The following is a 288,358-nucleotide window of genomic DNA, read 5'->3' as shown; positions in this document are numbered from 1 at the left end:
TCTAATGATTGGTCTCTTTGGCTCAAAGCCAGGCTCTTGACCTCTAAGTCATCTATTTTGTGCTGCAGTTCCTTGGATGGGGCTTGACCAGTCAAAAATCCAGGATCCTGAGCAATGGAACTTATCAAAGTATTCTGGTCAGTGTGATATCGTAGAAATCTTAAGCAGCCCATGGGAACGAACAATATTGTTTCCAGAATAAGTGGATGATGTAAAGGTGTGACCTAAAGGAAGGCAGATCCTTTGAGCATATACCATTTTCTGACATGACCCCTAAATGTGTGTTGCTGAACAGAGATAACCAATAGGCCTTGTGATGATGCTGCTTTTTAAAAAAATTCTTTCTACTGTCTTTAAAAAATATTCCTCATGAATATACATTCATTTGAAAACCTCTCCTGTGTTTTTGGTGAGTAAGAGAGTTACAAAATGATAATGCCACTCAGCCCTTCCAGCCCTCCTGGATGTATAGCCATAGTTTCTTGCCAGAAGACAGAAGCAGGCAGGACTTTGAGGCTTGTTTTCCTTTTTCTCCTTTAGGCTTTTAGTCACACAACTAGAGCTTAGAATTGAATTGGAGCCACGGCACACTGTAACATAGTCTACAAGACTCCACTGGGAGCCCCCTGGCAAGGGATGCATGTATCTGGCTTCTGCTTCCTTAGTTTGCAGTGTCACTGCTACACAAGCTGGTTCCTGCTATGGGTTGTCAAGGGAGCACATCCATCACTTTTCAGTGGCTCTTGTTCCTAAGTGGCTGTTTTAGGAGGGAGCCCTGTGAAGACGGAAGAAATATTATTTCATGTAGCCATTTATTTGGCTGTTGGTAAAAGGGAAATTTCCCACCATCATGAAGAAGCCATTCCGAAGATTTTACTAAATGGGAATGGCTGCATTAGAATGATCAGAACTGTAAAGTAACAAGATATAACCACTAAAATGTATGGAAAATTTTACAGGAGCTTTGCACATCATCTAAGTAAATTATTTCACCAATCTTGCGTGATAGGTACTATTATTATCTCCATCATGCAGATGATATGTAGAGTTTATGAGACTTTACCCAAAGTGACAATTCCAAAACTGGGAGAGCTGAACAAGAACTTGGATATTTCAGAATCCAAAGCCAGTGTTCTGGGTCACTCTGTGAACTACCTGCAAATAAGTAAGGATCTTCTTTTATTTGAATCCCAGAAACTTGCAACTGCTCCTCATCAGGCATAGGCACTTAAAATTTACACCTCCTAAATTTGTAACACAGACAAAATTTAAGGTTGAATAGTTACTTTAAAACAATAAACATTTGCAAAGCACTTCAAAATTATCCATTTTAAGTTGATATAAAATATGAAATTATAAAACATCAGAATGAGAAAGGATCTCGGAAGTAATGCATCCTTTATGTACCCTTCCATTCTTTTCCCATTCCACTTGTCATTCTCACCAGTTCATTTAAATAATCCTTCTCTTGGCAGCACACTTAGTTTATAAAGCTCTATGCCTTAAAGACATTCCACAATTTGGGCATCTTCCTCATTCAGTTTCTACTTCCCTCAATATCAGACTCAAGTGGGGTGAATTGTTTATAGAAGAAGAAGCAACTGAGACTTAGAAAAGTAATTTGTCAAGATCACAAGCTAATAATGAGCAGGGCCAATTTTTTTTTTTCTTTGAGACGAAGTCTCACTCTTGTCACCCAGGTTGGAGTACAACGGCGTGATCTCGACTCACTGCAACCTCCGCCTCCCGGATTCAAGCTATTCTCCTGCCTTAGCCTCCCAAGTAGCTGGGATTGCAGGTGGCCGCCACCTTGCCCAGCTAATTGTATTGAATCCTTTTAAAATACAGTTCAGTATTTTTAGTAGAGACGGGGTTTCACCATGCTGGCCAGGCTGATCTCGAACTCCTGACCTTGTGATTCATCAGCCTCAGCCTCCCAAAGTGCTGGGATTACAGGCATGAGCCACTGTGCCTGGCCTGAGCAGGGCCAAAATTTTAGTGGTTGGTCTGTCTGGCTCAAAGCCAGGCTCTTCACCTCTAAGTTATCTATTTCATGCACCAGCAGCTACTATTGAATCTCTACATGTCTTATTAGGAAGCAAAATGTATGCAACAGAAACAATATCTTAAATCGCTCTGTTTACTTTCCTCTGGAGAAGTTATTCATTTAATAATACTACTTGCCTATTTATTTTTAATTTCAACATATTTGAATAGAGCTGTACTGTCTAATAAGGTAACCACTGATTAAATGAGACTATTGATCACTTGAAACAGCTAGTTCCAATTAAGAGGTGCTGTAAGTGTACCTCTTATAGCCAGATTTTGAAGACTTAGTATGAAAGAATGTAACATCTCATTAATAATTTTTTATATTGATTACATGTTTAATATTTTGGATAGATTGGGTTAATGTGTATTATTAAAATTAATTTACATAATGTTTTTAAGGTAGCTACTAGAAACTTTAAAATGACATGTGCCTCATACTACATTTCTATTAGACAAGACCATAGGTTAAATAATAAAGGAGATGTAACTATAAAAAGTTAATTAAATCTCAATCTTGGAAGGTCTTGAAAGAGGATTTGTGAATCCCTGAGTGTGCCAAATATTGCTTACAGAATACAGAAAAACATAATGTCTTCACTCGAGTTTCACAACTTTGATATTGCATGGTAAGTATAACTTTCACGTGCCAATACCCACAATTGCTTGAGTCGGACACCTTTTGCAGTTCTGTACTGGCTGTGTTTTATGTTTTATTTTTATTTATTTATTTATTTTGAGATGGAGTCTCGCTCTGTAGTCCAGGCTGCAGTGTAGTGGTGCGATCTCGGCTCACTGCAAGCTCTGCCTCCCTGGTTCACGCCATTCTCCTGCCTCAGCCTCCCGAGCAGCTGGGACTACAGGTGCCCACCACCACGCCTGACTAATTTTTTGTATTTTTAGTACAGACAAGGTTTCACCGTGTTAGCCAGGATGGTCTCGATCTCCTGACCTCGTGATTCGCCCACCTCAGCCTCCTAAAGTGCTAGGATTACAGGCGTGAGCCACCGTGCCTGGCTGGCTGTGTTTTATGAAGTAGTTCCGTAGTTAAAAAAAAAAAAAAAGCTACCATGAATGGAGGTCAGAAAAGAAGAGGGCACGGTCCTACAAGGGAATTAGGAGACAATTGTTTAATTTCCACATGAGAGTGATGAAAACGAAGGCACCAAGCCATTAACTCAGGGTACACTGTCTGGCAGGCCTTTGGCAGGAGATGTAACATCTACTTAAGTGGGTCACAGACTGATTGTTAATTTCTATTTATGGAGTTTGTTTCATTTTCTGGTGTCTCAGCCCCAGGGTGATGCTTTAAACAGTTGTGAAGGCATCCACAGAGGTAGTCAAAGTTTCTGGAGTGGTCATCATTAACTTCCTTTGGCAGTAATTCTCCACCTTCCAGTGAGTCTTCAGCAGAACCAGAGCTACTCCCCTGGAATCCAACCAGTAAGCTGTTATCAGAATTCTCCAGCCACTCCTGGATACCATTGCCAACAAGCTGGAAAGAACTGTGTAGGAGGAAATGCCAGACTTGCTGAGTCAGGCAACTTCTTCAACCCAAGGTTGACTGGAAATGAGCGTGACTGCATCCATGGGAACACAGGAGGTACAGTCGGCCCAGGCCCAGCTCCATCTAATTTGCCAGCTAAGGAAGGGAACTGTCCAGGGAAAGGAATGTTCCAACTCCATGCAGAGAAGGGCTGGCACAGCTAAGCTCTGTGCAGGCAGCAGGAGTGGTCACTAGCCCTCCAAATTATGGGGTTCCTTTGGTGTGGTTAGGATGTGGATGAAAGAGTGAATAAAAGCTGAGGGCTATAGCCAGGCATGGTGGCTTATGCCTGTAATCCCAGCACTTTGGGAGACCGAGGCAGGAGGATACCCTGAGCTCAGGAGTTTGAGACCAGCCTGGGCAACATGGTGAAACCCTGGCTCTACTAAATACAAAAAAAAAAAAAAAAAAAAAAAAAAAATTAGCCAGGCATGGTGGTGGGCGCCTGTAGTCCCAGCTACTTGGGAGGCTGAGGCAGGAGAATTGCTTGAACCCGGGAGGCGGAAGTTGCAGTGAACCTATATTGAGCTACTGCACTCCAGTCCAGCCTAGGCAACAGAGCAAGACTCCATCTCCAAAAACCAACCAACCAACCAAACAAGAAAACCTGAGGGCTGTGAAAGCCTATGCCACCCACAAGCTTTGGATTTAGATCTAGACTAGATGAGAGTGGGTGGTCCAATTTCAATAGCCTCCAAAGTGACTGTAAGTTTGAAGTTTAGTATGAAATTTGGAGTCAAAAGAAGTGAAGCTGATTCACTTCTACCAGTTAACAGCTATGTGATCTTGGCCAAATCACTTAGTCCTTCTGAGATTCAATTTCCATCTATAAAATGGGCATATACTACCTCCTTTCTGGGATTTAACTAAAGAAAGGTTTGTCAGGTTTAACTAAAAGATGTGTGTAAAAATACCTGTTATCCAGTACAGGGAATGCAATGAATCTTCCCTCCTTTTCCCCTTCGTGGGTTTTATTGTTAAACTCTTAATATAAATAAATATATTTCCTGTAAAACCAAATCCTAACCTTTGGTAATGATAGTGCTTACCCTAGCTTAACTTTTTTAACTACTTTATTTTGGAGATCATTGAACAATGATGATGATAACGATGGTGATGATGAATACTTTTCTTTTATTCAGCACCTACTCAATGCTTGGCCCTATAAAATCGTAATGATCCCATGAAGCAAGTATTATTTTGCTTCATGGAAAATCAACCGAAAATGGATTAAAGACTTAAATGTAAAACCCAAAACTGTAAAAACCCTAGAAGACAACCTAGGCAATACCATCCTGGACACAGGAACTGGCAAAGATTTCATGACAAAGACACCAAAAGCAAACACAACTGAAGTAAAAATTGACAAATGGGATCTAATTAAGAGCTTCTGCACAGTAAGAGAAACTATCCACAGAGTAAACACACAATCTACAGAATGGGAGAAAGCATCTGCAAACTATGCATGTGACAAAAGTCTACTATTCATCATCTATAAGAAACTTAAACAAATTTACAAGAGAAAAACAAACAACCCCATTAAAAAGTGGGCAAAAGACATGAACAGACACTTTTCAAAAGAAGACATACATGCAGCCAGCAAGCATATGAAAAAAGATCAATATCACCATTCATTAGAGAAATGCTCATTAAAACCACAATGAAATAGCATCTCACACCAGTCAGAATGGCTATAATAAAAAGTCAAAAAATAACATGCCGGCAAGGTTGCAGAGAAAAGGGAACACTTATACACTGTTGGTGGGAGTTTAAATTGTGGAAAGCAGTGTGGTGATTCCTCAAAGAGCTAACAGCAGAACTACCATTCGACCCAGCTATCCCATTACTGGGTATGTACCCAAAGAAATATAAATCGTTCTACTATAAAGACACACGCACATGAATGTTCATTGCAGGAATATGCACAATAACAAAGACATGGAATCAACCTAAATGCCCATCAATGACAGATTGGATAAAGAAAATGTGGTACATATACACCATGAAATACTATGCTGCCATAGAAAAGAACAAGATCATGTTTTTTGCAGGAACATGGATGGAGCCGGAGGCAATTATCCTTAGGAAACTAATGCAGCAACAGAAAACCAAATACTGCATGTTCTCACTTACAAGTGGTAGCTAAACGATGAGAATTTATGAACACAAAGAAGGGAACAACAGATGCTGTACACTGTAGTCTACCTGAGAGTGAAGGGTGGGAGGAGGGAGAAGAGCAGAAAAAATAACTATTGGGTAATAGCTTAATGCATGGGTGATGAAATAATTTGTACAACAAACCCCTGTGACACATTTACCTATATAACAAACCTTCACATGTACCCCAAAACCTAAAATAAAAGTTATAAAAAAGAAAAACCAACAATGTTCTCCTTTCCCATGACTCTCATTCCCACTATCATTCCTTCCTCAAAACAAGAAATGGCAGTTTAATGTTTATATTTTTTCTATGTTCATATGAATGCACTCAAAAATATTCACACCATAAAATGCTTTTTCTTATTTAAAAAAATAAAAAATGAAAATGAAACAATTTCTAATTTTAACTATCCTAAGTAGTTTAAACATATTTAATGTCATATTAAAATTTTTAAATTGAACGACATCAGGAAATCATTTTGATGAAAGAAAATTGAATTTCCCATTCTGTATGATAACTAAAAAATAAATGTTTTCTGTGGAGAAAATAAATTATGTTTAAAACAAAGACTGAAAGAACTAATTGGATATATATATATAAAATTTAGAAATAATTAAAGTACTTAAGGTTTTATTAATGTGTTATTATTTGGGAAAATGTTTCAGAATTTGTAGACATGCAAGCTTGTTTGTATTCTTTGAAGATTCCAAATGTTTCTTTTGTTTTGTATAAGAGCTCAAAAGTTACCTAATACCCACCTGCCACCATATCATCATATATGAAAGTATTTGATGAAATATGAAAAAATGAAAAATAAAAAATAATCTAGAAGTCAAAGGGTACAAAGCTATTTCTGAGACTAAAGAAATAATACTGCAAATAAAGTGACAAACTGTTGAGCATTTTTCACGGCAGGGGTGGGGAGATACTTCTGTCTATCAAGTTGATACCAAAGAAGGCTGTTATTTGCTGTTGCCCAGAGGGTCCCATTATAATTCTTTTTCTTAAATTTTACTCAAAAGAACAAATGTCATTTTAATGCCAATGTTTTCAAATGCTGTTTATTCCTTAGATTTACTTTTCTAAAATTTGGCCTCACTATTGCTCAATCCATGGCTTTACTTGCACTTTCAGCAACTGTTGGTTGACAACACCCCCTCCCCTCCCCTCCCCTCCCCTCCCGTTCCCTCCCCTCCTATCCTGTCCCCTCCCTTCCCCTCCTGTCCCCTCCCCTTCCCTTCCCTTTTCTTTGAGACGGAGTCTCTCGCACTGTCGCCCAGGCTGGAGTGCAGTGGCACGATCTCAGCTCACTGAAAGCTCCGCCTCCTGGGTTCACACCATTCTCCTGCCTCAGCCTCCCAAGTAGCTGGGACTACAGGTGCCTGCCACCACGCCCGGCTAATTTTTTTTTTGTATTTTTAGTAGAGACAGGGTTTCACTGTAGCCAGGATGGTCTTGATCTCTTGACCTCGTGATCTGCCCGCCTTGGCCTCCCAAAGTGCTGGGATTACAGGCGTGAGCCACTGCCCCCGGCCAGACCACGCTTCATTTTTTAATCACTTTCTTCACTTGGCTTGAAGCATCACTTTCTCTTCGTTCTCCTTCTATGCCACTGGCTGTTCAGGTCCTTCTTATCTACTGATTGCTGAGTATTAGAACACTGCAGAGTTTAGCCCTAAAATCTTTTTATTTCTTTGTCTTTACTTACTCCTTAGGTAACACCATTCACAGTCCCTAAGCTTTGAAAGCATTTATATACCAATGAGCCTCAAATTTATAATTCTAGCCCTGACCTATTTTCCTAACTTGTAGACTTGTACTCGGCCTCTACTGAAATCTCCAGTTGAAATCTATCTAATAGGGAATCTTAAAATTAACCTGTCCAAAATCAAACTCCTGACTCTCCACTAACATCCCCCATGTCTCTGCTGTTGTCTTCTCTTTATACAGTCTTCTACATCTCAGGAAATGGTTTCTCTGTCCGTCTAGTTGCCCAGGCTAAAACCTTATCTCCTGTCTTTCTCTGACACCACATATCCAGTTCATCAGTAAATCCTGTTGACTTTACCTTCAAAATACTATGTATTAAAAATCTGAACACTTTCACCACCTCTGTTGCTACTATCTTGGTCCATGCTTCCGTCGTATCTCACTCTCTCACCAGAATTATTTTAATAACTTCCCAGCTGGACCCACTTCTTCTTTTACCTCATTACAATCAGTTTTCAACATAGAGGCCAGAGTTATCTATTTCAAATGCAGGTAAGATCAAGTCATTCTTTTGCTCAAAACTTTTAATGGCTCCTTCTTTCACTCACAGTAAAATTCTGAAACAGTAATGACCTGCAAGGCCCTATATAATTTTGCCCTCAGCTACCCCCTCACCTCATCATTTTATCTCTTGCCACCTACCCTCTTGCACACACACTGCCCCCAAAGTTACATAGAACAATTACCTCTCTCACTTTTCATAGCTATTCACTCAAATGTCATAATTTCAGAAGGATCTTCCCTGACAACTTTTTCCCTCACCCATGGCATTCCTATCTCCCTTATTCTGCCTTAGTTTTCGCAATAGCACTTATCACCACCTGACATAATATGTATTTACTTGTTTATTTATTTTTGGTCTCCCCCATTAAGATATTAGCCCATATTCCAGATTCCAGGGCTAGCAGAGCAGATGATTTCAATCAAATCTCCCACTTGAAGACAATTTTAAAAGTGGAACAAAACACACACACAGACACACACTTTCTTACAAACATTAGAATCTAACAAGATAGTAAGGAATTAAGACAACAATTAGAGCTCAAAGAGGTGAAACAACATCTCTTTGGAAAGGAGGATTTGCTGATAGTTAAAAGGAAGCTGAGGCAGAGCTTCACTGAGATCTTGGGAAATCACCCACTGTGTATCCTGGAACCACAAGGCCTGCCATTTTGGCTTTGAGGCTTTTTGGCAATGGACTGGAAGCAGCAGACACAGAGCTAAGCTTTTGATTACTCAGATGCATGCAAGTTTAGGAACTGGTGTTCATCTCCCTCAAAGACAGAGGCCCTAATATAGTATCTTTTGCTCTGGCTTGAGACAAAGACTGCAACCTGGAAGCATGGTTTATGGATTTTACTCTAGCCTGCCAAACCCTCAAATATTGGTTCCAGACTGCTAATATACTCAGGTGTCTTAAAGGTGAAAAAAAGTAAAATCCTTTGTGAAGGAAAATAACACCATCCTGGGTCTCAAACTATCAATAAATATAATTTTAATTTTTTTACCAAGCTATGAAAGACTATAATGCAAAATGAGACTCAAGACAAATCAAGCCAGAACTAAGGAAAACAGTGGACAACAAAAACAAGAGCTACAAGAGTCCAAATACCAGAATTATCAGACGGATGTTGTAAAACAACAGTACTAATATGCTCATGGATATAAATGCTTTGTTTAAAAATATCAGTGCAGTCATAGAAACCATAAGAGGTGACCTTGTAAAACTAAAAAAGAACCAACTAGAAATTATAAAATTGAAAAATACAATAGGTAAAATGAAGAGCTGAATGGATGGGTTTAACAGAGGATTACATAAAATTGAAGAAAAAAATTGTAAACTGGAAGCTGGGTCAGAGAAAAATATACAGAATGAAACCTAAAGAAAATTTTTAAAAGGGAAAGTACAGAATATTGACTAAGAAACATAGAGGATAAAGTAAGGTCTAACATTCACATAACTGGAGTATAAAAAAGAAAAAGATAAAATGGAGCAGGGGCAATATTTTAAGAGATAATGTCAAAGAATTTCAGAGAACTAATGAAAGACATTCAATTTTACTATTTAATAAGCCTAAAGGGTCAAATGAAGCTAAAAGAATAAAAAGAGAAATTTGCCTCCAGGCCAGGCACAGTGGCTCATGCCTGTAATCCCTGCACTTTGGGAGGCCGAGGTGGACAGAGTACTTGAGGTCAGGAATTCGAGACCAGCCTGGCATGGTGGCACATGCCTGTGGTCCCAGCTACTAGGGAGGCTGAGGCAGGAGAACTGCTTGAACCCCGTGGGTGAAGGTTGCAGTGAGCCAAGATTGTACCACTGCACTCCAGCCTGGGTGACAGAGTGAGACTCTGTCTAAAAACAAAAAAAGAAAAGAAAGAAAGAAAAAAAAGAAAATAAATCTGCCTCCAGAAACATGTAGTGAAACTGTAGAAAATGAAATGCAAGGAGAAAATCTTAAATATAACAAAAGGAAAAGGACAGATTACCAACAAAAAAGCACCAATCTGATCAACAGCTGATGCGAAAAGCCAGTACAAGTGAAAACCAGAGGTCAATGGAAAGATAACTTCATGATATTGAAAGAAATAAAAAACTACCAACATAGACTTCTTTGTCCAGAGAACAAATATTTTAATAAGAAAGGTAAAATATACAGTGATATGAAAAAATAAGTGATGAACTGGCAAAATACTTTCAATTTATATTACAGAAAGGGTAAATATCCCTAACATATTAAAATCTTATTTAAAAAGAGGAGAAAGGACTAACAACCTTAGAAAAATGAATAAGAGATATGAACAAATACACAGGAAAAATAAATGCAAATTCCCCTTGGTTGAAAAGATACTCCATGTCATCCATGATAAGATAAATGAAATTAAAACTACAGCGAGATACTGTCTTATACCTATGAGATCAGCAAAAATTCAAAAATTTGACAGCATGCTATGTTGTTGAGGCTTGGGGAAACTGTCCCTCTCATTCATTGCTGTTAGGAATGAAAAATGGTTCAACAACTAAGGAATAGAACTTGGCAAATACCGATGAAATAATATCTGCATTTACTCTTTGACCCACTAGTCCCTCTTGCAGGAATCTATCCCAAAGATGTGCTGACCAAAAAAAAAAAAAAAAAAAAAAAAAGGATGCATACATAAGACTTTTCACTGCAGCACTGTGTGAAATAGCAAAGCCTGGAAACAACTCAAATACCTGTCAATGGGTGGCTGGTATACTCACCCAAGTGATAACTCTACAGTTATCAAAAATAAGAAGGAATCTCTTTATAAACTACTACAGAGTAATCTCCAAGATATATTTTTAAGCAAGAAAAGCAAGGTGGAAAAGTAAATACTATTGGTTATCTAAAAGGAAGAGATAAAAACATGCATACACAATTGATAGTATTTAAAAATAGAATGATAAATAATAACACTTTAAATATGATTACTTATAGAGGATTACATAAACAACCACCCAAGATAATCTGCAATCAAATTGTGAAAATCATTAAGACAGTTGACTAGACTAGTCCCAGCTACTTGGGGAGGCTGAGGCAGAAGAATCACTTGAACCTGGAGACAGAGGTTGCAGTGAGCCAAGATCGCGCCACTGCACTCCAGCCTGGGCAACAGAGCAAGACTGTCTCAAAAAAAAAAAAAAAGCATAAAGGAAAAATTTGATAAGATTGAAATTTTAAAATATATATTAAAGACACCATTAAAATAGATTAAAAGACATGTCACAGACTGGGGAAGTTATTTGCAAGCAAATCCATAATATATGAAGAACTGTTATACATTAAAGAAAAGACAGATAACCTAAAGATACTATAAAAATTAGATAAAAATATATGAAAAGGCAATTGACAGAAGAGGAAAAACAGTTGGTCAATAAGTGTATGAAAAGTTAGCCTTCAGTAGCAATCAGAAAAATACAAATTAAAACCACATTATCATTATACATTTATTAGAAATGAACAAAAATTAACAAATGACAATGCTAAGTGTTAGAATGGATGTGGAGAGGTGAGAACTTTTATACACTGCTGTTAGGTATGTAAAATGGTACAACTACTTTGGAGAACAATTTAGTAATAGCAAGTGTAGTTGAAAAAGCATATATTGTAAAATCTAGTAATTCCACTCCTAGATGTATACCCTGGAGAATGTGTCCTACATATGCTCAAGGAATCATATACATTATTTATAAGAGGAACAATTTGGGAACAATTTAAATGAACAAACATAGGAACATAGATAAATTGTAGCATAACCATACTGTAGAACACTATAGAGCTATAAAAATAGAATTGAATGCATCAACATAGTTGAATATCATAAACATAAATTTTATCCAGAAAACATTCTGGCTAAGAGTACATACAGTAAGGTCGGGTTTGGTGGCTCTTGCCTGTAATCTCAGCACTTTGGGAGGCCAAAGTGGGAGGATTGCTTGAGGCCAGGAGGAGTTTAAGACCAGCTTGGCTAACATAGTGAGATCCCATCTCTTAAAAAAAAGGAAGGGGGAAAAAAAAAACGAGTACACACAGTAAGATGCCTTTTATACAAAATTGTAAAGCATGACAATGCTATAGATTATTTGGAGAAGCATACATATGCAGTTCATGTATAAAGAGATTTACAGAGGCTGGGTGCAGTGGCTCACGCCTGTAATCCCAGCACTTTCGGAGACAGAGACGGGCTGACCATCTGAGGTCAGGAGTTTAAGACTAGCCTGGCCAATATGGTGAAATCTTGTCTCCACTAAAAATACAAAAAATTAGCCAGGCATGGTGGCTCATGCCTGTAATCCCAGCTACTGTGGAGGCTGAGGCAGGAATCTCTTGAACTCCTGAGGTGGAGGTTTCAGTGAGCCGAGATTGTGCCACTGCACGCCAGCCTGGGGCGACAGAGCAAGACTTTGTCTCAAAAACCAGCAAACAGGCTGGGCGCGGTGGCTTACGCCTGTAATCCCAGCACTTTGGGAGGCCGAGGCAGGCGGTTCACGAGGTCAGGAGATCGAGAGGCTAACATGGTGAAACCCCGTCTCTACTGAAAATACAAAAAAAAAAAAATTAGCCAGGCGTGGTGGCGAGCGCCTGTAGTCCCAGCTACTCAGGAGGCTGAGGCAGGAGAATGGCGTGAACCCAGAAGGCAGAGCTTGCAGTGAGCCAAGATCGCGCCACTGCACTCCAGCCTGGGCGACGTTGCGAGACTCCGTCTCAAAAAAAAAAAAAAAAAAAAGTTTTGCGGGTTTTTCCCCCCGCCCCTTTGCCCCCTCCCCCCGCCTTTATTCAGCTTCCGGTAGACGCTGGTAGGGTAAGGGAGCTAAGTAGATCACTTCCGGGCGACTGTTGTTTTATTTCCGGTTTATGCGACCCGGCTGCGATTTGCTGCTGAGGGCAGCAGCTACCGTCACTGCCGCCATCATGTCAGACTCGGACAGCGAGGAAGATTCATCTGGAGGTGGCCCATTTACTTTAGCGGGTATCCTTTTCGGCAACATCAGTGGAGCGGGGCAGCTGGAGGGGGAAAGCGTCTTGGATGATGAGTGTAAGAAGCACTTGGCAGGCTTGGGGGCTTTGGGGCTGGGCAGCCTAATCACTGAACTCACGGCAAATGAAGAATTGACTGGGACTGGCGGTGCCTTGGTAAATGATGAAGGGTGGATTAGGAGTACAGAAGATGCTGTAGACTATTCAGACATCAATGAGGTGGCAGAAGATGAAAGCCAAAGACACCAGCAGACGATGGGGAGCTTGCAGCCCCTTTACCACTCGGATTATGATGAAGATGACTATGATGCTGATTGTGAAGACATTGATTGCAAGTTGATGCCTCCTCCACCTCCACCCCCGGGACCAATGAAGAAGGATAAGGACCAAGATGCTATTACCTGTGTGTCTGAAAGTGGAGAAGACATCATCTTGCCCTCCATCATTGCCCCTTCCTTTTTGGCCTCAGAGAAAGTGGATTTCAGTAGTTACTCTGATTCAGAATCTGAGATGGGACCTCAGGAAGCAACACAGGCAGAATCTGAGGATGGAAAGCTGACCCTTCCATTGGCTGGGATTATGCAGCATGATGCCACCAAGCTGTTGCCAAGTGTCACCGAACTTTTTCCAGAATTTCGACCTGGAAAAGTGTTACGCTTCCTACATCTTTTTGGACCAGGGAAGAATGTCCCATCTGTTTGGCGGAGTGCTCGGAGAAAGAGGAAGAAGCATCGTGAGCTGATACAGGAAGAGCAGATCCAGGAGGTGGAATGCTCAGTAGAATCAGAAGTCAGCCAGAAGTCTTTGTGGAACTATGACTATGCTCCACCACCACCCCCAGAGCAGTGTCTCGCTGATGATGAAATCACGATGATGGTTCCTGTGGAGTCCAAATTTTCCCAATCAACTGGAGATGTAGATAAAGTGACAGATACCAAACCAAGAGTGGCTGAGTGGCGTTATGGGCCTGCCCGACTGTGGTATGATATGCTGGGTGTCTCCGAAGATGGCAGTGGGTTTGACTATGGCTTCAAACTGAGAAAGACACAACATGAACCTGTGATAAAATCTAGAATGATGGAGGAATTTAGGAAACTTGAGGAAAGCAATGGCACTGATCTTCTGGCTGACGAAAACTTCCTGATGGTGACACAGCTGCATTGGGAGGATTCTATCATCTGGGATGGGGAGGATATCAAACACAAAGGGACAAAACCTCAGGGTGCAAGCCTGGCAGGCTGGCTTCCTTCTATTAAGACTAGGAATGTAATGGCTTACAATGTTCAGCAAGGTTTTGCACCCACTCTGGATGATGACAAACCTTGGTACTCCATTTTTCCCATTGACAATGAGGATCTGGTGTATGGACGCTGGGAGGACAATATCATTTGGGATGCTCAGGCCATGCCCCGGCTGTTGGAACCTCCTGTTTTGGCACTTGATCCCAATGATGAGAACCTCATTTTGGAAATTCCTGATGAGAAGGAAGAGGCCACCTCTAACTCCCCCTCCAAGGAGAGTAAGAAGGAATCATCTCTGAAGAAGAGTCGAATTCTCTTGGGCAAAACAGGTGTCATCAGGGAGGAACCACAGCAGAACATGTCTCAGCCAGAAGTGAAAGATCCATGGAATCTCTCCAATGATGAGTATTATTTCCCCAAGCAACAGGGTCTTCGGGGCACCTTTGGAGGGAATATTATCCAGCATTCAATTCCTGCTATGGAATTATGGCAGCCCTTCTTTCCCACCCACATGGGGCCCATCAAAATCCGGCAGTTCCATCGCCCACCTCTGAAAAAGTACTCATTTGGTGCACTCTCTCAGCCAGGTCCCCATTCAGTCCAACCTTTGCTAAAGCACATCAAAAAAAAGGCCAAGATGAGAGAACAAGAGAGGCAAGCCTCAGGTGGTGGAGAGTTGTTTTTTATGCGCACACCTCAGGATCTCACAGGCAAAGATGGAGATCTTATTCTTGCAGAATATAGTGAGGAAAATGGACCCTTAATGATGCAGGTTGGCATGGCAACCAAGATAAAGAACTATTATAAACGGAAACCTGGCAAAGATCCTGGAGCACCAGATTGTAAATATGGGGAAACTGTTTACTGCCATACATCTCCTTTCTTGGGCTCTCTCCATCCTGGCCAATTACTGCAGGCACTTGAGAACAACCTTTTTCGTGCTCCAGTGTATCTTCATAAGATGCCAGAAACTGATTTTCTGATCATTCGGACAAGACAGGGTTACTATATTCGGGAATTAGTGGATATTTTTGTGGTTGGCCAGCAGTGTCCCTTGTTTGAAGTTCCTGGGCCTAACTCCAGAAGGGCCAATATGCATATTCGAGACTTTCTACAGGTTTTTATTTACCGCCTTTTCTGGAAGAGTAAAGATCGGCCACGGAGGATACGAATGGAAGATATAAAAAAAGCCTTTCCTTCCCATTCAGAAAGCAGCATCCGGAAGAGGCTAAAGCTCTGCGCTGACTTCAAACGCACAGGGATGGATTCAAACTGGTGGGTGCTTAAGTCTGATTTTCGTTTACCAACGGAAGAAGAGATCAGAGCTAAGGTGTCACCAGAGCAGTGCTGTGCTTATTATAGCATGATAGCTGCAAAGCAACGACTGAAGGATGCTGGCTATGGTGAGAAATCCTTTTTTGCCCCAGAAGAAGAAAATGAGGAAGATTTCCAGATGAAGATTGATGATGAAGTTCACGCTGCTCCTTGGAACACCACAAGGGCCTTCATTGCTGCCATGAAGGGCAAGTGTCTCCTAGAGGTGACTGGGGTGGCAGATCCCACAGGGTGTGGTGAAGGATTCTCCTATGTGAAGATTCCAAATAAACCAACACAGCAGAAGGATGATAAAGAGCCACAGGCAGTGAAGAAGACAGTGACAGGAACAGATGCAGACCTTCGTCGCCTTTCCCTGAAAAATGCCAAGCAACTTCTACGTAAATTTGGTGTGCCTGAGGAAGAGATTAAAAAGTTGTCCCGCTGGGAAGTGATTGATGTGGTGCGCACAATGTCAACAGAACAGGCTCATTCTGGAGAGGGGCCCATGAGTAAATTTGCCCGTGGATCAAGGTTTTCTGTGGCTGAGCATCAAGAGCGTTACAAAGAGGAATGTCAGCGTATCTTTGACCTACAGAACAAGGTTCTGTCATCAACTGAGGTCTTATCAACTGACACAGACAGCATCTCAGCTGAAGATAGTGACTTTGAAGAAATGGGAAAGAACATTGAGAACATGTTGCAGAACAAGAAAACCAGCTCTCAGCTGTCACGTGAATGGGAGGAGCAGGAGCGGAAGGAACTACGGCGAATGCTACTGGTAGCAGGCTCAGCAGCATCAGGAAACAATCACAGAGATGATGTCACAGCTTCCATGACTAGCCTTAAGTCTTCTGCCACTGGACACTGTCTCAAGATTTATCGCACATTTCGAGATGAAGAGGGGAAAGAGTATGTTCGCTGTGAGACAGTCCGAAAACCAGCTGTCATTGATGCCTATGTGCGCATACGGACTACAAAAGATGAGAAATTCATTCAAAAATTTGCCCTTTTTGATGAAAAACATCGGGAAGAGATGCGGAAAGAACGGCGGAGGATTCAAGAGCAACTGAGGCGGCTTAAGCGGAACCAGGAAAAGGAGAAGCTTAAGGGTCCTCCTGAGAAGAAGCCCAAGAAAATGAAAGAGCGTCCTGACCTAAAACTGAAATGTGGGGCATGTGGTGCCATTGGACATATGAGGACTAACAAATTCTGCCCCCTCTATTATCAAACAAATGTGCCACCTTCGAAACCTGTTGCCATGACAGAAGAGCAGGAGGAGGAGTTGGAAAAGACAGTCATTCATAATGATAATGAAGAACTTATCAAGGTTGAAGGGACCAAAATTGTCTTCGGGAAACAGCTAATTGAGAATGTGCATGAGGTTCGCAGAAAATCTCTGGTTCTCAAGTTTCCTAAACAGCAGCTTCCTCCAAAGAAGAAACGGCGAGTTGGAACCACTGTTCATTGTGACTATTTGAATATACCTCATAAGTCCATCCACCGACGCCGCACAGACCCTATGGTGACGCTGTCATCCATCCTGGAGTCTATCATCAATGACATGAGAGATCTTCCAAATACACACCCTTTCCACACTCCAGTCAATGCAAAGGTTGTAAAGGACTACTACAAAATCATCACTCGGCCAATGGACCTACAAACACTCCGTGAAAATGTGCGTAAATGCCTCTACCCATCTCGGGAAGAGTTCAGAGAGCATCTGGAGCTAATTGTGAAAAACAGTGCGACCTACAATGGGCCAAAACATTCATTGACTCAGATCTCTCAATCCATGCTGGATCTCTGTGATGAAAAACTTAAAGAGAAAGAAGACAAATTAGCTCGCTTAGAGAAAGCTATCAACCCCTTGCTGGATGATGATGACCAAGTGGCATTTTCTTTCATTCTGGACAACATTGTCACCCAGAAAATGATGGCAGTTCCAGATTCTTGGCCATTTCATCACCCAGTTAATAAGAAGTTTGTTCCAGATTATTACAAAATGATTGTCAATCCAGTGGATTTAGAGACCATACGTAAGAACATCTCCAAGCACAAGTATCAGAGTCGGGAGAGTTTTCTAGATGATGTAAACCTTATTCTTGCCAACAGTGTTAAGTATAATGGACCTGAGAGTCAGTACACTAAGACTGCTCAGGAGATTGTGAACATCTGTTACCAGACAATTACTGAGTATGATGAGCATTTGACTCAACTTGAGAAGGATATTTGTACAGCTAAAGAAGCAGCTTTGGAGGAAGCAGAATTAGAAAGCCTGGACCCAATGACCCCAGGGCCCTACACATCTCAGCCTCCTGATATGTATGATACCAACACATCCCTCAGTACGTCTCGAGATGCCTCTGTATTTCAAGATGAGAGCAATTTGTCTGTCTTGGATATTTCCACTGCCACTCCAGAAAAACAGATGTGCCAGGGCCAAGGTAGGCTGGGTGAGGAAGACTCTGATGTGGATGTTGAAGGGTATGATGATGAGGAGGAGGATGGGAAACCTAAGCCTCCAGCCCCAGAAGGGGGAGATGGTGATCTTGCAGATGAAGAGGAAGGAACTGTACAACAACCTGAAGCCAGTGTCCTGTATGAGGATTTGCTTATATCTGAAGGAGAAGATGATGAGGAAGATGCTGGGAGTGACGAAGAAGGAGACAATCCTTTCTCTGCTATCCAGCTGAGTGAAAGTGGAAGTGACTCTGATGTGGGATATGGTGGAATAAGACCCAAACAACCCTTCATGCTTCAGCATGCTTCAGGAGAACACAAGGATGGGCACGGAAAATGAAGAAAGCATGATGTCCCATGAGGGAGACGGTGGGGAGGCTTCCCATGATTTGGAGGATAGCAACATCAGTTATGGGAGCTGTGAGGAGCCTGATCCCAAGTTGAACACCCAAGACACAAGCTTCAGCAGCATCGGAAATTTCCAGCTGGGCATGGTGGCTCACACCTGTAATCTCAGCACTCTGGGAGGCCGAGGCGGGTGGATCACCTGAGGTCAGTTCGAGACCAGCTTGGCCAACATGTCGAAACTTCATCTCTACTAAAAATACAAAAATTAGCCAGGTGTGGTGGTGCACGCCTGTAATCCCCAGATACTCGGGAGGCTGAAGCAGGAGAATTGCTTGAACCCGGGAGGCAGAGGTTGCAGTGAGTGGAGATCACGCCACTGCGCTCCAGCCTGGGCGAAAGAGTGAGACTCCATCTCAAAAAAAAAGAAAATTTCCAAGCATGGTATCATCTCACTTTTCTAATTTACAGGCTGGAACAGATGAGAGCCCTCCTGCTGGGACAGAGAATTGGGTTCTAGTGGACTCTGCTACACTTAAACCTATGTGACAAACCGCCCATTATTTTATTGTTTATTTAATTATACAATGCCTCGTTCCTATATGGATTTGAGGCAAATTACCATAAATTTTGAAACAGCCTATATGTCAGAAATGAAAATGTTGCCATCTAAATGTTTTCTGTCCCTCCCCACCAGGGGAAATGGTAGGAAAATGGTAAGTTTCTTAGGGCAAAGACTGTGTCTTGTGTTTCTTTTCATGCTTAGGATACGGTTCTGTGCATAGTAGGTACTCAGCAAATGTTCCTAGAATCATAAAACCCTCAACAGATATGTTACTGAGCATCTCCTTTTCACGATAAGCACTCTGTCAGATCCTTGGGATGCAAAGGTAAATAAGACAAATCCCTTTTACCCAAAGAGCTCACCATCGAGTTGGGGGAGGGGAAGTGGAATTCAAAACATGTTAATAAATCATTATAGTACTGTGAGATAAGTGCAATTAAGAAGCTAGCTGTAAAGTATAGGGGAAATAGAGGAGTAATTATGTCTGAAAAGTCAAGGAAGTCTTCCTGGAGATAATTTTTAAGCTGATTGTTTTAGAATTAGTAGAAGTTTGCCAGACGGAAAAGTCCAGGCAAAGTGTAACATGAATGGGAAAGGCCACAGTCTAGAAATGGCAGTGTGTTTCTAGTTTGTTTGTTTGTAACTGCCTTGTTCCAGGAAGGATTTAAGATGGTTTATATTCCAGTCCTTTAATGCTGGAATGGCTAGAGATGAGACTGAAAGATGGGCAGGAAGTATATCATCACAAGCTTTGCATTTGATGTTAATGTGTATGATTTTTATATTATGGGAAATAAGCTCTTAGAGGAGTGATGTAATCAGGTTTGTGTTTTAGAAATCTGTGTAACGTATGAATGAAGAAAGAAATTGAAGAATCATATATAACAGATGTATGTGATTCCATTTTTGTAAAACACAGAACCATGTGTGTTTATTTGTATGTGTTTTTATATATACTCTTGTATGCAAAGGTAAAAGTCTGAAAGGATATATGCTAACTGTTCACAATGATAACCCCCCAGGAATGGGATTGGAGGGGAGAGGGCTTCTGTGTTTGTTATGTATGCTGGGTGGGATATTGTGCTTTTATTTCGGTATTGTTTGAATTGTTTTACAAGTATGTATTATTTTTGTAACACATTTTTTAATTCCAAAAAAAAAGAGAGAGATGGAAATTCAGAAATGTGTGTAAACAGGGAATCTTCACTGTATTGATAATGTTTTATTTCTTAAGCTGGGTAGTGGGTACCTGGATTTTCATTATATTTTTCTCTATTTCTTTTAGCATATCTCAATATTTCGTAATAAATACTTTGTAATAAGTTTCACATGTACATAATATTAAATAAATTCTAGGAGTAGATATACCAAAATATTCATTGTGTTTATCTCTGAATAGTAGAAATGTATCTTTATTTTCTTTGTTTTGCATGCTTTCATTTTCTAATTTGTATTACTTTTATTTTAAAAACATCTTAAAACATAGAAGAATGCCACAACTACACAGAGCTTCTATAAGATCTTTCACATGTTACCCTTGCTGGTACATAAGACACCGCCAAACTAATGTTCTAACAGCCAGTCAATATTTTATCCCTTCTCTCTTATGCTGCCATTTTGGTCTGTTTAGGTTTAATGATATCTGTTTTAGGTGGTACCTAACCATCTCTTGGCATAAAAAATCTGCTCAATGATTGCTTGTTAAATCTTGAATGACTGAATTGTAATAAGCATGCAGATGACTCAGCATTGACTCACCTAAAGGTAATGTCTACAGTCTTTACACAATCTTCTACACCTCCAGTGATGTAGAACTCAGCCTTGACTTGTCTGCTCATTTCAAATCCTTTCTCAAACTCTCAGTACAAGAAGACACTATTGCTTCCTTCTCCAAACAAAACCTGCTTTCTCTTACTTCTAGCCCTTTGTCCATGTACTTCCCTATTCCTAGAATGAATGCAACCTTTGTTTGTCTGCCTGGTAAATACCTATTAATCTCTCATATTACAGTTTAAACATTTCTCCCCCTGTGAAGCATTCCTGGCTCTCTCCCTTCACTCATTAATTCACTCAACAATTACTGTGGTAGGCTAAATAATGGTCCCCAAGAATCATCAGTTCCTAATATCCAGAAGTTGTGAATATGTTGCTTTACATGGTCAAAAGGACTTTGCAAATGTGACTGAGTTAAGGATCTTGAGATGAGGGGAAAGAGAGACAGAGTAAGAGTAAGACAGAAGGTGATGTGAAGACAGAAGCAGAGAGATTTGAAGATGCTACACTACTGGGTTTGAAGGCAGAGAAAGAGAAAGGAATGCAGCTCTGGTAGCTGGAAAATGCAAGAAAGTAGATTCTCCTCTGGAGCCTCCAGAAGGAACCAACTCTGCTGACATCTTGGTTTTTGCCCTGTAAGACTCATGTAGGACTTCTGATACCCAGAACTATCAGATAATACATTTGTGTTGTTTAAAGTACTAACTTTGGGAGGCCAAGGAGGGCAGATCACCTGAGTTCAGGAGTTCGAGACTGGCCTGGCCAACATGGTGAAACCCTGTCTCTACTAAAAATACAAAAATTAACTGGGTGTGGTGGCGCATGCCTGTAATCCCAACTACTCGGGAGGTTGAGGTAGGAGAATCACTTGAACCAGGAGGTGGAGGTTGCAGTGAACTGAGATTGCACCACTCACTCCAGCCTGGGCAACAGAGGAAGACTCCATCTCAAAAAAAAAAAAAAAAATGAAAAAGCCACTAAGTTTATGGTCATTTGTTACAGCAGCAATAGGGAGCTAATACACCCATGTAACCACTATTTACTAGACACAAAGCTAGGCACCAGAGGCATAGGCAAACCAGAAACACATGATCTCCACCTTAAAAGAGCTTATAATCTGATGGGGAATATGAATATTAAACAACTAAACAGAAATTAATATTTTCATGATATTAATGTACTTAGATTGATGGTAATTTAGATTGATGGGGATAAGAAAAGTCTGCTTGGTGACATTACATTTAAGCAGGGACTTGACAGATGAACAGGGCTTAGTGATGTGAAGAATGGGGGAGGAGGGGTTCTCAGGAGCACGTGCTAATGCCCTTTAGCAGGATAGTGCTTGAGGTGAGGCAATGTGAGAAGAGGCTGGAGAAGTGGGCAAGATCCAAATCATGACCGACCTTATTGTCTACATTACAGAGGACAGATTTTATCTAAAGTATGATGGGGAAGACATTGAAATGGCAAATGATGTGTCATAGCTAACATTTTAAAAGATGATTTTGACTTCTCTGTAGGGACTAGATTGAAATGGGTGACTATAGCAAAGGGAAGACCAATAGGAGACTATACAAGAAATGATGTGGTATGGAGAGGGAGAGGTTTGGGTAGAGTCAACATTTAATTTCAAGGCAGTGCTCATAGGACTGGAGAACATGAATGTCTGGATAAAATGTTAAGGACATTTACCAAGTTTCTAATATGACCATGTGGACAGATGTTTTGTATATTTTCCTGAAATGAGGACCCCTGAAGGAATGCATAGGCTGGGGGCAGTGGAGATCAAATGTTTGGTTTTCAAATTGTTAAATCTGAGGTGCCTGTGGAACAACCAAGTAAAGATGTCAGGTAATAGTTAAGCATGTAGGTTTGGAGATCCAAAAAGATGTCTCAGATGGCACTTAAAGTCATAGGGGTCATAGGGGTCATAGGGGTGGACTATAATTTCTAAAGTCGTAGAAATTGCCTAGGAAGAAAAGATACTCAAGGCTGAACCTGGAAAACTCTGACATTTAGGACTCAAGGAAGGGGAGAGGTGATAGCAAAGGGGATTGAGAGGGAATGCTCAGAGAAGTGGAGAAAACCTGGAATCAGTGAAGTCCAGGGAAGAGTATAGAAGAGGGTGAGAGTGTTGAATGGCAATAAGAGGTAAAGAGGTGAGAACTGCAGAGTGTTCCAAACTTGAGCAATGATGGCACTTATAGGCAACCTTAGCAAGAGCAAATGTGGTTGGGTCATAGGAGCCAGAATGAGGAACGAAAGTATTACAAGAAAGTGGAACATTGTGCAGGTGACTTTCTTTTTTACGAAGTTTAGAATAAAAGAGGACAGACAATCAGGTGGTAGCAGATAAGGAATGTACAATCAGATAAGGGTTCTTCTTTAATAGGTGATGGAATTGCAGAGTTAAGCACAGAGGAGAAAGGAAGAGGCTGGAGTTCCAGGAGAGAAGGGGGATAGCCTGTGGGACAAGGCTCCTAGGATGGCTGGAAGGAGTGGGATCTCTCCCCTGAGAAGGGATTCGTCTTTGCTAGAAAGAGAACACTTCCCTCTGAAGGAGAGGGTACAGATGCTGGCAGGTTTGTTCTCTAGGCGGCAGGACAATGAGGATGAGAGTTCCATTCCGATGACCTCTATCTTCATCATGAAGGTCATCTCCTGAAAGTGAGTTGAAACTGAAGAAGGACAATCTTAGATCTGGGGAAAGAGGGGAAGTCACTGACTAGTCATAGTGGAGCAGGAAGTGAGCAGAACAGGCCATTATCTCTGTGATGCCCCACTTTACCTTAAACAGGGACCCACCCTAGCACTGTGATACCGGTGGAGCCATTGTTTGTGTGAACCTCTTTTCTTTACTAGACTATGAGCACCTTGAAGACAGAGATTTTGCCTTTCTCATCTTGCAATTTCAATATTGTTACTGGTATATAGTAAAGATAGTTATTCATTCAGTCACTCATTCATTCATCCAACATTTAATTATTTAATGTTGGATTTAATTATTTATTAAATTAAATGTCGAACAAATGAGTGAGTGACTAAATGAAGAACTATTATAAAACAGGACTGGTATGAAAATGTCTGATTGGTCATATCCCACATATTTCTACATTGCCGGCATTCTGAGAAATAACAAAACCCCTGGAGAGTTTGCCATCAATGGGCAATGACTTTTCCAAGGACTGCAAGAAGAACATACATTCAGTGAAGCTAGGTGAATGTGGGTCAGTGAAGTGGTTATAAGTAAGGCTTCTTTCTTCAAACAGATATATTCTAAAAAAAAAAAACTTTGGAGAAAGCAGAATATTCTAGTTATTTCCTGCCATTTTTCCCTGGCAGAGCCAGAGCCTAGTCCTAGGGATAAAAGAAACTTCTATTAAAAATAGAGAACATTATCACCTACAATCTCATATCTTATTTTTGCAAGTTTCAGTCTTTTCTATATATATACATTTTTTATAGTAAGCATGTTATTTAAAAAACTATGTATGGTGCTTTTTTCCACTTAAAATTATATCACATGAAAGTCATAGTAATCAACACAATGTGGTATTAATTAAAGGATAGACACATAGATTAATGGAACAGAAAGAGAGTACAGAAATAGACCCAGACAATGGCCAATTGATTTCAACGAAGGCACCAAGGCAATGTGATGGAAAAAAAATGATAGTCTTTTCAAAAAATAGTGCTGAAATAGTTGAACAACCATATGCAATTAAAGAGAACTTCAACCATACCTCACACCATATGCAAAAATTCACTTGAAATGGATGATAAGCCTAAATTTAAAATCTAAAATTATAAAACTAGATAAAGCAGAAAATCTTTTTGACTTTGGATAGGCAAAGGTTTCTCAGGACACAAAAAGCATGAAATGTAAAAGAAAAAATGATAAATTGGGCTTCATCAAAATTAAAAGCATCCACTCTTTAAAAGACACCATTAGGAAAATGAAAAGAAAATTCACAGACTGGGAGAAAATATTTGCAAAACTGAGAATTCTTTAAGAATTATGAATGCAAGTCCTTTATCATAAAGTCTTGATAAAGGATTTGCATCCAGAAAACTTGAATTCTCATAATCATTCAGAAACCTTGAATAATCTCATAATTCAATAATAAGAAAACAGACAGCCCAATTCAAGACATGGGCAAAAGGATAGATGTGATAGATGTGGTGGCTCACGCCTGTAATCCCAGTGTTTTGGGAGGCTGAAGTGGGAGAATTGCTTGAGGCCAGTAGTTTGAGACCAGCCCTGGGCAACATAGTAAGACCCCATCTTTACAAAAAATAAAAAAATTAGCTGGACATGGTGGTGTGCACCTGTGGTTCTAGTTACTCAGAAGGCTGAAGTCAGGGGATCATTTGAGCCCAGGAGCTCGAGGTTGCAATGAGCTATGACTGTACCACTGCAACCCATCCTGGGTGACAGGACAAGATACTCTCTCTAAATAAATAAATAAGCAAAACAAAACAACAAAAAAAAACTGACTAAAATATCTGAACAGGCACTTCATCAAAGGTGAATTATGAATAGCAAATAAGCATATGAAAAGATGCTCAATGTTATTAGTCATCAAGAAAATGCAAATTAAAACCACAATGACATACAGCTACCTAGCAAATTTTTAAAAAGAGAAAAGCAACTGACGATACCAAATGCTGGTGAGGGTGCAGAGCAATTGGAGCTCACATGCATTGCTGGTGGGAATCCAAAATGGTATAACTACTTTGGAAAATAGTTTGACAGGGATCATGAAAAGTTAAACATAAACTTATCACAGGACCTAGCAATCCCAATTCTAAATAGATAGTTACCCAAGAGAAATGAAGGTATATGTCTACATAAAAAGCTGTTCACAAATGTTTATAGTAGCTTTATTCATAATAGTAAAAATATAGGAACTGTTTATTGGTAAATGGATAAACAAATACACATTGGAATACTCCTCAAGTTTCTTGGAAGATTCTTGGAAGAATCTTTTTTTTTTTTTTTTTTTTTTTGAGACAGAGTCTCACTCTGTCACCCAGGCTGGAGTGCAATGGCACAGTCTTGGCTTTCTGCAACCTCCAACTCCTGGGTTCAAGCGATTCTCCTGCCTCAGCCTCCCGAGTAGCTGGGATTACAGGTGCACAGCACCATGCCTGGCTAAATTTTGTATTCTTAGTAGAGATGGGGTTCCACCATGTTGGCCAGGCTGGTTTCGAACTCCTAACCTCAGGTGATCCACCCCCCTCAGTCTCCCAAAGTGCTGCGATTACAAGCGTGAGCCACGGTGCCTGGCCAGAAGAATCATTTTTTGAAGGACCTGCACTGACCCGTTCAGAACTGGCCTGACATTTCATCAACTGTGAGTTGCCATTGGAACATGTGGGAGCCCTGAAAGCAGGGTGATGATAAACCTCATACTCAGTGCAGGCTTCAGCCCTGTCATTTCCCATTCCTCCCTTCCATTTGACTTGCTTCATTCCTCATCTGACTTGGTGCTCCCTCAGTTGTTCCTGCTGTCCCCCATGGTTTGGCTTTAGGTCTCCTGTGTCACGGCCAGACAGCCAAGGACATTTCCACAGAAAGGGCATTTGCTGTGAGGCCTAGCTCCCCCACTAGTTAGCCCAGTGTTTTATATCATCCAGAGCCAGAAGGAGAAACAAACTTGAGACTTGAGGGCAGGACCTTGTCTTAATGCCCCTTGCAGTGACCAATCATCTGCAAGCGCAGAGGCTAATATATAGTAGGTTCCCAATACACGTTTGCTTTGTGTGCCGATTCAGTTTCTTTTTAAGATGTTAAATTCAGCTCTTAGTGAGTGGAATTAAAGTGTAAGCAATGCAAACTGAAAATGCTGTAGCAGGAGACATGCTTAAATCGTTGGAAGAGAAATAACCTTGAGGTACTTAATTTAAGGATATTGGCTATGTAATATATTTTTGTTCATTCGTATATTTAGCAAATATTGATTGAATACCAACTATGTTGTAGATTCTATGCCAAATTATTTAGGTCAAAGGGATCTATACCCAAGAAAAAAATATATATTATTAATTAAAAGTTTCAAAGATATATATTGGTCTTCACATATTTTGCTTCCCAGTGAATTTTTTTCTCTTCCTTTTTTTTTTCATAGTAAGAAAATAGATGTTATATACAGGTGTCCTGGAATGGTGACTGGCAACTGTCTTTGTTGTCCCAGCATACATCATTTCAGTGAGTAGTGAAGAATGAAGTAACAGAATTCAAAGAGTTAGGGGAACATGTGTAGTTCTACACCATCTATCTACTCCCTTCTCTTCCACTGTGACTATCAGCTGTTTTAAAATCTGTTTCGTCCAAAGGGAAGAGTTTTCCCATGTTTATTTCCTCTTTCTTAATTGGAAAGACACAATTGTTTTTGCTACTTCAAGTTTTCATTAAACAATAACTATTTTCAGAATATTAAACATACACAATTAAATTTTCTCTATTAGTCTGTTATTATCTGTAGTTTCTTTCTTTCTTCCCTCCCTCTCTCCCTCCTCCTCCCACCTCTTTCTTTCCATACTTCTTTATTCTTGTGTTTTGATGATTTTGATTTTTGTTAAATTAGTTTTGGGTATTGCCATTGGTTTCATAAATTATTGGTAGGAAGAAACAGAAATAAAACATCTAATAATATTTGGAGACTGACTTATATATAGACAATTGAGTCATGTTCATTTTTATTGATGCTAAGTGGTGACTTCAAATCATTTGGGAGAAAACTTTTAATAAATAATTTAAATAAACATTTTCACTTGAAAAAATAGTAGACAATGTAACATAGAAACAAACTTTGTACATCCCCATTATAAGTATCCCTCTAACTTTCTGGTGTCCACAAGCAAACACACTCTAATATATTACAACTATACTAATGGTGGTTGTGAAGGGCACATGGGGAGAAGGGGGATGAAGGGAATGTTCCACATTGAGCCTAAGTGGTATTTTTCTTGTTGTCGTTTTTATTCTTCTTTTCTTTTTGACAAGGTCTTGCTCTGTCACCAAGGCTGGAGTACAGTGGCACAATCATGGCTCATTGCAGCCTCAAACTCCAGGGCCCAAGTGATCCTCCCATCTCAGTTTCCTGAGTAGCTACAGGTGTGGCCCCTACATCTGGCTAATTTTTGTATTTTTCTTTCATAGAGACAGGGTCTCCTGATGTTGGTCAGGCTGGTTTCAAACTCCTGGTCTCAAGTGATCCTCCTGCATCAGCCTCCCAAAGTGTCGGGATTACAGGCATGAGCAACCATGCCTGGTCTAAGTGCTATTCATTGCTGGGATTCTGGGTGGCACTCCTGTCTGCTGCAGGGATTAGAGGACAGTGGGTATTCTGAGGATCCCTAAATCAGGAATATACAATCAGTGAAGCCGTACACTTTCAATTAGCAGAATCTAGCCTTTTAGTGGCCATCTGCTGCCATCAGGCATTGCCTTGAGGAGCCACATCCCCCAAGCCCTACTCATGGTGATTATTATTCGTCAAACAGAATAGATTTATTCCTATGGATAGGGAGAAGGCTTTCTCCTTCTAGGAAAAGAAGATGATCTCCATATGGTAATGTATATGACATGCGGAATAGCTCTTCACTTCTGAGAAGAAAGTATGGCCAGAAGCACTCCTCCGTAATGTACAGAGCGTGGGCTCCTGCTGACCTCTGAGCATACTACTGACACTCTGTGAGTAGCTTTGGATAGATGTGTGCTTGCTTTCTAGGAAATGAGTTTATAACTTCCATTAAATTTTCAAAGATGCTTATGACCCCACAAATAGTAACCAGTGTTTTATATTTGGTCTTTGATTGACCTCATCACTGCTTATAACTTCATTTGATATCTACATGATGATTATCTCAAATATATTTTTCCAACCCTTTACTCTCTAGAAATAAAATTTATGGATAATATAACCATTCTATACACACTTTTGAAAAATTATGCTTAATGCCTTAATGGCAATATAAAGGAAAAATCTGAAAATAATTTATAATTAAACTGTATATATTTCTTTTTTTAATCTTTTAAAAAAAATTTTATAGAGATGGGGTCTTGCTATGTTGCCCAGGCTGTGCTGGGATTACAAGTGTGAGCCACTGTGCCCAGTCAAATCTGAGTGTATTTTTTTTCTTTCTTTTTTTTTTTTGAGACGGACTTTTGCTCTTGTTGCCCAGGCTGGAGTGCAATGGCACGATCTCGGCTCACCGCAGCCTCTGCCTGCTGGGTTCAAACAATTCTACTGCCTCAGCCTCCTCAGTAGCTAGGATTACAGGCATGCACCACCATGCCTGGCTAATTTTGTGTTTTCAGTAGAGATGGGGTTTCTCCATGTTGGTCAGGCTGGTCTCGAACTCCTGACCTGAGGTGATCTGCCCACCTCGGCTTCCCAAAGTGCTGGGATTACAGGCATGAGCCACCGCTCCCGGCCAACTGAGTGTATTTTTATTGCAAATGCTTGCATGTGACTACACAAGAAGACATAATAAAGTAGTCAGAGGCTCCTGTCGAATTGCACTGTGAGTGACAGCTACGTATACAGCTGAGCATCTGTGTATCATTGGCAGCTCAAATACCACGAGAAGCATTGTTATTGACATCAAGATTTTCCAGAATGGAGACCACTCTTGGTAAAGTTCTAGACAAAATGAGGTTCTCTGATTTACAAGGAAGTTTCATTCCTGAAAATTCTAATATACAAAAACCATATCAAAACAAATGAAACCACCACTACCACCACCACCACCACAACAAATTTTGTGTTCCATGTACAAAAACAAAACAAAACAAAACAAAAAACAGGAGTTAGGTTGTCAGCTCAGCTCATTATAAACAGCAATGTCACCCACATGAATCCTGCTGGGATAAGAAATGATTCTTCATTGTGTGGGATTGTTCCTTGCATTCAGGATGTCCAGCATCCTTGGTCCCTGTCTGCTGAATACCAGGTCACCTTCCCACCCATCTCACAACAACCAAAAACATTCCCACAAATGTCCAAAATGCTCTCAAAGAGGTGGTGTCACCTCCATTGAGACCACTGACCTGCTGGGTAAAGTTCAGACTCCAGAGCTTTGCACAGAAATCCTTCAGGATCTGGCTTCTGCTTCCCTCTCCATTCTCATCTTGAAGCATACACGCGCCCTCTGGCCATTCAGACCATGAGAGTTTCCCTGACTGGGTGCACCTCTCCTGTCCCTGTGCCTGGGAACAGCTCTCTCCCAGTTTAACTTATTCATGATCACCTCCTCCCCAGTCACTCCTCAGCTCAGCTCATCCAGGATGGATTAGCACTCCCTCCCCACGCCCACTCTTCTTGCTTAACTCTTTACAACCCTCGCAAACTGTATAGTAAGAGACGGTGTTCTTGTCAATTTCTTCCCAGCTCTACTCCCACACTGTGATCTTCTTAAGGGTAGGAGAAAGAGCTCCTGTGTCTTTGTACTCTGATGTGGTCCCCCTGAGTGTTCAGTTAATGGCTGCTGATGTTGATGTGCTTACGGAGAAGACCTGGCCTTCTCTCCGTGCCGGGCTCTGTCCTGCCCCCAGGTCTTCTACATGCTCTTCCTTTTTCACTGGTCCTGTTCCCTTAGCTCCGTCACATCCTACTCTTTCTTCAGGTCTCAGCTTAACTGTCACTTATCCAGGAGTGTTTTCCTTGTCCCCCTCCCCCAGCTGTCTCCACAATCCTATTATTCGTCATTAATGTACCCTGTACTTCCCTTAATACTGGAGATGATCTCCAGGTCCTTGGAAAGAACAGGGACAGCAGAGGAAACCTAGACTGAGAACCAGGCTCCTCCTTCTGTTTAGTGGATCTTGTAAGCCAGAGGTTCCTCCATCATCCCTAAATGACTAATAATGACTTCTCTCTAACCTTAGACATTGAGGCTCTTGAGCTTAATTTATCTTGATTTGGAAATATAAAGAAATGTGACCCTCTTGCTGGTTACATTTCTTAGTCTGACACTAGTGTGTAAGAGATGCTCAACACAGAAGTTGAATCAAAACTTCTGACACACACAAGGGCAGTTAGACTTTTTTGTATGACCCAGAAAATAATACAGGCACTCAAATAACATAATAACCAATACTTGCTTATTATCCTGTGGAATTCTCTGTGCTCTATAAAAACATTAGCAAGGGGAATGGACTCCACAGTGTTAAGGTAATTAAATAGAAAGGTAAGCATTTTATTGTTGAAAAAAGTGATTAGTTAAAATTATATACAAAGACATGTAGGTTATTATTTTACTAAATGAAAAAAGAAATTCTGCCACTCTACTCTCAAGATTTGTCTACCTGGCGGCTGATTTACCTGCCTAGAGGGTGAGCCATCTCCATTCCTCAAACTTGGAGGTAACTTCTTTGAGGACCTCATCATGCTGATCCTTTGAACTATTCGAGGATTTTTGGGCTTTCTCTGAGTTTCTGTCTCTTCTATCCTGTTGTTTGTTTGTTTGTTTTTGTTTTTGTTTTTTTAAAGACAGTCTTACTCTATCGCCCTGGCTGGAGTGCAGTGGTGCGATCTCGGCTCACTGCAATCTCCGCCTCCTGGGTTCAAGTGATTCTCCTGCTTCAGCCTCCCGAGTAGCTGGGATTACAGATTCCCGCCACCATGTCCAGCTAATTTTTGTATTTTCAGTAGAGATGGGGTATCACCATGTTGGCCAGGCTTGTCTCGAATTCCTGACCTCAAGTGATCTGCCCACCTTGGCCTCCCAAAGTGTTGGGATTACAGGAGTGAGCCATCATGCCTGGCCTCTTCTATCCTTTTTAAAATAACACGTTCAATGGTTTGTCATTCAATAGTCAGTCCCATATGTACCCAAAGCTCTGCAATTCCAGAAGAAAATTTCACAAATGATAAAATGCATTAATTCTGGCCAGGCATGGTGGCTCACATTTGTAATCCTAGCACTTTGGGAGCCCTAGGCAGGCGGTGAAACCCCATATCTACTAAGAATACAAAAAATTAGCTGGGCGTGGTGCAGGTGCCTATAATCGCAGCTACTCGGGAGGCTGAGGCAGGAGAATCGCTTGAACCCAGAGGATGGAGGTTGCAGTGAGCCGAGATTGGGCCACTTCACTCCAGCCTGGCAAACGAGCAAAACTCCATCTCAAAAAAATAGCATTAATTCTAAAATCTCTTTAGCAGCCTAAAGTCAGTTGTTACTAATACTTTTTTCTAATTATATTTTTTAAAATCCTCTTTAAGACGAAGCAGCATGCCTTACTAATAATATACTTGAATTTTATCTTCCTGCATACATCATGTCCCATAGCCCAGGTGAGTTTTTCTGAGTTTTTAATCTCAGTACAATTCATGTTGTTTTTCTTATTACCATTGCTATTATCAATTATAAATATTTCTTATATATAAACAAAGTATCACTGACAAAGCATAAAATTAGGTACTAGTTCTTGCTGGTCAATTTGAAACAGAAACTGCTTGCACTATACATATGTCATTAGCCATCCCAAAATGTTCACTCATGAGATACAGGAAAATAATAATCACTAATGCATATGCTTTAGAAGATGACTAAATCCTTAATAATCTGGAAGTGCTCTAATTTACTGATTAGGAAGCTAATGTGGTTTTTCACACAGTTTTGAGTTGACTTGAATAAGATAATTTTAAATATCAATTATTTCCCCTGCACAGAAATAAAACATGTCTTACAAATGTGTATTCAATCTACATGTGAATATTGGTAAACCATAAGTGATTTAGATAATACATTCTATTTATGGATTAATGAATACCACCCTAATTGACAATACTTACATTTAAAAATATAATTTAGTAATAAAGAAAAATTGTGAGAAATAAGATTGCTTAGAATAACAGTAGAATCCCAGAAAGAATTTTCTGAGTTCCTACTCTAAACTCCTATTTGCATGGCATATAAATACATTTTTATACATGTATGTATGTATATATATAACAACAAAAACCTAGATATGTAACTGCTTTGCCTAAACAACATTTTCATGATTGACTATTGCTAACACATAATTTTAAAACAGTGCTCTATATGTCTTTTGATTTCAACACATATTATTCATTTCCTAAGGATACATGAAAAAGGAGAAACAACCCTTAATACAATCATTAAGCACAATAGAGTGAGAAACAAAGAAATCAGGAAAAAGTGAGAACAATATTTCTACAAGTACAAGAAATGGGGGGAAAGTGTTAGGACTCAAAGCCACCAAACGGTGTATTCCAATTTTCAATATACATATGTGATTTGCAAAGCCACATCTCCTGCCTGTGTTCTTCTTTGTATTGACTCATTCCAACACACACTGCTACTAATACATTTTGTCACTCACGTAGTTTCTATGGCCTGCTGACCACGAACACAGAGTGGCCAGTCTGTTGGCATCACTCTGGAGTGGCTGTGTAAAGGAGCTCATGCTCCACTGGGATGCCTTCTAGAAGGTCCATTTCCAGCTCTCAGTGTCTTTTATACATGCCCAGAAGTCACATGAAGACTTCTAGCTCCTCTATATCTCCCTGGCTCTCGATGTACAGTGGGAAGTGAAGATGATAACTGATGAATTTGGGACATGGCTGATCTTTGGATGAGGGTCTTTGAATCAATCAATTCTCCCTTTAGCTTGTGTGATAAGGTCTATTGATGTACATTCTGTATCAATTGCCATACAAGAAACTTGAGATCCTCCAGTTAAGACTGTTGGTCTTGGCTTGGTGCAGTGGCTCTTGCCTGTAATCCCAGCAGGTTGGGAGGCCAAGGCAGGAGGATTGCTTGAGCCCAGGAATTCAAGACTAGCCTGGGCAACATAGTGTGATCTGATCTCTACAAAAATTAAAAAAATAAAAATAAAAAAAATAGCCTGATGTGGTGGCATGTGGCATGTGCCATGTGCCTGGGAGGCTGATGTGAGAAGATTGCTTAAGCCCAGGAGTTTAAGGCTGCAGTGAGCCGTGATTGAGCCATTGCACTTGAGCTGGAGCGATGGGCAACACAGTGAGATCTTGTCTCAAAAAATAAATGAATGAATAAATAAAGATTGTTGGTCTTCTTGCCAATCTTTTCATTGCCCTGTTGGGGCAACCCTGTCTCTCTCAGTAGTAGCCCTTTGATAGGCATCCTATATTTTTGTTTCTTTTTTATTACTGTAAATCAAGTGGTTTCAGCTGTAACTTATTTGTTCATGTCCAATACTCCTTCCAGCTTAATTTTATAATTTTGGACTAATTTACAAAAAACCTAGCATGCTAAGGTTTAAGAAAACAGCATAGCATGGAGTAAATGTAAGCGTATGCAATGAAATCCATGGCAAAGTTATCCCGGAGTGTCCTTAGTGATGGGCTGCTCTCCTGTCTAAGCCTAGCCCAGGCAGAGATGTGGGCTGCAGTGGTGTTGGTGGTGGTGGTGCTGGTGGTGCTTGTGAGAGGGTGTGTGTGTGAATGTGACTTGCCATCCAGTCTTGGAAATGGGGATGTGAAATGTGGGTTCCCACATCTTCATTATTCTGTGGGCACTATCTCCTTAGATTGGGGCCAGATAAAATGGGAACCAACTAATTGGAGGATTTCTGAAAACACTGCTACTGTTCTAGAAGCTGTATCCCAGCAATACTTAAACCAGAGTGGATTATTGCCATCAGGTGTCGCCAATCTCATTTAGGACCAGATCGGATTTGGGTCTCAAAACTAGACCCCTCCCAGCTCCTGGTCTGGATCACTTCGTTAAACTGACAATAAAGGAAACACATTTTGGGCCGATGAATTTTTATACTCAGCTAATCATGTTAAGGAGGAGTTTTACTGAATGTGTTCACATGTATTACATTTCTTATTTTAAACACAAATATGATAATGTTATGGTAGAGAGGTGGTAATACATTCTGCAATGCAATACATTGCATCTTATTATTTTCCCCCTCACTAATTTGTCTTGGAGAGCTTTCCATAGCAATATACGTGGATCAATGTAATGATCCACATGTATTTTAATGGCTGCCTTGTATCGCATTACATAAATGTAGCATAATTTACTTGACTCACCCAATGAAAGATGTTCCACACCTGCTCCCACCAGCTTTGTGGTTGTTTTTGCTGTTATTACAAATAGTGTTGTAATAAGCATTCTTGAATATATATCTTTGCGACATTTGAAAGTATATCTGTAGAAAAAATGCTAGAAGTAGGTTAAAGATTAGTAGTCAATGGAGAGAACAGGATTCACTACAGAGGGATGAGATTTGCAGCCACAGGAGTTGACAGGAAGGGACTCTAGCCTTAAGAAGCATTCTAGATAAAGCACAGGAAAGGAAAATGGCTTTAATTAGTGTGCATTTAGCTGAACTGAATAAATTAGAAATGTTGAGAGAAGTGAGAGGAAGACCAGAAGTTATGGTATTGTCGAAATTATCTTTGTGTTTTTCACATATGAAGAGTAGAAAATATCTTTCTGGCGGGGGGATAAAGAAAATTACTGAGATACCCATCAACAGGGGTTTGGTTAAACCAGCTGTGGCATAGTCATGCAGGAGAGTACTATTCAGCTGTTAAAAATGAATCTACTCACAGTGTATTGAGTGGAAAGGGGAGGTTATAGAACATTATGAATAGTGTAACACTGGGAGAGAGAGTTAGTTCCCTACCAAGTAGCCATTCTAGTCTTCTCCCTCAAGTTAGGGGGACCTTATTTTTAGGTGGGCACAATGTAACCCACCAGTAAGATGACATTTCCCTCCTCCTTTGCAAAGATGGGACCATATAACTAAATTCTGGCAATAAAGTATAATCAGAAGTTTCCTTGAAAAGGAGAGAATTATGCCCCTTTCCCTCTCCTCCAATCTGCTCCTTGGAATGTGGATGTAATGGCAGAAGCCCTGTCATTTTTCCCTGGTGAGAGATAAGATTTATCTTGTTCAAGTCATAATTTGAGAGTTTCTGTTATGTACAGCCCAATGTAATCCTAACTCATATAAACTCCACTTGTGTTTAAAAGTTAAATATGTACACGTGTATGCACAGACACACACACCTCCCCCCCACAAGGTGTATATGCTTAAAGCATACATGCATAAAATATTTGTAAGTGTATATAACAAACTATTAAGAGTTGGGGGGGTATGAGATTATAAGCAGGAAGTGGGGGGACTTTTTTATATTTTTTAAGTTTTAGCAATAAACATGTTTTCAGGAAAAATTAAGATATTTCTATTTTTATGAAGAAAACAGCTTGACTGATAATTCCTTGAAATCAAAACACTGGGCAAGTCCCTTATTTGTCTCCGTCCTCCTCAGATGAAATGCCCTCATGATCGTGTCGGCTTCCCGCGTATTTTTCAATGTTCCCAAATTATTCTAGGAGGATTGGTTTACCCACACATTCTGAATATTCCAGTTCTCTTTTAAATAGACAGCATCCTGCTTCTAATACAAAAACAGTTTAAGAGAAAGCTGCATTTACTAATGGGATGAATAATTGATTCCAATAGATAAGAACACACATACACAGCTGCTTTGACAATAAAAAGAGGTTTTCTCTAAATAAGACTTCTCGTTATCATCAGCACTCAGTTGTTACCATGGCTACATGTTCATTTAAAAGCCAATCACAATAAGAAAATATGATCCAGTTCTCCAGATAACTGGAGTGGGTTAAAGCAAGACTTGGAGAGGAAGCTGCTTGGAGGCCCTGGAAGTCCAGGGACTTCTGGTCTGAGAATTACAATGCCTGGTCCGTGCTAGTCTCTCCTAATTGTGTTCAATTTCATGGGTAACACAAATAAATAGACATATGGAATATGGAAGTAAGGGACAGGAGGATTGGCACCCCAAGAGAAACCAAATCAGGGAGCTGGGGGGGAGGATGGGGAAGACATTGATTAGTGATATGATACATATTCAAAATTCAGGTAAAAAGAAAGGTCTAAGCCTGATGCAGTGGCTCATGCCTGTAATCCCAGCATTTGGGAGGCTGAGGCAGGAGGATTGCCTGAGGCCAGGAGTTCGAGACCAGCCTGGGCAACATAACAAGACCCTGTCTCAAAAAAATCAAAAAATTAGCCAGCATGGTGGCACGTGGCTGTAGTCTCAGCTGCTTGGGAGGCTGAGGCAGGAGGATCAGTTGAGCCTAGGAGTTGGAGACTGCAGTGAATTATGATCATGTGACTATATTCCAGCCTGGGTGACAGAGCAAGACCCTATCTCAGAAAAAAAAGAGAAGAAAAAAAAAAAAGAGAGAAAGGTCTCTGTATTATGTGGTTGATTCCAGGGCTGCCTAAGAAGTGTAAAATTATTCTGTTTACAAATTCCAACTTTAAATTGTATGTATACATACATAGTTATATCTCCAAGTGCCAATAGATATTTATAACTTGAGAGGCAGATGGCTAGGACATCGAATCCTGAGCATGTGAATTCTAGCTGCTACCAAATACCTGTTCCCACAGGGTCCCAGGAGAAAATGGCTTATATACACAGAGGACCAGCCAGGTTAATGGGGAGTTTTTATCACTCTGAGGGTGGGTCCCAAGCCCCAGAGCAGAACTCCAGTTAGGCCGAACCATGTAAAGAGCTCCTTTTAAATAATGTCTTTTTTTTTTTTTAATAAAAGTAACACATGATAAGGGGGAAAAAAGAAATGTAAGGCAGAAAGTGAAAATCTCCCACAGTTCTGACCTCAGTTACCAATTTTTCTCTATCTTATATACTCTACAGAAAATATCTTTCCTAGATCATATGTGCCCTTCCTGAATTATTTCCTTAGGAGAAATGCCTAGAAATGAAATTTGTGGATTAAATTAACTTTCAGAAAGGTTGCACAAACTCTGCACCCATCACTAGTATAGGAATGTCAGTTTCCCTCTGCGTGCTAGCAAGGTTGAAGATTTGTATATATAAATTAGACATTTTCTTTTTTGAGTAAATTGTCAGTTCACATGCTGTTGGGGTGTTGTTCCAGTTACCTATTGCTGTGTAACAAATAAACAACAGCCATTTTATTAATTATATCTCATGATTTTGTGAGTTAGGAATTTGGGCAGGATTCAGCTAGGTATTCTTCTCTTCCTATATCAAATGGGGTCTCTTGATGATGTGGAGTTGCCATCTGGGGTGCCAAGATGCCATCTGGGGGTCCAAGATGACTTTACTCACCTGCTTGGCACCTTGGTGTAGACAGCTAGAAGGATGGGCCAGTCCTTGTCGTCTCAGAGCCTCTCTATGTGTACAGAATAGTTCAGCTTCTCAGAGGTGGCTCATGGCTCCCAGAATTGAACGTGAAAGCTGCCAGTCATATATACACATAGAGAGAGAGAATGAGTGAGTGACAGAGAGTAAGGAGGTATATATATATATATATGTGTATGTGTGTGTGTGTGTGTGTGTGTGTGTGTGTGTGTGGAGAGAGAGAGAGAGAGGGAGGGAGAGAGAGAGAGAGAGAAAGAAATAGATAGATGGGGTCTTGCTTTGTTGCCCAGGCTAGTCTCAAACTCCTGGCCTCAATCAATCTTCCACCCTTAGCCTCCCAGATACTGGGATTACCGGAATGAGCCACTGCATCCAGCCATTGCTGCCAATCCTCTTAAAGGCCTAGTGTCACTTCCACTGTTCTAAATTGGTCAAAGCAGTCACAGGTCATCTCAGATTTCAGGAGAGGGCCAATAGACCCTACTTCTCAATGGAGGAGTGGCAAAGAATTTGTCCTCATTTTTATTTATTTATTTATTTATTTATTTATTTATTTATTTATTTATTTATTTTTGAGACAGAGTCTCGCTATATCACCAGGCTGGAGTGCAGTGGTGTGATCTTAGCTCACTGCAGCCTCCATCTCCTGGGTTCAAGCAATTCTCCTGCCTCAGCCTCCCGAGTAGCTGGGATTACAGGCACCTCCCACCATGCCCAGCTAATTTTTGTATTTTTAGTAGAAGCGGGGTTTCACCATGTTGGCCAGGCTGCTCTCCAACTCCTGACCTCAAATGATCCGCCCACCTAAGCCTCCCAAAGTGGTGGGAATACAGGCGTGAGCCACGGTGCTCGGCCTGTCCTCATCTTTAGTCTGTCACAAATGTCGATATTAGGATATTCTTTTCCTTTCTCTCTCTCTCTTTTTTTTTTTCTTGAGGCAGATTCTCACTCTTGTCGCCCAGGCTGTTGTGCAGTGGCGTGATCTCAGCTCACTGCAACCTCTGTCTTCCGGGTTCAAGTGATTCTCCTGCCTCAGCCTCCCTAGTAGCTGGTATTACAGGTGCCTGCCACCATGCCTGACTAATTTATTTTGTATTTATAGTAGAGACAGGGTTTCACCATATTGGCCAGGCTGGTCTCAAACTCCTGACCTCAGGTGATCCGCCTGCCTCACCCTCCCAAAGTGCTGGGATTACAGGTGTGAGCCACCATGCCCAGCCTAGTATATTTCTGAATACTAAAAAAAAAAAAAAAAAAAAAAAATCTTCATATTTTTTGAGGAAATTCTACTTGAACATGGTGGAAAGTCCCTAAATATGTTATTTAATTTAATTTGTAATTTTTTTTCTCTCTTGTTTTTTATTTATTAGAGATGTCGTCTCGCTCTGTCACCCAGGCTGGAGTGCAGTGGTGCTATCATAGCTCACTGAAGCCTTGAACTCCTGGGCTTAAGCAGTCCTCCTACCTTGGCCTTCTGAGTAGCTGAGTCTACAGGTGTACACCACTGTGCCCAGCTCTCCCTCACTCACGGCTAATTTTTAAATTTTTTTTAAAGATGGGGTCTTGCGATGTTGGCCAGACTGTTCTTGAACTCCTGGCTTCGAGCAATCCTCTTGCATCAGGTTCCGAAAGTGTTGGAATTACAGAGCCACTGCACCCAGCCTAATTTGTAAGTAGTTTACCCAAGGTTTTTGCATCTGTATTGACACATAAGATTGGTTTATAGTTGTTGCTGTTGTTTTAAGTTTTGGTACCAAGGTATTTTTAGGTTTTGGTTTTGTTTTGTTTGTTTGGTTTCTTGTCTATAATTAGGTAGGTTTTCCATTTTAACTTTGAAGGAGTTTATAGAGGGAGAATCATATGTGTTTTTAATATTTAAAAAGGCTCGCCCACAAAGCTACCTGGGTTAGATTTCTTTGGAGTGAATTCTATGATTTTTAAAAAATTTATTATTGGAGGGGCAATTCCTCAAGGATCTAGAACCAGAAATACCATTTGACCCAGCAATCCCATTATTGAGTATATACCCAAAGGATTATAAGTCATGCTGCTATAAAAACACATGCACATATATGTTTATTGCAGCACTATTCACAATAGCAAAGACATGGAACCAACCCAAATGTCCATCAATGATAGACTGGATAGAGAAAATGTGGTACATATACACCATGGAATACTATGCAGCCATAAAAAGGAATGAGATCATGTCCTTTGCAGGGACATAGATGAAGCTGGAAACCATCATCCTCAGCAAACTAACACAGGCACAGAAAACCAAACACTGCTTGTTCTCACTCATAAGTAGGAGCTGAACACTGAGAACACATGGACACAGAGAGGAGAACAACACACACCAGGGCTGCTTGCAGGGTGGGGAGTGAGGGAAGGGAACTTAGAGAATGGATCAATAGGTGCAGCCAACCACCATGGCACACATATACCTATGTACAAACCTGTATGTTCTGCACATGTATCCTGTTTTTCTTTTTTTAGAAGGAATAAAGAAAAAATTTTTTAAAATTTATTATTGGTATTCAGATTAGATCACTTCATCCTGAGTCAATTATGGTCATTTAATGTTTTTTCACATTTAAGTCTAAAGTTGTATATTGTTGCTAGGTTTATGACCTCAGAAAGGACTTTGTAATATTAAGGAAGGAAAACAAAAGGATAAAAAAACCTGGGAAGGTAGTTCTTCCTGGAAAGATTTATTGCAGGCACAAGAAGCAAATTTTAGACCTCATGTTTATTTAATTTTTTTTCATGAAATTCATGAAGATATAGGCTCTTTGAAATTCAAAAAAAAAGAAAGAAGAAACTTATACTGAGATGAGACCTGTACTCGAACAAGCAGCTGAGGTAGAACGAGAAACCAGGTTTGGGCTCTTAGGAACATCCTTACTCCTGGCAATAGGAGGTTCAAGAAATCTTTGTGGATGCATATGTGAAGAATTAATGAATGATTAGGAATATCAATTCTCACAGCGTGGTATAGTCTCATGAAAACTGTAGAAGATTGAGCTGGACCACAGGGAACTGGGGAATATCTCTGAGTGCTGTTTTTGTTATCTACTTGAGTCCTCTCCTCCACACCCCTTAAGGTTAGTTCTCCCAGCAAGGGTCCAGCGTGATTACTCTGCTCTGGGTTTTCTCTTACCATTGCTTGTTGCCACTCTCCTGGTTCACCTGTTCCCATCCCTGAGCACTGCGCAGGCCACAGCTTTTTTAACCACTTAATATCCCCAGCAACTAATCATGGTGTGTCCTTGAATTCTAGATTTCCTAAGGCTGCAAAGAAAATTAAAAACAGGCCGGGTATGGTGGCTTATGCCTGTAATCCCAGAGCTTTGGGAGGCCAAGGCAGGAGAATCACTTCAGGCCAGGAGTTCGAGAGCAGCCTGAACAATGTAGCAAGACCTCATCTCTAAAAATAAAAGTGTATAATTTAATAATTCTTAGTAAGTTTAAAGAGTTTTGCAATCATTACTGCAATGGAATTTTAGAACATTTCCTTCACCCCCAAAATAACCTCATTCCCATTTGCAGTCACTTCCTATTTCCACCTTCAGCACCACCCCCAACCCCCGCCACACAAAACCACTGATCTGCTTTCTGTTTCTATTGATGTGTCTGTGATGGATATTTCATATATTTATATTCATATGAATGGAACCATGGTCTTTTGTTTATGTCTTCTTTCACTTAATGTATTTGACATGCATTCATGTTGAAGCATGTGTCAATACTTTGTTCCTTTTTATGACTGGAATAGTGTTCTGTTGTATGGATATACCACATTTTTCTTATCCATTCACCAGTTAAAACATTTGGGTTATTTCCATTTTTTGGATATTATGGCTAATGTTCTCAGGAATATTCATATACAAATCTTCATGTGAATGTAGATTTTCATTTATCTTGGGTAGATAATAATGGCTGAATTGTTGGGTCATATGGTGACTCTATTTAGTATTTTAAGAAACTGAAAAATGTTTTACAAAGTGGCTGCACCATTTTCCCGCCAGCAGAATACAAGAGCTACAGTTTCTTTACATCCTTGTCAATATTTGTTATTGCCTGTCTTTTTATACATTGGCTTGGTAAATATTTGTAATAATGTGCAGAACCCCATGCCACCTTTGTAGACCCTCAGATGGAAGCTGCTGTCTGGAATCACATTCTGAGAAATGGATTAATGATCCTTCATTGATGCTTAGGACCTATGTACACCTTCTAGCTGTTGTATTAAACTCTAAAAACTCTAGTATTTTTGTAAAAATATCATACTACTTAAAGCTTAGGGTGTCCATGTGTCAACAACTATTAATTATACTCCAGTATCCAGTCTCCCCTTCTTACACAGGGGGCAGTCAAAGAGTCCCATTTTCCAGCCTCCCTTGCAGCTAGATGTAGCTATGTGATTAAGTTCAGAAGAATGGGATGTGAGCAAAAATGTCATGTTCTCTTAAATGGAGCCAGGCTTTTACCTCTTTCCACATCCTCACTGATGGGAAGGTGGAAGTGAGGGTAGCCATCCTTAGACCAAAAACAGATACTAGGTGCTGAGATTGGCAGGGCATTAAGACACAGGAGGCTTGGGCAACTGGTGATTGCAGGGCCTCCATTCCAGCCCTGGATTGCTTACCTGGATTTTAACATGAGAGATAAGTATCTTGTTTAATCCAGTGTTATTTTTTATTTATTTTGTATTTATTTGAGATAGAGTTTTGCTCTGTTGCCCAGGCTGGAGTGCAGTGGCTGCAATCTCAGCTCACCGCAACCTCCGCCTCCCGGGTTTGAGCAATTCTCCTGCCCACCATCTCGCCTAGCTAGTTTTTTGTATTTTTAGTAGAGACGGGGTTTTGCTATCTTGGCCAGGCTGGTCTGGAACTCCTGACCTCAAGTGATCCACCCACCTAGGCCTCTCAAAGGGCTGGGATTACAGGCATGAGCCACTGAGGCTAGCCCCAGTGTTATTTTGAGGCTCTCTGTTATAACAGCCAAAAAGTGAAATTACTAACATCTAGAATGGCTCTGTAGGAACATGGCTAGAATATGAGAGTCTCCGCTGATGAATATGATCATACAAGGAAAAGCAGGGCAATGGAGACAAAAAAGCCTGGGAAGAAAATCAGGACACTAGAATTTTAGTAGCATTTTTACCTCTAGTCAGCTTTGTGATCTCAGGCAAGCCTTATATTTCTCTGTCTTCATCCATGAAACAAGATGGTTTTGTACAATTGAAAATAAATGCTTAAAGCTTGAAAATAAAAAGCATCTGGTTTCAGAAGTACTTCATTATATTCCTAATCACTGGTAAAGCAACTCAGTACTACAGGCTGGGAAGGAGAGGGAAGGGAGACATAGGGATAGATTTGTAGAAGAATACAAAATTACAGCTAGATAGAAGGAATGAGTTCTAGTGTTATATAGCGCTACAGGATGATGATAGTTAACAATAATATACTCTATAGTTTCAAATAGCTAGCAGGAGGATATAGAATGTTCCCAACACAAAGAAATGATAAATGTTTGACATGATGGCTATGCTAATTACCTTGACCTTATCACTATACATCATATGTGTTGAAACATCACTATGCACCCCATAAATATGTACAAATCATTATGTGTCATATAAAATATTTTTTTAAATTAGGAAAATATATAAATGTAAACCTTTGGTATCAACTTTCTTAAATAAAATAGATGTTAATCATCTTCAGCAGCTGCATCAGTGAGAATGTTAACATGGGGCTAAGAATTTTCCTATACACAGTATTAGCTTTTTAAGTCCTCCCAATGGGTGCCATTATTGTCTTCATTTTACGAATAAGGAACCGGAGGTTTAATGAAGTTAAGGACCTTGCCCTGCCATGCAGATAGTTAGTGGTGGAGCCAGGGTTTCAGTTCCTGAACCCGGAACACAGGTGTTTGGCCACTGCTACTCTGCCTCCATAACTATACCCAACACATACCAGAAGATCAATAGTGATGGCCAGTGGCCATATGACCACTTTAGCTATTGTGACTAGAAGGGATTATCATAGTTTAAAATGAATAAACAACTCTTCCTAATTTGCTCACTAGGTTAAGGTGACATGGGAAGCGATCATTGTGAGTCATCCAGGGAACACAGGGAGAGTTAAGCTGATGGTGACGCACACCTGCCAACTGCTGAGAAGAAGATAATCAGCCCTCAGGAATTTTCGACCCAGCCGCACTGCACAGCCTGGTTGCTGGACTCCTAGGACCAAGCCTCCTGGGCCTGGCAGGCAGCTGTAATTCAGAGTGGGTCGGGGCTCCAGGATGTGTTGTTTCCTGTGCATTGCACTTCGCAGAGGCACAGAGCAGAAGCTAAGCCTGATGGCCTCTGAACACTGGTTGGGTTTTTTGTTTTTTTTTTTTCCTGGCAACAAAATTAAAGCCGCACCTAGGGATTTATCCACCCTTTTGCTGATCTCGATGTGAACTGTGCAGCTGAATCCCTGCACACAGTACTGACTCTCTCAGGGTGTTGCTTAAAATGTGGCTGAGCACAAATGCAAAACATCGTCTTGTTGAAGTCAGCACACAGAATTAATCTCTAAAAGTAATGAAAGAATTAGTTTCACTTTGTAAGATAAATAAATGCAAAGTATGGTGAAGTCAGAGATGTTCAGCTCAGTTGCTTTTAGACGGCGACATCTTTTGAAAATGATATTATATATTTGGGACACATTTTAATGCCACTCTAATATTTTGTGTCATTATAAGGATGCTTTGGGTTTTTTTGTTGTTGTTTTTGAAGTCTATTATCATATGAGTTTTTTTTTTTTTTTTTTTTTTTTTTTTGAGACAGAGTCTCGCTGTCGCCCAGGCTGGAGTGCGTGGCGCGATCTCGGCTCACTGCAGGCTCCGCCCCCCGGGGTTCACGCCATTCTCCTGCCTCAGGCTCCCGAGTAGCTGGGACTACAGGCGCCCGCCACCTTGCCTGGCTAATTTTTTGTATTTTTAGTAGAGATGGCGTTTCACTGTGTTACCCAGGATGGTCTCAATCTCCTGGCCTCGTGATCCGCCCGCCTCGGCCTTCCAAAGTGCTGGGATTACAGGCGTGAGCCACCGCGCCCGGCCTAGCATATGAGATTTTTAACCTGCAACGATTCACCTTTAGTGAATTTTTAGTATTGGAAATGATACAAACTTCAAAGTGTCTTGTCCTTTTTTTTTTAAGCTCTTGGAAACATAAGTATGTGATTTAAGTAAATATAAAATTAGAAGCCATCTCAACACTAGAACTTATTCCTCCTATCTAGCTGTAATTCAGCCTCTAAAGTCAATGTGAAATAAGGCTCACTGTTTTTCACCCCATCCTTAATGTTATTTTTACCCTGACACTGAATTTCAGGCTTTGGTTTTTCTGAGTGTGGCCCACCTGCTTGAAAGTTGTTCTGAAAGTTTGAGGTAAAGGAAGTCAGATCAGAGAGCATTTTCCCCCAGTACCTAACAAAATGAATAAAATGACTGCATTTTAAAGGGCCAAAAATTTCTCATCAGTGATCAAGATTGAAAAAAGGGCAAAACTTCATGTAATACAGTTTTACTTTCAACTGTACGGCTTTCAACCTTGTAATGACACTTGCTTTTCAGAAAGAGAAATGAGGAAAGGTGAGTCAACAAAATTCTGATACTTTTTCTGAATTCGCCTTGATGTGAGGAAGAAGTGGATTGAGGCACGAGGAGGTGGGGAAACTGACGCGTAGGAGCCACTCTTCGTGCCACTGCAGACCCTTGCTAAGGCAGAGGAGTAGGCAGGGCCGGGCATTCTCCAGGGTGCTTGCTGAATGGGGGGATCAACCAAAGCCCTTGGGTTAGAAAATGTCCCATGCTGGGAAGACTGGCCCTGGTAAGGGACATTTGCTGGGGCTTGCAAGAGAGAATCCAGCCAGGCTAGCAACAACTGTAGGCAGCTCCTGATGACCTTTCCTCCTTCTCACAAATTTTCTGGCTAGAGAAAAGTAAGTAGAAAATAACAGCCAGCCCTCAAGTTTTTCTCCATAGGGGTGATAAATAGTTTCCAGGAAGAGGGTCAAGAAGAACTACAGTAGATCAGAGAAACTGAAGTTTATATCATAGCACTGCATAAGTTTAGCTTGAGCAAAATTAAAATAGATGTCATGTCAACCTTGCAAATGAGCCACAGAGGAGAGACGGAGAGAGAGACGGTTAACATGAACATAACAATCTCTGCTTCACAGGGTTGTTGGAAGGAGTAAAAGAGAAAAAGTATGTAAATACTGGACCACAGAACCTGATACATTCGAAGTACACAAAAATCATAGTCTCTCCTCCACTCCCATCCCTTGTTCATAGCCCTACATATTGTTTTTTGTTTTGTTTTGTTCAATTCAGGCTCACTTTGCATTCTTACAACACTGTAGATCTTTAGGTTGAGTAATTTATGGCTTAAAGCTAAATAATTATTTGCCAGCAAACTGTTCTTGAAAATATATAGCAGCATAGGAAAGGTCATGGGCTTTAGTGTTAAAACTAGGCTTTGATCCTGGGCCACCTCCTTGAGTTTGTGTTTTTAGGCAGGTTATACATTTAATCTCTCTGAGCTGACTTTTCTTCTTTATGAATGATATCAATAATCCTAAATTTGCTGTACCTGTATATGTATAAAGCACCTGGCACAAACTAGGTGCTCCTTGAGGTGGCACGGCTAATATCATTTTACTTTTTCAGATTGTTATACAAAACATCAACAAATTATTGTTTGTTACCCCAACTGCTTCTTTAGGAGGGTGAATTTTGTTACTGTAGAGTATCTTGTTTTGCAGAGCATCATGATGTCCTGGGGTCTGTAAGTTTATGAATTGAGGGAAGTGGCTAAATTGCTTGCGTAAGAAAGGGAAGGAAAAAAAATGAAAATGAAGGCAGGAGTTGGGGGTAGGATGATCAAGAATCTAGGGGAGAGAATTAAGCAGTGAAATCTGGGAGGATTCAGGGATAAAAATCCCTAGAGAGGATAAACCAGGAAGGGATTTGTGGAGGTACAAATATAGAATGTCAGTTTTTACCTTGTTTTCTTCAGGTTGTATGATATAGCTACCCTTCCTGTCCCCTCCTTCTCCTCCAGGACCCACAGAGTCTTCAGGGAAATTAACATTGCTCACTGAAGCTTTTCTGTGGCTGGATTTGGTGGAGAGCAGCAGGACTAGGAGAGGTGCTGAGTTCTGCATCCAGGTTGATGCAGTGAGGCTGAGCAGTGTGAGCAGATGCGGGAATCAGAGGACACAGGGGAGGTGACATCTGGCTTTTGGGTAGATTTCCACAGGTCTGATCATGCTCTGTATTTGCCATCTGCCAAACTTTATTGAGGAAGTCTTAAGGTCTGGGTAGATATGAAATCTCTCAGCTTGTAGAATTTCAACTACTCTTTCCATAGTGGCAGAAAAGTAGAAGTGAAGACAGTACCAGGACCATGTATCTTCTAGAGACTTAATATACCCCTGCTCTGCCTGCTTCCACCCCACCCCCATCAATGTCAGACATAAGCCATGTCTGTTCTGCACATTGGTTCAAGGTCTCCAACCAAAAGTGTTGGAGTTCGCTCTTTGAGTTCCCTTCCTACCAGTAGCCTGGCTCAGTCCTCGCAAGAAAGATGCTGTTCTGTTTCCTTAGACATCCAACTGTATAACTCTTAATTCCCTGGGGGAGCTTCCTCTTCTGTTTGCTTCTGAGTCTTAATTACTTCCCATCTCCCTTAGCAGCAGTGTTCTTATACCCTAGCCACCACCTCTCCCAGAATATTCTGTGTTGCCTTAGACCTCTTCTGCTGGTCACCATCAAAATACTCCTTCCTTCCTTCTCCACCTAGACAATCACTCATAGTTTCAAATTTCATCACAAAATTTGCTACTCTGATGTGCTCAGGAAGCTCAATTAAGGAATCAGTGTTCAGTTGCAGGCCTTGCCCTTTCATCTCTGTATACTTCTTTCCTAGGTAGTGCCATTCACAACTTGGCTTCCGTTATTGACAGGCATATGACCACAAATTTATATCACCCACACAGATTTTTCTTCCAAATTCTAGTCTCATATATCCAACTACCTATTTGATGTTCCCTATTTTAAATGTTCAAGAGCTCCCTTAATCTTCTTAAAAATTATGATGTAAGTACTTTTATTATTCTTATTTTGAAAACTAGAAAGCTGATGCTCAGAAAATTAAAATATGTTTTGTGTGTAAGTTCACACAACTGATTAATATTTGATGGAATCTGAACACAGGACTCGCTGCCCTCAAACCTTATTCTTTTATCTGGCATGTCATTACTGCCTTTGAAATATTTATATCAGGGAAACTGAGATCACTTGCTTGACATAATAATAATAATAAAAGTATTATCATCGAGAAATGAAAACAATTGATTTGAATAGGAATAAGACAACATGCTGATAATTTCAAAACTTTCAGCATGATAACAAAATTTTAGGACTGAGTTTCCTTCTTCACTACATGATATCAATAATTCTAAATTTGCTGTATTTGTATACATAAAGTGCCTGGCACAAACTTGGGATCTTTAAAAAATTTTTTTTTAATTTTTAATTTTTGTGGGTACATAGTAGATGTACATATTTATGGGATACATGAGATGTTTTGATACAGGCATACACTGTGAAATAACCACATTACGGAGAATGGAGTATCCATCCCCTCAGGTATTTATCCTTTGTGTTACAAACAATCCAATTACACTGTATTAGTTGTTTTAACGTGTACAAGTAAGTTGCTATTGACTATAGTCGCCCTGTTGGGCTATCAAATACTGGGTCTTATGCATTCTTTCCAACTTTTTTGTACCCATTAATCTCCTCCTTAGCACTCACCCCCCCACTACCCTTCCCCGCCTCTGGTAACCATCCTTCTACTCTCTCTGTCCTTGAGTTCAATTGTTTTGATTTTTAGGTCCCACAAATAAGTGAGATATTCATGAGATATTCATCTTTCTGTTCCTAGCTTATTTCACTTAACATAATGACCTCCAGTTCCATCCATGTTGTTGCAAATGACAGGCTCTCATTCTTTTTTATGGCTCAAGGACTTCATTGTGGATATGTACCACATTTTCCTTATCCATTCATCTGTTGATGGACATTTAGATTGCTTCCAAATCTTAGCTATTGTAAAAGCTGCAACAAACATACGAGTGCAGATATCTCTTCAATATGCTGATTTCCTTTCTTGTGGGTATATACCCAGCAGTGAGTTTGCTGGAGCGTATGGTAGTTCTATTTTTGGTTTTTGAGGAACTTCCACACTGTTCTCCATAGTAGTTGTACTAATTTACATTCCCATCAATAGCTTATAAGGGTTCCCTTTTTTCCACATTTTCACTAGCATTTGTTATTGCGTGTCTTTTGGATACAAGCCATTTTAACTGGGGTGAGATGATATCTCATTGTTGTTTTGATTTGCATTTCTCTGATGATCAATGATGTTGAACACTTTTTCATATGCCTGTTTGCCATTGTATGTCTTTTGAGAAATGTCTATTCAAATCTTTTACCTGATTCTTTTTATCAGATTATTTAGATTTTTTCCTATAGAGTTGTTGTCAGATGGATGGTTTGCAAATATTCTCTCACATTCTGTGGATTGTCTCTTCACTTTGTGGATTGTTTCCTTTTCTGTGCAGAAGCTTTTCAACTTTATGTGATCCCATTTGTCCATTTTTGCTTTGGTTGCCTGTGCTTGTGGGGTATTGCTCAAGAAATTTTTGCCCAGACCAAAAGTTCTGGAGATTTTCCCCAATGTTTCCGTGTAATAGTTTCATAGTATGAGGTCTTAGATTTAAGGCTTTAATCCATTTTGATTTTTTTTTTAGATGGTGAGAGATAGGGGTCTAGTTTCCTTCTTCTGCTATGGATATCCAGTTTTCCCAGCACCCCTTATTGAAGAGATTGTCTTTTTTTCCAGCATATGTTCTTGGCAACTTTGTTGAAAATGAGTTTGCTGTAGATGTGTGGATTTGTTTCTGGGTTCTCTATTCTGTTCCACTGGTGTATGTGTCTGTTTTTATGTCAGCACCACGCTGTTTTGGTTACTATAGCTCTGTAGTATAATTTGAAGTCAGGTAATGTGATTCCTCCAGTTTTGCTCTCTTTGCTTAGGATAGCTTTGGTTATTCTGGGTCTTTTGTGGTTCCATATAAATTTTAGAATTTTGTTTTCTATTTCTGTGAAGAATGTCATTGGTATTTTGATAGGAATTACATTAATCTATAGATTGCTTTTGGGTAGTATGGACATTTTAACAATCCATGAACATGAAATATTTTCAATGTTTTTGGTGTCCTCTTCAATTTCTTTCATCAGTGTCTTGTAGTTTTTATTTTAGAAGTCTTTCACTTCTTTGGTTAATTCCTAGGTATTTAATTTTATATGTGACTATTGTAAATGGGATTACTTTTTGTTTCTGTTTTAGATTCTTTACCGTTGGCATATAGAATTGCTACTGATATTTGTATGTTGATTTTGTATCCTGCAACTTTACTGAATTTGTTGATCACTTCTAGTGGTTTTCTTGTGAAATCTTTAGGTTTTTCGAAATATATGATTATGTCATCTACAAACAAGGATAATTTGACTTCTAGGATAAGTTCTTGAAGGTCGTTCTGCCCATCCATTCTGGCAGATGTTTGAGATCATAGGTTTTTGTTGTTTAAAAGAAAATGTTTTTTTTTTTTTTTTTTTTTTTTTTTTTGAGACGGAGTCTCGCTCTGTCGCCCAGGCTGGAGTGCAGTGGCGCGATCTCGGCTCACTGCAAGCTCCGCCTCCCAGGTTCACGCCATTCTCCTGCCTCAGCCTCCCGAGTAGCTGGGACTACAGGCGCCCGCTACCACGCCCGGCTAATTTTTTGTATTTTTAGTAGAGACGGGGTTTCACCGTGTTAGCCAGGATGGTCTCGATCTCCTGACCTCGTGATCCGCCCGCCTCGGCCTCCCAAAGTGCTGGGATTACAGGCGTGAGCCACCGCGCCCGGCCAAGAAAATGTTTTTATTTTTCATTTTAATGGACTAATACTGCTTTTTCAGAGCAACGAGGAGAGGAAATGAGTCACATTAATATTCTTTCAACTCTTGGCTCCGGCTGTATCTGATTACCTACCTCCATGATTTTTTATTTTACTTGCACTTTGTGAGCCATCCCCACTTATTTTTGGTAAACTCATTTAAGCTGAGGTTCTCACTTAGTTGACATTGTTTTTTGGATGTCTCAAGCCATCTCAAATTAGATGGAGCTAATACTAAAACTTGGGTTCTTCTCTCCAAGCTAGCCCTCTTCCAGTTTCCCCATCCTAGTGATTGGAATCACCCTTCATCCAGTTATGCAAGTCAGAACCTTAGGTGTCACCCTAGATCCACTGCTGTCTCACTTCCCATATCTGATTATCATCACATCCTGGCCTATGTACCTTCTAAATAGCTCTTGACTCTGTCCTCATCTCTCCACTTCCACTGCCACCAATTTAGTCAAAGCTACCATTTAACCTCTGCCCTGGACCATTGGAGCAGCCAAGTACCTGATCTTTCTGATTTCATTTCTTGTAACTTCCAATTTGTTCTCCAGAGTGCAGAGTAATCTTTTTGACACACAGATCAATATGTCACTCCCTACTTAACATCCCACAATGGCTTCTCATTGCCCTTGGAATAAAGTCAAAGCCCCCTAACATGGCTTTTATGGTGTGGCATAGTCCATCCTATTTCAGTGCCTGGTATACATATCATGTTCTCTTCCACCACAGGAACTTGGAACGTGTGGTTTCCTCTGCTTGGAACATTCTCCTCTCCTCTTCACCTAATTAACTAAGACCCTGCTTCCTACTACAAAACCTCAAGGAGGAAGAAGGCCATTTCGTCTTCCCACATTCAGGCAGGCACATGATCTTAGCCTGAACAAGCAAATAAGTCTTAGGAAATGCTGCAAAAGCACAGGGCTGATTAGAGATTTTTCTTGGTTGGGCAGAGTTGAGAGTCCAGTGTCACAGTGGCAAGTGTCCGGGGATGGCAGTGGTGAATGTCCAACAGTCATGTCCCCATCAGGGCAGGTATTAGTTCCTGCAGCAGAGTCTTGGCTGTGCATAGCCTTCTTTGGTTCCTGCCTTAGTCTGATTCTTTGACATTTCTGTGAATGCCGTAAGCCATCTGATACTCTTCCATCAAGTTATTTTTCTTCTTAACTTGACCAGACTTAGTTTCATTTTTACAACCAAGGATCCTGATGAGTACAGTGTGACTCTTTGATTAATGGCTGCCTTGTCTTCCAGAGAGGAAGTTCTGTGGCTATTTTGTCAACTAATTTCATTCAAAGAAACTAACACAGTGCCTGGAATAGAATTAGTACTCAATAAATGTTTTTAAAAACATGAATAGGTAGATTCTTCTCTACATTTCAGTAGCAGTTTGCCCTGATCATTTTGTATTGCAATCCTGGTTTTGCCCTTAAGGACACATGCCTCATCTTATTTTTGTCTAGGGGCTGACACTCTTTGCCTGACTCACAGAAAGTGCTCCAGAGCTCTGTGTTGATCAAATGGAAACCACAAATTAACTTGCTTTGTGGAACTGTTTGGGAGATGCTTATCTTAGCACCAAGGCCTAATTCACATCTTTCCTCACCCTCCCAATCCCACTGGTCTGAAGTAGGTCACATACCTGGGTACCCTTTGTACCTTGGTTATTCAGTTCACTCTATGCTTTCCCTAACTAAATGGTAGCTACTTAGTGCCTGTCTGATTAAAGACTTCAGTTGTTTCGGGAACTCAGCATTAGAAATCCAAAGAATATATGTATGTTTTGTCACCATTCTTATGCAATTTACCTTGTGGGTTTTTGACATTCTATATGTTTAAAAAAATCTTTATTATTGAGGTATAATTTATACATAAGAAAATCCAGCAATTTAAAGTGTATAGTTTATTGAATACTAATGAACATATACAGTCATGCAATCACCACTACAATCACGATACAGAACATTTCCTCATTCCAAAAAAATGCCCTTGTATCCCTTTGTAGTCAATCCTTTCCTCACACTTCTAGCCCCTGGCAATCACTGATTTACTTTCTATACCTATAGTTTTGCCCTTTCTATAATTCAATATAAGTGGAATTAAACGGTAAGTACTCTTTGTGTCTCATTTCTTTCACTTAGCATGTTTTGAGATTCATCCATATTGTTGCTTGTATCGGTAGGTTGTTCCTTTTTATTTTCGAGAAGTATGCCATTATATGGACTTATCCGCATTAGTTAATACATTTACCATCTAATTTATTAGGGTTGTATCTAGGGTTTGGTTATTACAAATAAAGCTGCTATAAATATTTGAGTGTAAATTTTTGTGTGAACATATGTTTTAATTTCTCATGGTAAATCTAGGAATAGAATTGCTAGTTCATATGGTAAATATACATTCAACTTTTTAAGAAACTGCCAAACTGTTTTCCAAAGTGACTGTACCATTTTGCATTTCCACCAGCAATGTATAGGAGTCTTAATTGGGTCAGGCGTGGTGGCTCACGCCTGCAATCCCAGCACTTTGGGAGGCCAAGGCAGACGGATCACCTGAGGTCAGGAGTTCAAGAGCAGCCTGGCCAACATGATGAAACCCCGTCTCTACTAAAAATACAAAAATTAGCTGGGCGTGGTGGCGCACGCCTGTAATCCCAGCTACTCAGGAGGCTGAGACAGGAGAATCGCTTGAACCCGAGAGGCAGAGGTTGCAGTGAGCCGAGATTGCATCATTGCACTCCAGCATCGGTGACAGAGCGAGACGCCATCTCAAAAAAAAAAAAAAAAAAAGAAGAAGAAGAAGAAAAAGTTTTAATTGCTCTACTTACTTGTCAATACTTGGTATAATCATTCTTTATAAATTGCACTGGGGGGCCGGGTATGGTGGCTCATACCTGTAATCCCAGCACTTTGGGAGGACGAGGTGGGTGGATCATTTGAGGTCAGGAGTTTGAGACCAGCCTGGCCAACATGGTGAAACCCCGTCTCTAGTAAAAATACAAAAAAATTAACTGGGCGTGGTGGTGCATACCTGTAATCCCAGCTACTCGGGAGGCTGAGGCAGGAGAATCACTTGAACCCAGGAGACGGAGGTTTCAATGAGCCAAGATCGCACCACTGCACTCCAGTCTGGGTGACAGAGTGAGATTGCACCTCAAAAATAATAATAATAATGATGATAAGTTGCATTGTGTTTTTTTTGGCATTTCTGTAATGTCCAATAATGTTGAGCATCTCTTCTGTGCTTATTTGTCATTCAAAACTGTACTTTATCAAAGGGTCTATTCAAATTTTTTGCCTATTATAAAAATGAGATTAAAAAATTTTTTAATCATGTATTTTTTTTCTTATTACTGAGTTGCAAAAGTGCCATGTCTATTTGAAACCTGTTGGCATTTTGAATGAAAATGTGTTGACGCTATGGATCAATTTACAGAGAATTGTCATCTTAATAATATTTGGTTTTCTTATCCATAAATATGCTTTTTGTATTTATATAGGTCTTTAATTTCTCTCAGCAAAGTTTTATAGTTTCTCAGTGTGTGGCTCTTAAATATGTTTTATTAAATATATCCCTAAGTATTTAATATTTTTGATGTTATTGTGAATTGTATTTTTTATTTCAACTTCCAATTGTTCATTATAGTATATATGAATATAAATGATTTTTATATATGGATCTTGTATCCTACAATCTTGTTAAATTCATTATTTCTAGTAGCATTATTGGCCTGCAAATAAAGATGGTTTTAGTTCTTTCTTTCAAATCTGTATATCTTTTATTTCTTTTCTTAGCCTTATGGTGCTGGCTAGGGCCTTCAGTACAATATTAAATAGAAGTAGTATAAGCAGGCATCTTTGTCTTATTCCCAATTTTAAGGGAAAGAATTAAGATTTTCTCCATTAAATACGTTAATAGCTGGTGCAGTGGCGTGTACCTGTAGTCCTAGCTATTCAGGAAGCTGAGGCTTGAGGGTCACCTGAACCCAGGAGTTCAAAGTTTGAGGCCGGCCTTGGCAACATAGCAAGATCACATCTCTTAAAGAAAACAATAAAAAAGATGTTAGTTGTAGAATTTTTGTAGATACTCTTTACCAGGTTTAGGAAGTTCCCTTCTTTTCCTAGTTTGCTGAGAGAATCTTTGTTTTGTTTGTTTTGGGTTTTTCTTAAATCATGAATGGGTGTTAAATCTTGTCAAATACTTCTTCTCCATCTATTGATTATACAGTTTTTCTCTTTTCCTATGTTAATATGGTAAGTTCCATTAGTTGATCTTTGAACTTTCAACCAAACTTGCATTCTTGGGATAAACCCTGTGTAGTCCTGATGTTATCATATTGTGTACTGCAGGATGTGATTTGCTAAAATTTTCTAAAGACTTTTTGTATCTATATTATGAAGGATGATGGCCTGTGATTGTGTTTTCTTGTAATGTCTTTGTTTGGTTTTGATGTTGGGGTACTGCTTCCCTTGTAGAATGATTTGGGAAGTGTTCCCTCATCTTTGGTTTTCTCAAGAGTTTGTGTAGAACCGGTATTATTTCTTCCTAAAATGTTTGTTAGAATTCACCAGTAGAGCCACCAGGAGCTGAAGGTTACTTTGTGGGAGGTTTTTAAACTACAAATTAAATCTCCCTAATAGATATAGGGTTATTCACGTTATCTATTTGTTAATGTATGAGCTTTGCGAGTGTTTGTCATGCAAGGGATTTGTCCATTTCATCCAAATTGTTGAATTTATTGGCATGGCATTGTTTATAACACTCTTTTATTTTCCTTTTAATGTCTGCAGGATCTGTTGTGATGTTCTCTCTTTCATTTGATATTGGCGACTTGTGATCTCTCTACTTTTTCTCATCATTCTGACTAGAAATTTATGATTTACTTTTTTGTCTTTTCAAAGAAACAACTCTTGGTTTCATTGGGTTTTTTTTTTCTCTATTACCTTTCTTTTCCCTTTTTCTTTGATTTCTGATCTTCATTTATTTCCTTTTGCTTACTTCAGGTTTCATTTGTTCTTCTAATAATTTTTTAAGTGGAAGCTTAAATCATGGATTTGAGTCATTTCTTCTTAAATATTATTCTTCAATATGATAACTTTCCTTTTGAGCACTGCTTTAACTACACCCCACATATTTTTATGTGTTTTTGTTGTTGTTTTTATTATTATTATTTTTAAGTTCTGGGGTACATGTACAGGATGTGCAGGTTTGTTACATAGGTAAACGTGTGCTATGGTGGTTTGCTGCACCTATCAACCCATCACCTACATGTTAAGCCCAGCATGCATTAGCTGTTTTCCCTAATGCTCTCCCCTCACTGCCCTCCCCCAACAGGCCCCAGTGAGTGTTGTTCCCCTCCCTGTATCCATGTGTTCTCATTGTTCAGCTCCCACTTATAAGTTAGAACATGCAGTGTTTGGTTTTCTGTTCCTGCGTTAGTTTGCTAAGGATAATGACTTCCAGTTTCATCTATGTCACTGCAAAGGTAATGATCTCATTCCTTTTTATGGCTGCATAGTATTCCATGGTGTATATGTGCCACATTTTCTTTATCCAGTCTATCACTGATGGGTATTTGGGTTGATTCCATGTCTTTGCTATTGTGAATAGTGCTGCATGTGAACCTACACATGCATGTATCTTTATAACAGAATGATTTCTATTCCTTTGGGTATATACCCAGTAATGAGATTGCTGGATCAAAAATGGTATTTCCAGTTCTAAATCTTTGAGGAATTGCCACAGTGTCTTTCACAATGGTTGAACTAATTTACATTCCCACCAACAGTGTAAAAGTGTTCCTATTTTTCTGCAACCTCGCCAGCATCTATTGTTTCTTGACTTTTTAATAATCACCATTCTGACTGGTGTGAGATAATATCTCATTGTGGTTTTGATTTAGATTGCTCTAATGATCAGTGATGTTGAGCTTTTTTTCACGTTTGTTGGCCGCAGGTATGTCTTTTCTGAGAAGGGTCTGTTCATATCCTTTGCCCACTTTTTAATGGGGTTGTTTGTTTTTTCTCGTAAATTTACTTAAGTTCCTTGTATATACTGGCTATTAGACTTTTGTCAGGTAGATAGATTGCAAAAAATTTTTCCCATTCTGTAGGTTGTCTCATTCCTCTCCTGATCATTCTTGCTTTCCTCCAACTTATTGAATATATGGAGCATATTTGTAATAGCTTTTTAAAACATCCTTCTTTGCTAATTCCATTATCTTTGTCATTTTTGTTTTTTTCTATCAATTATTTTTTCCTCGTTATGGATCTGTTTTCCTGCTTTTTTGCATGCTTGGCATTGTTTGTTGTAGTGATTTCTCAGGCTTCTTTCTCTGGCCTCAGGTAGTTTTCTCTGACTCATGCACAGATCACTACTGAGTGGAAGACTTCAGAGCTCTGCTCTCTCCCTCTGTAGCTCCCTCCACTCTGAAGGAAATTCTAGCTGCTTTGGCTTCCTAAAACTTCAGTCTCTAACTCATTGAGACTGCTGTGCTCTGTTTGGGTTTTCTCTTTCTGCACTGCAACCTAAAAACTTCTTCAAGCAGAAAAATGGGGAAATTGTAGGGCTCACTTCATTTATTTCCCTCTGGTGGGGATCATAATCCCACATTGTCCAACGTCTTAAAACCATTGCTTCATATGTTTTGTCAGATTTTCTAGTTGTTTGGGGGTAAAAAGGTAAATCCAGTCCCTGGTAGTTCATCATAGCCAGAGGTAGAATTACATACATATTAGCTCAGCCAAGTTTAATCCCACAACTCTCTGGACTCCTTATTCTACCTCCCACACACAGATAAAAGCACACACAAATGTGCAACATTTTTGGTTTAGGTTTTAGTGGATAAGGAAATATATGACTGCTGTAAATCTGGAAGAACTGGGATGGAAGGTATTTTCAACAGAATATCCGAGATAACTAGATAGCCATAGTACTGGTAGGAGACTATCTTAGCCAAAAGTAGTACTCTGATTTCTCATCTACAATTGTGGATGTGTCTTAGAACTGTTTAATAATGAGCTGGGTGTGGTGGCACATGCCTGTAAACCCAGCACTTTGGGAGGCCGAGGCGGGCCACCTGAGGTTAGGAGTTTGAGACCAGCCTGGCCAACGTGGAGAAACCCCATCTCTACTAAAAATACAAAATTAGCTGGGCGTGGTGGCGCATGCCTATAATCCCAGCTACTGGGGAGGCTGAAGCAGGAGAAGCGCTTGAACCAGGGAGGCGGAGGTTGCCGTGAGCTGACATCATGCCATTGCACTCCAGCCAGGGCAACAAGAGTGAAACTCCATCTCAAAAAAAAAAAAAAAAAAAAAAAAGAACCGTTTAATAATGTTGAGTGTAGTGTGGGGCCTCCATTTACATACAGGAACAATCCTGATGGATGGTAGGAGTGGAGGCTCTGCTGTTGGCTTCCTTTGTTTCTGGGAATAAACCAATGTTGCCACTATCAAATTTGCAGGAGGCAATGATGAGAGCAGAAGTGGTGGAAGATCCCACCATTGGTCTTTAATTTTTAATTGGATAAACTTCCTTTTAGGTTTGAGAGCAAATACCTGACACAAAGGATGCCAGTATTAATGAATGCACAGTTAGGAAAAAGAGACACTAGCATTCTCTGTTCTATCTCGTCAGCAATTCTGGAGATGTCTAATAAGGACAACTACCAGGCCCTAGTTAATAAATATGGGTTTTGTAGCTTTTTATTATAATCATCCTATTTTAGTTTCAGAAAATATTTTGATTGGGTGGTTTAGACTTATTTGGAGTTGTCAAAATCCATATAACATAGCGGAATAACCTAGGACTTTGAAATGTGTGTCTCAAAATAGAGCTAGAAAAGGGAGGGGGGACAGAATCTGTGTTGGCTTTAAAATCCACTTGGAGCAAGGGAAATTTACAGCTCCAGCTTCTTCCTGAACTCTTGCAACATCACTGCTGATTCTGCACTTTGGGGGACAGGCTGTCATTTCAGTGCAGGTTGTTCATTTTAAATGATTTGTTCAGAACGAAATACTCTGTTAAGAAAACTTTGGGCTAAATTCTTTTACCAAAACATTTCCATGTCATACTAAACGATGAAATTTGCCACATCAATAGTATTTTAGAAAAATCAACTACAGTTGATAACAAAGTGCCCTAAATACTTGAAAAGGTCTGAGAGTTGCAGTTACCAGGAAGCTGTACATCTCCAGCTTTGTAGCACTTTGAAACAGGGCCATCTAGTGGAATCTCCTAATTGTGAAACTATGAGTGCATCCTTTAAGACCTTACATTTGAGTCTTTAAAATATGCGTTTTCATGCCTCTAGACCCAAATTAACTGTCCCCAATACAATCTTTTGCTCAGAAATAAGTATCTTTCCACTCAACTTTCCGCACTGATTAATTTTGTAATATCGTGTTCTGTGGATATACATTCAATTAAGTTTCTAAAACTAAGTTGTTTTCTTTTTTCCCTTCCTATGGAAAACAGCCCTTTCTAGCTTGTCTCCTCTCACTGCCACCCCCTCAACTGTGAAGTCTCATTGAAGAATTAACAAATGTATATGTGAGACGATCCAAGATTTATACAAGACGGTATATTATATAGGATCTAGATGTTTGTTACAGATGTAACTGGACTGTGTATGACCCATCAAACACATTGTTGGCATGTATGAGATGTCAAAGGATGTTTCTGTGGACTGGTTGCATATACCCTTCCTTAGCCCTCCAAGGAAGCGTATATATAAACCTCTCCCTAGCCAAATGGAATGAAGGGTTTGTTCATCAAACTCATTTTGTTCTTTTCCCAAAAACATAGCTAAATTACATTTTCCAGCATTCCCTGCAGTTAGGTGGGGCCCTGTGACTGAGTTCTGGCAAATAGAATGTGGATGGGAGACTTGCAGTTCTAGCTCCTAAAATATCCAACATCGTCCCCCATTTTTTTTGTCTCCCCTCCCCACCCACATCTGGTGGATGTCATTGCTCAGGCAGACCATGGGACCCTTTATCATCCTGCGTCCTTGAATGTCTGAGTAGAGCCTAATCCTACACCATAATCCCCATAACCTGCAATAGACTGTGATGGGGACATGAAATACACTTTTATCATTTTAGGCCAATGAAAATTTGGAGTTATCTGTTAATTACCCTGATTAAGACAGGAGAGAAGAAACTGGGAGAAAGAAAGAAGATAATAGGAGAGAAAGGCAATGATTTTCTTCAGAGACACATGTGAGCATTTGAACTCTTTTCTGCAAGTTTTAAGAGCAAGCACATGGTTTATAAATACTGAAAACATCCAGCAGAACAGCTGTAAGTAAAACCACAACACTCTGTTTGACAGAGTTTGCTCTTGTGGAGTCAGAGGCAGGCTGTGGCTGGAAATGATGAGGCTTGAAAAGAGGTGCTTCCCACAGCTTTAGCCATGGTGAGTGCAGTGTGAGGTGTTCACCACATGGGAAGTTTGGAAACAGGGCCTTGTCAGTTTAGCCACCAGACATTTACTAATGTTATCATACATCATTTCCTGCTAATTAAACTTCTTAATGAACTCTATTCCAAGATGTCCTGCAAAGATATGGATGTGCCTGTTTCCAAATAATAGCTATTTCAGGTATATTCAAGCTATGCAGAGTGGGATGTTGAATAAATTTTTCAACTGAGCCATTTGTGAAAGCAAAACTTGGCATAGGTTTAACAGACAAAGAAGCCTTTAGATGGGCAAAAGAAGCAAAAATCACTGAGCCACGGAGGTCAAAGTTTACAGAGGCAGTAGGACTTGGGTAAGACTCTCTGCTGGCAGATAGGAAGAACTCAAGGAGACGGTAGTGAATACGGTGATATTTTTGAAGGACAGAAATGCAATTGCTCCATAATGTAGGGTTGAGGTAGGGGAAGAGGGTGAAATTAAGTGGTGTAGGCAAAATAAAGGCAGGTTACTAAGAGCCTTGAAAACTATCGGTGGGATTTTTTGTTTGTTTGTTTGCTTGTTTTGAGACAGTCTTGCTCTGTCACCCAGGCTGAAGTGCAGTGGCACAATCTAGGCTCACTGCAACCTCCTCCTCCTGGGTTCAAGCGATTCTCTTGCCTCGGCCTCCCGAGTAGCTGGGATTACAGGTGTGCACCACCATGCCCAGCTAAGTTTTGTGTTTTTAGCAGAGACGGGGTTTCGCCATGTTGGCCAGGCTGGTCTCAAACTCCTGGCCTCAAGTGATCCACCCATCTCAGCCTCCCAAAGTTTGGGATTACAGGTGTGAGCCACCACCTAGCCTGGGATTTTGATTTGAAGCTACAGGCCAGAGTTCCTGGGTCAAATGCAGGCATACCTTGTTGTATCGTGCTTCACTTTATGACACTTCACATAAGTTGCATGTTTTACAAATTAATGGTTTGTGGCAATTGTATGGCAAGCAAGTCTATCCGCACCATTTTTCCAACAGCATATGCTCACTTCATGTCTGTGTGTCACCCGTTGGTGATTCTTGCAATGTTTCAGTCTATTTCATTATTATATCTGGTATGGTGATCTTTCATAGTAATCTTTGTTGTTACTATTCTAATTGTTTTGTGGTGCAATGAACCGCACCCATAGAAGATGGCAAACTTAATTGATAAAGGTTCTGTGGGTTCTGACTGCTCCACCAACTGGCTGTTTCTCCATTGGTTCATTAGGTTTAAGGAAAGAAGCCCTCTCCATAACAAAAGTGCAAGGTGAAGCAGCAAGTGCTGATGTAGAAGCTGCAGCGAGTTAACCAGAAGATGTAGCTAAGATCTGTGATGAAGTTGGCTACACTGAACAACAGATTTTCATTGTAGACCAAACAGTTTTATATTGGAAGAAGATGCCATCTAGGACTTTTATAGCTAGAGAGAAGTCAATGCCTGGCTTCAATGCTTCAAAGGATAGGCTGACTCTCTTGTTAGGGGCGAATGTAGCTGGAGACTTTAAGTGGAAGCCATTGCTAATTACCATTCTGAAAATCCCTAAAAAGCCCTTAAGAATTTTGCTCAGTCTACTCTGGTTGTGATCTATAAATGGAACAACAAAGCCTGGATGACAGCACATCTGTTTACAGCATGGTTTACTGAATATTTTAAGCCCACTGTTGAGAACTACTGCTTAGAAAAAGAGACTTCTTTCAAAACATTACTGCTCATTGACAATGCACCTTGTCACCCAAGAGCTCTGATGGAGATGTACAAAGAAATGAATGTTGTATTTATGCCTTCAAACACAGCATCCATTCTGCAGCTCATGGATCAAGGAGTAATTTCAACTTTCAAGTCTTATTCTTTAAGAAATACATTTCGTAAGGCTACAGCTGTCATAGATAGTGATTTCTCTGATGGATCTGGGCAAAGTAAATTGAAAACCTTCTGGGAAGGAATTTACTGTCCTATATGCCATTAAGAAGATTTGTGATTCATGGGAGGAAGTCAAAGTATCAACATGAACAGGAGTTTGGAAGAAGTTGATTTCAACTCTCATGAATGACTTTGAGGGGTTCAAGACTTCAGTGGAGGAAGTAACTGCAGATGTGGTGGCTATAGCAAGAGAACTAGAATTAGAACTGGAGCCTGAAGATGTGACTGAAGTGCCTCAATCTCATGATAAAGCTTGGTAGATGAGAAGTTGCTTCTTCTGGATAAGCAAAGAAAGTGGTTTCTTGAGATGGAAACTGTTCCTGGTAAAGATGCTATGAACATTGTTGAAATGACAGCAAAGGATGTCAAGTGTTACATAAACTTAGTTGATAAAGCAGCAGCATGGTTTGAGAGGATTGACTCCAATTTTGAAAGAAATTATTTTGGAAGCATAAACAGAAGACAGCCGCATTTATATACAATGCTCAACAGTACATTTTACTAATAGTGAAGACTTTTAAGACTCTTAAGTCACGTCTATGAAGTAAAAAATGAAGGCAAATTGTATCAATTACCATGTAAATTTGTATTATAATCAGTTGAAATGATTCAGATCCCACTTTTTTTCCCTCCAAAAGCCATCTTTCAACCAAGAAAATCAACTAAAACTAAGGAGAAAAAAAGACAAAATTAGTTACTCACGGTGGGAAAAGAGAAAAGAAGGAAAGGAAGAACAAAAAGAAAACATACCTTTCTGGAAGACTTTAGAAAATTTTAGGCTTAAACACTTGACCTCTGAGATTCCATGAGATGCATCATTATGAAATGTAATTTACTAGGTTGAAATTAAAGAATAATCTCTTACATCTAAGAATACTAGATCTTTCCTCAAAAAACTACAAATAGAACTACCATATGATCTAGCAATTCTACTTCTAGATATATATCCAAAGGAATTGAAATCAATATGTTGAAAAGATTTTTATCTGTGCCCCCATGTTCATTGCAGCACTATTCACAATAGCCTATGATGTGGAATCAACCTAAGTGTTCATCAGTGAATGAATAGCTAAAGAAAATGTGGTATGTATACACAATGGAATGCTATTCAGCCTTAAAAAAATACGGAAATCCTGTCATTTGCAACAGCATGAATGAATTAGAGGACGTTATAGTACATGAAATAAACCAGGCAATAAAGACAAATACCACATGATCTCACATATACATGGAATCTAAAAAAAGTCAAACTCATGAAAGTAAACAGTAGAATGGTAGTTACCAGAGGCTGGGAGTAAGGGGGAGTGGGTAGACAGAGAGATGTTGGTCAAAGGGTACAACATTTAAGTTAGGCGAGAGGAATAAATTTGTGGGATGTGTTACACAGCAGGGTGCCTACAGTTAAAATAGTGTATACATCAAAATTGCTAAAAGAATAAATCTTTTTTTCTTTTCTTTTCTTTTCTTTTCTTTTTTTTTTTTTTAGACAGAGTCTCGCTCTGTCACCCAGGCTGGAGTGCAGTGGCATGATCATGGCTCACTTTAGCCTCAGCCTCCCAGTCTCAAGTGATCCTCTCATCCCAGCCTCCCAAGTAGCTGGGACCATGGGCATACACCACCACGCTGGGCTAATTTTTTAATTTTTGTAGACACGGGGGTCTGACTATGTTGCCCAGACTGATCTTGAACACCTGGGCTCAAGTGATCCTCCCGCCTCAACCTCCCAAAACGCTGGGATTACAGGTGTGAGCCACTGTGCCCAGCCAAAGAGAGTAAATTTCTAATGTCTCACCACAGAAAATTAGTAAGTGATGGATATATTAATTAGCTTGATTTAATCATTCTACAGTGTATTCAAAACATTATATTGTACCCCATAAATATATATACTTATTACTATTATTATTTTCTAGAGACAGGGTGTCACTATATTGCCCAGGCTCGTCTCAAATTCCTGACCTCAAGCAATCCTCCTGCCTTGGCCTCCCAAAGTGCTGGGATTACAAGCGTAAGCCACCATGCCCTGCCACATATATAATGATTATCTGTCAACTAAAAATAATACTAACAATGTGTTTTGAAAAAAATATTAGATCCTACAAAGTTAGTTGTCATTCTAGTCCCTAAAAGGCAGTGCAGCTGAGCTTTTGATTATATGCCTACTCTGGTTTTCTTTAGTTTATTCCCTGTTGATTATTAATAACTTTATAGAAAAAATAAACTTATATGATGTTATAACAGTGTTTTTCAAAGTTAAATAATATAATAATCCCTTTTAGAGGAGCAAAAAATTATTGCATATCTCCAGTGTTAAATTATTTTTATTCCTTTAAGTGTTCATAATCATCAAATTACATATACACTCAGTGTATAGTTTGTTTCAACTATAAAACTGAAATTAATTTTCAAGTTAAGTGCAAACAAAAGCATAAAACTAATAAAATTCAAGGAATAATGTTTTCATAAAACAAAAACAATGGTATGGGTTGAATAGTGGAAAGATGCATTTGGAGATTTTATGCTTCATTGTGTATTGCATTGACTTTGAACACACTGGAACATTATTTGAGTCACGGGCATTTTTCTATTTTTCCTTTTAAATAATGACAATCATTTGAACCAATTCATTGTTTTGAAGAGCTGATCTGCTTCATAGCACCCTCCAAGTTGCGATAGTAATAAAATATTAGAACAATTAAAAGTCATAATAAATGCTTTTCCATTTGGCCTATTTATTACCTCACCTACTAAAGGAAGTGTCATGTGAAGTGTGCTACGAGGTGACTGTCTTCACTACCTCCCTACATCTGAACGACTATGAAACCTTTATTCATATAAAGTGCCAGAACATTACAGGGCCTCCTCTTGGCTCCCACATAATTGTAAACACTCATACGGTTTGGGTATTTGGTTATAAGGTGGTTATCCAAGTGATCTAGAATATACTCACGCCAGAGTTTTAAAATCATCATTGAAATGAAAACACAAAGTTCAGAAACTTTTGCAGAGAACTCGAGGGCTCCTGTGTTACAAAGTTAGTGATTTTAATCAGTTGCTCTTTCCTTTGTTTTGTTTTGCTTTTGTTTCTGAGACGGAGTCTAGCTGTCGCCCAGGCTGGAGTGCAGTGGCGCGATCTCGGCTCACTGCCAGCTCCGCCTCCCGGGTTCACGCCATTCTCCTGCCTCAGCCTCCCGAGTAGCTGGGACTACAGGCGCCCACCACCACGCCCGGCTAATTTTTTTGTATTTTTAGTAGAGATGGGGTTTCACCGTGTTAGCCAGGATGGTCTCGATTTCTTAACCTCGTGATCCGCCCCCCTCGGCCTCCCAAAGTGCTGGGATTACAGGCGTGAGCCACTGCGCCGGGCCAATCAGTTGCTCTTTCTGAAGAGAGTTTCACTGGCACCGCACCACTTGCCACTGAGAGCGCTGGGGTCCAACTAGAAGTCAAATTTGAGCAAATGAATATTGTTTTAGACTACTAAATGTTTAAGACGTCAGACAAGTGATTCTGCTCTACTAATATCAGAAGGATAAGAAGACAGTGGTAGTCAAGCCCATTGTGCTCCCCAGATGGAAACTAATATTCAACTAAAGGTGCAGCTCAAAACTCCGTCTCTGGTACACTGTGTGTGACCGTCTGCCCTATAAGTAGCAAACTCCACCATGAATTGCTGATGCCATTAGTTTCTGTGTATCTCCAAAACACTGACCAGAAAATTCCACAGTAGGGATTTGTAAGAGAATGCCCTCGCTTGTGCATCTTCACAGATTTTTCTGATCAACATGAGCAAGTTTGCCTCCTTGTCCCCTTGAAAATAATAATGTCTTGTGTGGTTGGGTGAAGCTATATATATATATATTTTTTGTTTTGTTTTGTTTTGTTTTGTTTTTGCTAAAAAAAGAATCTTACAGGGAGATAAAGGGATTTCTGGAGGAATTAATTTTTTTTTCAATTATGTGGGACAAATGGTGCTTAAAATGAAGATAGGACAAAGGCTCTTAAATTTTTGACTGAACAATGGAAAGGGAACTTGGATGTGGAACTCCCATCTCCATTCCTGGTTGCAGACTCAGTCTGACGGGGAGGTCTTGCACTCAAAGCTGTCTTCTCTCCACAGCCTCTGAAATCCACGGCCTGTGTGCCCCAATTAGTACACTCTGCCAGGGGACAAATGAAGCACCCTACTGGCTTTTAAAAACATAGCTGGAGGTGTAGACCCTTATTAGACAGATCCAAAGTTTAAGACATAACCTTACTGACAGAAGACACCTCCTCATCTTATTTCCTGGCCCCATCTCTTCCCTGCCCACTGTGCTTTAGCTCCTTTGAGTTTTGTGGGCTGGTTACTGAGGCCTTAGATAAAATGCAATTTACCTGTATTTCTAATTTTTCAGCAAGTTAGAGTGCCCTCTGGTGGGAATGTCTCCAGTAGTTACCCAGGTCTTGCAGACTATCTGAATTTGTGAGTCCACATTTTCTGCTTGTGCTAAGCTGAACACGGTCTCTCACTGCTCCCTTTTTATTCAACTCAGCCTCATGAGTTTCACAGCCAGAGATAAGTGAGAAAGGATGGAAATGTGGTCATCAGTAGCCAGTGGTATATTTTTCTAAGCAATATTGATTTTATTTATGTTTATTTTCAAATGTGGTAGTGGTGGGGAGTGGGGAGGATGTAGTAATTTCCCAGAGTAAGCCAGAATGATGGTTCCAAATTCAAGAAATACTAAATGTATTTAACTCCACTCGCAAAGGAAACATTTGGGTTATCAAATGACTCATTGTGTAACTAAGTGTCCTGTTTTTAAAAGTTTTTCTCTCTCTCTTTCCTGCCCGTTCCTTGTCTTGCCTTTAACAATGAGATAATAGTCTTTGCTCTCACTCTTTCTCCCAGGCACCCCTTTGCACAGTGTTTCCCTTATCTAATTACGTGTTTGTTTAGAAGTTCCAGAGACTAAATCTTAAAGCAATTCAGTCTACTGTGGGATTCTCCCCCACCTGGAGATTACTTCAAGGCTGCAGTTAATTTGCAACCTGGCTGTCCCAGAGATGGCACTAGCCCACACACCAGATGGGGCAACAGCTCAAGATAGTCATCAGAACAAGTCACATAGGCTGACCCCTATCACCACTCCTGCATGCCCATCATACCAAACTCCCCTTTAGCCTTTACCCTTGACCTAGAAAGCTGAAACGGTTTCTTTAAGGCACTAGCTTTGGCCATTTTTCCACTGCTAGCTCTGGAATAAAGTAACTTTCCTTTAGCTGTAGTTCATCTTTGTTATTGGCTTTGCAAGTGGTGAGCAGCTGAGCCTGCACTCGGTAACAATTGGGAACCTAAATATAGTATTTCCTGTGATGTTTAAGCACTCAGGGGCTTACTCTCCCTTTAGTATCAATTGTTCAGATCTCACCATAACAAAGTTGAGAGTTCCAATGTAAGTAGTTTGCAAAATTTTAGTCCAAAATGTAATAAGACAGACTGAGGATTAGTAATAGTTTAAATACACAGTTTAGTTACTACTTCAAGGCATTTTTTTTTGGTGGGGGGTGGGGGGGCGGGTCTTAGTATGTTGCCTAGGCTGGTCTCGAACTCCTGGGCTTACAGAATCCTCCTGTCTCAGCCTCCCAAAGCAATGAGATTAGCCACTGTGCCCAGCCTCAAGGCATAATTAAAAAATTTTTTTATTTAGAATATTTTTAAATATTTACAAAATAGTATATGAGAGACTATAATAAGCCCCCATTTAGCTATCAGATAGCTTCAACAGTTGCCAACTTATTACTAGTCTTATTTCTCTATGCCTTCTTCCTCCTTTCTCAATTATTCAGAAGTAAACTTCAGACCTCTTACCCTTTCATCTATAAATATTTCAGAAGAGATCTCTAAGAGATTAGAACTTCCTTTCAAAAATATAACCACAAATCATCATACACAAAAAAATTAATGACAATTCCCTAATATATCGAGGTAATGTTTAAATTTCCCTCTGTCTCTTTTAATCTATGGATTCTCCTCTCTCTCCTTTCTTTTTACTCAATATATTTTATAAGAAACCGAATCACTTATATGCAGTTCCTACAATCTAGATTTATCTCAATGTATCATTTTGGTGTTGTATAAGGAGCTCCTCTGTTATTAAATAACTAGTTAGATCTAGAAACTTGATCAGATTCAGGTTCAATGTTTGGCAAGGCAACTTCACAGGCAATGAGGCAGCTTTCCACCAGGAGGCGCAGTTGGTCCCTTTTTGAGATGTTTGCAGCTATTGACGGATAAACCACTGCATTGATTTATTAATAAACTTTAACAGTTGCAAAATGGTGATATTCTAACTGTGCCATCCCCTTTTCTTTCATTAGCTTTTTAATGATTCTTTGAAGAAATTTCCCCTCATGAATCATTTTATTACTTTAAGATGCAATTTGTATAGAGAGCCTAGAAAAATGCTTGATTTTTTTTCCTTGCCAGTTTTCAAAACGAGTTAGTTCTTCTGAAGAATAGAGAGGAAAAACAAATTCAGTTTCTCACACTATAGTCTCACAACCCACTTCTGACACCAGAAGCAGGGGTGTTCTCCTCCCCTCCCCGTCCCCTGACCAGCCGACCTCAAGCAAGCAATCAATTCTGCAGGAGACACTAGCTGGGTGTCCTCTAATTCAATTCAGTTCTGACACTAACTACCTGGAGACAGTGTTGCAGGACAGAGAAATATGTTACAGGAAAGAGGTCCCAATCCAGACCCGAGAGAGGGTTCTTGGATCTCGTGCAAGAAAGAATTCAGGGCAAGTTCGCAGTGCAAAGTGAAAGGAAGTTTATTAAGAAAGTAAAGGAATAAAAGAATGGCTATTCCATAGTCAGAGCAACCCTGAGGGCTGCTGGTTGCCCATTTTTAATGGCTATTTCTTGATGATATGCTAAACAAGGGGTGGATTATTCATGCCTCCCCTTTGTAGACCATATAGGGTAACTTCCTGACGTTGCTATGGCATTTGTCAACCGTCATGGTGCTGGTGGGAGTGTCCAGTAAGGATGACCAGAGGTCAGTCTTGTCGCTATTTTGGTTTTGGTGGATTTTGGCCCACTCCTTTACTGCAACCTGTTTTATCACCAAGGTCTTTATGACCTGTATTTTGTGCTGATCTTCCATTTCATCCTGTGACTTAGAATGCCTTAACCATCTGGGAATGCAGCCCAGTGGGTTTCAGCCTCATTTTACCCAGCTATTTGAGATGGAGTTGCTCTGATTCACACACCTTTGACAATAGCATCAGAACCCACAGGTTGAGGGCTCAGCCCCACAAGAGTTCTTCCCACTTCAGATCTGAAGTAACAAGTTCTCACCCATATTTCTGTCCAATCGGCTATAAATTGGGTTTCTATGACCGCCCTGCTCTGGCTTTATTAATTTGTTCGGACAATTCACAGAACTCAGGAAAACACGTTTTCTGGCTTATTATTGTAAAAGATATTACAAAGGCTACAGAAGAACAGTCAGATGGAACAGGTGCACACAGCAAGGTATGTGGGAAGGGGTGTGGAGTTTCCATGCCGTCTCTGCCACCCTCCAGGAACCTCCATATGTTCAGCTATCCAGTCTTTTTGGATTTTTATGGAAGCTTCATTACACAGGCATGACTGATTAAATTATTGGCCATTGGTAATGAACTCAACCTTCAGGCCCTCTCTCCTCACCAAAAGTTGAGGTGTTGGGGCTGGAAGCCCCAACCCTGTAATTATGCCTTATTGTTTCCAGTGACCAATTCTTATCCTGAGGCTATCCAGGGAAAGCCAGTCATGAATCATTAGCATACAAAAAGACACATCACTTTGGAGATTCCAAGGATTTTAGAAGCTATGTGCCAGGAAATGGGAAGAAGACCAAATATCTGTTTTACAACATCACAGTTCCCTAACATCATCCAAAGGTGACAAGTGAGGTTTTAAAAAATCATTATGAATTCATGTATGTGAATATATTTGATATTTTTCAATCCACTGAAGTTATTATACTTGTCGATGCTCAAATTTTCCCATCTTTAACCAGTGGGAACCTATTTAAGTTGGCTCCCAAATCCTTTTGACATAACCCTACTGGCCTTTAAAACTTCCCTGCTTTCCGACATGATAAGATGTTCCAGGCTTTCTTTACGTTTCCTAATCCGACCCAGGCCTGGGGTTAGCCATTTTTCCAAGGCAGAGGTTCTCAAAGTTTGGCCCAGGTCCTCTTAAGAGTCCCTGTGATCCTTTTATGGGGTCCGTGATGTCAAGATTATTTTCATAGTAAGAGTTATCACTCAGTATCCATGTCCCCAAGGATACTGAGGGTCCCAGGACCCCTCTCAGATACCCAAATCCACAGATGCTCATCTCCCTTGATAAAAGAAAAACTGTAGACAAATTAAATTTAACAAAGTTTAATTGATCAAGGAAAAAGCAATTCGCAAATTGGGCCCTCAGAATCACAGCAAATTCAGAGAGTTATTTCTGCACAGTTGGAGAGATTTTAAGAATAGAAAAAGGAAACTGAAATACAAAAAAAAAAAAAAACACAACAGAAGTGAGGTACAGAAACAGCCAGATTGGTTACAGCTTGGCGTTTGCCTTATTTAGACCTGGTTTGGACAGTTGGCCACCTGTGAGTGGCTGAAGTATGGCTGCAGTGATTGACTGAGATGCAGCTATTGTTACAGAAGTATGTCTCCATTAGATTTTTCAGTTTGCTTATCTATTAAGTTAGGTTGCAATTCCTAAGTAAGAACTCCAGTATGCAAGTATGGAGACTTTCTCGGGCCAGATTTTAGTTTGGTTTAGCACCCTCATATAAAATGGGGTAGTATTTGCATATAACCTATGCACATCCTCACATATACTTTAAATCATCTCTAGGTTATGTAACTGAGTATCCCCATTTTTCTAAGAAAAAGAGAATGAGTTATTTTTTTTATTAGTTTTCTTCTTTTCTCTTCTGTTTCTTGCTATTCTCCACTTCCTACTAGCCCGTTTGAAATGCAATTATAACCTTTACCTCCCCTTCACCAGACACTCCCTACAGGGCAAGTTCATCTAACTTTGTACTCAGAAGCTCCAGAACAAACTCTCACCCACCAGGAGATTGCCTCAAGAGGTAACAGTCGATTTACAACCCAAAGTATACATGATGAGAAACTCTTTCCCACCGGGAAAGTTTTTGGCCATTTTAATAACTTATTTCTGCCCATGAAGATGCCAACTTGACTGCCTAGTAGATAAGGTGCCAAGCTAGCATGTGGACTTCCTACCCACTTGCTGTCTCCCCTGCCTTTCGAAAGTACCCACTTTCTGCTCCAAAAGTGGAGCAGTACCTTTGAGGCTGGAAGCCCATACTTCTTCCCCTAAGCTAGCTTTGGAATACAAAGTCACTTTCTTTATACCAGACCTCGCTCTTGTTAACTGGACTCTGCAAGTGTTGAGTGACTAAACCTGTGTTTCAGTTACAATTACTTATAATACCTAATACAATGTCAATACTCTGTCAATAGTTGTTAGGCTGTATTGTTTAAAATTCATATTACTTTTTATTGTTTTTTTTCCTGAATAGTTTCTATCTGTGGTTGGCTGAATATGTAATTGTGGAACCCACAGATACAGATGACTGACTGTTTGCCCTTTTTATTTTACCCTTATAAAGTCTCATTCTCTCACAAATATACATGGGGATTTTCAGAGGCTATACGATGTGTTACATTATGATTGAATGCAGAAGCAGTTATAACAATTCTGCTGTCATTTATGAAGCAAGACATTAAAGACATTTACAAAAATGTAAAACAATGGCACTCTTCTCACTAATTTTTTAATGAGTACATTGTTACTTTAAAATGTTTAATTTCTAATGCAGTAAACATCAATAGATTAACCCACATAAACAAAAGCTCTTTGGGATCTCCAACAATTTTTAAGAATTTGAAGAAGTCTTGGAAGCAAAACTTTTGAGAACTGCTGCTTCAAGCAGTCCTAGTTCCTTTCAGTGGAAAATGTACATGAGAGATCACAACCTAAGAACAAAAGATGCTCATGATTATTGGTTTGCCAATTTCTTTTAGGCCATTATCAACAGGTAGAGCTAAGACAAAATTATATACATTTTTAAAGATAAAATACAATATGAGTTCATACTGATTCTTCCTGTTCACAATTTGACTATAGGATTTTTACTTAAACACATACAATTTATATACATGTCTCCCCATACCAAAAAAGATCAGTTTTTACAACACTCACGTAAACAGTTATTTTCAGTGTCAGATTAACAATACCATGATCAACACCACTATCCTCAATATGATTATTTAAAACAGTTTAAGATTTTTTTTTTTTTTTTTTGAGACGGAGCCTCTCTCTGTCACCCAGGCTGGAGTGCAGTGGCGCGATCTCGGCTCACTGCAAGCTCCGCCTCCCAGGTTCATGCCATTCTCCTGCCTCAGCCTCCCGAGTAGCTAGGACTACAGGCGCCTGCCACCACACCTGGCTAATTTTTGTATTTTTAGTAGAGACGGGGTTTCACTGTGTTAGCTAGGAAGGTCTCGATCTCCTGACCTTGTGATCCACCCGCCTTGGCCTCCCAAAGTGCTGGGATTACAGGCGTGAGCCACCACGCCTGGCCAAGATTTTTTTTAAGTTGTTTTTTTTTTGTTTGTTTTTGCGGGTTGTCTCTCAGTGGATTTACAATAATTCAATGGTTTAAAGTTATAGTTGATCCTTGAAAAAAACAGGTTGAACTTCGAGGGTCCATCATACGTGGATTTTCTTCTGCCTCTGGCACCCCAAGACAGCAAGACCAACCCCTCTCTTTGCCTCCTTATGATTTTCTTAATAACAGTTTATTTTCTCTGGCTTACTTTATTGTAATAATATAGCATATAATACATATACAAAATGTGTGTTAATTGACTGTATGTTATCAGTAAAACTTCTGGTCAAGAGTAGGCTATTAAGTTTTTGGAGAGTCCAAAGTTATATGTGGATGTTTGATTGTGCCAAGTGGAGGGGATTGGCACTACTAACCCTAGCGTTGTTACAAGGGCTATTGTATTTAGAATGATGTGTACCTTTGAGATTATGCCACCAAGTGGACCAATTAAGAGCTACTGGTTTTTACTTGATTTTTATGGACTGCTTTTTGTAAATTTAATTTTGTTTTGTAATGATATTGTTAAAATTAAAACTTTAGAAAAATTAAATTTAGCAGAAATTAATTGAGCAATGACCAATTTGAGAATCAGGCAGCCCTCAGAACCAGAGGAGGTTCAGAAAGTATCGTTCCACAAAGAGGCCAGGCAGCACGCATAGAAAAAAAACAGAAATGAGATACAGAAACAGCTTGATTGGCTACAGGTTGGCCTTTGCCTTATTTGAACATGGGCTGATCAGTTGACCACCTGTGATGATTGGCTGAGACTCAGTTATTTGTTACAGAAGTATATTCCTAAGTTAGGCTGTGAGTTAAATTGCATACTAAGTTGGGTTGCAGTTCATTATATAAGGACTCAAAATACGGAGACATCTTTAAGCTAAATTTAATTTCACAATATGAAATATTTACTTGGTTCTAAAGTCAAATTTATGAAGTAAGATGTTTCCAGAGATGTCTAGATTCTATCCCTGTCTCCTCTATCCTATTTATTTCCTCCACCATAGGTAGCATCTTTAAAAACCTCAATTGTTTTCATTCCCATTATTTTGAAAATTTAAGAAAATATGTATATATATTGAAATTACCACCATCTTTCTCTTTTTGGGTAAAAGCATACTGTACAAATTCCTATCCATTTTTTTTCCACTTTGTAATGTATTCTGGAGATCACACCACAGATGTATATAGAGTTCTTCCTTATTACTTTTGACGATTGTATTAGCATTTCATTGCTTTGTTGTGTGAAAGTTTTTGGGAAGCCACTGTTTTGGACTAGCTTCACGCACTAGGCCCCAGCAGACCAGACCAAACCAGAATGGAGTCGTTTGTGCTAAGTACCACACAATCAAACTGAACTTTGAAATGGGCCAGTTTCCCAAAAAATAGGAAATTCCCTTAAGTCTGAGTCAGTGAAACAAGGAAGTTTCTTCTGCTTTAACCCTAAAAGTAACTTTGAAACGATGAGTCCACTTTTTGTTCGGTTTCTGCTTTCTTCAGCCCCTATTTGCCAATAAAACCAACCGCCTCTGCTCAGCTGATCAGAACACTCATTCTACTTTATAGAATGAGGTGTTTTTTGATTCTAGAATCACGAATAAGAGTCAATTAAGATTTTTAAACTAATTCGTTGTAATGCTGTCTTTTGACTGTTGTACTACAATTTATTCAAGCAGTCCTTTATTTAGGAATTTGGGGGTAATTTCCAATATTTTGGTATTATGAATCGTGCTGAATAGTCGTGCATGCTCTTTCATATTTTCACCACACGTATTTTTGGGTGAAAGCATGAATTCATCTATGCAATTTTGCTAGATATTAAGCTACTCTTTTCACTATTCCTGTACAGATGGAGGGACAGATGAGACAGCTGCCCAGGGCACTTCAGCAGTTACTGGCATAGCTGGGATTTGAACTGGGATGTAACTATTTTCATACACTCTCTAGGTCATTCCAAGGTGGGAGAGGCAAGCAAATAATTTTGAATCTGGCCAGCATATTCACTGAAACATTTATGCTTATCCTTCCTCCTCCCAGCATACAAGTTCTTCCTTAGCAAAACCTCCAGTCCTCTAATTTAGCATACTTTCGTCTAATCTGTCACTTTCCTCAGGCCCCACAACTACGAGTACTCCTTGTCCCCACCCGGTCCTAATTTGGTCGGGTATAGCGGAGGTGGGCGTAGAGAGAACTGGAGGTGGAGACCTTTGTGCATGCCCACACACTGCTTTCCTCGCGAGGAATCTGGGGCCCTTGCAGAGGCGGAACCAGGATGTGACGTAATAACCGCGCGCGGCGCTCGGCGTTCCCGCAAGGTCGCTTTGCAGAGCGGGAGCGCGCTTAAGTAACTAGTCCGTAGTTCGAGGGTGCGCCGTGTCCTTTTGCGTTGGTACCAGCGGCGACATGACGGGGTACACTCCGGATGAGAAACTGCGGCTGCAGCAGCTGCGAGAGCTGAGAAGGCGATGGCTGAAGGACCAGGAGCTGAGCCCTCGGGAGCCGGTGCTGCCCCCACAGAAGATGGGGCCTATGGAGAAATTCTGGAATAAATTTTTGGAGAATAAATCCCCTTGGAGGAAAATGGTGAGTGACAGACCTCTCCGGTCCCCCCCAACACATCCCACTGCTGCCGGCAGCCTGAACACTGAACGTCCGCTCCCTGCAGCCACACCAAGGACTGATAACGCTCAGTGCTCTGGGACACTGGCCAGTCCCGAGAGTCCTCCTGGAGTCTCGGGAGGCAGGAGTCCAGGAATATGTATGGCTTTGAGAGAATCATGCCTTTTACTGTCAAGTACAGTGGACGGGGGCGAATTTTAATACTTAGGTTTTCCAGGACGCTGCACGTTTGGTTCTCTTTTGACTGTAGAAATCTTCCCTCAGAATAATAACCAAGGACTCGCTAGAATTAAAATTCTGTGATTTAAGTATTTGAGGACACTTGTCTGACTTTTAAGTGTGAGGTTCTAGAGACCAAGTAACACAGTATCCAACCACCAGAGGGCACAGCCAGCCCCTAGCTGATAGTACAGCCCCATGTGATCCCCGTAAAAGACAGGGTCCTGTTGGTATGCCTTGTGAGTCACATTCAAGAGCTACCTTTCTAAACTACCGTTCTGTACTTTTAACACAGTGTTTCATTAAAAAAATCGCATTTTGGGCTTTGAAGAAAATCACTCATTCAAGAACTTTATTTTCAAGGCCTCTGGGTATTTTCTTGAGGACTGTTATGGATGATAAACATCTCAGAATTGCTTTCAGTTACCTGCAACACTTACTGATGACAGGATAATAGTAGTAACAATACTACGTAACACACGGGTGCTTGCTGTGTGCTTGGCACTCTACTGGGGGTTTTACATGTGTTACTTCATTTCTTTATTCCTGTAAGGTAGATATTCCTAATCCTCATTTTAAATGTGAAGAAACTGAGGCCTACAAAGCTTCAGTGATTTGCTGGTGGTCAGGGAGCTAGGAATTGAATATGAGTTCATATTGTAATCAACATGTATCTGATTCTTACTGTGCTACAAAGTCTAGTGCAATAGAATTGTTGAAAATTTTTCTGAGAAAGTGATATTGGATACTTATTTATGGTGGTAAAATTCAACTCTTCTCCCACCCTTTGTATCCCTGACATTATCGGAATATTGGCAGTCACTGATTTAAAGTTGACATCCCATCCATCAGCAAGTGATATAAGGAAGTAAATAAATAATAATGTGTCGAAGTTCACCTTACCTTACTTTAATTTATTCTTTTATAATCATATCTGTTATAATTCTTAGATTCTGGATTGTCCCTTCCTTGAATGGATAGGTGTTTTTTAATCAAGTTGGAAGACATGGGAAAGTTCCATTTTTAGTTCTTTTTTAAAATAGTGTTGCAGAGGGCATTTTGGAGTGAGTTTGGGACACCCCATCTTAGTATGTAAAACGTCCTTTTTCCAGCATTGGCGTTGTCAAGGTTGTCTGCCTTATACCTAAAATGATGTGAGTGTCATTGATCAATAAATAAGGGAGATGACTATACCTGAAAAATTCTGTAGGTTTGATTACTCTGGTTAAATACATTAAAATTATTCTTTCATTATTTTGCTATATTTTATCTTTAACAAACTTATAATAAGGATATTTTTGGAAGTCTTTAAAAAATCTATAAATGCCTTGTTATAGTCTTGCAAAATACTGCTTAAGCATTTTGGTCTGGACTTTGTAGGTATCTTCTAGCAGACTCTGCATTTACTAAGAATATTTGAGTAGATGAGGTTACCTACAGACTATAAGAAAATATGTGCCATTTAGAGTTTTGTAAAATAGTCATGGCATTGTTACATCATTGATGCCTTTTGTTCTGCCATAAATATAAAAAATGGGATATGTTTATTTTGTGTATGTGTTTTTCCCCCCAGGTCCATGGGGTATACAAAAAGAGTATCTTTGTTTTCACTCATGTACTTGTACCTGTCTGGATTATTCATTATTACATGAAGTATCATGTTTCTGTAAGTATGTCCTTTTCAGAATTCATTTTTAATATTGTCCAAAATTACTTTCTTTGTGGCTATCTTACCCTACTTAGTGGAAATAATCTGCCACTTATAAACAGATTTTGAAGTACTTTGAATTCTCTTAGGTAAAAGGTTTAATGAAAGTTACATAATTGGGTATAGTTTTTAAAAAATATTGTCACTAGTTTACAACTTGAAATGGATTTCCTCATAGAAATTAGTATTTAAGTGATAAGAATGTAGTGACCTAATAATACTAGGGTAAATTTGGAGTCATGAATAGGAAGGGAGAAAACAATTCTGCTCCTTTTTAAAAACCTGTATCTCGTATAAGGTAAAAATTCAAAATAGACAAAGCATATCTTTGTCATCACCCAATTTCTGTTCCCTTCATTTTATCTGATTCTTCACAATTTTTATTTATTTAGAACTCAGGATGTCCAGATGCCTGCACTTTTTCACTGATACAGATCTTGCATGGGCTGATGGAACTGAGCCAGTTGTGGTATTTTAAAGGCTTGGTCTGGTGCAGGGTGTTGGATCCCAGGCAGAATGAGAAGGGCATGCATTTTGGGAAGTGGCGTGGCAGAGGGAGCAGTGGTGACTGCGTAGCCTGAAGTGTTGGAGCACAAAAGAGTGAGGAGGGCATTCGTATACCAAGAGAGGGGTGTTAGATCCTCAGTGGGTTGCAGGGGAGGAGGGTGAGCACATCTGTTTGGGGAGCAACAGTGGCAACAGCCTAGTATAGGATATTGGTACCTGAGCAGAGGGAGGAGGACATCTGGAAGAAGGATGGTATGAGGCAGTGAGGCAAGTGGTAACTCAGAGCAAGATGTCAGAACCTGAATGAGGTGAGGCAGGTATTAATGCTGGGATGTGGTTGTGGTGACAGGAGATGGGTTATATATAGGGAGATTGGCCAAATACAGGCATACCTCAGAGATATTTCAGAATTGGTTGTAGAACAATGCAGTTCCAAAAGTATTCTTTGGTTCTAGACCACCAAAACGAGTTACACAAATTTTTTGGCTTCCTAGTGCATATAAAAGTTATGTTTACACTGTGCTGTGGTATAAGTGTGTAATAGCAGTGTAAAAGAACGATGTATATGCTTTAATTTAAAAATACTTTATTGCTGGGCCATGTGTGGTGGCTCCCACCTGTAGCCCTAGCACTTTGAGAGGCCAAGGTAGGAAGATTGCTTGAGGCCAGAAGTTCGACCGGCTTGGGCAACATAGTGAGACTCCATGTTTCCAAAAAAAAAGAAAAAAAAATAGCTGGATGTAGTGGTCCACACCTATAATCCCAGCTACTCAAGAGGCTGAGATGGGAGGATTGCTTGAGCCCAGGATTTCGAGGCTGCAATAAACTGTGATTGTGCCACTGCACTCTGGCCTAGGTGCCAGGTTGATATGCTGCCTTAAAAAGAAAAAACAGGCCGGGCACGGTGGCTCATGCCTGTAATCCCAGCACTTTGGGAGGTTGAGGCGGGTGGATCACGAGGTCAAGAGATCGAGACCATCCTGGCCAACATGGTGAAACCCCACCTCTACTAAAAATAAAAAAAATGAGCTGGGCATGGTGGCGGGCGCCTGTAGTCCCAGCTATTCGGGAGGTTGAGGCAGAAGAATCACTTGAACCTGGGAGGTGGAGGTTGCAGTGAGCTGAGATCGTGCCACTGCACTCCAGCCTGGCGACAGAGTGAGACTCCGTCTCAAAAAAGAAAAAGAAAAAAACAAAAACTTCATTGCTAAAAAATGCTAATGATCATTTGAGCCTTAGTGACTATGTATGATCTTTTTGCTAATGGAAGGTCTTGCTTCCATGTTGATAACTGCTGACTGATCAGGGTGATGGTTGTTGCAGGCTGGAGTGGCTGTGGCAATTTCTTAATATAAGATAGCAGGCGGGGCGCGGTGTCCCACGCCTGTAATCCTACCACTTTGGGAGGCCAAGGCAGGTGGATCACGAGGTCAGGAGTTCAAGACCACCCTGGCCAAGATGGTGAGACCCTGTCTCTACTAAAAATACAAAAATTAGCTGGGAGTAGTAGTGGGTGCCTGTAATCCCAGCTACTCGGGAGGCTGAGGCAGGAGAATCGCTTGAACCCGGGAGGCGGAGGTTGCAGTGAGCTGAGATTGCACCACTGCACTCCATCCTGGGCAACAGAGCAAGACTCCATCTCAAAAAAAAAAAAAAAAAAAATATATATATATATATATGCACACACACACACATATACATACACATATATATACATACGTATATACATATATAAGTATATGTACATATATACATATATATATATGTATATGAGACAACACTGAGGTTTGCCACATCGATTGACTTTTATTTTCACGAAAGATATCTCTGTAGCATGAGATGCTGTTTGATAGCATAGCATTTTACCCACAGTATAACTTTCAAAATTGGAGTCAGGCCTTTCAAACCATGCCGCTGCTTTATCAACTAAGATTATGTAATATTCGAAATTCTTTGTTGTCATTTCAACAATGTTCATAGCATCTTCACCAGGAGCAGATTCCATCTCAAGAAACCACTTTGTTTGCTCATCCAAAAGGAGCACCTTCTCATCTATCAAGCTTTATCATGTGATGGAGGCACTTCAGTCACATGGTCAGGCTCCACTTCTAATTCTAGTTCTTTTGCTATATCCACTACATCGAGTTCCTTCCTGCACCGAATTCCTGAACCCCTCAAAGTCATCCACGAGAGTTGAAATCAACTTCTTCCAAACTCTTGTTCATGTTGATACTTTGACCTCCTCCTGTTAATCACAAATCTTCTTAATGGCATATAGGATAGTAAATTCTTTCCCAGAAGATTTTCCATTTTCTTTGCCTAGATCCATCAGAGGAATCACTATCTTTTTTTTTTCTTTTTGAGACAAGGTCTTGCTGTGTCACTCAGGCTGGAGTGCGGTGGTGCCATCTCGACTCACTGCAACCTCCGCCTCCCAGGTTCAAGCAATTCTCCTGCCTCAGCCTACCAAGTAGCTTTTGATATGAAGTGAGAAACATGCAGCTCTTTCTTTTATTTGAACAGTTAGAGGTCATTGTAGTGTTATTAAATTGGCCTAATTTCAGTATTGTTGTGTCTCAGGGAATAGGACAGTCCAAGGAGAGGGAGAGAGGTGGGGAATGGCCAGTTGGTGGAACAGTCACAACACACAACATTTACTTATTAAATTCACTATCTTATATGGGTGTGATTTGTGTTGCCCCTAAAATTTGTAGTAGTAACATCAAAAATCACTGAGTGCAGATTACCATAACAAATATTAATATAACAATAGTGACAAAGTTTGAGGCCAGGCATGGTGGCTCACACCTGTAATCCCAGCACTTTGGGAGGCTGAGGTGGGCAAATCAGCTGAGGTGAGGAGTTCAAGATCAGCCTGGCCAACATGGTGAAACCCCATCTCTACTAAAATACAAAAATTAGCCGGGCTTGGTGCACGTCTGTAGTCCCAGCTACTGGGGAGGCTGAGGCAGGAGAATCCCTTGAACCTGGGAGAAGGAGGTTGCAGTGAGCCAAGATCGCACCACTGCCTGGGTGACAGAGCGAGACTCCATCTGAAAAAGTTTGAAATATTGGGAGAATTACCAAAATATGGCACAGAGACGTGAAGTGAACACATGCTGTTAGCAAAATGGCACTGAGTTTCTGGGATCGGTTCCCGGCCCATGCCAGTTTTGCAGAGCACACCTGGTGTAGAGCCCTGTGACTGGGGCCTGGACCAGCTTGAGCAGCTGGCCAGCGGGTGCCACTGCCTGCGGGGCCCAGAGGCGTTGAGTACATCTGCAGTGCTCCAGAAGCACAAGACTGTGAAGCTGCGGGCCCTGTGCAGCCCGAGGAAGTTTGGCATGGCGGGCAGGAGCTGCCGGGAGATGCTGCGCAAGGGCTACCTCTGCTTCTAGCTCCCTCGTACGAGGATGGCATGGAGCTGACCGAAGCGTCCTCGACGATGCCGAGCTGGTGCTGCTCACCTCACGCCAGGCCTGGCAGGGCTATGTGAGTGACATCGGGTGCTTCCTCAGTGCTTTTCGCCAGCCGCACGCGTGGCTCATCCAGGCCGCCCGGCAGCTACTGTGTGATGAGCAGGCCCCCACAGAGGCAGAGACTGCTGGCCGACCTCCTGTACAACGTCAGCCAGAACGTCGCAGCCGACACCCGGGCTGAGGACCCGCTGTGGTTTGAAGGCTTGGAGTCCCGATTTTGGAATAAGTCTGGCTATCTGAGATACAGCTGTGAAAGCCGGATCCGGAGTTACCTGAGAGAGGTGAGCTCCTGCTCCTCCATGGTGGGTGCAGAGGCTCAGGAGGAATTCCTGCGGGTCCTCCGCTCCATGTGCCAGAAGCTCCAGTCTGTGCAGTACGACGGCAGCTATACAACAGAGGAGCCAAGGGTGGCAGCCGTCTCTGCACACCGGAAGGCTAGTTCTCCTGCCAGGGTCCCTTCGACATGGACGGCTGCTTGTCAAGATACTCCATCAACCCCTACAGTAACAGGGAGAGCAGGCTCCTCTTCTGGACCTGGAACCTGGATCACATAGTGGAAACAAAAACGCACCATCATTCCTACACTGGTGGAAGCAGTTAAAGAACAAGATGGAAGAGAAGTGGACTGGGAATATTTTTATGGCCTGCTTTCTACCTCAGAGAACCTAAAATTAGTGTTGTCTGCCATAAGAAAACCACCCACAAAACCAGCTATGACCTGAACAGAATCTACAAACCCCAGACAAGGTTGAAGAGGAAGTGGCCTGTGTGAAAGCGCCAGTGACATATACACACCATATTCTCGTCTTTGTTCGAGGCCTGTCGTGGGCATAATTTTAACAGGTGCCTTTTTTTTTTTTTGGTCACTCCAGTAGCTCCTGGAAAAAACCTTAAAAAATATTTCCGGCAAATCTGATTTCAGTACATTTCTGAATCATTGTTTGTTTGTTTGTTTTTTGTAGGTGGAGTTTCACTTTCGTTGCCCAGGCTGGAGTGTAGTAGTGTGATCCTGGCTCACTGCAACCTCCGCCTCCCGGGTTCAAGTGATTCTCCTGCCTCAACCTCCCAAGTAGCTAGGATTACAGGTATGTGCCACCATGCCTGGCTAATTTTTGTATTTTTAGTAGAGACAGGGTTTCGCCATGTTGGTCGGCCTGGTCTCGAACTCCTGACCTCAGGTGATCCACCTGCCTCGGCCTACCAAAGTGCTGGGATTACAGGCGTGGGCCTCCGTGCCTGGCCTGAATCATTTTTTGTACCTTCTGACAGCCCAACTTCCAGAGGACAACTTTGGGGTACTCACTGGATGTCTTGTGAGTCGTCAGTAGGGATAAGAATTGTCCTGAGCTGAGGAATTCTTCTGTTCTCTGGTTTTACCAGTATTTGGTTTGCTCATGTGGTGTGGTCACCATACTAAAACGGTGTCATGGCTGAAGTTAGCCACTCTTGTTTGAGGGACAAGTTGTTTATGCATCAGCTGTCTGCTGGCTCTCCATTTCCATGGCAAATGGGCAGCTCCATCCTTCTTGACTGTTCTAAATGCCCAAAAGAGAGGTGTCATGCTTTGGGGGTAAGATGTTTGTACTCCATAAAGAACATAAAAGGACATTCACTGCTGAATTTTTTTCTTTTTTTTTTTTGAGACAGGGTCTCACTGTGTCTCCTGGCTGGAGTGCAGTGGCGCGATCTCGGCTCACTGCGACCTCTGCCTCCTGGGTTCAAGTGATTCTCCTGCCTCAGCCTACCAAGTAGCTGGGATTACAGGTGTCCGCCACCATGGCTGACTAATTTTTGTATTTTTAGCAGAGATGAGGTTTTGCCATGTTGGCCAGGCTGGTCTTGAACTCCTGACCTCAAGTGATCTGCCTGCTTTGGCCACCCAAAGTGCTGGGATTACAAGCGTGAGCCACCGCACCTGGCCTGCTGAATTGTTTATAATGGCAAAAAGTAGGAAACCTCCCAATGTCTATGAATAGGGCCATAGCTATTATGTCGAACCACATGAAACTGCCGTTTTTCTAGGCCAAAAATGGTGAGCGATCGTTAATTTCATGATTCAACTTGATACATTTACATAGTGCAAAAGGATGTTGTAGTTTCAAGCTTTTATGAAGAAAGTGTTTCTGTGTAGAAACTGGAAGCTGTTCAGTGCACTGGCAGCTGAACCCTGCTCCTGCTCCATTTATCAGAGTTACTATCATCTCAGATAATATGGAGCTCATGTCAGCAGTGCAGGTGGTGAGTGCGCAGAGACAATCTGGAAGGAAACGCTGATCTGAACAGCAGTAATCCTGGGGGACATGGGGGTGGGACTGGATTACAGAGGACTCATTTTCTAAATCATGTATTTTATGATACTTGAATTTTTTTGAAATGGGCATTTATTTAATGACATGTTATAATGTACTTTTTTTTAAAAAAGTGTAATATTTGAATTTTTACATTTGTTGTGTAATCAGCAGAAGCAATAAAGATTTTTCAGAAAAAAGAAAAATGGCACTGATAGAGTTGCTTGTCTCGGGGTTGCTAAAACCTTCTATTTATAAGAAAACACAATATATGTGAAGTGCAGTAAAGCAAAGTGCAATAAAGTAAGGTATGCCTGTGAGTACATATGTTGATGATAAAGGGACACAGGATTCTCACTGCCGGAAAAGGGAGTTACCTATGTGAAAAGGAAGAAAAGTTTGTGGTGGTAGAATGGAATTGGAGGTACTGGTGTGAACTCATGGTTTTTAAAATGTATTGATAGACCTAGAAATAGATATAGATGTAAATGTGGATGTGTGCATGCGTGTTTGTGTGTACATATTCTCTAGCTATGTCCACTGAGAGGACCTGGAAACATTGCCACTCCTTAGTAATTAGCACACTTAGAAGCTAGGTCTTATTTTCTAAATACAGTTATGCACTGAAAGGACCCAGAGCTCAGAGCAGTGGCCAATTCTAGGGCGGGAGGAGAGAAAGTATAAGATGAGCTTGGAACATATTATTGTGCCAGAAAGTAAAGAAGTGCTGAAAGAATGATGGGAACATATTTCAAAGGACACAGAGTCAGCTTGCAAGGACTCCTGCCTGGGCAGTTTGAACTTCAAAGTAAATAATGATAGTAATAGATGATAGTCACCTGAATAAAATGAAAATCCATGAGTGCAAACTGATATAAATAAGTGAATTAATAAATGGGTAGAAAAGAAAGCTTTTTGATGCAATAATTTGCTGAATGATAGAATTAGAAAAATTACCATTTGAGAATCATCATAGTAATATTTAATTCAGCTAAGGAACATCAAAGGATGCTAACATTAGTCTGGGCACAGTGGCTCACACCTGTAATCCCAACACTTTGGGAGGCTGAGGTGGGAGGACTGCTTGAGGCCAAGAGTTTGAGATCAACCTGGGCAACATAATGAGACCCCATCCCTCCAAAAAAAAAAAAAGCCCAATAGTCCCACCTGTTCAGGAGGCTGAAGCAGGAGGATCGCTTGAGCCCAGGATGTGGAGCCTGCAATGAGCTATGATTGTGCTGCCCACTGTACTCCAGCCATCCTGGGTGACATAGTGAGACTCCCATCTGAATCAAAAAAAGAAAATTAAAAAAAAAAGAGGATGCTAATACTAATTTTAAAATACTTATCCTCAAAATATTTAATTTGTTACAAAGAGAGAAAGAGTATCTTTGTAGTAGAGAAATCTGGCAGACGCCACCTTAGTCAAGGGGTCTAAATTAACATTATTGATAATGGGGCAAACTGAAATTATGTTACTTGATAGGCTGCAATAAGAACACAGCATTACTTTTGTGATATTCCTGCCAAAGGTGCATAACTTGAATGTAATTTATTGATTAAATTCATATGAGGAAACAGAAGATAAACCCAAACTGAGGGGCTGTTCTCCCTCATTATTGGCATTATACCTTCAGAAATGTCAAGATCATGAATGTTAAAGAACAGCTTTAAGATTGTTCCAGATTGAGGAAGAATAAAGAGATATGCCAACTAAATGCAATTCTTCATTAATAGGCATAATTGCATTATCTGTAAGAACAGTGACGGTGTTGGCAGTCAGAATTTTAAAGAGCCTGCACAGTCAATGGAGAACATGTCATGTAAGGGGATTTTCTGATAAGTCCAAACAATTATTGAGACAATTGAGAAGATTTGAATGGATTTTTTAGATCAGGTAGAGATAGTAATGTATGAGTGTTAATTTCCTGATCTTGATAGTTGTATTGTAATTATTTTAAGAATATTGTCTTTGCTTGTAGGAAGTATACTAGAGTAATAAACTAGTCAGCAATTTACTATAAAGTGATTCAAGGAAAAAATTATTTTCATTCTTGCAGCTTTATGTAAGTTTAAAATTATTTCAGAATAAAGACAGAAGTTAAGGACTGTCTAACAAATTATAGATAATCCAGTGAATGTTGGCTTTCTGTTAGCCTATTGACAGAAGAGTGAAACAACCAAAATTTTGGGGGGTTTTCAGAACACCCCTGCCCCCAACATAACTTACTCTCTTTGATTGTGTTCTCTATTGATTGTGTAGACTCTTTAAAATTCTGATTGCTGACATCTTTGTTCCGTGTACTAAGCAGATTAAGCCCCTTGATTAACAAGTACGGAGTGCCTAGCATGTCCTCTTCCTTTATTGCTATAGAAAGAATATACAAGACCAAATTCCTGACCTCAAAGACTTTATAGTAAAGTTGGAAGATAGGTATAATTTGGGAAAGAGTACGGAGGAAAAAAGTTAATTCCTGTTAGAAGCAAACATATGGAGTCAGTAATGAACGTGGCCGTATGTACCTAAGACTGAGGAGCTGACTAGAATGGAAGGTCTGTTGACTAGGTAGCCTGGGACCAATTTATGGAAGGTGTTGAAAGTTAGATAGAAGAAGTTGAACTGCATGTGATAGGCAATGGGAAGCTTTCCATTTTTTAATGGGAGAGTGACTTGATGAATGTGATACATTGAGGAAAACAAAGAAAAACATTGAAATGGATGGTGAATTGAAGGGAAGAAAGTTCTGACAGCAGGGCAGATCAGCTGGAGGCCATTGCGTTTTAGTAGATGTCAGTTGAGAATCTGGTTAGGGTGAAGATAGCAGGGATGAAGAAGAAAAATAAAGCCAGAGACACTTCTAAAGGAAGAAACACCTGAAGTTGGTGGTTGATTAAGTTGGGGATAAAACCAAAGTTCACAGTCATTTATGACTGCAAAATCTCTAGCCTTGGAAATTACAAGTAGGGTATTGGAAGGGAGGGCTTTCTGATGATGGGATAGAAGTGAATATTTTAGACTGGGTGTGGTGGCTCATGCTTGTAATCCTGGCACTTTGGGAGGCTGAGGCGGGTGGATTGCTTGAGCTCAGAGGTTCGAGACCAGCCTGGGCAACATGGTGAAACCCCATCTCTACTAAAATACAAAAAAATTAGCTGGGCTTGGTGGCATGTGCCTGTAATCCCAGCTACTCAGAAGGCTGAGGCAGAAGAATTGCTGGAAACCAGGAGGCAGAAGTTGCAGTGAGTCGAGATTGGGCCACCGCACTCTCCAGCCTGAGCGATATAACGAGACTCTGTCTCAAAAAAAAAAAAAGAAAATAGTGAATTTTTTAGGAGCGTGTGCTGCCATGGCAGTTTTGGAGATGTCCAAGTGGACATGGCCTGTCTTATGTGTTAGAAACATGAGATTGTTAGTTCTAAGAGGAATTAGAGTTGGGTTAGGGGATTTTCACATTACAAACCAACACAAACTCTCTCTACAACTATTAAAAAGGGCTAACAATTTGTATATCTAAGGGTGAGAGAATAGTTTGTATTTCTGTTGTTGATGGGCTTTAAAAAAGTTTATGTTCATAAAAAGGCTACTTCATTTCATTATACATCTGTTATGTTTTCACTATTTTGGCATGTAAGACCCTAGAGAAGAAAATATATTACTTTCTGTCAGTGAAAGTTTAACATCCAAGAGTGATTTTTATGTGCAGAAAGAACTGGTTACAGTGACTTAAAATCCAGATTAATGTATGGTTCTTGAGTTTCAAATATAAAAACATATTTTTTTCCTAATTCTTTAAATTCAGTTTTAAAATTCTATTAAACTATGCATCTAGTAAAATAAGAATAATCTCCTTTGTTTTTACTATCTTTGGATTAATTGAAGTTGAACTCTTCTGAAACAATTCCATTTACAAACATAGCTAAATTCTGTTAAATATTTTAAATTGTATTTATACATTTTGTGTGTTCAATTTTATTTCGAAGTATTTATATGGTAAATTTATGATTCTAAGAAGTAATTTTTTTCAACCTAGAATCACAAATCAATTATGCATTTTAACTAGAATCCTAAACCTAATTTTTTAAAACCTCTGTTAGCCAGATTATCTTACACATTACAAACTCTGATCAACAGAATGTATGGAATGTAGCAATGTTTTCAGAACTTTTAAAAGTTGACACATTCACTTATTTATACTCTGGGTTTAACTTACTTTATCATATCTAAATTTAACTACATTTTTCTGGGATCGAAAAGACATTTCTAAGAGAAGCAAATTTAACAAACTGCAGTCACTAGGTTGACAATTTAATACAGTAATGTGGTTGCTTATCTGAGGGTTCACACTTCCAGGTGATTTTTCCTGAGCCATAGATGGACATATTTAGTTAAACATTTTGTGTCAGTAGAGGTCCCAGAGCCACTCACTTACCTTACTTTTTCTCTTGATTTTGGTAGGTAAAGGATTGCATCTTCAATAAGATTGCAACCAGTTTGCTTCAGCTCACTCCTTTGCTGCCTAATTGAATTCTGCATCTCTCAGATGACTTTTCAGTGTCTTTTTGCCTTTTAGCACGTAAAGACATTTTAAAGTGCTCACATTGTATTCTGAGTTTCTCTCATGTTCCAGTTCTCTATGCCTCATATCATGCCAATAATCTTTTAAATTTTGGGCAGTGGTATCTTGTGCAGATGTATATGCATAAAAAGTACATGTATTCAACAATTACTTATGTAGTACCTCTTATGTGCAAGGCATTGTTTTAAAGACCAGGATACAGCAGTGAACAGAGCAGATTGAGTCCCTCCCCTCATGAAATGTTTAGTTTTAGAGACTGGTAATAAATATATAAACAAAGAGGTATATTAATGTTATAGGAGAACAAGTCTATAGAAGAAAAATTAAGCAGGGTAAAAACTAGAGAATGATAAGGCTTGCTATTTTAATTAGGCCTCTCTGAGGAAGTGATCTTTGAAGACAAACATAAATGAAATGAAGATACAGGTCAAGCAGTATTTAGGAGAAGAGCATTTCAGGTAGAGGAATCATGAAGTACAGAGGCCTTGAGGCACAAGCAGGCTTGACTGAATTGGACTCCTAGGAATGGAGCCACTGTGGCTGTAGTAGAGTAAGTGAGGGAGAAAAGACTGGCTTTTTCTCTAAGAATTATGAAACTTTGAGCAGAGTGACATATCTTAAAAGAATCAGTGTACTCTGCCTTGAAGTGTGGAGAATAGACTTTTCATTTGCATAGGAGGGCACAAGTGGAAGCAGGGAGGCTAGTAGGTGCTGTTGTGGTAGTTGAGGTGAAAATATGATAGAGGCTTGGACAAGGCTGGTGATGAGAACCAGTTGGATTCAGGGTATATTCTTAAGATAGAATTAACAGGCTCTGCTGAGGAGTCAAGGTTTCTGTCTTTCATAACTGGGGGAATAAGAGTGTCATTTACTGAGATGGGGGACATGGGGAGGAACAGTTTGGGGATGGGAGAAGTTAAGTGTGGGACCTGGTTAAGTTTGAGATGCCTGTTTGATAGCTAAGTAGAGATGTTGAGTAAACAGTTGGATATGTGAATCTGGAGTTCTGTGAAAGTTTGGAGCTTAAGTTAAAATTTGGGGTATGACCTATTTCTTATTTTCAGAAGAAACTCTTAACACCATAATTAACACAGAGTTAACTTTTATTACAGGAAAAACCATATGGCATAGTTGAAAAGAAGTCCAGAATATTCCCTGTAAGTCTTAACACTTCTGATTTTTCTTTTGTTTATTGTTTTTCTCTTTCCTTTTCCTCCCTTTCCAAGCAATTATTAGATTAAAATGTTCTTTCCTTCTCACTTTCGGTTTAAGTCCCTGTTTTGTGTATTCTTGTAAAAAACAAAACAAAACAAAAAAAAACAGGAAGAAATACCGTGAGGTAACAATTACAGTTCAAATGGGAAGTGAGCACATTTATTTTCAACCTGGCTGTAAAACGTGTTTTGTGACCTTGATTTTCCTAAAGGGAGTTGAAAGTACCAAAAGTTTTTCACTGTGTCCTGTTTCATGTTGGGTAAAGAGCTTAGGGCATGAGCCTAAGCAAACATCCATGCATGGTGACAGCAACTGAATTTCTGTTATTAATTCCAAACTCTCATGTCCTATGGCTTTGTACCTCATTTTCAAGATTTGACCTTAAGTTCTCCATCTGTGAATTTAATATCCACTAATGGGTGTTTTAAATTTTATACTATGGGCCAGGCACAGTGGCTCATGCCTGTAATCCCAGCACTTTGGGAGGCCAAGATGGGTGGATCGTGAGGTCAGGAGATCGAGACCATTCTGGCTAACACGGTGAAACCCCGTCTCTACTGAAAATACAAAAAATTAGCTGGGCGTGGTGGCGGGCGCCTGTAGTCCCAGCTACTCGAGAGGCTGAGGCAGGAGAATGGCGTGAACCTGGGAGGTGGAGCTTGCAGTGAGCCGAGGTTGCGCCACTGCACTCCAGCCTGGGTGACAGAGCGAGACTCCGTCTCAAAAAAAAAAAATGTATACTATGAATGTGTGAGCTATAGTACTAATTTGAAATGAGTTATTTTAGCATTAAAAGGTGACTCAGTAGTCAGTTGGTATTTACTAGCTGTTTGTGAGGTTATTGTTTAGCATAGTAGAATACATACTATGTTCTTGTCTATTTCTAGTCACAGATAATGAACTATCATAACTCAAAAGTACACAATTTAAATAACAAAAGTGTGATTCTTGCTTTAATCAAATGACTTAGTCACAGTAATGATTATCTGTTGCAACAGGGGAATTTTAGGAAGGGCCACCAAAACTGGCCAGCGGTCCCAGTTGGAACGCTGGTTTAAGAAATAGTTGGGGGAGGGGCCAGGCGCGGTGGCTCACGCGTGTAATCCCAGCACTTTGGGAGGCCAAGGTGGGTGGATCACAAGGTCAGAACTTCGAGACCAGCCTGGCCAACATGGTGAAACCCCGTCTCTACTAAAAATACAAAAATTACCGTGCGTGGTGGCGGGCACCTGTAATCCCAGCTACTGAGGATGCTGAGGCAGGAAAATTGCTTGAAACTGGAAGGCGGAGGTTGCAGTGAGCTGAGATCGTGGCACTGCACTCCAGCCTCAGAAATGAGTGAAACTCCATCTCAAAAAAAAAGGAAAAAGGAAAAAAAAAAGTAGGGGGTATCGGGGGCTCATGCCTGTAATTACAGCACTATGGGAAGCCGAGGTGGGTGGATCCCTTGAGGCTAGGGGTTCGAGACCAGCCTGGCCAACATGGTGAAACACCATCTGTACTAAAAAAAAAATACAAAAATTAGCCAGGTGTGGTGGTGCACGCCTGTAATCCCAGCTACCTGGAGGCTGAGGCACAAGAATTGCTTGAACCTGGAAGGCAGAAGTTGCAGTGTGCGGAGTTTGCGCCACTGCACTCCAGCCTGGGTCACAGAGTGAGACTCTGTCTCGGGAAAAAAAAAAAAAAAAAGTGGGGGCCAGGCGCGGTGGCTAACACCTGTAATGCCAGCACTTTGGGAGGCAGAGGCAGGTGGATCACCTGAGGTCAGGATTTTGAGACCAGCCTGGCCAACATGGTGAAACTCCATCTCTACTATTAATAAAAATACAAAAATTAGCTGGGCATGGTGGTGCACGCCTGTAATCCTAGCTACCGGGGAGGCTGAGGCACAAGAATTGCCTGAACCTGGGAGGCAGAGGTTGCAGTGAGCCAAGATTGCGCCACTGCACTCCAGCCTTAGCGACAGAGCACCCTGCCTCAAAAAAAAAAAAAAAAAAAAAAAAAAGTAGGGGATTTCTCCTTTTGTTTTATTGTGTAACATTGATGTGTGTTACAGCCTAGGTAGTCTCAAAATAGGAAATTATCTTGCTGGTTTTTCCAGCTGGGCAATTTATATTTATTTAGTCTTCCATTTATTCCATTTAAATGTTAATTTATTTTGCCATTTACTGTTCAAAGGAAAAGGAGAGCTCTATTCAGAAGACCATATCAGGGATCCTGTAGCATTTCTCATATTTCTGTATTTTTTGCCACTGTGGTTCTTTCTTGTTTCTGTGCCATGACCCCTTTGAGGAACTGAAGAATGCTCATTGTATATATGTTTAGAATAGGACAAGTAATAACAAACTTCCAAATCTCAATGGCTTAACAAAACAGAGGTTTATTTCTTGTTGACATCACAGACTACTGTGAATCAGGTGATCTTCCTCAATCTTACAGCCGTGCCTATCGAATATGAGGTTCCAAGATTGTGATACAAAGATACGGCAGGATGTCTCAGGGGATGATTTTTAGGATCTAAGCTTAGAAGTAGCTTACATCACTTCTGCTCAAATTCTGTTAGCTAAAACTCACTGTCATCTTCCCAAATATTATCTGTGTGCTCTTTGCTATTTCCCAGACCCCTGTTCATGGAGTTTCTGCTACATTCCATCTTTCTAGTCACCAAACAGCTCTTGGCTTCTTTCTTTACCCATGCATAACACACTTAGTCTCTCTCCTTAGGGAGAAATCCCAAAGTCCCATTCCATCATTGCACCCCGGCCCCAAATCCATGATCTCCAGATGATGTAAAATAGTATGTCAGGTTTATATATGACTTCTGTTGATCTGAGGATCAGTGAACTAAGAAGACAAGTTAACTGTATCCTTGTCCCCCAACCACACCCATTGTTCAGTGGTAGAATTTGGATAGCATAGTAGTCACTGGTTCTTGGCAATCCTGAAATCTCACTCCTAACCCGTGTGTGAGAAATTACTTGAATGGGCACTGATTTTGTTTTCTTGAAAGAACACCTTTATCCATCGTTCTTCCTGGTTCCTGGCTCTGTCCAGGGGGTTTGTTCTTTTCATTATCTACCTAGACCACATCTAAATGGTATTGGGAAGCATGCCCTCCTTAGGGGGCTGTATGGGCTTCAGAATCTGCCACCTGCTTGCAGGAGGTTGAATGCCAGAGGTTGTTTTAATTTCAAACATTCTGGCAGGATTCTGTAAACTATATGTTTGGTTTGTCCATCCATTTCCCTTAACATTTAGAAGCATGAAAAGAAAAATATTTGGTAGACATCTAATGTGTTTACTTCTAGTCAGTGTCTCATGCCAGTATCTGTTTTTCCTATACACAGTTACCAGCTTGTCTCATTTCTTTGTCCTTATGCATCTGCCTCTCTCACCTCTGTGGCAGCTATGTGGAGGCCATCTGAGGCAGACTGGTTCAAAGGCTACCTTCATTTTAAACTGATCTTTGCCATAGGGCTGTGTCCCTCTGTTTGAGTTTTATTGGGCTTCTGTTGCTCAGATTTCTTGTGTTAACTTATTGTTTAGGAATTCTGAAGTAGTGTGATTTTTCAATACCACAAGGTCCTGATTTTTTATTTATTTTTTAGATACAGGGTCCTACTCTTGCTCAGGCTGGTTTTGAACTCTGGGCCTCAAGCAATCCTCCTGCCTTGGACTCCCAAAGTGCTGGGATTACAGGCATGAGCCACCATGACTGGCCCAAATTTTTAGATTCTATTAACTTTTTTTTTTTTTGGTCAGGAACAGAAAGTCTCTAGCGTGCACCAAAGTGTTCTCTCGTCCTCTCCATTTTTATGTCGCCTCTCAAATCAGCCACTTTTTGCCTGAGCTCATGCTTCTTAAAGTACATTCCCAAGGCATCCAAGGATCCCAAGGATCCAAACACATACTATAACTTTTTTTCCCAGCTACTTCTTCTAGAACCTCAAGTTCATTAGGCAGTCAGCTTCCAAGTTATAGGAGATATTTTGCTAAATAGTTTGCCACTGCCTTTTGTTTCCATCTTTATCTTTGCTACCAGACTGCTAAGCCAGTGCCCTATAGCTTGATTTTTATTACAGCAGCATTAGTGCCACTTCAAGGCAATGATTTCTATTGGGATAATGCTAGCTGTACTAACAAATTGTTGCCCAAATGTATAATGGCATAAACATATTTATTTTTTCATTGGACTATAATCCTGAGCAGTACCAGGTCAGGGAATGGCAGGGATTGGGGTGGGTATGGGGACAATTCTACTCTTCCCAGTCATTCAGGGACTGGCAGGCTAACAGAATCTATCTTAAACACATGGCTGAAACTGAAATTGAATAATCTGTCTTAAAACTATACAGCTTGTCAGTGGAGGTTCCAAGATTCTTACCACTTGGTTCTGGCTTCAATGCCCATGCCTTTTTGCCCACATCTATATCAAGAATTGAAAAGACATCTGGACCAGCTGCCTAGCCAAAGTTTGTATTCTGTATTCAGTATGTAAGCCAATCAGAAAACTGGTGATTGCGTAACACATTCAGTTGCTGGGGGTACATTACCTCCTTATCTGGAACTGCAGATGTTTCCTTGCAACTTCTTTCTGGGGCCTCCATTTATTGGGGTCATACAAAATAAAAGATTATCCCTTTATCACTTAGAGAACACAATTTTCGTGCCCTTTTTGATTATTTTGTTTCTGAGTGAAAATTTCCCTATTATTTCACTATACCTTAAAATTTTGAATACTGATTGTTCAGATTTAGTCAGCTTCTACTTTGTCTAGGGTCCTTTTAAAGGGAATGCCAGAACTCAAGTACATTTTCCATGTGAGATCTGATGAACATAGAACAGAATAGAACTATCACCTCTGTAGACTTAAGATTTTTGTACTAACTGTATCTTTGTTTTCCTAGGGTGATACAATTCTGGAGACTGGAGAAGTAATTCCACCAATGAAAGAATTTCCTGATCAACATCATTAAAGATTATGTAAAAAGTTAAAAGGCTTATGAGCCTAAGTTTGTTCCTATATTACCATATTTACTGAATTTTCTGGAAAAGTAACTTTAATAAAGTTTAATCTCAGAAATTGTCATATCTGTTTTCAAGCATTGTACAATTTGAGACTGAGTAATTTAACAATAAGTAAAAAGTGGACATGCTAAACAAATATGAGAGACTACCTACTTTTTCTGGTCATTCTTGACTTGGAAAACGGTATGGAAAAGTATTTAGTTACATGTTTGTTTGTTTTTTTCTTACACAGTACTTACACTAATTTGGTATCAGGGTATGCAACAGTGAAATATCACAATAAACAAATGTAAGAACAGCAATTCCATGCACTTTTGTTTTAAGGAAATCTTTCCGGCCAGGCGCAGTGGCTCATGCCTGTAATCCCAGCACTTTGGGAGGCCGAGGCGGGCAGATCACGAAGTCAGGAGATCGAGACCATCATGGCTAACACAGTGAAACCCCGTCCCTACTAAAAATACAAAAAAATTAGCCGGGCGTGGTGGCGGGCTCCTGTAGTCCCAGCTACTGCGGAGGCTGAGGCACGAGATTGGTGTGAACCCAGAAGGCGGAGCTTGCAGTAAGCCGAGATAGTGCCACTGAGCCTGGGCGACAGAGCAAGACTCCGTCTCAAAAAAAAAAAAAGCTTTCCGAATCATTTTTGAAGAATTTAGAAACTTGATTGAAAAGCTTATTCCAACTATGATCTGACACTCAAGACTGTCAGATTTAGGTTGCTGTTAATTTTGTCATGAGAATGTAAAATACTAAAATCTCTAAGTGAAAAATTTGCATACTAGTGCTTGTTATAAAGGATAATGCAAAAATAAACTTGGGAACTTTGCATTATGAATTTTATTTTTATATCTACATAAGCATGAGGGAAAGAACTGTATTTTCAGATAATTAAATCCAGAAGAGTTACAAATTTTCATTCGTCCCAAAGATTTTGTCTGGGTATTTCTTCCTTAGCTGTCGTCTTGCAGACACCATCGAAGCATAGATGATGCAGCCCCAGGAGATTAAAACGATGGCAAGCAGCAACTAAACCAAAAATCGCAAAGGAGGTGTGAAATCTACCTGATATTTCCCCTCGCCCCCGTCAGGTTACCGTTGCCATTGCTAAGGTGGGAATTAAAGTAACAAAGTCGAATAAATGGGGTTCCAGTGGCGGGTACACCCAGCAGCCCTTACGTAAGAAGCGGAAGATCGTATCCTCCAGGAAGAGGCGGAGTCGAGGTGAGGGAGTGAAATGCTTAATTCAGGAATGGATTTTGGAGTTTCTGGGTGCTGAAGAAATAGGGCCTTTCCGCCTGCGGGCCCAGTGAGTCGACACGGTGGGGGCCCGCGATCCCCGGGACTTACCACTGAATAAATCCAGTCCAGCGTGCGACGACTTACTGGCTTCATGGTAAGGAGGCGGCAGCAGTCCGCGGGAGCTGGCGGGAGCTGCGGGCCTTACAGTAACCTCCCAGGCGGTGGCTGCCAGGCGCCAGCAGCCATCTTTTAGCCGGGCACGAGCGCCCGCCCACTCGCTTCGTGCAGCGCTGTCGCTGGCCTCTTCCGCCCGGAGTTGGGGGGCGGTATCACGTGATCGGGGGCCTTGCCCGCCTTTTAGAGAGGGGAATAAACGAGAAAATGTTAAAAATTGCTTTTTTTTTTTTTTTTTTGCCAACTAAGGAGATAGGCGTACCTCCACTGGTTTTCTTTCTAGTTGCAATGCAATATTAATGCAGGATAAGGTGCTGTCGTGTCCATTTAAAAGTTAATTTGAAAAACAATCCACGTTTTAAATATTACGTCTGGCTCTAAAGCTGGAAGAATTAACGCTTTCTCCCCCGCTCCCTCCCCCACGCCTCCCCGCATCTGATACCACACGATTTAGATGGACGTTCGCCTGTTCATCTTTGACGTAAAAATACCACCCACTCTTTTATATGTGACAAATCGTTGTGGGAACCCCTGTAAATCGAGCCATTCTTCAGAAACGTATAGCGTAATGTATATCTCTAAGAAGAAATACGTGGGACGCGTTACCCGCCATAATGTATCAGTCAAGCAACAAGTGTTTGTTGAGCGTGTCTGATGTTCTTGAACTGCCGCGCGTGAGATACTAAGCCCCGAGCACGGCAGTTTGGTGGGCGAGCGTACCAGGTTCAGCTCTAGAATGTTTGGGGCGCTCACATTTGAGGCCTGAGGAGTAGAATCTGGCAACGGGCCGCTTAGGCTCTAGACGTTCTTTATACCTCGCAGTTATCTTAAAAGAGTTTTAGTCTAGATTTCAGGGAGTGGGAAGGGGAAGAGCGGAGAAAAACGTGGTCTGTTTAGGGAGGAGTCCAGGCCCTGTTTTGTTAGGTTGTCCTGTTTCTCCCCAGCCTGGAGGGGATCCCTCTCTGAAGACTTTATAGGATACTGGTTGGGCTCTGGTTTGGGATCCCGTTGGACTCCTGGTGTTGCTTCCGGGAGGCGTACAACAGGAGGTGAGAGACTTCAAGTCCATCTAACAATTCCCCTATCTAGACACTAAAGATAATTTCCTAAGTTTCCGCAGAGTTTGGTAAGGTTGAAACGACATCGAACTAGTTCTCGTGTTTTCCGGGTAAGTTAGGGGCGAACATTCAGTCAGTGTCCCCAGTGGCTGAGTACCAGTAACAAGATGGGGAGGGTCGCGCTGCCCTCCTCCGGGGTCTGGAGCGGCGGGGGAGGGGCCGCATTTGGGCCGGTGCGCTGAGCCCCGCCCCCGAGGCCGGCGTCCATCTGCTGCGCATGCGTGAGGAAGGCGGGTGTTGTGTTTTGATGCGCGGGAGCTGGGGGGTGGGTCTCGCTCTCTGCCCTGCTTCCGAGCTGCCATTGGTGATGAGCCCTTTGCGTCACAGGGGTCGCAGCCGCCGCTGGGGTCTCCGCTGTCTCGCGAGGAGGGTGAAGCGCCCCCGCCTGCTCCCGCTTCGGAGGGTAGGCGGAGAAGTCGCCGGGTACGCCTTCGCGGATCCTGCCGACACCGACCTAGCTTTCTGGGCTGCCGGGAGCTCGCGGCGAGCGCCCCAGCCAGGCCTGCGCCGGCATCCTCCGAGGTGAGTGAGATTCGGAACAATGGGACGCGGGGGTCGGAAGGGCCGTGGGAGTTGGCGCTCCCGCCTGGAGCGGCGCCTCGGGACCCGAGGGTTGCGGTCATGGCCTGCGGGGCTGTCCGGGCCTCGGCGGGCCAGGGCCAGGGCCCCCGAGCGGCTCCTGCGCGCACCTGTGGATTGGTGCGGGCAGGCGAGGGTTGCGCTTCCCACAAGCGCTCCCGAGGGGCGCGAGCCTGGCCGTGTACTGGAAAGAGCTTGGTCTCAGGGAAAAGCAAAAAAGCAATGAGACTGAATCGTGGCGTCACCACTTACAGGATATGTGACCTTGCCTAGGTCCCTTAAATCCCTGAGCCTGTCTGTAAAATGGGAATAACAATATTTAAGTTCGTTGTGGTTATGTAATGCTCATGGTGCTTATCTTAGTCTAGTGGCAGTTCTGAACCAAAGTAAACGACTATCACCGTGGCTTTGGGAGTTGGGACTTGTCTGTGTTGTGTTAAACATTCTGAGCAGAAATTGCCCGTGACTTGTTCATCCATCCATTTACTGCAGCTTTCCTCATGGGTTGCTGATTGTAGGCTGGAAGGGGGCAGTGCTGAGATGAGCCACATAGTGATTTAAGAGGAAAACGGAGTAGACCTTTTGATAGGTAATTTTCAAGATTATTTAAGATAAATTAAGAAACAGCTGCCCAAGATTTAAGTTAATAGTGGTGAGAGCTTTCTGGGTTTTGTCCATGAAATGCAAAGAAAGCTATACAATCAGCTAAAATCAATCATACTTGTCTGGAATGAGTGGTTTTAGAGGCGAACGGTTCCCAGCCAATTCTTTTTGCTGGAATTGGATTAAATTTGATAGGATCTGGATAAATTTGATAGGATCTACTGAGATCCTGTGACTTTTGTATCTTCTTTTGGAGTTGATTAAATGCAGTTCAGAGAGGTACAGTGATTTCTTTAAGGTGGCAAGAGGTAGGAACCAGTTTATTTTTAATACTTGGGTGATCTTTCTATTTCATCTATTCGTGAACCCTTTTTAGTCACTTTGCCTAGAAATATTAAGTATAATAATTATATTAAGTATGATGATTATTTTGTTGTTATAAACTATCCTCTGTCTGGACCCATATAATCAGTTATGGGTGATGAGCTACCGAAATTCACTTCGTGTTCACGTAACATAGAGAACATTGTTGAGTTCTTACTGTGCATCAAGCACTGTGCTAAGGGTTTTTATGAAATATGTCCCGTCACACAACCACCTTTTCAATTCCATTTTAGAATTGAGAAAACGTGAGATTTTGAGAAAAAACTTCCTCCAGGTTACACACCTACTAAGTGGTGGCGATTCTCAGCCTTGGCTCTGCAGCAAAATTAACATCACTCCCGCAAATGTAATCAGCAGATGATTAAATTTTATATACAGTGTATGCCATAGATGACTTTTGATTTTTATTGATTTATTTTTTTTGAGACGGAGTCTTGCTCTTTCGCCCAGGCTGGAGTGCAGTGGCGCAGTCTCGGCTCACTGCAAGCTCCGCCTGCCAGGTTCACGCCATTCCCCTGCCTCAGTCTCCCGACTAGCTGGGACTACAGGCGCCCGTCGCTACGCCCAGCTAATTTTTTGTATTTTTAGTAGAGACGGTTTCACCGTGTTAGCCAGGATGGTCTCGATCTCCTGACCTTGTGATCCGCTCACCTCGGCCTCCCAAAGTGCTGGGATTACAGGCATGAGCCACCACGCCCGGCCATAGATGACTTTTGTAGTAAGTCTAACTTTAATTCTACAGAGCAGTTATACTTCGTTTATATCATTGTGCAGTTTTTCAAATATCCAGTCTCCTGAAATGTAGATTCGAGCTTCCTGATTCTTTATCTCCCCCATCCATTTTCCCTAGACGTGTGTCCATATTAATTAGCTGAAATTTCCCCGAATTGTTATTATCCTTGTTAAAGCCAGATTTGAGGATTTTTCGGGAAAGGGAAGTTTTGGCTTAATCAGTTTATACTAAAGATGGTGAACTTCATTTAGGATTTGGGAGACAGTTTAGGAAGTGTGACTGGAAGAACTGATTGTCTCCTGTGAGGAAATGTCCTAATTCCTAGAGTGCTAGGATGGAAAACCCGTAACACAGGCTTCTTACAGAACCTGAAGCACTGTGTTTTTCATCGGGTCTACCTTTGCTACTTAAATTCAGAACGTCTCTTGCAGATCAGCCACTCTTTTGTGTGTGTGTGTGTGTTTGTGTGTGAGGCAGAGTTTCGCTCTTGTTGCCCAGGTTGGAGTGCAGTGGCGTAATCTCGGCTCACTGCAACCTCCGCCTCCCGGGGGTTCAAGTGATTCTCCTGCTTCAGCCTCCCGAGTAGCTGGGATTCCAGGCATGCGCCACCACGCCCGGCGAATTTTTGTGTTTTTAGTAGAGACCGGGTTTCTCCATGTTGGTCAGGCTGGTCTCGAACTCCCGACCTCAGGTGATCTGCCCGCCTCAGCCTCCCAAAGTGTTGAGATTACAGGCGTGAGCCACCGCGCCCGGCCAGCAAATCAACCACTCTTAATCTGTATCTAGTCATCCCAGTTTTTATGCCTTAATTTGTATTTTTAAACAGCTTTGTTAAGATTACATTCCGGGCTGGGCGCGGTGGCTTACGCCTGTAATCCCAGCACTTTGGGAGGCCGAGACGGGCGGATCTCAAGGTCAGGAGATCGAGACCATCCTGGCTAACACGGTGAAACCCCGTCTCTACTAAAAATACAAAAAAAAAAAAAAAAAAAAAAAATGCCGAGCGTGGTGGCGGGCGCCTGTAATCCCAGCTACTACTGGGAAGGCTGAGGCAGGAGAATGGTGTGAACCCGGGAGGCGGAGCTTGCAGTGAGCCACGATCGCGCCACTGCATTCCAGCCTGGGCGACACAGCAAGACTCTGTCTCAAAAAAATAAAATAAAAGATTACATTCCATCCATAAAGTTCACCCGTTTAAAGTTTGTAGGTCAATGATTTTTTAGTATATTTACAGAGTTGTACAACCATCACAATAATTAATTGTAGAACGTTTTCATCACCCCAGAAATAAACCTCTTTACTGCCCCAGCAGCAGCCACCAGCCTCATTTCATCTCTCTAGATTTGCCTATTCTGGACATTTCATATAAAAGGTATCATACAATATGTGGGTTCTTGTGAATTTTTTTTTTCATTCATTTAGCATAATAAAAAGTTTCATCCATGTTACAACATGGTACCAGTACTTTGTTCCTTTTTATTGCCAAATAAAATTCCATAGTGTGGATAGACCACATTTTATTAGTCTGTTAATCAATTGATGGGTATTTGAGTTTCTCCTTTTGAGGTATTATGACTAAAGTTGCTGTGAATATTCATATACAGTTTTTTTGTGTGGACAAGTTTTCGTTTCCCTTGGGTATATCTAGGTGTGTAATTGCCGGGTCATATGTTCGACTTCATTTGCGTTTTAAAAAACATTTTAATTTAGTATTTAGTGATGATTTTGAAGAGCTAATAACTTATTTGATCTACATGCATTCCAATTGTTTGATGTTTCTTTTTCTTTTTTAAAATAGAGACTGGATCTCGCTTTGTTGCCTAGGCTGTTTCAAATTCCTGGCCTCAAGGGTCTCCTGCCTTGGCTTCCCAAAGTGATGGGATTACAGGCGTGAGCCACCGTGCCCCGCCTCTTTGATGTTTCTGATGAAGACTGTTTGTTTGTTTGTTTGTTTGTTTTGAAACAGGGTCTCATTCTGTCACCCAGGCTGGAGTGAGGTGGTGCAATTATGGCTCACTGCAGCCTGGACCTCCCAGGCTCAGTTAATCCTCCTGCCTCAGCCTCCTGAGTAGCTGGGACTACAGGTGTGCCCATCATGCCCGGCTAAGATTATTCTTTTCAGCTAATGATTCCTGTGTAGAAATACAAGAATGAATTCTAATTTATTATTATTTTTTAACCTGTTATGGAGGACATTACCAGTCATTCATTCACCTTTTACTGTCAAAGTGGTTAACAGGCTTATAAAACTAGAGAAGGGAAGGGTAAGGTTTCATTTTTTTAAAAAAATCATACTTTGTTGAGATTTTATTTTATTTGAACTTCAAGTTTACTACCTAATAATTCCCTTTAATAAATTCATTTTCAGCTGTAATTTTTATGTGAACTGGAAGTGTTCAGAAAACACTAAAATTCTATTTCAGAGAACTAAGTGAAGATAAAATGTATTAACTTGGAATTCACGGGTCTTTTTTCCAAGTCCAGTAATCCCTTCATTATATAGAGGAGAAAACTAAAGTCTAGAGTAATGTGGTTTTCTTCACATTAACTAGAGCTAGTTCTAGGTGAAGCCTGGTCTTCAGTCCAGATCTTTTGATAACCTCTTTGATTCCCTCCCAACTTTTCTCTGTTCCTTCCCTCTACCACACACACAGTCTCTGAACTGAAAGGTTTTTATTTTTATGTGTGTGTTTCTTTAAATTTCTTGAGTAGGCAGATTAAAAAATGTTAAAAGTAGAGGGAAATGCTGAGAAGGTTGTGCAGTATTAGGGTTTTAGACTGTTTATGAACAAAAAAGCAGTATTATGTATTTATAATCCTGCTTTTCCAGACCTTCCAGGACAGTGATGATGTTTTTGCATTTTCAGTCCAGTAAATAGAAGACTAGACATACCTGGACCCCTGAAGAAACGCTTATTTAGCATTAATTGATTCTCTATTAAGTTATGGTTCTGAGAAAGCCAAGATGCCCTAAAGTGAGCAGGTTTAATATGAAAGCTATGGTGGAATACTTGTATTTCAGTCATGAGTTTTTGTTGTGGGTTTTGTTTATTGGTTTTTCTTATAGTTTGTTAAGGCCAATGAGTCTATTTAGAAAATTACAATTCTGTTATTTGATTAACTTGACCCCAGTTGACTAGTGATGGAACCTCCTGTGATAAAGGAGGTGGAGGAAGATGAATATTAGGCCCTGGGAAACCAAGGGCCTAGTAGTTTTTTGTTGTTGTTTGTTTATTTGTTTTGAGACAGAGTTTCACTCTTGTCACCCACTGCAATGGTGCAGTCTCAGCTCACTGCAACCTCTGCCTCCTGGGTTCAAGCGATTCTCCTGTCTCAGCCTCCCAAGTAGCTGGGATTACAGGTGCCTGCCACCATGCCCGGCTAATTTTTGTATTCTTAGTAGAGACAAGGTTTCACAACGTTGGCCAGGCTGGTCTTGAACTCCTGACCTCAGGTGATCTGCCTGCCTTGGCCTCCCAAAGTGCTGGATTACAGGCATGAGCCACCGCGCCTGACTCCCCAATAGTCAATATACTCAAAATGATTAGTATAAAATGCAGCTTTGGAGTTTATGAGATAAAGTCAAAACGCATACTAGATTTCAAGCTCTAGCAAAGTTTTGAGCCAATGTAAACTGATAAAACAAACTAATCTTTAATATTCTAGTCATCCTTATGGGAAAGGATAATAGGGAAGGGGACCAAAAACATGATTTCAAGATATTCTGTGGCCTGACTTTTGGATTAAAGAAAAAAGCTAAAGGAAGGCTTATTAGGAATGCTGAATGGAATGAGTGATTAACTGAATATAATAGTGTAGTAATAATAACAGCTGACATTTACTCAGCACCTACTGTGAGCCAGGCACTGCCTCTTGGCTGCTTTTTCATTTATTATTTAATCTTCACTAAAAGTTTCCTCTCCCTTTTTAAAATTAGCTTTCTAAGGTTGAAAAAAGAATCTTTCACTAAAAATCATAGGATTGGTTTAAACAGGTGAACTTTCTGGTATGTAAGTTATGTCACCAAAGTTGTTTTAGAAAAGTACATACAAAATATCACAGATAAATCAGTAGTCTGTATTGTTAGTGGCATATGTATATGAAAGGTATAAAGCCATGCATAGAAATAACATCAACTGAGGAGTGTGGTGTTTTTGTTTTTTGTTTTCTAGAGAGTGATAGGAGGGGAAGATAAGGGGCATAACATAAGTGGTGGATACATGGGTATTTGGTACTTTTTTTTTTTATATGTCAGATATTTCTCAAATTATTTTTAAAAAGAATAATAGAATGTTACATAATATTTGAGAGCTTTACTATGTAGCAGGTGCCTTTTCTAAGGGCTTTTTACATCTTCACAAACCCTGTAAGGCAGATTCTGTTATCACTGACCTGCAGATGAAATTAAAGCACAGAGATACTAACTGGCACATAGTCACGCTGGTAGTGTGGAACCAGGATTCAGTCTTAGGAAATCTGACTTCAGAGCTTATGCTTTAAGCACTATATTACTATGCTACAGTGCCCCTTTATAAAATAAAACAAAAGTAATGGGTCACTTAAGTATTTTCACCAAAATAAGTTTCAAGGTCTTTATTTGCATTTTTGTTGAGACTATTTAGTCATTCCTCTATTATCAGGTTACTGATATATTTCTTTCCCTTTTACAGATAATGGCATCAGCTGCTAAGGAATTTAAAATGGACAACTTTTCACCTAAAGCTGGCACTAGCAAATTGCAACAGACAGTACCAGCTGATGCATCTCCTGATTCTAAGTGTCCTATATGCTTGGATAGATTTGATAATGTGTCTTACTTAGATCGCTGCTTACATAAGTTCTGTTTTCGCTGTGTACAGGAGTGGTCAAAAAACAAAGCTGAATGCCCACTATGTAAACAGCCCTTTGATTCTATTTTCCATTCTGTGAGGGCAGAAGATGACTTCAAGGAGTATGTCCTAAGGCCTTCGTATAATGGTTCTTTTGTCACCCCTGATCGACGATTTCGCTACCGTACAACTCTGACAAGGGAACGAAATGCTTCTGTGTATTCACCTAGTGGTCCTGTGAACAGAAGAACAACAACTCCACCGGATAGTGGAGTACTGTTTGAAGGGTTAGGCATTTCAACAAGACCTAGAGATGTTGAAATTCCTCAGTTTATGAGACAGATTGCAGTAAGGAGGCCAACTACGGCAGATGAAAGATCTTTGCGGAAAATTCAAGAACAAGATATTATTAATTTTAGACGAACTCTTTATCGTGCTGGTGCTCGAGTTAGAAATATTGAAGATGGTGGCCGCTACAGGGATATTTCAGCTGAATTTTTCCGTAGAAATCCAGCTTGCCTTCACAGATTAGTCCCCTGGTTAAAACGTGAACTTACAGTTCTTTTTGGAGCTCATGGATCTTTAGTGAATATTGTCCAGCATATTATCATGAGTAATGTTACTCGCTATGACTTGGAGAGTCAGGCATTTGTGTCTGATTTAAGACCATTTTTACTTAATCGAACTGAGCATTTTATACATGAATTTATCAGTTTTGCCCGATCTCCTTTTAACATGGCAGCCTTTGACCAGCATGCCAATTATGATTGCCCTGCTCCTTCATACGAAGAAGGCAGCCATTCTGATTCTTCAGTCATAACAATATCTCCAGATGAGGCTGAGACCCAAGAGCTGGATATTAATGTAGCCACTGTTAGTCAGGCACCATGGGATGATGAAACTCCAGGACCATCTTACTCAAGCTCAGAGCAGGTACACGTTACTATGTCTTCTCTTTTAAATACTTCTGACAGTTCAGATGAAGAACTTGTCACAGGAGGAGCCACGTCTCAGATACAAGGAGTACAAACCAATGACGACCTAAATAATGACAGTGATGATTCTTCAGATAATTGTGTCATTGTTGGGTTTGTTAAACCACTAGCTGAGAGGACCCCAGAACTTGTTGAACTGTCCTCTGATTCTGAGGACTTAGGTTCTTATGAGAAAATGGAGACAGTGAAGACACAAGAACAGGAGCAATCTTACAGTTCTGGTGATAGCGATGTTAGTAGATGCTCATCTCCACACTCTGTCCTTGGAAAGGATGAACAAATAAATAAAGGTCATTGTGATTCTAGTACAAGAATCAAATCAAAGAAGGAAGAGAAACGATCTACATCATTGTCATCTCCCAGAAACCTGAACTCATCTGTAAGAGGAGACAGAGTATATTCTCCATATAACCATAGACACAGAAAGAGGGGAAGATCAAGAAGTTCAGATTCACGTTCTCAGAGTAGAAGTGGGCATGATCAGAAGAATCATAGAAAGCATCATGGGAAGAAAAGAATGAAAAGTAAACGATCCAGAAGCAGGGAAAGTAGCAGACCTAGAGGGAGAAGAGACAAAAAGAGATCAAGAACTAGAGATAGCAGTTGGTCCAGAAGAAGCCAAACTCTGTCTCTAAGTAGTGAAAGCACAAGCAGATCAAGGTCTCGTAGCAGTGATCATGGTAAAAGAAGATCACGGAGCAGAAATAGAGATCGTTATTATTTAAGAAATAATTATGGAAGCAGATACAAATGGGAGTATACTTATTACAGTAGAAACAAGGACAGGGATGGGTACGAATCATCTTACAGGAGGAGGACTCTGTCCAGAGCTCATTATTCTAGACAGTCTTCAAGTCCAGAATTTAGAGTTCAGTCCTTTTCTGAAAGAACAAATGCTAGGAAAAAAAATAATCACAGTGAGAGGAAGTATTACTACTATGAAAGGCACAGATCAAGGAGCCTGTCTAGTAACAGATCAAGGACTGCATCTACCGGGACTGACCGGGTGAGAAATGAAAAGCCTGGAGGGAAACGAAAATACAAAACACGGCATTTGGAGGGTACTAACGAAGTGGCTCAGCCATCTCGTGAATTTGCTTCTAAAGCAAAGGACAGTCATTACCAAAAATCTTCATCAAAATTGGATGGAAACTACAAAAATGAGAGTGATACCTTTTCAGACAGCCGATCATCAGACAGAGAGACAAAACACAAAAGGAGAAAAAGGAAGACCCGGAGCCTAAGTGTAGAGATAGTTTATGAAGGAAAAGCTACTGATACAACTAAACACCATAAAAAGAAAAAGAAGAAACATAAGAAGAAGCATAAGAAACACCATGGAGATAATGCTTCACGTTCCCCAGTTGTAATTACCATTGACAGTGACAGTGATAAGGATTCTGAAGTAAAGGAGGATACAGAATGTGACAATAGTGGTCCTCAAGACCCTCTACAAAATGAGTTTTTGGCTCCTTCCTTGGAACCATTTGAAACTAAAGATGTAGTTACAATAGAAGCTGAATTTGGTGTGCTGGACAAGGAATGTGATATTGCCACACTTAGTAACAACTTGAATAATGCCAACAAAACTGTAGATAATATTCCACCTCTGGCAGCTTCAGTTGAACAAACTCTCGATGTAAGAGAAGAGAGCACCTTTGTTTCTGATTTGGAGAACCAGCCCAGTAACATTGTGTCTCTTCAAACTGAGCCATCAAGGCAATTGCCATCGCCACGGACATCATTAATGTCAGTATGTCTTGGTAGAGACTGTGATATGTCTTAAAACTGCCAAAGCATTTCATTGAGAATTATGATGTTATAAAAAGGAAAAAGGAAGAATGTCGTCTACTGCAGTCTATTTAAAGATGACATTTGGTGAAAACTCTCTTCCTCCTTACAATATTTTAAATGATTTTTTTTTTGGTGTTAATTTGTAAAAATCATTATTTGTTCAAAATGTATGTCCCACCCTCAAAGATATGCACTTTTAAGTGAAGAAAATGATACTGCTAGCAGCTTATTTAAAACTTGGGGTCCTTTTTAAATAAGAAAAATTATATAAATTTTAGAAGTTATTTCATAAAGCCATACGGTATTGACATATTTTTAAGGTAGTCAATGAGTATTTTTGAATTTTTTTTTTTTGAGAGTTATTCTGGAAATGTGTTATAAGCTAGGAGAATCCCTTTGGACAGTCTTTATTTTTCTTCTTAAAAATTTATATGATTCAAAACCATTTCTTCAGGTTAAATTGAGGCATTTTAATCTGCACAGTTTATCTTCTGCCAAAATAAAAATTTACTATTTCCTTTATATACTTGTTTATCTGGACTGCCAGTAAAACAAATGTGTATTCAACAAAAGAAAAAAAATAAAACAGTAACACTTTAAAACAAGAATCAGACATTTTCCTATGCAGTATTTTTTTTTAAAGTTTATTTTAGTAAAGTTAAAATCTTGAAAGTAGCTAAGGGCATAATTATGTCATAAATACTGAACTTCAGGTGAACAAATACTTTATAGTTTTAATTATTTTCTTTGATTTTGAGGAGTATCTTATTTGCTTTCTATCATCAGTAAAAACAGCATTTAACTTGCTAAATAAACATGAAAAACCCTTGTCATACTTCTTTTACATTGGTAGTTCTTTCATATAAAGTGGTTATGTTTTATCTTGTTTTAGGGATGATAAAATTACATCTATGCTGATGTAGGATTGCCACTGAACAGTGGAGCTTGAGTTAAATCTTAATTCAGCCTTCAGTTTGCCTTTGCCTTGCTACTGTATTCATTCTTTATTCAGTAGAAATTGCAGTGCCTACTATGTGGCAGGTTCTGCACTAAGTTTTGGGGTTTTTTTTTTTGTTGTTGTTGTTGTTTTTTTTTTTGAGTTGGAGTCTGGCTCTGTTGCCTAGGCTGGAGTTCAGTGGTGCAATCTCACTTCACCACAACCTCTGCCTCCCGGGTTCAAGCGATTCTCCTGCCTCAGCCTCCGGAGTAGCTGGGACTACAGGCACGCGCCACCATGTCCGGTTAATTTTTGTGTTTTTAGTAGAGGCGGGGTTTCACTATGTTGGCCAGACTGGTCTCAAACCCCTGACCGTGATCCGCCCGCCTCAGCCTCCCAAAGTGCTGGGATTACAGGCATGAGCCACTGCACCTGGCGGTTCTGTTTTATCAATAGAGCAAAGCAGTTATGCTCCCTGCCTTGATGGTGCTTATGGACTGTTAAGACAAATATTTATGTAAGTATAACATTATAAACTATCATACATTCTCTGAGGAGAAAGTATAATTCCCTTACAAGTGAATGGGGATCTAATCATGATTGGACGTAATAGTTGAATCCAGAAAGCAAGCCAGCATTAACGGGGGAGGAATTGCTGTTGGCAAAGGATCCAAAGGCAGATGAAGAGCCTAGCATATTCCAAGAACTAAAAGCAGGATTAGACAAAGGACAGGGTGGGAACAGTCTTGGTAGGCCATGTTTAGAATCCGTTATTCTAAGGACAGTAGAAAATTGTCTAAGAAGAATCTAAAATTGATGTTGGCAATTTTTAAGTAAGCTCAGACATTGAGAAATTGTGGGAAGACTATAGTTGATCAAGAAATACACATTAAGTTTGAAATTACTTTGTAGTTAACAATGTAATTTTTCTTAAGTATTAAAAACAACACTATTCCACATAGTAATTTCACATCATGTTTTCCCTTAAACATTTAATGAAAACAATACATGGCACATCATCCTTTTGGGTGTTCAAGCCAAAAATTGCCAAGTCTTGATTCGTCCCTGTCCTTCAGCCCCCCTCATTCAGCTGCCAAATCCTTGGCACTAATGATTTTTATGATATTTCTATTGTGTCTGTAGCATTCACATCCAATCTGGGTAGCCAAGATCTTTCATCTGTGCTACCATAATGGGTCAGCTTGCATTCATTGTTGGTCTGCACCCGCTCCTTTCCCCCATCCATTTGTGATGCAGCACTGAAAAGATTTTTTTTTCTCTTGAGACAGTCTCACTCTGTCGCCCAGGCTGGAGTACAGTGGCACAGTCTTGGCTCACTGCAACGCAAGCTCCACCTCCTGGGTTCAAGTGATTATCCTATCCCAGCTTCCCGAGTAGCTGGGATTACAGGTGCCCACCACCACGCCCGGCTAGTTTTTGTATTTTTAGTAGAGACGGGGTCTCACCGTGTTGGCCAGGCTGGTCTCGGACTCCTGACCTCAGGTGATCTGCACGCTTTTGCCTCCCAAAGTGCTGGGATTACAGGCATGAGCCACCGTGCCCTGCCGATCTTTTTAAATTTTCATTTCATCTGCTTCTTAAAATCCTTCAGTAGCTTCCTATTTTCTTAGGATATTAAAAGCAGACAAAAAAATCCAACAGCATGATATGGTTTATAGATTTCTGCCTAATTAGGCTCTGGCCCATCTTCAGCATTTCTGTCACTTCATTTGGGCTCATGCCACGCTAGGCTGCTCCAGGGCTATGGAGGTGCTGCTCCGTACTACGTGAGAGCTTTCATTCGTGGCAGTTTCTGCTGGAAACTGAACTCCACCCTGGCTAAACTAGATTTCTGTTAAAAGTGTGCCCTCTTCCCACCTCCCCAAAACTGCTTCAAACAACTCCAGGCTCCTTCAGACCACTCATCACAATTAGCAGTTGATTACTAAATGCCTTATCTCCCACTAGTCTGAAAGTTCTGTGAAACTATGTATCAGTGTACTGCTAGACTCTTTCACTACTTGACAACCAACATGCTTAAAACACTGGGTGAATGAATGGGACCTGGAGAATTTGAAAATGGGCTAAGGCCTGCTTTCAAGAAGCTCCACTATCTATAAACTTTTAGAATAATAGTATATTCTTTTAACATGTTCATCTGAATTCAGTGTCCATGCCATTTTATTTTACCTCAGGTTCTCAGTGTAGTGACTTGTCATTTAATCTATGTAAGAAATGTAACTAAACCATTCATGCTTCCTTACTCATGATCATGATCCTGAGGTTCACAACACGAAAATTTGTTACTACTTTTTACCTCCTAGTCCAAGTAGTGGAGTTCAGTCTTCCCCAATTTCTAGGCTAGCCAATCTAAAAGGCCTCACTAACTCATCCAGTCTGTAGTAAAGATGGGCAGTGTGTACAAAGGGGTTTACAGGAGGCAAGCTGACAACCCACACTGGCTGGGAATTCTTCCCTTGTGAAGAATAATTGCAGTCCCCTGCCAGTGCAGGATGTAGACATGCTGAGCAAGCCAGTAGCACATCTCTGGATGCAGAAAAAATTTTGGAAGGTGCTTTGGGGTGCTGGAACCCAAGTGTGATCTGGTTTAGGCTGTTGGGACTCCCAGTATTCCCACCAACAGGGGCAAGGAATGGGAAGTGGAGAGGGAGGAGTTTCCCTGTGTCAAAACCCTTGATTTCCTCAGCATTCAGTGTGGATGCACCTTTAGAAGAGTATAGAGTTTAGAGGGGTATAAAATAAAAAGGATATGCTTTGTTTTTGTTTTGAAACTTAAAATGGGAGGGAGAGAGGAACCTTTTTTGGAAGAGAGCCCCTTGAGAAGGAAAGGTTGACTAATGAAACAAAGTTCCTGAATGAGAAAGATGGTCCAGAGCACAGAGAAATGAAATTAGCAATGGACAAGCAAAGGCAAGTCTTACTATAAAATGGCAGGAGGTAAAAATAGACAAAAAAGCATTTGTGGGTAGATGCATTAAGATGAGGTAATACATGCCCTAAAGCCTCTCCTTGCTCTATGAAGTAGGAAGAATGCCATCTTCTGAGAAGGTTGGATCATGAGGAGGAGTGGAAAAAATGCCCCTTGAAAGGCACAGAGAGAGGGTTAAGAATTGCTGATTAGTGTTGAGGCCTCACCTGAGATGGGATATTTGAATTTGTGGGACACTATGATTTGTGACTTCTTTTTGTCCCACCAGCATTCAACATTGGAAGTAGAAGCAGAAACTAATGTTGGACCTATAGTATTCATTTAGTATTTGTACTGAGCAAATGAATAAATGGGTGGATTTATGATTGGATGTTCTGGATGTGAGCAGTAAAAGGACAAAGGGGCAAGGGAATTGAGGGATAGAGTGGCGAGAGTAGCGGAATTGATGCATTCTGTTACCTAGGCTGAGTAGGGAGGGAAGTGAAGCTATGACATGGCCAATATACTTGGAGAACAGGGAGAGTATCAAGGGATTCATTTTCCAATGGGGTTCCAGTAGGTACAAGGGCAGGAGTAAGAAGACAAAATATATATATTAGAGAGTGCCTAATTGTAGGCATTGTTGGAAGTAGGTGACTGAAATTGAAACAGGTGAAGCTGAAGGTGACTGGAATTGAGAATAATGATCTGCGAGGCTGTAGGTATATCCTCAACAAGAAAGGCATTCTGTGATGGCAGGAGATACAGGATGGAGAAGAAAATAGTTGTATTGTGATTATATCTTCCTTTAAACTATATTTGTCTTCCTCCACAGCAGCAGGCATGCAGAGAAGATTTAAAATGTGCTGAATAAATGATTATTTCCTCATTCTTGGTTTTTAGTCAAAACCTGAATCAGTTATTAGAAAACTGTGGGATATGGCCATTTTAAAAAATACAGTAGGATTAGTTGTTACAATGTCATGAAAATCGGTAAGTTGTTTCCTATTTTACCTGCAAAGATATTGGGCGATGGTAAATAACATTGGATCTGTCCTTGAAGAAAGCAAGAGGCAAGGAAATGGAGTTCAAATTAGGCTAAGCTCTGAGGCCAAATTCCTACCTGTAGAATCTGTAACTGTGGTTGCTCTAGAACATTGGGTAATAAGGGGGCAAAGTTAGGCATCTTCTACAATTTGCTTGGAGTAGGCTGGTTCCAGCTTATCTGCATGACTGCACTGTAAATAGGTAAATAGTTCTCTCCTGGACAAGGGGATATCCCTTTGCTTTTCTATTTGTAAAACTCATTTATTCATCAGGCATTGAGTACATAGAGTCCAAGAGTATTCTAAATGCTAGGGATATAAGGATGAATAGGATGGAACTAACAGGAATCTTAAAAAAGGTAGGAATGGAACAATTAGATTTGTTCTTAAGAAACAACTAGTAGTAATGTAGAAGAAGGTTTTGAGTAGGGAAAGCCTCAGAAAAAGACTGTTTAAGAAGGTCTTGTCTTGATGCAGTGGTTCATGCCTGCAATCCCAGCACTTTGGGAGGCCTAGGCAGGAGGATCGCTTGAATCCAGGAGTTTGAAGCTGCAGTAGCCATGATCACGCCACTGCACTCCAGCCTGGGTGAAAACCTGTCTCACACACAAAAAAAAGAAAAAAAAAAAAAGCTCTGACAAGTAGCTCAAACCAGATATCAGAAGGGCCTGTACAAGAACAGGGACAATAAGGATCCAGAGAAGGGGCTAGATTGGAGATTTCTGAGGTACACAACACAATATTTGGGTACAATTTAAATGGAGATGGGCTGTGAAGGAGAGGGAAAAGTCTGGGATGACCAGACCTTTTTTTTTTTTCAATATGAGAGTTGGATGCATGGTGATACCAATATCCATGGCGAGAAATAGGAATAGGAATAGGAATAGTCTGGGGAGGAAAATTAGTTGTTTGAAACGAAGCAGCCTGGAGTTGTGCTATAGTAGCTGCTAGCCATATGTTGATATTAAGCACTTAAAATGCGGCTGGTAAAACCTAGGAGTTGAACTTTAAATTTTATTTGGTTTTAATTAATTTAAATAGCCACATGAGGCTAGTGGCTACCACATTCTTTATTTTTAATTTATTTATTCTTTTTAGTTGGGTTATGTTTCTAATCCACTCTTTTTTTTTTTTTTAATGTTGTAAAGGTATACAACATTCCCACCATCACAGATGAAATAGAAGATACTCATCAGGAGGAAAATTTCCAGTGGGCATCTGAAAATTGGAGTGTGAATCTTGGAGGCAAGATTGGGGCTAGAGAAATGATTTAGGAGTTGCTGTGAAACAGAGTAGTACTGAGGCTGTGGGAGGATGAGATACTCCAGAGAGGAGGTAGAGCAAGAGAAGCAGACGTAAGTGAGAATTCTAGGGAACATAATATGAAAAGTTGGCTGGCAACAGAAAAGAAACTTTCAAAAGAGGCCAAGAAGTGTTTCCCATAGTCCCACATACTTTCTTTGCCTCTTCAATTTTATGTTGTGTCTCCTGTATCTAATACAGTGCCCTCGTCACTATGGAACATAGACTTTTTGAGAGGTTAATCTTATTTTTAGGTTCTTGGGAGCACCTCACTCTTACTTTCATGTGATGATTATGTTAGAAACCGTTGCCTTGGTGGAGCAGGTTAGGCTGCCTCCAAGGAAATCTAATAGGATTTTTAGAATATAGGACTGGGAAGTACCATCTTTAGATTCTACTCTATCAGTCACTCTCCTTTGCTTTCCTTCATGTCCAGTTATGATTTTCCAGATAATGTTTTAATCACTCTCCTTGCAATACCCTCCAACTCACTTGCCCTTCTTTCTTTCATCATTTACCTACTTTAGGAGTTGGGAAACTTTTCCTCTAGGGCCATACACAGGCTGTGTCACATAATCTTTGTTTTTTTCTACACTTTTTTTCAAATTGAGGTGGAGCTTTGCTTTGTTGCCCAGCATGGTCTCAAACTCCTGGGTTCAAGCAGTCCTCCCATCTTGGCCTCCCAAAGTGCTGTGATTACAGGTGTGAGCCACCATGCCTGGCCTACAACACTTTCTAAATGTTAAAACAATTTTTAGCTTTTGGTCTGTACAAAAACAAGACACGTGCCAGATTTGGAATGCAAGCTGTAGTTGGCCTACAGTTTACCTAGCAAGATCTCAGTCTGGATGAACCCAGCTCTTCGGTTCTGCGTACGTGCATGCTGCTAAGTATTGTGAAGGAAATCAGTAACTGGTAACCGTGCAGATTGGTGTACATCAGCTTCATAAGCTGTACGACATTAGAGGGCAAGTTTTTGTAGTATTCTTGCTCATTGTATTTGACAAAATGGCTTCTTTACACCTTTTTCTCCTCAAACCTATTTCTCTCTACCACCCATATATTTTAGAGATAGGATTGAGTGACTGGCTGGGCAGTTATGATCAGCACAGGCTCAAACAGAAACCCTGCCTGTTTACCAAAACCAGTATCTGCGTCATATTAGTTCTTAGAGATACTGCCTGCCAAGACTGTCTTGACTGGCATTCTTGTGTGTCTTCAGTCAGCTTGTAGGTCGGCTGATCTAAGCCTTCACCTGGGGTTACTGGGCTCTATGTGGTTTCTCATCCTCCAGCACATTGGCCTGAGCTTGTTTACGTGATCTGACCAACTCATCTAATATAAGCAGCCCCATTACTCCTTATTCCTTTTTCTACTTTATTTCTCCTCACAGCACTTATTACTATATAACATCTACTTTTCTGTCTGTCTCCCTCACTAGAATGTGGTAAGCTCTAAAGCCATATTCTCCACTTTAGTCATGGTAATACCATTCTCCCAGTTGCTCAAACCAGATACCTGAAATTTATCCTCGATTTTTCTCATTCCTTTCCTCTGCCAGCCACTCAATCCTGTCTCTAAAATATATCTCAATTAACTTCTTACACTCTCTGCCACAGTGTCCTTATCTATGCTGCTCAGCATCTCTTACTTGAGTCACCTCCCAACTGATCTCATTCTGGCTAGGAGCCAGAGAGGTTTTTAAAAAATGTAATCAGATTATGCTATTCCTTGATTAAAACCCTGCAGTATGGCCGGGCGCGGTGGCTCACACCTGTAATCTCAGCACTTTGGGAGGCGGAGACCATCCTGGCTAACACGGTGAAACTCTGTTTCTACTAAAAATACAAAAACAAAATTAGCCTGGCATGGTGGTGGGCGCGGGAGAATGGCGTGAACCCGGGAGGCAGAGCTTGCAGTGAGCCTAGATGGCACCACTGCACTCCAGCCTGGGCAACAGAGCAAGACTCCATCTCAAAAAAAATAAACAACAACAACAACAACAACAAACCCTGCAGTATGTTCTCACTGCACTTCATTCCTTGCATTAAAGGTGCTGCTGTTTCAGCTCCACTTGCAATACCATTTACTTGTTGCTCACAGAGTTCCAGCTACAAGCATCTTGCATCTTTCACTTTTTTTAAAAAACTCTTCTGTGCATTCTGTCTCCTACCTGCTTTTTTTTTTTTTTGAGACGGGGTCTGGCTCTGTTGCCCAGACTGGAGGGCAGTGGCGTGATCTCGTGATCTCGATTCACTGCAACCCCTGTCTCCCAGGTTTAAGCAGTTCTCCTGCCTCAGCCTCCCGAGTAGCTGGGACTACAGGTGTGTGCCACCACACCCAATTTTTTGTATTTTTAGTAGGGATGGGGTTTCACCATGTTGGCCAGGCTGGTCTCAAACTCCTGACTGCAAATGATCCACCCGCCTTGGCCTCCCAAAGTGCTGGGATTACATGTATGAGCCACTGTGCCCGGCCTACCTGCTTTTTTTTGAATAGCTAATTCCTTCTCATTCTTCAGGATTCAGCTGAAATGTGACCTCCTCAGAAAGGTATTCCCTTACCACTGTACTGAAATAGTTTTCTCCATGTCACTTCACATTTGGCAGTTACTATTTGTGTTTTTACATCTTTATTGTGTCTTCTTCCTCCTTCAATCAGACTCTAAGCTCTTGACAGAGACTCTTTTCCACTTATCTCCATGTATCTAGTGTTTTTCACAGTACCTGACATACAGTAGATATTCTGTAAATGTGTTGAGTAAATTAATGCCCAGGTGAGGAGATGGTCTAAGACTGAGATTTTTTTTTTAATTTTTAATTTTTAATTTTAAGTTCTGGGGTACATCTGCAGGATGTGCAGGTTTGTTACATAGGTAAATGTGTGCCATGGTGGTTTGCTGCACCTATCAACCTATCACCTAGGTATTAGGTGATAAGATATCACCTAATCCTTCTGTGATCTTATCCTTCTGTGACACTCCCCTTCTTTCCTGGCCTTGGTCAAATTTTACCTATGAATCTGTCAAATGATTCCATTTCTGGACCTTCAGTTCTTTCAGGTATAATCTATACTGTAATTGTTGATGTTTTCTAAATCTGTTGTTATTCAGGAATACATTATTTCCCACTAGTAGCATAGAAGGAGGCATGTCTTTACCTTTTTAAAGGAATTTTGGATCTGATTTCTTTTTCTCAGCTAAAACCCAAATCCAGGTATTGGAAGAGTAGCTTGCATGAGATAATAATTATAAACATAGGCAAAACATAAGGGTATAAAGAACTTGAAGCCACTGGAGGGCAATCAAAAAGCAGAAACTGGAGGGAATTAGACCCTTGAAAGACGGAGATGACACTGTATAAGAACAGTTTCTTTGGCATTTCATCTGAGGGTCATCCCCGGTCCATAGGGAGACTAGAATGCAAGCAGAGAGCCACAGACATTGTGTCAGAAGATGGACCCTGGGGCTGCCCGAGTGACTGCATTTTGAGGGAGAAATTTCAGAAAGTAGACACAGAAAACAAGCCCTAAAATTTTTGTATAACTTTCACTCAAATCTTTACCTGACCCTGAAATGTACATGTGCAGGGAAGATTCCAAAAAGCCCATGTAAGCAATAGCTGGAAAGCTAAAAGGGCTCAATAGATACATTTCAGCCACCACCACAGGGAATATAGAACTTGGAGGTTGAATCCCACCAACTTAGATGGGCTGAGAAACATGTAGGACTTTTCACTGGAACATGCAGGGCCACAGCTTACTGTGGAAGACTATGACTCAGGACTAAGGACTTACCTTGCAAGAAGGGCAAAATTTGAAACAGACCTACCACAGTGTGTAAACAATGCCTTTGTAAGTTTAAAGTAATTCATCGGTAATTCAGTGGAATGCTAGAACAAAAAGTAATACTCTTGAGAGTAAAATAATAGAATCCAGAGATTCTATAATACATCTGTAGCATCCAGTATAAAAAAAATACTAGACATGTGAATGAACCCATAGTCAAGAGAAAAAGCCGTCACCAAAACAGGTTCCAAGATGGAATTCACAGACAAGGGCTTTAAAGACACTATTAGAAATATGTGTATGAACTTAAAGGAAAAGATGGTTTAATGAATGAACAGATAGTGGTTCTCAGCTGAGACATGAGAAGTAGAAAAAAGAAACAATGGAAATCCTGGAACTACAAAAAAAAACAAAAACAAACCTAAAATGAAAAAGTTACTGGAAGCCTTAACAAATTGGAGAAGACAGAAGTGAAATAACATTAGTTGGAAACCAGTGTTTACCAGAGGCAATGAATAGCACCAGAAATAGCAAACAGCATGGAAAAACAAAAACTAATTTTTTTCTTATTTTACTTAAAAGACAACAAGCTATAACAAGGTTTATAACATTGTATTATTGTAGTATGTATTTTATAACATATAGAAGTACAGTTTCAGACAATGATAGCAAAAAGGATGGGGTGGAATTACATGGTTGTGATGATCTTATATTTTACCTAATGTGGTACAATATTAGTTCTAAATAGATTAAGTTGAGGATACATATTATAATCCTTAGTGCAACCACTAAATACACACACACACACGTATAAAATAATATGTAGAGTGTATACAAATATATATGTGTATGTGTGTATGGAGAGAGACCTATAGCTAAAAGAATACAAAGAGTTATAGCTAAAAGAGGTTAAAGTTATATTTGATTAACGTATATCCAAGGAGTCCATTTTACTGGATGACACAGCAAAACCCTGTCTCTTAAAAAAATAAAATTATTGAATTAAAAGTTTGTTCTTTGAAAAGATGCAATTGGTAAATCCCTGGCAAGACTGATTTTTTAAAAAGGCAAAAAAGATAATAAGGTCTATCACGAACACCATATGCCAATACATTTAACAATTTAGAGGAAATGATCAAATTCCTTGTGTTAAAATATAAACTTTTCCACATTAAAATTTCAAGCTGGCCAGGCGTGGTGGCTCACACCTGTAATCCCATCACTTTGGGAGGCCAAGGTGGGTGGATTGCCTGAGCTCAGGAGTTCGAGACCACCCAGGCAACATGGTGAAACCCAGTCTCTACTAAAAAAATACAAAAAAATTAACTGGGTGTGATGGCACATGCCTCTAGTCCCAGCTACTTGGGGGCCGAGGCAGGAGAATCTCTTGAGCCCTAGAGGTGAAGGCTGCAGTGAGCCAAGATTGTGCCACTGCACTCCAGCTTGGGCTACAGAGTGAGACTCTGTCTCAAAAAAAAAAAAAAAAAAAAAAAAAAAAAAAAAAAAAATTAAGGTGTTCCAGCAGTGATTCATAAATTAAGCAGCTACAAACCAGAAATGGTCTGGGGCTCTGTTAGAGGGGGTTGAAGGGACACAGAGCAAAGAAATTGTTTCATTGGTTAAAGTTTGAGTGTTTGCCTTATTTGGACTATCCAAGTGAGAAATTTATGACAATATAACCAATGTCCCAGTTAGCCAACTGTGATTGGCTAAACTAAGTTTCATTTTCCTCATGAGGGTGTTACAGCTACATCAGTCTAATGGCCTACCAATTATTTTAACACTTGAGAAGCACAATTTATCAAAACTGATTAAAGATTAAAAGTCAGAATAGCTTTATATCTAATTGAGAAATTGAATTCATTATAAAGAATCTTCAAACAAGGAAAATGTCAAGCCCAAATGGTTTTATTAGTGAATTCTGTTAAACATTTAAGGGGAAAATGATACCAATCTGAAACAAACTCTTGCTTTATGAGACTAGCATAACTCTGATATCAAAACCTGATAAACACATTACAAGAAAATAAAATTATTGACTAATATTCCTCATGAACACAGACACAAAAGTATTTATGAAAATACTCATTTGGTCATGATATAGCATCCTTTGTATCTAAAACCAAATGAGATTTATCCCAGGAATGGTAGGTTGGGTGAACGTTCAAAAATTGATCAGTGAAATTTGGTATGTTAACAGAATATATGATCACCTCAATAAATGCAGGAAAAAACATTTGAAAAATTCAACACCCATGCATTATAAAAACTCAGCAAACTAGGAATAAAAGAGAACTTCATCAATCTGATAAAAGGTATCTAAGAAAAATTTACAGCTACCATATTATTTAAAGTGATTATTATTACATTGATGATTTCCCCACTGAAATTAGCAATAAAGTAATGGTGTCAACTGTCACCACTTTTATTCTATTTTCTATAGGAGGCTCTAGGAGGTACCATAATAAAGAAAGGAGGCAAAAAGCATGAAGACCGGAAAGAAAGAAGTAAAACTGGCTGGGCATGGTGGCTCATGTCTGTAATCCCAGCACTTTGAGAGGCCGAGATGGGCGATCGCTTGAGTTCAGGAGTTTGAGACCAGCCTGGGCATCAGGGCGAAACCCCATCTCTACAAAAAAATACAAAAATTAGCTGGGTGTAGTGGTGTGCACCTGTGGTCCTAGCTACTCAGGAGGCTGCAGTGGAAGGATCCTTGAGCCTGGGAGGTGGAGGCTGCAGCAGCCTGGTTGACAAAAGTGAGACCCTGTCTCAAAAAGAAAAACTATAATGAAAGGAAATAAAAGGCATAAAGATTGGAAAGGAAGAAGTTAAAGTATGTATTCACAAATGACATCATTATTTATCTAGAAAACTTAGAGGAATTTACAGAACAATTACTAGAACAAATAAGTGAAGTTAGCAATGTTGCATGTTTTAAGGTCAAAAAACAAAAATCACTTGTATTTCTTTTTTTGTGTGTGTGTGTGAGATGGAGTCTCACTCTGTCGCCCAGGCTGGAGTGCAGTGGTGCAATCTCGGCTCACCACACCCTCCGCTTCCTGGGTTCAAGCGATTCTCCTGCCTCAGCCTCCCGAGTAGATGGGATTACAGGCGCCCACCACCACGCCCGGCTATTTTTTGTATTTTTAGTAGAGATGAGGTTTCACCATGTTGGCCAGGCTGGTCTCGAACTCCTGACCTCAGGTGATCCACCCACCTCAGCCTCCCAAAGTGCTGGGATTACAGGTGTGAGCCACCACACCCAGCCAATCATTTGTATTTCTATACCGTAGCAACAGACAATTTGAAAATGAAATCTTAAAAACAATTCCATTGACAGTAGCATCAAATAACATAAAATAGTTCAGAATAGCCAGGTGTGATGGCCCGTGCCTGTAGTCCCAGCTACTCTGGATGGCTGAGGTAGGAGGATTGCTTGAGTCCAGGTGGATCCCTTGAGCCCAAGAGTTCAAGGCTGTAGCACACTATAATTGTGCCTGTGAATAGCCACTGCACTCCAGCTTGGGCAACATAGTGAGACTCCGTCTGTAAAATAAAATGAAACAAAACTAAAATACTGCTGAGAGAAATTATAGACCTAAGTAAATGAAAAGGCATACCATGCTTATGGATTAGAAGACTCAATATTGTTAAGATGTCACTTCTCCCCAAGTTTATCTGTAGGTTCAATGCAATCTTGATCAAAATCCCCATAAACTTTTTTTGGGGGAAGGAAGGGGTAATTGACAAGTTGATTCTTATTTCATATGGAAATGCACAGGGATTCAAGGTTGCAGTGACCCCTGTTTGCACCACTGCACTCCAGCCTGGGAGACAGAGTGAGACCTTGTCTCAAAAAAGAAATTAAAAAAAAAAAAAAAAAAGGAATGCAAAGAATCTCAAATAGCTAATATCTTCACAGTGAAAAACAAATTTGGAGAACTTAGTAGTACTTGATTTTGAGACTTAGTTGAAATCTAAAGTAACCTAGAGACAATGGTATTGTCAAAGTAGTAGGAAGTAGAATATAACAAGAGTCAGAAATAGACACATATACATTCAATGGACTTGGTTTTTTTACAAAGGTCCCAAGGCTATCCAATGCCAAAAGGAAAAGTTTTCAACAAACGGTGCTGAAACAATTAGAAATATGGAAAAAGTGAACCTGGACCCCCCATCTCACGCCACAACAAAATTATTTTGAGATAGTAATAGACCCAGAAGTAAAGGCTAAAAATATAAATCTAAAAGGAAACAATATTTTCATGACCTTGGGGTAGGCAAAGATTTATTAAAGAGGACACAAAAAACAACAAACAGAAGAAAAACCTGAAAATTGCATCAATATAAGTGTCTGCTCCTCAAAAGACACCTTTAAGAAAATGAAATGGTAAGCCACAGACTGGAAGAAGATATTTCGAATACATATATTTAACAATTTTGTATCCTGAATAAATAACTCCTGTAAATCCATAAACCAAAAAACTCCAAAGTCAGGCAAAAGATTGGAGCAGATGCTTCACAAAAGATATATGAATGACCCAGTAAGCACATGCAAATGTGCCCACCATTAATTATATGGGAAATTAAAATTAAAACCACAATAATATACCATTTCACACCGACCAAGATGGAAGTTAAAATTAAAAAAAAAAAAGAAAGGCTGACCAATGTGTCTATCTACTGGAGCTCTCCTACTGCGGGTGGGAATGTAAACTGGATGTAATCAGTCATTTTGGACAACAGGTGGCGGTTTCCTATAAAGCTAAACATAGACTTACCCTGGCACCCAGCCGACGTGGGAGAACTGGGTACACAGGTGTACACTTTACAAAACTCATCGAATTGCACACTCAGATTGTGTGCATTTTACTGTGTCTAAACGTTAGCGCTATAAAAGCAAAACAAAATATAAGATCATAAAAATAAAAGCAATTCCTAGGGGTCCTCTCCGTTCCCGGGCTTCCTCGGTGCGGAGGGAAACGAAACTAGCCCGAGGCAAAACAGCCTCCGCGAACCCCGCCCGCCGCTAGTTGCACTTTCGATTTTCCCTTTAGTTATTAAAGTTCCTATGCAGCTCCGCCTCGCGTCCGGCCTCATTTCCTCGGAAAATCCCTGCTTTCCCCGCTCGCCACGCCCTCCTCCTACCCGGCTTTAAAGCTAGTGAGGCACAGCCTGCGGGGAACGTAGCTAGCTGCAAGCAGAGGCCGGCATGACCACCGAGCAGCGACGCAGCCTGCAAGCCTTCCAGGATTATATCCGGAAGACCCTGGACCCTACCTACATCCTGAGCTACATGGCCCCCTGGTTTAGGGAGGGTGAGTGTCTCCAGCGGCGCCTTCTCGGCGGAAAACAATTGAGGACTTGTTTTTCTCTTGCTTCGTTCCCTTCTTTTAATCAATGCAGAGAGCCTGCCAGACTCCCCAGGTTTGTGGTAAGATCTCCGCAGCATTTTAGGCTAGAGGTTGCCAGAGTTTGAGGAGCCCTCGGAGGCCTAGGTGGGGAAACTGAGTTCCAGCGAGGTGAAGTGACTTGCTTAAGGGTGCTCATCTATTTAGGTTCAAAGCTGGGGAAGAAATTTTGTTTCATTTATTTTCACTAATATTAAAGTCTACTGTGTGCTTGGCTGGGTACTGACAGAGATTGAGAAATAAGATAAGGGCTCTTCCTTAGTATACATTACAGTCCAAGGGATGGGACACAAAGGGCAGATAATTACAGTACTGAGCACAAAGTGCGGTCTGAGCTTAAAGGAAGTTGATGCTTACTCTGCCGAATCTTATTTGCACGCCTAAAGAAGTGGAAGCTGGAGAGGAGCCGGACTTTTCCAGACCGAATAGCTTTAGGCTTTAATACAGGTGTTTCCATCTAACTTCGGAGACAGGTGATCCTGGGTAATGACCATTTTGTAAATTTGTATCGAATTACTTTGTGCTGGAGATGAGCAGAGGCTTCTGGGAAAGAGGTGAAAGGAGGTGGTACTTAAAAGATATCGATGAGGCCGGGCGTGGTCCCTCACGCTGTAATCCCAGCTGTAGAGCACCCGATGCTGTTGCTGTTCGGGGTGCCACTATGTAACCCGCACGGACCTAGGGGACTGAACAAAGAGGGGCGAACGCGGGAATAAAAGACAAGAGACAAAAGAGTATATCTGGAAGAAGGGGTCAGGGGGCACCTTGCCTCTAGTGGACAAGGGCCCTGAGCTTTACACAGCCCTTCTTATTAGGCAAAAGAGATAGCGAGAAGGGGAGGTGCTTGTTGGCTGGCTGCTTGATTCACAGCAGGCTTGCAAGACTGCATTCTTTGAACAATAGGTGCTAGATTTCTCAATAAATAATTTCAAGGAGCCTGGCGCCAGGGAGTGAGGCGCTCAGCAAACCATTTGGTGGCAAGGCAGTGTGAGTTTGCCCAGGTGCTGCATTCATGATAAACAGTTTGCTGTTTGATCATATAGCCTCCAGCGGAATGCTGAGTTGGTCACATCCCAAGGGCCTTCGGCTCCCTGCAGCCAGCACTTTGGGAGGCCTAGGCGGGTGGATCACAAGGTCAGGAGTTCGAGACCAGCTTGGCCAATATGGTGAAACCCCGTCTCTACCGAAAAATACAAAATTAGCCAGGCGTAGTGGTGCACTCCTGTAGTCCCAGCTACTCAGGAGGCTGAGGAATGAAAATCGCTTGAACCAGGGAGGCAGAGGTTATGGTGAGATCGCACCACTGCACTCAGCCTGGGTGACATCGTGAGACTCTTGTCTCCAAAAAAAAAAAAAAAAAAAAAAAAAAAACCGAAAAACAAAAAAAAGTCGATGAGAGGGGGCCTGGGAATCCTAAAAGTCTCCAAGTGCCAGTCTTTCCTGATGTTATTGCAGTTTTTGGAAATGGCGTTAAGACCGGCAACTAACTTGAATGCTAATTGCTCTACAAAACTAAAAGAAAGGTTGTGGAATGGCATTCTAGTGACCAGTGTAGCTTGGCACCTGAAGAAGTACTTGGAAGAAACACTAACAACTGGTGTGAATTCCATTTTTTCATGCACTCATATATTGATTTGATACACTTTGATGGAATAAAATAAGCAACTCGTGTCAGTATTATGTTAGCATTGGAGGTAATTTACTCAGCACCTATTACCTAATAGTGTCATTGAAAGTTGAGGAAGCAATGATGAGCACAGTAGAAACTGTCCCTGCCCTAATAGTGATTAGTGTGTCTATGTGAATGCAGGTAACAAAATAGTAAATAATAAAGTGCAGCAGTGCTTTGATGGAAAAAAGCTGGGATGTCTACTAGAGTCCAAAGGGCACAGCCAAAGCTTCCCAGATATTTGGCATTTGAACTGAGGTCTAAAGAAAGAGGAAAAATTAGCTGGAAGGAGACAATAAATTGCAGTTAGAGGGCTCCTTATGTGCAAAGGTCCAAGGTGAAAGAGAAACTAGAGTGTTCCAGGTATCCAGAAAATATTAGTATGGTGGCATTGTGGAGAGAGAGGCAGGAGTTCAGAGAGATGAAACTTGACAGGCAAGCAGAAGTGGGATATGAACAGTTTTGGACTTTATCCACTGAAATGTGATAAGGAGAGGGGACCAAAATAGAATTTGCATTGTAGAAAAACGACTTTGACTTCAGTTTGAGGAATGGCTTGAATAGGTACAAGACAGGGAGAGAGAGAATGGCAGATGCAATGATGCCAGGACAGCAGAGTGGAAAAACTGGAAGCAAGGATACCAGTTAGGAAAATAGGAATCCGGAGGAATGGGGAGAAATGGATGGATTCAAGACACATTTGGAAAGTATAATCAATAGGTCTCTTGGGGAGTTGTGGTGAGGAGGTAAGGGTGAGGACAGGGTGGAAATGACTTCCAGGTCTCTGGCTTTGGTCCTTGGGTGAATAAATGGTAGTTTCTGAGATAGGAAATGTGGGAAGAGGGACAGGTTTGCAGGAGGAGGAGAAAAATTCGGATTTAGGTATGCTGGGTTTGTATGCCTTGGATACATCCATGAAGAGATGTTCATCAGATTGTTGGCTGCACAGGTGTGGAGTTCAGGAAAAGGGTCCACAGTTGGGGAGACATTAATGTGGAGATCCTTGCTGAAACAATGAGAGTGGGTGCAATTGTTACTGAAACACCAGGGATTCAGCCTAGGTTCTTTTGCTGGCTGCACATAAAGCCAATCACTGAGACAACAAGTTTTGCCAAGGCTTTAATTGGGAGCTGCAGCAAAGGAGGTAGGAGATCAGTCTCAAATCCATCTCCCTGACCCGTTGAAATTAGGGGTATGGATAGAAGGAAAGAAATATAACTAGGTGTTGGAAAATGGACTCTGGAGGGGTAAGGAAGCAATCATGATAAATGAGGGGCCTGGTGTCTCATTGTCTGGATGTGATGGTCTGATGAGTTTCAGTTCTTTTATACCTTTTGAGAGGCCTGGGGGTCCTTTTCCTGGGGAAGGAACTCAGATAAAACAAATATAAGTTTCAGCTTTAAGATCAGGAGGGTCAATTTCCATGTTTATTCGAAAGAATTGTATATGGGACTATTGTGTTGGTTTCAGTCCCCCTCTTTCTATTTATCAATTCCTGGATCATGGGGAATCTGATCCTCAATCTTTCTGGCAGCTTCATGCTGAGGAATGGCGTGGTGGGCAGTTCCATACTATGGGTGACCACGTGGCCATCCAGGAATCAAAAGTTAATCTAATACTATAGTTTTCTTCTGAGACACAATCTGTATCATTACTGTTCCCCGCTTCCACCAAAGACATATCACAGCTGGATGGGCCTACCTGCAAAATAAGCCTCAGTTACATATACTTGGCTTATTTACCCACACAAAGTGCAGCAAAAATTATTGTCCATATGGGCTCTCCTAATTGGCTTTGCTGGAACCTCTCACAAGGCCATTTCAGTCAAAGCCCTGGGAAAATAACTTGTTCCTCCAACTGTGTCCCCTTATAAAAGAAAACAGATTTTTATTAAATGTATGCAAGAAAACACATTGCCATGAACTAAGAATATTCACAAATAGTTTATAAATTCTGGAGAAATTAGGGAGAGAGAAAATGCCTCAAATTCTGTTTAAAAGGGTATACTCTACTTAATATACTGTATTCTTAAAGGTTATGAAGAGCTTAAAAGAAAAAATTCTCCAGATTCCAAAAAACAAAAATTCTCCAGACTTTTTCAAACAAAACCATAAAAAATTATTTCAGTCCCACATTAGTTCAGTCCATGCAATCAACTCCTGCTGTGTTTCATATTGGGTTAGTAATCTTTATAAACATGTCAGCCTTTTAATTAAGAGGGACTCTAATTAAGAGTCCTAGAAGTTTTCTGTATTCCAGTGGCACAGTCTCCAAAGTTATCAGAAATCTGCATTCAAGACTCCTTTTCATGAAGTCCCCTAAATAAACAAGCTCTGGACTATATCTGATTATAAGTCACTTTTTGAAAAGAATCAATGCAAAACAACAATTGCAATGACAAAAGTCTTAGGAGAGCCATAAAGACACAGTTGACAAGGAAATTTTTTTTTCTGTTGGCATACAACAATTTAACATAATAATCATCATTACTGACACCATATATTAAGACATATCAGAATTTTAGGAATCTCATATAGTCCTGCAACACATATTAATAGCACATCTATACAAATATAACCCAAAGGAAGTTAAATACCACCTCACATTTGATAATGCTGCCTGTATAATTCTAATATACCAAAGAAGCCTAACATGTCTGTCTGTATTGGAATTCAAGGAAGCTAATACACAAAAAAGTTAGTTTGAGGTTAAAAAAAACCCCCTGAATTTAGAACTTGAAATATTTGCTGTTGGGAAGTCTGTCAGTATCAAAGATTTAAGACACTTGATATCACAAAATAGGATCACAGGTCGCTACAAAATAGTTATTCATTTAGCCAAAAAGATAAAACAAACACATTTACCCTTTGATAGGCGACTCAGTTTCCCAACAATAAGGCCTAATAAAGACAGCATGAGGCCAACTAAATGTCTCTCCCTCTTCCTTTTCTTCCCCCCACAGTTCACTCAAAAGGTAAACAAATATTTTATGTCAATATTATACAAACATTTTATTCAAAAGAGAACATCAAATTTTACCTTTGTATGGTATATTTTTAATGTTAAAGCTAATTTTAATAAAACCTTATAAGCCGAATTTTAATCAGTTTGACTATAAGATAGGATTTCTGTGAAGTTTTTTTTTTTTTTTTTTTTTTTGAGATGGTGTCTGGCTCTGTTGCCCAGGCTACAGTGGTGCGATCTTGGCTCACTGCAACCTCTGCCTCCTGGGTTCAAGCAATTCTCCTGCCTCAACCTCCCTAGTAGCTGGGATTACAGGCCATGCCACCACACTTGGCTAATTTTTGTATTTTTAGTAGAGACGGGGTTTCACCATGTTGGCCAGGCTGGTCTCCAACTCGTGGCCTCAGCTGATCCGCCTGCCTCGGCCTCCCAAAGTGCTGGGATTACAGGCGTGAGCCACCACACCCGGCCTGAGTCACCAGCCCCGGCCTGAGCCACCACGCCCAGCCTGAGCCACCACACCCAGCCATCTTTTTATAACGTTTTACGATTTCCTATTAAAGAGTAGAGTAATGCTCCAAGAAAACCCTGTTATGACACAGGGGCCCAGACATTGGCCTTGCATCAGTGTGCTTTTGATGTTAATGTTTAATTTATAGAAAAACCCTGAACTAATTTTATAACTCAAAATCAGCCCTTACAAGCTCACGTGCTCACCTTTTGTGCAATAGTTCCTGGGCGTAGAGGGATTGAATGGTTTTAATTTCTAGCCCTATGTCTCATGAAAGCAGTTCATTTTGATTGTCACCTTCTCCTGAGTCTGAAGACGAGGCTTCATTTGGTGTCAGTGCTCAAGATTTAGCAGGTATTGGTGTCTTTTTTGGATCCAGGAGTCAAAGGCCTTTGAATTACTAAATAATTGTTTCCTAAGAATTATTTAATAGCATATTTATACTGCAGGAAACCTCATCATTCTCTCTAATATGTCACAAAATAAAACCCTGGGATTTGGTGCCTAGTAGTTACTGTCTGAAACACTTCAACCCATTATACAATCCATTGTATTAAAGTGGTTAGGTTACTCCTTGCATTTATCTGCTAGCATTCTAGTGACAAAACTGTGACCTAGAGCCTCAAAAATGTGGTAAGTCCTGTGCCAAACTTACCAAAGTAAGATAGTTAACTTTTCTTTCCATCATTAAAAAAAAAAATGGTAAATGCAAGTATCAGTTTTGGAAATTCAATATGAAGATAAATCTTTCATTTAAAAAGTATACAACAAAACAAGGACAAAGTGACAATAAGCACACAGTAATTTCTTTTCAGCTATTTTGAAAGAGCCTCATCATACATTTCCAAGATTGGTTTCTAGATAAAGTACTGACAACTGATTTAAGTGACTTACACCACTAGAATCTTCAAACTGGCATAACACTTGTATGTACATATTTTGTTTTCAAGTATACATGTGAAGGCCCATCAGTGATAAATGGCTTAGGATAAAAAAAACACTAGAAAGTCTTATAATTTTTTTTATGACTTAATCCAAGTAAATGTTATTTAATCTTAATAATAGTAAACACAACTAAATTAGTTTGAGAGAAAGCCCAATCAATATAATTTCCTTAAAGACAAAGCCAATTTTTTTCTGAATATTAAGACTTTGTACCCATATAGCAGTTTTGCCTCATTAAAGGAAAAGATCTGAAACCGCTATTGTTTATTGAATTGAATTACCTTGGAAATAAACACCACTTAAACATTTCTCTCACCTACTTTTCCAAATAACCAATAATAATGTACTATTTCTGTTCAGAACTTAGAAGAATAAACCTTTTATTATTTTTTGCCAGGAATCTTAAAGTTCTTATAGCTCTCTAGTTCATTAGAGGTAAGCAAAACCAAACAAATTTTAAAGGCTGGTGTCCACCAACAATTTTTGGAAGCTTGAAAAAGGTAGCTTAGGAACTTTGGATAAGTAGAGCAAATGATGAGATACTGGAAATGCATAGGAAACAAAATGATTATTCATGGAACCAAATAAAAGCCTTCCTTACATTAGAAACTAAAAGCCATCAATGGTTTTATTAATATGTATATATAAGTAAAACCTAAAGAAGAAGAAACAGCAAATAAATGCAAATTAAAAGAAAAAACAAACAGGAAACCAACCTGAAAATTTTCTACTCAGTTTAACTTGGAGGCTATAGTGTTACCCAGAGCCAAAAAAACACATGATGAATATTTTGTTCCTGATGCACAATTTAATGTCTTTAAGTTCACCAATACCACTATATATTTTGTGCAATTAAGAAATTCACTTTAGGCTGGGCGTGGTGGCTCAGGCCTGTAATCTCAGCACTTTGGGAGGCCAAGATGGGTGAATCACTTGAGGCCAGGAGTTTGAGACCAGCCTGGCCAACATGGTAAAACCCCATCTCTACTAAAAATACAAAAATTGGCCAGGCATGATGGCACACAACTATAATCCCAGCTACTCTGGAGGAGGCCGACCAGTAAGTATTATACTGTAATGATAGTATATCTATGCAGAAGAGCAAATACAGTGTGAAGCAATGCAAGCATGTAGGTGAAATTTGGTTGTTGCTATATCTGGCTTTTATCTGGCTTCATGGTTAACTATATTAAGAAAGGATTGCCAAACTGCCAATGTGTTTCTTTACAATATTTCTTATTTTACTTTCATCAAGACTAAGAGCTTTAACTATGAGCAGTGTTAATTAGCCAGATTTCTCCAATATTCTATCTGGTTTTAAGAGAATATTATTTAAGCCTTTTATACTTTGTATTTTCTCTGTCTGTACATAAAGGTAGACACACAAAGAAATAGGAAAGAAACTACATGACTTACACACACCATCTATGATATGCTTAGACTTTCTGATTTGTCCTGGATTTTCGTTCTTTTTCTTCTTCTTTTTTTTTTTTTAAACAGTCATTTTACTTTAGGACAAAAAAAATACCATTATAAGATGCTTTGTCATACAAAATTATTTTCTTTATAACCTTCCTTACCAAAAATACATCTTTATACTCATAACTTTCTCCACATCTCTCTCGTCTACTTGTTCTTTTCTACCTTGTTTCATAAGTAACCTTTCAAGTCCATAATTATTAATAAACTTTAGATAACTTCTGAGTTAGATAAAATTTTTTTCTGAATAAAAACACATTGTCTTTTGCACATTTTATATATAGAATTACATATGAACTAGAATTCTTATCCTTAGTAACAACCTTAAATTTCAGTAAAAACCTAGGAAGCAAGAAATCTTGAGCTGCCTAGCAGATATTAGTATTTTATAGATGAGAACCATTCCACAATTTTTAGAAACATGTTCCCCACATCATAACCTTTTCTTAATTGGAAATGACTCAAACATCCAATGATTATATTTCCGATTATGCCAAAAGTTCATTTACAGCATTTGACCATTTACATTTTATTTATTTTTAGCAGTTTATCTAGATTATTTCTGCATCATTTCCTTCTTAACCATTTTATAACCTGTGAATGTCAGGTGTTCACCTAAATAACCTTAAAATTAATACGTGGGCATTTTGATCAATAACTCAGAAGATTCAGCTGTTTTCATTAAACTAACAGCATTAAATTAGTCTTATAAAGAATTCACACAAATATTCACTGGGTTTATAGCTTTATAACCTGCTGCCAAACTCTGATACCTCAAATTATCTAGCTGAGACAAATATAAAGCCGAGACAAAAATGTATGCTGACAATTCTGAAGACATTTCTATTTTTATTTTACCAATAATTTTAAAGACAGCTTGTTTATTAAAGATTTACTGAAGTCATGTGAACTTGAAAAACACTTTGGACTTAATTTATGAGCACTCTTATTTATAAGCCAATTTGGTAGGTATAGTGTATAACATAGTTAATGTACATCTAGATAAACACATCTAAACATGTATACACACACAAAGATCCAACAGCTTTTACCTTGGAACTCTAGCCATGAGATAGCAATACAAACTCACGAATCTACAACCAAGTCCACATGGCTAAAATTTGTTTGCTCCAATCGGTAATCCAATGAAGGCTGTGAACCAGAATTTTGGGTAAAGCAGTTTCCATGGCAGTTTGATTTTTAGAAGCTAGATTCCAAAGAAACCTGGGGCCAAACAGCACTACAGAAGAACGTCATGTGGAAACTACTCACCAGGCCCAACCCTGCTTAAAACAGCGGCATAAAAGCCAGAATACATGGGACTCCACCTGGCTTTCCCATTCAACAGCCAACTCCAGATTCCAAAGAATATTGGGGCAAACGTAGTACAAAAGAATATTTGTTTGTTGAATTCTAATTTCCCATTACTATATTGACACATACAATCAACAAAACACAATCCGACTGCTGAAGCAATAGACAAGCCCGAACAGTGTCCAAACTGAAACAGTCGAGGTGCTTTTCTCTCTCAATCGGGCTTTATTAACCTGCAAACAGAAATTTCTTAGGAATTTTCCAAATTGAGAGAAGCCGATCCCACTGTCTGGTACCCAAAAAAGACACTAACTTGGCCAGACACAAACACAGAAATTACAAACACGCTCTCTAGAGTATCATACTGAGAGTCAGGGTGCTTCCCTTTCTTAGTCAGTTGGGCTGGTTTAACCTGCAAATGGAAGCTCCTTTTAAAATTTTCAAATTGAGCAGATCTTGCTGTCTGGGCCAAGAAAGGACACTCACTTATCCAGATGCCAGTGTCACATTTCAAAGGCTGTTCTTCCTAGCAATCAGGAACTCAGCTGGGGCTGGCAGCAGCAGGGCCAGAGAGACCAAAACTCACTTCCAGCCAAAATTGGGTGGGCAGTTGCTTAGGAGGGCTTCTGAGACTCCTAGACCACAGCAACCCAGCCACAAAAATCTGTTACTGAAGCACCAGGGGTTTGGCCTAGGTCCTCCTGGTAGCCACACAGAAAGCCAAACAGGGAGACAACAAGTATTGCCAGGGAAGAAGCCTTTAATTGGGAGCTGTAGCCAAGAAGATGAGAGATTAGTCTCAACTCCATCTCCCTGACCCACTAAAATTAGGGGTTTATATAGCAGGGAAGAAATGTAACTGTGTGGGAAAACAGGAACTCAGGAAGCAATCATGATGAATGAGGGGCCTGGCCTCATTGTCTGGATGTGATAATCTGGTGAATTTCAGTTTGATACTTTTTGAGAGGCCTGGTGGTCTTTTGCCTGAGAAAGGATCTCAGATAAAACAAGTGTAAGCTTCAAGTTTAAAGACCAGAAGGGTCAATTTCTGTTTTTCTGGAATAAATGTCTGTGGGACTGTGGTCAGTTTCAAGATTGCTTTTTGGAGTGTGAGTAGAAAGAGCCTGGGACGGAATCCTGTGCAAGCACTCATTTAAGAGATGAGCAGAGGAGGAAAAGAGACTGGGAAAGAGTGCCACATATGTGGGCAAGGAGGCATCACGGAAACCAAGGGAGAATGATGTGGTGGATAACATGGCTGAATGATGCTGAGAACCCAAGGTCTGTCAGAACTAAAAAAACGTTCCCTTACTTTGGCATTATTGACTTTTGGGGCCACCCACAGGACTAGTTTCTGTGGAATAGGGATGAAGGTAAAGGTATAAGATGGTTGGGAAACTAACTGCAAGAGTAGACTCAGGAATAAATAGAGGGCAAGGAAGTGGAGAAGATAAATGTAGGCAGTTCTTTTGAAAATATGATTCACAAATGAAAAATTACAAGGGAGGTAGTGCTTAATAGTATCTTCACACAAATCCAGTCTATACAATTTGGTTACACTGTGGGTTCCAAGAAAGGAGAGAGAAGACAGAAGCAAAGATAAATGGAAAAAATAGAAAATTTTACTTGTCTGAGAAAGAAACAGCACTTTGCATGTGAGTTTATTGAGAAGGGAATACATTAGTAGGATTTTCATATTTCTCAGATGAAGAAATAATCATGTAAACATTCAGGAAAAACAAACGTGTGGCTTTTTTTTTTTTTTTTTGAGACAGAGTCCTGCTCTGTCACCCAGGCTGGAGTGCAGTGGTCTGATCTCGGCTCACTGCAACATCCACTTCTGGGTTCAAGTGAGATGGGGTTTCACCATGTTGGTCAGGCTGGTCTCGAACTCCTGGCCTTGTGGTCCGCACGCCTTGGCCTCTCAAAGTGCTAGGATTACAGGCGTGAGCCACCATGCCTGGCCACAAATAAGATTACTCAGGTTTCCTCTAACGGAATCAACATCAAGTTGGTCTCTGACTTCTCTGCAACTCTAATGTAACTAAAGAGTAAAACTCTGTGCAGCATTTAAAAGGTAAAACAAAGTTGCCCCTATTTTATATTTAGCCAGGTATTTATGTATGTAAGCAAGAAGAAAACATTATTATATATGTGGGGTCTCATATATATTTCTTACAGAAATTACTGGAAATGTGATTCCAAACAATGGGAACTGAAAAAAATTAGCTTAAAAAAAGGAGTTCTTGTAATGCAAGGATTGGTCGTGAATGTTGAAACTAGGCATGTAGAGTTGATTTTAAATAATTTTATAAATTTGTCCACAAAGGTAAGTGCAATAGTCAAGCATTTCTTTTTTAAATTATACTTTAAGTTCTGGGACACATGTGCAGAACGTGCAGGTTTGTTACATAGGTATACACGTGCCATGGTGGTTTGCTGCACCCATCAAACCATCATCTCCATTAGGTATTTCTTCTAATGCTATCCCTCCCCTATCCTCCCAGCCCCCAACAGGCCCCAGTGTGTGATGTTCCCCTCCCTGTGTCCATGTGTTCTTACTGTTCAACTCCCACTTATGAGTGAGAACATACGGTGTTAGGTTTTCTGTTCCTGTGTTAGTTTGCTGAGAATGATGGTTTCCAGCTTCATCCATGACCCTGCAAAGGACATGAACTCATTCTTTTTTATGGCTGCGTAGTATTCCATGGTGTATATGTGCCATATTTTCTTTATCCAGTTTATCATTGATGGGCATTTGGGTTGGTTCCAAGTCTTTGCTGTTGTGAACAATGCCGCAAGACACATACATGTGCATGTGTCTTTATAGGAGAATGATTTACAATAGTTTGGTATATACCCAGTAATGGGATTGCTGGGTCAAAGGATATCTCTGGTTCTAGATCCTTGAGGAATCACCCACACTGTCTTCCACAATGGTTGAACTAATTTACACTCCCACCAAAAGTGTAAAAGCGTTCCTGTTTCTCCACATCCTCTCCAGCATCTGTTGTTTCCTGACTTTTTAATGATTGCCATTATAACTGGCATGAGATGGTATCTCATTGTGGTTTTGATTTGCATTTCTGTAATGACCAGTGATGATGAGCATTTTTTCATATGTTTGTTCGTGGTATAAATGTCTTCATTTGAGAAATGTCTGCTCATATCCTGCACCCACTTTTTGATGGGGTTGTTTCTTTCTTTTAAATTTGTTTAAGTTCCTTGTAGATTCTGGATATTAGCCCTTTGTCAGATGGATAGATTGCAAAAATTTTCTCTCATTCTGTAGTTTGCCTGTTCATTCTGATGATAGTTTCTTTAGCTGTGCAGAAGCTCTTTAGTTTAATTAGATTCTATTTGCCAATTTTGATTTTTGTTGCCATTGCTTTTGGTGTTTTAGTCATGAAGTCTTTGCCCGTGCCTATGTCCTGAATGGTATTGCCTAGGTTTTCTTCTAGGGACTTTATGGTTTTAGGTCTTACATTTAAGTCTTTAATCCATCTTGAGTTAATTTTTGTCTAAGGTGTAAGGAAGTGGTCCAGTTTCAGTTTTCTGTATATGGCTAGTCAGTTTTCCCAACAACATTTATTAAATAGGGAATCCTTTCCCCATTGCTTCTTTTTGTCAGGGTTGTCAAAGACCATATGGTTGTAGATGTGTGGCATTATTTCTGATGACTGTTCTGTTCCATTGGTCTATATATCTGATAATCTGTTTTGGTAGCAGTACCATGCTCTTTTGATTACTGTAGCCTTGTAGTATAGTTTGAAGTCAGGTAGCATGATGCCTTCAGCTTTGTTCTTTTTTGCTTAGGATTGTCTTGGCTATGTGGGCTCTTTTTTGGTTCCATATGAACTTTAAAGTAGTTTTTTCCAATTCTGTGAAGAAAGTCATTGGTAGCTTGATGGGGATGGCATTGAATCTATAAATTACCTTGGGCAGTATGGCCATTTTCACGATATTGATTCTTCCTACCCGTGAGCATGGAATGTTCTTCCATTTGTTTGTATCCTCTTTTATTTCATTGAGCAGTGGTTTGTAGTTCTCCTTGAAGAGGTCCTTCACATCCCTTGTAAGTTGGATTCCTAGGTATTTTATTCTTTTTGTAGTAATTGTGAATGGGAGTTCACTCATGATTTGGCTCTCTGTTTGTCTGTTATTGGTGTATAGGAATGCTTGTGATTTTTGCACATTGATTTTGTATCCTGAGACTTTGCTGAAGTTGCTTATCAGCTTAAGGAGATTTTGGGCTGAGATGATGGGGTTTTCTAGATATACAATCATGTCATCTGCCAACAGGGACAATTGGACTTTCTGTTTTCCTAATTGAATACCCTTTATTTCTTTCTCTTGCCTAATTGCTCTGGCCAGAACTTCCAACAGTATGTTGAATAGGAGTGGGGAGAGAGGGCATCTTTGTCTTGTGCTGGTTTTCAAAGGAAATGCTTCCAACTTTTGCCCATTCAGTATGATATTGGCTGTGGGTTTGTCATAAATAGCTCTTTATTATTCTGAGATACATTCCATCAATACCTAGTTTATTGAGAGTTTTTAGCATGAAGGGCTGTTGAATTTTATCAACGGCGTTTTCTGCATCTATTGAGATAATCATGTGGTTTTTGTCATTAGTTCTGTTTATGTGATGGATTACATTTATTGATTTGTATATGTTGAACCAGCCTTGTATCCCAGGGATGAAGCAGACCTGATTATGGTGAATAAGCTTTTTGATATGCTGCTGGATTCAGTTTGCCAGTATTTTATTGAGGATTTTTGCATCAATGTTCATCAGGAATATTGGCCTGAAATTTTCTTTTTTGGTTTTGCCTCTGCCAGGTTTTGGTATCAGGGTGATGTTGGCCTCATAAAATGAGTTAGGGAGGAGTCCCTCTTTTTCTATTGTTGGGAATAGTTTCAGAAGGAATGGTATAAGCTCCTCTTTGTACCTCTGGTAGAATTCAGCTGTGAATCCATCTGGTCCTGGGCTTTTTTTGGTTGGTAGGCCATTACTGCCACAACTTGTTATTGGTCTCTTCAGGGATTTGACTTCTTCCTGGTTTAGTCTTGGAGGGTATATGTGTCTAGGAATTTATCCATTTCTTCTAGATTTTCTAGTGTATTTGTGTAGAGGTGTTTATAGTATTCTGTGATGGTAGTTTGTATTTCTGTGGGATCACTGGTGACATCCCCTTTATTATTTTTATTGTATCTATTTGAGTCATCTCTCTCTTCTTCTTTATTAAACTGGCTTGTGGTCTATATATTTGTTAATCTTTTCAAAAAACCAGCTCCTGGATTCACTGATTTTTTTGAAGGGTTTTCTGTGTCTCTATCTCCTTCAGTTCTGCTCTGATCTTAGTTATTTCTTGTCTTTTGCTAGCTTTTGAATTTGTTTGCTCTTGCTTCTCTGGTTCTTTTAATTGTGATATTATGATGTTGATTTTAGATCTTTCCCTCTTTCTCCTGTGGGCATTTAGTGCTATAAATTTCCATCTACACACTGCTTTAAATGTGTCCCAGAGATTCTGGTACGTTGTGTCTTTGTTCTCATTGGTTTCAAAGAACTTATTTATTTCTGCCTTCATTTCATATTTACCCTGTAGTCATTCAGGAGCAGGTTGTTCAGTTTCCATGTAGTTGTGCAGTTTTGAGTGAGTTTCTTAATCCTCAGTTCTAATTTGATTGCACTGTGTTCTGACAGACTGTTATGATTTCCGTTCTTTTGCATTTGCTGAGGAGTGTTTTATTTCCTATTATGTGGTCAATTTTAGAATAAGTATGATGTGGTGCTGAGAAGAATGTATATTCTATTCATCTGGGGTGGAGAGTTCTGTAGATGTCTACTAGGTCAGCTTTGTCCAGAGCTGAGTTCAAGTCCTGAATATTCTTGTTAATTTTCTGTTTTGTTGATCTATTATTGACAGTGGGGTGTTAAAGTCTCCCACTATTATTGTGTGGGAGTCTAAGTCTCTTTGTAGGTCTGTAAGAACTTGCTTTATGAATCTGGGTATTCCTGTATTGGGTGCATATGTATTTAGCATAGTTAGCTCTTCTTGTTGCATTGATCCCTTTACTATTATATAATGCCCTTCTTTCTCTTTTTTGATCTTTGTTGGTTTAAAATCTGTTTTATCAGAGACTGGGATTGCAACCCCTGCTTTTTTTTTTTCTTTCCATTTGCTTGGTAAATCTTCCTCCATCCCTGTATTTTGAGCCTATGTGTGTCTTTACATGTGAGATGGGTCTCCTGAATACAGCACACCAATGGGTCTTGACTCTTTATCCAATTTGCCAGTCTGTGTCTTTTAATTGGGGCATTTAGCCCATTCACACTTAAGGTTAATATTGTTATGTGTGAATTTGATCCTGTCATTATGATGCTAGCTGGTTATTTTGCCTGTTAGTTGATGCAGTTTCTTCATAGTGTCGATGGTCTTTACAATTTGGTATGTTTTTGCAGTGGCTGGTACCAGTTTTCCTTTCCATATTTAGTGCTTCCTTCAGGAGCTCTTGTAAGGCAGGCCTGGTGGTGACAAAATCTCTCAGCATTTGCTTGTCTGTAAAGGATTTTATTTCTTCTTTGCTTATAAATCTTAGTTTGGCTGTATATGAAATTCTGGGTTGAAAATTCTTGTCTTTAAGAATGTTGAATATTGGCCCCCACTCTCTTCTGGCTTGTAGGGTTTCTACAGAGAGATCTGCTGTTAGTCTGATGGGCTTCCCTTTGTGAGTAACTCAACCTTTCTCTCTGGCTGCACCTAACATTTTTCCTCCATTTCAACCTTGGTGAATCTGATGATTATGTGTCTTGGGGTTGTTCTTCTCGAGGAGTATCTTTGTGGTGTTCTCTGTATTTCCTGAATTTGAATGTTGGCCTGTATTGCTAGGTTGGGGACGTTCTCCTGGATAACATCCTGACGAGAGTTTTCCAACTTGGTTCCATTCTCCCCGTCACTTTCGGGTACACCAATCAAACATAGGTTTGGTCTTTTCACATAGTCCCATATTTCTTGGAAGCTTTGTTCATTCCTTTTCATTCTTTTTTTCTCTAATCTTGTCTTCATGCTTTATTTCATTAAATTCATCTTCAATCTCTGATATCCTTTCTTCTGCTTGATTGATTCAGCTATTGATAGTTGTGTATGCTTCACAAAGTTCTCGTGCTGTGTTTTTTGGCTACATCAGGTCATTCAGGTCCTTCTCTAAACTGGTTATTCTAGTTGTCACTCCTCTAACCTTTTTTCAAGGTTTGTAGCTTCCTTGCATTGGGTTAGAACATGCTCCTTTAGCTCAGAGGAGTTTCTTATTACCCACCTTCTGAAGCCTACTTCTGTCAATTTGTCAAACTCATTCTCCGTCCAGTTTTGTTCCGTTGCTGGCAAGGAGTTGTGATCCTTTGGAGGAGAAGAGGATCACATTTTTTTTCTGCCTTTTTGCACTGGCGTTTCCTCATCTTCATGGATTTATCTGCCCTTGGTCTTTCATGTTGGTGACCTTCAGATGAGTTATCTGTGTGGATGTCCTTTTCGTTGATATTGATGATATTCCTGTTTGTTAGTTTTCCTTCTAACAGGCCCCTCAGCTGCAGGTCTGCTGGAGTTTGCTGGATGTCCACTCCAGACCCTGTTTGCCTGGGTATCACCAGTGGAGGCTGCAGAACAGCAAAGATTGCTGCCTGTTCCTTCCTTTGGAAGCTTCCTCCCAGAGGGGCACCTGCCAGATGCCAGCTGGAGCTCTCCTGTATGAGGTGTCTGTTGACCCTGGTAGGAGGTGTCTCCCCACCAGGAGGCACAGGTATCAGGGACCCACTTAAGGAGGCAGTCTGTCCGTTAGCAGAGCTCAAGCACTGTGCTGGGAGATCTGTTGCTCTCTTCAGAGCCAGCAGGCAGCAACATTTAAGTCTGCTGAAGCTGTGCCCACAGCTGCCCTTTTCCCCAGGTGCCCTCTCCCAGGGAAATGGGAGTTTTATCTGTAAGCCCCTGAGTGGGGCTGCTGGCTTTTTTTCAGAGATGCCCTGCCTAGAGTGAGGAATCTAGAGAGGCAGTCTAGCTATAGTGGCTTTGCCAAGCTGCAGTAGGGTCTACCCAGTTTGAACTTCCTGGTGGCTTTGTTTACACTGTGAGGGGAATAGGGCCTACTCAAGCCTCAGTAATTGTGGATGCCCCTCCCCCAACCAAGCTTGAGCATCCCAGGTCAACTTCAGATTGTTGTGCTGGCAGCGAGAATTTCAAGCTAGTGGATTTTAGCTTGCTGGGCTCTGTAGGGGTGGGATTTGCTGTGCTAGACCACTTGGCTCCCTGGCTTCAGCCCCCTTTCCAGGAGAGTGAATGGTTCTGTCTTGCTGGCATTCCAGGTGTCACTGAGGTATGAAAAAAAAAACTGCAGCTAGCTCAGTGTCTGCCCAAATGGCCACCCAGATTTGTGCTTGAAACCCAGATCCCTGGTGGCATAGGCACCGGAGGGAATCTCCTGGTCTGCTGGTTGCGAAGACTTGGGGGGAAAAGCATAGTATCTGGGCCAGGGTGCACTGTTCCTCATGGCACAGTCCCTCATGGCTTCCCTTGGCTAGGGGAGGGAGTTCCCAGACCCCTTGTGCTTCCCAGGTGAGGTGACACCCTACCCTGCTTCAGCTCGCTGTCTGTGGGCTGCACCCACTGTCTATCCAGTCCCAGTGAGGTGAACCGGGTACCTCTGTTGGAAATGCAGAAATCACCCGCCTTCTGTGTTGATCTCTCTGTGAGCTGCAGACCGGAGCTGTTCCTTTTTTGGCCATCTTGCCCTGGTTCCTAGTCAAGCATTTTTTAAGAGAGGATTTTCATATAGTAAAAAAAAAAAAAAAAAAATTAAGTAAATACTTTGGTTTAAAATTTTAGATTGAGTCTGTTAGGAGCTAGGGAAAATTATGATAAATAAGAGTTAAATCCCTTGCCTCAAAAGGGGGAGACTTAAAATATTACCATTTTCCACTTGCTTCTGTAGTTTTAAAAAGCTATATGAATGGTTACAGATAATGATACCATTTAAATGAGGTTTTATATGTTTTGTTGTTCTTGAGAGGAGAAAAGAAACTAGTAATTTAAGCTAACCAGAAAATATAGGAAAGGGAAATATAAACAAGATAACACAAGGAAAACTAGTTATATCAGCTATGGCCATGTAATTAGGTCAAACATCTTTTAAATAGGTGTGAATGAGTCAGAAAGCAGAATCCAGGTTTTGGTCATCTGCCAGAGACCCATGTAAAGTCTAATAACATAAAAAATAAAAATGGGGGCCAGACTTGGCAGCTCATGCCTGTAATTCCAGCACTTTGGGAACCTGAGGTGGGAGGATTGCTTGAGCCCCGAAAATTGAGCCTATGGTGAGCTATGATCATGCTACTGTACTTCTGCTTGGGCAATGGAACAAGACCCTGTCTCATAAATAATAAATAAATAAAAAAGAGATAAAGAAGGGACAAATATATATTAAATAAATGCATACGTAAAGAAAGCAAGAATTATACTTAAATTGCACTAGTGGAAAGTATTAAGATAAAATGATAAAGGTATTGAGATATCAGTGAAGATTTGGTACACATAAATCTTTGTTTATTAAATATTAGAAAACGTCAAGAAATATGGGAATTATAAGATATCTTTATTAGTACTGCTAAGTCAGATAAATGATAATAAAAGCATAAATGATCTGTTTAATAAGGTTGATTTAATGTCTATGTTTTCCATTTTGTATCATATAGCAAATATATCCTTCTCCTCCAATTCTTAAAAAGCTTTGCCAAAGTGATCCTATATGAGTTACAGATAAATATTTAATAAATTCCCAAAGCATAACTTTTATGAGTTTTATTTTCAAATTTGTAGGCTCTGTGATACTGGGCAAATGTCTTAACTCTCGTATGCCTCAGTTTCCTCATTTGTAAAATCAGAATAAAAACCATGTTTGGGTGTTTTGGAAATTAAACTGCATGGTATTAAATTACTGTTAGCTATTATTCTATATCCCAGAAATTAATCATAGGTTTAAAAAAATTTTCACAGAATTTCAAAATAGCATCCTTTTGAGTAACTTCTAGCAGAATGAGAAAATCTAAACAAGTATAGCTACTTTCAAAAGTAAGCACGGCAATCAGCCAACATATTATATATTTTAAGATGTAATAAGCTTTTAATCAGAATTTATAGCCTAAATGGATTTATTGGTATTTCAAAAGAATGAACACTTATGAATTAATTAATTTGACTGAAGTAATTGCAAAAAGAACAGCCAGTTAACTCCAAAGAAAGCAAACTGGCCAAAATAAAGAACAAAAACAAAATTCCCCCAAATTACTGGAACTAACAGAGTTCATTCAGTCTTGTTGCAATAGATACGTAAAATAAAATAAAAACGGAGGCCACGCATTTTTATCTACTGGAAAACAAGTGAGATTATACTGGAAAAACAGTATTTTCATATACTGGAAAAACAAACCAGATTATATAACATTTCCCTAAATGCATAAAAGATTCTTACAAATCCAATTTAGAAAAAAATATGAATGACCTCTCAAAACTAGCTGTGAGACATGAACAGGAAATGTATTAAGAAATAACCAAAACAAAAGACACTGGCCAAAGGTGGAAGAAATCCCACAAGAAATCATTAAAAACAGTGAAGTTTGTTTGTTTGGTCTGTTTTTGTCTCTCAGTTTTGCAAAGGTTATGAAGATTGAGCAAATTCAGTGCTATGGAGGGAAATATCATTCATACACTATCGATGGAGGGTTAGTACAGTTTGGAAGGTAGTTGGGGAAAATGTATTAACATTCATTCCTTCCTTCATTGATTCATTTATTCATTTATGGATTGATTGATTGATTGATTGAGACAGAGTCTCACTCTGTTGCCTATGCTGGAGTGCAGTGGCGCAATCTCAGCTCACTGCAATCTCCACCTCCCAGGTTTAAGTGATTTTCCTACCTCAGCCTCCTGAGTAGCTGGGATTACGGGTGCAAGCCACCACGCCTGGCTAATTTTTCTATTTTTAGAAGAGATGGGGGTTTCACCATGTTGGCCAGGATGGTCTTGAACTCCTGACCTCAAGTGATCCGCCTGCCTTGGCCTCCCAAAGTGCTGGGATTACAGGCATGAGCCACCGCGCCTGGCCTCCACATTTAAAAGCATATACTGTTAAACTGAGGAATTATACTTCTGAGAACTTATTCCAGGGAAAAGTTGGTAAAGCAGGTAAAGACATAGATGGGTGTGTACTAAACGCATTTTAGTTTCGTGTTAAAGGAATACATTAAATTATACTACATTTATGTGACATAAAACTATGCAGCCACTAAAAGTTGATGTAGGTACATATTTATTAATAGGAAACAACACCTGTAATCCACTGAGTGGAAAAGAGCAGATTTGTTAAATCTTACTTATTTAAAACTATATATTTATACACATAATTAGATATGTAGAAGGATGGTTTCTAGAGGATATTACGTGTGATTGAAGATAGTCATACATTTAACAAAAAAAATGCTGAAATGATATGAAGAAAACTATGAAGTCCCTGAAGAGAAATCTGTCTCTGATTTGAGTGAGGAAGAGACAGCCTATGTTTGTGCCTGGGGACTATAGGTTTGTAAACATGTCAATTCTCCCTATGCTAATTTATAGAGTACAATCACAATAAAAATACCGGAAAGTAAGTTAAAAGAAAAAGCACCCTGAAGAACTTCTTAATTTTTAATGTGAAAGATACCCTTGAGGTCTTCTTTTGATTCCCTCTGCAGAGGCAACCATTGTTATGAAGTTGATTTACATTTTTCTTATTTATGCCTTTTTACTTTATAATGTGCATCTCTGTCCACATACCTTTTGGGTTCAACTCCTTTTTCTATTTTCTATTAGATTGATAAAGTTTTTCTCTATTCCCTATTTTTTTCTAGGCTGCTTTGGAGGCTCTGGATTCATTGGTTAACTTTAATTGTGACATATATATTGTATCTATTATATATTTAATATATAAAATATATAATGTATAAAATTATATATTATATATCTATTGTATATAATAGATATATATTTAAACATATATATTATATATAAAATATATATGATATATAATATAGAATAAATATATAATATATATGTTTAAATATATATTATATCTATATATAATAGATATAATATATACTTTTATATATTATATATTTTATGTATTAAATATATTTTATATATTTTATGTATTAAATATATTTTATATATTTTATGTATTAAATATATTTTATATATTTTATGTATTAAATATATTTTATATATTTTATGTATTAAATATATTTTATATATTTTATGTATTAAATATATTTTATATATTTTATATATATTAAATGTATAATATATATATATATGTTTTTGAGACAGCCTTGCTCTGTTGCCTGGGCTGGAGTGCAGTGGTGGGATCTCAGCTCTCAGCTCACTGCAGCCTCCATCTCTGGGGTTCAAGCGATTCTCCTGCCTCAGCCTCCCGAGTAGCTGGGATTATAGGCACTGGCCACCATGCCCGGCTAATTTTTGTATTTTTAGTAGAGACAGGGTTTCACCATGTTGGCCAGGCTAGTCTCGAACTCCTGGACTCAAGTGATCCACCCACCTTGGCCTCCCAAAGTGCTGGGATTACAGGCGTGAGCCACTGTGCCGGGCTGTGACAACTATACTTTATCAGTGAGGATTCAGTCAGGGACCAGAGACACTAATGAGTGTTATGGCTGGATATAAAACTTTTGACTCATATTTTTTTGCCATCCGTGGAAAGCAAAGGGAGCTTATCCACATTCCCCCCGTGCCCACATCCAGCATCTCGTTTACTCTAACCCTCTCTGCAATCAGATATTGTGATTATTGACGCTAGTAACGTCTTGGAAAAGGAGCACTGAAGCCATGTTTCTCCTGGAGAACTTGCATGGTACCCTGGAAGCTGCAGCACTTTTCTCACTCACAGGTTGTCCAGGATGTTTCAAGGCAGACCTGGGTGTGTGTGTGTGTGTGTGTGTGTGTGTGTTTGGAGTCTTGCTCTATTACCCAGGCTGGAGTGGAGTGGCATGATCTCGGCTCATGGCAACTTCTGTCTCCCTGGTTCAAGTGATTCTCCTGCCTCAGCCTCCCGAGTAGCTGGGATTATAGGCACCAGCCACCGCGCCTGGCTAATTTGTGTATTTTTAGTAGAGACGGGGTTTCACCATGTTGGCCAGGCTGGTCTTGAACTCCTGACCTCAAGTGATCCACCCACCTTGGCCTCCCAAAGTGGTGGGATTAGAGGTGTGAGCCACTGTGCCCAGCTGCAGATTTTTTATAGTATTTTGGAGTCAAAGGCCAACCATGATTCTGGAGGGGCACCAGGTGGGCAGTATTCTGAGTATCCATTCCTTTGGTAGCACTTTCTGGACACATGCGTGAGCCAGGTACTGTGCTGATGATCACAAGACAAATGTTCCAAGTCACAGTTTCAGGTGGAAGACAGGCCCACATTTACTATATACTATGCAGTGTAAGTACTTTAGTCAGTAGTCAATAAAGAGCTTTAGTCAGTAAGGAGACTGAGAAAGCAGAGAAGGGATCAAGAAATTCTACCTTGAGAAGCTGAGGTTTGACATCACAATGGGCCCCAGGACAGCAAAGGCAGTGGGAAATACTGTCAAAGATGAAGTTTTGTCTGCATTGTTGGTGCTTTTGAGGAAATTGTCACTACTCTGTAGCAGCAGATATTGGGGCCAGGTAGTAGAAGGATGGGCCTGACCACATGCAAAGTAAATGTGAACTGCCCAGCATACTGCAAGGCAGTTTATCTGGGAAGGCGGTAGCTGTGGCTGGGATAAATTTGCATCTCCACGTGGAATATCTGTAATGGCTGTTAGCATGTTGAAAGGAAGCTCAAGCAGCAGGGAGGCCTGGGAACAAAAGTACAGCTGTAAGGAATGGGCTTAGGAACAGAATGAACTGACTCAATGGAATACGGTAGGATTGTGGGTCCAGGGAAGCTGGGATAGGTGACAAGATAGGTTGCTGTTATGAGTTGAATTGTGTCCCCCTACCCAAAATATATGTTAAAGTCCTAAACCCCAGTACTTCAGAATGTGATTTATTGGGAGACTGTTTCTTTACAGAGGTAATTAGTTACGATGAGGTCATACTAGAGTAGGGCAGGCCCCTAGTTCAATATGACTGGTGTCCCTCTAAGAAAACAGCCATGTGAAGACATAGAGACAACGAGAATGCTGTGTGAAAACATAGGCAGAGATTGGAGTGATGTGGCCACAAGCCAGAGAAACAGAAGGCAAAGTTGGAGGGAGTGTTGTCACAAGCCAAGGAATGCCAGCAGCTACCAGAAACCGGAAGGGCAAGGAATGCATTCTCCCCAGAGCCTTCAGAGGAAGCATGACTCTGCTAACACCATGATTCACAATTCTGGCCTCCAAGAACAGAGAGAATAAGCCTCTATTGTTTAAACCACCTGGTTTGTCCTAATTCGTTATTGCAGCCACAGGAAACTAATACAGAAGGCTAAAATGAAAACGATGGTAAGAAGTACTGTCAAGGATGTGTGGAAATTGGAATCCTCTTAGATTACTGGTGGGAATGTAAGATGGTGCAGCTCCTTGGGAAAATGGTTTGACAATTCCCTATAATGTTAAAAATGGAGTTACCATAAGAACTAGAAATCTCACACCTATGTGTGTACTCAAGAGAAATGAATATATACATCGTCACATAAAATTGCTCATGAATGTTCATAGCATGTCTATTTGTAATAACCAAAATGTGGACACAAATCAAATGCCCACTGATGAGTGGATAAACAAAATGTGGTGTATCCATACAGTGGGATATTATTTGGCAATAAAAAGGAATGAATAATAACGTGCTACAACATGGTTAAACCTTAAAAACATTATGCAAAGTAAGAGGCCAGACATAGACTATGTATTGTATGATTCCATTAATATGAAATGTGTAAAATAGGCAAATCCATGGAGACTCAATTTGATTAGTGTTTGCCTGGGGCTAAGGAGAGGGAGAGTAGGGAATGACTGCTAATGGATATAGGTTTTCTTTTTATAGTGATGAAAATGTACTAAAATAGTAGTCATGGATTCACAGTTCCAAAAACCATTGAATTTTATTTTTTGAAAGGGTTGATTTTATTGTTGTCAAGACAGAGACCTTGGCAGAGATCCTTTTAAGTAGAGCAAGATTATAAGGCATTCCTTCTTCTCTTCCTTCATTCATTAAACATACCTTTGTTTATTGTCTATTACGTGCTAGGTCTTCTTCTAATCTATGAGAATATAGTGGTTCACCAGCCTGACAACTTGCTTACTCCCTTGGAATTTGCATTCCATCAACAATGGGAAAGAAAACCCAGAAAATTATCAAGTATCAGGTCATACCATGGTAGCATTTTTATTACTACTCCCTGGGCATGAAATTAGTGTACAAAGTTAGAATGACCACCAGCAGGTTGGTAGATAATTTTCTCCCAAAAGGACCATGGAAGTATCCCTTACTTCCTTCCTTCTCCTTTCTTTGTCCTATTTCAAGACAAGTTTTCACTCTGTTGTCCAGGCTGGAGTGCAGTGATGCCACCATAGCTTACGGGAACCTTGAACTCCTTGGTTCAAGTGATCCTCCCACCTCAGCCTCCAAAGTAGCTGAGACTACAGGTGTGAGCCACCACACCCAACTAATTAAAAAAATTTTTTTTTTTTTTTTTTTTTGTAGAGGCTGGGTGCAGTGGCTCACACCTGTAATCCCAGTACTTTGAGAGGCTGAGGGAGGAGGATAGTTTGAGGCCACCATGACTTCTCCCTTTTTGCAGGGAGATTTTTTTACACATCTTCAAGAAACTCCTTTTCTAGAATGTGTGCTCAGACCTCCACACCAAACTGTAGGTTTCCAGAGAGGATGGGAAGAGTGGCTTGGTGAAGAATGGGCACAGTCGGCCTGGGCAGAGGTTTTGCTGCTTCTCCAAAGATTCTTCCAATGCTGTGACTTGGTACAATTCCTGTCCCTATTTGGGAAGGTCTGGTGATCCTTTTCTGGTTTTTCTTCTAATGATTAATAGTTCTGCAGTTTGATGAGTCATTTTTGCTTCTGTTTGTAGAAGAGGTGCAGTATATTCAGGCTGAGAAAAACAACAAGGGCCCAATGGAGGCTGCCACACTTTTTCTCAAGTTCCTGTTGGAGCTCCAGGAGGAAGGCTGGTTCCGTGGCTTTTTGGATGCCCTAGACCATGCAGGTTAGTTCATTCTTTTTAATCACAAATCAGAGGATATTACTTTGCTGCTTGACAATACTGTAAAAGTGAAAAGCTATTAAATTTGAAGTATCCACTTATAGTTCATGCCTCTTAGTCTGAGACAATGTAAAGACTGTTTTTAGGCAGATGATATAATTGTCTACCTGAAACATCCAACAAAAGAATCTGCAGAGAGATTATTGTCACTAATGGAAGAGTTTAGCAAGATTATTTGGATATAAGACCAGTATACAAAAATTAGTTGCATTTCTGCCCAATGGAAGCAAACAAAAAATGTAATCCAAAATGAAGTATCATTTTTAATAATAACAATTGTAATGTATTTAGGAATAAATCTAACAAAAGATGTATAAGGTCTGAATGGAGAAAATGATAAAATGTTATTAAAAGATATTAAAGAAGTCCTAAATGGAAAAACATACCCATGCACATAGAGAAGGAGGCTTGAGATCATAAAAATATCAGTTCTCCCTACATTGATCTGTATATTCAATATAATTCTAATAAAAATCCTACATACTTTTTCAGTGAGTGTGGCAGGTTGATTCTACAATGTATATGGAAGAATTACGACCCAACAATAGTCAAGACACCCCTAAAGAAGACAAATTTAGTAGATTGGGGCTTTTCTTTCTACACGTTAGCATTTATTAGAAAGCTACAGGCATTGAGACAGTGAAATGTTGGTTTTGGCATTGACAAACTGACCATTGAAACAGAATAGAGACCCTCTAATTAGGACCATATCTTTATGGAAACCTGATATATTAGACATCACTGAGAAAAGAGGATTACTGGGAAAGGAGGAGCTATTCAAAAAATAGCATTTATAAACAGAATAATATTAAAAGCCGAACAAACTCAAGCTGGACATGGTGGCGTGTGCCTGTAGTCCCAGCCTCTCAGGAGGCTGAGGCAGGAGGACTGCTAGAGTCCAGGAGTTTGAGGCTGCAGTGAGCTATGATGGCGCTGCTGCACTCCAGCCTGGGCAACATAGGGAGACCCCTGTATTTAAAAAACAAACCCTGGGCCGGGTGTGGTGGCTCACACCTGTAATCCCAGCACTTTGGGAGGATGAGGCAGGCAGATTACCTGACGTCAGGAGTTTGAGAACAGCCTGGACAACTTGGCAAAACCCTGTCTTTACTAAAAATACAAAAATTAGCCAGGCGTGGTGGTGGGCACCTGTAATCCCAGCTACCCGGGAGGCTGAGGAAGGAGAATTGCTTGAACCCAGGAGGCAGAGGTTGCAGTGAGCTGAGATTGCGCCATTGCACTCCAGCTTGGGCAATGAGTGAAACTCCTTCTCAAATTTAAATAAATAAATAAATAAATAAACCCTGTATTTAAAAAACAAACGCTAACTTTTATGCCCATGTGGGTACGAATAAATAAATACATTTGTATTCCTTACATCATGTTTATCAAAAACACTATAAAGAAAGCAAAAAAAAAAAAAAAAAAAAACAAATCACAAACTCTGGGAGAAGATATTTTCAAAATGTATAATCACCAAAGGATTAGAATCTAGAATATATTAAAAAAAGTCTTAAAATCAACTGGAAAAAGAAAGAAAACATACATAGAGCAAAAAATTTGGACAAACATTTCAATGAATACGAAGAATGAAAAGTGAATAAATGTAAAAGATTCTCAGCCCAATTAGGAATTTGGGAATTGTAAATTAGGAACACAGTGAGATAACATTTTATAACTACTGAATAGCAAAACTGAAGTCCAACAGTGCTAAGGCTTAAAGAAGATATTTAATGGAAATCTTTTTTTTTTTTTTTTTTTTTTTGAGACAGAGTCTCGCTCTGTTGCCCAGGCTGGAGTGCAATGGCACGATCTTGGCTCACTGCAACCTCCGCCTCCCGGGTTCGAGCTATTTTCATGTCTCAGCCTCCTGAGTAGCTGGGATTACAGGTGGCCACCACCACATCTGGCTAATTATTGTATTTTTAGTAGAGATGGGGTTTTGCCACATTGGTCAGGTTGGCCTCCAACTCCTGACCTCAGGTGATCCACCTGCCTCAGCCTCCCAAAGTGTTGAGATTACAGGCATGAGCCACTGCACCCAGCTGGAATATGGTGGTTCTTAAGTTGGATAGTAGGTTCACATATGTTCCTTTTCTTGTTATACTCTTTATTATATATGTTGCAAATATTCTGGTACATGCATCAAATATTACATAATTTTTACATTTCTGTTTTCAGAGCTATGGTGTTTTCTATCAACAGAAGAATCATGAAGTTCATAAATTTGGAAAGGAGAGCTTTATTTTTCATAAAGGGTTGCAGTCTGCATGGTGGCCATTTTGACAGGCTGGGAAGTGTAGCCTCGGGCCAGAAGCAGGAAACAGGCACTTGGAGGGTGGGGAGAGTAAAACAGAGATTTATGCTGAATAGGGTGACCAAATATTCAGTAAGCTACAGGAGGAGTCATGAAAGTAGAAGCATGCACCTGGGCAGGTGAGCTTCATGCCTTTCTATGGGACCCATGTTCAAAAACTGGCAGTGTTAGCAAGATCCAAGGGTGGAGTTTTTGGCCCTCTGATGTCAGAAGGTGAAGCAGAGGACATGAAAACTCTCACTGCACATCCTTCATAGACTGGCCAGACCCACTCTGTGGTTGGTGGTCTCTTATCAGGAAGAAGTGCTGGTTGGTTGGTGTGTTGAAACTGCTAAAGGGAGGGGCAGTCAGGAGGTTGGTTGAAATCAGCAATGGAGCAAGTCTTTCCAAAGGGCTGGTTTCTGTTTCTCATCAGAGAAAGCACTGTTTCTCCACTTTGGGGATATGATTAATCTGGATATTATAAGTTATTTTAATCCTTACCAACCTGTCAGGTAAAAACAGTACTTTTAATTTTCATTTTAAAAATTGAATAAGGTTTAGTATTGGAAGTCCTAGCTGGAGCAGTTAGGCAAGAAAAAGAAAGACAAGGTATCCAAATTGGAAAGGAAGAAGGAAAATAATCTGTTTGCAGATGGCAGAATTATTTATTTATTTATTTATTCATTCATTCATTTTTTGAGACGGAGTCTCGCTCTGTCGCCCAGGCTGGATGGAGTGCAGTGGCGCAATCTCGGCTCACTGCAAGCTCCGCCTCCTGGGTTCATGCCATTCTCCTGCCTCAGCCTCCCGAGTAGCTGGGACTACAGGTGCTCGCCGCCATGCCTGGCTAATTTTTTGTATTTTTAGTAGAGACGGGGTTTCACCGTGTTAACCAGGATGGTCTCAATCTCCTGACCTTGTGATCCGCCTGCCTCGGCCTCCCAAAGTGCTTGGATTACAGGCGTGAGCCACTGCGCCCAGCCGATGGCAGAATCTTATATGTAGAAAACCCTAAAGATTTTAGAAAAAACTATTAGAACTAATTCAGAAAAGTTTCAGGACACAAAATCAACACCTCAAAATTAGTCGCATGTCTATATATTAACAAATAATCCAAAAAAGAAATTAAGGTAACAATTCCATTTATAATAGCATTAAAAAGATTAAAATACTTAGGAAGAAACCTAACCAAGGAGATAAAAGACTCATACCCTGGAAACAACAAAACATTGCTGAAAGAATGAAAGATAACACAAATAAATGGAAAGACATCCCCATTCATGAATTAAAGACTTAAGTTGCCTATACTACCAAAAGCGAACTGCAGATTCAATGCAATCCCTATCAAAATCGCAATGGCATTTTTTTTGTAGAAATAGAAAAAATTATCCAAAATTTATAGAGAATCTCAAGGCATCTTGAATAGGTAAAATTTTGATAATGAAGAATAAACCAGGAGGCCTCACCTCTCCTAATTTCAAAACACATTACACATCTGTAGCAATCAAAATGATGTGGCACTGCCATAAAGACAGACAAATAGGCCAAAAGAGCACCCAGAAATAAATTCTCAAGTATATGCTCAAAGATACCAAGACCACTCAATGGGGAAAGGACAGTCTCTTCAGCAAATGTTGTTGGGAAAACTGGATATCCATATGCAAAAGAATGAATTTTGACACTTATACCATGTATTAGAGTTCTCCAGAGAAACAAAAGCAATAGGATATATTTATGTGTGTGTACATATGATGGGATATGTATACACATTGTTACTTACATGTATGTGTATATATATTTTTGGAATTGGCTCACATGATTGTGGAGGCTGAGATGTCCCATGATCTGCTGTCCACAATCTGGAGAATCAGAAGAGCAGTTGGTGTAATTCAGAGTCTGAAGGCCTGAGAACCAGGACCTCTGATGTCCAAGGGCAAAAGAAATGATGAGCTCAAGAAAAGAGAATTTGCCCTTCTTCTCCCTTTTTGTTCTGTTTTGGTCTTTAATGGATTGGATGATGTCTGCACACATCAGTGAGGGTGAATTTCTTTATTCAGTCTGATTCAAATGATAATCTGTTCTGAAAACACCCTTACAGACACACCCAAAAGTAATGTTTTACCAGCTATCTGGGCATCCCTAAGCCCAGTCAAGTTGACACAGAAAATTAACCATCACACACTATATACAAAATCAAATCAAAATGCATTAAAGAGCAAATATAAGACCTAAAACTATTAAAACTCCTAGAAGAAAGCATAGGGGAAAAACTTCATGACACTGGAATTGGCAGTGATTTCTTGGACATGATATCAGAAGCATAAGCAACAAAAGTGAAAAAATAGACAAATGGGACTATATGAAACTTATGTGCCTCAAAGGACATAATAGGGTGAAAAGTCAACCCATGGAATGAGAGAAAATGTTTGCAAATCATATACCTGATAAGGGGTTAATATGTAGACTATATCAAGAACTCCTGCAACTCAAAGACAAAAAATCAAATTAAAAAATAGGCAATCCCAGCACTTTGGGAGGCTGAGGCAGGTGGATCACCTGAGGTCAGGAGTTCAAGACCAGCCTGGCCAACATGGCAAAACCCTGTCTCTACTAAAAGTACACATAGCTGGGCGTGGTGTCACACGCCTGTAGTCCCAGCTACTCGGGAGGCTGTGGCAGGAGAATTGCTTGAACCCAGGAGGTGGATGTTGCAGTGAGCAGAGATCATGCCACTGCACTCCAGCCTGGGTGACAGAGCGAGACTCCATCTCAAAAAAAAAAAAAAAAAAGGCAAAGGACTTGAATAGACATTTATCCAAATATGATATACAAATGGCTAATGAGCATATGGAAAGATATTCAACATCAGTAATCATCAGAGAAATTCAAAGCCATAATGCAATATCACCTCACCCCCATTACAATGGCTTCTATAAAAACAAAAACAAAGCTGGGCACAGTGGCTCATGCCTGTAATCCCAGCACTTTGGAAGGCCGAGGCGGGTGGATCGTGAGGTCAGGAGTTCAAGACCAGCCTGGCCAAGATGGTGAAACCCCATCTCTACTAAAAAATACAAAAATTAGCTGGGTGCGGTGGCGGGTGCCTGTAATCCCAGCTACTCAGGAGGCTGAGGCAGGAGAATTGCTTGAACCCGGGAGGCAGAGTTTGCAGTGAGCCGAGATCGTGCCACTGCACTCTAGCCTGGGTGACAGAGCAAGACTCTGCCTCAAAAAATAAAATAAAATAAAAACAGAAAATAATGCATATAGGTGAGGATGTGGAGAAACTGCAACCCTGTGCCTGATTGGTAGGATTGTAAAATGGTGTTAACAGCCATGGAAAACAGTATGGCAGTCCCTCAAAAAATTGAAAATATATATCACCATATGATCCAGCAATTCTGCTTCTGGTGTATTTCCAAAAGAATTGAAAGCAAGGTATTGATGAGATATTTGCACATCCATGTTGATAGTAGCATTATTCGTGATAGCTTACAAGGTAGAAGCAACTCAAATGTCCATCAGTGATGAATGGATCAACAAAATGTGATATACACATACAATGGAATATTATTCAGCCTTAAAAAAAAAAGGAAATCCTGGCACATCCTGCAAAATGGACATACATTGAGGGTGCTGTGCTGAGTGAAATAAGCCAGTCACAAAAAGACAAATATTGTATTTTGCCACCTATATAGATTATCTAAAGTAGTCAGATTCATAGAAACAGAAAGAGTGGTGGTTACCAGGAGCAGGGGTGAGGAGAGAAAAAGGAATAGTTGTTTCATAGAGTTTTAGATTTGCAAGGTGAAAAAGGTCTGGATTTTTTTTTTATAACAAAATGAATTTAACACGACTGAACTGTACATTTAAAAATAGTTAAGATGGTAAATGTTTTATCTGTTTTTTACTACAATTTTAAAAAAGAATGAGGTTGAACATCTTATGTATGTTTCTTGGCCATTAGTATTTTTCTCTGAACTTTCTAAATATGATTTTTAAATAAATATCTTTTAAAGGCATGTAGAATAATATTAAGTAAATTTCCCATTTACTTAATATTATCTTAGAAAAATTAGAAGGAAAGTTCCTTGTGGGCAGGAATTAAGGTTTATATTTCTTTTTGCCTTCTTTACTGCTTTCCACTGAGAAGATACTTAATAAACCTGTTGACTCTGACTTTTTAAAGACAAATCAGGGATTGTAGGTGAAGTCTATGAGTCACTTTGGAAGAAAGATTTTATACTAAGATCAAAATGTAAGACTTCAAAGTTTTCCTTAGTACTTTTTCCCAATAGATAATAAATATTGCTAGAAGACCTAAAGTGTTGGCTGACTAAAATGAATACTGTTTTCTTTTTGAAAAATCAATGACAATTGGGGGTAATTTACAGATATTTTTTGAATTCTACCACCATACATTCAAACATGATTTCTATGATACTAATCTCAAAGTATTTTTCAGTTGGTTTCATAAAAGTCCACATTTTTTTTCTTTTTTTTCAGGTTATTCTGGACTTTATGAAGCCATTGAAAGTTGGGATTTCAAAAAAATTGAAAAGTTGGAGGAGTATAGATTACTTTTAAAACGTTTACAACCAGAATTTAAAACCAGAATTATCCCAACCGATATCATTTCTGATCTGTCTGAATGTTTAATTAATCAGGAATGTGAAGAAATTCTACAGGTAAGTTAATATAAAATACTAAAATTGGGGGAAATAATTATAACATGGGAAGGTCTTCTGTTTTCTATACTGTTTTAGACCTGAGAAAGATCATTGAAACCCACAAAAGTACTCATAGAATAGTACTTTTTTTTTTTTGAGACGGAGTCTCGCTCTGTCGCCCAGGCTGGAGTGCAATGGTGTGATCTCGGCTCATTGCAACCTCCGCCTCCTGAGTTCAACCAATTCTCCTGCCTCGCCTCTCGAGTAGCTGGGATTACAGGTGCGTGCTACCATGCCCAGCTAATTTTTGTATTTTTAGTAGAGATGGGGTTTCACCATGTTGGTCAGGCTGGTCTCGAACTCCTGACCTCGTGATCCACCCGCCTTGGCCTCTCAAAGTGCTGGGATTACAGGCGTGAGCCACCGTGCTCAGCCAGAATAGTACTTTTAATGTGAACTGAGTAATTTTTATGTCACAAAGTTTTTTTGAAGTTTGCCCTATTTTCAGTTAAAATCACCACAGTCTGTGAATAGTATTTTATGCAAATTTAAATTGAACAGTTGAGCAAATGAGAAAGGGCTACAGACTCTAGCAGTTAAGTGTTTAGACTCTGGACACAGATGAATTTTGTTAGAATCATAGCTCAACCACTAGCGGTATGATCTTGGGCAAGTTACTTAGTTTCTCTGAATATCTATCTGTTTCCTTGTGTGTAAAATGGAAATAATAATGTTACCTTATAATATGGTATTTTCATAAGGGTAATGAGATAATATATGTAAAGTACTCATGTATGTCTTGCACAGAGTATGTGTACAATAAACTTTAGTTATTATGGTTAGTAAAAGTCATACAAATTCCTCAACCCTGAAGAAAAATTTGTTAATATTTTGTTATCTGTTTCCAAATATTGCTATATGCCAATATACCCATATTGGGAATGGTTGTCAAATGATTATTTTCTTAATATTGCTGATGAGGATAGGTATAAGAACTTAGAGGTGATGAGAAGGCTTGGCTTGACATAGTGACATCATGTGTAAAGGACAAAGATGAAGGAAAAAGTATCTTAAAAGACTGTGTTGGATGGGGCAAAAATTGTCATGGATATGACCCACTGAGCTGTAATGTACAATGGCTTTAAATCAGATAGTACATGACTGACATTTCTTCAGTAAAAATTGATAAAGGGAAAACTTTTGAGATAATTGATCAATAAACTACAGTTACCTTGCTTAGATTTGCTCTACTAAGGGGATGATGGCAGGTGCAGAGAAATTGGTGGAATGCCTTCTCAGATCAGACAAGGAAAACTGGCCCAAAACTTTGAAACTTGCTTTGGAGAAAGAAAGGAACAAGTTCAGTGAACTGTGGATTGTAGAGAAAGGTAAGACACTGTACCCTCCTCACAGCTCTACTTAGGACTCGCTCATTCCAACCGGTCTTTTACATCCCATCAGAGGCGTTTTTCCCCTCAGATAGCCAGAGCTACATCTCTAACGCGAGACCAGCAGGAAGCTGGATTCTGGGAGGGAGGCAGTTACTTGCCTACAAAATTAGTTTGGTTGCATATAACCCCTAAAAATGGACTGGGGAAAACCACTCTCATCCAGAATTAGCCCATCTGGCCCAAAGGATTTGAGGAAGGCAAAATCCGAACTCTCAGTCTAAGTTTAGATTATCAGAGAAATAGCTTGAGAATTCTAGAGTTAAAGGTTCAAACTCCAGGACTTACCCCCTTTTCAGAGTTGATTTCTTGACAGACATTGCCTGGTTCTCTTACTGGAAGCCATCTGGAACTGAATCCGACGGGTGAAAGAATTGGTTGTCATTAAGTGTCTGAACTATCATTTGGTTTCTTGAAGCTGACACTCAGCATTGTTTCAAAGGCTGAGTTTGGTAAACATCTGAATATCTGGTCTTAGCTTTCCTAGGCTTCTTTAGATCATAAGTTGTTTCAGAAACTGTATAAATACACATCTGATTTAATGGGTCAAGAGTCAGTCAGAAAAGGAAGACATGAATGTCTGCTAAATCATGCTCTTTTTTTTTTTTTTTTTTTTTGGTGCATACGAATCCCTCCGAGGTCTTGTTAAAATGTGGATTCTGATTCAGTAGGGCAATACGTTCCACACTTTGAGTAATATAGCTCTAAATTACATTGGAGGTCAACGCCAAATTGAGATTTTAAACTCAAAATGATTCTTTCAACTGTTTTAAAAGGTGAAGGGGAGTGGTTGTGAGAAATTTTAATAGAAGTTAAAAATCTTAGTGTTATGACCATTTTGTGGAGCTTTCACCATCAAAACTATAATCAGATTATGTGAAGATTCTAAGACTTTTTTGGTCTTAAAAAGGTATAAAAGATGTTGAAACAGAAGATCTTGAGGATAAGATGGAAACTTCTGACATACAGATTTTCTACCAAGAAGATCCAGAATGCCAGAATCTTAGTGAGAATTCATGTCCACCTTCAGGTACCTGGTATTGTTTGTCCTTTTCCATAATGGTGCTCTTCTGGTATTTGGTGTGGGGGCTTGTTTTGCAGTACCCAAAGTCACAGCCTTGTGAAAAGTTTTGTAAGGAAAATTAAGAAAGTAAAGAGAATTTATGTTACAATAGATACTTTTTCTATATTTAGAATGCCATTCTCTCCTAGTTCTTCCACTATCTTTTTTTCTTCTTTTACTATCTTTTTTTTCTTCTTCTACCACTAAGAAAGTATGGGCGTGTCTATATTGGAAATGCAAATAGAGTCTTCACCAAAACCCAATGTCTATGAATTCCCAAATCAACCTTGCTTTCTAAATAAATACTACTTCTATTTCTGAGTCACTTGCTCAATTTCCTTTTAGGATCCCTGGGCTGCCCTGCAAGTTGATGAAGTTAGTGTGCTACCCAAATGCGCCTGGCTGAGAGGTTGAGTAGGGGCTGAGATCCAGCCTGTGTCGTTTGCAACACAGTGCACTGAGGGGCTGTGTCCTCCAAGAGGAGCTCCCTTTTGTCATTTACACAAAGGCACTGTATAAGTTAGCTGTGGCCCTGTGAGGCCCCCTTATGCTTCTCAAAGCATATTTTCTTGATGGTTTTATGAGACCGGCAAGTTGCATAATATGCCATAATAAAAAGTTATGTATAAAAGAGTATCAGGAAGGAAATTGGGATTAATAGTGGTGGTAGAAGAAAAATGATATTAGAATAACATCATAAAGAGAAAATGTGCAGATTACGTCTGCAACTGAATGTTACAAGTTTTTTTGTTTTGTTTTGTTTTTTTGGTCATTTCAGAATAAAATCTGTTACCCCTTGGAAAAAAAAAACAGATACATGAATATGAGTTGCTTTAAATTTTCTGACACGTGAAGATTCTTGCATGCCTTTTGTTGTTGTTGTTGTTATTGTTTTTTGAGACTGAGTCTCTCGCTCTGTTGCTCAGGCTGGCGTGCAGTGGCACAATCTCAGCTCACTGCAACCTTGGGTTCAAGTGATTCTCCTGCCTCAGTCTCCCAAGTAGCTGGGACCACAGGCATGTGCCACCACATCTGGTTAATTTTTGTATTTTTTTTGGAGAGGTGGGGATTTCAGCATGTCGGCCAGGCTGTTCTTGAACTCCTGACCTCAAGTGATCCATCCACCTCAGCCTCCCAAGTGCTGGGATTACAGGCATGAGCCACTGCACCTGGCCTTTACATGTCTTTCGTGTGAGTTTAATTCACTTAACCTTTTAGAAATTCTCCCTTTCTCTAAAATGGGTAGGTTAGACTCAGTAGATAATTTCCAAAGTCTTTGCTAGCTCTTAATGATTTATATGCCTACCTGTTATTGAGATAAAGCCTTTGATTATTTTTTAAAACTTCTGGTTATGTTGAGAGAAAATATCATTTGAGAACTTGAAGAACGACAAAGCATTATTGCTCCTTAATAAGAAATTGCTTTGAGAATCCAATGTTAACAGTTTGGTTTTCTTCAAAGATCGTGGGAGGATTTGTTGCTTTTTTCACATACAGCATTGCCTTTAGTAGACAGCTTGTCTTACCCTGAATGGGGCCATTCTTTCTTTGGTTTCTGTTAGCCTTCCATGATTGTATAAAAAATAATTCATGTTTTTTTTTTTTTCTTTCTTGCCATCAATACTTTGTCACTGAGAGAATTCTGTACTTCAAATTAGTGGAAAAGCTAGAATGGTTACCAAGAGAAAGGATTCTAAACTTTCTCCAATGAGGATCTTCTTGCTGGAGTCAGAATTTGTGGACATTAGACTGTAGCTATTGCCGTGATTCCTCAGAGCAGGAACTGTTTGGTAATTTTGCTCCTTTTGTATTCCAGAAGTGTCTGATACAAACTTGTACAGCCCATTTAAACCAAGAAATTACCAATTAGAGCTTGCTTTGCCTGCTATGAAAGGAAAAAACACAATAATATGTGCTCCTACAGGTAAGCCTATTGCCATTACTTACATAGTTTTTCTGTTTGCTTCCTTTTTTTTCTTTTGTTGAATACTGGGACAGAATGGGCAAGTTTCAGTTTTTTCCTTGTTCCATGTGTCTTTTGAGAAAACTGTCCTAATATAATCCTAATGTTTTTTATGGGATTATGTAATTAATTAATTATGTACATTAATGTATTTAATGTATTTTCTTTACCTTTCATGAGAAGGTAAAGAAAAGTGTCCTCTTTTAGCTTGCTTTTGGGTCCTGGCTGTTGGCATGCTACTTAGGGAGCAGCTTGATATTTTTTAGTCATAGTGTAAATTCTGTAATCATTAACATATTTAAATTATCAATTAATTAGTCAGCTCAGTGGTATTAGAAGAGCCAAAAATAAACACCTTTCCAGAGAAATATCTAATATATGAGTTACATGTTTTCTTTTTTCCTTACATGTTAAAAGGTTGTGGAAAAACCTTTGTTTCACTGCTTATATGTGAACATCATCTTAAAAAATTCCCACAAGGACAAAAGGGGAAAGTTGTCTTTTTTGCGAATCAGATCCCAGTGTATGAACAGCAGAAATCTGTATTCTCAAAATACTTTGAAAGACATGGGTAGGTATAATAGTTGCTTCAACTTCTTTTTCTCCAGCTTCATGTAATTGATGTGTTTTCTGTTTTGTTTTTGACAAATGATTTAAAAAAATTTATATTAGATTCAGCTTTTTTATAATCCAGATGTTATCCCTTCATGGATTCAAGTCTTTTTTGTTAGATGTACCAGAAAACTTAAACTCCCCTGGTTTGCCCTTCTATGGGGAGTAAATGACTTCAGGAATAAATTTGATGTTTACGTGGCACATTTAACTTCTTTAGTGATTTTATAATTTATTTGATATTATTCTTTTACGTACTCTTTTCTCTCTTAGTGACTTAAAATAATATATAGTACTATAAATTACAACTAGCTTGGATTTATTGATCTCTTACTATGTGTCAGGCTCTGTGCTAAGGACTTGCCTACAGCTATTCTTCTTTTGGACTCAGGGAGAATTTAATCAGTTGATGTTCTGATCTAGCATTTCATCTTTGTGGTTCCTTATCCACATCGTGGTTAGTAATATGGAATTTCTGTCATTTCCCAGGTATAGAGTTACAGGCATTTCTGGAGCAACAGCTGAGAATGTCCCAGTGGAACAGATTGTTGAGAACAATGACATCATCATTTTAACTCCACAGATTCTTGTGAACAACCTTAAAAAGGGAACGATTCCATCACTATCCATCTTTACTTTGATGATATTTGATGAATGCCACAACACTAGTAAACAACACCCGTACAATATGATCATGTTTAATTATCTAGATCAGAAACTTGGAGGATCTTCAGGCCCACTGCCCCAGGTATCTCCAAAGTCAGACGAATGCTTCAGAAGAGCTATAATCTTCCTAACTCCTATTTTCTTACTCTTATGGCCACACTGAAGATGTCCTTCTCAGGTCCCAAGTCCATATTGTACAACTCATTATGAATTTTGTTTCCTTTATTCATTTGTTCACTTAGTAAATATGCATTATGTGCCTCCATGTGCCATACACTGTGTGTTAGTAAAAACAAAAAAACGCCCTACCCCAGCAGGAAAGAGTTATATGAGGGGTTGTGGAAACATTGTACCATTTCTCAGACATCTAATGATTTTGAATGCTCCTTACAGGTCATTGGGCTGACTGCCTCGGTTGGTGTTGGGGATGCCAAAAACACAGATGAAGCCTTGGATTATATCTGCAAGCTGTGTGCTTCTCTTGATGCGTCAGTGATAGCAACAGTCAAACACAATCTGGAGGAACTGGAGCAAGTTGTTTATAAGCCCCAGAAGTGTAAGTTGGATCCAATAACAAGCCTTTGAGATTCTGTTACTCTCTACTACCTCTAGTTCAGAGCCATCTAGACGAATACTGAACTTTGACCCTCTCTCTGTTTAGTAGAAAATATTTAACCTTGAACTTGAGTAACAGTCACATTTTTTAGCCTCTCTAACTGAGCTCTCATCCCAAGCAATGGATGAACCTCAGAAGTGGCCTGTAGAGAGCAAACATTCTTCCTCTTTGCTTCCAAAAACCTCTTATAAATGTACTAGCAATGCAAAAGAGGTGATGAGAGAATTTAGGCATCAGATAGCCAAGAGCTGGGCTCACTCAGCCTTTTCCCATGCTCTGTGCCTGTGTGGTCATCACTGTTTGAATATGTATTTGATCATTTTAGTTGAAATGGAATGATCTGAATTCATGATGTCACTCCTCCAAAGATCAGATATGATTTTTTAATATGACTAACAGTTGTTTATTGATGTTATTATTACACTAACCCTGAAAGGAAGAGAGGGATACAGAAAATATATATGACTTCACCCTTGCTCTCTGAGTAGTATGTGACTGTATTTCTGAGGTAGAACAAATAGACATGTAATAGGGAGTGGTGTAGATAAGTTCCTTTTTGAAGGCTGCTTGTAAGTAAGGATTTTGATGTACCTGATCCCAACTTTTCAGTGTCACATATGAATTTCTTTACAATCCGGTTCCTCCTGCCCTCTGAGCTTCATCACCTCCAAACATTCATAAACCCAACCATGTTGCATTCCTCTGGGCTCCTCAATCATGCCGTGTGCTTTCTCTCTCCCACCTTTTGTCTGTGCTTCCTTTGTACATCACTGCTCTTTTTTTTTTTTCTTTTTCTTTGCCAAGTTGTGATGGAATATACATGACTACTCTTGCTTTCTTCTTTCTTCTTCCTGTATTTATTCTACAACTCTGACTTCCCTGGAAGAATTAGGTGTTACTTTCCCTGTGTTTTGTGACACTTTGCGTGTACTACTTCTTTTTTTTTTTTTTTTTTTTGAGACAGAGTCTCGTGCTGTTGCCCAGGCTGGAGTGCAGTGGTGCGATCTCGGCTCACTGCAAACCTCCACCTCCTGGGTTCAAGTGATTCTCCTGCCTCAGTCTCCTGAGTAGCTGGAATTACAAGCGTGTGCCATCACGCCTGGCTAATTTTTTGTATTTTTAGTACAGACAGGGTTTCACCATGTTGGCCAGGCTGGTCTTGAATTCCTGACCTCAAGTGATCCACCCTCCTCGGCCTCCCAAAGTGTTAGGATTACAGGTGTGAGCCACCACACCCGGCTACACTTTACATGTACTTCTGTTAGAGAACTGCTACGGTTAGTTAGCCATGTATATTTCTCTCCCTTAAGATCACAGCCCTGTATGGAGCATGAAGTGTGTTCTTTCAACTGTCTATAATCAAAGCATGGCACATTGCAGGCAATTAATAATTAGGCTGAAATAATATATTGATAAATGGTAGGATCAGTGTGAATACTGCTGGGAGCTGTGTGGGGAGGGAGAATATCAAAGCACAGAGACAGGGTTAGATTGTGGCACTTGCAGAGACATGAGAGATGCCCGCCTCATCAGAGAGGAGGTAACAGGACAGCCACAGTAAGAAGCTGGTTAGGCCGGGTGCGGTGGATCACGCTTGTAATCCCAGCACTTTGGGAGGCCAAGGCGGGTGGGTCACCAGCTCAGGAGTTCGAGACCAGCCTGGCCAATATGGTGAAGCCCCGTCTCTACTAAAAATACAAAAATTAGCTGGGCATGGTGGTGTGCGCCTGTTGTCCCAGCTACTTGGGAGGCTGAGGCAGAAGAATCACTTGAACCTGGGAGACGGAGGTTGCAGTGAGCCGAGATCGCGCCACTGTACTCCAGCCTGGGTGACACAGTGAGACTTGGTCTCAATCAAAAAAAAAAAAAAAAAAAAAAAGAAGCTAGTTAGACCTACACCATGAAAGACAGGTGTTAGAATCAGTACAAGAAGCAACAGGGAGCCATTGCATTTTGAGCATTTGTTGTATCATCTGGACCACCTGCCAGTTAGCCTGGAACCTTAGGTTTTTCAGAGGAAGTATCAAAGGCAGAGAAAGGTTTTAGAGATACCTACTTTGAACTACAATCTGTCCTTCCTGAAAATATACTCACTCTTTTTTTCTTTTTCTTTTTTTTTTGACGTCTCTAGTTTTCAGGAAAGTGGAATCACGGATTAGCGACAAATTTAAATACATCATAGCTCAGCTGATGAGGGACACAGAGAGTCTGGCAAAGAGAATCTGCAAAGACCTCGGTGAGATAAATCTCATATTTTGTGTTCTCTCTACTGGGGAATAGCCATTTATTGTTCACTATCGTCTTTTTGTGTTCTCCTTAGTTCAGACAATGTCAAGACCATATCCAGAGGTTGTCTTCCTTGATTATAGGTTATTTAGGAGCCTTATATGTCCTCCTCTATTCTTTCTTTCTTCCTTTTTTTCCTTTTAAATCCAAAGTAAGTTCATCCAGACACATGCACCTGAAAAATAACCATACTTAAGTCAGTTCATTGCTTTCTCTACCTTCTAAATCAGCTTTCCCTCCTGACTTTCCTGTTCACCTGAATGAAACCACCATTCCTCTACTGGCTCAGATTTATATCTAGGGACAATCACCCAGCACATTTCCCAGCATTAAAGGAGTGCGACTAGAGATGGGCCAGGGGAAGACAGTGAAGGGCCTGGATTTGAATTTTATCCTAAAAACAATGGGGAAAAAAGTGAAGATTAAAACTGATTAGTGACGTAATAAAGATACCAGTGAATGAGAAGGACCAAAGAGAGGCAGTAGAGATGGATTGGAGAAGGAAGGAGACACATGTGAGATGCTTCCAACTGTGAGTGTTATGATTGAATGGCTAAACGGATTTGGGTGGGGATGAGAAAGGGGCAGGAGGGGCTGATTTCCCCCCAGGCATCTGGCTTAGGCACCTCTATGAATGCCAGTGGGTGGTCCTGGTACCAGGACTAGAAGCAGCCTTGGCAGGTACAAGGTTTTGAGTTTTGAGTTTTAGGGATGTTAAATGTGACGTCTGTAAGACACCTCATGGAGTGTCTCCTCTCACACTTATTTTGCTTTTCTCTCCCCTTTTCTTTCACAGTTTAATTTCTATTATAATTGTTCTAACAGCCTTCTAGCTGATTTTGCCTACCTCTGCTCTCTCTTCCATTCAACCTCTCATGAACTAGTTAGTCTTCATGAATACATTTTATCATGTCCCTGTCCTGCTTAAAAACCCTTTGCCTACAGGATAATCTTCACGCCTCTAACCTGCAGTCTGAGCCCTGCCTGAACACCCAGGTTCTACTTATCTTTCCAATGTTATATTCTACTACTTCCCTACCTGAATCCTTTTGATTTAGCAGTTTCCCGAATGTGTTCATGCATATGTTCATTCATTTAGTGCTAAGGAATGGGCTAGGTGATGGGAATACAGCATGAACCCTAAGATACAGCCCCTGGCCTCAGGGCATTTCTAGTCTGATGGTAAGACCAAAATTAGAGAAGTAATACTAATACTAAAGCAGCTGGTGTGGTGGGGGTGATAAGGTGTGTTTCAGGCACAGGGAATAGCATATGCAAAGGCCAGGAGACTAGAAAGAGTATAGGGACTTCCATTAGTCCTGTAGAATGCTGAAAGGAGAGTGGCCAGAAATGAGAAGCAAAAGCAAGCAGAGGCCAGAGCATGGGGAGGAGTGTGTGAGCTGGGGCAGGATTTTGGCTGCAGGACCACTAAAGGCTTTTAAGCAGTGGGGTGGGATGATTTCTCATCTGCAATTTTGCAAACTCCCTCTAACCACTGGGTAGAGTATGGGTTAGAGGGAACAAGGCAAGAGGAAGGGAGACCAGTTTGGAGATTGTCATATTATCCAGCAGCACACTGATGTGGTTTGAATTGGGGAAGTAGCAGAAGGATGGAGAGACGGTGATGGAGTCACGTGAGTTTCTATTTTCTTACTCCTCCCACCTCCCGTACCCTGCCTCCACCTTTTTGCCAGTCCGAATCCAGTTAGCTGCTCATCTCTAAACTGCTTAGGCTATTTTTACACCTACCCAGGTTCAATCAGTACCTGTTGGCTCATCTTCTTTACTGCTGGCCACCTCGCTGTAGCTGCAACTTGGAAAGAAGCATGTCAATACTACTTGTTTGGGTAGCCTCCTTTGTTCCTATTATTGAAAATGAATGAGTGAGGGGAAGAATTTAACCCAGAAATACAGCTCTTGCTTGTGACTTTTGTTGTACTGTGCTCTTCATGAGGAGCCCTGGCGAACTGATACCAGAGTAACTCACAGACTCAGCTGCTTGAGAACACAGCCATAGTCTCCTCATCTTATCCCCAGCACCCTACACAGAGCCTGGACCACAGCAGATGCCCCAGCTTTGAACCAAGCAACTGAGGCTTATCCTAGGAGATGCACACAGACAGATGCATGTGTGATAAGTGTCTTTTGAGGGCCGATTCTATGCTTGGCCCTGAGAATGCTGCTCTGGAGAACAGGAGGCCCAAGTTCACAGCAAAGCAGAACATAGGGTGAACTGAGTCCTAAATCTCCTCCTTGATTTTTTTTTTTTTTAAGAGTCTCACTCTGTCGCCAGGCTGGAGTACAGTGACGTGATCTCGGTTCACTGCAACCTCCGTCTCCTGGGTTCAAGCGATTCTCCTGCCTCAGTCTCCTAAGTAGCTGGGACTTCAGGTGCGTGCCACCACCCCCAGCTAATTTTTGTATTTTTAGTAGAAACGGGGTTTCACCCTGTTGGCCAGGGTGATCTCAATCTCTTGACCTCGTGATCCACCCGCCTGGGGCTCCCAAAGTGCTGGGATTACAGGCATGAGCCACTGCGGCCGGCCAATCTCCTGCTTTTATATATCCTCCTCTGATGAAGCTCTTGAGACCTGTTATTTTTACTTCTTCATTTTTAAAGGCAAAGTTGGGTTTTTCATGTCTACTGTTTTATTTCTGGGCTGCTTTGGTTGTCAGCTCATAGAGCCAGTAGAGCTTGGGCATCTGACACATGTGGGTTTGAATTCCTGCCCTTTCTCCACGTACTTGCTGTGTGACTATGGGTAAATTACTTATTACTTGGCTTTTCTGAACTTCAGTTTCCCAATATATGAAATGTAATATGTATCTCATGGGTTGTGAAAATTAAATGAAATTATGAATGTAAGGTACTTTGATTCTTGGTACACAGTACTCAAGAAACAATCAAACACACACACACACACACACACACACACAAACAAACACACAGATGCACTGCTTAAAACTCAAGGGAGGGAACAAGGCAAGAGGTAGGGAGAACAGTTTGGAGGTTGTCATATTATCCAGCAGCACAGTGGTGTTATCTCAATGGGGGAAGGAGCAGAAGGATGGAGAGATGGTGATGGAGTCACATGAGTTTCTATTTTCTTACTCCTCCCACCTCAGGTACCCTGCTTCCACCTTTTCACCAGTCTGAATCCAGTTAAATAGTTTTAACTAGATGACTTAAGACTATTTCAGGAGGAATATCCTGTTTGCAGAGAGTAAGAAAGAAAATTAGGCCAGGTGCAGTGGCTCACGCCTGTAATCCCAGCACTTTGGGAGACCGAGGCAGGCGGATCACCTGAGGTCAGGAGTTTGAAACCAGCTTGACAACATGGTGAAACCCTGTCTCTACTAAAAATACAAAAATTAGCCAGGCGTGATGGCACACGCCTGTAGTCTCAGCTACTTAGCAGGCTGAGGCAGGAGAATCGCTTGAATCCGGGAGGTGGAGGTTGCGGTGAGCCAAGATCGTGCCATTGTACTACAGCCTGGGCATCAGAGCGAGACTCTGCCTCGAGGAAAAAAAAAAAGAAAAAGAAAATTAGAGGGTGAGGCCTGTTTATAACCCTAAATGACTGACCATATGAGACAGTGAAAAACTTTTTTTTTTTTTTTTAACAGAAAACTTATCTCAAATTCAAAATAGGGAATTTGGAACACAGAAATATGAACAATGGATTGTTACAGTTCAGAAAGCATGCATGGTGTTCCAGATGCCAGACAAAGATGAAGAGAGCAGGATTTGTAAAGCCCTGTTTTTATACACTTCACATTTGCGGGTACGTTCCTCTTTTTAAGAGTCGTATTCTGGTCACAGCACCTACTGGGAGTGGCACCGTGGAAGCCAAGATAACATCAACTTCTCATCCTGTCCTCAAGAGCTCACTTAGGAACCTTTCCAGAAAGTTCTTATGAAGCAAACTCCAAAAGTTGTCCCATTCAACATCATCTCGATTTCCTTTCTGAAATTTCATACTGCAGGCAACAGGACTGAAATAAAGGCTCAGATTCTATGCCATGCCTCTAGCATTAACTGACATGGTTGGAAAAAATTGGGTGATTGTGAGAGAACATTATTCCAGATACAAGACCAGTCCAGTGACAGCATCTTGAAAGCTCAGCAAGTGGAAAGTTCTGTTGCTATGTCCTGAAGCACACATTTCTTCACCTTTGGTGACGCCCCATGCTCAGAAATCCAGGTTCTCTGGCTCACCAAGAAGTTAAGGAACTATAGTGACAGCTATCACCTCTGCTTATCCAGCCATTGAAAATATATTAAAATGCATTCAATTAGCATGCATTTGTAGAATTTTAGTTAGCTTAGTTGTACATTTGATGGATGTGGTCAGGGCCATCATTTTGGAAGGTACACTGACAATTTAGTGATGGCTTCAGATGTATATAGAAATCAAGTGAAATGTTGGAATTATGAGGCAGGTTGATGTGGAAGTTGATTTACTTTCCTTATTTTTAAATTTTGATATGTGTTTTTCGTGCAGTTTTTCTTTTCTAAGGTAAAATTCAATAATCCAAAGTGATGATAATTAATGTTACTAGCTAATTGAGTTTTCTTTTAACAGTATTTGGTTCAAAGATTTTGTTACATAACTGTTAGAGGCCATTCATCTTTAAAAAGCTAAGTTGGAATAGATTTGAAAAGAAAAGTTTTCTTAAAACAATTCGTTAAATACAACGAATTGAACTTAAATACAGTGAATGTGTTAGACATTGGAAGCATATTGAGACAGTTTTTACTTTCAACAGAAATATAATGATGCCCTCATTATCAGTGAGCATGCACGAATGAAAGATGCTCTGGATTACTTGAAAGACTTCTTCAGCAATGTCCGAGCAGCAGGATTCGATGAGATTGAGCAAGATCTTACTCAGAGATTTGAAGGTGAGTGGTGTTTTCAGAGGAGGAAGCCACAGTAGCATTCTTGGTGACTGGAATGGCAAAACAAACATGTATTGCATTTAATATATATAAACTTGGGGATGCTTAGGGAGTTGTCCTGGATGTAGGAAGATGGAGATGGTAGGACTATTTAGCTTCAATGAAATCTAGTACCTATGGGAAGAGTCTGTTGCTTATACCATTCCCTATTTAGAAGAAGGAAAAACAAGATTTGCAAAGGGTGTTTCCCATATGGTTCACAGACAGTAGCATTCTTTTTGTTTAACGTTCTTTTTTAGTAATTTTATAAAGCTTTAAAAATATGAAAAAGTGTTTTAACGATATTAAAAAAACCATAATTTATGTATACTTTTTTTTTTTTTTTGAGATGGAGTCTTGCTTTGTCGCCCAGGGTCAAGTGCAGTGGCTCAATCATGGCTCACTGCAACCTCTGCCTCCCGGATTCAGGCAATTCTCATGTCTCAGCCTCCCGAGTAGCCAGGACTGCAGGTGTGCGCCACCACACCCGGCTAATTTTTGTATTTTTAGTAGAGATGGAGTTTTGCCATGTTGGCCAGATTGGTCTCAAACTCCTGACCTCAAGTGATCCACCCGTCTCTGCCTCCCAAAATGCTGGAATTACAGGCATGAGCCACTGTGCCTGGCCTATATATATTTTTACATAAAGAGGAAACCAAAATGGCACATAATCTCACTGCCTGCATATGATTAAAAAATAGATATTAAACAAACAAAAAAAAGTTTTCCTTCTCCCTGTTTTGAATTCTTTCCCAAAGGTAATTAGTGCTAATAATTTTGGGGTTTTTTTGGCCTCTACCTAAGTATTTACTGTACATATGTGTAACCAGTGCTGTGCTGGTTAATATTTAACAACCCACTAGAGAAAAAATGTATGCATATATATGTACATAAGCTTATTATTTTATTGATATAGAGGAGTTATACAAACCACAATTTATAAATAAAAATAAACTATTCTTTATTGTAAATTCCACATAGCCAATTGGTTCTCATAGAATGCTTTTGGTGGTTTTTGCAGATTTTTTGTATCCATGGCCAACCAAGGGTTGCAATGACAAAGAAGTGTGGTTCTTTCTGATATGGTTGTTGGTATATAGTTTCATTAATGTTAGAAGATAAAGATGAAACAACAAAGGTGTATGTTGGAACTTCACTCGTTTGCCAGTGATGCAAGCAATTTTTTGCTGAACTGTATAATAGTTTTTCAAAAACTGGGAGAATGTTTCTCAATATTTTGTGCTATTCAATGTAATAGCTAAATTTAATCTGTATTATTATTTTTTGATCATGTTCATAAGTCTAAACTCTCAACATAAATTAAGCCGGGCATGGTGGCTCACACTTGTCACCATGGCACTTTGGGAGGCTGAGGTGGGTGGATTACTTGAGCTCAGGAGCTGGAGATCAGTCTGGGCAGCATGGCGAAACCCCATCTCTACAAAAAATACAAAAATTAGCTGAGCATAGTGGTATGCTCCTGTGGTCCCAGCTCCTTGGGAGGCTGAGGTGGGAGGATCACCTGAGCCTGGAAGGCAGACGTTGCAGTGAGCCGAGATTGCACCACTGGACCCCAGCTTGGGTGGTAGAGTGAGTCCTTATCTCAATCAATCAGTCAATCAATAAAGCACTGATTTTTTGTGTTTTCTTGATTTCCATGGTATAACTGCTCCCACTGTAGTGAATTCCAGGCTACCAACATGATGTCATTGAACTAGTGTTAAAAAGAGATGAGCAGCAGCACATCATTCTATAGTATTTCTACCATATAGATAACAATAGGTGTAACTAACCTCAAAAGCGTAGATAATTGTAAAAAGTAATAAAATTTAACAATTGGCCAGGCATGGTGGCTCACACCTGTAGTGCCAGCACTTTGGGAGGCTGAGATGGGTGGGCCACCTGAGGTCAGGAGTTCAAGACCAGCCTGGCCAACATGGTGAAACCCCATCTCTACTAAAGATACAAAATATTAGCCAGATATGGTGGCACGCACCTGTAATCCCAGTTACTTGAGAGGCTGAGGCAGAAGAATCGCTTGAACTCAGAAAGCAGAGGTTGCAGTGAGCCAAGAGCGCACCACTGCACTCCAGCCTGAGTGCCAGGAGACTCCATCTCAGGAAAAAAAACAAAAACAAAAACCGATAAAACAGAAACCACAACAGTTGACTCCCATAGTCCCATAGTCCGGTATGATCTGGCTGTAACACACCCCTGTTTTATAACTATATGTATTTTTTTTCTTTTTCCTTTTTTTTGAGACAGAGTATCATTCTCTTTCCCAGGCTGTAGTGCAGTGGTGAGATCTTGGCTCACTGTAACCCCTGCTTCCCAGGTTCAAGTGATTCTCCTGCCTCATCCTCCTGAGGAGCTGGGATTATAGGCGCCCATCACCACGCCTGGCTAATTTTTGTATTTTAAGTAGAGATGGGGTTTCAGCATGTTGACCAGTCTGGTCTTGAACCCCTGACCTCAGGTGATCCACCCATCTCAGCCTCCCAAAGTGCTGGGATTACAGGTGTGAGCCACCACACCCGGCCTGACTATATTTTTAAAGATGGGATAATACTGAACATACTGTCCTTACCTTGATTTTTTTAACCTTAAAATATTTTTGGTATCATATATATCATGTACATAGCTCCCTTATTAATTTTCACAGCCACATTGTATTAACATCAGATGCATAGCCCATGATCTTTTGAACTGTTTCCCTATTGTTGGGTACTTAGGTTTTCTGTTTTTCTTTTACACCCTGAACAGTGGTACAGTGAAATCCTTGGAGACCTCTTCCATAATTTTCTAAATATAACTGTGTCTCAAATTCTTAGATGTAGAATTATTGGATCAAAAGATGTGTGTGTATTATGTTTTGATATATATTGCCAAATTACCTCTTAAAAGGTTGTACCAATTTAAAACAGTACTTACTACTCATAAAATTCTGGTCAAAGATTTAGAGATCAGCTGTTTGAACGATAGCTAAAGGTCACAGTGTGTTCTAAATTTTTAGAATTTATAAGCCATTTATAAAATGTTTCCCATTTGCAGAAAAGCTGCAGGAACTAGAAAGTGTTTCCAGGGATCCCAGCAATGAGAATCCTAAACTTGAAGACCTCTGCTTCATCTTACAAGAAGAGTACCACTTAAACCCAGAGACAATAACAATTCTCTTTGTGAAAACCAGAGCACTTGTGGACGTAAGCTTTTTTTCTCCTTGTAGATAACAAATGGACCCAGCACTATTCATTGAAAAGATTGGGCTGGGTATGGTGTCTCACGCCTGTAATCCCAGAAGTTTGGGAAATCAAGGCAGGAGAATTGCTTGGGGCCAAGAGTTCAAGACCTGCCTGGGCAACATAGTGAGACCTCATCTCTTAAAAAAGAAAAATTAGCTGGTGCTGTGCACCTGTAGTTCCAGTTACTTGGGAGGCTAAGGCTAGAGGATTGATTGAGGCTGCAGTGATCATGACAGCGTACTCTGCACTCCAGCCTGAGCAACAGAGGTAGAACCTGTGTCTAAAAAAAAAAAAAAAGCCGTTTTCTCTCTACGGTCAAGAAACCATATATGTGTATGTGTGAGTCTGTTCTGAGTTTCTCTATTCTGTTCTGATTATATGTTTATCCTTATACTAATACTCTAATGCCTCACTGTGTTGTTTTTTTTTCCCCCACTTAGAGACGGGGTCTCACTCTGTCACCTAGGCTGGAATGCAGTGGTGCAGTCATGGCTCTCTGCACCCTCAACCTCTCAAACTCAAGCGATTCTCCCACCTCATCACCCTCTGCCACCATGCGTGGGACTACAGTCATCTGCCACCATGCCCAGCTAATTTGTTTATTTATTTTTGTAGAGGTGGGGTCTTGTTATGTTGCCTAGACTGGTCTTGAATTCCTGGCCTCACATAATCCTCCCACCTTGCCCTCTCAAAGTTTTGGAACCTGGCTTCATGCTGTCACTATGTTAGTCACTCTAATTGTAAGTATTGATACTTGTAGAGCAAGCATTTCTTCCTTTTTTTACTTTTTAAATTTTAGTCATTTTGTGAGTAGGTAATGATACCTCATTAGAGTTTTAATTTTCATTTCACTAATGAGTAATATGGCTGAACATCTTTCTTCTGCTTGTTAGCGATCTGTAACTGCCTTGGTGAGGTGTCTGTTCAGATCTTTGAAAACCAATCTTTTGAAAAGATTGGTATATCATCTGATTGAGTTTTTGAGAATTCTTTTTATAGTCTGACAAAAAAGTCCTCTGTCAGAAATGTGATTTGCAGATATTTTCTTCTGGTCTGTGGCTTGTCTGCTTATTCTCTTGACAGTATCTTTTGCAGATGGAAAGTTTTAAGTTTTGACAAAGTTCAGTATATCAGTTTTTTCTTTTATGGGTTTTTGCCTGTGGTGGTATTATCTCTAAAAATCCTTTGCTTACCTAAGGTCACAAGGATTTTCACTATGTTATCATCTAGAAGCGTTACAGCTTTACATTTTACATTTAGGTCTACAGTCAATTTTAAATTAATTTTGTATAAGGCGTGAGGTATTGGTTGAGATGCTTTCTTTTTTTTTTCTTTTTGTGTATGGACATTCAGTTGTTCCAGTTCTCTATGTTGACAAGACTATCCTTTCTTCACTGAATTGCCTTTGTAACTTCTGAAAACATCAGTTGACTATATTTGCATGGATCTGTTTCTGGATTCTCTGTTTTGTTTATTGATCCATACATACACCTCTTCACCCATTCCATGCTGTCTTGATCACTGTAGCTTGATAGTAAGTCTTGACATGGGGTGATGTGAGTCCTCCAATTTTTTTTTTAAAGGTTGTTTTTAGCTATGTTCCTTTGCCTTTCTATATACATTTTAGAGGCAGCTGGTCCACATCTATGAAAAAATCTGCTGGGATTTTATTGAATCTGAACACAAAACTGAGGCTGGGCATGGTGGCTCACACCTGTAATCCCAGCACTTTGGGAGGCTGAGGCGGGCGGATCACTTGAAGTCAGGAGTTTGACATCAGCCTGGCCAACATGGTGAAACCCTGTCTCTACTAAAAATACAAAAATTAGCCTAGCGTGGTGGCTTGCACCTGTAATCACAGATACTTGGGAGACTGAGGCAGGAGAATCACTTGAACCTGGGAGGTGAAGGCTGCGGTGAGCTGAGATTGCACCACTGCTCTCCAGCCGAGTGATGGAGTGAGACTTGGTCTTGAAAAAATAAAATATTTTTAAAAATACATAAAGATAAAATTGGGGAGGAATGACATCTTGACAATATTGAGTGTTCTAATCCATGACCATAGTATATCTCTTTATTTATATATGGCTTCCGTATTAGTTATATAATGCTGAGGAACAATTACCCTAAAACTGAGTGTCTGGAAACAACAAACATCTATTATCTTACAATATCTGTGAGCCATGAATCTGGAAACAATTTAACTGGGTGTTTCCGGCTGAAGATCTCTCATGAGGCTGCAGTGAAGGTGCTGGCCATGGCTTGACTGGGGAAGGTTAACTTCCAAACTCCTCTCATATGGCTGTTGGCTGAAGAGCCTCTGAGTTCACTCATGTGGGCCTCTCCACAGGTCCATCTCACAGACCAGCAGATGGCTTCCCCTAGAGAGAGTGATCCCAGAGATTGAGATAGAGGGTGTCTAATTTGGAAGCCACAGTCATAACTTCATCTTGGAAATGATGCCACATTGCATCTGTTGTATTTTATTCATTAGAAGCAAGTCAGTAAGTCCCCTTCACACTCAGGGGAGGGGATTACATGAGGATCTGAATACAGAAGGTGGAGATCATTGAGGGCTACCTTAGAGGTAGACTAACCAGATGTTCTTTGGTTTCTTTTATCAGTGTTTTGTCATTTTCAGCAGATTCTGCACATATTTTGTTAGACTTATACCTAGGTATTAATTTTTTGATGCTATTATAAATGGTACTTTAAAACCTTTTTTTTTTTTTTTTTTTTTTGAGACAGGGTCTCACTCTCATTGCCCAGGTTGGAGTACACTAGTGTGATCACAGCTCACTGCAGCCTCAACTTCCCTAGCTCAGGTGATTCTCCCATCTCAGCCTCCCCAGTAGCTGGGACTGCAGGTGTAAACCACCACACCCAGCTAATTTTTATTTTTATTTATTTAATTTTGAGACGGAGTCTCGGTCTGTCACCCAGGCCGGAGTGCAGTGGCACAACCTCGGCTCACTGCAACCTATGCCTCCCCGGTTCAAGCGATTCTCTTGCCTCAGCTTCCTGAGTAGCTGAGACTACAGGTGTGTGCCACCATGCCCAGCTAATTTTTGTATTTTTAGTAGAGACAGGCTTTTGCCATGTTGCCGAGGTTGGTCTTGAACTCCTGGGCTCAAGTGACTCTCCTGCCTCGGCCTCCCAAAATGCTGGGATTATAAGTGTGAGCCACTGTGTCCAGTACTTAAAAACTTTTGAAATTCCAATAGTTTGTTGCTAGTATGTAGAAATTCAGTTGAATTATGTATATTGATCTCCTGTCCTGTGATCATGCTAAACTCACTTATTCTACATACCCACTATTTTTGAACTTTTGTTTTTTCTTTTAAAAATGTCTTAGAGATGGCCAGGTGCGGTGGCTCATGCCTGTAATCCCAGCACTTTGGGAGGATGAGGTGGGTGGATCACGAGGTCAGGAATTCAAGACCAGCCTGGCCAACATGATGAAATCCTGTCTCTACTAAAAATACAAAAATTAGCCATGCATGGTTGCTGATGCCTGTAATCCCAGCTACTCGGGAGGCTGAGGCAAAGAATTGCTTGAACCTGGGAGGCGGAGGTTGCAGTGAGCGAAGATCGTGCCACTGCACTCCAGCCTAGGCGGTAGACCAAGACTCCATCTCAAAAAAAAAAAAAAAAAAAGTCTTAGAGATTAAACCATATCAGGTTACAGAGATCTATGCCATTTTAGTTAATTATTACATAGAGTTCAATTCCAAAATGCTTTTTTTCTCAGGTTTGTCAGTCTGAAAACTGTACGTGTACTAACTTTAAATTTTTTTCTTTTTGCATGTATTTCAATATTGAATTAATACAAATGATTTATAAGGAGTGTCCAATTGATAATTGCTTTTCATTTTCAGGCTTTAAAAAATTGGATTGAAGGAAATCCTAAACTCAGTTTTCTAAAACCTGGCATATTGACTGGACGTGGCAAAACAAATCAGAACACAGGTATTTATATATAGTGAATTAGATTTAGTGGATTATGCATTTAAGAATATGTGTGTGTGTGTATGTATATGTGTGTGTGTATATATATAATATATATTTCAAATTCTGTTTTAATATATATTTCAAGTTCTGTTTTAATGCTTCTATCAGTCAAGGTTTAACCACAGAAGCAAAAGCAGTAGGTGATTATACATATATATGAGAGGTGTGTGTTGTATATGTGTCCACATATGCATATATACAGAGATTTCTTGCAAGGAATTTTACACAATTGGGCTGGCAAAGCAAGTCTGAAGCGTGTAGGGCAGGTAGTCAGGAAGAGACTATCAGGAACAGACTGGAACCCCCCAGACATGAGCTGTTTGGAGTCTCTGACTTTGGAGAAGGCCTAAGCCGTCTTTTAAAAGGCTCACCTGATTAGGCCAGGCCCACCTGGAGTGAACTCTCTTTTGATCTGACTTAAAGTCAACTGATTAGGGACTTGAATCCCATCGGTAAAATCTCTTCAGAGCAGTACCTAGATGAATTACTGGGAACTGTTGTTTGGCCTAGCCAAGTTAATGCATCAAAAAGCCATCACAATGCTCAAATGCCAAAAACCACTCCAGGCTCTTTCCTTGTAGACATTGCCTCCTCTCATATGTCCTGCAGACAAAGCCAGGGTTGTTTTTTAAGTCATGCTTGCACGCATTATCATCCTGCTCAAATTTTCAACCAATAGATTAAGATTGTCTAGAAATAGAAATGTTCTATTTCTGTTTTATTGTTATTCTTTAAGCAGTAGATATGCATAGCTTTTGTGTATATTATGTATTTTACAATTTTAAAAAGTCCAAGCAGACAATTCTGAAATCCAGCTAGAGTGGTCAAAGGATAAAAGGCTGCCTGTGTTATTATCTGGGAGGATCCTAGGTGGCCCGCCCTCATCCTGACCACCTCACAGCTGTGCCCCCCACCCCTCAGTGACTGGCACTGACAAGTCTTCCTATTTAGTGTTGTTTATAATAAGCACCCTCCCATACCCACCCTGTCAGTCCCTAGTTATCACCCTCGCACTTTCCCTTCATGTCATTTTTAAACTTCATAAATATGAAAAGTAGATTCAGATCTTAAAAAGTGGCTCACCAAATGAAGTCTAACACCATATTTTTGTGGTTGGGATTCAAAGTTCTCTGCGATCTGACTCCAACATGAGTCCTCCTTGATTTTCAAACTTTGTTGTTCCTCCACAAGTAGACACTCAGGAAATATTTTCTTATTGGTTTGTTCATTTATTCATCCGTTCATTCAACAACATTTATTTATAACTTGTGCTGTGCCAGGCATTGTGCTTCTGCCATGTAGCCTTCCCCAACCTCCAAAAACTGGTAGAGAGCTCCTTCTTCCACATTCGCATAGCATCCTTTCTGTGCTCATCATACTCAATTATAGCTTCTTATTTATATTTTTCTTCTACAAAATGTGAGCTCCTTGTGGATAAAAATGGACCTTTTAATCATTATTTTTATCTGACAAGCCATAATTGCTGAATAAATGTTTGACTGAATAGATGAATAAACTAAGAAATTAATCACGTATGATGTCTGTTCCAGAGATGCTCATTGTTTAGTAGATGATGATGGTGAAAAGAAATTGTTTTGGCCTTAGCAAAATATATCTCAAGATTTGGGCTGGAAATATATTAGGAAAAAATTGGAACTTTTATTTATTTTATTTTATTTTTGAGACAGAGTCTTGCTCTGTTTTCCAGGCTAGAGTGCAGTGGCACGAACTCAGCTCACTGCAACCTTCCAGTTTCAAGTGATTCTCATGCCTCAGCCTCCCAAGTAGCTGGGATTACAGGTGCACACCACCATGCCCAGCTAATTTTTGTATTTTTAGTAGGGACAGGATTTTGCCATGTTGGCCAGGCTGGTCTTGAACTCCTGGCCTCAAGTAATCTGCCACCTTGACCTCCCAAAATGCTGGGATTACAGGTGTGAAACACCATGCCTAGCCAATTGGAGCTTCTATAAATTCTGTTAACCCTGAGGTAGAGACCACTGAAGTATTTTCTTCACTCAGTTTATCAGTGTGAACTCTATAGCTTTTATCGAATGGGTTAAACTTGATTTACCAGTAAATTAAGACAATTTTAGCTGAATTTGTTTCTGGTCTGATCCTCTTCCTTGCACAGTTAAGCTAGAAGAATTGTGAACACCTTTTTTTACAAAAAGCTGCATGTAAACAAGCAAAAGTTCAGTTTGCTAAATTTGTATATTTCCACATTTCCATTTCTTAATTTCCTGTTTCATGAAGAAGCAGGTTACCTAACCTCTTCATGACTTACTTTCTTCATCTGTCAAATGGAAAAATAATAATAGTACCTAGCTGAGAGGGTTAATGTCAGTAGCAAAATCTGGCTCACTGCCTGCTTATGAATGACTCTTGAGCTGAGAATGATTTTTGTTTGAAAAAAAATCAAAAGAATATTTTATGACATGTGAAAGGTTTGTGCAATTCAAATTTCATTGTCTATAAAATAACTTTTTGGGGGAACACAGTCATGACCATTCATGTATGTATTGTCTGTGGCTGCTTTCCAACTATAATGGCAGTGTTGGGTAGCTGAGACAGCATGACCCACAGAGCCTAAAGTATTTACTATACATCTAGCCCTTATGGAAAAAGTTTGCCCACTTCTGGTTTAGAACAATGCCTGGCATGTGGTGAGTGCTCAATGTATGTTAAATGTTAGTTACTATTCACATCCAGAACTTTTATGTAATGGTCCACAATGCTCATCATTTGTTTGATTTTGGTTTTACTGAGAATACATGGATTCAAAAATAACAGAAAGTATGTATCTTTAAAAAAAGTATTCTGGATAAAGAAAGCTCAAAAGTAAAATCAAAATAATGTTTAGAGATTGATTTTTAAGCAACTTTCTGAAAATAAAGCTGCCTGCATTTGAATTTTCATGACTTTGAATGGTAAATAATTCAAAAACCACAAGGGATCTTTTTCCACAAACTCTTGAGTCCACTGCCAGCTAGGTAATGGAAAGTAATATGGATTACCTTGCTCTACCTGCCTGAGGTGGGTCCGCCCTGTGAGCAGTGAGTGGAGATCAGGTGATTCTACTAATAGATAAACGTAGATGTCTTTAGGATCCACACGGTTTGAAGTGCGCATATTGTTTGAGCCACCATTTTGGGTGTCCGCCATGATTACACAAACTGGGTGATTATCACATCCAAACTTCACACTGTATTCAGACAATTTAAATTTAGCCTCCACTATCGCAGGATATTAGAAGGCAGTATGTGGTTGTCTTAGTCAAGATCCTTTCTTTTCCCCGATTAACAGAAACCCACTTACGCTAGTCTAAGTAGAAGGGGGTGTGGCTGCTACCGGGATAATTGGGTCTACCATAGAACCCGCAGTTCGGAAGTGCACTCGGGCTTTGTGGACAATTGCAATCCTGAATCCTGCACATCTGCTTCACAGTTTTCCCTTTACAGATTGCTGTCTCTGCTTCTCCATTCATGACTGCCCCACACCTTCCTGATTTACTACCTGTCTCCAATCCCAATTTCAGATTCCAAGAGGGAAGAATTGGATTGGCCCAACATAGTTCAAATGCTTATTTCAGTCCAGTAGCTGCAGCCAGGAACAGGCTGTGTATAAATCAGTGTAATCTAATTGCTCTAACAGACAACCCTCACGATCTCAGGGGCAGGGCAAAATAAAAGTTATAGCTCACACTCACAGATGTGGATAGGTAGGGGTGGGGGCTCTGCTCACTTATGCTCCCAAGTGTAGATAGGTAGGGGTGGGGGCTCTGCTCCATCCTCTTCCACTTATTGTAGGGACCCAGGCTCCTTCCTTGTTATGGCTCTGTCATCACAGGGGGTCTCCAAATCCTCCACTATGACCTTATCTGGTCCATTGATGAGAAATAACAAGAACATGGACAATTTTTAGGGGTCTGGTTTGGAAGAGACACACATGACCTCTGTCTACATGCCATTAGTGACAGTTTAGATTGCGAAATATAATTCAGCTGTGTGTGCCTAGCAGGAGAAAGAAACAAGATTGGTGAGCAGATAGCATTGCCTCTTTCATAGAGAAACATAATACAACTGTATTGTGGGTGGGTGTGGCAGAAAATGATTCTTAGTTTGTGTATGGGGAGGCAGACACCCCAACAGTGCACACTATTAGGGTCTTAAACTGAAGTTCAAGGCCCAACACTGCTGATAGCTAGCTTGTCAGTTTACCTCACTTCTGGAACCTCAAGCCCCTCATTTGTGTCTTTTTTTTTTTTAAGATAGAGTCTCATTCTCTTGCCCAGGCTGGAGTGTAGTAGTGCCATCATGGCTCACTGCAGCCTCAACTTCCCCAGCTCAGGTGATTCTCTTACCTAAGCCTCCTGAGTAGCTGGGGCTACAGGTGTGTGCCACCATGCCCAGCTAATTCTTAAATTTTTTGTAGAGATGGGTTCTCCCTGTGTTAACCAGGCTGATTTCAAACTCCTAGGCTCAAGTGATTCACCTGCCTTGGCCTCCTAAAGTGTTATGACTATAGGCGTGAACCACCATGCCTGGCACGACCCTCGTTTGTTAAGGGGAATCAGAGCACTTACCCTTTGACCTATAGGGCTTTATGATGCTCTGGTGAGTGAGAAGATGTGAAAATGTTTTGTCAGCTATAAATTCTTACACACATGTAAAGGTGTTACAATTAGGTGTTGATATTTCTGCAAAAATGTCTATTTCTTGGATAATATGGCTAAAGCCATACAACTAGTAAGTCCCCCAGAGCTGGGATTTGAACTCAGTCTTGTGGCAGAGTCTGAGTGTTAGATGCCACCCTAAATGTCCTTTCTGAAACAGGCATAGGAATAGATCCCACTGCCTAGGTGTGTTGTGAGATCATGGATATAAAGTACTTATCACAGTACTTGGCATATAATAAGCATTCCATAATTAGTAGCTGTTTTTTCAAGGGGGAAGTTCCCTCTTTGGTGAGTTGTATAATGCCCTCTTACTCTGACACAGGAATGACCCTCCCGGCACAGAAGTGTATATTGGATGCATTCAAAGCCAGTGGAGATCACAATATTCTGATTGCCACCTCAGTTGCTGATGAAGGCATTGACATTGCACAGTGCAATCTTGTCATCCTTTATGAGTATGTGGGCAATGTCATCAAAATGATCCAAACCAGAGGTAAGAGAAGCTTTGAGGCCATTCCTACATGGATTCTGTTTTGACTGATTTATAAGTGTATGTGTCATTCTGGCCTTTCTCTTTACTGAGCCATGGTTGAGTATGTGACCAATGGCACAGTGCACTTTGGTATCATTGGCCCTTAAGGTGGCTACAGTTTTGTTCACTAACATAAACTCTACTTTGATTCTTACAATGATGCTGCTCACTTGCCTGGCATTGACTGATATATTTATGGAAGAATAATTCCAACTTGGATTGAAGCTTTGCCAGTCAACATGTAAACCTTTCATGGTGGTGCTGGTGGGCTGAAGGGCCCCCTGTATTCAAGAAGGGATACTCCAGAGTTGTTCTGCCCCACCTGGACTTGACTAGTCTCCTAACTATTCTTTCCTCCTTTTTCCTTTTCTTCTTAAAATTCCATAAGTACAGCTATCATATTACTTTTCCTGAAAAACAGCTCGATCGTGTCACTTCCTTGTATTGAAACACCAGTGGTTCCCCAATTTACTTGATGCTAAAGAGTTTCCAAAATCCAACACCTATTTCATTCCAACTTTATTTCCCATTCTTCCCTTTTGTGCATTATCCACTTCCGCCAACCTGACTTCCTCACTTATTGCTTGTTGACGGAACTGCTCAGATACTGCTACTCTTCATTTTACCTCTTCCCCTGCCTCCATATCACCTGACCCTAATCCTCCCAGCTGGCAAAAATCTCTCTTTTGAACATATAAAGCCTATAACCTTTTATATCTGTCTTTGTAATAGCACTTAAAATTTTCCACCTATGTTTTGCTGGTTATGAAGAGATCTTATTTCCTCATTGTCTAGAAGGTTCTTGAAGGAGGGCCTGTTTACTGCTCATCTTAGAGCCATCACAGTGTCATACTGGGGGTTCATGTAGGTATCTTTAAAGCAGTGTTTCTGACAGTACGGCTGTCTAATCACCCTGCATTGTTGAGACCCTGAGAAAGCCAGCCTAAGGTGGGCTCCTAGTTTTTCCACATATTTAACATGCAGGTGCACACCTGCATTTGAGTCTTTTTTTTTTTTTTTTTTTTTTTTTTTGAGATAGGTCTTGCTCTGTCACCCAGGCTAGAGTGCAGTGGTGTAATCCTAGCTCACTGCAGCTTCAAACTCCTGGGTTCAAGCAATCCTGCCTCATGAGTTCACTCTTTAACAGCTCAACTTTCCTGGGAAGTGGGATTCAGTGAACCAAAGTTGAATTTTAGGAGTACCTCTATTTGTTTACCTATTTGCAGATTATATCAGAGCTTTAAGTCAAAAACACCAACTAAAATATTTATTTTCTAATAGGCAGAGGAAGAGCAAGAGGTAGCAAGTGCTTCCTTCTGACTAGTAATGCTGGTGTAATTGAAAAAGAACAAATAAACATGTACAAAGAAAAAATGATGAATGACTCTATTTTACGCCTTCAGACATGGGACGAAGCAGTATTTAGGGAAAAGGTAAGTCTACGTTATTCTTCCAGCATCTGACCATAAATAACTATCAGGGAATGTGAGGAGGATGGTTGGTATCTTTTATCATATTGCTTAGAGTGTTATATTACAACAAAAAGTTTATACTTAGTGAATATTAAATTCATTCTGTTTTTAAATGTCAATGAGGTTAAATTATATTTAATAGTGCTAATAACTGAAGTTATGTTTTCAGATCTAAAAGGCAAATTGAGCTAGGATTTCTCTAGTTGACAGTTCATCTCGAGGACTATATCCTAATACTGGAAAAAACAGCTGTTCTTAGTCTCTTCCTTAAATCTCTCTCCAAAGAGTCCTCAGAGAAAAGCTCCTAGGTCACTGTGCAGGTATTGGAATGTCTTTTTATAGCTGTGGACAATGATATACACCTTGGAATGGGATGCCTATTCAGATCAACCTCTTAGTGTAATGACCTTCATTTCATTGTAATTTCCGTAACACAGAAACATGAAATCAGATTGGAGAAAGTCAAGAAACACATACCCATACTTTCTCCAGACCCATTGCAGAGATTTTCATCTCAGAATCTCTGGAAGCATGATCACTGCAGGGCTAGGGGAGAGCTTTAACACTAGAATCCATGGTTCAAATCCCAGTTCTATCAGTTGCAAGATGTGTGACCTCAGGCAGTTGCTCTGTCTTTTAAATAATCAATCTCCTCATGTAAAAAGTGGGGAAAATAATAGTATTTAACTCCCAGGGTGGTCATGAGGATAAATGAGATGTATGCATTGCATCTCTTAGCGCCTGGCATAAAATACGTGCCCAAGAAATGAGAGCTGTTACTGGACAGAAGTGTGAGACATAGTTTAACTTCATGAAGATGAACCTTACAGTTTAATAGACCAACTCCATAGTGTCTATAATTTTAAAAAGTCATAATCTCTGTGCTCCAAAAAGTATTGACCATCAATTATCTAAAGCAGATTAACACTTATTTTAGGACACAAATCAAAACTTTGTCAATGTTTACTAGTCTAAAAACATTTTTCTTCCTAAAGCTGGGAGATTAAGTTATCTAGAACCACCTCTTCCACATTTTCAGTGAGAAGAATTGCAGGGAAATTATTTAGTTCCTCCCTTAGTTTTACTGGGGATGGGATTCTCTATTCTCTCTTCACTGAGCCACCTTTCCATTTTGTAAAATATATTGCCAATACACGTTTTAAAACCACGAGTTTTAATAGCCATGGCATAATTTTTATCTCTTCTCCTAGGTGACAAGCTACTTAGACTCATGTGACAGAAGCAACAGAGTAAAAGTCTGTTGAGGAAGAGAGAGGCTAGACCAGATGTAGGCATTCTTTTGTAGCCAGCACACCAGGATAAGGAGTGGGGTGAGGAGGAAATGGGTTAAGTATCTGTTGAATCAGGCTATGTAATAGCATTTGGGGTTCCCGTAACACTTACAGATAGATAGGCAGAGATGGTAGGGAACAAGAAGCCCTATAACCAGTGTAGCTGGGAGTTACTGGCAGCTGGGAAGCCTGAGTTGTGTTGGTATCCCTGTCCTATCATACATGACCAGGCCCAGCTGCCCTGCTCAAAGGGGAAGGATTTGCTTTCAAAGGCTTAGTAAAGGCCGGGCGCGGTGGCTCATGCCTGTAATCCCAGCACTTTGGGAGGCCGAGGCGGGTGGATCACGAGGTCAGGAGATTGAGACCACGGTGAAACCCCGTCTCTACTAAAAATACAAAAAATTAGCCAGGCGCGGTGACGGGCACCTGTAGTCCCAGCTACTCGGGAGGCTGAGGCAGGAGAATGGCGTGAACCCGGGAGGCAGAGCTTGCAGTGAGCCGAGATCGCGCCACTGCACTCCAGCCTGGGCAACAGAGTAAGACTCCGTCTCAAAAAAACAAACAAAAAAAGGCTTAGTAAAAGTATAACGAGGTAGGGAAAATCTTATATTCTTAAGACTAAAGGGAATTATGGTTCTAGGGGTGAGCCCCCCTTTTGTGGGTGCTTTGATAAGGGTTTGGGGTTTGGGTTTGAGCATCCTGGTCCCTGTATATGGGTTTTAACGGAAGGAAGGAACTCTGCAGAACAGAGGGCAAAAGCTTGGAGCTCTTTAGGGCAATCTGCAAGAACAGGAAAGGGAGAGGGATGAGCAGAGTACTGGCAGACTGCTTTCTTCCCCAGCGCCCCAGCTGTACTGTCCATTGTCTGTGTGTGGCCTGCTGTCACTAGAGCACTCCCCATCCCCCGCCCCAGAATTCTCTGGTCACTCTGCAGCCATCTTAACATGTAGACAGCCCAGAGGTATCCAAGAACTGATTTCCATGGTGGACGCTTCAGGATTTGGTGGTGTTTCATTCTGGAGGAATAAGGGATGAACGGTATGACAGTTGTGGTTGTGAAGGTTTATTTGAAATCAGAATGAGGAGGAAGCTGTTTTTCTTTCCTCATGGAGCAGAGAATAAAGATGGGGTGAAAGAAAGTTCATTCTGAACAAAGAACTTCCAACATGCATACCCATGACTACACATAATTAAGATAGTTTGCTTTTCTCCACCTCAGTGTGTGGAGCTAGGCTGCTTCTTTAGCCACAGGTTGCATGGGTGAAGGTCAGTATGCCATAGACTTAACTTATGATTGGTTGAGCCTCTTTACCCAGTTATTGATTTTTACTTAGTTTTAAGTATAGCTGTAATAGTTTTAACTTATTAGGATTTATACCTATTGCCTAGAGTAACACTTAAAATATTTGAGATTATTAGTATTTAATTGAATTTCAGTATATAATTGAATACCATTATAAGTGAATTTTTTTAAAAAGTTGGATGCCTGAAAGGCAAGGTTATATTTTCACCTTCTTTCCTGGTAACCTCTATTCTGCTTAAGTAGTGATTAGAACCATATCTGAAAAAGAAATTAAAAAAGAAAATTAAAATTGCTCATAGGAAAATGTGTATCATATAACCCAGGGATTTCAATTCTAGAAATTTGTCCAAAGGAAAGAATGGGATAAATACATATAATGTAACAGTTTTACAACTGAAAAATTGGATTAAAAACAGGAGGCCTGGACACCCTTTATTTTTACAAAAATAATGAAGATAATTTCAGGTGGGATGGGGCCAAGAAGTGGGGAAGGGGAAATTATATTTGGTTTTTAATTTTTTAATTATTTCTTATTTATTTTTTTGAGACAGAGCCCAGGCTGGAGTGCAGTGGTGTGATATTGGCTCACTGCAATCTCAGCCTCCCAAGCAGCTAGGACTACAGGTGTGTGCCACCACGCATCACTAATTTTTGTAGTTTTAGTAGAGATGGGGCTTTGCTATGTCGCCCAGGCTGGTCTTGAACTCTGGACTCAAGTGATATGCCAGCCTCGGCATATCCCAAAGTGCTGGGATTACAGGCGTGAGCTACTGTGCCCAGCCAGTATATTTGTTTTTTTAAATCAAAACATTCTAGGTCTAGCTGGGCATGATGGCTCACGCCTATTGCGCCAGCTACATGGGAGGATCATTTAAGCCCAAGAGTTCAAGTCCAGCCAGGGCAACATAGTAGGAATCTATCTCAAAAAGGGGGAGTGGGGGAAAGGAAGCCGGGTGTGGTGGCTTACACCTGTAATGCCAGCACTTTGGGAGGCTGAGGTGGGTGGATAACCTGAGGTCAGGAGTTCAAGACCAGCCTGGCTGACATGGTGAAGCCCCATCTCTACTAAAAATACAAAAATTAGCTGGATGTGGTGGCACCTGCCTGTAATCCCAGCTACTTGGGAGGCTGAGGCAGGAGAATCATTTGAACCCAGGAGCTGGAAGTTGCAGTGAGCTGAGATTGTGCCACTGCATTCCAGCCTGGGTGACAAAATGAGACTCTGTCTCAAAAAAAAAAAAAAAAAAAAAAGCTAGATCTAATTTTTTTTTTATATAAAGCAAATTTGAATTTGAAGTGGTATGGTAATCAATATATTATCTATGTATGATCCGTAACCAATTAAAAGATATAAGGGGGAGGGAGATTTCCATTCGCAGTGACAATAAGTGTAGCTCATGCATGTAGAACACTGACTCTCCAACAGTCCCTGCAAATGCTTTACTTACATCAATAGGCTTTACAGCAATCCATACAGTAGTGCCTCCTATGTCATTTTATAGGCAGGAAACTGAGACTTGAATAGCTTCAGTGCCAGTAGATCACACAGCTAGTTCATGGTAGAGTTGGTAGAACCCATCTGTTTCACCATTACATCTACCAGCCTAATCAGAAAAGTTTGAAGCAGAAATGAGGACAAATAAAAAAATTTTACTGGGAGATATTAAGATAAAAGAAATGCCATGCTCTTGAATGGAATGACTGAATATTTTAAACACGTGCATTCACCCCAAATTTGCTTATTCACGTGTCACAAACCATATTGAAAGCATAAATGATACTTTTAACTTGATAAAATGGTTCTAGAGTTTATATAAAATAATAAATAGATGAAAATAGCTATATTTCTAGAAAAATAAAAATGGGGGTAGCTAGTAGTTTCGTATTGATAAGGCAATCCCTAATGAATGGAGATTGCCTTATCAATACAAAACTACAAGCCACCCCATTAACATTTTCATGGCTCTTAGCATAAGACTAGCCTAACAGAGAAGAGGCAACGGTGATGGGCATTTACCCTGTGCTGGGCAGGCCTGAGCAGTCATAAACTCATGTTATCTCCTGACAGTCCGTGAAGCAGATGCTATTGTCCCATTTTGTATGTAAAGAAACGAGGCACTTGCCCCAAATCACATAGCTGCTAAGTGACAGGGACACTATTTGCACCTAGGCTGTCTGGATCCACCTGGGACACGTGAAAGCATAATCTGATATGGAGAGGCGCCACCATAAACCATAAACCAGTGGGACGGACAGAATCTTCCATAGAAGACATGGAGGAAATCAGTGTGTTCTTTCTTCCTTCATGAGGCTTCAGGGTTCCTTTTATCATTTCCTCTGTTTAGAAAACTTCTTTTAGCCATTCTTTTAGGGTAAATCTGCTGATGACAGATTCTCAGTGTTCCTTCATCTAAGAATGTCTTCATTTCTCCTTTATTTTTGAAGGTGGCATTTTGCTGAGTCTAGGGTTCTGGGGTGGACTGTTCTTTTCTTTCAGCGTTTAAAAAATATTGTGCCACTTCCAGGTAGCCTCCATCGTTTCTAATGACAAATCTCCTGTTATTCAGACTGATTTCCCCCTATGGGTAAGGTGTCATTTTTTTTTTTTTTTCTGGCTGCTTTCAAGATTTTTTTCTTCAGTTTTCATAAATTTAATTATAACCTGTCTTAGAGTGTTTTTTGAAGGGGTTTATCCTGTTTGGAGCTTGTTCAGCTTCTTGAATCCTGGTTGATGTAGCTTGTTAAATTTGGGATATATTTGGAGGTCATTTCTGTGAATACTTTTTAAGCCCTGCTCTTTCTTCACTCCTTGCAGAACTCCAGTGCCATGACATCATTTTTTATAGTCCTACGGGTCCTTGAGACTTTGCGCTTTTTTTTTCCCCAGTGTATTTTTTTGTTGTTCAGATTGGGTAATTTCTGTTGTTCTTTCAGTTCACTGACTCTTTTCTTTGTCCCTTCCATTCTGCTATGGAAAGCCCATCCATTGAACTTTTTATTTTGGTTGTATCTTTCAGTTCTAAACTTTATGTCTTCCATTTCATTGTTGAGCCTTTATGTTTTCTCTTTATGTTTCAAAAGTATTTATAATTGCCCATCGAAGCATCTTTATTAGGTGCTTTAAAATCTTTCTCTTCTCAGTGTTGGCATCTATGATTGTCTTTTTTTTTCATTCAGTTTGAGATCTTTCTGTTTATTGGTATGAAGAGTTTTATAATATCATGTCCATGGTTCTAAGTTGGACCATGTTCTTAGCCAAGGCCTAGATTTTGAATTAGAATACAATCATACTATACATATGCAACAATATTCCCTGTGGCTGAAGGGGAGAGAGAAAAAAGGTTTTAGATGTTGGGGGCTGTATTAGTCTGTTTTCATGCCACTGACAAAGACATAACCGAGATTGGGAAAACAAAGAGGTTTAATTGGACTTACAGTTCCACATGGCTGGGGAGGCCTCAGAATCACGGAGGGAGGCAGAAGGCACTTCTTACATGGCAGCGGCAAGAGAAAAATGAGGAAGAAGCAAAAGTGGAAACGCTGATAAACCCATCAGGTCTTGTGAGACACAATCACTATCATAAGAATAGCACAGGAAAGACTGGCCCCCCATGATTCAATTACCTCCCCCTGGGTCCCTCCCATAACACGTGGGAATTCTGTTAAGATACAATTCAAGTTGAGATTTGGGTGAGGACACAGCCAAACCATATCAGGGGCTCTTCTGCCTGTTGTATCACTCACTGAGTTTGTGCCTGCAAATGGATATAATTATGCCTGAAACAGCGCATATTGTATATCTGGTACAGGTTTTGTTTTTTTTCCCAAGTTTTGCCAAACACTAAAGTAGAAAGCATAGTTCATATGACTATTCTATGGACATCTTTAGTGCTTTTATGAGCATTTTTGATGAAGAAATTGAAAGACTAATTGGAGGCCACAATTAAGCATTGACTAATACTAAGTTAGGAGAACCAATAAAATCTGTGATTTTACAAAGTCAGGTACCATATGTTCATGGAAGTTGTATATGAATGATTATACATGTGCGTGCATGTATATGTATTGTACGTATCTGTGCCTGTTTCTTGCTATATATGTTGTACTCAAATTACATTTGCGGTCTTTCTTTTTGCATTAGATTCTGCATATACAGACTCATGAAAAATTCATCAGAGATAGTCAAGAAAAACCAAAACCTGTACCTGATAAGGAAAATAAAAAACTGCTCTGCAGAAAGTGCAAAGCCTTGGCATGTTACACAGCTGACGTAAGAGTGATAGAGGTAAGCTGCCTTTTTACAAAGTGCCTGGTCATGTTTTAGCACTAGCTACAGCTTACTGTTGGTGAAATATTTATAATAAAACTACTATTATTTCCATTGTTACTGTGGCCATGATCTGTGTATTTAAAAAAAGCTAAGAAGTGAAAAAAAAATACTAAATGTTCAATAATAAAGAAATAGTTTTTGGCCAGGCATAGTGGCTCATGCCTGTAATCAAAACACTTTGGGAGGCCAAGGTGGGCGATCACGAGGTCAGGAGTTCGAGACCAGCCCGGCCAACATGGTGAAACCCCGTCTCTACTAAAAATAAAAAAGTTAGCTGGGCGTAGTGGCAGGTGGCTGTAATCTTAGTTACTCGGGAGGCTGAGGCAGGAGAATCGCTTGAACCGGGAGGCAGAGGTTGCGGTGAGCTGATATCGCGCCACTGCGCTCCAGCCTGGGTGACAGAGCAAGACTCTGTCTCAAAAAAAAAAAAAAAAAAGTCATGCTAAATGCAATGACGTGTCCTGGATTAGCTCCTGGAACAGATAAAGGATACAACTAGAGAAAGAGTGGTAAAATCTGTAGTTTAGATAATAGTAATGTACTGATGTTAATTATCTTGGTTTTGACAAATGTGCTGTGGTATATGAGATGTTAACATTTGGGGAAACTGGGTAAAGGGTATGCAGAAATTTTCTGGGATATCTTTGCAATTTTTCTTTAAATCTAAAATTGTTCCAAAGTAAAGTTTATTTTAAAAAATTATGAAGTTTATGTAGTATAATGAAAAACTGCTTACAAACTAATGGTAATAAGGAAAAAAGTAACCAGAACACAGAATTGTAAAGATGCTACTTTGTAGCTGTGTGAAACAACAGCAGCAAATACATTCATTGTCATTGTCAAGAGAAAAAGTCAAAAAACCTACCTTGCTACAGAAAAACAAAGGCTAGGGGAACTATACCAAAATGTATTAATATTTTGGTGGTGAGATTCCATGACTTTTTTTCTCTTTTCCTACTACCTTATGTTTTCCAAACATTCCTTTTGGGCTATGGATCACTTTTATAATGAAAACAAAATATCTCCTTATTTGTAAAATGTGACATCTGCAGATTAGCCTTCTATTGCAGCCTTATATTTCTTTCTTAAAACTTTCAGAGAAAGGGTTAGAAAAATCTCCAAAGAGAAATATGGGGTATAACTCTTGCATGGGGGGCACAGTGGAGGGGCTGGGCTGGCTCAGATGAGGAGTTATTACTTCAGGATGTTCCGTTCGTCTTCAGAAAGCAGAAATCTCTCATCAGCTCAGCTGTTTGGGCAAAAAGCCTATTAGGAGTCATATTGCTAAGTTCCCTTACCTTTCTAAGTCTGCTTCTTTAGCTGTAAAAGGTCCTTTCAGCTCCAATTTGGGTGATTGTTCTACTAAAAATGGCCCTTTTAGACCCTATGTTTTCCTGAGGGACTAGTATGTTGGATCTGCATTTGTTTCTGAGCTGTTTACTCTAAAGTTGACTCTAGGTGGGGCCTGTGGACACATTAGTCCCTGACCTTCTTCAATTGCATCTTGACCTTGGTCGTTTTCCCTGTATCCTTTGGATTGTGCCTGCCAGGGCCACTGGTGAACTTCAGCTTCACAAATTTTCAGCAAACATCGCTTCTGTTTTTGAATAATGAGTATCTACCTTCAGAAGCTGGGTTACCTGGAACCTTCTTAATCTTCTTCTTTATGAGGTGCCCAGTGTCCTCACTTGCAACCCCACCCTGCCTGTAGAGGGGAGTCAGGTGCATGGATCCTCTGGACTTTGGGTGAATCTATTTTTTTTTTTCCTCCAATTGTAAAATAAGTGAGACCCACCTGTTCTTTGCCTCAGATTATTGTGGGGTTTTCTTTTTTTTTTTTTTAAATCACAATTATGTACTGGTTCTAACGTTCTCTTTTGTGTGTTATTCCATCCCTTCATCTGTAGGAATGCCATTACACTGTGCTTGGAGATGCTTTTAAGGAATGCTTTGTGAGTAGACCACATCCCAAGCCAAAGCAGTTTTCAAGTTTTGAAAAAAGAGCAAAGATATTCTGTGCCCGACAGAACTGCAGCCATGACTGGGGAATCCATGTGAAGTACAAGACATTTGAGATTCCAGTTATAAAAATTGAAAGTTTTGTGGTGGAGGATATTGCAACTGGAGTTCAGACACTGTACTCGAAGTGGAAGGACTTTCATTTTGAGAAGATACCATTTGATCCAGCAGAAATGTCCAAATGATATCAGGTCCTCAATCTTCAGCTACAGGGAATGAGTAACTTTGAGTGGAGAAGAAACAAACATAGTGGGTATAATCATGGATCGCTTGTACCCCTGTGAAAATATATTTTTTAAAAATATCTTTAGCAGTTTGTACTATATTATATATGCAAAGCACAAATGAGTGAATCACAGCACTGAGTATTTTGTAGGCCAACAGAGCTCATAGTACTTGGGAAAAATTAAAAAGCCTCATTTCTAGCCTTCTTTTTAGAGTCAACTGCCAACAAACACACAGTAATCACTCTGTACACACTGGGATAGATGAATGAATGGAATGTTGGGAATTTTTATCTCCCTTTGTCTCCTTAACCTACTGTAAACTGGCTTTTGCCCTTAACAATCTACTGAAATTGTTCTTTTGAAGGTTACCAGTGACTCTGGTTGCCAAATCCACTGGGCACTTCTTAACCTTCTATTTGACCTCTGCGCATTTGGCCCTGTTGAGCACTCTTCTTGAAGCTCTCCCTGGGCTTCTCTCTCTTCTAGTTCTATTCTAGTCTTTTTTTATTGAGTCCTCCTCTTTGCTGATCCCTTCCAAGGGTTCAATATATATACATGTATATACTGTACATATGTATATGTAACTAATATACATACATACAGGTATGTATATGTAATGGTTATATGTACTCATGTTCCTGGTGTAGCAACGTGTGGTATGGCTACACAGAGAACATGAGAACATAAAGCCATTTTTATGCTTACTACTAAAAGCTGTCCACTGTAGAGTTGCTGTATGTAGCAATGTGTATCCACTCTACAGTGGTCAGCTTTTAGTAGAGAGCATAAAAATGATAAAATACTTCTTGAAAACTTAGTTTACTATACATCTTGCCCTATTAATATGTTCTCTTAACGTGTGCCATTGTTCTCTTTGACCATTTTCCTATAATGATGTTGATGTTCAACACCTGGACTGAATGTCTGTTCTCAGATCCCTTGGATGTTACAGATGAGGCAGTCTGACTGTCCTTTCTACTTGAAAGATTAGAATATGTATCCAAATGGCATTCACGTGTCACTTAGCAAGGTTTGCTGATGCTTCAAAGAGCTTAGTTTGCGGTTTCCTGGACGTGGAAACAAGTATCTGAGTTCCCTGGAGATCAACGGGATGAGGTGTTACAGCTGCCTCCCTCTTCATGCAATCTGGTGAGCAGTGGTGCAGGCGGGGAGCCAGAGAAACTTGCCAGTTATATAACTTCTCTTTGGCTTTTCTTCATCTGTAAAACAAGGATAATACTGAACTGTAAGGGTTAGTGGAGAGTTTTTAATTAAAAGAATGTGTGAAAAGTACATGACACAGTAGTTGCTTGATAATAGTTACTAGTAGTAGTATTCTTACTAAGACCCAATACAAATGGATTATTTAAACCAAGTTTATGAGTTGGTTTTTTTTCATTTTCTATTTGTATTTTATTAAGAGTGTCTTTTCTTATGTGATTTTTTTTAATTGCTATTTGATATGGTTTGGCTATATGTCCCCACCCAAATCTCATCTTGAATTATAATCCCCATGTGTCAAGGGAGGGACCTGACGGGAGGTGATTGGATCACGGGGGCAGTTGTCCCCATGCTGTTCTTGGGATAGTGAGTTAGTTCTCATGAGATCTGATGGTTTTATAAGTGTTTGACAATTCCTCCTTTACACACACTCTCTCTCTCATCTGCTGCCATGTAAGACTTGCCTGCTTCCCCTTCTGCCATGATTGTAAGTTTCCTGAGGCCTCCTCAGCCATGTGGAACTGTGAATCTATTAAGCCTCTTTTCTTTATAAATGACCCAGTCTCAGGCAGTTCTTTATAGCAGTGTGAAAACAGACTAATACACTATTGTTTAAGAACTCCAATAGGATGTGTAAAACATCTACTAGAAATAGATTTAATAAGATAAAAGTTATTATTATTATTTTTTTTTCTGAGATGGAGTCTCACTCTGTTGCCCAGGTTGGAGTGTAGTGGTGTGATCTCGGCTCACTGCAACCTCTGCCTTCTAGGTTCAAGTGATTCTCCTGCCTCAGCCTCCCACATAGCTGGGTACAGGCACCCACCACCACACCCGGCTAAATTTTTTTATTTTTAGTAGAGTCGGGGTTTCACCATGTTGGCCAGGCTGGTCTTGAACTCCTGACCTCAAGTGATCCACTTGCCTCGGCCTCCCACAGTGTTGGGATTACAGGCGTGAGTCACCATGCCTGGCCAAGAAAAGTTCTTTTAAGTATGTAAATGATTCAATTTGGATGAAGGTGAATAGCCCTATTCAGCCAACTGAGGCAGGCAGACTGAAGTGAAAATAAATAAGGAGAACTTAGCATTTCCTTGTTTGACTTTTAATGGAATAATGTCATTGCCAGGCATGGACTCAAACAAAGTAGGCACTTGGTTAATATGTATTGAATGAAAGAAATGAGCAGGTAGGCTTTTAGGAAGTGGATCTTTTGACTGACTCCCAAATGCTGGTCATTGCATTTCTAGAACAAAGGCCACATTTTAGAAACAACTGGGGAGTCTTTTTCATGGACACATGCCCAGCCCCATTAGAGCATCCTGGCAGGGTGTCCAGCCGTGTATGTTTTGAAGCTCCTGTGGTTCAGACACAACCTGTTACACAACTACCACCTTGTTATCTCTGTGGTCCTGGCCTGTGCTGATGCTGTGATATTTTCACCCTGAAATGAAGAGTCATCCCAACATCAAGGTCAGTAAACCAATTCCTGTCCTTAAAATGGATTCATTATTATTTGAATTTCAAACAACAGACCAACCATAGCTCAATGTTTCTCAAGAGTATCCTGTGGAGCACAGTGCGTGAACGCCCAGAAGAAAGCAGTCTGTGGTCAGGTGGGTTTCTGTGCCATTTGCTGCCACCTTCCCTGCAAACAGTGATTTACAGCACACATTGTTCTTGTGTCTGTTCTGCAGTGATAAAACCCATTTAACTCAGTGGTTCCCAAATGTACTGACCGTGGAACTGTTTTACTCAGGGGACACTGTTAACATCCTGTAGAAGCACAGTAGCAGGTATCCAGCCTGCATACGATAAGACAACCAGAACCAAATTTGGCAGGTACATGTCTGGAACTCTGTTTCATTATGCCGTAAAATAAAACTACGAATTTCATTCAACAAATCTGTACTGAATAAGTAGGCTTCACTCTTGGGATGTCAACTTTTAAAACTTACTTAATATCAGCTATCGTTATATAATCTTTGTTCATAATGACGCTGTCTGGTTGAACACAAACTGGCTGGGTGTTAAATTCCACTTGTGTTTATGATATTTAATAATGTCCTAAGAAGGCAGCCAGTAGAACCTTGGCTACTGTTTTTCAAAAGTGGCTCTGCATTGCTCCTACATAACCCCGTACATTACTCCACAGTCCTGTTAGAGCCCTGAAAGGGAAACTGCTAAAAATAAGGTTCTTCATTTAGGTGACTAGGAACTCCCAATATTTTTGCCCTAGGGAATACTGGGAGACAAATCTCTACGATCACAAATTACTAATGGTTTCCCCAGAACTGCTGGTGGCCATATCCCCTGGCATGTGGAAGGGCCCAGAAGAGGCCACTCTACTGCAGAGGCCAACAGAAGGTATGATTGGTGGAGGGATGGGGGGGTGGTTGGAGGGGCAAATGGAAGGGAGCTTGAGTCACTAGATCCAATCAAGCCCATAGTCATGGCCACCACTGTCCTCAAGTTCTATGAGCCAGCTTTTTTTTTTTTTTCCTTAAGCTAATTTGAGCTGTGCTTCTACCACAGCTAAGATTCATGCCTAATATATCTTTTCCCTAGATTACTCCCTATGTACCATAAAAATCTGGTGTGTAAATACACATGAAGGGCATCCCTCATCCTTATTTGCTATATTAAAAATATTAACTAACTCTTAGCTTGCTGCGGATGCCAGGAATGCAGTAATGAATTTGGAAAACTATCCAAACAAACAGGGGAATCTTCATTCGCAAAGAATATGGGAGGGAGAACAGCAGATTTTTAATTTGGATAGTAAGACGAGCAGCCCTTAAAGAACCAGGTAAAAGAAGTTGGTTTATTTAGGCTTGTTAGTGGGCAAGGTTGAGACACTGGCCAAGATACTTTTTTTTTTGGGGGGGGGGGGGGTGGTGATTGATTGATAGGGTCTCACTCTATTGCCCAGGCTGGAGTGCAGTGGAGCAATCATAGCCACGACCTCCCAGGCTCAAGTGATCCTCCCACCTCAGCCTCCTGAACAGCTGGGACCACAGGTGCACACCTGGCTGATTTATTTTATTTATTTATTTATTTATTTTTTTTTTTGTAGAGTGTTGCCCAGGCTGGTCTCAAACTTCTGGGCTCAAGCAACCCTCCAGCCTCGGCCTCCCAAAGTGTTGGGATCATAGGCATGAGACACCGTGCCTGGCGAAGATATTTTTACCGAAAAGGACAGAGGGTGTACTTGGAGGTAAGGGACCCAATTCCATTAGTCTAGCCACAATAATGTGTTTGTTTCCTCATAACCACAGTCTTGGTTGGGCTGCTGTAACTAAATATCAACTGGGTGGCTTATAAACAATAGAAATTTCTCACAGTTCTGGCTGGAAAGTCTAGGTTCAAGGCACTGGCAGATTCAGTATCTGGTGAGAACCCACTTTCTGGTTCACGGATGGTGACTTCTTGCTGTGTTCTCCCATGGCAGAAGAAATGAGGGGGTCTCTATCTTATCTTGAGTCTCTTTTAAAAGGCACTACCCTCATGATCTAATCACCTTCCAAAGGCCCCAGCTTCTATTACCATTACCTGGGGGGTTAAGGTTTCACCACCTGAATTTTGGGGAGGATACAAAAATACAGACCACAGGAGCCACTGAATGCGGGGAGCGAGACAGCTCCCCAGCTGCTCAGTAATGGAGAGCTGAGAGGGTGGAGGTCTGTTTTCTCAGCCATTCTTAGTGTTTTTATTCTAGGACTGATCTTAACTTGAGGATCACAGGTTTTTTTGTACAATGGAGTTCTGTTTGTTTGTAATTTTTTTTTTTTTTTGAGACGGAGCTTTGCTCTTGTAGCCCAGGCGGGCGTGCAATGGCACGATCTCGGCTCACTGCAGCCTCTGCATCCCGGGTTTAAGCAATTCTCCTGCCTCAGCCTCCTGTGTAGCTGGGATTACAGGCACACAATACCACACCTGGCTAATTTTTTGTATTTTTAGTAGAGACGGGGTTTCACCATGTTGGCCAGGCTGGTCTAGAACTCCTGACCTCAGGTGATCTACCCACCTCGGCCTCCCAAAGTGATGGAATTATAGGCATGAGCCACTGCGCCTGGCTGTTTGTTTGTAATTTATTTTTTAAATGAATATAAATAAGATCCCCAGGACCGCAAGTGCAGGGATGCTAAATAACCTGTCTTGATCCCTCATCTGGTGAGAAGTAGAAAGAGGATTAGATTCCAGATGTTCTGATGACCAGGCCATATCCCCTGAGTGCTAAGGTTGACATTAAAAATTCATTACAAAGATCCTGCCCTCCTGTCCTTGGACATCACAGCTCCTGCTTGTTCCTGGGCATTCAGACTCTGGGACTTATACCAGCATTCCCCATGCCCCTCCCCAGGTTCTTAGGCATTTGGACTTGAACCAAGTTGTTATACCACCAGCTTTCCTGGGTCTCCATAAGAGTGGGACCCTGATCCAATACAATTAGTGTTGCTGTAAGAAGAGACATGAGAGCCTATTTTCTCTCTCCCCCACCAGGCACATACCAAAGAAATGCCATGTGAGAACAAGCAAGAAGGTGGCCATCTGTAAACCAGGAAGAGTGTCCTCACCAGAAAATGAAGTGGCTTCAACTTTGATCTCAGAATTCCAGCCTCCATAACTGTGAGAAAATACATTTCTGTTCTTTCAGCCAGTCTATGGCATTACATTATAGCAACCCAAGCAAACTAAGGCATGCCCAGAAATGACTACAGGGGTAAAAATGAGCAGATAATTGGTTTTTAGTGTCCTGAAGTTTATCTGCTTTTCCTTATGTACTTATATCGTTGCCACTGCCACCAGGCTACTCTTCCTTCTTGTCTGCTCCCAAACAGGGAAGAGCGAGCATAATGGTTCCTAAACATTTCCGTTATACCCGTACAGTTCTGATAGAGTTGTAAAAATGGGAGAATATGAAGGTTATTCAGGCTTCCCAATGATATGGTGTGAGATTCACTCTGTACTAAATATCCCAAAACTCTAGCCACAAACACAGCAAAACTCAAAGTCAACAAGTTTTCACTGAAAATAGATTTCATTTCATTCAAATTAGAAATGTGTTCTCCCAAACCGCCTCCCAACAAAGGTCTCTGCTTGATAAATGAAAAGATAGTAAAAGAAAACTTCACATTTCTTTTTATGTGGATCTATCAAAAGGTACATAATCAAAACAACTTTAACACCCGACCTATCCATGAGGAGTCTGGATGATTCACTCTGAAGGAAAAGGGGAGAGAAGAGAGAATCACTGCTCTGATTTGAAGTGTGCAAAGTTCTTATCTATGTCACTTAACACTGGTATAATTAATACAGAAAGGAAAATGACCCTCAAGAGGAAGGTTTCATTGAGCAGAGCGTAAGAGGAACAATAAGAGGGTAGGAGACACCTCCTGAGAAGGTTTGCTTGTGTTCAGCTGAAGATTAATAGGAAACAGTGAAAAAGCAACGTCCTGTGATCAGTAACTTTAAAGACAAGCTTGGTTCTCTCTTTCTGGCACTACTGACATTCCCACCATTCTAGCTTCCAAATTCTGGAAAAAGAGAAGATGATTAACAAAAATAGAGAATGTAGAAACTTCTGGTTTTGTGCCTACAGGATTGGCACCAGACCCTCAGTGCTCACTTGCTCCATCTACAAGGCAGCACCCCTCCCAGAGGCAGCCAGGGAGGCCTCTCCACCAGGGCCTGCGCTGGCTGGTGGTGCGGCTTCCTCCCTGGGCGCAGCACCAAGTGCACGTCTCCTACTTGGCCATCTTGCGGATCATGTAGTTGAGGATGCCCCCGTTGAGGAAATAAGTGAGCTCCACATCAGTGTCAAACCTCATGACAGCCTGGAAGGTCTTGCCAGTATCCAGCTGTGGCACAAAGAAACAGAAGCATCATTGAGGGAGGTGGCGAGACAGCTCTGCTCGGAGGAAATTCTGCCCAGCCTGCCCCTCAGGTGTGGTCCACACTTCAGTAACACCAGCAGCACATGAGGACATGCAAGGCTGCTGGCCCCAGCCCAGACCCACTAAATCAGAAGATGCATTTCAGCAAGATCTCTGGGAGGCTGCTTTGCCCATTACAGTTTGAGAATCACTGCAGACTGTAAATGATGGGGGTGAGAGCCATCTAAGAACTAGAAATAGCTTCTCAGGGCAGTAGCTATTAATGACATCAGGGTGGTATTTTCTAAACCTCTGGGGGCTCCCTGTGGACAGAAGTATTCAATCAGCAGAGATTTCATTAAGGTTGTCCCTTAGGCAGCTGGCCCATCTGCTTATCTGAGACACAGACTTTTGCACTGCCTCTGTCTGGGGCACCGAATGACCCCTGGGACCTGGTGCTGGGCACTTTATCTTTACCTTGCCTAGGGATCTATCATTTTCACTCTTGGGCTAATCAAAGCCTGGTGCCTATGGGCAGGCTTAGGGAGGGGTGAGTATATCTGTTGCTCACGTTTTTATAGTGAAATGTTTTAGGTAATGTGAAATGTCACATCCCTGAGCTCTCATCACGAGAGACCGGGAACAGGGTACAGTAGGGGGTGGGAGGTAAGAATGGAACTGAGGATAACTCTGTGAATAAACAGAGAAATTAAATCCATAGGCATCATCCTATGCTATGAAGGCAGGTAGAAAAGATGCTAGTAGGCCTCCTAAGTCTAATGCAGTCCTCCTGAGTGATATTTTTTGCCTTCTAAACCTCACTAATTTCCTTCTAACAAGACTGGTTACAAACGAGGGGGCCCCTTTCGACAGGGCCTGGCATAGAGAGGCTCCAGCTTACCTTGACCTGGACTTTCATTTGTGGTTTGAGGTTTTCTGGAATAATGATAGTGTATCGTTCTTGCCCTGTGAGCCCCAGGGCATCTGCATTCTCACCAGGGAGATATTCAAGTGGGATCACACCCATCCCAACCAGGTTACTGCGGTGAATGCGCTCGTAGCTCTCGGCCAGGACGGCTTTGATTCCCTGATGAATAAAGACAGTAGTTTAGACATACTTCCAATCTTTTCTTTGGATACACAGGTTTACAAAAGACTTTGTGAGAGAGCTGGCATGATGGCCGAATAGGAACAGCTCCAGTCTGCAGCTCCCAGTGAGACTGACACAGAAGGCGAGTGATTTCTGCATTTCCAACTGAGGTACCCGGTTCATCTCATTGGGACTGGTTGGACAGTGGGTGCAGCCCATGGAGGATGCGCTCAAGTGGGGTGGGGCGTCACCTCACCTGGGAAGCACAAAGGGTCAGGAAACTTCCTCTCCTAGCCAAGGGAAGCCATGAGAGACTGTACCAGGAGGAACAGTGCACTCTGGCCCAGATACTGCGCTTTTCCCATGGCCTTCACAACCAGCAGACCAGGAGATTCCCTCCAGTGCCTGGCTTGGTGGGTCCCACCCACAAGGAGCCCAGAAAGCTAAGATCCACTGGCTTGAAATTCTTGCTGCTAGCACAGCAGTCTGAGGTTGACCTGGGATGCTCGAGCTTGGTGGGCAGAGGGGCATCGGCCATTGCTGAGGCTTGAGTAGGTGGTTTTACCCTCACAGTGTAAACAAAGTCTTAAACTGGGTGGAGCCCACCGCAGCTCAGCAAGGCCTACTGCCTCTCTAGATTCCTCCTCTCTGGGCAGGGCATCTCTGAAAAAAAGGCAGCAGCCCCAGTCAGGTACTTATAGATAACACCCCCATCTCCCTGGGACAGAGCACCTAGGGGAAGGGGTGGCTGTAGGTGCAGCTTCAGCACACTTAAATGTCCCTGCTTGACAGCTCTGAATAGAGTAGTGGTCCTCCCAGCACAGCATTTGAGCTCTGATAAAGCCAGATTGCCTCCTCAAGTGGGTCCCCGACCCCCATGTATCCTGACTGGAAGACATCTCATACAGGAGAGCTCTGGCTGGCAGCTGGTGGGTCCGCCTCTGGGACAAAGCTTCCAGAGGAAGGAAGAGGCAGCAATCGTTGCTGTTCTGCAGCTTCCGCTGGTGATACCCAGGCAAACAGGGTCTGAAGTAGGCCTCTAGCAAACTCCAGCAGACCTGCAGCAGAGGAGTCTGCTTGTTAGAAGGAAAACTAACAAACAAAGTAATAGTATCAACATCAACCAAAAGGACATCCACTCAGAGACCCCATCCGAAGGTCACCAATGTCAAAGACCAAAGGTAAATAAATCCACAAAGATGGGGAGAAACCAGCACAAAAACGCTGAACATTCCGAAAACCAGAATGGCTCTTCTCCTCCAAAGGATCACAACTCCTCACCATCAAGGGAACAAAACTAGACGGTGAATGAGATTGACAAATTGACAGAAGCAGGCTTCAGAAGGTGGGTGGTAATAAACTCCTGCAAGCTAAAGGAGCATGTTTTAACCCAATGTAAGGAAGCCAAGAACCTTGAAAAAAGGTTAGGCGAATTGCTAACTAGAATAACCAATTTAGAGAAGAACATAAATGACCTGATAGAGCTGAAAAACACAGCACGAGAACTTCGTGAGTATATACAAGTATCAATAGCTGAATTGATCAAGTGGAAGAAAAGATATCAGAGATTGAAGATCAACTCAATGAAATAAAGCAATAAGAAAAGATTAGAGAAAAAAGAGTGAAAAGAAACAGAGAAAGCCTCCAAGAAACATGAGACTATGTGAAAAGACCAAATTACGTTTGAATGGTGTACTTGAAAGTGACAGGGAGAATGAAACCAAGTTGGAAAACATTCTTCAGGATATTATCCAGGAGAACTTCCCCAACCTAGCAAGGCAGGCCAACATTCAAATTCAGGAAATACATGGAACACCACAAAGATACTCAACAAGACCCATAATTGTCAGATTCACCAAGGCTGAAACAAAAGAAAAAAATGTTAAGGGCAGCCAGAGAGAAAGGTCGGGTTACCCACAAAGGGAAGCCCATCAGACTAACAATGGATCTCTCTACAGACACCCTACAAGCCAGAGGAGAATGGGGGCCAATATTCAACATTCTTAAAGAATTTTCAACCGAAAATTTCATATCCAGCCGAACTAAGCTTCATATGTTAAGGAGACATAAAATCCTTTACAGACAAGCAAATGCTGAGAGATTCTGTCACCACCAGGTCTGCCTTACAAGAGCTCCTGAGGAAAGCAATGAACATGGAAAGGAAAAACCGATACCAGTCACTGCAGAAACATACCAAATTGTAAAGACCATCGATGCTATGAAAAACTGCATCAACTAATGGGCAAAATAACCAGCTAACAGCATAATGACAGGATCCAATTCACACATAACAGTATTAACCTTAAATGTAAATGGGCTAAATGCCCCAATTAAAAGACACAGACTGGCAAATTGGATAGAGTCAAGACCCATCAGTGTGCTGCATTCAGAAGACCCATCTCAGGTGCAAAGACACACATAGGCTCAAAATAAAGGGATGGAGGAAGATTTACCAACTAAATGGAAAGCAAAAAAAAAGCAGGGGTTGCAATCCTAGTCTCTGATAAAACAGACTTTAAACCAACAAAGATCAAAAGAGACAAGGCCATTACATAATGGTAAAGGGATCAATGCAACAAGAAGAGCTAACTATCCTAAATATATATGCACCCAATACATAAAGCAAGTTCTTAGAGACCTACAAAGAGACTTAGACTCCCACACAATAATAGTGGGAGACTTTAACACCCCACTGTCAATATTAGATCAACAAGACAGAAAGTTAACAAGGATATCCAGGACTTGAACTCACCTCTGGACAAAGCTGACCTAATAGACATCTACAGAACTCTCTACCCCAAATCAGTAGAATATACATTCTTCTCAGCACCACACTGCACTTTTTCTAACACTGACCACATAATTGGAAGTAAAACACTCCTCAGCATACACAAAAGAATGGAAATCATAACAACCTGTCTCTCAGACCACAGTGCAATCAAATTAGAACTCAGGATTAAGAAACTCACTCAAAACCACACAACTACATGGAAACTGAACAACCTGCTCCTGAATGACTGGTAAAAAATGAAATGAAGGCAGAAATAAAGATGTTCTTTGAAACCAATGAGAACAAAGACACAACGTACCAGAATCTCTGGGACACACTTAAAGCAGTGTGTAGAGGGAAATTTACAGCACTAAATGCCCACAAGAGAAAGCAGGAAAGTTCTAAAATCGACATCCTAACATCACAGTTAAAAGAACTAGAGAAGCAAGAGCAAACAAACTCAAAAGCTAGCAGAAGGCAAGAAATAACTAAGATCAAAGCAGAACTGAAGGAGACAGAGACACCAGAAACTGTTCAAAAAATCAAATCAATGAATCCAGGAGCTGGTTTTTTGAAAAGATCAACAAAACAGACTGCTAGCCAGACTAATAAAGAAGGAAAGAGAGAAGAATCAAATAGAGGCAATAAAAAATGATAAAGGGAATATCACCAGTGATCCCCCGGAAATACAAAATACCATCAGATAATACTATAAACACCTCTACGCAAATAAACTAGAAAATCTAGAAGAAATGGATAAATTCCTGGACACATACACCCTCCCAAGACTAAACCAGGAAGAAATCAAATCCCTGAATAGACCAATAACAAGTTCTGAAATTGAGGCAGTAATTAATAGCCTACCAACCAAAAAAAGCCCAGGACCAGATGGATTCACAGCCGAATTCTACCAGAGGTACAAAGAGGAGCTGGTACCATTCCTTCTGAAACTATTCCAATCAATAGAAAAAGAGGGAATCCTCCCGAACTCATTTTATGAGGCCAGCATCATCCTGATACCAAAGCCGGGCAGAGACACAACCAAAAAAAATTTGAGGCCAATATCCCTGATGAACATCGATGCAAAAATCCTCAATAAAATACTGGAAAACCGAATCCAGCAGCATATCAAAAAGCTTATCTACCATGATCAAGTGGGCTTCATCCCTGGGATGCAAGGCTGGTTCAACATATGCAATTCAATAAATGTAATCCATCACATAAACAGAACCAAAGACAAAAACCACATGATTATCTCAATAGATGCAGAAAAGGACTTTGACAAAATTCAACAGCCCTTCATGTTAAAAACTCTCAATAAACCAGGTATTGATGGAACATATCTCAAAATAGTAAGAGCTATTATGACAAACCCACAGTCAATATCATACTGAATGGGCAAAAACTGGAAGCATTCCATTTGAAAACCGGCACAAGAGAAGGATGCCCTCTCTCACCCCATCAAAAAGTGGGTGAAGGATATGAACAGACACTTCTCAAAAGACATTTATGCAGCCAACAAACATATGAAAAAATGCTCATCCTCACTGGTCATTAGAGAAATGCAAATCAAAACCACAATGAGATACCATCTCACACCAGTTAGAATGGCGATCATTAAAAAGTCAGGGAACAACAGATGCTGGAGAGGATGGGGAGAAATAGGAATGCTTTTACACTGTTGGTGGGAGTGTAAATTAGTTCAACCATTGTGGAAGATGGTGTGGCGATTCCTTAAGGATGTAGAACCAGAAATACCATTTGACCCAGCAATCCCATTCCTGGGTATATACCCAAAGGATTATAAATCATTGTACTATAAAGACGCATGCACACGTATGTTTATTGTGGCATTGTTCACAATAGCAAAGACCTGGAACCAACCCAAATGCCCATCAATGATTGATAGACTGGATTAAGAAAACGTGGCACATATACACCATGGAATACTATGCAGCCATAAAAAAGGATGAGTTCATGTCCTTTGCAGGGACATGGATGAAGCTGGAAACCATCATCCTCAGCAAACTAACACAAGAACAGAAAACCAAACACTGCATGTTCTCACCCATAAGTGGGAGTTGAACAATGAGAACCCATGAACACAGGGAGGGGAACATCACACACTGGGGCCTGTTGGCGGGTCAGGGGCTAGGGGAGGGATAGCATTAGGAGGAATACCTAATGTAGATGATGGGTTGATGGGTGCAGCAAACCACCACGGCACATGTATACCTGCACATTCTGCACATGTACCCCAGAACTTAAAGTATAATAAAAACACAACAATGAAATACAGCATACAAATAAACAAAAATGTTTGCATATATTTTGTAACCTTTGCCTTGCTACCTCTATAATTCTCCATTTACACCATGTTTTTAGTTAATGTCAGAGTGAAAAATATCACTACACTCATACTACATTCTATCAATGTATAAGAAATGACTTCCGTTATAAAGCGAAGGATGATAAACCTAAAAATCGATCAGCATATGCACATCTGGAAATACTCTGGAGTTCTATTTCTGAAATATTAGTATTAAATACCAAAGAATTGTTTAATTATCTGATGCTGTTGCTTTAAGTAAACTTTTTATTATTTTACTTCAAAGTCTAGAATATCGATAATGAGATGATTCATAGACAGTGATGACAGTAACCTTTTACCTCTGTTATATCTTGAAAAGTCACTTGGTTTTGTGGACTTTTATAGGCCCTCATTTCCAGTAATTGTGTGCTATATTTCAGTGAAATCAGATGTCTAATGTCACAGGAGAAAAAGATGCTTCAGCCTAATTTTGCCATACATCTTCTAGACTGAAGGTCACAATGAAGCGTTTTTTTTACATTAACTTTGTACTCTAAGGGAATTACATCTTGAATACATCTAGGATGACAGAAAATGGCTTAATAAATTTTCAGTTAGTGGTCCTTATTTTTGCCTCATAACACCGTGCTTTCTTCTGTTATATTGCTTTGTAATTGTCTATTTACTGGTCTGTGCCCTACCCCAAATTATAAGCTTCTTGAGCCGGTGATTGTTAAAAAAACAAAAATAAACAAAAGACTTTGTAAGTTAGAACTGTTCTCACACCTAAATTATTTGTAAGTACATATTAATATTTTACATAAAATGTTATCCTCTAGTGATAAATAACACAATAGCTAGTCTTCACTGATTGCTCATAATGTAGAGGCACTATGTAAGCACTTAAATAATTCCTCTCATTCCACCATCCACTAACCCGGGGATGTAGATGCCCTTATTGTCCCCCTTTACCCAGGGAGTCAGTGCTGGTATCTGGTAATTGGACCCATGAAGTCTGACAAATGATATAACATGTTTTAGCAAAGTTACATTGTATCTGGAATCCACATCACAAAACAACATAAAATTTTTCCCTTGATTTTTTTCTACTATTTTAGGTGTATCAGCAGGCACAGAAAGTTCAATCAAAAAAGCAACTTTCAGAACATACCACAGATAAAGTAAATGATTACCTCTTGTGTACTGCTTTTACACTTCCTGCTTCAAAGATGAAATTGTGTTGAATATAGTCTTGATATTAAGCTTAAAGTATGTTTTATTGGGAATCTATAATTGGCAATATACAGCAATAAAGGATGGTACTCCATTAACTAGAACTCCCCATTAGTTTATTATTAATAATTAATAACTGTCATATAATATTAAAATACCCTAAGAGGTCTCTTGGTATCTAGGGCACACTTTTAAGATGCCCAACACCAGGGTCACTTTAGGAGCTTGTTGAAAACATAGATACTTGCGTACTACCCCAGATCTGCTGCATCAGAATGTCTTGCAGGGAGCGTGGGGTGGGAGGGGGCTAGTGATTCTTACAATTTTGAGAACCGTGAACTATAGCGCAATGGTTCTCAACCACTGCTGCATACCAGAATCAGCAGGGGAGGCTTTTAAAATCCCAATGTCCAGGCCTTTCTCCTTACCAATTAAACCAGAATCTCTGGAGATGAGATCCAAACACAGGTATTAAAGTATTAAAAAAAAAAAATCCCATAAGTGTTTCCAAACTTGAGACGCACTGCTACAGAGAGAGGGCAGATTCTTTGGGGCGGTAGATCTTTTCTAGGGTTTTAGGGATAGATGGATGTATTCTAGGGAGGTAGAAAGCTTTCTAAACACACCCTATTCATGTCACTAGCTCTGTGTAAAGGCCATGCTGCTTTGCTTCAGAAGCTGTAAATCATAGCTGTCCACTGCTCTCTGTAAGTACAGTCCAGCACGGCTACGTGGCCCAGCCTGGACAGCTACAGAACAGAAGACTGTATGGCTTCCTGGGCAGCCAGAACTCAAGCGGTTCTATAGAAAAGTCTGGACTCTAGAGAACCCCTGGGGGCCAGTTCTCTTCTTATCCTCTATCAGATCTTAGAGTTCCCTACCTGAGTGCTGACTGCCTGGGTTGCATTTTGGCTACAGCTCCCAACCCCCTTCCTAAAATCCTTTTCTTCTGCAATTATCTGGTTCTTTTCAATAGTTTCCAGAAAAGACAGGCCTTTGACCTACTATCAACTAATCAGAGAACATTTCTATTTTCCTCAGAGCAAAATAACCAATTAAAATAATAGGTGTGATGTTCAAAGACATTATCAGAAGCCTAAATGTCTGGAGAACTGCCTGCCAGACAGCCACATTTTTTTACTGTACTTGTGGATATGAACTTAGTGTTTCCGAGGTGCATTAATTTGCGAGCCACAAATGATTTAAATTGACATCAGGTAAGCCATGTGTACCCCACCCTGAAGATTCAGGCTGGGTGGCATGATTCTTCTCTGCTTTTAGGGCAAGCAAATGCTCAAGAGGCAAAAGCTCTCTGCTCCCTGCATGGCCCCTTCTATGGGGACACCTCAAGAGGTAGAGCCCCGAGATGGCGGAAGGTTCTAAAGAGCTGCCTGGGTATGTGCAGAGTGAGTTTCACTCTCATCGAGAGCCCATAAGCAGATATTCATAGGCAGTGAAGTGCAATTATAAAAAGTGATTCTCCCAATTTTCCAGGAGACTTAGAACCCATTCTTGCCAAAGTAACTCCTGAAAAAGTCCAGGCTCCTTTTCTCTTCTGTGAAACTGACAGATAATACAATGGCCCTGGCTTATTCCTGACATTCACCTGGAACAAGGGACCTGAATAAATTTGGGGTCCTCAGCCTCTGAGAATGTTATAAAAGCCATGACACCTCTCCCCATGAAAGACATACATGTATACTTCTGGATATGTTTTCAGAGACTTCACAGACCCTACCCCAAAACTGTTCTATAGACATGCCCCCAAGGTCCATTAATGAATGATAGATCCAGTTCAACTCTGCATTGCCCTTCACCAAATAAAATAAATCCAGAGGCACCAAGAAGCAGGCCAGGAATAAACACTACCTGCTTTTTTGAGCTTGCTCTTCCTTGACATCTTCTTGGAAAGTAAAGCAACAGGATTTGTGCCTGGGGACCCTCCCAGTTCAGAGGGGAGCTGCCTCCTAGGATGTCTACTTCATACTCACCAGCAGGAAAGGGCCCTTAGCTGCCCAGTCTCGGGAGCTGCCTGCACCGTACTCTTTGCCAGCCAGAACGATCAGGGGAAGGCCTGCCTGCTGGTACCGCTCAGCAGCATCAAACACATCAAGCTGAGGAAGAGAAAAGGAAGTTTTACAGATGCAGGAGAGGCAAAGAATGGACACAGGTCCCCTGAGCCCTGGTGAGGGCGGGGCTGGATGGGTTTGCAGATGGCCAAATCCGTCCAATCATCTTGTCTACAAATTCCCAATTATCTTGATCTTTTTACTTCTACCAAATTAAATTTTGTATTCTTTTTTTTTTTTTTGAGATAGAGTTTCACTCTATTGTCTAGGCTGGAGTGCAGTGGCACGATCTCAGCTCACTGCAACCTCCACCTCCCGGGTTTCAATTGATTCTCCTGCTCCAGTCTCCCAAGTAGCTGGGATTACAGGCGCACACCACCATACCCAGCTAATTTTTGTATTTTTAGTAGAGATGGGGTTTCACCATGTTGGCCAAACTGGTATTGAACTCCTGACCTCAAGTGATCCTCCCACCTCGGCCTCCCAAAGTGCTGGGATTACAGGCGTAAGCCACTGCATCCGGCCTTAAATTTTGTATTCTTAAAAACCATTTTATATTCTTTTGACAGAAATGCCTAATTGTTGTTGGTTTTATAAAAACATTAGAATCCTAAGGCATCAGGGGAGAAAAGGAAACTAGATCAGATTTTTTCTTTTCCATTGACTAAATTATTTTAAAACTCAAAAAACAGAATGTGACCTAAACATTTTGGCTCAATATCAGAAACTCGGTGATGTCAGTTGTAAAATTAGCAAAACACAAAGAAGGTAACATGTTCTGAAATTATATAAAGTGCAAACTTTTATCAGTCCCCTTTCTTCATGGAGGTCAAGGGAAGAGATGCTAGAAATGCAAATGGAAGCCCAATAAAAGGTAGAAAAAGATTAATATTTTAGTACATGAGAAACATCTTATACAAACAGATTTGTTTCTCACAGGGAATCTGAATATCTCACTGAACTGAGACTTTACAAAGACATGATATCATCTCTGGTGGTTGAGCAGTACCATTATTTTTCCAGGCTATGTAAGTCAGAAGATAAAATTCCTCAAAAGAGAGACAGGAGCTAAAGAAAACTCTCAAACAGACTTTCACAAATTTGTATTTTGGTGTACTGATGGAACCTGTGGTTAATTTCGCATGCATTACCTAAACCCGGATAGGATTCTGTATGTCTTCAGCTAGACAGAACTCGTAAATATAGAAACTGTCATAGAAACAGTGAAAACCTTCTTCTAACTGAATTGTCTGGATCCTTTCAAAGACCAGAAAGAAACAACTTATCTGATATTTTCAGAGACTGTAGCTTTGGGTATTAACAATGTGAGAGTGTGTGCTTTAAAAAGTACTGCAAAGTTGACAATCTCATGGCAAAGCACGTCATGTTACCCAAGATCAGAGGGACTAAGCAGGTCTAGAACTCACGTCTCCTGACTTTTCTATTAAACACGCCATGCTGAGAGCCACTGACAGCTTAGAAAGCAACAGCTCCCTGCACTCTTACGCTCTTCTAAAGAGAACATAGCATTTAGCTATTTCTTCTGTTACTGTGCCTGTGTATCTCTAGGTATTATGTTTAAACTACTAGTTCTTGATTTCTCCACTTTTTAAAATTATCTGTCAATATTCTACTTTGAGGATTTACTTCTCTTAACAATCTCTCCTCTTCCACACATCTCCCTTCTTCCCAACCTCCCAATATAGTTATTTTGGTAAGTCAGCATTTGGTGTTTGCATGATTATGACTACATAAATACTATTTACAGCTGAGCCAGGTAATGTGCTGTGATTTCCTTTTCTTGGTGATTTAAGACATGTTTCACTGGAGTCAGTAATTTTCATTTGTTTTGAATGAATTTTTTTGAAAATTACTAATTTTCATTTTTTCTATGTTTTTCCTGTTTCTATGTCCTTACCCATTAATTAAACCCTACAGTACAAATCACCTTTAAAGATATTCAGACACATCAGGCAATTTACCATTTTAAAATCTCTGTCATGGAGCTATCATTCCTGGAGCTCTCAGTCCCGTTCCAACTTGGGCTGACTGCTTGCTCTCTGGGCTTGGTGCATTCCTGTTACAGAGGACTCTTCCTTCACTAGCATCCTGGGGATTCCCTTCATCTGGATCCTATGTCTTCCCTTTTGATTTACTCCCTCATTTTGGTGGAACACATTGCCAAGTAGCTTCCTAAGGAAGGTATTGAGGGCTTTTTTAAGCTTTTGAATATCTGAATGTGTCATTACTTTAAGTGCACTTGACTGATGGTCTGATGGGTGTAGATTTTAGGATGCAAATCATTTTCCTCAGTCTAAGTTTCTAGCATCAAGAAGTCTGGAACATGTCTTATTTCCTGTTGTTTCATGTGAGCTGTTTTTCTCTGGAAATGTTGAGATTTCTCCTTTTGTTGCTCTTAATTTCACAGTGATATAACTTGGAGTGTTTTAAAATTATTTAGATGGGCCTTCAGTGGGCCTTTTCAATCTGGATTCTCAGAGAAATTTTGCTTGTAGTTTTTTGTTTTGTTTTGAAATAATTTCCTCTCTTGCATTTTTTCTGTTCTCTTTTTAACACTTCTATTTAGGCAGGTTGTTAGGGCCTCCTGAGTTCAGTTCTTACATTTTTTTCTCTTATCTTTCTGTTACATATTCTAGGAAATGTTCTCAACTAATCACCTTCTCCTTTGAATTTTCTTTTTAAATTTAAAACATTCTTTCTTGTCTTCTGATTGTTATTTCATAGCAACAGAAAATGAACTCTTCTCTAAGTATATAATTTTTTTCTTTTACTTTTTGCACTCCCCATCACCCTGTTCAAGTCTTGACTCAAATGTCTGTTCATCCTTGATTCTGTCTCATTTAAGATGAGGTTCTAGACATCTGACTAGAAGTTCTATGTCATGCAGGGCTTGTAAATGCGTGTGGTACACTGTGATGTTTATTAGGGGTCCCCCAATGTCTATAACTACAAGTCTTTCCCCTTGGTCTCTAAGGTATTCCATCATTCGACATGTATCTTTTTACATTTAATATTCTGTAACCTCTGCTATCCATTGAACAGGCGTCTGCTGGGCTAGGTACTGGTTATTTCTAAAGAACGAGTTTGTGTTACAAAAATATAATCAGTTACGAGTGAGGCAGTATGTGTGGTGGTAAAGGGCACTGACTTCAGAGCCAGACTTTCTGGGTTTTAATTTCAGCTTTTCCACTGTGTGACCTAAAGGAGTAATATGACCTCTTTATGCTTCACTTCTCAATTTAAAGCACAGATAATCATGGTACCTACCTCAAGGGGTTGTTATGAGCATTACATAAATCAATATATGCCAAGAGCTTAGGAGAACACCTGGAATGTAGTTAAGTGCCATAGACATATTAGCGATTATTATTTTAAAATAAGTCGGCAGGGTTATTTCTCAAGTAAGTTAAACAGTTTACAGGCAATTTCACAGCACTCACTGGGAAGGGAAGTGACACTAAGGACCTATGACATGTACCAGACTCTATGCTAGGTTTTATATTTCATTCCATTTCATTTTAAGCCTCAGAGCGTTCTTCCAAGGTAAGTAGTATTTTTACTTCACAGGTGAGAAAAGCAAGGCTCAGAGATGGAAATAACTTTAAGGCTCCACAGCTAGTATAACGTGGAGCTGGGAACAAACAGTCCCTGCTGCAACATACTGACCACAGTGCTCCCATTAGAACCAAAACATGCCTCCAAGCACCTCTCTACTCCTTCTTTTCATGTGGATTAGATGAATTAAATTACATGCCAATAAAGTCATACAATAGCACTTCTTGATAAATATCCTTTAATTTAACCTGGTATTTCCCCTTCGAATACTTTAAATGAAATGTCACTCAAAGCTCAATTCCTAAGAAAAGAGACTCAGTGAAACCACGGTCTAGAATCTCTAAGCAAGAAGAAAAGGTTTGAATTTGTCAATGATACATTCTATGCATATGGACACCTGGCAAGGAGGACTGTAGTTAGGGTAGGATGGAGCTGTGAAGAAAAACTAAAACCAAAAGGCGAGTAACTGTAAATATCCAACCTCCACCAAGGCTGACAAATGCTAGTGTCTGCAGGAAGCAGAAGACAATACTCACGATTTCCCCAGAAGGCAGATGGATAGTCTGTGGTGCCTGCTTGTTCAAAAATCTGTTTAACAAGCGAATGTTGGCAAATGTTCCCCGTGCCATGACGGCGTCATTACCTCGGCGGGAGCCATAGGAGTTGAATTCTCGTGGAGTTAGGCTAAGAAGGCAAGCAAGAAAGGAGCTGGCTTAGTGAAGCAAGCAAAGATTAACCTTAGCTTACACCAAGAAAAGAAAAAAACAAAACAAAACAAAACATAGACCTGGCTATTTCTCTAAGTCTCCTAAGCATTGTTCTCCATGGCAGAAAAGCTGTCCCCAAAGCTTCAACGGAGAAGAGAGAGAGGTGAGAAGGGGTGGTGAGAGGCATAAGTCAGTATTCTCCTGGGTTAATTGTCTTTCAAATCTGGTTAGAAAAATAAGAAGGAAGTCTAAAAAAGAATGTTTTATTTGTTAGTAGGGTAGCCTATAAAGCTTCATATAAGATAAAGAGCTAAATTAAAAATAAGTGAGAAAATGGAAGCAAAGGGAAGAATTAGGGTAGGCAAATCAGATGGAGCCACAAACAGGGGGAAACACAAAATACGTTCCACAAAGTAACCAGAAATAGTTTCAAATTTGTCCCTGAATTATCAGGAACTCAATGCAAAGGAAAGACACACAGCTGGCAACATAACTTACAACTTTCATGAGAGAAAAATCGAGGCAGTGCTAAAGAGGCAGAACAGCTATTTCTGGTCCCCAAACCAGAGGAAATCTTGTCTGTGGGGCCTCAGTGAAAGGAAACTTTGCAGTGTCAGGAAACATACCTTACAATTAACACCGTGACCAGTTCACTGAGCTGTTCCTTAAAATACTAGGGGGTGGGTGTGTTAATATTATTTAATCAATGGTTAGATAGAATTTAAGGACTGAGAGAGTTTAATGGGTTACAGGAGCAGGTGAGTATGTCTTGGAATCCCTGAAACTATCCAAAATGTTGTGGGTATGTGCATTTTTCTGGGAAGGCATTAGATTTGCTTTCATTCAATTCTCTGACGTGTTCATGCCTCAAAAGGGCTCAACAATCAATAGAAAAAAGGCATTTGGATTCTGTTCCTCAAATTCGCTCTGGGGAATCACTGAAAGAACTGATTCAGCAGATGGGGATAGAAACCAGGAATTTTTATGTCCTCACGTGATTCTCGTGGAAACTCAGATTGGGGAACCACTGACCTCGATTAATATATGAGACAGTAGTTGATAATACTGGCATACCTATGAATATCAGCACACTACTGAAGAACTGATAAACAGATGAGTAAGCTGCAAATCCTCCAAGCAGTGCTCTGTAAACGTTAGGTTTCTCAACCAGGACCTGGCAATGCGTGTCAGGTTCTGCCTCTGCCCCAGGTTAAGAGCAGAGCCTTGTACTTTAAAGATCAGCCAAGCCGGGGGCAGGGATGACAGTTGGGCCTAATATATACACTTGCTCAAATGAAGGTCCCTCTCCCCTTCCCCTTGTTAGGATTCACATGTTGATCGTTTCTCCCATGGAAGCTGTTAAGCAGCAAACAGAAAATGCAATTGGTTTTTACCCCAGGGTTAAGCCTCAGTGCACAACCAAAGAGTCTCATTCCAAAGGGCCAGGTGAAAAGAGAAATGCTGGCCTCATTAACTCCATTCCTCCATTTTTGCCTTTAGTCCTTCCTGCCTCATTCATACTTACCCTCTGTTAGTTAAGTAGCGAGCAGCAGGACTGTTTCTTGCAATATTTCCAGCTGGGGAGATGTGGTCAGTTGTTACCGAATCTCCCAAATTTAGCAGCACATAGGCATCCACTATAGATTTAGGGGGCTGAAGATCCAAAGTCTAGCAAAGAATACAAAAAGTCAGCATTGGCCCAGGTTTTCCCAAACAAGTTACCAGATCAGTCTCTACGATGGTGGCCCATGGACCTGAATCAGAGGACAGTTCCACACCAATGCACAGAAAATTCTAGTGTTCTAGTTTTTATCAAAGAGGCCAAGAAAAGTAAGGTGAATTTACTCAAAACATTCATATCTTACTCTTGAAGAAAAGGTAAAATACTGGCAATATCCCCTCAAAAGCAACAGTAACGCAGCTGCAAATGACATTCTCTCTCTTCACATCCCTAGAACTCCTCAGATGCTAAGGACAACTGGAATCCTCACTTCTACTGCATCCCTTCCCACAGTGACCCACCCAGGAGAGCACCAACTTCTAGATCATCAGTTTCAGGGACAATGTCCCTGGTTTTTATGGGTATAAGGTTCACTATGGTGGGCTCTGGGGATGGTCTCCTGGGACAGTCCCTCAGACTCTACTAGGTTTAAGTCCAGGTGATTACTAGGGTGGCTGTGTACATCCACGCAGAACCCCTGCATAGAGAAACTATAGACCCACGGCAGCCAAATATCCCAGCCTCCCAAAACTTTCCCCAGCAGTATCTGCTTGGGTTTGCAAAGGGTTTAATAAAATGGGTAGTCAAAGCAAGAGCATGGGGTAATAAAGTAGATATTATTAGGAAAGAAACCCTTCAAAGAATTCATTTTGTTAAAAAATAAAAAGCCATACCAGGTTTTCAAAGAATGGTGGTGATTTGATATACGTAGATTTGGAATTCCAGAAAAACAGCTTATCTGATGGGGTTGCTAAGGCATTCCAGCTTTCATTCACAGTCTTAAAAAAGAAAAGAAAGGCAGATCTAATCACATCCCATTCCAGAGAAAATTTAATATGCAAACACAAAACATACATTCAAGCTAAAAGGTACACTAAGAACCATTTTTATTCTCAATAGCCACATACAAGAGTTCCTTTATACTAATAGTGGGTCATGCTAAGTAACTTAAAAATCCAGAGACACTGTGGGCTGGGCATGGTAGCTCACATCTATTAATCCCATTACTTAGGGAGGCTGAGGTGGGAGGATGGCTTGAGCCCAGCAGCTCAAGACCAGCCTGGGCAAGATGGCAAAACCATGTCTCTACAAAAATAAAAAAAAAATTGTCTGGGTGTGGTGGCATGTGCCTGTAGTCCGAGCTACTCGAGAGGCTGAGATGGGAGGATTGCTTGAGCTCAGGAATTTGAGGTGGCAGTGAGCTATGATGACACTACTGCACTCCAGCCTGGGTGACAAAGCAAGACCTGGTCTCTGAAAAACAAACAACAACATACATATGCACCGTGATAGGCAGCTTCTAGGATGGCAGGAGGGATCCTGCCTCCTGGGATTCACATCCTTAGTTGACCCCCTCCTGTTGAGTGTGGGCTGAAGCTAGTGACTATCTCCTAGATTAGATTATTGAGACCTGCCTTCTGACTCTCTTGCTCTCTTGCTCTGATGGAAGCCAGCTACCATGTGTGAGTCATGAAGAGACCCTCATAGCAAGGTGCTGAGGGAGGCTTCTAGCGAACAGCCAGTGAGAAACGGAGGACCTCAGTGCAACAGCCCTTGAGGAACTTGATCCTGCCAATAGCCACATGAGTGAGCCTAAGTGGACCCTCCTCCAGAGACTGCAGCCCCAGATGACATCTTACTGGAACCCTGTGAAAGTACACAGTGAAGCTGTGCCTGGATTCTTGACCCACAGAAAATGGGAGACAATATATGTTTGTTGTTTCAACTCACTATATCTATTGCTATATCACAGCAATAGATAACTAATGCATATGCTTATCAATAACTTATGAAATAATAATCCAGATTGTACCAAAGGGGAAATTACTCTCTGAGTGTTTTGGGAAGTGGCCTTCCAGGTCACACAAACACTGGGTAGCAAATGACAGCTGCTATGCATTAAAATTGGTTTGAATTCTGTCCACAGGTCCATTAACTCGGCCTTTGGAGGAAGGCATTTAACATAATGCCTGCCAAGCTCCCTAACACCATCTCCCAAGGAGCACCTTGTGAAGAGTGCAGCGTGTGAACATCACACCTACATCACCCCTTCCCCTAGACAGTTCTACCCTCATTTAAACCATCAGCCGCAGTCAGAAGCCCTTGGGTCAGCTGAATGCAGAAGGCGGGGAAAGGAATAATATCCAAGAGTCTCAGAATATAATGCTGAGCCCCACACATTTCCTCCTATTTGTAAAATGCACGGAAAGTTTTATTTCAGTAGTTTGGCACTTCCTACTGAGTGGCCTTAATTTCTTTATTTTTAAGTGTGCAAAAATGCATTCTGAGAGGTGCATTCGACCAATGGACTCCACTTAGTGACACAATATAGTGACCACCAGGGGTCCTCGCCACAGCTGACACACACCCCTGGGTGTCCGAGAAAGGCGTGGGGTTTTGGAGAGCTGAACCTGAGGAGGCCTTTCTTCTCTAGGCTGTCACCAACTTGTCCAAATCTGGGAACATCTGGGGGAGGTGGGGTTTGTAAAAATGCGAGTCACAGGAGAAAAATGACGGAGAACCACCTCCCCAGTCATCTGAAGAAATAAATGTTACTTTATATAGTTTATACTTCCGTTAGCCTTGAGGTCTGCAGACAGGACACAAAGGGAGCAGCTTTCCCTTAGATCCTCTGGGGCGGGGAGGGCAGTGTGGGACCTCACCTCTATTTTCTGATAGACTTCCTTAAACATCCCCGGGATGACATACTGACGCTCCACTGCCTGGATCTCGTCTCTAGTCGGCCAGATATCTTTCAGAAATACCTGCTGTCCCTTTGCATTTACTCCTGGGGAAAAAATGTTTATTAATGAGAAAACTTTCTAATATGCAATTTTCATGATTATACAGAGTCAAGCCTCGTTCTCCTCGGTAGTTATGTTCTATAAAGCCCGTGTGAACACTGAATGACTGGATACGGAATCACTGCCACTGGAGGAAATACAGGGTTAGGTTCCTGCAAGCCTCTGGTCACCCATCAATACATAACCTTGCTTCATGTGAGGTTTATTATTCACCTTATTTAATAGCAATTGTTGACTCACTGACATTGAACTTCCAGCGAAGCCTATCTAAACACAGTACGCATCACAGTCGGCTTGTGCTCAAGAACACCAGAAGCACTTCAGGACTATGCTCAAGGACCATTTTGAACAGCAAAATCACCACAAAAAGCACAAAAATGCAAAAAGCATGGCACTACGTAGACCAAGAAAAGGATCCTTATATATCGCAGGAGAGCTGAAACAAGAAGTCAGAGTGACGCCTTATCAGATCTCAGCATAGAACGTGTGTGTTGAATGATATAAAGTTTTCACCCCTTTGTGCTGATCTGTGAATGACCGTGAACATACTACAAATACTGATTTGGGGGTTAAAATACATTTTAGTGACTACGCAAATCTGCAAACATAGAACTCACAAATAACGAGGATCAACTGTACGTCTAAAGTTATGATTTCCTAAAAGTAAATTTCAGAGGCATTGTTTTCATATTATCTATTCGGCTTAGAATAGATTGAGGCAGGCAGAGCAAGCAAGCTGATCTGGGGAAAGGAAATGATGTATCATTTCTTTGGAATTCTGAGAAGTTGAAATATCTGCAGTATGTTTCTACAGAGTATATATTGAAACAATGCCTATCATTAAAGTGAGAGCTAGAAAGGGAGGAACTACAGAAGAAACCAGAATAGCAAGATGTCTATTCCTTTTGGCACCTGTTTTCCTTTCGTTATCCTTTACCCTCAGTAGATTCTTGTTTTAACTACTGCAGTTAAGTCTTAGCTGTATATTGGGGAATAAAGAAATTATTCTCTTCTTTGTCTTATCCCTGGAGGCTCTATGCTTCATTTCTTATTAAGGAAAGCAGTTTCTTCTAGTAATATTTCTGAATTCACTGGAAAAAAATTATGGCTGCACAAACAAAATCTTACCCAATGGCTCTTTCTCAAAGTCGATTCTGATGGTTCCAGCAATTGCATATGCTATTACTAAGGGGGGAGAGGCTAAATAGTTGGCCCGGGTGTTGGGGTGAACTCGACCTTCAAAATTCCTGTTTCCAGATAGTACTCCAACAGCTACAAGGTCTCCCTGAGTAAGGCAAGAGAAAAATCAGGTCACTAAAAGATACTGACTAGGCTTCTTGTCTCAGACCATTGGCAAGAGTTTCCACATCGCAAGGATACAGTCCTTTAAGCTGCCCTTTCACTTGGTTCTCTCCCACTAGAGGGGAGAAGGGTACACTGGGGTGTCCCCATGGGAGATACTCTGGGTCAAAGGAAGCAGAGACATGTTTAGTGATTTCTGCTCACGAGAAAATATCAGGTAGTTAGAAGGCAACATACTAGTTATTGCTGCCTGGGGCCCAAGAACAGGTGGGAAAGACCTAACAGTTGATCGTTAAAGGAAGTCACAATGCACAATTATAGAATACGTAGATTCTATAATTAATGCAAAGCAAACCAAATAATATCTTTCAAGGTTCAGCATTTTGGGGATAAAAATCAAGCCAAAGCAATTTAGTTTAGATTCGTTTGTGTGGAGACTTGTCTCACTTTGAACCAATTTTCAAATTATTTGGGTTGGTGCAAAAGTAATTGTGGTCTTCATCACTGAAATGGCAAAAATCACAGTTACTTTTGCACTAACCCAATACCTATAACAAACAACTGTAGAGCCCTTTGTAGTGAAAACCAGCCAGTACTGAGCACTTGAGTGCCAGACACTGCACTAAGTGACTTATGTTTATCATCATCTTAATTCTCACAACTCTATAAAATAGATACTATTATCATCTCCAATATACAGTTGTGAAAACCCAGGCACAGATAGGTTAATTAACTTGCCCAAGGTTACCCAGCTAGTAATTTTAACTAAACTCAAAAGATCATACTCTAAACCACATCCCCTGCTTCCATGGACCTTCTTGAAAATATCAGCATTTTTGTCACATTACATGAAAAGAAACAACTGCTCTGAAGACCTGCAGGGACCTCTGCAATTACCTGTGTGATGGCTTCTACCACAGGTTCAGGTAAAGGCCCACTGTTGCCAATGCAGGTCATGCAGCCATAGCCCACCACGTCAAACCTAGACACCAAGAGAGAAGCACACACACACAAAAAAAGAATAACTTTCAGTGAGCCCTTCTGCTGGCCACAGTTTCCAGAGACCACTGTTCAAAAAGGAATTGCAGTGCATGAACTAAGTTCAGTATAGTGCTATTTCTAAAAGTTTCATTCTTGAGAGCATTCTGATATATAACATAAGAATACTATTCATATTTTTAACTTATAAAAAGGAATCAAATTGAATGAGCAACAATTTAAAAAAGTTGAAATCATATATGCCATATCTTCATTAACTACTATTATTGTATAATCCTAAGGAGATTTGAATTTTATGAGGCACATGAATAAAATATATGTCATAAGTCAGGAATAATATGGAAATTGGAGAAAGCGTATTTGGCAACGAATACATTCATGCACTGCACAATGTTTCTGTTAGTGATAGACCACATATACCCAAATGTATATGTGGTATATAGCTGAAAAATTCCTATCACCTAGTGATGTTGTAGCCATCGTGATGTCACAGTGCAAGGCATTTCTTGTTTATGATGATGCTGGTATAAACAAACTCACGCTGACTTTTTTTTTTTTGAGACGGAGTCTCGCTCTGTTGCCCAGGCTGGAGTGCAGTGGCGCTATCTCTGCTCACTGCAAGCTCCACCTCCCAGGTTCATGCCATTCTCCTGCCTCAGCCCCCCAAGTAGCTGGGATTACAGGTGCCCGCCACCACGCCCGGCTAATTTTGTTTTTTTGTATTTTCAGTAGAGACGGGGTTTCACCGTGTTAGCCAGGATGGTCTCGATCTCATGATCTCGTGATCTGCCTGCCTCAGCCTCCCAAAGTGCTGGGATTACAGGCATGAGCCACCGCGCCCAGCCATGCTGACTTTTTATTGTTCTTTTAGAGTGTACTCTTTTTGTTTATTAAAAAAAAAAGCAAACCAGTTAAGTGTAGAACAGCCTCAGGAAGGTTCTTCAGGAAGTATTCCAGGAGGCATTATTATCACAGGAGATGACAGCTCCATGGATGTTATTGCCCCTGAAGACCTTCCAGTGGGACAGATGTGGAGGTAGAAGACAGTAATACTGACAATCCTGACCCGGTGTAGGCCTAAAGTGTGTGTTTATCTCTTAGGTTTTTTTTTTTTTTTTTTGAGACAGGGTCTTGCTGTCACCCAAACTGGAGTACAGTGGCGTGATCATAGCTCACTGCAACCTCAAACTCCTGGGCTCAAGCCATCCTGCAGCCTCAGCCTCCCGAGAAGCTGGGACTACAGGCATGCACCACCATGCCTGGCTAATTGTTTTACATTTTTTTTTTTTGTAGAAACAGGGGTCCCACTATGTTGCCCTGGCTAGTTTCAAACTCCTGGCTTGAAGCAATCCTCTTGCCCTGGCCTCCCAAAGCACTGATATTACAGGTGTGAGCTACTGGGTCCAGCCTGTCTTGGTTTTTAACAAAAAAGTTTAAAAAGTAAAAAAATAAAAACTTCAAAAATAGGAAAAAACTTATGAAATAAAGATATAAAGAAAATATTTTGGAACAGCTATACAATATGTTTGTTTTAAGCTAAGTGTTTTAAGAGTCAAGAGTTTCAATAAACTTAAAAGTTTGTAAAATAAAAGTAAGCTACGGTTTACATTATTGAAGAAAGAAACTTTTTTTTATTAAGTTAGTGTGGCCTAAGTGTCCAGTGTTTATAAAGTCAACAGTAGTGTGTGGTAATGTCCTAGGCCTTCACATTCACTCTCCACTCATTCACTGACTCAACCAAAGCAACTTCCAGTCCTGCAAACTCCATTCATGGTAGGTGCCCTAGAGGGCAAGAGGGCTCTCTTTAGATGGAATGTAAGGGTTTAAGTCTAACTACCAACTGATAAACGACTATGCAATTAGATATCATCAGATAATCTCACATCTGTTACAAGGTGACACAGCAAGATACATGAGGGATACAATTCAACAAAAGCAATGGTGCAAAAGAAAACTCTCCCTCACCCAAGCTGAGACAGATAAGGCATGACTCCGCTTTCTTGTAGGTAGTAGGTGACCACGCCACTCCCAGGAGACAGGCTAGTTTTGATGTAAGGCATCACGTTCAGGCCAGCATCCACAGCTTTCTTTGCTAACAATCCTGTGAAATGGTAAACACAGATGCAGTGTGGGAGGCTGCCTGCTCTAGGTGCCAGGCACACTTCAGAAAAGAGCCTGATTTTCTTCAGTCTGCATTTCCTGCCACCACCTGACCACGCTCCCTTCATGTTGGCGCTATCTGCTGTTTCTGCTGCCAAACAGAAATCTAAAGGCTCCCTGGCCAACGGTCATTTAGATATATGCAGTAAACTCAAAGCTAGGCAAGGAAATGAAGAAAGAGATTTGCTTACTTTTTTTTTAAAGAGATAAATGTAAAACCATTTAGGAATATATTACAAAATGAGTTTTTAATTTTTTTTTTAGAGGGAAAATCATCTTTCTAATTATGTTTTATTTGGATGAAAATCATCATTGAAGGAGCCCTTTCTGAAACTATATCAGCTGTGTGCTGGCTGGCAAGGAACGGTCAGCCAAGAAGTAAAAATCGAGTGTTCAGATATATCTTGAAGTGGAGGATCTGCTGGACTTTGGCAGATACAGAGACTGCTACTGGAACACTGGGTGCTCTGTCTTAGGAAGTATCACAGAAGTAGCAAAAACATGAGCAGTGGGGGTGGGGACATGAGGGGACAAAAAGCCACAGACAAGCTGGTAACTTGTCTACAGAAGACTGGTTTGCTCCAGACCAGACAAGGAAAGCTTAGGTGGCAATACACGGACTCAGGCAAAGAAGGCTTTCCTAATGCCCGTGTCTGCTTCATAGAAAGGAACTGCTGACACTGTCTGGTCTGTGGATGGATATAAGAGGAGCTTTGGGGATGACTAAAAACTTGGAAACTAAAGAGACCTTATAGTAGGGAAACCACATATGTAAATATTAACAACTCAACCAGAATTGCGAAACAGGCCAGTGGCCCCAGGTTTTATCAGCCAGTGCCCTGTGCCCTCACTGAGAAACACCTCCCAGCATTCACGTCAGAACTCAATCCTGCTGCTCAGGGGTTTCACGGAGAACAAAGTCTGTGGTAACACTTTATTTTTCTTCCAAAGTCTGACACAAGAATGTAGGCTTTCCCAGAAATCCAGCTTCCTTTGCTTTCCTCTACTTATTTTCTGTGTTAATTCTCAAGAGAGACTATTATGCAGTGTGCATTCGATTTTAAAAACTTTGCTTTGGATACTATTTATTGTGTAGATATTTATGGGCCAATAAATATCTGTATCTGGAAAAGACGAGGTTCAGGGAACTACATGTACAACTCCGCCAAGGCCCTGGGCCCTGTCTCGGGCTATTTCCACCTACACACATGTATGACCATGAGGATGGAGTCAAATGCACTTACCTGCCCCTAACATCACAGACGGATTACTGGTGTTTGTGCAGCTAGTAATGGCAGCAATGACCACAGAACCATGAGCAAGGGTGAATTCAGTGTTATCATAGATAAAGGTCTTATGGTCATTATGATGTTCAGGAGCAACTTGGAATCCTTTAAATCCTTGCTAAAGGAAGAAAAAATGTATATTATATAGGAATATATTTATATAAGATATACATGTATCTGGCTAGAGGAAAATACATACATATAGTCAACAGTTCTCACTTGAGAAGAAGGAATACTTTGGTAACTATAATTTTAAAGGCCAATTCTTAACAAAAGCATAAGTATCTCTGCAAGTAAACTCTGAAATGCTACAGAAAAATTACTCGTTTGAAATCTTTACAAAAAGCAGTCATGATATCTGAGTCTTACTCTGCACTGAAATTAGTAACAATTACTTCCTTCCCACCTCAAAAATGTAAATGCTAAAACTACAAATTTAAAGTTAGTCTAAATTGAACTCAATGACATTATTGTACAGTTTAATGGATATGGACTGATTAAGACTATGGATTCTAACCTTATGGAAATTTAGAAAAAGGCGCTATTTTGACCAGACTCAATTAATCATGATCAACAACGCAAACAAAGTACAGCTGAATATTTGGCATAATACTGGTGTCTCACAGATAAAATCCATCATACATCTTAATCATTCTTTTGGGAAATGTTCATTGAAAATCTACCGCATGTAAGATACTGTGCTAGGTACCTTGCGGGCTCCCAAGGTGATTCAGACACAAATCCTATTCTCACACGTACAGTCTAGCAACAGAAATCATACATGCAAATAAAGTACCAACAATGTAAGTTAAAGAATATGGAATGCTATCGAAGTATTTCAGCCCAAGCACCATGAAGTGTCCAATAAGGGAAAGGGGACTTTCTGCTATGAGATTCTGAGAACCCAATGCAGAGTAGCTGGTATCTGAACCAAGTCTTATGGAGTTCACAGAACAGAGTAATATGAGTTGGAGAAGAGACTTTCAGGCAGGGAGGGGCATGCACAAAGGTGCAACAGCTAGAAAACCTCGGGTGAGTAAACAGTGTGGTGAGGGTCCTGTGAAAAGCAGACATGCTTAAAAAGGTGGGTTGAGTTGTGTCTATGATGGCTCTTGCCGCTTGGCTCGTGACTAATGGAGGAAGTCATTAAGGACTTCAGAAGGAAGAATAAACACCCTCAAGCTTCAGGCTACAGGAAGATTCATGTCAAGTGGGATGAAAGCCTGGACGCTGAGTAACCAGGCAAGAGGTAGAGTTGAGAGGATTCAACCTCTTCCCGCAGGCCCCTACCTTGGCTCCAAGGCAGCTCTCAAAGTCCTTTTTCATGTCGGACACAGCAACTTTGTCCTGAGGCCTTTTGGGTCCACTACAGCAAGGCACTACTGTTTTCAAATCTAATTCCACAACCTGTTGACCCCAAAGAAAAGAAATTATAGAATTTACATTATACCCACAAAGAGGAAACCCAAAGCATGTCAGAGAATTTAAAACATGACAACCATAAAAATAAGCAAATAAACTACCACATTCCAAAACAAGGAAGCCAGTGTTTCTCTTAATCCTCTTAATTAATCTTAAGTGATTAATTTCCCAAGATCATCATGGGCACTTAAGTAGCAGGAGACAGGCAGGCAGCCTTGCCACCTCTCAGAAAGAACAGGGTGGGTGCTGCAGATGCTCAGTGTCCTCCACTCGCCCATCCTTGGAGGCAGCTCATCGCGTTTTATATGGCTAAGTTAGGCCGAAGGTGGGTTTTCTATTGAAATCATACATAAACCATTACACTTCTAAGGTGATTTCGGAGGGATGCAGCCGTTAAGTTATCAACACCAGGAAACGGGCCTTAGTCTAACTGAACATTTCCCCTCCTCAATGTATTAAGAAACCAAACATGGGTCGCAGGGCTAGTTTACCTTGTTGTCTAGAAAAACGTGGATTCAGTTTACTGACATGTTTGTACCTTCACTTCTTTCTAGGTCTGTAATAATGATGGTTTAGCCTTTAAACAGCTCTTGTTCCACTAGTGAAGTCTCTTTATTTTTCTTTATATTTCAATAGATTTTTGGGGAACAGGTGGTGTTTGGTTACATGAATAAGTTCTTTAGCGGTGATTTCTGAGGTTTTGGTGCATCCATCACCTGAGCAGTGTACACTGTACCCAAATTTGTAATCTTTTATCCTTCACCTCCCTCCCACCCTTTGCCCTGAGTCCCCAAAGTCCATTGTATCATTCTTATTCCTTTAGCAAAGTCTTTCAGTGGTCTTCCACATTAAGAGGTGTGAATCAGTAGTTCAAATAGGGAAGCACACTTAACCTACAATTATTAAGCCAGTAGGAATGTAAGAAGTTATATTATTCTGTTATGTTTACAATTGCCTTATCCTTTTGGTTTTTCAACCTTCTAAAACTCCGTTCTCTTGTAATGCCTTGGCAGTGACTAATTTCCTACTAGCGCATTCCCCCAAGAAAAACCACCACTAAAATCGCAGCCTTGAGGAAGAGGAAATACATGCACAGTGGAAGGCACTCTCATACCTGGGTGAAGTCTGGGTCTTGAGAAGGGTCATTGAAATCTCGAAACATTCCTACAGCCTGAAGATATTTTTTAATATACTTTAATTTTTCTTCATCACGACCTAAAAGGCATTTTAAGGAGTAACAAGTAACATAGGTTAGTATTTCCTGGTTGAAGTTTATAAACTGATACTTCCATTAGCAATTATGTAAGTACGCAACATACGCTGCACTTACACACACACCAACAGCTCTGTCAATTTTTAGGCTTCCAGGCTAATGGTTTGACTCTCCCACTGATGCTGCTTTTTATTAGGGGCCATTAATGAATGTGCTGTTCCTATCAAAGTGACTGTTTTCTGAAAAAGATTCTGGTTCTATCTATAGATAACCCGCCTCTTTTGGGGTATAGCCTTTAATTAGGAGAATCTTACACCTGAGCTAATTGTGAAAGCACACCTATGCATTTGCCTTCAACTGGCCACAAAGATTCAGCATTCCACATGATTACCGTTAAAATTAAAACGCATCCCAACCCCACCTGAAACCACTGGCTACTGAGCACTTTCTGGGCACTGTGTCCTAAACATTTTAAATGTATTACCTCAATCTCTAATCCTTTATCATAGTCTTAAGATACAAGTACAATTATTATTCTCATTTATGGATAAGGAAATGGCGGCTCAAGAAGACTAAGTAACTTTCTCATGTAACACAGCCAGTAAACGGTAGAACCAAAATCCAAACCAGAGCTTGACCCAAAAGTTCAAAGTCTTAACTCACGATGCTGCATCACCAGGAATATGACCTTGAACCCTCTGCTATTTAACTTTTATCAAGATCCCGGGGTAGGAGATAATACTCATGAAGTATGCCCAACGGACATGCAGTCCACAATTTCTCTGATGGTTAGAAACAGAAGGTTTGATCCTTTGGCTGATCCTACCACTGATCAGAACTTTTGTTTGTCTATTTGTTTTAGCTGAACTGTAAACGTCATTAGCTCTCAGCACAGACCTCATAAAAGACAGCTGTATGAGCTTCACTAATGTATTTGTCCTGACCTGTTGTTGAGCCCGCTGTTCACTACAACCCATGCCATGCTCTTCATGAAGATGAACAGGAGAAATCTTTCTTAGGGTTTACTATGAGAAAGGGCTACACTATTCTGAAGCAATATGTTTGTTTCAATTTAATAGATGTTACAAATTTGGCACTGGATTACCAAGAAGTATAATGGCCACCTGCAGCACCACGGGAACTAACCAACTAACCTTCCCTCTAGATCCATCTCACAGCTTTTATCCCTCTACCCAGCACACTATCCCTCTCTTTCTTTAGGTTGATTCCCTCAATTATTTATTCTGTTCTTTTAGTTATCTTTTTCACTTAAAATCCTTTGGGAGAACAAAGATGTATTAATCAATTTCAATGTGTTTATATTTAATAAAAACTTCTTTAAATAAACTTTTTCATGACAATCTTTACTATTTCTAGAGGAATTTCCTCAGGCTACAGCAGAAGACTAAGATTTATTTGGAGTCTGTAAGATTCTCATGAAACCCTTCCCATGGCTGTCCCTTCACTTCATCCAGAGATCTGTGCAAGCACCTCTGGGGTACTTCAGCCACCTCCCCTTTCTTTCTCATTATCACATCACACTCTCATTTCTTTTCTTTTTTCTTTTTTTTGAGACAGTCTCTCTGTTGGCTAGGCTGGAGCGCAGTGGTGCGAGATCGGCCCACCATAACCTCCACCTCCTGGGAGTTTCGCCATGTTGGCCAGGCTGGTCTCGAACTCCTGACCTCAGGTCAGATCTGCCTGCCTTGGCCTCTGAAAGTGGTGGGATTACAGGAGTGAGCCACCATGCCTGGACTCATTTCATTTTTTAGACATCCCTGAGAGGGGTGTTGCAGAGTGCTGTTCCTGTATGGGGCCAGGCAGTTGCAGGGTTGGATTCTGACTCTGCTGTTTATTAGCCTTGGGTATGAACACTTCTCTGCTCCTCAGTTTTCTCTAATGTTAATTAACTAGTCAATCAATCTACCCTACAGATCTGTAAAGAGGTTGACAGCAAATACATACTAGGTACCTGGTACACAGCAAGTACCCCATAGGCAGCAGTAACCATTACTAAGATCACTTGTTTAATGTCAAAAAACTAGTAGTAGAGGACCAGTATAAATATCCAGGCTTCTGTAATCTCTGAGCTCTTTCTATTGGCCATACCATCTCTATCTCATATTAACTCCTTAAATCCCAAAAACCCATTTTGACTCCATGGAGAAAAAAATAATTGTGTAACTGTAACCCAGTGCCTTCTGTTGGGTAGAGGCAGAAGGCAGTGCTCAGATTCTTGGTGTTTCATGGAACTTTTACAAAAAGCCCGATGCTTTCAGGGCCCTTCACTTACCTGTTTGCACCAGGTACGTGATACTAACTTCATCAACTGGGAAAAAGGCAGCAGTTGCTCCGTACTCTGGACACATGTTAGCAATCGTAGCTCGGTCAGCAATGGACAACTGGGCTACTCCAGGCCCGAAGAACTCGACAAATTTGCCCACTACCCCAACCTGGCGGAGGTGCTAAGCAGCAGAAACAACAGAAAAGTTTGAGATCTGATGGCCCACATTCAAAATGCAGAACTACCATCTTGCACTTCTTATAAACTAGTCTTGTCAGTAAACCCAAATAGTAAATCAGCCCAACACATTTGTGATCACTTTCAAAACTTAAAAAACAATGCCAACTAAATGCAACATGGTATCCTGGATTGGATTCTGGAGCAGAATTCTGGGACATTACTGAAAAAACTGGTAAAGTCTGTAGTTAAGAGTACCACACCAATGTTAACTTCTTAGTTTCGATAAATGTGCCATGGTTATTTAAGATGTTAACATTATGGGAAGCTGGGAGAAAGATAACAGGAATTCTCTGTACTCTTTATACTAACTCTCCCATAAATCTAAGATGATGTCAAATAGTTTTTATTTATAAAAAGAAAGACAAAGTGTGCCCAAAATACAAATGATATTAAGAAAAATATTTCAAGATGAGAAACATTCTCTTTCTCTAATGAGATCATTGGAAGCGTCTGGAAGTGCTACATATTAAATTCTTTCAACCTAAATAACTACTTGCACTAGTTAAGAAAATAACTTTTCAAAGGCGTAATGAGCAAAATTCATGCTACAAGTATAAGTCAAATGTAACCAAAAGATTCCCATATCTTTTCCACACAAGGCACCAGCCAGGAGTGAGGCCACAGTGACTGACTTAGCTCTGCATAAAGCCAGTTTCTAGCTACAACCACACAGATGGGCTCTTTTGGTAATATGGAATTCTGCCAAATTTTGTGAGGAAGTCCTGTAGTATTCCACATCTTAAGAACAGTGCACAGACATTTGTGATAAGCTATGGTATTCAAATAAATCCAATTCAAAATTTCACAAAAATTAAATCAGAGAGAAATGTGTTTTGCACTTTAACGATAGCATGTCCATGCAAAGGACCCCAGCCTCCAAACTATAAAAGCAAAAAAAATTATGTTTGTGATCATTAAAAACCATTGCTTTTGCAAGAGTCTTCCAAAACGAAATGGCCTTTTTACAAAACAAGCAAATCACAGAAAAAGATGGTCTCCTCTAACAGCTACAGAAAAAGCCTAATACTTTCCAGCTTGGTGACATATATGTTACAATAATGTAACTTATAATACAGAGAAGAGAATTTAAAAAGTAAAACTCTATTCATGGAACTACCTTGCTATTTACATAAAAGGAAGAACCATGTGGAAAACATGTAGTGAAAGCATAAACACATGCATGGGAATGATTCTTACAACCTCAGGATAGTGATTATTTCTAGAAATGGGGAATGTGGCTTTAGCCACAGATATTACATATTATTTCTTTAAAAACACAGAGAGCTCTGAAGCAACTATGACAAAATGGTATCATCTGTTAAATCTAGGTGGTGGGCATATGAATGCCATCTTAATTTCTGTATCATTGAACTATTTCAGTTTAAAAAATTTCCTTTAAGAAAAAGATCGATGCAGCAATACTAGAAGAAAACAAACATAATGATCTAAACTTAACATAGAACACTTCCCTTACCTCATCTCCTTTTAAAATCATCAACCTTGTTTCCTTGCATTGCTAGAGCACTTGGAAACCAAACAAGATTCCATTATGTATTCCCTCCATTGGAAAGCTATCATTGTGGCTTTCCAAGACCACAGAAGAGGATGCACATTGTTACCTTGGTAATGGTGAGCACGATGTCAGTGGATGTTACCAGAGGGTGGGGCTTCCCCATCAGCCTGTAGCCAATCACCTGAGGAAGCACCATACTGATTGGCTGACCCAGCATGACAGCTTCTGCTTCAATACCACCGACACCTGCAATGAACGGCATGACCGGAAGAATGCCTTCATTACCCCTTACTCTATCTCTCAGGTATAAATTTAGTGACATTAACAGGTAATAAACCCAGTTACAACGTTTAATTGGTGCAGAGTCATGTTTCTATAAAGAGCAGTTATTTTTTCTCCATTTTCCTTTATAGAATTTTTTAACAAATGTTTCTCAAAGCATGGTCCCCCAAACACCTGTATCAAAATCCCCTTGATGCCACATGCAAAGAAGAGTAAGCTTTGGGAGTCTCTATTTTTAACACCCCAGGTGATTTTTGTGTATGCTAAATGTACCTAACCCCTTGCTTCTGTTCATTCTTCCAAGCATAATTATTGAGTGCCTGCTAGGTGCAAAGTGATTCTCTAGGCACTGGAAAAACAGCAGTGACAAAACTGACAAACATACCTCTCGGAAACTTGTGGTCATGTAAATTCATGTTACTGAGATGTAATAGAATCACAGTGAATTAAAGTGCATGCCCCAAAACAGCATATATGGAAGAACACTCACCCCAACCAAGAATGCCCAAGCCATCAATCATGGTAGTGTGCGAGTCTGTGCCCACGAGGCTGTCTGGGTAATAATATCCATCCTGATCAAATACCACTCTTGCCAAATATTCCAAATTCACCTGGTGGATGATTCCTGAGCCAGGGGGAATAATCCGCATGTTGTGAAAAGCCTGGGAACCCCACTGGGATTGACAAATGGAAAGAACACTATGAACGCGTGAAGTACTTCTACTCAGCCCATCTCCTTGGCATCTCTCCCTCGTACCCTGCCTACAAAGAAAACCAAACAATGGAACCAGACCCTGCCCATACCTTTAAAAATTCAAATCGCTCTCTATTTCTTTCAAATTCCAGGTCTTGATTCTTCTGTAAACTGTCTGCCCTGTCAGAGAGAAAAATTAAATGTATACAATTTGAGACTTAACATATTAGTGGTCAAATTTATTGGTGATGAAGAAACAAAATGGAATTGCATCTCCTTGCTTGCTGAGTGATAATATGAATTTCATTCATGACTATTTACAATGCAGAATAGGAGAGGTAACTAGTGAAAGTAAAGAGAGTAATTATTGTTTGGTTCAAGTGATTCCTACAATGCCTTTAACTATGGTAGGCAGAAAACATGAACTGAATTGAAGTTAAAACTAATCTAATCATAAAGTCTGACTCTTAGGAACAGACTCAAGACATTCATATGACAACAGCAGCCTGGACATTTAAAGAACTCTTGTTTCTATACTCCTCATCCATGACCTCATTATAACATCTCTCTGACCTGGAATGTGTCTGGGCTGGTATTTTCATCTCTTTATGTTGGGAGACAGAAAACTAGCAATGCTTAGAGGATCAGTACCTTATAGAATCACAATCTCCTGTGTGTAGGACCAAGGTTTATGAGGAAGATGGTGTCACTTGATAACATCTGTGAACCACAGATTATACGCTAAGATTTACTCAACGTCATTCAGTCCATCAGGACAACACAGGGCACCAAGATTTTCTAGGATTTTAAAAATCAAACTGCATTGTTTTGAGTCAAGGTAGAATAAGTCATAGTCACAAGATCGCAGATTCAGCACACAGAATGTGCTCATAAAGCATGTATCATAGGATTGAGTGAACACAGGAAAGGCTAGTAAAATTAATAGCTAAGACCAAAGTCAGACTTCATTAATAAATGAAGTACTGGATAACTACTTCCTAGTACCCAGTAGTTAACACTTTTTGACACTACTAGGAACCAGCAACTATTCTAAATGCTTTGTGTTAATTTTCTCATCTAGTCTCCATAATATCCCTTTGAGTTAGGTGCAACTAATAGCCACATTTTTCAAGTGGGGAAACTGAGACACAGAGAGGTTAAGAAACTTGCTCAGGACCACAGACACTAGTCAGTGGTGGAACTGGGATTGAAACCCAGGCAGTCTGACTCCCGAGTTGACACTATCCTTTAATCCCTATACCACATGGACTTCCCGTCATAGTTAACAGCGACTGTGGCAGTAATGGTGGCAGTGGTAGTTAACACCACCACAGTAACAGCAAGAGCTAAAGGACAACATTACGTTGTGGGCGCTCAGAGCTTTACACATGTGAACTTATCATCACAACCCCTCATGTAAATACTACTGTCATCCTCAATATCCAGAAGCAGCAGCTGAGGCACAGAAAGGTTAAATTTGTCCAAAGTTAGACGATAACACAGTGCTGTTATCTGAGCCTAGGTCTGACTGGCCCTGGGGGTTTCTACCTTGACCATGATACTCTGCTTCTCACTCACTCTGATCCTCCCCTCCCCCAGAGCCTGCCACATGCTACATGCTGAAAATGCAATGGTGCAAAAGCTGTGTGCTCACTGCCCACTGGCACTCTGAGTCTGGTGAAAGGGCAATGGCAAAAGAATGCAATCATCACTGCCTGGTACGGGAGCACTTGGAATGGGCCATGAACCCACCTGGGGGTGGGGGTTGGGGGGATTGGAATGCTTTCCAGAAGGACATGGTATCAATGTGGTCTGAAGGATGACGGTGAGTCAGCCCGAGCAAGATGGGCAGACACTCCTTGGGAAAAAAGGGACCGGAAGCATGTGTTATTTACCTCATAGAAAACACATCTGGAGCCGGGCACAGTAGCTCGCACCTGTAATCCCAGCACTTTGGGAGGCTGAGGCGGGCAGATCACGAGGTCAGGAGTTCAAGACCAGACTGGCCAACATGGTGAAACCCCATCTCTGCTAAAAATATAAAAATTAGCCGGGCATGGTGGCAGGCGCCTGTAATCCCAGCTACTCGAGAGGCTGAGGCAGGAGAATCACTTGAACCTGGGAGGTGGAGGTTGCAGTGAGCCAAGATCGCGCCACTGCACTCCAACTTGGGCGACAAAGCAAGACGCCATCTCAAAAAAAAAAAAAAAGAAAACATATTTGGTTACCACACAGATTTTTTTTCTCTTGATATGAATATTCTCCAAGACAAGTGTTGGTTGCTTTAATAGGTAGGATCAATTCCTGAGACTGCCTAACATGGGCTGGGGTCTACAACCCAGCCCATGGGCCAAATGTGACCCAATGCCCATATATGCTTGGCCCTCAAATGAAGGATGATTTTTACATTTTTAAAGGCTGGGGTGTTGGGGGGAAGAATATGTGACAGAGACAGCATGTGGCCAGCAAAGCCTAAAGTATTTGCTATTGGCCCTTTCTAGAAAAAGTCTGCTGATCCCTGCCTGAGTGAATGAGTGTCTATTTGTGTGTGTACATGTTCGAGAAGAGCAAAAGAGGGAGAGAAAGGAGGGACCCCGGGATAGCAGAACAAGGCAGGACACCTGCACCGACACCGGCATCAGCAGACTCTGTGGACCCTCTGGACGAGACACAGCTGCTCCTCAAGGTACTCATCTCGACCTTCTTAATAGTATGCTGAGGGCTCCATCACTCCAGTTCCCACCTGTCTCTACGTCCAGATCTATGTTTCCAGTGTGTTTCGGGCATGCGCACCAAGAATACTTCAGGCACCATCAACTCAATGGGTCAAACCCTGATGCTGGGCTTTCTTTCCTAAATCTGTTCCTCTTCCCTGTCTGTCCATATCTAATGAGCTCTTTTCCCACCACTTAGTACCTATAGCTATCAAGATATTTATTCCAGAAATAGCCTCCCAACCAGCTGCCCTGTGAGGCCATTCAATCTACCTTTGGTATGGTCACCTCAATCATTTCTAAAATATAAATCATCATGCACCAGTCTGAATCTACCAATGGCTTCCCATTTTCTTATAAAGTAAAAATTCCTTGTCTTAAAAACCTAAGTCCTTCAACCTGACCTCAGCCATCCTTTATAAGCCCTCTCCTAGCCTCCAGTCCAAGCTCTCAGCTTCAGCTACACTGTAGCCAGCATGCTCTTCCCACCCCCACTTTCCTCGTGCCTTTGCATGCTCTATTTGCTCTGAGTGGAAGGTCTTTTTCAGCTCTTCTCTCCTTGGTAAACAGGCTCAGGATCCAGATCAGGTGACGCTCCTTGAAAAACCCACAGACTCCCCAGGTCAGGATGATTTGCCCCTTCTCTGTGGTGACTACACTTATCAACTGCATGAAAGCTGTGTGTTCACTAATTTCTCTCCCCTTCTAAACTATAATCTGTTTCTGGAATAAATACTGGCACATAATAGATCTGCTAAATGGATTTAATTTTTTTAAAAAAGGAAAGCATCTCTGACCTTGATTTCTACCACTACAGGTAAGATTATAACCACATGTGGCCCCTGCCTCTCCTCCCCATCTATTTTGCTATACTGTGAGCACTTATGGACTCCTAGTCATTGTCCCTGATCTTCCACCCTCCAGCACCAGGAGGATGGCAGAGCTTCTCACAGCAGAAGCATGACTGATGATTGACGGAGGAATGTTTACCCCAGAAAATGCTGGGGGTATCAGTTTGATGGAAGTGACATGTTCATAGGACGTGCAGAAGCCAGAAATGCTTAGACTGTTTCATGATACAGTAATTCCAGGTAAAACCCTATTTACTCAGGAAAACAAAACATCTATTATATGGAGCTTGGCTCAATTAGCCTAGTTCTAGTTACTGGAATGAATAGACCTAGCATTCAGAATTTTCTACCACTCAGAACTTCCCTAAATTAGTCTAATCTAGTGAGCTTTTAATAAGGTCTCTAAATGTGAATGGCCTCACGGACTAAAGAGGAAATTTCTTAGTTCATTTGAATTCAGAATTGAATGTAGTTCAGTTTCTGAGAATTACATTTAATGGAGCTCCAGAAATTCACGGACAGTATTAACATGGAGATAGTTTTCACATTAATGAAATCTGGTCAGAAATGTTATGAAATTCTTTTTTTTTGAGACGGAGTCTCACTCTGTCGCCCAGGCTGGAGTGCAGTGGCGCAATCTCGGCTCACTGCAAGCTCCGCCTCCTGGGTTCACGCCATTCCCGGGCCTCACTCAGCCTCCCAAGTAGCTGGGACTACAGGCGCCTGCCACCACACCCAGTTAATTTTTTGTATTTTTAGTAGAGATGGGGTTTCACCGTGTTAGCCAGGATGGTCTTGATCTCCTGACCTCATGATCCCCCTGCCTCAGCCTCCCAAAGTGCTGGGATTACAGGCATGAGCCACCGTGCCCAGTCACTGTTATGAAATTCTTGTTGGAGGAACAAAAAAAAAAGGTGAGGTAACTTTGTAAAATATCACAATAATGTATTAGAACTTCAACTTCTAAAGATGGTGTGAAGCTAATTAGTATTATTCAAACTAGGCAAAGAGCTTACAAACATTTAACTGAGACATTTACCACTCTACCACCCCTTACCCAGTTTTTCTCACTCATTTCCAGAAAGAGCTGGAAATTAGCCCACAGCACACAGTTTCACAGAGTTGAGACATCACATTTAATTCCTTACAAAAATGAGGAGAGAGATCATGAGGTTAAATTGCAAAACCACAACTCAAGAAATAAAAACAAAATACCACCAATAAAAACACTTCTAAAAGATTTTTTTTTTTTTTTTTTTTGAGATAGAGTCTCATTCTGTTGCCAGGCTGGAGTGCAGTGGCACAATCTCAGCTCACTGCAACCTCCACCTTGCAGATTCAAGCGATTCCCCTGTCTCAGCCGCCTGAGTAGCTGGGACTACAGGCATGCACCACCATGCCCGGCTAATTTTTTGTATTTTAGTAGAGACATGGTTTTACCATGTTGGCCAGGATGGTCTTGATCTCCTGACCTCGTGATCCACCTGCCTTGGCCTCCCAAAGTGCTAAGATTACAGGGGCGAGCCACCGCCCCGGCTAGTGTTCACTCTGATTTTATATATACATGTGGGTTTGCTAGATTTGGTTATCAATCTAGGTCAAAGTTCACCCTTGGATTTTGCTGTTTTTCATGTTTTCAGTACATGGTGTAAATGAAAAAGGTCTATAAAAAACTGAAACCACAATTGATTAGAGTCAAGGTCTAAAAAAAAAAAATTACAGTGAACTTGGTGATGACCCAAGTTCAAGATGCATTAACAGCCATGAGCTCTTTGAATTTTGAGTCAATAGAGTTTAGACATGAAAACTATATTACAATTCTGTCTCTACCTGTACTTTCACCTTCTAGGCAAGCAAAATGAAGGTAAACCCATCAACATTAATGAAAGACTCCAAGAAAGATGAAACTGGGCATGAATTTATGGCTACTTTCCTAACTTCTGAAGTGGGTCTTTATCCTATCTCAAACAGGATAACATTTTACGCATATATTTTAAACTCTTCCATTTGAAACCAAAACATTAAACTGAGTTCACGTGATTTAGGAAAAAAGGAAGGTTGGGGAAGACATATTGCCTTAGGACAGGTTCAGAGTCCAAAGGAAAGGGAAGAGTTGGCGAGTACATGGTCTGTTCCAAGTACCATCAATTCAGGGGACAAAGTAGATTTCTCTTTATCCTGAATTTATCTGGTTTGGATGTTAGCAATATTAACTGGAGAAAGATCATTTTCTAAATTTCTTTTGAGGCTGCCAGGAACTCAGTTACATCCCCAAGGAAGCAAATAAAGGTGTTTTTGTTTCCCGTTGAGTGGTTTCATATTCTTAAGTGACTTAATTATAAAAATAATAGCTTCTTATTAGGAAAATGAAGACAGTTGCAATCCCTGAGATAACTGCTTAGCAACTTGGCACCCTTTCCAATCTTTTAATTCCTGCATCATTTTCCATGTAGCTTATGTCACTCTACATATGCAATGTAGCATCTCGCTCGTTGAGCTACAATGTGATCATGTTCCAAGTGTTATTAAAGACTTCATAAATTAAACTCTAAAGGTTACCTAATGATTCACTTCAGGGGTATACCGTAATTTAATAAAGCATTTTTTGTTGGACATTTAGAATGTTTCTAGGCTTCATTTATAAATAATACTTTAATAAACATTATTGGCCATTAAGCTTTTTCTGAAGTCAGCTATCCAGATTAGCTAGATGTAATGGTGCATGCCTGTGATCACAGCTACTCGGAAGGCTGAGGTGGGAGGATTGCTTAAGCCCAGGAGGTCAAGGCTGCAGTGGACTGTGATCACGCCACCCCGGTCTAGGGAACAGAGTGAGAACCTGTCTCAAAAAATAAATAAATAAATAAATAAATGATATAAAGGGTATGCTTGGAAGTAGGAATTCCAGGACAAAGGATATAGAAATTTCTAAGGTCTTAACACATATTGCTTTAATCCTCATTTCTAATTTATAGTGCTATCAGCAGTGTATAAAAGTGTCTCCCTTATAACACCTTCATAATTAATATTTTCTAATCTCAACTATATTGATAAGAAAATGACATCTCAAATATTTACTTTTTTATTCCTTGTGAGATTGAAAAACCTTTATATACTGTTTACTACCATTTGCATTTCCTTTTATTATGAAATGTCCACTTTCCTTTGCCCATTTATCTTCAGGGACCTATTATTTTTCTAAATGGATTATAGACACTCCATATATTAAGTATATTAACACTTTGCCATATTTTTCAAGTTATTTTCTCTTAACTTTGCAGTAACTAAATCTATACCTTTTTTCCGTGTTTCATTCGTTGCTTCTAAATTTAGTCTCATCAAGACATCTGACACGCATACATTTCCTTCTAAAACTTTTAAACATTCATAAGAACTGCTCCCTCCACTAATCAATTTCCAGCACTGTATATGGAAAAGTTATTTCTCCCACTGATAGTTGTTTTGACAACTTTAGGTAGTCATACTTCTAGGTTAAGATAATAGCCTCTTAAAAATACCTGATTGCCCTCCCTGTATCAAAACCCTTGTGGTGTAATCTTGAAGTTACTTCCACCGAAGACGGGTGGACTGTATTTCCCCATTCCAGCTTTGGGCTCAACCATGTGATTTGCTTTGATCAATGGCACCGTGAACAGAAGTGATGCTGTGCTGGTCCTTAGCTAGGCCTTAGAGATACTGTGTGTTTTCACTTGCCCCCTTGAGTCTCTGTGGTCACAAGACAGCTGCTTTCTCCTTTAGCTTGGACCCCAAAAGAAACACACATGGAACAGAGTTGTCCCGGCTGCCCTGCAGATGTATGGTTCAGTGTAAGCTCCCAACCTGGCTACTGCAGTGCAAAGCAGAGCTTCCTGACTGTGCTCACCTAGGTCAGCTGACCTCCCAAACAACTAGAAGATGTGTAAGAAATAAATTCTTACTGTTGACTGCTGTTGAGATTCTGGGACTGTTATACAGCAATAGCTGATTTTTTTTACACCCATCTCTACATTGAAATCTTCACGGTTTTGGCTGGTACAAATTCTGCCTTTTGGAGAAAAGGACAAATGGTAGAGTTTCTTCTGACTTCATTCCCATCTGTTGATTACCATTTTGAGCCAAAGGGCAAAGATGACTAGATTCTTTTTTTTTCAAGTTTAACTTCATCAGGTACTCTTTTTTTTTTGAGACGGAGTCTTGCTCTGTCGCCCAGGCTGGAGTGCAGTGGCACTATCTCTGCTCATGGCAAGCTCTGCCTCCCCAGTTCACGCCATTCTCCTGCCTTAGCCTCCCAAGTAGCTGGGACTACAGGTGCCCACCACCACACCCAGCTATTTTTTTTTGTATTTTTAGTAGAGATGGGGTTTCAACATGTTTGCCAGGATGGTCTTGATCTCCTGACCTTGTGATCCGCCCACCTCAGCCTCCCAAAGTGCTGGGATTACAGGCGTGAGCCACCACGCCCGGCCATCAGGTACTCTACTCTTATAGGCCTTATCAAATCACTAAGTGCTTCTCTTAGATTCTACTATTTTCTATGCCTTTTTGTGTATCTTACAAAAGACTGGGGCTTTATAACAATGTTTAATATCCTGATGCCATTTTAACCCAAAGACTCACTCCCAATACTTCCAACGTAAACCAAAGGCTTTTAGAGAGTGAGATTTAGGGATAAAAGCTCATTAAAATAAACTGAGTCAGGAAAATTGACCATTACTACTTGGCTCCTAACCTCACAAAACTTAGTCATCTCTTCAATGGGCTAGGATTACAAATGGTACACATATTTTGATTAAGAAGTATTCACTTTCAAAGTTTGTTAAGAGGTCAGGCCTAAGTTGCTAGTTCACAACTGCATATTCACATGTTCAGTTCTCTTCTTTGTAACACATTTTATTAAGATTTTTTTTTTTTTAAAGACAAGGTCTCGCTCTGTCACCCAACTGGTATGCATGGCCTAACCTTCTGGGCTCAGGTGATCCTCCTGCCTCAGCCTCCTAAGTAGCTGGGACCACAGGCACACACCACCACACATGGCTAATTTTTAAAAAGTTATTTGTAGAGATATGGTCTTCCTGTGTTGCCCAGGCTGGTATCAAACTCCTGGGCTCAAGCGATCCTCCTGCCTCAGCCTTCCAAAGTGCTGGGATTACAGGCATGAGCCACTGCACGTGGCCAACGAAGACATTTTAATATGCACACCTTTGGATGCTAAGGATGTGGGGATGGATTTAAAAAAACAAAAACAGCAACAAAAAACCTATCCTCAGAGTTGTTTAGTTTTTCCCCACCTAAAGGTGTCATAGACCATTAGGTGTCTATATTCAGGCTTACCAAGATTCTCACTTAATCGAAGAATAATTTCAAGGTCACTCAATTTAGGATATTAAATGCCTATTTATCTGCTCAGCTCTTGCATTCAGGGAGCTGAGAGTCTACTTACCAAGTCAACTCAAGTGACAACTTCCCTTCAAGGGCTACAGGCCCACTCAGGACACTAAATCATCTGGCAAACTGAAGAACAGGGAGCTTCGTAGGCTGGAAAGTAAAGGATTCCTAACAGAATAAGATTTAAGCTGGCCTTGAAGGACAGGTAAGATTTGGCAGGAACAGAGGAGAGGATGTCCCAAACAAAAGAAGAAACACAGGGAAAGAAAGGGATAGGCATTATGGAAACCCACGTGAAGAGGCAGAGATCGCTAGATATGCAACAGTTACTTGGGATCAAAAAAAGGAGTAAGCTTCCAGTGGATGAAAAAGCTCAAACATATACTTGCACTGACATATACTTGTGTTGACAAGCTCTCATGGCAGAACTTCATGTGTGTGTGTTTTCACCTAGACTTCAAGTCAGATTCAAATGCAGGCTGCTCCCACCCAAGAAGTAAAAACAAATAAAAAAAGATTAAAAGAAAAATCCACCCACTCTTCCCCCTAAAACATCTTTACTGCGAAATGTATATGAAGTTTAAGTTTTTCAGAAGATATCTTTGAAAGATTTTCTTCTTTAACTACATATACACATTTTAAAAAGATTCGTGTTCAAAGATTTTGCACAAAGCAGAACACTCAGGTATTCGTTTTAATCTCTCACCTTCTGTTGAAATCAACCTGGATGGAATGATCTATTACAAGATCAGCAGGGCAGACAGGGTTTATTTTCTCTGGATCTCCTCCTAACTTTTTCACAGCATCACGCATTGCAGCAAAGTCAACCACAGCGGGCACACCCCTAAGAGAAGAAAGAGAATAATGCAGAAAATAAGCCTTAAATGTGTGTAACTGGATTTTTCAGCTTTTGCCTCCATTGATAATATTGACAAGGCCCTACCTCATCAGAGGAGCTAACAATGGGTGAGACTTAGAAAAGTGAAAGTTTCTAAGCGTATTTCCTCAGGCAGAAATCACATAGGTAGTAAGTACCATGACTGGGTGGTATCTCTATGTACAATGTTATCACCGTATTAAATTTAATAACGGCTATGTTCTAAATACAGCAATGATGGGAAAGCTGGCACTTAACAACTCTGGAACTCTTACTGCTGTGAGTGCTTCCCATTCACATGGTGGCTTGACAAAGACCTGGAGAAGACTTTCAGATCACACCTTTTCAGTTTTGACCAGATTTCAAGGAATGGATATAATTCAGAAAAGTTGGCTGTGAATCAAATTCATGTTAAATGAATCTCTCTTTTTCGCTTAAAAGTATAACATTTTGGTGATCTTCCTCTAGAAAAATGAAACTGGGTCTCTAGAAGGAATAAAATAACATCAATTAAAAATGGAAATATAGTATCTCAACAAAGATGCTGCAATGGGGAGCAAGGATATCTAAAAATAGCAAGATGAGAACTGAGGCTTAACAGTTATGGTCAAGACTTGTGATGTGAGCTACATCATCTCCCCTCTGCAGACAGCACATCAGTGTTTCAAGTACAAGTGTTTGACACACCTGGTTTCCTGGGCAATACAATGTGGGAAAGAAAAGATTCCAAGATGGCTCTATTCCATGCTATTTCTTTGACCTTTCCCTAAGATACTCAGGACTAGGATCTTTAAGAGCAAGGATAATGACCCTTCCTATTAGAAAAAGTGGCGTGTTTCAGTTTGCTGGACACAATCCTGGTTTCCTCTTGCTGCTGGGGGCAATGACACCCTTAGCTTTCAAAAGTGTCTGGATATGGGTATATAATATTATATAGTCATAAATTAATAAAGTATATAGTCATTGCAGAGTGTTTTCATTTGTTTAAAAGAAAACTTTCTTGAAAGGCTAATGAGGGAGGCAAAGGAGAGTGAAGTGACATTAGGCTCACGTAAAGTCCTGCAGGATGACACGAGCAGGCTTAAATGGCACTTCTATGTTCTTGTGCTGCGTGACATTCCAATGTAGAATATTTTCAATATCCTGTTTCTTCACCAAAAACTCATCACAATTCCGAATGGCTGCTTCCAGAAGAACTCTGATCGAAAATGGTAAGCGCCCTAAGAGTTAAGGATGACAAAATAAACAAAACCTGTGAGACAACTTAAGAGCGCTCTTTAAGGCCAATCTCTATATAAAGTTGATATGAGGCATCAGACTATTCTTCCACAAGGAAAGAGGGTAAAGTGACCAACAGTTTAAAATACATGGATATTTAATGGGTTTAAGAGATATTCAGGGCTGGGCACAGTGGCTCATGCCTGTAATCCCAGCACTTTGGGAGGCTGAGGCGGGCGGATCATGAGGTCAAGAGATCGAGACCATCCTGACCAACATGGTGAAACTCCATCTCTACTAAAAATAAAAAACTTAGCTGGGCATTGTGGCGTGTGCCTGTAGTCCCAGCTACTGGGGAGGCTGAGGCAAGAGAATTGCTTGAACCTAGGAGGCAGAGGTTGCAGTGAGCCAAGATCCATGCCACTGCACTCCAGCCTGGCGACAGAGCAAGACTCTGTTTCAAAAAAGAAAGAGATATTCAGTGGTAGAAAACACTACACACAAGGCCAAAATAAAATATTATTCTTTGGTATTAAATGGTTGTCTTGTCCTGGATTCCAACAACAGACAGTTTCCCTTAAGTCATCACATCTCACCATCAGTCTAGATTTTTATTGTATTATGTGTTTTGTTTGTTTTCGAGACAGGGTCTCACTCTGTTACCCAGACTGGAGTGTAGTGGTGTGATCACAGTTCATTGCAGCCTTAAACTCCCTGGCTCAAGTGATTCTCCCACCTCAGCCTCCTAAATACCAGGGACTATAGGTAAGCATCACCACACCCAGCTAATTTTTTTCTATTTTTTGTAGAGACAGGGTTTTGCTATGTTGCCCAGGCTAGTCTTAAACTCCTGGACTCAATCAATTGCCTGCTTTGGCCTCCCGAAGTGCAGGGATTACAGGCATGAGCCAACACACGCAGCCTATGTTAAATGTTGACAAGTAACATATTTATACATGTATATATACACACAGAGTAATAGTCCTTATGAAACTAATGCTCAAGAAATGAGAAAATAACCCCTTTACAATTATTGTAATTAAGACCAAAGTATATGCACGTACATCTTTCAAAGGAAACAAAACCCTAAACACTATGCAGCATGGCCAGTGGTAACTGGAGTTCCTAAAATAAAACAATATTAATTCATAAGAAAAATGATTTTGTTTATTTATAAAAATTCCATTTTGATATGTGAAAATTACTAAGCAATACTATCTGGAAATTTATCTGGAAAAGACAGTGCAAAGGCAGAAAAAGGACGGAATTTGGAATAAAAAAGACTGTGTTCTTGTCCTGCTTGTCTACAACCCACATACTTGTGATCTGAGCATGTGTCATTGACTCTTGGGCCTTAGCTTCCTCAGGACCTCTTATATTTTATAAACATGACCCCATAGGGTTGTTATTCAGATTAAATGATACGATACAAATGTATACTCTATAAAGTGTTATATAAATGTCAAATGTATGTAATCATTATCACCTACTTAAAAATGACTAATGTAGGAAAGGCATGTGAGTGCTTGTGCACTTAATCCAAGAACATTCACCCATTCTCTGCTACTCCCTCTTCAAACTCTCCTCAAGTGTAATTAATTACATAGCCTAATCATTGTGCAAATGAGATTCCAATTGCTATCACAGCCATGTACCTACCATATCTTGAATCCTCCAATTTATTCAAATTGAAGAATTTCTTTCCTGGTTGTACAGGATCCAATGGCTCAGCAAGGTGTGCGAATGGGTTGCTCATGATTACTGATGGCCACGTGTTCCTGAAAAGAAAAGAGAACATTTAAATTCTTTTTTTAAGAGGTCTGGGACCTAGAAATCAGGACTGGGAGGAAGGCTTAGTTTTTACTATGTTTCTTTTAGTATTGTTTGCATTTTTAACTATGTACACACTGAACTTTAAAAAAAATAGTTAAAAATTTAAAAGAAATAGACATTTGCACAACTCCTCTGTCCAAAGTCTGGTAGGTACGAGGTAGTTTTGGGGAGAAGCAGTTGATTGAGAAGCAGCCTGTGTCTTCCTGGATTGCTAGTGCAGGAGGCGACAGGACACGCCACAGGTACCGGTAACGGGCGCAAGACACTGAAGAGGAGACAGCCAGGCTGTTTGCCCAGCGCCTCTTTCCTGGGAACTACGTCTCACATGCTGTATGCAGCAGCTGCCATTTGTTGGGAGAGAGGAAAGGTGTCTGACCCAATCTGGCCCAATCAACTTCCTTCTCTGGGAGTTCTGAAACTGAAACTAAAGAATGGGCAGCAAAGGCTACTGGAATACACCGTAACTGTGTTTATAAAGGTATATACCCTAGGCCATCTGCATTAGAATTATCCAGGGTTCTTTCTTGTTAAAAATATAGATTCCTGAGTATCCCCTCCCCACCCATTGAACCTGTTCAAGCTTCTAGGTGATTCTGACACACGTTCAGCTTGAGAATCATTGGTGGGCACTGTGGAGTGCCACCAGGTGAGGCACTTAAAACTTAATTCAGGAAGCAGAGAGGCAGCACAGAAGATATGGAAAAAGGGAGGGCACATTCTAAAATGGGAGTCACAATCAAAATGCCTCCAGGGCTCAGGAAGAGACCTGTGTATGTGAGGCAGGCTGTACAGGGACTAAAGAGCCTGGGTGATCTGTGCCCATCTAAGGGGGCAGAGGCCACCTGGCTCCAGCCGAGAGGGCATGAAGGAATGCTTGCCCAGTGTTGAGAGATCATCTAATTTTCCAAGTGAGACTGGTAATCTAGATTTTTATATGAATTCTTGGCTTATAAAAGTTGGCAACTAATTTTTTCTAAACTGTGTGGATCTGTGGCATGATGGCAAAACCAAACACACCTGTGGGCCCTATTCGACCAGAGGTGGCAGGTAACCAGGCGGGCAAGTGCATGGCAGAAACTGAAATGGAAAAAAGGGGCGGAGGGATTAAAAGCTGAAGAGGCAAAATTTAGAGAAAATGGCTGCTGGGTGAATGGGGGGAAATCTATGGGGAGAAGAAATAAGGTTTAACTCCAGGCATGGAGAATTGAAGGCTATTAGGACTGCTTTTGGAGGGAAGATGGTGGCTTTAGTTTTTGAGGTGAGAGTGCATATAGGATAAAGTGCCACACAAATTCAAGAGATTTGTGACTAATTCTAACTCAATGAGCAGCCAATCAGGAGAGGGGAAAGCCCTATAAATAAGAAACCTGCTAGCTTATCTGCAGAAGGAGAAGTTTACAAATCTGTGGGCTCAGAAAATGAAACTAATAATTCCACTGGCTGAAATTCTGAATATATTTAAAAAGGCAACAGTGCTACTCTCCCTTTCATTTGTCACCCATGCTATACTCCCCAGACTTACCTTTTTCACCCTCAAACAGTAGCAACTGCAACAATAAAACTGCTGTTTTGCCTGCCTGGAAAAACAGAAGACTATCTCAACAGAGGCCAGAGTCTCTGCAGGCAGGGGAAGTGGTGGGAAACGCTCACGGGACTGAGCAAGATGGGTCATTCACCTCTTTCAATGGCCTTAAGTGTCTGAATCATCCTTATCTCTGTGTCGAATCCTAAAGGAGCCAGATGCCCCAAGTCTCCCAAAATTTTTGGATTAAACCAGTTGTTAACTTGTACTTATTATCTGCCATTATGCAGTGGGGACCAAATGTGTCAATTTACTTCCCTGTAGCTACAAATGTCTGGGGCATAACACAAGAAGCCTCACATGATTCCTGCTACTCCCACCACCCTACAAAGTCAGTTGGTATTTTTGGGATGGATATAGTGACCAATATGGTGGCTCTTGGAGAAAATGGCTTGTTTTAAAGTGCACTACCATTTGCCTCCCTTTTTCCTTGGAAGCTAGATAACTGTCTAGTTTCACTATATGAAGGAAGTAAATTCTATCTGCAGAAGGGAAGAGAAGAACCAGTTAGTTATACCAGCACATGCCAAGTGCTTTACACCATCTTCTTTACCTGGCAACATCTCCGTAAATGAAATCTATCATTATTTCCATTGTACAGATAAGCATACCGCAGCTCAGAGGGATGAAAAACCTTGCGTAACGGCATACATCCAGTAAGAGGCAGAGCTAGGTTTCAAACCCTGGCTCTTTCTGCCACCCAACACCACCTCTCTAGGTGCAGCCACCCTGTTCTGACGATGCTGCTGTTGGAGGTCACCCACTAGCCCCTAAAGCTGGGAAAGTCATGGGAAATCCTCTCACAAGAGACTCAACTTTGAATGCTGGAGTTGCCTTTACTTCTTTCCAGGGGGCCCCAAGACCAGGTCTGAGCCAGGCACTGTCACCTGTCTCCTGCCACTTTGTGCTGAGCCACAGGTCAGTAGAAAGTAATAGCAGCTGCATTTCAGCAACCAAAGACTAGCTTTGTTTGGAAAACAGGCCCTCCATATAAGCCTAGAGGACTCCGGAATTTGGAGCCACTTCAAGGTTCCACCCATACTATCATTCTTGTCTCAAATCTCCTGGTTTAGTAACTCCAAGACAAAGCCAAAAACAATCATGTTTCAAAGAGGTGTGAGAAGAAAGATCTTTGGCTGGGTAATGGGTCCAGATATAGAGAAGAATCCAGGCATCATACCTCCTAAGCCTACCTTTCCCTGGCCAGACACTCATCCCATCCCTAATCCTTGAGTATTATCACTGGTCCTTCAGGCTCTAAAAATACCTCCAAGATCTGGGGTTTCATCTAGGAACCCCACCATTGGCCAGGAAGCCCTCCCTATGTCCCACATCCACATAAAGCACAGGTCCCACTGTTTCAATTCCTTTCTTATCTCCCACTCTCTCCTCCTGCTACTTTGTTCTTGGCTCTTTTCTGTTTTATCTGATCTTCATTCAACAATAAAAGATAGGAATGAACAAACGAAGACAATGAATGTGGACATTTTGGAGATGGCAGAGTATCTAAATATATATGGTGTTTTTCTTTTTTGAAAGAGGGAAGAGTTAGCATATATCACACTATTTGGGGTTGCTGCTTTCTTTGTTCTATAGAATGAGATGATACTACATGGTGGCAAGAAGAGAAAAGAGGAGAAGAAAAAAGAAAAAAAAAAGAAGGAAGGAATGGGAAATGGTATCTTTTAAGGTACAAGGTGGGAGCAATTATTCAGAACTTGTCCCTCCGGGACGCTTGTCAGAATGATGAAGACAGCTGAACACTTGTCCCTGGCCACTGAATCAAGGAAGACAGATGAACAGTTCTTAAACAAAAGGAATAAAAACGGAGCTACTGTATCTGAAACCCTTCATTACATGTAGTTCACATTCTGAAAGTCAAGATAATTATTTGGTAGAGAAACAGTGTCTTTCAAAGCTAACCCATCCTGAAATACTAGCTGGGTGACTTGTACAGGGTTATGATTAGCACAGGTACACTCTGCATGCAAGAACGGGGGTGGGCATGGACAGTCTGAACACCAGATTTTTAAAGTAGGTCACTAAAAAATAACAAATATTATGCAAAGGCAGGCAGAACTAGGGTAAGACATTTAACAAATGAGCCATGCTCCCAGTAAAAGGGTGGGAGGAGTGAAGAGCTAGGGTTTTTCCCCAACCACAGTCTTGCTACCAACTGACCTTTGGCTCAATTGAGGACACTTGCAGGTGCCTTGGAGTAGCACCTTTTGTGCATACATAGCATGGCACTAAGGCATGGCACCAACCTGTCACCATTCCCTAGGGACACCTTGACCTTAGGTGCTAAGGAGGTAATGAGACATAGAATGTTGAGTTTTTAGTAAAGAACCTTAGCAATCATGTAGCATTCCCCAGAGGAAGACAGAGAGGCCCTGAAAAGCAACTGACTGCCTAGGGTCACAGGACTCATTAGTGGGATAACCAGAAAAAAAAAAAAATACAGCTGATTTGCCCTCCAGTGAAATGCAAATTTCCCTCAGGGGGAAAAAAAAAACCCTTAAAATCTTTCACAGGTAGAGTTGAAAAAAGTACTACCTAGGTGTATCACAGTCTTTTGGTGCTTCTGTGATGTTAGTTCTATAATCACTTACTAAAACTTCCATGTGTTTCAGAATTCCAGAGAACTGACAGCTAAACTTTGGAAAAACAACTTAAATTTAGGTTTCTGATGATCTGCCCTGGGTGCCACTTTTTTCCAAAAGCCACAGTAAGGGCAAATCAATTTTCCTGATATAATATTGCGTATACAATCCCTTACTCAGATTCAAGATACAAAATGTTAGTAAAGGCTCACATTAAATGATATGAGAATTTTAAAGTTGCAAAATAATATATATATGTATATACTAGGATCTGATTTAAGTGAAAAAAAAAAAAAACTTCAAGACCATTAGTGTATATTCATTCATACACACACACCATTGCATATGCAAATGCACAAAAAAGAAAGACATAAAGTTAACATGGATTACAAATAGAATAACACATTGTATAAAGGGGAGACTTTAGCTTTCTATGTTTCATACTCCTGTATTATTCAAATTCTATTTTTGATAAGCATGCATTCATTTACTACTTACTTCTTAAAACACTGGAGCGGTCATTTAAACTTTGTACATAAATACCTACATTAGCATCTCTATAAAATGAGAACTTGACATCTTCAGCAATACCCTTTGAAAGAAAGATAGAATGGTCCGTAAAGTTCCTGGAACTACAAATGCAGATCTTTCTTTAATAATGACTGGTGAAGATGTATTTAAATTTGTGACTATAACTCCAGATAAAGTCCACTTTGCTCCCCTCAATATGTCCTTTGATATTCACCAACAGAGAGAAAGAGCTGTGAAGAGAATCCCTGAATGGCTCAAATTTAGCCTTAGATGAACAGTGCCACACCTCATTCAAGTCAAACACACTAATCCAAGGGGGGCCCTCCCTTCCCACCCCATCCCCAGCTCCCTTTCCAATCTCAGCAGGATACCAAATTTGTTACTGAACCACATCTTCTTGGGTGGTGGTAACTTTAAAAAATATTACACTAAGGAATAGATACAGCCAGGCGCAGTGGCTTACACCTGTAATCCCAGCACTTTAGGAGGTCGAGATGGGCGGATCACCTCAGGTCAGGAGTTTGAGACCAGCCTGGCCAAGGTGGTGAAACCCTATCTCTACTAAAAGTACAAAAATTAGCCGGGCATGGTGGCACACACCTGGAGTCCCAGCTACTCAGGAGGCTGAGGAAGGAGAATTATTTGAACCCAGCAGGCGGAGGGTGCAGTGAACCAAGATCGTGCCATTGCACTCCAGCCTGGGTGACACAGCGAGACTCCATCGCAAAAAAAAAAAAAAAAAAAAAACAGAAAAAGAAAAAAATAAAAGAAATAGATGCTCACTGTAGCAACAACAGAAAATGCAGGTGAGCAAAAAGAACAAAATAAAATCCTTTGTAATACCATGATTTACAGTTTCATTTACCATGACTTTTAAACGCATTTGAATTTTTCAAAAAAAAAAAATCACTAGACCTCACATTGTTTTGCTAATTGCTTTTTTTCACTCAACAATAAACCTCAAATATCTTAATAGGACAATCGTGTGATATTTTACAGCACTTTAAACTATACCATAAAAATCTATCCTTCAGATATATAACAATTTCCCTATTATTAAAATACTTAGGTTGTTTCCAAGTACTAGCATTCAAACAATGATGCCTTGTATACTCACATCGTTAGTAGGTCCTTAAATCATTTCTTTCAAATAAATTTCTAGCTTTCAGTTCCTAGAAAAGAGCCGAGTGAAAGGATTTGCATATCACCAGGATGCCTGGAAAAGGCTGTACCAATTTTACGACCCTTCTCTGAGGCAGTGAGTGGAGGTACTCAAACCAGGCAATAGAATTCATATTTACCTTTTGCCAAGTTGAGACATTAAAAAGCCAATCTTGGTACTTCTTTAATAGCTAGTTAAATTGAGTAACTTTCCATCTGTCTGTTAGGCATCTAAACTTCTTCTTTTGTAAACTGCCTGTCTGCCAGACAGGTCAAACTGAGTAACACTAAGATGACCTCTGCTGATCAAATGTTTTCATCTCCAAGGGGACTTAACTGAGCTATTAATGTGGATGCCTCAGCTCTGTAACTCTGGAGAGACTGAAACTGCCTTTGGCCTCTACTTGGTCTTGAGATATGGTCTACAACATTTCCCTTTACGTGAATGACAGACAGCCCTAAAATCTGTCGACAATTTGACCCCATGCTTGGGTGCACTGTGAGCCTAGTGAATTATAGCAAGGAAAGGGGATGATTATCTTAAATCATGGACAAAATCCTATTTGGGCCAGTACACTTTGCTTATGAGTAGCTCTACATTAAAATTTAAATATTAGGTTGGCAGCTATTTTCTTTCAGCATTTAGAAATATCAACCTGGGTTGATGCAGTGGCTCATGCCTGTAATCCCAGCAATTTGGGAGGCCAACGTGGGTGGACTGCTTGAGCCCAGGAGTTTGAGACCAGCCTGGGCAACATAGCGAGACCATGTCTCTACAAAAAAGTGAAAAAATTAGCCAGTCATGGTGTCCCACACCTGTAGTCCCAGCTACTCGAGAGGCTGAGGTGGGAGGATCGCTGGAGCCTGGAAGATTGAGGCTACAGTGAGCTGTGATTGTGCCACTGCATTCCAGTCTGGGTAACAGAGCAAGACTCTGTCTCAAAAAACAAAACAAAACAAACAAACAAAAAAAAACAAAGAAAGAAAGAAAAAGAAAAAAGAAAAAAAAAAAGAAATTCCGAACCCTGGGTGCAATCCTTGTAAACAGGTTTTGTGAGGGAGACTGCACATAGCATATGGATGGATGCTAAACCATCACTCTTGCTAGAAAACCACGTCAGCCCATACACCCACCCAGCTGACAGGGAGTGATTCAACAGTAGCATTCAAGAGGAGTGCCATGTGATGATGTTTATCTCTCATAGCTAGATTTGTAGAGATGTTTGGAACAGTCGACTTACTTTAAGCTAAATGCCAAGGATCAGAAAAAATAAGATTCACCTTTTAGGGTCTCCATCTCATCTTTGGAATATATACATCTATGAATTTGCTACTTGTGTTATCAAAGTTTAATTTTCCTATGATAGTGAAATATTATAATTAATTACCTTATGATACAGACAGAGGCATAGTATTAATGGACCCTACAAGCAATCACAGGATTTCCACACAGCAGGAGGAGGAGCACAGGAGAGGAATAAACCCAGGCAGCAGAACTATCAGTAGTGGGCTGGACAGGATGAGAATTTGTTTTTTGTTTGTTTGTTTTGGGGGTACATATCAGTTTCCAGGGGAGCTTGTAGAGCTTGAAAGAGCCTTCAGATGATCAACTGAGAATCATCTCTCTATGGTCTAAAGTACTGGCAGCACATCCCCCAATCCTTTTTTTGGGCTATCTAAAGACACCTAAGAGTGGATTTAAAAAGTCTATGCAAACAAGAGAAAAAGATTTCTCCTGTATTTTATGTGGTTTGCCCTTCTGTTTTCCTCTCTTCCTACACCTTCTGAAATATACTTGTCTTGAACTGCCATGGCTTCCAACTCTAAAGTCAAAGTACTATCACTGCATCTCTGAGGTTCACTGCAGCTCATTAAAAAGGTTAGCTATATTTCATTTCTGTTTAAAGAGAAATTAATTGGCCCTACTCCCAAACTAACTTTTGTGTATCTAAACATCATGCTACTTATAAACAATATTTTTGTCAAAAGTAAAATTCCAAGGATGTCTATGTGAACATAAACAACATTGAGGTCAGAATCATCATGGCCAGCAATATCACCAAGGCTTGTCAACTGGGTTCTTTCATAAGAGAGCTAGAAACATTAATTCTTTGTTTTATTTGATGGGGATGCATCTGGGAAACTGCATTAAATATCTCTGAATTTTCCAAGAAACCAGGTCATCTCTTCAATTCTTTTAGCTGTTCATAAAACAAAAACCTATTAAATATGATACTTGTAACTAGAAGAACTTTGAAGGAGAAGTCACATGAGCAATTATCTATTTTTTGGAGAGAAACTGGGGGGAAAAGAGTGGTGCAGAAAGAATGGATTTAACAATATAACCACATTACGTCAACATGTTTTTCTTGAGCACTAAGTATGTGCAAGGTGCACCATATGCTACAGAAAGGAACAAAACTCTGCCTCTATATCAGAAAGCTTTCCCATCTCACAGCAGCTTGTCTCTTCTTGCTCAAATTTTAAGTTAGTGGTCTATTTTCACTCAGTCTTTTCTCATCCTGGATAACTGACCAGAATGTGCTATATATATGTCAAGATTTTAAAAAAAAAAGCTTAAATGATGGTTTTATTTTGAATTAGCCATATAACTTTTCTGTGCCTCAGTTTCCCAATCTATAAATAAGGTTGGTTAACGATCTAAAAAGTCCTTTCTAAGTGGAAAAAATTCAATGATTCATTCATTCACATTTATGTTAACTGTCTATTACATGCCAGGAACTGTTTTAGGTCCTGGTGATACATCAGGGAACAACAGAGACAGAGTCCCTGCCCTCATAGTACTTCCATTTTAATGGAAGGAGACAGACTAAACAAATAAATAAATATACAAACAGAGTATCAGATGGTGACCCATTCTATTGATAAAGCAGGGCAAAAGCAGTAGAAAGTACAGGGGCTGTGGGGAGTGTCAGTGATCAAAGAAGGCCTCACTGATGTTCAGCCACTGTGCAATCCAGGGAGGGGTAACCTCACGTGCAAAGGCCCTGAGGTGGTGGCATGCCTGGTGGGTCTAAGGAAGGCCAAGGAGACCAAGGTGTGTGAAGGCAAAAAAAGGGGAAGACAGAAAAGGCAAGAGGTAGTAGCGGCCAGACCACATGAGGCTCTTTAGCCAATTTTGATGTTGTAAATCTACACTTTAAGCCAGGTGTACAGCTAGGTGTTTGTAGTTTATCAAAGTCCCTACTGTGAGGACTTTGATAAAGACAGTGATAAAGTGGCCACAGTAGGGACTTTGATAAAGACAAACTACAAAGCCTTAACTGTCATCTGGTTTAGACTGTAGACTTCCAACATCAAAAATTGGTTACAGTTTGATAAGAAATTAACTCATATATGAAAATATTAGATTGTACTTGAAAAGTACTTACTTCCTGAAGTCTAACCCTATTTCCCTGAATTTCATTATTAAGTAACACTGGAAATTCTCAGGATGTATCACAAAAATGATCATGACTCACTCGGCAGATGTGTACAGCCACTGCCAAAAACAACAGGACTTGGGGAACCAGGGCCACGCTATAGCAATGCCTGACCAGGCAGCCCCTGCCTCTTGAGGGCTCCCCTAGTTCTGGGCTCACTGGCCAAGAGGGGGCAGAACATCACATGCAAGTCTCAAAGAGAAAGACTTAACACATCCTCTAAGCTCGTTTTAAATTAGTTGCAGCAGCACAAACTCACAGAAATATTCACTTTTACTTTTTAGTGTCACTGTGGGCCAATATAACCAGAGTTTCGTAAAAAGTCTTGGTGAACTTCGACATTTATAAATTCCAGAGACAGGCTGAGAAAGAAAGTCACCAAGGGTCATGAAACATTTGGCAAGAAAGTAAAGGAAGAAGTGGGGGCATTGTCCTGAGAACCCGGCATCTGACCCGGCCCTGAGCCTGACCTCATCCTCTCCTCCTTGAGGTCTTCCTCAGCCCCTTCTCAGAATGTGGGCCCCCTACCCTGCAGCTCCCTATGGTCACCAGTGTGGTGTAGTACATGACACCTGCAGATACCTCAACTAAGCCCTACTGCATCTAAGTTTTTTGGTTTTTTGGTTTGTTTTTTGAGACAGGGTCTCACTCTGTCACCCAGGCTGGAATGCAGTGGCGTAATCTCGGCTCACTGCAACCTCTGCCCCCCAGGTTCAAGTGATTCTCTGGCCTCAGCCTCTGGAGTCGCTGGGATTACAGGTGCCCACCACCACGCCTGGCTAATTTTTGTATTTTTAGTAGAGACGGGGTTTCCCCATGTTGGCCAGGCTGGTCTCAAACTTCTGACCTCAAGTGATCCGCCCATCTCGGCCTCCCAAATTGCTGGGGTTATAGGTGTGAGCCACCACACCCAGCCTGCATTTATGTTTTAAGAGGAGGAGAAGTAGTGGGTGAAGACAGCTGTACTTTCAAAAAAAAGTATTACAAAGCAGGTCCAGTTGAGATCCAATCTTTAAGAAAGCAGCATGATTTCCTCAGGCTCCTGAACTCATTTCGCAGATTGTGGCAATGAACTTTTCTAACTCAAACTTTAGGAATTAGGAATTAGAAAGAAAGGCCATCACCACAAGAGATTGGGTGTCTGGCTGTCAGAGGTCTTCTGGGCCATCTTTACCTCTGTGAATTCGCCAAGTGTCTGAGGCCAACTATACCCAGCCACCTCACCAACCTGGTCTCATCAGGGCTGACTGAACTCGGGGATTATGACTCATGCTAATAAAATTCTCAGAGCTCAATATGCAAACCCATATATTTACTGATTTTACCTAAGAAAGGCAACTGTCAGGAGGACCTGATGCTCCTATTTCTGATCAGCACATTCCTTCCCCGCAGCAGGATAGAAGGATGTTAGAAGCTACAAATCTGAAGCCAGATGCAGGCGTGCTGAGAGAGGGAACTGGAACGCAAACCCAAGTCCATCAGACTCCAGAGCCCAGCTCTGAAGCAGCTGGTTCCATCCCAGTGACTCCCACAATGGCACAGCTGCTCTATTTCACTGGGTTGAAGGAGTGACAAATACTAAAGCAGCATTAGACCTTGATACTTCTGGGACCTGGGCCTTTCTATGTTGTCTATGGGAAGGGACTGGTGTGGATTCATTCATACACACGACATTTACAGACCTGGGATGAAGGGATAAAGTCCCCATCCTCCTTCAGATGCTCAGACTGAGAATGGAGACTGTGTAGGAGAAATCAGAACATCATGCAGCCCATGCTACAGGTGTGGTGGATGAAGGCTGATAAAGAACCACCAGGGAAAAGCACCTAATCCAGCATCAGAGCATCAGAGGGGGAGAGAAAGGACTCTAGGGACAGGTGACACCATGCACAAGCCTTCCAGAATTACACAGAGGTACAGAGTCACTGAAAGAATAAGCTGGCAGATGAAACAATACATTAAAGGCACAAAAGTGTGACATTGTGGGAATCATAAAGTGTTGCACGTGGATAAAGTACAGGGTACATGTTGGGGAGAGCTAAGAAACAAGGGATGGAGCAAGGTCCAGGTTGCTGCAAAGTTTGAATTTTTACCAAAGGTAAGGAGGCACCATTAAAGGATTCTGAGCTGCAATCTTTAAGATGAGATTTGATTTTCAGAGATCATTCCGGTAGGGGTATAGACTAACTCAGGGAAAGGCTGCCAGACTGGTGTCTGGGAGGCAGGTTACGGTGTTATTACAGTCAATAAGACAAGGCAATGAGGAGGTACAGGAGGGAACAAATCCAGGCAGAGTTATGTATTGGGTGAAATTCACCCCTGATATTTCACGTAGGTTCTTTTCTATTTTCCCTAAGTGTCGGCCGGTCTGAGAAATAAAGGGAAAGAGTACAAAAGAGAAATTTTAAAGCTGGAGACATCACATGTCGGCAGGTTCTGTGATGCCCCCTGAGCAGTAAAACCAGCAAGTTTTTATCAGTGATTTTCAAAAGGGGAGGGAGTGTATGAATAGGGTGTGGGTCACAGACATCACATGCTTCACAAGGTAGTAAGATATCACAAGGTAAATGGAGGCAGGGCAAGATCACAGGACCATAAGACTGAGGCAAAATTAAAATTGCTAATGAAGTTTCGGGCATGCATTGTCACTGATAACATCTTATCAGGAGACAGGGTTTGAAAGCAGACAACCGGTCTGACCAAAATTTATTAGGAGGGAATTTCCTCGTCCTAATAAGCCTGGGAGCGCTACAGGAGACTGGGGCTTATTTCTTCCCTACAGCAGTGACCGTAAAAGACAGCCACCCCCAAAGCAGCCATTTTAGAGGCCTACCCTCAGGGACGCATTCTCTTTCTCAGGGATGTTCCTTGCTGAGAAAAACAATTCAGCGATATTTCTCCCATTTGCTTTAGAAAGAAGAGACATATGGCTCTGTTTCCCCCCCGGCTCACCGGCAGTCAGAGTTTAAGGTTATCTCTCTTGTTCCTTGAACATTGCTGTTATCCTGTTCTTTTTTCAAGCAGCCCAGATTTCATATTGTTCAAACACACATGCTCTACAAACAATTTGTGCAGTTAACACAATCATCACAGGGTCCTGAGGTGACATACATCCTCCTCAGCTTATGAAGATGATGGGATTAAGAGATTAAAGTAAAGACAGGCATAGGAAATCACAAGGGTATTCATTGGGGAAGTGATAAGTGTCCCTGAAATCTTCACAATTTATGTTCAGAGATTGCAGTAGAGACAGGCATAAGAAATTATAAAAGTATTAATTTGGGGAACTAATAAATGTCCATGAAATCTTCACAATTTATGTTCTTCTGCCATGGCTTCAGCCGGTCCCTCCGTTCGGGGTCCCTGACCTCCCGCAACAGTTATGAAAGCAGGATGGGCTGGGGTAGGTAAGGAAAAAAGATAGGTCTCGAATAGCTTCTGTGTTTCTCATTTGGGCAAACTGGCAGAGCCAATGAACAAGATGGGAACTGAGATGTTGGTTTTAGACACGGTGGATCTGGGATAAGATCTCCTGCGGGCAGGGGCATATATGGGCCTGGAGCTTAGCAGGTTGGACTGGGACAGAAGCTGGGAAGAACAGCAGCAATGTTCAGGCATTATCCCATGAGTGCCAGGTCACCCAGAAGCTCAGCAGCCTGGAGACATGTGCTGAGTGCCTGTGGGGTGCCAGGCATCTAATCCAATTCCTCTAATGCAGACCCTTGGCAACTTTGTGACAAGGGCATCACCATCCCATTTCACATGAGAGAAGACAGGATCTGACGGGCTAAGTATCTTGCCATGGTCTCATGGCTGGTAAGTGACCAAACTGGAAGTCAAACTCAGGCTCCTGATGTCAGAACCAACTCTCTTGCACCATGCTCCTCCCAACAGGCTGCACAAGTGATATCATTTTACAGTCATTTAACATATTAAGATCCAAAAAACCAAATGCATTTAAAAAAAATAAATCTCATTTTAAAACAATCTCCAAGCTCTAAAGCACATATATGGGGACGAGATGGTAAACCTCATGTTCCCTAAAACATCCTTGATTTTGGCAAAATTTGTATGGTAACTTTTAAAGAATGGGTTGATGTAAATAATATAGGCATTATTAGCACTTAGACTGATTTCTTATCTAAGAAAATAAGGGTTTATGAAACATAACATCCTTAAAACCAATCCTGAGGCTACTTTTGATTCTGCCGTTAATACAAAATTGTACCTTTCAAATGTCCACCCATCATAGCTCTTGTACATCGCAGATTCTTGGCAATGGCTTATTTATCTTATCTGTTCTGAACCAAAAATTCAAACCTGGTAATCATGTAGGAGGATACTTTCCTAGACTGACACCTCTTCTTCATGAACTATGCCACAACTTGCAACTTGCCATGTAATTCCACAATAGCAGTTATAGAAAGGATGACAAGGATGTTGAATAATTAAGTGTTCCATACATGTCTGTTTTGCGAGCAGTGGCCCAGACAAGTTACACTATCCAAAGATGGGCTTGCCCAGGGTTCTCCTTAGATCAAGACAAGAGGATGAGAGAGAACCACACCAGCACTCATGTACAAACAGCCTTACTAATTCATCTAAGGTGGATTAATTTTTGACACCAAAGATAACAGCAGAACATGAGGAATCTGAGGAACAACTGGCTCAGAGAGTGTGATATTGTTTCAATAGGTCTATGGCATTAAGGGGCACAAGAACCTGTTCCGTCTCCCAAAGACATGCTTAGATGCTTTTGCGTCTTCACATATTTGCAACATCTAATCCCAAAGACTCTTGGTTTCCAATTGATTCTTAAAGTCAGTCTCTGCCACTTGCTGCTGAGGACAAGATTTCTTCTATATTCTTAAACCTTAGTTTACTTCTTTGCAGATTTTAGGTAACAATGTCTGTCTGCACTGCTCTGCCCAGATGACAAGGGCTGCTAGGATAATTAAATGAGGTAACACACGAAAGCACTGCATATTCTGGGAACTATATCCCCGTGAGCTACCATAATTCATGAGATTGCTATTGACTTACCTATGGTAAGCTCTAAATGTAGCCTGTTTCTTTTACTGAAGATTTAAATATACATTCTAAAACAAGTATTTAAAATATAGTCAAGAATCACTCTTATCCAATACAAGTGACCCAATATTATTCAGTTGTATTTTTTCAGGTCTTTCGCCTGGTGGGGGGAGGTGAGGGGATGCATTGTATGATTAGAGAAGACCCACAGGCTCCAGATATATTTGTGAAAAAATGACAAAAGATCATTAAAAACATTTTCTTTTTAGAAAGCTACGTTTTTATATTGGCTCGAATTTAAGACTCTTTTCATGGCTCAAATTTAAGACTCTTTTCACCATGATTCTTTAAAATCTTTTAAAATCCAAACAGATGAAAGAAAATGTTCTTGGTCCTAGGTCATATTTGAAAATTTTTCTTTTAATGTGATGGATTTCTTTTATACTCAAAATTTTTCTCCAGTGAACTTAATCAATTCAAATTATTTTAGCATGTATTTCTTGAGTATCTTCTTTGTATTACGCATTGCTAAATACCATAGAGGAAAAGAAGATAGGCACACATTCCTTCTCTTATTTGAAGACTGCAATCTGACAAGGAGACTAAGATAAGCACACAAATACAATAGGATGAGGGTTATAAGAAAAGTCAAAGGAAAGAGACAGCTACAAGTGGGATTCAAGAAAGGCTTTACAGAGAACTACGAAGTGGAAGATGAATTCAGATGCACAGGCAGAGTAAAGAGCAAATACCAAAGTAGAGAAACAGGATAGCGCAGCAAGTGTTCAGGGGCTCCTCAGCAGTTCAGTATGGCTGACATTAGGGCAGAACAGTTTTAAGATTTTTGCTACAGCAGTCAATACATGCTTATTCCTAAAAGACCTAATAAGTGATTCTCGTTAATTTATACAGCTGCAAATGAAGATGCCAACTCTTGCCAGAAAGAAAAAGAGGTGATGTTGAAGAAAAGTATAAGGGAAGAGCCAGGCGCAGTGGCTCATGCCTGTAATCCCAGCACTTCAGGAGGCTGAGGCAGGCGGATCACCTGAAGTAAGGAATTCGAGACCAACCTGGCCAACATGGTGAAACCCCATCTCTACTGAAAATACAAAAATCGGCTGGGCGTGGTGGCGCACGCCTGTAATTCCAGCTATTCTGAGGCTGAGACAGAAGAATTGCTTGAACCCGGGAGGTGGAGGTTGGAGTGAGCTGAGGTTGCACCACTGCACTCTAGCCTGTGTGACAGAGTGAGACGCTGTCTCAAAAAAAAAAAAAAAAGTATAGAGGAAACAAAATTGGCCAATTATCACTGTTCACAGTCGTTGAGGCTGAGGGTTTATACTCTCCTCCCCACTTTGTATGTCTGAGATTTTCCATTAAAAATAGAGAAAAGGAAAAAAAAAAAAAAAGAAATGAAGGCCAGTCGATCTAGGGAGACGGTCAGCTGATGGTGCCAGTCAACTGAAGTGAGAGGGCGAGGCCAAGGTCAGACAGACTCTACAGGGGAAGCAGACACAGCACAATGTGACTACATGGTAAGTGTGCCTGTTTTTCGGTTCGCCATGCCTCACACTCCTCACATTTCTCACTGGGAGACAGTAGCTGGAGTCTGCCACCAGGTAAGCTGGTGGTAAGACAGCCTAAGAAAGATGGAAGAACTGTCCTCAACATACCAGGTGTAAACATACTGTAGGGGTTGATTTTGGTAATGTCAAATGTAATATTTATTCATGCTTGAAAACCCCGATAAGCTAAAATGAAGAAAATCTAAAAAGCAAGTGTGCTGTATCACCTAGAGAAAAGCACTCAATGTTTTGGCATATCCGCTGCCTTTGTACATGCAGGGGCACACTCGTACATATATGCACATGCTTTCTCTCCTCAGAAATACAGAATCACAGGGAAATACTGCTGTGTAACATGCTTTTTTTAGTTTAAAAACTATACAACACTATTTTGTAACACCAGTGTAAAGGCTGCACAATAGCTTGCTAAGGAACACTTTGAACTAGTATTACTAACCCTGGACAAGAGTCAAACATTAATACTGTTAAATAAAATGTTTTGACTTGAGAGTCTCTCTCTTATTTTTATACTAATATTATATATACAAGTTCAGAGCTGTGATATGACAAAGCAGTTTTTTTTAATTGGGGGAGGAGGATGGTGGCAACATTCCTATCAGAGAAATAACTCTATTTTCCTTCCGAAAGTATACGTTGTTGGGATTTTAGGTTTACTATGTTGTAAAAGCAATATATGAATGCTACAGGCTATCCTCCCTTATAAGATAGGCACACATCTGTTATTATGAAAAGTAACAAAAGTTCTCTGGCTTCCTTCTACCTCATTCCACTGCCCAGAACTGGCTACTGGTCTATCTTCTAAACATTCATGATGCTACTTTAAATACATGGAATGGAATATGTAATGACACATGCACACAACTTATGTACACATAGATGTACAAATATGCATACACACAGGTATACACACACAGTGTACTCTACAATGTATCATATACATATATAACGAGGATTTTTTTTTTTTGAGACAGGGTCTTACTCTATTGCCCAGGCTGGAGTGCCGTGATGCAATCATGGCTCACTGCAGCCTGGACTTCCCAGGTGATCTTCCTGCCTCTGCCTCCCAAGTAGCTGGGACTACAGATATGTGCCATCACACCTGGCTTTAATTTTTTTCTGTATTTTTGGTAGAGATGGGGTTTTGTCATGTTGCCCAGGTTGGTCTTGAACTCCTGGGCTCAAGCGATCTGGACTCTCAAAGTGCTGGGATTACAGGCGTAAGCCACGGTGCCTGGGCCTTTCCATCCTTTTTAACATTTCCTTTGTCTCTGCCCCTGGAATCAAGACAGCTCTTAGAGACACTACTAGTTTTTGCATAATAATATGCAAAATTCACACAACGGGTTAGACTGCAGGTACATCCATTCTAGCATAACATCTGAGATGGCTCCAGGGAGGGAGTTGGGAATAAGACCCATATGTGGCTCTGTCCTCAAAACTTCAACACACTTGGCCTTCCTTTAAACAACCTACTATGGAGTCTTCCATGATTGATTCCAAATCCTCTACAGTTACTACTGCCCGCTACGTCCATCTTGGAGACTCAAGTTTCTGGTATTCACGCATAAAGTCCTGAAGAATCTCCTTTTCCATAAAACTCTCTCTTTGAAACATGGTTCTTGTTCTGATAGTCTAGGTCAGGAGTCTGCAAACTATGGCTGGCCCTTGTTTTTGTAAATCAAGTTTGACTGGAACACAGCCATGCTTGTTTGTTTGCATGTTGTCTATTGCCGCTTTCGTGCTTCAACACCAGAGCTGAGTAGCTGCAATAGAAACTGTATAACCATAACCCAAAAAGCCTAAAATATTTCACTACCTGTCCCTTTACACAAAAAGTTTGCTGATCTATATTTTAGAATATGATGAAAACAGATTTTTTTCCTTATCAAAAATTTTAGAGGACTTGAATCATACACCCTATATCTAGGATCTTTGTCTAGGCTAAAGAGTCTGTTTTCTACTAAAAAAACAAACCAAAAGCACCTTGGCTCAGACAATAGCAGTGTCAGCTGGCAAAGGTTTAACAACTTGAACTCCAAGAGGAAAAAAAAGCTCTGATGTAGCATTTGCCAATTTCCATGGTGTTATTATTCCCACCATGGCTTATTTCAATCTAAAAAATGTGTTGCCACTGAACACGGAGTTAGGAAGAGATATGCACAAATGCTAGTATAAACCAGCTCTGAAACCACTGGCTCCTTGGGACACTTACTATCAATGGCCTAACTCCTCATTTTAAAGTCAAAGACACTGAGACCCAGAGAAAGTGTCTTAACCCGAGGCTGGCCCAGTGACTGGCACCAGGTTGGAGGTAATTTCCCTGTGAATCTGGCTGCCTCACAGGAAATTACTTCCTATGTAGAAGGAAGAGTGGGGGAAAGAAGGCAAAGGAAGTTCTTTGCCAGGCACGTGGTGATACACGTTGGTTTTTATCATCATCTTCACAGTGTGGGACTGGTTTCTTCAGCACATGCCTTTGAAGCACACTTTAGGTAGGGGGTACTGCTCTTCACACAGGACCAGCTTTCATGTACACACTCTGACTATATAATAGACTATCTCAATTAACCAGCAGTTATCAAAGCTATCAGACCATAATTGCCAGAAAGACAGGGACTGCATCTTTTGTGCTCACTACTTTCCTGGCATCCCGCACATAACTGGACACATGAGAAATAGGTGGCCAATAAAAATCTACTGAAAGAATGAAGGAATGAGACCCCACCATCAAAGTGGAATTTTTTAATACAAAGAACACAGCAGGTGCTCAGAGTTTAGATCCCATTTCCTTCTCCTGTGGACTTCTCCTCCTCCTCACCTGTGGACTGTGCAACACACACAACACGCTCATGTGCATGCAACATTTCTCAAGTATCGGCTGTAGCATTTAAACTGATCCATCAGAGCACAAGAGGCTCTATGGATGAAGGAACAAAAGGGAGGATGGAGTTAGAAAATTTCTTCCTCCCAAATATATACACATAACATCTGTCTTGAACTTGTTCTGACAAGGCACGAAGCTAAGGAAAGAGTCCCGTGAAGGACCTCACCTACCACACTCCAGGATGGTGGAAACTGCTTTTTGACAGGGGCTGAGGAAGCACCACTCAGAGTGACACCCTCTGAAAGTGGAAAGTGAAAGAACGTCAAGACTGGAAATCATTATTCCAATAAACTCAAGGCTAATAACCATGCAACTGCAAACAGAAATGAACACGTGCAAGGGAAGGCAAAAGCATGCCTCCTTGTTCTTTTGGAAATAACTTCCTGACTACTTGGTAACTCTCACAGGAACCCCTACACACTTGGCATGGTCTCCCCACTGGCACTTTTGTGAGCCTACAGGTCCTGTTTGCCACATCACTGTTGTAATCCTGATGCACAGACAGGTCAGCTCTGCAAGCACAGAGACAACCAAAGGCATGTGCGAAGCCTTGCTGACTTTTCAGGAGGCTGGCAAGGTTCATCACAGCCTCACGTGGGGACCTAGTACATGGTTTCCAAAGTGAGATCAAACTTGGTTCCAGATACCAGAGGTTAATACTGTCCATGGCATGAGGTGGTGTGTGTTCCCAATCAGAGGAAGGATCACAAACAAGAAGCAGGCCCAATGAATGAAGCCTCTGAAGCATTTCCTACACCAGCATCCTCAAAGTGTGGTGCAGAGAACTCCTAGGGATCTCCAAAGTCAAAACCATTTTCCTAGTAATAAAATGTTACTTGCTTTTTTTCATTCACACATTTTCAGGAGTATACAGTGGAGGTCTCAAGAGGCTACATGATATGTGATATTGCAACAGACTGCAGAAGCAGCTATCAGAATCCAGCTGTCTTCAATTACGCTTGACATCAAAGAGATTTGCAAAAATGTAAAACAATGCCACTCTTCTCAATCATTTTCTGTTTTGGGAAATATAGTTCTTTTTCATAAAAATAGGCAATGTTAAGATATAATTAGTTCACTATTCTTTTTAAATGAATTATTATAGTACAAATTTCTCAGTCTTACTTACATATTATAAATATGGATAGATATAACACACATAAAAGCTCCTTAAGATACTAATTTTTAAGAGTGTAAAGGAGTACTGAGTACCAGAAAAGTTTGGGGACTTCTGTCCTAGAGGTTGTCCCCCAGGGAAGAGAGTTACATGTGTTGCAAGAAGGAAGATGCCATTATGATGTGCTAGCTGAATCTAGAAAAAAATGACTTGGTCATAACTGCAGCCCAAGCTCCTTTCTAGATCTCTGAATCTATCATGGTGGGCTCTGTGTTCAAGCCTCCCACGAAGGGTCTCTTCCCCCTCATCCCATTTTCCCTTTACCCCTTGGAGTGGATTCCCGGATCTGCCCGCACAACTTTAGCAAGGGTTTCCCTATCCAGCCAGCCGGGCCTGGGCGAGGACTCCCAGTGCGGGCCTCACACCCTCGGGGTTAGGACTCCCAGGACTGGCCGCACACCCTAGGCAAGGACTTTCAGGACAGCACGCACAGCCAAGGCTAAGAAGGGTCTAGGAAAGCCACTTCCAATCCCTGGTTTCTCTCCCCGGCATGACATAGACTGGGGACAGGGTGGAGACGTCAGTCGCCAGAAACACGTCCCCGATTCTCCTCTCAGCCTCCCCAAGCTCGCCTCCGTGTCCCCCGTGCCGCCACTGCCTCGGGCACCTCGGTAAAGGCCCGCACCGACTCTCGAGGGATACAGGGTGGACGGCGCTCCCGCCTGGGGACGTGGGTCGGGCCGCGTCGGTACTCACCTCCGACTGCACGGCGGGGCTCCCGCGACCGGCGAACCTGACCCAAGCAGCGGGACGCGTTCCCGTGCGCTGCGCGGTTCCAGCTGCCGCCTCCACGCTCCGCCCCCTCTCGCCCCCGGGGCCGCCGCGCGATGGGCGGAGCAGGGGCGGGAAGGGCGGAGCAGGGGCGGGACGGACGGGCAGCTAGCCGAAGAAGGGGCGGAGCCTGCGGGCGCCCCCGCGGGCCTGGAGGACTTCGCCCCGGGCTGGAGGCTAGGGTTGCGAAGGGCTCCTCCGCTGGAAGTGGGAGGGCTGATCCCTCGGCCCGGGTCCGCTTCTGCCAGCATGGGACCTGGGACGAGGGTGTCTGTTGCTCACTTTGGAGCTTAGCATGTGACTCCCCAGCCGGCGTTAGGAAGTGACCAAAGGGTGGGGAAGAAATGGAATTATTTTTAAAAAATGATTTGGCCATAACTGGAGAGGCTTCATGTACGTGTGGTCACTTGGCCCGCCTCCCTTCTCACTTTGTCCGTCCCCACCCTACCCACCCTCTCCACCCTCGCCTTAATTCTTTGCGCAAAGCCTGCCAAGTGGACATCGGAGTCACGCTGTCAGAATAGGACTTCAGCATTTCCGTGGCAAAAGTTCTATATGTAGATTTCCTTGGACATGTAACAACACTTTCTAATGCACGATGTTCACCGGTCTGAAGTCGGAGAAATGGCTGGGAGATGGCAGCAAGTGGGCTTTCACAAGATCTGCTTTTCATGTTGGTAGGAGTTGTGCCCTCTTGGGTGAATGGCGTTCAAAGAAGTGATTAGATCTTTCTAGATGAAAGGTGGTGAGGTTTTCCTGCCCAAATTATTTGGAAAGTTACTGTAGTTTTCTGAATAAGCAGCTTATAGGATGAGTAAACAATAGCCAGTACTAATAGCCCCCCTGCTACTTTATACTGCCCTCCTATTCTGCACAAAGCCCTGTGATCGACTCTTTCCACGTTATTCAGTTCAGCTCTTCCAACCACCTTACAAGTAAAGAATATTACCCGTCTTTGCAGGTGTGCAATGCGCAACAGCTGAGACTCAGTCCTTAGGTTGGTTTGACACCAAAGCCTACACCTTCCCTGTCATACTGCACTATAGGGTACAACTATCGTCTAGTTATATTTAACTTTGAAATATAAATACTTATATTTATTTTGAAAGGGGAAGTAACTGTATTTCCAATATGAGAGGAGACTGTTTTCCCACCCACTTCCTAAATCCTTTCCATTCACATTAGTAATTAAATTTTCTTTGAATGTCCACCATATGGCAGAGGTGCACCACAATCCCTGAAAAATCATGCTCCAGTCCCCTTGGGAGGTAGGGAGAGTAGGGGCAAGGTGAGAGTGAGTAGAAGGCTGGGGAAGTCCGATGAGGACACATCCAGCTAAATTGCGATTCTTAATGAGGCAGCCATTCGGAAAGCAAAGTATCTAATGTTCAATGATAACATCCGTGTAACTGAGAATCCTTCGCAGAAAACAATCAAATCAGAGCTATGAAGGGAATTGAGATTTATTAGTAAGCACGCTGGTCAAAACCGTGAAGGAAATAGTTCCACATCCCCCCAGTCTGTTGCTCTTGGACGTTGTCACCAGTGACGTGCAGATCGTGAATCCCAGGGCCTGTCCTCTGTTCCTGTCCTTACTCACTACTCTGTGGTATTTGACACTGGCGATTCGTTTTCCTAGAAATGTTAACCTCCTTTTGGCTTTTCAGCCCTCCGCTCTTAGGAGTCACCTCTTCCCTCTTTTGTCCCTCTTTTTTAAGGTCTTTCCCTACACTCTCTCCTCTTGCTTTATATGTTTCTCCATTTGCTGAGTTTTTCTTCATCTATTTTCTCAGTATGCAGACTGCCTGCCACTTCTAGCTGAAGCCTGCTATGTCTCTGTCATTGGTCTTAGTTAACTTTCTGACCTTCACACTCTTGATTTGCAGCCATATGTGGCAACCCCACCTGGATATTCCAAAGGTGTCTGTATTAGACCGTTCTCACGCTGCTGTAAAGAACCCTGAGACTGGGTAATTCATAGGGAAGGAGGTTTAATTGGCTCACAGTTCTGCATGCTGGGGAGGCTTCAGGAAGCTTACAATTATGGCAGAAGGGGAAGCAGGTATGTCTTACCTGGCAGCAGGCAAGAGAGTGTCCTCTGAATGCACAGTGGTCCTCCTGAATGCTTTGAGGGGACCTTAGAATCCCTAAATTTTTCACTGAATATATGTCTTCATACCAGAGAAAATTTGAAATAAACGTTTTGTTCCTCTTTAAGAAAAAAAGAGTTAAATTCATAACAAGGAGAGGCAGGTCTTAGCCTCATCTTGGCTCCCGGTAAATATCCAACGGCTCTCCCCTGATGCCCTCTTCCCACCACACCTGCTATACGTTTAATTTTCGTGCTCTCTTAATTACTGCCTAAGGGCCTGATCCCTGAGCTGCCTTCCCAGGGAACAAGAATCCTCTGGGCAGCTGCTTACAGTTTCTCTCAGTATAGCTAATAATAAAAATCATCCCCATGATCCAATCACCTCCTTCCCTCCACAGGTGGGGATTACAAACCATATCAGTGCCTGTCATTCATCACATCTAAAATGGGAATTTAGTGTCTTCTCTAACCATCTGTCTCTCCCCTCCTATCCATTTAGTTTCTTTTTCATCCTAATCCTGCATCCCGAATTTGTATTTCATGATCTGCTGAGAAAGCTAAATGTTTAAGGGGTATATTGCCATGGCATATTACTACGCTCTCACAGGGTCCACCTAACAAATATTTCTGTCACGATATAAAAGGTTCTGCTAATGGCCCAGCTGAGGGCATATACTCTAGGGACCTTCAGAGAGGATGCCACCCAAGCATGTAACTGCTCAGGCACCCCAGCTGTGCTCTGGTGGGGGGCAGAGGCAGAAGGACCTTCATTTGAAGTAACAGTATTGTTTTAGCAGCCTTACCTGCTAGAAGGCTCTGCTGCTATAAGAAGAACCATGAAGATTCTGCCAGAGACCTGTTGAGCTCTGAGGAATGCCTCATCATATTCCACACCGATTTCAGTTACTTGTATATGCTGGACTTCCTCAGTTTATTGAAAGGTCCTAGGAACTATACCCAACTAACTTTGTATCATGCTTTACAATTTATACTGCATTTTCACATACATGTCATTTAATAGGAAGGGAGAGGTGTAAGAGAAAAAGTCAAGCATAACGCTTCTCAAACCTTGGGGTACATTGAAAACATGCGTGCCTGTGTTGTGCTCTTAGGAGGCTGAGTTTGATGTGGGTGGTCAAAAGACCATGCTTTGAGAAACACCAATGGTAGTTCTCCGAATCTGGGTGTTTCTCAGATTTACCATAGGGCACTGATAAAAATATAGCCTCCTGTATCCTCTGCCTCCTAGAATGTCTGATTCATTAGGTCAGGGTGGGGGTCTGTGTTCAGATTCTGAATACGCTACATTTTTACCACAGGTGATTCTGCTGTAGCATGTCCCCAGATTGGCACCAAAGACCTGTTACCTAGAAATATACACTCCATGAGGGCAGGGGCCCATGTCAGTTTGTTCATCATCCCTAACATGGAGTCTGGTGCATAGTAGGTGCTCAATACAAGTTTGTTGACTGACTTACTGTCAGTGTCTTTCTATTGCTTACCCTTTGCTCTCTGTTGGCCTTTGCGCTGTTCAGAGTCCTCTAGAGTGGCACGGAGGGAAGACATCTGTTTGGCAATGAATGAAGTATAAAATGGTCCTCCTGAATGCTTTGAGGGGACTTTAGAATCCCTAAATTTTTCACTGAATATATGTCTTCATACTAGAGAAAATTTGAAATAAATGTTTTGTTCCTCTTAAAATCAAAGTTATATTCATAACAAGGAGAGGCAGGTCTTAGCCTCATCTTGGTTCCCGGTAAATAGCCAACTGCTCTCCCCTGATGCCCTCTTCTCACCACACCTGCTATACGCTTAATTTGCATGCTCTCTTAATTACTGCCTAAGGGCCTGATCCCTGAACTGCCTTCCCAGGGAACAAGAATCCTCTGGGCAGCTGCTTACAGTTAAGCACCATTCCTCTCAATATAGCTAATAATAAAAATCTTCACAACCGCCTGTTGATGCTGGTAACATTGTTATTGCCATAGTTTCACAGATGAGGAAACTGAGATTCAGAGTAGTTACACAGAATGCTTCAGTCATGAAACTTAAAGGGTGATCCTGGGGTTTTAGAGAAGGCTGGCCTCACTCCATAGCTTGTGCTTTTAAGCATTATGCAACAAAATCATCAGATACCCTGAAGCTGTAAATTATTTGTTCTTTGCAGAAGAGGGACTTAAATGTTCTAGAGAAAAGATTTGTTCTATCACCATATAGGCTGGAATTCCTTATTCACGTATTTCCAGGGCTTGTTCTCCCTGATGATAGCACAGAGATCCCTGCTGCAGCCATGTAATGTAGGGACACCTGGGTAAAGAGAGTCCTCATTCTGGGGGATGGAGGTGTTGGAAATCAGGGGCAGCTTGAGTATGAATTCCAGGATTGGTACATAATTCCTAGGTGTCTAGTACCATCTTTCACATGTGTTAATTTGCTGGATACTTTTTGAGTACTTTGTGTTATATATTTTTCAGAAGGGAGAGGGAAGTACTCTGCAGGATTGGTCCTTTAAATTATTTAGGTATACACAAAATAAAACATTTTTTTCAAGAAAATAATTTGGTAATGTTGACAAATGAGAGTAAAAATAAAAATTTGTCACTAATTTGACTCATTTCTAATTCCAGTTTATGATGAGATTACTTCCACATGTCAGTTTAAGTGCTTTTTAAATTTTCTTCTTGAGACAGGATTTTTCTCTGTTGCCCAGGCTGGAGTGCAGTGGCAGGATCACGGCTCAATGCAGCCTCGACCTCCTGGGCTCAAGCAATCCTCCTACCTCAGCCTCCTGAGTAGCTGGGACCAAAGGTGTGTGCCACCACACTCAGCTAATTTTAAAATTTTTTATAGAGGTGGGATCTCCTCATGTTGCCCAGGCTGGTCTCAAACTTCTGAGCTCAAGCAATCCTCCTGCCTCGACCTCCCAAAGTGCTGGGATTACAGGTGTGAACCACTGTGCCTGGCTCTAAGTGCTTTTTAAAATGGAAAATCCTCTTTCCCTCCTCCCTTGCCCCATCCTTGGTGGGAGGAAACAGCAAACATTTCGTCTGTTCCAAGTTCATCCTTCAAAGTACCATGCAGATTAACTTAACCAGATGATGGTGAGCTACTGCCCTCTGTTGATGAGTGTGTGGTAAACACATTGTCAAACAGAAAAAGCTGAGAGGATGGTTAGCATTAAGAGAAAAAACAATTGGGCGACAGAGTGAGAACTTGTCTCAAAGAGAGACGGAGAATAAGTATTAAGAAGACATAAATGGATTAAGAAAGCTACCTTTTGTTCCTTAATTTCACATTTACTGACTGTCCTAGAAGTTAGAGAGCAGAAACTTAATCAGTCCACAAACTGGCTCTGCTAAGAGCTTGGTGTGATGAGTCCAAAAATGACTATGATTAATTCTTACTCTGAGGGACCTGAGAACTTATTGTTTTATTATTTTCCCACAGCTTTACTGATATTATTTTAATGTTTGCCCACGATAGTACAGCATTCATCTTTCACATATCAAAATCTAATGTTAATTGTTATTTTTTATCTTTTTTTCCCCAGATAATTCCAGGTTCTTACAACCTTCTAACTTCATGTACCCTCCTTTTGATTTCTATGCCATTGTTATCTTGTATTTTATAGTCACACATTGTAACTCTTGAAGGCATTATTATTTCTGTTTATAGGGTCAATATTTGTTTAGATTCAAGCATACTTTTACCATTTTTGTTGACTGCTTCTTAGTAGTTCCTCTCCTCCCTTCTCCCATACTTGGTGGGAGGAAACGACAACAGACGACACAGAAAGATACATTTGTCTGTTACAAGTCCATCCTTGAAAGTACCATGCAGGCTAACTAAACCAATGATGGTGAGCTACTGCCCTCTGTTGATGAGTATGTGGCAAACACATTGCTAGCCGTAAAAAGCTGAGAGGATGGTTAGCATTAGGAGAATCAATAATTGGGTGACAGAGAGTGAGACCTTGTCTCAAGAAAAGACAGAATAAGTATTAAGAAGAAAACATTTTCTACTGGTGATAAATATTCTCAGGCTTCATTTGTTGTGAAATGTCTTTATTTTACTGTCTTTATTTTTTATTTATTTATTTTTGAGACGAGTCTCGCTCTGTTGCCCAGGCAAAAGAGTGCAATCTGGGCTAACTGCAACCTCTGCCTCTGGGTTCAAGTGATTCTCGTGCCTCAGCCTCCCGAGTAGCTGGGACCATCGGCGCCCACCACCATGCCCAACTAATTTTTGTATTTTTAGTGGAGACGGGGTTTCACCGTGTTGGCCAGGCTGTCTCGAACTCCTGACCTCAGGTGATCCACCTGCCTCGGCCTCCCAAAGTGCTAGGGCCCTCACTCTGTCACCCAGGCTGTAAGGCAGTGGCACGAACACAGTCCATTGCCACCTTGACTTCCCAGGGTCAGGCAATCCTTCCACCTCAGCCTCCTGAATAGCTGGGACTACAGGCATGCACTACCATGCCTGAATAATTTTTAATTTTTTTTATAGAGACAGGGTCTTACTATATTGTCCAGGCTGGTCTGGAACTCCTGAGCTCAAGCGATCCTCCGGCCTCAGCCTCCTAGAGTGCTGGGATTATAGGCATGAGCCACCGTGCCCAGCCTACTGTCTTTGTTGAATAACATTTTTTCTGGATATTAAATATTGGATTGGCAGTTATTTTTTTCCAGCATTTAAAAGTATCAGTCCAGGCCAGTCACGGTGGCTCATGTGTATAATCCCAGCACTTTGGGAAGCTGAGGTGGGAAGATCACTTGAGCCCAGGAGTTCCAGGCAAGCCTGGGCAACATGGTGAGACTCTATCTCTAAAAATTTTTTTTAAAAAATTAGCCAGGCGTGGTGGGATGTGCACAGTCTCAGCTACTCAGGAGGCTGAGGTGAGAGAATCTCTTGAACCTAGAAGATCGAGGCTGCAGTGATCCCTGTTCTTGCTTGCCACTTGCACTCCGCCTGAGTGACAGAATGAGACTCTACCTGAAAAAAACAACAACAAAAAAATCAAGCCATGTCTTCTGGCTTTGCTAGCTTTTGTTGGAAAGTTCATTGTCAGTCTAAATCTTCCTGTTCTCAAAGTAATGTTTCTTTTCTCTGGCTACTTTTACAATCTTCTATTGTCTTTTGTTTTCACCAGTTTGAGTTTTCTATACTTTTATTCTTTTCTGAGATTCATAGGACTTTCTGAATCTATAGCTTAATGTATTTCAGCATTGTTGCAAAAAAATTAATTATTGTCTTTTAAATGTTGCTTCTGTCCTATTCTCTGTCTCTTTTCCTTTTGGAATTATAATTTCACATATGTTAGACTGTCTTACTATAACCTTTATGTCTCCTATGTTTTCCATTCTTTAGTCTCTGTCATTCATTCTGGGTATTTCTTGTTGACATGTCTTTTTGTTACTATAAAAGCAGTGGATTCTCCAATCTCACTTTTCCTCATCTACAAAGCAGATTCACTATGCTAAGCATTCCATCTGGGCCCCTGCCTATTTCGTCTGTGGGATTTAGTGGCAAGGGGAACTAATGCAATCTTATTTTCATGCTACTTGTTACGCATGTAGTGAAGTACTTTATCTCTGACCCAAGAGCCTCATGTCTTCTGCCAACATCCATGAAGCAATAACAGGCTAAGTTACTAGCTTGTATATAGGGTAAAATCCCAGACCCTGACAGTTTGGGTGACAAGATAGGGTGCTGGCTGAGGTGTGCCTTTCTGGAAGACCCCATGGGCTGTGTTAGTAGGACCCAGTAGCAAATGCCCTCACCAAAGTGGGGAGCAAGGGGGAAAGTACATTTCTCTCACTCTCCTGCCTGTTAATGAATGTTTACAGGCTAAGCAAGAGGCAAGGTTGAAACAATCTTCCCAAATGGTACTTTGATTGTGCTCACTCTCCTCAGGAACAGGAAGAAGGGACTTTATATGACAATTAGGCCGCAAAAGTGGGGAAGCCAAAAGTGGCTGTATCTGATTGGTCAAGGAGTCCCCCCAAAGCTTAAATAATGATGTCATCTGTAAGTAGATACAGCTTCAGGTGGACCAAAGCCAGATGTTCACTTGAATGAGCCCAACCTGCTGGTAGCTGCTTGAAATGGAAAGCTGATGCAAACTGGCTTACTGGCCTGAAACTGCTCTTTCCCTCTGCACTTCCTGACCCTTCCTTTCCCCTGTACCCCAGCCTCAACTGCTTTAAGGAAAATGCTGAGTATGCGGGGGAACTGAAAGGAGGGGAGGAACTCAAATATTTTTAGCTCTGTTGAATATAGGTGCCCAAGTCATAATCCTTCCCAGTCTCATGAATGGAGAGGGTGCTGGGCACAAGGATATCTAAAGGTACTGAGGATTGTAGGGTGCAAGGGAATTTACCCTGAGCCTGGTTGGGAGAGACAAAGGATAAGAAAAGCCATCTTCTCCCCTCATCTGCATCCCCCTTCCAGCAGCTATTGTTACAGTCCTGTTATGCCTGTTAGACTTCTTGGTCCATATTTCTATAGGGCAGTGTTTTTCAACCAGGGTCATTTTGTCCTCTCCTCCCACCCAGGGGACATGTGACAATGTCTGGAGACTTTTTTTTTTTTTTTTTTTGAGACAGAGTTTCATTCTTGTCGCCCAGGCTGGAGTGCAATGGCACGATCTTGGCACACTGCAACCTCCACCTCCTGGGTTCAAGTGATTCTCCTGCCTCAGCCTCCCAAGTAGCTGGGATTATAGGCACCAGCCACCATGCCCAGCTAATTTTTGTTATATAATTATTATTATTTTTTTAGTAGAGATGGGGTTTCTCCATGTCGGCCAGGCTGTTCTCGAACTCCTGACCTCAGGTAATCTGCCTGCCTTGGCCTCCCAAAGTGTTGGGATTACAGGCGTGAGCCACTGTGGTGGGCCTGGAGACATTTTTGATAGTCACAACTGAGCCGGGGGACGATGTGGGGGGTGTTCTACTGGCATCTAGTTGGTAAAGCAGGGATACTGCTAAGTTTCCTACAGTGCTTGGGAACCCCCAGACAAAGAATTAACCACTCCTAAATGTCAAGAATGAACCTCTGCCATGGGGGAAAATGTGCTCCAAATTCAACTGATGGGGTTTGGGCAACATTTTTTCCATGTGGGAGGAAAATTAACGTGACCTTGTAGGACCTTTAGGGCCAATCCAACGTACTGTTTGCTGTGTCTTTCACTGATGAATGTATAATTGGTGTTCATGTTGTACGTGCTTGTGTTGTGAATCCTCATGAAGCCCAGAGGAATTCTTCTATTCAAGGACTGTGGCATGTGGAGGGGTAATCTCTGTCCCCTTCCCAGTAGTATAGCAAAGAGAATATAAAACCTGAGAAGAAATGGAAATTAAAGCTTTAAAGACTTAATGGCTGCAGTATTCAGGAGGCAATTTCCTAGTAACAACTGATGCAAGCACCAAGTACACCTCTTTTAAAAACAGGGGCTTCTGTTGTCCTGTTGCTGAGCTATTGACCTGTATAGACTTTGGGTCAAGAAGCTGAACTGCTGACCCATAGAAGCTTTGTGACTCTGCAGCCTGATGTCTCCATTTTGGAATGGGTTATCTTGGATTTGACAACCTATAAGGAAAAGGCCCGATATATCTCAGTTGTCAAATGGAAATTGTAATATTCAAGGATAGAGTTGGTCTGTCCCCAGTAGCATCTCAGTTTACATGAAAGAGTGGCAGCTATCATTTTAGGGAAAATATTTTCATTACACTGCTTGAAGTAAGGCCACCAGATCAATGAGGCCCTTGATTCACAGTGTTTCTTTCAATGCCTGGGCCTGGTTTACTGATGGTTTGGCTAAGTTGAAACCTGTTGGTGTCCATTAGGCTGCTACAGTAGTCAATTGCTGCTCTGTACATGGCACCCTGAAAACTGATATGCTTGTCCACTCAGTGGGAAGAATTTAAGACCATTCTCATAATTCTGCCCAATACTTCCCACAAAAGCTTATATTTTTACTAACTCTTGGGATATTGCCAATGATCCAGCCATTTGGTCTGCTATATGGCCTGTCACTTACAAGCCTATAGACTAACAGATTAAAGATACTTCTCTCTCAGGAAATGAACTGTGGAAATAAGCCATCGCTGATGATAAAATACCTAGGCCATTCATGTTAGATGATGTTTGTATTAAGAACCCATTCTCCAGTGAGACCTACAGAAATCAAGCTGTTGATCCAGCCTGAAATGTCCAGCTCATTTCTTCTACCACCTTAATCTATCACTGTATTAGACATGGCCACATATATATCATCATTGACTTGGCACAAGATAAAGGGTTATACACTTCTAATGTGGAAGCTACCAGTGTGTGTCAGACTTGAAACTCCTGTCAAGGATTGGCTGGCTGGTCTTGTGGTGAAGGAGGTTGCATTGCACAGGTATGAACTCTGTCCATTCCTGGTACACTGACAGTATCGGACCTTTGACCTCCTTCTGTATCTACTGGTGGTGTCTCACTGCTCTTGATACTTTTCCGCAGTCCAATCAGCCAACTCTGTCTGTACTCCTGTGGCTCTTGAGACTTGATTTTCTGGACCATTTGCAGCCTGACAATGGTACCACTTTTGTGACAAAGGTCACCCAATGATAAGCCCATAATCAAGAATTCAATTCCATGCTCCATCTGCAGGCATCTGATATTGTTATGTATTGACTCAACAATACTTCTCAAGATCCTTGACTTGACTCAAGTATTGACTCAACAATATCAGATGATATTGAATCTGAAATGGATTTCTCACAAATTGACTTAAAAAGATTTCAACTCTACTTTTCTCACCTCCTCCTGTAAAGAGTAGTAAGACAGTATGGTCACTAAATGTGGTTGTCTCCAGAACCATAATGGAGACAAGACGTGGCCAAGGGGTTATTTTCTGGATACTAATCAAAATGAAAGGACAAGGGTTTATATAGGCCTATTTTGAAAATCTGGAATTCTGTACTAACCATTCTTGGACACAATGGATCTTTCTTTACCCTAGAGCAACCCTAGACCAGTGGTTTGTACATCCTCCTACCTTTAGCAGTGTAGCCAAAAGGGATACTATGGAATTAAAATTGATTCTGATTCAGCCATCAGGATTCTCTTTTTGGATTAACACGGTCCAATATGAAGACAATAGTTACCTGGTTGAGTACACTGCTTGCTGGATTAGCCTATGGAAAATGCAGTGGCTTAAAAGAACACAAACTTATTATTTTACACTTCTGGAGGTCAGAAATCTGAAATGGGTTCCATTGGGCTAACATCAAGGTGTTGGTAAGGCTGCATTCCTTCTAGAGTCTCTAGAGGAGAATTTATTTGCCTTTTCTAGCTTCTAGACACCACATGCATTCCTTGGCTGTGGCCCCTTCCTCCATCTGCAAAGCAATGAACATGGCATCTTCACATCTCCGCCTCTGCTCTGTTGCCACTTCTCCTTTTCTGACTCTGATCCTCTTGCCTCTCTCTTATAAGAACCTTTATTATTACATTGGGTTATTCCAATAATCCAGGATCTCTTTCCTTCTCAAGATTCTTAATTTAATCACATGTGTTGTCCCTTTTGCCATGTTAAGTATGGCATCTTTGCCATCTTTGAAGGCTCATTATTCTGCCTTCCACGTCCTTTTTGCTCCTAAACTTTCCAGAGAAAAGGTTTGTATGTAAGTAGATGATTGAAAAAAGGTGAAGTTACAATTACTTGAATGGGACCTGATTTCATGGCACAGAAGAAGAGTAACAACCGTGGCACCTGGGGCAGGAACATCCTTGACTCAGGAGGTACAGGGGTGGGGGCACTTAATAATATCTTTGTCTCCTAGATCCAACACTGGTGTCTGTGTTAAACAGCAGGTGCAGCTGACAATCTGTAGACATGGCTTCTCTTGAATTATTTTGCTGTGCCTGATGTCATGAATAGCAGCTCTCAGCATGGGCCCCTTTTACACATATATAAACACATAGACCAGTACAACATTGTTTCATTCTGTTACAAATTCACATGCTTCTTTGATGCTGAGAGGTCTTGGGTTATGCTGTGTATATAGTAAAGGAGGCTACAACTGCTCAGTGATACTGCCCATGTGACTTAACCAAGCCAAACCGATGTAATGCTGATCCAAATAACATTTTAAGACAAATCCTAATAGGAGTTACCTGTGCCTGTTTGGGTTATACAGTTGTATGTGGCTGAGAATGGGCCATAGAATGTCTCTCTACTGAGGATGGTGTTGGATTTTTGTTCTGTTTAATGCCCCTTGTAATTATTGGCAATGACACCAAAGATCAGGAGGTCAGTGTAAATTCCCTTGTATTGGTTGCAATGGATAATAGACTGGCCATAGGCCAGATTACATCCTGACTGTCTGAAATAAAGTCTCCTGTTCTCCCCTGGGACAGTTGTCTGAGGGCAGAGCCCTGGAAGGAATGATTGAGGCCAATACTGCAGGTTAATTTTATCCTGTTGTTTGGAGTCCCTTTGATGGTAACCTTAATTAAATGCTATATGAGACCAATTGAACAGGTTTAGTTCTAGCCCTGATGGTCAAATTAATCCGAGTGATCAACAGAGTGACATACTTATGTGAAAGTTTATGAGAAGCCAGTACACATAGGGACAGAGGGAGGATTGAAGATAAAGGCAATCTCTCACAGGTCCTGAGTATCTGTGCGCATTTTTGCTGGGTGTGCCAAGAATTCAAGGCCCTGACTGCTCTTTACCCAGGCCATTTCTCAGGGTTGTGTTTTAGTGAGCAACCATGAGGGTTTAAATTTTATAAAGTCAGGTATTTTCTTGAAAATTATTGCATTTGAGAGGGGGCAAGAAGTGAATGAGTATATAGATGAAACAATATTGTCCAAAACTTTATAATTGTTGAGTCTGGATCATGACATAATTGTGGATCATGGATGTGTGTGGGCTTAAAGAGCAGGCTTTCTTACCCCTTACTGTGAAAACAGTGAATCTCCAAGCTCAGTGTTCCCTGGCTGCAACATAAATCCATTGTATGTGTTGCATCCTTCTGGGTCCCTCTGCATCATCCTGGTGGGACTTTGAACAAGGAGACCAGATGCAACATGATACTTATGCTACTTGCTGTGTCATGAGTAATGATGGGACTCATATGACCCAGGAGTCTTGTGTCTTCTGCCAATATCCATAAAATAGTACAGGCTCTTATTAGATTACAAGTAGAGTAAAATCCCAAACTCTGACAGGTATCTGTGTTTTGGTTTTGGCTATGGTGTTTGGTTGAAATCACAAGGCACAAATTTGGCCATGTAGTTTTGTTATTACATTGAGGAAAAAATCAGCTTGTCATGTATCTGCACCAAATTTTACCAACCTGGAAATTTAGAACTTTACTATTTAGTGAATTAAAAATTTTTATTATTATTAATAATAACCATTTACAAAAGAGAATATTTTAATGAACTATGAGACTATAATAATGAACTATAATGAGAATATAATAATGATGTCTATAATAGTTTAAATATTACTCATTTTCAACAATTATCAACTCATTGCCAATTTTGCTAGTTTTATATATGCCTTCCATACCCTGACTGAAGCACATTTATAGTCATATATTTTATTTGTTATATATTATGTTTTAAAATCATTGACTAGAGTTTTCTTTGTTGTATAGTATCTGTATTCTCCATGTTTTTCAAGACCTATATTGTGAATAGAATATGTAACTTCATTAATAATACAAATAAGCATTACAATTCTCCACCTGAAATATTTTGTAGGCAACCAAAGCTGTATATAGTGGCAAATGTATAGCCTTAAGTTCTGTAGCTATTTAAAAAAAGAGAAACTAATGAAGTTAGAAAAAAACTAAGGGAAATATAAATTAGTATCACAAAATATCAATGAAGTAGAAAATATATAGAATTGACACTAATTCTGAGAACAATATCTTTGGAAAAAACATTGAAATATACAAATCTCTGACAAGTTAAATAAAAATGGGTTTAAATATGTGAACATTTATTGAGGTATATAACTACAAATATGACTGTTAGAAAACTTAATGTAATACTGTGAAATACTCCATGCAAATAATTTTGAGACTTACAAGGAGACAGACCATTTCCACAAATATATATATAAAACTTATATCCACGGTAGATTCTACTCCTCAGAGATTCAGTTGATTTTGTTTCAGGTGCTGACTTCTGTTCTTTGTTACAGTCTAAAGTCCTCCTCATGCTTAGGGATTTTGTGTCCTCTTCATATTTTTCTGAGCAACCGCATTCCTGCATCCCTGTAGGCTGTCATTATTGTCCCAGCAATATCCGACATGGGTCAATTTGTCTCCTTTCCTGGTTCTACATGGAAACCACTTGTATTAGGCCATTCTTGCATTGCTATAAAGGAAAATCTGAGATTGGGTAATTTATAAAGAAAAGAGGTTTAATTTAGTTGGCTCACGGTTCTGCAGGCTGTACAGTAAGAATGGCGACGGCATCTTCTTGGCTTCTGAAGGAAGCCTCAGGGAGCTTTTACTCACGGCAGGAGGCTAAGCAGGGGCAGGTATGTCACATGGCAAGAATGGGAGCAAGAGAGAGAAGGGGGAGATGCCACACACTTTTAAACAGCCGGATCTCACAAGAACTCACTCAGTATCATGAGGACAGCATCGAGCAGATGGCTCTAAGCCATTCATGAGTAAACCATACTCATGTTCTAATCACCTCCTACCCGGCCCTAGGACAGTGGGGATTACAGTTGCACATGAGATTTAGAGGGCACAACATCCGAGCTATATCATATCATATCACAGTAAGGCACTAGAGCAGGGGCTGGAAAACTTTTTCTGTAATGGAGCAGATAACAAATATTTTAGTCTTTGTTGGCATTACAGCTTCTCTTCCTCCTCCCTTCTCCTTCTCCTCCTCCTCCTCCTCTTCCTTCCTTTTCGTCTTCTTATTTTTACAACCATTAAAAATATAAAAACCTCTTTTAGCTCTCATGATTTATAAAACAGGTTACTGGCTGTATTTGACCTATGGGCAGTAGTTTCTGACTCCTGTACTAGAATATAGTGGCTAAAAAATACAGGCCCTAGAGCCATGTTGTCTTTAAATCCTGGGTTTGAATCTAGGATTTGTAGTTGTGTAGTAGTTGTGTCACATGTAAAAAATATTTGACATCTCTGTACCTTAATTTCCTCACCTAGAAAACAGTGGTAATAATAATTTTTACCTCATAGAGTCGTAATGGAGATTAAATAGGCCAATATGCATACTATGTTCAGAAGAGTAACTGGCACATAGTAAGTGCTCATTAGATGTCAGTTATTATTGTAAAGCCTTTTATTTTGTATAGACTATTTCTCTTCATTACAAGAGTAATGGGAAAGGGTCTAATCTCATACTACATAGCTGTCTACCATCTTTTTCTTTCTCATTTCTACTCTCTTTCTCCCTCCTTACTTTCTTTCAGGTGTAACAAAGAAATTCCTGTTTTTTGTTTGTTTGTTTGTTTGTTTGTTTGTTTGTTTTGTCAGGCATGATTGTTCTTTCTGCAGTCAGGCTTGCTTACAGTCTTACATTCTATACAGAGCAGGCCTATTGATTTCATTCTGTCTCTAAGAAAAATTCATCTGAATGCATTTCTTTCCTTCACAGGATTACATATAAATTACCAAAAGATGACTGTAAAAGAAATGGAAAACCTGGCTAGTACAAAAATCATGCAAGAAATAGGAAGAATTATCAAAGAGTTACATCCAAAAATGTTTTTAACCCAGATGATTGAGACTTTTAAACTGACTTACTATTGGAAAATGTCAAACTTATAAAAATAATAATCATATAATAAAGTCCCATGACTCAGATTCCACAATTATAAACTCTTGGACAGTATTGTTTCATCTATACTCTCACACAGTTCTTTCCCCACATCTGATAATGAAATATCTGACTTCCTTGCTTTTTATTTTTTTGAGATGGCATCTTATTCTGTTGCCCAGGCTGGAGTGCAGTGGTGCAATCTCAGCTCACCGCAACCTCCACTTCCTGGGTTCAAGTGATTCTTCTGCCTCAGCCTCCTGCATAGCACCTGCCACCACACCCAGCTAATTTTTGTATTTTTAGTAGAGATGGAGTTTCACCATGTTGGCCAGGCTGGTCTCGAACTCCTGACCTCAGGTGATCCACCCGCCTCAGCCTCCCAAAGTGCTGGGATTATAGGTGTGAACCATCATGCCCGACCTTGACTGAATATTTGTATCCACAAAAAATTTATATGTTGAAGTCTAACCCCCAATGTGATGGAATTTGGAAGTGGGGCCTTTTGGAGGTAATTAGGTCATAAGGGTGGAGCACTCACGAATGGGCTTAGTGCTTTTAAGATGAGGCCAGAGGGTGAGCTTGCCCTCTTTCTGATGTGTGAGGATACAAGGAAAGGCTGGCTATCTGCAACCCAGAAGATGACCCTTTGCAGAACCCAACCAGGATGGCATTGTGATCTTGGACTTTCAGTCTCCAGTAATGTCAGAAATAAATGTTTGTTGTTTAAGCCACCCAGTCTATGGTAATTTGTTATGAGAGCCAGAACTGGCAAAGATAATGTACACTAAACAGTAGGCCCTGGCCCTCTGTATTCATGGGTTCTTATCCATGGATTTTGCATTTGTGGGTTCAACCAATCATGCATTGGAAATAGTCAGAAAAAAATGAGTGGTTTTGTCTGTACTGAACATGACAGATTACTTTTCTTGTCATTATTACCAAATAATACAGCATAACAACGATTTATATAGCATTTACATTATATTAGGTATAAGCAATCTAGAGATGATTTAAGGTATGTGGGAGGATGTATGTAGGTTATATGAAAATACTGTACATTTTTACATGTCTCATTTTTGCATTAGAGACTTAAGCATTCATAAATTTTGGTATCCAAGGAGTGTTCCTGGAATTAATCTCCCACAGATACTTAGTGATGACAATATTTTGTTTTATTTTTTAAAATTAAAAAATTTGTTACAGCCATAATGCTTGTATTTTTATTATTTATTTATTCACTTATTTATTTTAAAGACAGGGTCTTGCTGTGTCACCCAGGCTGGACTTCTCAGTGGCGCAGTCATGGTTTGTTGTAATCTTGAACTCCTAGACTCAAGTGATCCTCCTATCTTAGCCTCTGGAGTGGCTAGGACTACAGGTGCATGCCACCATGTCCAGCTAATGTTTTTGTAGAGATGGGGTCTTGCCATTTTGTCTAGGCTGCTCTCAAACTCCTGGCCTTAAGTGACCCTCCTGCCTCAGCCTCCTGAAGCACTGGGATTATAGGCATGAGCCACCGTGCCTGGCCTGTATTTTGTTTTAAAAACATACCCACAACATTGTCACATTAACAAAGTTAAAAAAAATTCTAAAATATCACCAAATACCCTATATGCGTTCAAATTTCCCCAGTTATTTTATAAATTTTAAGATTTTTTTTGTTTAAGTCAGTATTGAAAAAGTTCTATAACCTTTTCTCTGTTAATTTATAGGTTTACGTTCTCTTTTTCTTGTTGAATAAATATTTTTTAAGGAAATAAATGTTTGTAGTATAGTGTTCTACCATTTGTATTTGGCTAAGTGTGTCTTTATAATGTTATTTAATATGTTCTTCTGTCCCCTGTAAATCAGTGCATGTATCTTGAGACTTGATTAGATTCAGGTTCAATATTTTTCACAAGAATGCTTTACAGATAATGTTGTATACTTACATCAGGAGACACATAATATCTCATTGTCTTTTTTTGTGATCTGAACAAACATTGGCGAGCATTGCCTAGACTCATTAATCATTAGGGTCACATTGGAAGATATTCTAATTTTGTAATTTCTCATTTATTTCTTCTGTAATTGAAAAGCTTTTCTTCATTAACTACGTGGTTGCCCTTAGGTTTAACTCCCACAGAAAAAGCAAGATAAATGCTTGATTCTCCCCCCTATTCCTTATTTATTTATTTATTTATTACTAGTTTTCAAAATAATTTGGGTCTCTATCATTCTCCAAAAAGACCAATTATTTGTTTTTTCTTAATATCATTATAAACTCATAGATTTAGACATTTTCTTTGTTTAAAATTCTTGCATTTTATTTATTTATGCTTAAATTAGTCTATCTTTGGTCAGTGGGACTCTCTTCAAGTTGGCTCCTGAGTTCTTCTGGCATAACCCAGTTGTCCTTGATAACTTTCTACCTTATTGGTATAGCAAGAGCTTCCTCACTCGTTTTGTATTAATACATTTTCTGCTTTAGACCTAGGACCTGCCATTTCTCAAAGAATCCCTCATTCTTTTTAGTGATAAATGGTATTTAGAGACTGTGATCCGGGCACTAGGGGTGCTCAGTGCTATTGTGTTCATCTGTAAAGAAATAATGCCTTTTCAGTGAATTGCTTTTGCTTGTGGATTTCTTTGTTTATAAAATATATCATGATTTCATACCAACACACCTGATTCAAATTTAGGATTTATTTAATTTCAACTTCTTATTGCTATACCTCCTTTCTCCTATTTTGAAAATCCTGCTCCACAATGGTCTTGACATAAATAATCACTACTTTGTACCATATTATGTGCACAACAGTCTAAGAATAGAATTACCATCAATAATGGTGGAATCCCTAATAAGTTACAAGTACAATAAAACAAATCACATGGTGGTATCACGTTATGATTTTGATTTGCATTTCTCTGATCGTTAGTGATGTTGAACATTTTTCCATATATGACCATATATGACCAACAATATAATTATTTAAAAAATGCTCTGTATATATTTTTTGTACTTCTTGTTGTACTTAGGGTATATCCTTCTAAGAATGTACAGCCATAACTGTTTTATCTTCCATTTTTTTTTTGAGACAGAGTCTTGCTCTATTGCTCAGCCTGGAGTACAGTGGCAATCTCAGCTCACTGAAGCCTCCGCCTCCCAGGTTCAAGCAACTCTCCTGCCTCAGCCTCCTAACCAGCTGGTATTCCAGGCATGCGCTACCATGCCTGGCTAATTTTTGTATTTTTAGTAGAGACAAGGTTTTGCCATGTTGGCCAGGCTGGTCTTGAATTCCTGGCCTCAAGTGATCCACCCACCTTGGCCTCCCAAAGTGTTGGGATTACAGGCGTGAGCCACTGTGCCTGTCCAGCTGTTTTTTAAAGTACTAGAAATAGTTTCTGTCTGTATGGTTATGCCACTAACTCAATATTTAGTTAGATTAATTTGTTTTGTTATACCTGTAACTTATTAGGGTTTCCACTTTTAAAAAGTTAATTTTATTTATGATTATATAAATTATTTTTATGGTTTCAAAGTCAAATCTATTAAACAAGGTACATTCAGAGAAGCATGGCTTCTATCCCAATCTTCTTCAACCTGTTCTTTCCTACCTATAATGGGTGTCTTTTTTTTAATCCTTCCATTTAAGTAAACAAAAGCAAATATGTGAATATACTCATATTCTTCCCTTTCATAGACAAACAGCAGCATACTACACATATTCTCTCTCCCTTTTTTTGCCTAATCACATATCATGGAGATCACTCCATAGAAGTATAGAGAACCATTTCTATGTTCTCTATTATGTGCATTTACCATTGATAGACATTTTGTTTCCAACTTTTGCTATTATAAATAATGCTTCGAAGAAAATCTTAGAGCATTTTTTTGCATAAAGTTTTAGAAATGGTACTGATGAGTCTAAGGGTAAAGTCATATCAATATTGCTAGATATTGCCAAATTCTTTTCTGTGTCAGTTAGGGTCAAATTCAGAAACAGAAACTGTTCTGGTTATTAGAACCAATAGAATGTATTAATTAATTTATTTTTAATTTCAATAGGTTTTTGGGGAACAGGTGGTGTTTGGTTACATGAATAAGTTCTTTAGTGGTGATTTATGAGATTTTGGTGCACCTATCACCCAACCAGTGTACACTACACCCAATATGTAGTTTTTTTATCCCTCATCCTCCCCAGGCTTTCCCCTGAGTCCCCAAAGTCCATTATATCATTCTTATGCCTTTGCATCCTTATAGCTTAGCTTTCAATTATGAGTGGGAACATAAAATGTTGGGTTTTCCATTCCTGAGTTACTTCACTTAGAATAAGAGCCTCCAATTCTATCCAGCTTACTGCAAATGCCATTATTTCATTCCTTTTTATGGCTGGGTAGTATTCCATGGTATATATCTATATCTATATCTATATCTATATCTATATCTATATCTATATCTATATCTATATATCACATTTTCTTTATCCACTTGCTGATTGATGGGCATTTGGGCTGATTCCATATTCTTGCAATTGCAAATTGTGCTGCTATAAACATGCATGTGCAAATATCTTTTTTGTATAATGACTTCTTTTTATTTTTTGAGACAAAATTTCGCTCTTGTCACCCAGGCTGGAGAGCAGCAGCACGATCTTGGCTCACTGCAACCTCTGGCTCCTGGATTGAAGAGATTCTCCTGCCTCAGCCTCCTGAGTAGCTGGGATTACAGGCACGCACCACCATGCCCGGCTAATTTTTGTATTTTTATTAGAGACAGAGACAGGGTTTCACCACGTTGGCCAGGCTGGTTTTGAACTCCTGACCTCAAGTGATCCGCCTGCCTCAGCCTCCCAAAGTGCTGGGATTACAGGTGTGAGCCACTGCACCCTACCAATGACTTATTTTCCTCTGGGTAGATACCTAGTAGTAGCACTGCTGGATCAAATGGTAGATCTACTTTTAGTTCTTTAAAGAATTTCCACACTGTTTACCATAGTGGTTGTACTAGTTTACATTCCCACCAACAGTGTAAAAGTATTCCCTTTTCACCACATCCATGCCAACATCTATTATTTTTCGATTTTTGATTACGTCCATTTTTGCAGGAGCGAGGTGGTATCACATTGTGATTTTGATTTGCATTTCTCTGATCATTAGTGATGTTGAGCATTTTTCTATATGTTTGTTGGCCATTTGTATATTTTCTTTTGAGAATTGTCTATTCATGCCTTTTGCCTGCTTTTTAAATGGGATTTTTTTTTCTCGTTGATTTGTTTGAGTTCTTTGTAGATTCTGGATATTAGTCCTCTGTCAGACGTATAGATTGTGAAGATTTTCTCCCACTCTGTGGGTTGTCTATTAATCTGTTGATTATTTCTTTTGCTGTGCAGAGATTTTTTAGTTTAATTAAGTCCTATCTATTTATTTTATTTTATTTTTTGAGATGGAGTCTCTCTCTATCCCCCAGGCTGGAGTGCAGTGGTGCGATCTTGTCTCACTGCAACCTCTGCCTCCTGGGTTCAAGCGATTCTCCTGCCTCAGCCTCTCAAGTAGCTGAGATTACAGATGTGTGCCACCATGCCTGGCTAATTTTTTGTATTCTCTACTAAAAGACAGGGTTTCACCATGTTGGTCAGGCTGGTCTCGAACTCCTGACCTCAAGTGATCTGCTTGCCTCAGCTTCCCAAAGTGCTAGGATTACAGGCATGAGCCACCATGCCCAGCCTATTTATTTTTGTTTTTGTCACATTTGCTTTTGGGCTCTTGTTCATGAAGTCTTTGCCTAAGCCAATGTCTAGAAGGGTTTGTCTGACGTTATCTTCTAGAATTTTTATGGTTTCAGGACTTAAATTTAAGTCTTTGATCCATCTTGAATTGATTTTTGTATAAGGTGAGAGATGAGGATCCAGTTTCATTCTTCTACATGTGGCTTGCCAATTATCCCAGCACCATTTGTTGAGTTGGGTGTCCTTTCCCCACTGTATGTTTTTGTTTGCTTTATTGAAGATCAGTTGGCTGTAAGTATTTGGCTTTATTTCTGGGTTCTCTATTCTGTTCACAGCTGAGATTGACATGGGAAGCCCTGTGCACTGGGGACCCAGACCTTGAAAAAGAAGGGTGGCCAGCTGATACTAATGTCTCTGTGGTGGATAGGGGTTTACAAGTGCAAGAAAAACTAAAAACTGGATATTGCTTTGAATATCTGCTGTGGGCAGATATTGCTGCTGTCAGGGTGAAAAGCATTGCAGGACTCACTCATGGAAATTGCAAGCAGACATGAAGTCCAAAGGAAACAGAGCGGGAGGAGCAAGTCCCTTTGTCTTCCTCTAGTCTCTCAGGCTCCTGGTGCTTCTATTGAAGGAGCCTAATTCAGAGCCATGTGACAAAGCAGAAAGATAGTTTGAGAGTCCTGGTCCTTGCATCAAAAGCAGAGTATAAAAGGATAGATTTGGAACTGAGAGGCAGCAATTTAATAATCTCCATGGATATGTTCTCCAGGGGTATGGTAGCATTATTATTTTTCAAGTGACAAGTAAAAATTGTGTAAATTTATGGTGTACAAATGATGTTTTCATATATGTATACATTGTGGAATGGCTAAATCAAGCTATTTAGGCATTACTACACATACTTTTTTTGTGGTAAGAATGTTTAATGTCACTCTCTTAGAAATTTTCAGATGTATAATACATTGTTATTACCTGTAGTCACCATGATGTGTAATAGGTCTCTTGAACTTATTCTTTCTAACTGAAATTTGGCATCCTTTGACCAATATCTTCCCAGCCCCCTGGTAACCATCATTATACTCTCTTTCCATTAGTTCAACTTTTTTGGATTCCACATATAACTGAGATCATGCAGCATTTATCTTTCTGTGCCTGGCTTATTTCACTTAATGTAATATCCTCAAGGTTTATCCATGTTGTTCCAAGTGACGGCATTTTCTTCTTTTTTTTAAGACTGAATAGTATTCCATGGTGTATATACACCACATTTTCTTTATCCATTTTTCCACCGATGAGCACTTAAGTTGATTCTTTATCTTGGCTATTGTGAATAATGTTGCAATGAATGAAAGGGTGTAGATATCTCTTTGAGATCCTGATTTCATTTCCTTCGGATATATAGTAGTGGGATTGCTGGATCATGGGGTAGTTCTATTTTTAGTTTTTTGAGAAACCGTCATACCATTTTCTACAATGGCTATGCAGATTTATATTTCCACCAACAGTGTACAAAGGTTTTCTTTTCTCCATGATGTGGTGGTATAATCATGCATGCCCATCACTAAGTGTGGGAGTGCCTGTTTCACTACGTCCTTAGCAACAGAATGTTTTGTTAAGCAGTTAGATTTTTGCCATTAGATGTTTCCTTTAAACAACAGTTATTTATCATGCCTTGTAAACAGTTCCACAGAATAGAAAATGATGGAAATTATAATAGCGCTCACTGCTTTTATGCTTATCATATATAATGGCATTAATAATGCTTGTAAAACACTTCACAACTATACAGAAATACAGCTGACACAGACTAATGAACAACTCTATGACCAAGGATAAATGATGGTGCAAGGTAGCTTAAACCATCTGTTAGCAACAGTGATATACTTTCGGGGGAGCCTTGCTCTGTTCCCAACAATTGAAGTAGAGAAACTTCTGTATTTTTATCTTTTTGAATTTTATAGTTTGTTTCACTCAGATTTAAGCCTAGAACAACTTTTGGTATAAAATGAGGCTCCTTGTTAAAAACTTCTTATTCTTTGCTTATTTTAAGATTAACTACAAAAATCAACATGTAGAAAATACCCCCATAGGTTGTTTCCATTTAATATGTACTTTTGACATTCATAAATATTTTTTACAAAAGTTGGTTTGTCATTTCAAATTTTTATACCTTTACTAATGAAGTAATTGTTTCTTATCTCTAGTTTCCTGAATCCGATATTCTTTTTAGAAAACATTTACTTTTCTAATTTTTATTTATATTAGAATTCTAAAGAATTGATTAAGTTGATTCTTTATCTTGGCTATTGTGAATAATGTTGCAATGAATGAACGGGTGTAGACATCTCTTTGAGATCCTGATTTCATTTCCTTTAGATATATAGTAGTGGTATTGCTGGATCATGGGGTATATAATAATATAAATAATTATTTACATTAGAATAATATATATAATTATTCATATTACTTATTAAATAATAATTATTAAATAATTATTATATATAATAATCATTTATATATAATTATCATTTATATAATTATTTATATTATGTTATAATATAAATAATTATTTATATTATATTATGTTATAATATAATTATATATATTATATTATAATATAATATAAATAATTATTTATATTACTCTAATATAAATAATTATTTATATTACTCTAATATAAATAATTATTTATATTACTCTAATATAAATAATTATTTATATTACTCTAATATAAATAATTATTTATATTACTCTAATATAAATAATTATTTATATTACTCTAATATAAATAATTATTTATATTACTCTAATATAAATAAAATATTAGCTAGGCATCACAGTAGTTAAAATATATTGAATATGAAAATATGCTCCCTGCTGGGGAACACCACTCAGAGACACATCTCCTTACATTCTAGAC

At 40.5% G+C, this 288,358-nt stretch overlaps 6 protein-coding genes, 3 long non-coding RNA genes and 1 pseudogene across 26 annotated transcripts, besides 14 other annotated features; 6 read left to right on the top strand and 4 right to left on the bottom strand.

The window, feature by feature from the left end:
- The first annotated feature begins 12,811 nt into the window (after positions 1-12,811).
- TAF1L (TATA-box binding protein associated factor 1 like) lies at positions 12,812-19,027 on the top strand. The gene has a single exon (NM_153809.2). It carries the CDS (start codon positions 12,902-12,904, stop codon positions 18,380-18,382), a length of 5,481 nt encoding a protein of 1,826 aa, NP_722516.1. The 5' UTR covers positions 12,812-12,901; the 3' UTR covers positions 18,383-19,027.
- Positions 19,028-39,479: 20,452 nt separating this feature from the next.
- Positions 39,480-44,574, top strand: LOC105376015 (uncharacterized). The gene is made up of 2 exons (XR_929553.1): positions 39,480-39,589; positions 44,014-44,574. It is a non-coding gene; the product is annotated as an uncharacterized LOC105376015 (long non-coding RNA).
- Positions 74,915-74,964: an enhancer, noted in NCBI's record as "active region_28266". NCBI's record gives its function as "activates an Ori minimal core promoter by ATAC-STARR-seq in GM12878 lymphoblastoid cells {active_cell/tissue: GM12878}" and the evidence as "EXISTENCE:reporter gene assay evidence [ECO:0000049][PMID:35858748]".
- Positions 75,235-75,774: an enhancer, noted in NCBI's record as "active region_28265". NCBI's record gives its function as "activates an Ori minimal core promoter by ATAC-STARR-seq in GM12878 lymphoblastoid cells {active_cell/tissue: GM12878}" and the evidence as "EXISTENCE:reporter gene assay evidence [ECO:0000049][PMID:35858748]".
- NDUFB6 (NADH:ubiquinone oxidoreductase subunit B6) lies at positions 75,322-95,480 on the top strand. Of its 3 annotated transcripts, NM_002493.5 has the most exons (4): positions 75,322-75,600; positions 77,429-77,521; positions 89,527-89,571; positions 94,537-95,480. In NM_002493.5, exons 1-4 carry the CDS (start codon positions 75,421-75,423, stop codon positions 94,603-94,605), a joined length of 387 nt encoding a protein of 128 aa, NP_002484.1. In that variant the 5' UTR covers positions 75,322-75,420; the 3' UTR covers positions 94,606-95,480. The 3 variants fall into 3 exon arrangements, with proteins under 3 accessions (NP_002484.1, NP_001186916.1, NP_877416.1); NM_001199987.2 differs by lacking the exon at positions 77,429-77,521; NM_182739.3 differs by lacking the exon at positions 89,527-89,571.
- Positions 81,227-82,400, top strand: DFFBP1 (DNA fragmentation factor subunit beta pseudogene 1; annotated as a pseudogene).
- On the bottom strand, positions 81,621-97,337 carry SMIM27 (small integral membrane protein 27). Of its 5 annotated transcripts, none has more exons than NR_146061.1 (3): positions 96,002-96,247; positions 82,853-83,084; positions 81,621-82,090 (listed from the first exon to the last, which is right to left on the bottom strand). NR_146061.1 is itself a non-coding variant. In NM_001349118.1 (3 exons), exons 2-3 carry the CDS (start codon positions 96,044-96,046, stop codon positions 95,558-95,560), a joined length of 168 nt encoding a protein of 55 aa, NP_001336047.1. In that variant the 5' UTR covers positions 96,047-96,247; positions 96,788-97,337; the 3' UTR covers positions 95,464-95,557. The 5 variants fall into 5 exon arrangements, 3 of the variants coding, with proteins under 3 accessions (NP_001336047.1, NP_001336048.1, NP_001374493.1); NM_001349118.1 differs by lacking the exons at positions 81,621-82,090; positions 82,853-83,084 and adding exons at positions 95,464-95,680; positions 96,788-97,337; NM_001349119.2 differs by lacking the exons at positions 81,621-82,090; positions 82,853-83,084 and adding exons at positions 95,474-95,680; positions 96,674-96,805.
- Positions 95,407-96,120: an enhancer, noted in NCBI's record as "H3K27ac hESC enhancer chr9:32552359-32553072 (GRCh37/hg19 assembly coordinates)". NCBI's record gives its function as "activates a minimal SCP1, AML or CMV promoter by ChIP-STARR-seq in primed H9 embryonic stem cells {active_cell/tissue: H9 hESC(primed)}" and the evidence as "EXISTENCE:reporter gene assay evidence [ECO:0000049][PMID:30033119]".
- Positions 95,407-96,835: a biological region, named in NCBI's record as "H3K27ac hESC enhancers GRCh37_chr9:32551644-32552358 and GRCh37_chr9:32552359-32553072".
- Positions 95,895-107,937, top strand: TOPORS (TOP1 binding arginine/serine rich protein, E3 ubiquitin ligase). 2 transcript variants are annotated; one of them, NM_005802.5, is made up of 3 exons: positions 95,895-96,047; positions 97,513-97,707; positions 104,155-107,937. In NM_005802.5, the coding sequence occupies exons 1-3, from the start codon at positions 96,045-96,047 to the stop codon at positions 107,092-107,094; spliced, it is 3,138 nt and encodes a 1,045-aa protein (NP_005793.2). In that variant the 5' UTR covers positions 95,895-96,044; the 3' UTR covers positions 107,095-107,937. The 2 variants fall into 2 exon arrangements, with proteins under 2 accessions (NP_005793.2, NP_001182551.1); NM_001195622.2 differs by lacking the exon at positions 97,513-97,707.
- Positions 95,925-96,254: an enhancer, noted in NCBI's record as "active region_28264". NCBI's record gives its function as "activates an Ori minimal core promoter by ATAC-STARR-seq in GM12878 lymphoblastoid cells {active_cell/tissue: GM12878}" and the evidence as "EXISTENCE:reporter gene assay evidence [ECO:0000049][PMID:35858748]".
- Positions 96,121-96,835: an enhancer, noted in NCBI's record as "H3K27ac hESC enhancer chr9:32551644-32552358 (GRCh37/hg19 assembly coordinates)". NCBI's record gives its function as "activates a minimal SCP1, AML or CMV promoter by ChIP-STARR-seq in primed H9 embryonic stem cells {active_cell/tissue: H9 hESC(primed)}" and the evidence as "EXISTENCE:reporter gene assay evidence [ECO:0000049][PMID:30033119]".
- Positions 96,265-96,474: an enhancer, noted in NCBI's record as "active region_28263". NCBI's record gives its function as "activates an Ori minimal core promoter by ATAC-STARR-seq in GM12878 lymphoblastoid cells {active_cell/tissue: GM12878}" and the evidence as "EXISTENCE:reporter gene assay evidence [ECO:0000049][PMID:35858748]".
- Positions 97,115-97,334: a silencer, noted in NCBI's record as "silent region_19827". NCBI's record gives its function as "represses an Ori minimal core promoter by ATAC-STARR-seq in GM12878 lymphoblastoid cells {active_cell/tissue: GM12878}" and the evidence as "EXISTENCE:reporter gene assay evidence [ECO:0000049][PMID:35858748]".
- Positions 97,835-97,894: a silencer, noted in NCBI's record as "silent region_19826". NCBI's record gives its function as "represses an Ori minimal core promoter by ATAC-STARR-seq in GM12878 lymphoblastoid cells {active_cell/tissue: GM12878}" and the evidence as "EXISTENCE:reporter gene assay evidence [ECO:0000049][PMID:35858748]".
- Positions 122,135-122,384: an enhancer, noted in NCBI's record as "active region_28262". NCBI's record gives its function as "activates an Ori minimal core promoter by ATAC-STARR-seq in GM12878 lymphoblastoid cells {active_cell/tissue: GM12878}" and the evidence as "EXISTENCE:reporter gene assay evidence [ECO:0000049][PMID:35858748]".
- Positions 122,285-193,179, top strand: RIGI (RNA sensor RIG-I). Of its 7 annotated transcripts, none has more exons than NM_001385913.1 (18): positions 122,285-122,420; positions 147,542-147,676; positions 154,539-154,720; positions 155,958-156,090; positions 157,061-157,180; positions 159,030-159,137; positions 159,594-159,747; positions 160,278-160,536; positions 160,848-161,010; positions 163,202-163,306; positions 166,984-167,141; positions 168,127-168,262; positions 171,350-171,498; positions 175,416-175,506; positions 180,549-180,719; positions 182,040-182,191; positions 188,967-189,110; positions 191,063-193,179. In NM_001385913.1, exons 1-18 carry the CDS (start codon positions 122,315-122,317, stop codon positions 191,357-191,359), a joined length of 2,763 nt encoding a protein of 920 aa, NP_001372842.1. In that variant the 5' UTR covers positions 122,285-122,314; the 3' UTR covers positions 191,360-193,179. The 7 variants fall into 7 exon arrangements, with proteins under 7 accessions (NP_001372842.1, NP_001372836.1, NP_055129.2 ...); NM_001385907.1 differs by having other exon boundaries at positions 155,943-156,090; positions 160,284-160,536; NM_014314.4 differs by having other exon boundaries at positions 155,943-156,090.
- Positions 138,966-139,682: an enhancer, noted in NCBI's record as "H3K27ac-H3K4me1 hESC enhancer chr9:32508797-32509513 (GRCh37/hg19 assembly coordinates)". NCBI's record gives its function as "activates a minimal SCP1, AML or CMV promoter by ChIP-STARR-seq in naive H9 embryonic stem cells {active_cell/tissue: H9 hESC(naive)}" and the evidence as "EXISTENCE:reporter gene assay evidence [ECO:0000049][PMID:30033119]".
- Positions 139,683-140,401: an enhancer, noted in NCBI's record as "H3K27ac-H3K4me1 hESC enhancer chr9:32508078-32508796 (GRCh37/hg19 assembly coordinates)". NCBI's record gives its function as "activates a minimal SCP1, AML or CMV promoter by ChIP-STARR-seq in naive H9 embryonic stem cells {active_cell/tissue: H9 hESC(naive)}" and the evidence as "EXISTENCE:reporter gene assay evidence [ECO:0000049][PMID:30033119]".
- On the bottom strand, positions 163,338-179,866 carry LOC124902138 (uncharacterized). 2 transcript variants are annotated; one of them, XR_007061449.1, is made up of 2 exons: positions 179,293-179,866; positions 163,338-168,309 (listed from the first exon to the last, which is right to left on the bottom strand). It is a non-coding gene; the product is annotated as an uncharacterized LOC124902138 (long non-coding RNA). The 2 variants fall into 2 exon arrangements; XR_007061450.1 differs by lacking the exon at positions 179,293-179,866 and adding an exon at positions 170,295-170,331.
- On the bottom strand, positions 183,033-189,439 carry LOC101060445 (uncharacterized). Its single transcript, NR_197444.1, has one exon. It is a non-coding gene; the product is annotated as an uncharacterized LOC101060445 (long non-coding RNA).
- Positions 193,712-263,838, bottom strand: ACO1 (aconitase 1). Of its 4 annotated transcripts, none has more exons than NM_001278352.2 (22): positions 263,746-263,838; positions 262,039-262,110; positions 242,878-242,996; positions 241,052-241,220; positions 239,830-239,967; positions 230,284-230,353; positions 229,970-230,153; positions 229,304-229,443; positions 227,454-227,625; positions 225,062-225,162; positions 223,816-223,932; positions 222,484-222,643; positions 221,045-221,180; positions 218,978-219,062; positions 217,907-218,063; positions 216,638-216,762; positions 214,649-214,753; positions 213,780-213,922; positions 212,084-212,231; positions 207,894-208,016; positions 199,400-199,585; positions 193,712-198,483 (listed from the first exon to the last, which is right to left on the bottom strand). In NM_001278352.2, the coding sequence occupies exons 3-22, from the start codon at positions 242,972-242,974 to the stop codon at positions 198,370-198,372; spliced, it is 2,670 nt and encodes an 889-aa protein (NP_001265281.1). In that variant the 5' UTR covers positions 242,975-242,996; positions 262,039-262,110; positions 263,746-263,838; the 3' UTR covers positions 193,712-198,369. The 4 variants fall into 4 exon arrangements, with proteins under 4 accessions (NP_001265281.1, NP_001349769.1, NP_002188.1 ...); NM_001362840.2 differs by having other exon boundaries at positions 262,043-262,110; NM_002197.3 differs by lacking the exon at positions 262,039-262,110.
- Positions 254,943-255,514: an enhancer, noted in NCBI's record as "OCT4-NANOG hESC enhancer chr9:32392965-32393536 (GRCh37/hg19 assembly coordinates)". NCBI's record gives its function as "activates a minimal SCP1, AML or CMV promoter by ChIP-STARR-seq in primed H9 embryonic stem cells {active_cell/tissue: H9 hESC(primed)}" and the evidence as "EXISTENCE:reporter gene assay evidence [ECO:0000049][PMID:30033119]".
- Positions 263,658-264,037: a silencer, noted in NCBI's record as "silent region_19825". NCBI's record gives its function as "represses an Ori minimal core promoter by ATAC-STARR-seq in GM12878 lymphoblastoid cells {active_cell/tissue: GM12878}" and the evidence as "EXISTENCE:reporter gene assay evidence [ECO:0000049][PMID:35858748]".

Source organism: Homo sapiens, chromosome 9 (assembly GCF_000001405.40).
Source record: "Homo sapiens chromosome 9, GRCh38.p14 Primary Assembly".
NCBI lineage: Eukaryota > Metazoa > Chordata > Mammalia > Primates > Hominidae > Homo > Homo sapiens.
Note: the sequence above shows the minus strand (reverse complement) of the source record. Positions and strands in the feature narration are given on the sequence as shown.

Bases quoted from the DNA above. Each gene is read 5' to 3' on its own strand.
- NDUFB6 (NM_002493.5), top strand. From the start codon at position 75,421: ATGACGGGGTACACTCCGGATGAGAAACTGCGGCTGCAGCAGCTGCGA. The intron at 77,522-89,526 runs GTAAGTATGTCC...CTTTTATTACAG, and splicing joins ACATGAAGTATCATGTTTCT to GAAAAACCATATGGCATAGT. The intron at 89,572-94,536 runs GTAAGTCTTAAC...TTGTTTTCCTAG, and splicing joins AGAAGTCCAGAATATTCCCT to GGTGATACAATTCTGGAGAC.
- RIGI (NM_014314.4), top strand. From the start codon at position 122,315: ATGACCACCGAGCAGCGACGCAGCCTGCAAGCCTTCCAGGATTATATC. The intron at 157,181-159,029 runs GTACCTGGTATT...TTTGTATTCCAG, and splicing joins GAATTCATGTCCACCTTCAG to AAGTGTCTGATACAAACTTG. The intron at 189,111-191,062 runs GTAAGCTGCCTT...CTTCATCTGTAG, and splicing joins CTGACGTAAGAGTGATAGAG to GAATGCCATTACACTGTGCT.
- ACO1 (XM_047423430.1), bottom strand. The intron at 213,923-214,648 runs GTATGGCTTTTT...ATTCTTTGCTAG, and splicing joins CACCATTCTTTGAAAACCTG to ACTTTGGATCTTCAGCCCCC. The intron at 198,484-199,399 runs GTAAGCTGGAGC...TTTGTGCCACAG, and splicing joins AAATGAAAGTCCAGGTCAAG to CTGGATACTGGCAAGACCTT.
- SMIM27 (NM_001349118.1), bottom strand. From the start codon at position 96,046: ATGAAGCCAGTAAGTCGTCGCACGCTGGACTGGATTTATTCAGTG. The intron at 95,681-96,001 runs GTAAGTCCCGGG...TTTTTGGTTTAG, and splicing joins TGGACTGGATTTATTCAGTG to TTGCTGCTTGCCATCGTTTT.
- TOPORS (NM_005802.5), top strand. The intron at 97,708-104,154 runs GTGAGTGAGATT...TCCCTTTTACAG, and splicing joins CTGCGCCGGCATCCTCCGAG to ATAATGGCATCAGCTGCTAA.
- TAF1L (NM_153809.2), top strand. From the start codon at position 12,902: ATGCGACCCGGCTGCGATTTGCTGCTGAGGGCAGCAGCTACCGTCACT.